Here is a 288,358-nt window from a genome sequence, read left to right on the forward strand (position 1 = left end):
GAAAGACAAATATTTGAGGATGCCTCCAAAGCAGATAAAAGGAGAGAGTTTGTTTTTTTTAATAAAAGCTTATGTTAAGATTTTTAATAAAATGAAATCAGCATAATAGCAAATTCTGTGGGACTCTCTCTGTGAATCATGCCAAGAATTAATCCTTGGAGGTTGGAAAATCCTTGTGGATGTAGAGTTTGGGGAATATATACAAGTCCAAGTTTCCTCCAATTTCAGAACAAAGACACCTTTCCTCCAACTCTCCCAACCTTCAGGTACACACACACACACACACACACACACACACACACACACACTCGATGAACCAAGAAAGGAAGGAAAGAGATCAGTAATGAGAGAGCCCACTAATGGGTTGGCTTAAGTATAAAACAACAGCCCATCACTGTTCTAGAAAATAATCAATCAAGCACTTAATTTTAAACATAAAAGTAAGCTGCCAGGAGACTGCTAATAGATAACCAAATAAATTAACAGTTGTAGGTGGGATTTGAAGCCAGGTCAGATTTCCTTCCCCCGCCAAGCTCTGAGCCCATGCGGATAAAGGGGCTCCCCAGCTGGGCACTTGACATCACACTGTCTCCAAGTGGGAAATCTCCTTTTAGCCAATGTCCCCTCCCAGCAGGCTGGTCACTTCAGGGAACTGCCCTTTGTGCGTCTCCCACGTTTTATAACACGGTTACTCTACAGTGTTGATGGGCGACTTGGTCTTGGCCCAGGGCCTCAGTGGGTTAGCGTGGACATGAAAACCTTCGGAAGCGTAGAAACAGGCAGGAACACGCTCCCTGCTGACCTTTCTTAAAGGGACAATTGTGTAAGTGCTGAGGTTACCTGAGTTGGAGGCCCAACCCAGCTCTGATGGACGGTGCTGCCCTCTGAGAGCTGGCTCAGAGCCACGCGGGGACAGGTGGGCGTGCAGGACATGCGCAGCTCCACTCAGGTAACTGCAGAACCATAAAGTGAAAAAAAAGTGAAGTCGCTCAGTCGTGTCCGACTCTTTGAGACCCCATGGACTGTAGTCTATCAGGCTCCTCCATCCATGGGATTTTCCAGGCAAGAGTGCTGGAGTGGGGTGCCATTTCCTTCTCCAGGGGATCTTCCCGACCCAGGAATCGAAGCTGGGTCTCCTGCATTGCAGGCAGATGCTTTACCATCTGAGCCACCAGGTAAGTGAAATGCACACGTAATCCCCCAAGTTGTTTCAACCCGAAACTCAGTTTTCTTCCAACATTCAAACTCTTTGCAAAGTTAGTGATGAAGAAGGACTAATAACTTTATTGTCTGTCTCTTCTCCCTCTACCCATGACCTTCTCAGGGCACGTGACCAAAAAGTAGAAGCGAGAAGGAACATGAAAGGCAGGACGAGAGAACTGATCCCCGATTCCTAAAAAAGGTTCTGCGAGGGCTCTGAACTTCAAGGATAACGTTCGTTCTGACATCACATCTCCATGAAAAAACAACACAGTGAAATTCTACCTCCTAGAATAAAGTCACACTGAGTACAAGACAGCCAGCCGTCATCTGCTAACCAAACAAGTAACCCAAGTCAATAATAGCGACCATACACTGAGTCTTTAACACATACACCAAGCACTGCCCCTTACTAAATACATTATGCATGTGATCTCCTTTAATCCTCTTCTAAAAATTTGCAAAAATATCCTTTGATCCAGAAAACCCACTTCTAGGGATTTTTCCTATGGAAATAATTGAGGATATGCCCAAAGATTTTTTTTTGTCTATAAGGCTATTTATCAAATATAAGCAAAAAGTGAAAATAATAATTTCCAATAATAAACAGGTGGTAAGCAAATTACAATACAAATTCATACAGCATAATATTGTATAGCCACTTAAAACTATACTGTAAAAGGATAGGTAATGACAGATAAAATTTGTCCATGAGATAGTGTTCAATGAGTAATGAGCATAGAAGAGTAGAAACACGAGTATTTTTTAGAAGTTTAAAGTACATAACATAAATATGCATAAAATACATGGGATGAGATTCATTAAGTGCCATAGGAATATGAGCGATTCTTTCCCTTTTATTTCTCCTTCTAATTTCTTAAAGTTTTATGATAGGAAATATCGTTTAAAAATGATGACTCAAGGGAATTAATTCCTTGGCAGTCCAGTGGTTAGGAACTTTCACTGCCAAGGGCCTGGGTTCAATCCCTGGTCAGGGAACTAAGATTCCATAAGCCATGCAGCATGACCAAAAAATAACAATGTTAAATAAAATTTTAAAAATGACTCAAGTACCATGTCCAGTCCCTTGGAGGGAGGGCATGGCAACCCACTCCACTATTCTTGCCTGGAGAATCCCCATGGACACAGGGGCCTAGTGGGCTACAGTCCATGGGGTCACAAAAAGTTCAGACAGGACTGAGCAACTAAGCACTATGTCCAGTTGTTCATAGATGTTCGTTAACTTAGCCCAGTTCACATGCAAAGCCCTTCTGGTCTACAGCATGGTTTTGCACACATTGTCTCAGCGGACCTTCAGAGCAGTCTTTCTGGGTGGACAGGGCAGTTGTTTTCAAATTCTGCAGATTTCCAAACATATAAAGAAATTAAAGAGAAAAATACAAACAGCCCAGAGCCTCCCTTTGCCCCTCAGCGGGCAGCAGCCAGGCCTCACTGGAGGAGGGTTGCCCAGGCTGTGGTCTACCGGCCTGGTGCTCCAAACCCTCCTGTCCATGAGGGTGCCGCAGCTCCAGCTGCTGCCTCCTTGGCTTTCAGAGTAACCTGTCTCATTCCTGTTTTGACTTTTCCCCGCATGGGTGCTTGAGTTTTCCAGAATTCTGCTCTGCTCTGGACATGAAGGGAGTATGTGGTAGGGGACCATTCCAGGATACATGGTCAGCAAAGTCTCCCAAAAGGAATGGAGTCAGCAGTGTGATGGAGCTGGCCTATGCTCACCGAAGCCAATTACTAGCATCTCTTCCCAACTCTGCCATCAGTGACATCACAAAGGTAGCTCAGGAATTGGCCGAGGTGGACATATTTACACCATGGAAACCCGCAAACCCTGAACATTGCAGGACCTATTCCCTCCCAGAAAGCCAGTTGTTAAGTGTCCAGCACAGGGCTGAGTGGTCTTAGAACTAGAAATACATATAATGGAAATGAAGTTCGACTATCCGGACTCTTGCTGTAAACACGATTATGCCTGCAGAGACTAATGCAGGATATGAAGGTTGTTTTGAAATGATGTCACAATTCAGAAAACTTGCATATTTACAAACCTGCCAATTTGCCTCCTCTCCACCCTCCTTGTGGCCACTTAATTTGAAAAGGATCCAAGCAAGAGGAAACAGTCAAAGAAAGGCCATCTAAGGCATTTTTTAAAATCCCCAAACTTGATGGACCCAAGTGATGTTTGAAACAAGAAGAGCCACTTAGGTGCTCGGTCCAGGACAACTCCACCGCCTTGACCCGAGGTCCCCCTCCTCCAAATGTCCTTGGGCGGGGGGAGGGTGGCGAAGGGGCTCGCTGGTCCCTGCTCTGGCTCCCAGTCCTGGGGCCACCTCCAGGGGTGCTTCCTGAACCAGCCTGGCTCTTTTCTGCACTTGTGGAGGACTCAGCGGGGAGTGAAACCTGATCAGGAAATAATTTGGTCCAGATGGTGCTGATGCAGACAGAGATAACGGGCAGAAGCATTCAGCAGGGCACATTGCTAGTCTGGGGGAATCCATTTACATTTCTTTGAGGATTGTCTGTACAGGGATGCCCCTACCCTCGAAGGGTACCTTGGGTTACCTAGCTGCCCGCACGTATCTGCGCATGCGCCAGAAGGGACCGTCCGCTCTCCGGATAAAGGTGGGACGAGACCGACCTTTTCTGCCCGGCAGCACTGTGACAGCTCAGCTGGGTACTTGGCCTTCGGGGGATGTGGAGCGGATCAGGCATAAAGCCCTGAAGACATCCTCAGCTCCCAGGGATCAAGGGATTGCAGCAAAGGATAACGGGGGTGCTGAAAGCATCGCAGATGCGCGGAAGGGTGAAGGGGCTGCCCGGAGCGGCGGTCTCCATTTCAGTCAAGTTCGGAGGCATAGAAGAGGCTGGAATCCACCATTTGACCCAGGCTTGTTTTTGTTTTTTTTTCTCCTCGTGTCACAGACTTGACATAAAAAAAAAAAGACACAAAGGAAGGACATTCCTCATCTGCAGAGCCCAACCCTCAGAAGAGATGGCTTTGCTTCAGGAAAAATAGGAGACGTGAAACCAGAGACACCAGAATGTGATGGGAGGGCTGCGATAGGATGGGAATACTCAGGGCGGCCATCAGGCGGCCTGGACCGGGCGCTAGTCTCATCCGCTCCGCGGTCACGGGCCCCACGAGGTCTGGCTCATCAGGGGAGCGGACCACAGAAAGGCACTCGGAGCCACGGGCGACCTTGGGAAGCGCGGCACGTGTTCCCTGAACAGACACTGCTCGCTCACTGCAGCCTGTGATCCTCCGGGCGAGTGACCTGGAAAGTTGAAGGAAGCCCTGCTTCCCAGGCCTCTGATGCTGGAAATCAGGCCTCCATCCGCCCCTCCAGCCGCAGCTGATTGAGAGAGAGAAAGCTTCACTCTTCAGGGCCTCTCTTAGTACCAACAGGTCCGTGAGAATTTGTTGGACATAATTGGGATTTTACTAAAAACATTAAAATCTCCAGTCACCGCGGGGTAGCTCCCACTGTAAAGAGACAGTGATCTATATAACGAATCTGGGAACAATGCAACCTTGAGACCCGCATAGACCATCTCCTTCATCCTGAAAAGTTCCCTTTCAGGCAATAGTGTTTTGGTAAATGGTCACCAACCAGGTATCTGGAAAAAATGATCTATGTATATGTGTGGATATTTATTATATTAATAACTTTCACCAGTATAAAAGCCATAGGATGCACAATTTACAGCCAATAACAAAATACATAATACTCTTTCCTATAAATCCCATGTAGTCAATAAATTCTCAAAGAATGCTTTTGTTGATTTTTATCAAGCTCTTGCATATGTGCTTCCCTGGTGGGACAGTGGTAAAGAATCTACCTTCCAAAGCAGGAGACACAGGTTCCATCTCTTGGTTGGGAAGATCCCCTGCAGAAGGGAACGGCAACCCACTCCAGTATTCTTGCCTGGGAAATCCGACAGACAGAGGAGCCTGGTGGGCTACAGTCCATGGGGTCCCAAAGAGTCGGATGTAACCGAGCAACTAAACAGCAACAACCATGTTTATCTGTAGCCAACTTATACAGTTCTGACATGAATGCTGACGATTTTATTTACATTAATGAGTAATACAAATGTGACATAATTTCACTTGGAGACATCAGATACTACTTTTCACATAATAGGATATTTCCTCAAAGTTTTGTGCTATTCACAATGACTGTAACGGCTACAGACGTGACACCTTTCAAAACACACGAACATTTTTTCCATCACTCTAAGTCTAGGTGAGCAACAAAACAAGCAAGCCCTGCAGTTGTTGTATGTGCTGATTTCCAGTGTAAACAGCCCTCTTGTAGTCAATTTCAAGCTATCCACAGGGTGTCAGCTGGAAAGAATGGTAAGTAGCTCATCATTAGACAGTAGCTTCACCACAGAGGTGTCAGAAACGCAAATAACCTCTAGAGAAACGATGATAAAATATAGTAAGGTCATTGGGAAATGATTATTGAGTGTTATTTTTTAAAATATAATTTACTGTAAGATATTAACATGCTTTTAAATAAATCTGTAGTACTTTTGGCTGTGCCGGGTCTTCGCGGCCGTGCTGGCTTTTCTCTAGTTGTGGAGAGCGGGGGCTGCTCCCTAGTTGTGGTGAGCAGGCTTCTCCTTCCGGAGGCTTCTCTTGCTGGGGAGGACAGGCGCTAGGCGAGGACTCAGGAGTTGGGGTTCTGGGCTCCAGGGCAGAGGCTCAGTACTTGTGCTGCATGGGCTTAGTTGCTCCTCAGCCCATGGGATCTTCCCGGGTCAGGGATCCAATCTGTCTCTCTTGCATTGGCAGCCGGATTCTTCACCATTGAGCCACCAGGGAAGCCCAAGATATAACATTTTTAATGACTGCTCTGTAACAACCTGAAATTTTAACCAACTGGCTGACAAACCCCTGCGTGTATCCCTGTGCAGTCAATCCCATCCCGTGAGTAATATATATATATATACACGTGCTGTGCGGTGCTAAATCACTTCAGTCGTGTATGACTCTTTTGTGACCCCAGGGACTGTAGCCTGCCAGGCTCCTCCGTCCATGGGATTCTCCAGGCAAGGATACTAGATGGGTTGCCATGCCTTCTCCCAGAGAAGGCAATGGCACCCCACTCCAGTACTCCTACCTGGAGAATCCCATGGACGGAGGAGCCTGGTAGGCTGCAGTCCATGGGGTCGCTAAGAGTCGGACCTGACTAAGCGACTTCACTTTCACTTTTCACTTTCATGCATTGGAGAAGGAAATGGCAACCCACTCCAGTGTTCTTGCCTGGAGAATCCCAGGGGCGGGAGAGCCTGGTGGGCTGACGTCTATGGGGTCACACAGAGTCGGACACGACTGAAGCGACCTGGCAGCAGCAGCAGCGTGCCTTCTCCAGGCATCTTCCCAACCCAGGGCGTGAACCCACATCTTCTCTCCTGCATTGGCAGGCAGGTTCTTTACCATTAGCGCCACCTGGAAAGCCTATATATCTATAATTTTTTTAACAAGGAAAAAGGTAAAAATATAGAATACCGCCTGTATTCTCAGGGTAAAGTGATTATTTCTTAAAATACCAGGAAGATAAAGCTTCAGCCCATTGGGGAGAGTGGAAGAAGCAACTCCAGCCTAGATACTTTCCTTTCGAGAACAGGCTACTGAGGGGGTGCCCGGAACATCAGAACGACAGCTGTCAAACCACCCGAAATGGGAGCTGGCCACTCCTGCCAGAGAGCTTATCACCAAGGTTCAAGCCAGGCTTTTTTCCAAAAATGTTTTTAATTCCAACATCCCTCCTAATGGCTTACTGTAGACTAATTTAGCCAGGAGTTATGCTAAAAATGGAAGCTAATGATTTCAGCAAAAAGTAACTAAGCCGGTACCAACAGAGTATATTGTAAGAAACATTATCACGGGTGCCTTTGTTTTCCACTTTCCTGTAGAAAGGCTTAGTAAGATTTCCACAGCAAATGCAAACCTGCTTCCTCCCCTCCTGAGGGCCTAGACTGTGAATGTGGTCTCTGGAGGCAGCGACTCCCCAGAGCCCTCCTGAGGCTCGTCTCACGCTGGGAGCCGCGGTTCTGCTGAAGAGTGCCCACTGCTGTTGCTTGCCATGATTGCCTTTCGGCGAACATTGACAGCATCAGCTTCCTCCTCTTGGAGTGCCCGCCAGTGCCCACCACTCAGCTCAGTGCCTTGCAGCTTGCCACACTTTACACTTTCCTGAAGACATTGTAAAAAGAAGCATGCTTTCAAGGCAAAGATCTGATATTGGTCATAACACTCCACTGTCCAACCAGGACAAATCTAGCAAAAAAAACAAAATCAAGTTTTCAGGCACCACTGTTTGAATGAACCAGGAATGTGAGAAAGTGCGCACACACTTCGGTATCATTGTTGCTCAGTCATTAAGTGGTGTCCGCCGCGGAGACCCCATGGGCTGCCGCACGCCAGGCTTCCCTGTCCGTCCCTGTCTCTCAGAGTTTGCTCAAACTCATGTCCATTGTGACACAATTAAATATTTCAGCTGGCAATGATTGAAGCAGAATTCAGGTTTCTTGAGCCATTCCATGTTCAGATTTAATTCATTTGATGTATGTATCCTGAAACCTTATGATACCAACTTTTACTAATAAAAAAAGAGATTTGATTGTCGCAGAAAGCCGCATGAACTGGGAGAAGTTACTCATGGGGCTTCTTACAATGGAATCTCAATTGTTAGGCGATTAGAACAAAATTCCCAAGAATGATATTTACAAAGTCCAGGGCACAACCTTGATGAAAGGATTTTAATTGTATAGTTTTTAGAAATAATGAAAGAAATGGTTAGCTTTTGTCTTCCTCTGAGGATTCCCATATTAAGTCAGAAACTGCAGGATCCTAACTTAGGATGCTTTAGTTTTAGGGTCAACTCAGAATTTTCTTTTTCCAGCTCGTAACATCTTAGTGAATTTCCCATTTCCACCCGATGTGGGGAAGCATGTTCATGGGCCATCTTCAGGATCCTGACAGCAGGGCTTTCGCGGGCCGATTTAAGACCTTAGAGATGCAATACCGAGGATGCAGGCGAGGGCTCTAGGCTTACACACCGGCACTCGCCTACAGGCACACAGGTGTGAGTTCCTGCTTACAGCCGCCAGCTTTAAGCTCTGCCCTCTGGCTAACAGAGAAGTGGGCTCCTTGCCCATCCCGCCTCCTCCCGCCCCTCCCACAGGCCCCAGCCCCGGAGCGGAGGGAAGAACACAGCAGAGTCCTAGGATCACAGCCCCACGAGGTACATTCTGGGGCGGGGGCATGTCCCACTGCTGTGCCTGCGCAGTGGCGGGGACCCACCCTCACGGTGCAAGCTGTATTCTGGATAAACACAGTGGCGTGAGATTGAGCAAATGACCTCTCTTCTTGCATACCTTAGGGTTCCTTGAATTAAATACCCAATTTATGAGAACAGATTAGCCAAGGGAAAAAAAAATGCAGTGACTTTACTAGGAGACTCATCCCATCAACTCAGTGTATCTTCCCCCAAAAGAAATGAAGAAGAAAATGAAATATCTATTATTATGTAAATGTCCTAAAGTAAATTTAGTATTGTTAATATAATGTACCTTCGGACAGGCCAGTCTGGACAATTTGGAACAGAAAATCCACTGACTCTTCATATAGCTACATAATCATCATTGTCTAAATAATTTCAGCCATAAAGAAAAATGTGACAGAACCCTGGAGAAATGTCACATTCTGCTTAGGGGTTACTTGAGCAGGGATGTGTACTCTGAGGTACTACCAGGGAAAGTCATGGATTTTTACCAGTCAGCATTGACTAGCCATGGATGTACATTTAAAGGGCTTTTAATAATGAGTTCCATTTCTCCTGATACAAAACAAATTTTCTTTGGGTGCAACAATTTCCTTTAACCTTAAAAAGGTCAGTTGTTCCAGAATGCATATTCTATAGAAGAGTTCCTTCCTCTTGTGCTAAATAGACAGGGTTCTGAGCCTTATAATAACCCTGGCAAGCTAAACTGCCTCATCATCACAGCTTCTGCAAGTTTGCTGTATAAGGTGATTCATCACTTAAAGCCAGGTCTGGGCACAAGTGCAGCTTAAAGAAAGTGCCAGCTGTACACTGCTAATTACCAGGCAAACATTTGTATTTCAAAGTTGACAGACAGGATAATAATTCCCACAGACCATTAGTTCTAAAAAGAGCGACTGTTGATTCCATCCCACCAAATGCTCCACCTTCAGGCATGGGCCCCTACCCATCTTTAGTTAGTAACAGTTGAAGGCAACACTTCTTAGATCAACAAATGCCTAGGCAGTGATCCTCATAATTAAATCCCCCTGTGCCTCTCACTGGGCTTCCCTGGTGGCCCAGATGGTAAAGACTCTGCCTGCAATGCAGGAGACCCAGGTTCAATCCCTGGGTCAGGAAGATCCCCCAGAGAAGGGAGTGGCAACCCACTCTAGGATCCTTTCCTGGAGAATTCCATGGGCAGAGGAGCCTGGCGGGCTATATAATACAGCCCTTGGTGTGGCAGAGTCAGACACAACTGAGCCACTAACACTTTCACTTTGCCTCTCACTACAAAGGCCAGTCTGGCGCAACTTAGAGTCAAGGATGCTTTTCCTGACAGCCGAGGCACTGTTGATTTAAAGTTTCCTTAGCAATAAGGGTCTTCAGACACCGTAGCCAGAGCTGTTGGTTGGACTTTCCCCGCAGCATCTCTAAAATAACATACATTCAGCGAGCAGTGCAGGTGAGCAGGCCCTCGGCGAATTTCCTGGAGGAGGCAGAAGGGTTGCAGGCAGGACCAGCCTTCCAGCGCCAACCCACAGAGCTCATTTCACTGAGGGACAGTCCTTCAAAGTCCACCTTGAACCCAGTTCCCCCAAAGTGGGCAGAAACAGAAGGGGACAGCTCTAAACAACTGTCTATGCCATGTACCCTCTTCTGGAAACAAATCTACTAATAGGAAAGCCAATTTGGGGAAAAAAAAATGTAGATGCTACTCAAATTTCAGAGCTGTTATCAGTGGGGGAAAATTATTAATGAAAGTGAATGGCATGTTTCTTGCATTACAAATTAAATTCCTCCTAATAATTTTTATTAGTAACAAATTTGGATTGCTTTTAAAACAATATATTTTTATTTGGTGTGCTGGGGTCTTAGTGTGGCACATGGGATTTTTAGTTGTGGCACGTGGGGTCTGGTTCCTGATCGGGGATCAAACCCCGACCCCCTGTGTTGGGAGCACAGAGTCTTAGTCACTGGACTCCCAAAAGTCCCTGATTTACTTTTGATTTAACAGAGACAATGAGTCATACTGGTTAAAGTCTTAATAATATCATATTTATTAATATAGTAAACCCTGAATATAGAAGATCTATGGCTCCATGAATACTTTCACTGGCTTAAAAAAAAATCAAATAAATGCTTTTTTGAAGAACAAAGTTGTACCATGGCATCTTAAATAATCACTGAAAATGACTTAACATGAAATATAATATAATTATATATTATAATTGTCACATTAGAGTGGTTCTTTTCCTTTTCTCCAAATTTCCTATAGCATGGTTACATAATTTTTATAATAAAAATTGTAAATTAAGAAAGAATTTGAAGTTACAAAACATAGTCGGCTTTTCAAAAATCTTCAAACAAATAAGGCAGGAAAGGGGACATTCAACCACGATGAAGAAGATGCTGGGTGGAGAGGTCGGGGAGGAGCTGTGGGCGGGCAGCCCTTCATTTCCAGCTGCACTGCCCCTGGAGACAGCAATCAGGGGCCCCCTCTCCTGCGCCACCAGGATCCCCACCAAGGTGGGGAGGACAAATGCGCAACTGCTACACGTTTACGAGCCCTGCGTGCCTGGGGAACCTCAAGGCACTTTTGGAACCTAGGCTTGATTAGGTCTGATGGTGAGGAACGTGAGGATCACACACGAAGACCGAAAGGACCGATCAACAGTGACCTCCCAGGAGCAGTCACTGTGGGCACTACACCATCAGACCGGCATTCCGTAACCCACGGGCTGAGGGAAAGAGCAGGCGCCTTTCTTTTCTAAAATTGTATCTCCTTTACTCAACTATGTTCACTTCAAAAAACAAGTGCGGGACTTTAAACAGACCTCACGCACACTGCCTGGAGAAGGAAGTGGCAGCCCACTCCAGCATCTCTGCCTGGAGAATCCCATGGATGGAGGAGCCTGGGGGCTACAGTCCGTGGGTCGCAAAGAGTCGGACAGACTAAGCGACTAAACCACCACCCCCACCATGCACACTGACAGCCCACAAAACAAACTCTTCACACCCTTGCACGGTTGTTTTTTGGGGGGGGTGGGGGTGTTGCTAGAAAACCAAAATCGGTACTGAGAATGTGTATGCATTTCAGAAGATACATTTTTAAAACTCATTTTTAAAAATGGTCTAGTGGACATTCCAAACTAGTAACCCAGGGAGGAGGGACCATAAATGCTTACTGTGTTGGTCTATAAAAATAGAAAGCCCTCAAGAAGGACTTCAGAGCCCCTTCCTGGAGAAAGCACACAGTTTGTGGCCAGAGGCTACGCCGGCACGGATGTAACCTCCTCCCTAACAGCCGGATGCGCCCTCCTCCTCCTCGGAGGTGTCGGGAGGCGGCACGCGCACCTCCCAGCGGCGTGCCGCCGGGGTCACAGCTGCTGGCTGGTGAAGAAGGATTTGGTCTCCCTGCAGGTGGGGTTCACGCACAGCGGACAGCTCAGAGTCAGCTGTGTGGAGCAGCGCTCCTTGGACTGGAGGTGTGAGTGGACCAGGTCGGCCAGGGCCTGCAGGACAGACGGGAAGGACAGACGGTCAGAAGCGCAGACACCGCTGCTCCCCACGCCGCCTCCGCGCCCCCATCTGCCCAGGGGAGCACTAGGGCGTGGGGCTTCTCTTCACCTGAATTATTTATTTGCACCCTTCGAACCCAATTCTATAACGTCTTCCTTTCCTAAGAATTCTCAGCTTAGAGAATAGGCGAAAATTCAGGTTTTAGAAAACGAAATCCCCACACCCCACCTGCCGAACCTTGTCTCTGGAAGGCAGATTTTAAATTAGACGTCGTGATGGGTGGGTAGAAATAAGAAAACAGGGACTCTCTGAAGGAGGAGAGAGCCGGAGTGTAAGGGATTCGATTTTATTTTTCTAATTAATTGGAACTCAAAATGTTCTAATATGTGAGAAAACCAATATTCTGTAAGAGTTTCTCAGAGGACCACTCTCCGACATGCTCTACTAAAATGGTTGTAACATTAGAGATACCTTCGAGAACAGTGGGTTTCCATTAAGAGACTCCGCTCTTCTGATGTTTTCAAGTCCACACTGAATCAAATGAGAAAAGGGAGGAAAACACATACACATTTTATTTTCCCTTTTTTTTTTTTTTAAAGAAACTGCTACAAAAAAATAAATACATATACAGATACACACACAACTCAAAGTCTTGGTACCCAAGTATTCACAGACCACCCAGAAATGAAAAACAGTCCTGATACCAGGCACAGACATTGATTTTTACCTATTATCAAATTGCTCATCAATTTCTATTTCCATCCCCCAGCCCATGACCTTCCAATGGGTGCTTTGTTTCCAAACCATTTTTGAGGTTCTATAGGATAGAATACTCAAATAATTTAAATCTGCTTACCATTCTTTTTTAGTCCACCTTTCTAATGCCTACTTATAGACTCTACCTAAGCAGAATGTTGCTTTAGAGACTTAAATTTTTATGCATGCTTTGATTCCAAGTGCCAAAAGAGGTAAATTAATTTAATGTGTATTGAAACTAGATTGGATCTAATATACAGAGTTGGGATTTTAAATATATTCTTACCTAGAAAAATCTAAGTTAAAAAACTAAGGATTATATTTCACAACCATCCTTACTCAAAAATATCCTGTTAATTCCAGCTAATTATTCTGCAAATAATTGAGAAATATCTAACTATTATTTACTCAGGTAGCTAGGATCTTCTCTTTCCCTTTCTGAAATGCTGATGGCTTTTCGGTTGCTGTATCTTTTAAGTTAGAAGACTGGAAACAGGAAAATGGTGAGATTCAGCAAACACACAGTTCTCAACAGATCGAACATATTCTAAAACTTCATATAGAGGTAAGCTGGTTATTCTGCTGTTGGTCACTGTTCTCAAACACTGTTTTTGTTTTGGCCACACCACACAGCAAGCAGGTTCTTAGTTCCCTGACCAGGGATGCAACCCTCACCCCATGCAGTGGAAGCATGCAATTTTAATCACTGGACCACAAGGGAAGCCCCTGGAAAGCATCACTAAATGAAGTCCATAGACAACCCTACAATCTCATTTTAGCCAGTTACAACTTGCACATAAATTTCTTATCAAAACTGCTGACAAGCGCCTTAGGCGCCCTCTACCTTTAGGACCAGCAGGCACACACAAAAAACGGGGCGGGGGCGGCGGGGGTTGCTGCTGAAGCTCCCCCCAACCCACTCTCCACCCTGCCCGGCACCTGCCACCTGGTCCCAGAGAGGGAGACCACCCAGCACATGTGGGATGACCAGCGCCGGGAGCTGGGATGCAGGATGAGCGGGGACGTCTCTTTGGGTCCCCAGGGTTCCACGGTTCCCGCAGAAACAACGCTAGCAAAGGGGGCGCAGGTTCAGGCCGGCCCTCAGAAGCCCTGAGATGGGTCAACAGTGGTTTTCCTCCACGTGGATGACAATCACATCCATCTTCCATTACAAGACACTCAGGATGGTTGGTATTTGTTATTTCAATAATCAGATTGATCACAGCATAGTAGCAAACAGCTAATTAAGTGAGTGCATAAAAGAGGTCAGGGAAATTACAACACATAACTGCTCCAGAGTTCATCCCATGGTCTTTCTTAAATGAGGAGGATTCTAGGGCCTCGAAACCCAGCAGAAGCAGCATCACAGCCTGAGCAAAGGGCAGTATTAGGTGAAGAAAGGAATTATACAGACAACAATAAAATTCTTTTCTTCCAAACTGGTGAGAAGCACACTTATTTTTTTTCTCAAGGAAATGTGGTTTTCACTACTTTCAATGGGTACAGTAACTCAAACTAAACACAATGATGTTGCCTGCAGTGATGCCCGGTCACCCGTTTTGCAAAGGCACGAAAGTGCTTTCCCCCTGCAAACGTGGAGATGAAGTCGATTTGCTCAGATCAGAACTCGGATGAAGTATTATCCGGAACGATGAGGCCACAGTACATGCGAACACATACCAAGCGATATTTCTGAATGATACAATTAGATCACTGCAGAGAGAGTTACCTTTTAAAACAAATCACATTTCAAAAAAATCAAATCAAAATGGGATAAATAACCACACTTACCTCACTGGCTAGAACTTGAGAGTACTCGATGTCCAGCTCATAGAGCGTTTCGATGTGATCGCTGGTAAACGCTATTGGCACTAAAAGGATGTTCTTCCTTCCCCTCTTACAAAGCCCTTTGATGGCCTCGTCTGTCTGAGGACCCAGCCAGGGCATCGGGCCAACCTATGAGAAAGCAGGAGGAGTGCACACAGGGACCGTGTCTCACCACAGCCCACTGCCCCGGACACACTCACATGCACACACATGCACACATGCACACACACAGCCTCCCTGTAAGAGTGAGGGCCACGCTCTACACCTCGCTAATGGGTTTTGGTATTTCTTTATTAGGCTTGAATCCGTCTGCTGCTGCTAAGTCTAGAAGCTGGCAAAATATAAAGAAGAATTTCTGTGATTTCAACTGAAAATAATCTCTTGTTTGAATGGAATCAATGGAATTCTGCTCATCACTTGTTTTCTTCTCCATCATATTTGCTTGCAGAATTCCTCCTGCTCATATGAGCAGTCAGGTTATTGCAGAACATTCTGTCTGCGTGAAAAGGCCAAATCTGATCGTTTTATAACCAAGTCCTAAAATAGACATCCTCCAAAGAGCTGACCCCCTGCAAACGTGAGGAAGTCACCTACCTTGGATTGCCAAACCAGTCGGTAGGGGTTGGAGTAACCCAGCTTGTCCATGACTCTCTGGACAGTGGCGCCTACCTCTTGAGGATAGGGGTCCCCTCTGTTGACCACCTGCAGCAGAGACACAAGAGTTCAGTTGCCAACACCGTGCAGGGTTCTGAGAGCCTGGGGCTGGGCGGGGAGGCGGCCTGAGCCCTGGGCTGGAGGCTGCCCCTCGTCCTCCGCACTAATGCCCACGCCAGCTGAGCTCAGGGCCCAACTTACTTGGATGGATTTCATCGGCCAAAGGCACACAGGGTACCAAATCAGCTCTCGGGTTCCTAGGAATGCATCAGATTCTACATCCACGCCACCCAGAGGAGACTGACAACACACACCATGGGAGGATGGGTTTCTCCAGCCCCCCGGCTGGAACAGGGATGACACAGAGACGCTGGCACAGGGTGGGCCTTCACTTTTGGTACTTACCTGAAGGGCTGATTTTATTTTAATTTTTGACTGTGCTCTGCAGCTTGCAGGGTCTCAGTTCCCCGAACAGGGACTGAACCTGGGCCATGGCAGTGAAAACCCGGGATCTTAACCACTGGACTGCCCAGGGAACTCCCTGATTTTAGAAATGGAACTGAAAGAGTACTGTACGGACAGTGTATAGAACTACTGAGTTCACGGGGACCAGGTGAACAAAAGGGTGAACACTAGAGGAGTAAGAGAAAGAAGCAGCACGTGGTTCGGATTCCAGGCTCCTTGAGAACACGGTCTGTGCCTTCGAGCTCCTTCCAGTTCCTTCTCCCCACTCCTCCCACGGCCATGCTTTGAGCGCAGTCAGTGTCTGCAAGCGCTCCTCACCTTTGAAAGTGAACACCTTTGAAAGTGTGCAACAGACATTTTCTTTTTACTGCTTTAATATTTAGCTGTATCGTTTCTCTTTAGTTGCTAAGTCGTGTCCAGTTCTTTTGAGACTCCATGGAACATAGCCCACCAGGCTCCCCTGTCCATGGGATTCTCCAGGCAAGAATACTTGAGTGGATTGCCATTTCCTCCTCCAGGGGAATCTTCCAGACCCAGGGATCGAACCCGCGTCTCCTGCATTAGCAGGTAGATTCTTTACTATTCAGCTACCTGGGAAGCCCATTTAGTTGTGTACCAACTTTCTAAACCCCCATCCTGCTTTATTTCTTCCCACAACACTTATTACCTTCTATTGTTTCATACTACTTTCTTATCTGTTATGCTTATTATCTGTCTCCTCCCCCTCATTCCCTGAATGGGAAGATTTTTTTGTTCTGTTTTGTTCATTCCCCTGTTTTGTGGTAGGGGATAGAACAATGCCTGGAATAGCGTAGGTGTTCAATAAACACTGTTGAGATGAAATGATGAGCTATTCTTTGACAATCTCCAAGTAGCTCACTTAAGATATTTTTAATCACAAAGAGACAATAGTGACTTTATAATGGGCAAATCCAGAAGACACCACCTTAGGCTGATGACCACGGATCACTTCAGGAGTAGTGAGATTAACTGGCAGCATGTACTCCCAGCATGATGCACTCAGAAGCACAGGCCACTGGCGGGGGGAGGAGGGGTTATTCTTCCTGATAATAAACAACCTCAGTCTACGCATGAGAAAACACCCAACACATCCAAATGGAGGAGCATGCTGCGGAATAACTGTGTGTGTTTGTGTGTGCACTAGTTGCTCACTCATGTCCAACTCTTTTCGACCCCATGGACTGTAGCCCGCCAGGCTCCTCTGCCCATGGGATTCTCCAGGCAAGAATACCGGAGTGGGTTGCCATGTCCTTCTCCAGGGGGTCTTCCCAACTCAGGGATCGAACCCAGGTCTCCTACATTGCAGGCAGATGCTTCACCATCTGGGCTACCAGCGTTGCTACAAAATCATGCTTCAAAAATATCAAGTTCAGGAAAGACAAATGACAGGAGGAGGAACTGTCCCAGATTGGAGGAGCCTAAGGAGCTGGGACAAGTAACTGCCCTGGGAGATCCTGGGAGAGGAAAGCAACCCCTGAGGAGGAGCTGGTGAAAAGTGAGTGAAGTCCTCAGGTAACAGCTCTGCACCTCCACTCAGTTCTCAGTTTCCATTGCTAGACTTCCGGTTATGTGAGATGTCAACGTTAGGAGACGCTAAGGGAACTCTGTACTATTCTGTAACTTTTCTGTAAGTCCAAAATGACTTCAACATACATTATATATATATATATATATATATATATATATATACACATTATTAAGGGGGAAAGGGGCTTCCCAGGTGGTGCCAGTGGTAAAGAACCCACCTGTCAGTGCAGGAGACATAATAGACAGGAGTTCGATCCCTGGGTTGGGAAGATCCCCTGGAGAAGGAAATTGCAATCCACTCCAGTGCTCTTACCTGGAGAACCCCATGGACGGAGGAGCCTGGTGGGCTACAGTCCGTGGGGTCGCAGGGTTGAACACACCCGAAGCGCTTAGCACGTAAGGGGGAGAAGTCATTAGGAGCAAATGCAGGCGAACAGCAGAGCTTGAGCTCCACAATCCCTCTGCCTTCCCGACCCCATCCTGACCCTCCTGACTTCATGGTGTGCCTCAGTTCTACCCAAGACCCTGGGCAGAAAAACAAAACAAAACAAAACAAAAACCTGGAAGCCGCGTGTTCAGTCCCTGAGGGGGAGAAAGGGAAGTGAGGGGAGAGAAAAGCAGAGAGAAAACAGCACCTGGAACTGTTCACACATGAACACGTGTTTCCCTCTCTCCCGCTTCCCTCTGGCCCTTCAGCCGCTGCCTCATTACACACGGGCGGGTATAAAAAAAGGATGAGGGCCGAGCAGGAGTACGGACGTGTGAAGAAGCTGCGCGCGGTACCAGAAAGGAGGGCAGGCAGGCTTCCCGAAGAGCAGCTTGCTTCTCTCTAGAGCTGCCTACTGCCGGATCGTGCCCCCCGGGCGAGAGGGAGACATAGGCTGCGAAGGGCTCGCCCCTGGCGACCGCCAGGTGGCGCCACAGGCCAGCCAGAAGGGGGGCCCCAGAGAGGACCCTGGGTTAACTCATTAACTCTGCAGCTAAAACCTTAATGATGCCTACAGCAGTAATTCTCCGCCTCTCCAGCTTTGAGAGCGATGTTTTCAGGACACAGTGCTAGCTGCGAGCTGATGAAATGGGCTGCTCACCCCAGGCATTTCTGTACATCATACATATACCAGCTCCATCATTCTTGTCTCCAAAAATGGGATAGTCATGGCTGCTGCTGCTGCTGCTAAGTTGCTTCAGTCGTGTCCGACACTGTGCGACCCCATAGATGGCAGCCCACCAGGATGGCACAGAGGTGCTATTTTAACAAACACCCGGTGTCATATGAGAAACCAAGGAGCAACCAGATCATAACTGGATACACTTTACATTCACTGGCCAAAATGTGCTCCTGAGCCTTGGCAAATGAAAAACTAATCACTTCCTGGAATTCAAACAACTTCTGTCAAGTCTTGAGGACAAAAAGAATGGGGTTGAGAGCGCTCAGTCTGAATATGGAAGCCCTACCATCCAAGTTCCTTGAACAGGGCAGGCGAAAACAGCCTTCTTTAATTGTCCCATTTAATAAAATTCTCACATAGGAATGGATCTTCAACTTATCATTTTAAAGGAACTTAGGAACATAATATCTACTCACAATATCATAGTCTGAATTAATTGTTATTAGGTTTCAAGAGCTTCCCTGGTGGCTCAGCTGGTAAAGAATCCACCTGCGATGTGGGAGACCTGGGTTCAACCCCTGGGTTGGGAAGATCCCCTGGAGAAGGGAAAGGTTACCCACTCCAGTCTTCTGGGCTGGAGAATTCCATGGACTACATGCCCATGAGGTTGCAAAGAGTTAGACATGACTGAGCGACTTTCATTTTCAGGTCTCAAGAAATGAGTCTAGCTAAATTAGCACCAAGCTCAGTTTGAGATTTTAGAGTCCCTCCTTGCACTGGGCTTAGGCTGAATGGAAACTGGACCCACGTTAAACCTTTTGATCCCTCTACCACTGGGTCATCAACGAAATGTTCTTACTTACAGACATTGGCAGTGAGTGAGCAGAAAAAAGAATGACCACCTCGCGTCTCTTCTCAGGAGGAAAGTGATCCAGCTCTTTCAGAATATGGTCAGCAAAGCACTGCAGGAACACCAAGAAAAGGGGGGATACGGAGGGGGCGGGAAGAAAGACATGGAAGGAGAAGAAAATAGTCTGTGTGAGTGACACCACAAATCTCAGCGAAGCCCTCAAACACAGCAACTGTCTCTGTTAAGGGAAAAAAACCCTGCAAACTGTACAGTGTCTCTAGCTTTGGTTCATCATCAGAATGGCTCATAACGGTTCCAGGGGCCTGGGGAATTTGATGGGAAACTTCTAAAGCTTGCTAATGGCTCACTGAAAATGAACGCTCTGGACCTGCTTCCCCGTGGGAGGCACAGGGCACATTTCCAGATGGAAAGGAAACGCAGATGGGAAGGAGGAGTTGTTTTAAGACCTCTCACTTGCTCCGTTAGCAGGAAAACCGCTTACAGGGTCCTTCTGAATCTCCCTTAGTTTGGCTTTCAGGCATATCACATTAAAATACATTAGACAGAAGTAACCGAGGGATAAGAAAATATGGTTCCTTTTTTACGACCTTGGCCTCCCTGAGTCAGTCTTCATAACGACCTTCCTAACAGCAGACGAGACGGTTGCACCACTCTCGTTCAATTCACAGAGGAGAGACGTGGCTGACTGGGGGGCCCGTCGGGTCCCATCTGCAGAACCTGGGCCAGAAGGCAGCTCCCGCTCCTCCACATCTCTGTCCACCAGACCAGCCAAGCCCCTTCCGTGGCCGGCACGTCCAGAGTCACATCAGTAGGTGCTGAAATACCAGACCTGAGGAGGCTTCCTTTCATCTCTCTCTTTAATCATGCTGTCATTCAACTTATAAAGCAAAGGGCTACAAAGGACATGAACGGGTGAACTGACAACACTGGAGTATGAACGCAGGTTGGACAGATTTCAGTGTCAATATGAAGTTTGCTGAAGTTGAATACTGTATCATTGCAATGGAAAAGAATACACTGTTTAGGTGTAAAGAGTGGTTTTATACGTCTGTGTGTGTGTATGTATATACATCTTATTCTCAAAAGGTTCAGGAAAAAATTATGTATACATAGACACGCATATGCACACACATAAAGGGTATGCAAATGATAAAGTGGGATAAATTTTAACACAGGAATCTAAATAAAGAGATGGGGGTTCCTTATATACTATTCTGGGAACTTTTATGTATGCTTGAAATTATTTCCAAATAAAAATGTTTTTAAACATAATATTAAAAAAATTATAAAGGACAGTTTACCAAAACCATGTAAATTTGCACTTGTTGGCATTTTTGATACATCAGTGTTTAATACGACAGGATGAGCAATTACTCCATAACAAATGTTGGAATATTATTAGTTTTCTCAGAACCCTCAGGTTTTGATAAATTAATGCTCAAAGGCACAAAATGGTGCCTAGAGAGTTCGCTCCCTTTTCAAAATTTATAATTTACCTACAGAGTCAATGGGATAGGATTAAACACCAACATAAACAATATTTTCTGGTGGTCTTTTCAGTGTTAGTAGACTAAGGATGCTCAGAAAAGATTATATTTGTACAAGCCCAGATAAGGAGGCCCAGAGCAAAGTTTAAAGACAGCCTGCAACATACATTTACTCTAAATATTCCAGCAGTTAGATAACAGAAGCAAAAGGACTATTTTCAGTAATTACTACTTATCATAAGTAGAAATGTAGATTAACCACAAGATTTTTAGTTCCAGCTTTTGTTGTTTAGTTTGGGTTTTTTTTTTTTTTTCCATTTCCACTAGATATCAAATCTCCTTCTTGTGTAATCCACATAATACTAATAAACTCTAAATTTTTGTTTCCTCCAGATTTTAGTAGGATTTCTCTTTTTATCATCTTGCATGCAAGTAGAGACACAATTTGTTACGGCTTATAGCAGACTCTAAGCCGTTGTCAGCACTGAGGAGCCGTGGGCAAGCAGAAGTGCCCTGAAATTATCTAAAACCCATCTGCGGTATTTTCCAGGCGCAGCCCCTCTGCAGAATGAAAGCGGCAGGCGGCTCTCAGAGGTTTCAATCACACCATCAAGGAGGGTGGATAAATGCCTCTAAAATTCCCTTTCATTTTATGAAGGAAGACTTCCTCAGTTAAGAGACCTTTCCATCTTTCTGCTTCCCCCCTTTTCAAAGGACTGAATTTTAATGCAAATCTAATTACTGCCTCGATCAGGGCAGGCAGATGCTGCACAGATCCCCGCTTCTCTGCTGCCACATGGCAGTGCTGACCTGAGACACCCCTCGTTTCCAACCCCGGGCCTCCGAGCGGAACAGGCAGGCCAGGTTGGGGCTGCAGGCGGTCTGGACGGGAACCGCCTCCCTGGAAAGAGCGAACTCGGTGGGGACACCGCACCTGGACCAAAACGACACCCACCCCTGAGAGAAGGCGCCTTCTTCCCACTTCTCGCTTAAAACTGAATTTCGGCCTCTGCGTTAACCCTTGACAGCACCTACGTGCCTAAGGAAGACGCGGACCGCTCGGGGCGAGCCGGCCAGCGTTTCTCGAGGTCCACCACCACCTAGTGGTGACAGATGTAAGTGCCGCCGGGCTGCAGAAAAAGCGCTGAAGCAGGCACTTTGCCGAGAACGTCCGAGGAGTGAAACACAAACTAGACGAGCTCCCCTCACTTAGTGTTTCTTCTACCGAAACTAACTCAAAGGTAGAAAACTTCCACCAGCGGAACCAAGCAGTGTGTGTATGATGGAGGACAGTGCCCAGTAGCGGTCCTGTAGTCGAAGGGTGAGAAGGTGTATAACAGCAGCATTTCAGAGCTTTGCAATTGTGCTTTTAACTGAGTCTCTTAAAACCAAGCATCTGTTACTAAAAATATTACATATATAAACTGCATAGGAGAAATATGAAACTTCTAATATAGACACTTTCTCAACTGAAGCGTTAAATTTATTCTATGTCTCAGAGCACGTAGATATAGTCCCTTTAAAACCTTTAGGTCTTGATACTTTAATGGATTTAGAAAATAGAGAATCTATTAGTCGGTTATTCAATCTATGAATGGAGATTAGATTAAACACCCTGCTTAATTCTTTTCCCTTGCATATTCTTTAACGTTCTTTTGGTCACTGTGAAATACAAAATTCAAAACATAATTCTGCTATAGTTTGTAACTAATACTATTAATCTGAAGAAAAGGAAGAGTTAAACCTTTAACCTTTACATTTCTTTTCTCCTGGCATAATAAATCAAGACTCAAATACCTTTTTTTTTTAATTCCTCAGAACACAATTTAAGGACGAGAACAGTAGGCTTGGAAGGACACCCACAGACCAGGCAGGGACGAGAGCCTGGCCCACGGCGGAAGCGGGGCGACAGCAGCCGGCGGTGGTCGCTCACCTGGATGAGGAGGGGGTGCGTGGGCCACCTGTCGATCGTGCTCCACTTCATGGTGGGCTTCCTGCCCACTTCATTGTAGTATCTGTAAATGGCATTTAAGCTGCTGCCTGAAATACACAGGGGCTACTTAGTGCATGTGGGTTATGGTGAAAGTAAAAAAACAGACTAGTAAAGGCAGTAATTATAAGCTCAAAGCAGGTAATTTCTGCACTGAGTCAGTCTAATTACAATCATTTCAATACTCTAAAATGCATATAGATCTAACTACCCTGCAAATGCAGATCACTAAAAAGCAATCAATTTCAACGACCTTTCTAAGATTAGTGAGGCCACTTCTCTAGAGAAGCACAGTGGTGGTGGATTTATGAAATATAAGCAGTCGTTATTTGCAAGGACCAAGTCTTACAACAGAAAGCATGTTACATTTTTTCCCCCGTTATGAAGGGAATCAACCCCATTTACAGGGTGGGAAAGAAAGGAAAAAGAAACGAGGTGTGACCCCAGCACGCTACCACAATCGTCGTTTCATTCTAACTGGTGCTTTCCAGTGATTTTTCCCTATAGCTGTGATGTTTCACAAATTAATTTCAGTACACGGGCACTTTTGTATCCTGAATACTTAGGGCATTTTTACTTAGCATCATGAGACGAATATTTTCCACATTATAATAAAAGCTTTATAATCATCCTTTTTAATGGCCCATTGACAAGAATAACAGCTTATTAAGGCTTCTAAGCTCATTCTCTATTTTTATCTGCTTTATTAAATTATCCTCACTCCCTAGAATAAGTTAAATGGGTACCAAATCCTTGTAGGTAATCTATCAAAACTCGTATTTCTAAGCAAGAGATGGTTAACATGAAAATTCAAAGACTAAAGAAAGGAAAGCAGATGGTGCCAACCCAGGGCAATTTTTTTCCTGGCCTAGAGGATTTGGCACTGGGGCCAACCCCTAATCCTATGAAACCAGCCCTAACATGGGGCCTCCTCGTCAATCTTCACGTGGGGCAAATGCTCCAAAACACGGCCGTGCTTCCTGACACCACTAGTTTCTCTCCTAGAACTATTCATCAGTCAAGTCTCCAGATAAAAAACGCTTGCCAGCACAAAGCCATACTGACATCGCATGTACTCTCAGGCTAAGACTCGATTTTCAAAAAAAAAAAAATACATCGAGTTCCGTTTTTCTGACCAGAATACAATGAGTCAGATAAATCCAAACGGAGTCCATCCCAGATTCAAAACCCGTCTCTCCAGAAATCACGAAGCAGTCACCGCCATCTGCATGTCGCGAGCCGCATTTCACAGGGGGATGTTCATTGTCCGATGGGTCGGGTTGGCCAGAAAGTTCATTTGGATTTTTCTGTAACACCGTGCCTGAAGGAACTTTGTGGTCAAGCCAATACAAAAGGACTTCTGGAAGCCACAGGAGGTCTTCTGGATTGCTCAGAAACATTCAATGAACTGCCTAAAGTAGTAATTAAGGGGAGAGCATAACTAAAAAAAAAAATCACCTGATTAAAAAAAGTGATTGATACATCGAATATACTGGCGCTGCCACAACATGTGTCTAAATAAAGCAACAGACAAACGGCACTCTAGTGGCCTCCAAGAATGAACACGGCTTCACATCTCTGCAGTGAAGCTGTGCCTTCCCTTATGTCCTGGGGAAAACCTGCACAGACCTTGACGTTTTAAACACACAGGCAGAGCCAGCTGTGAGATGCAACGCTGGTCAATCCTTTGTCACATAAATAACCATCTTCTTGCTTAATTTTGAGAGCAGACATTTACATGGTAAGATATATTTTTTAAAGCCAGGCAAAAAGTATAGCTTAGAAAGGTCATAAGACACATATCCAAAAGAAATCACAATTCAAACTCTTGAGGGTGTCTGAGAACTTGGGCACTTTCACAGGGGCTCTGAATAAATATTTAAGGCACACAGCAGGCTTCCGAGATTTCTTTCAGTAGCCTTTTGTTTTCTCCTTCCTGTTATAGAAATAATATGCACTAATGTCCAAAAGCAATTTAGAAGTAAAAACGTGCTGACCCCAGAGCCTTGAAAAAGAATGCAAACAGACGTTAATTGTGAGTGACATTAGACGATTTACCTATACCTAAATGATACAGAGATTGGCAAAACATTATCGTCCAGCTCCAATTAAATATCTAGGAAACACCACCTAGTAATACTTCCCCAAATCTAGAACACTGAGAGAAGTTGGCAAAGGAAACCCTAAACTGGGCTTTGTTTGACCAGGAACCAACCCGTAACCAAAATACATATCCATATTTCCAATGTTATACGGACACCTCTGCTTGCAAAATGGAAACATCTATCACCTTTGCTGCATTAATAAGAATACTGGCGTAGCCATAAAAATAAAGCTTTATTACACAAACACAGAAAGTGGCTTAAGGTGCATTACGGATCCATTCTACATGCATTAAAGCACCGGACAGTGGAAGCCGCTGCCTTTCACCCACCATTTGTAATTCTCAGTCCACTGGCTAATAACTCAAGGGACAGATGAACCATGAGATTTCAAATAGACAGACCTGAACTCTGGCGTTTAACACAGACAGGCTGGATTTGCCATTCAAATCGAAAGAGATCCATCCTCTCCTCCTGCCCTCCGGCCTCCCGTTCTTCTCACCGGGGCCGGAGCCGCCCTCCGCCGGCAGCGGGCAGCTTACCTGTGGTGGAGCAGCTGTACTGGGGGTACTGCGTGAAAGCAACCGCCCTCTCCAGGCCATCCCTCTCCATCTCTTCAATTGCTTCCTCTGTTAACGGGTGGACGTACCGGAATCCAATATAGTATTTGTGCGGGGCTGTTAGGAAGCATGTGTGGGAAGGAGAAAGTATTCATCTTGATATAGATTCCGAACATAATGCAGTGCCCAGAACAAAGGACAGTTAACCTGATTTCCTGAGGCTGATAATGTGAGCAAGGTTAGAATATTCCTTGGATCTTCTCCAGCCTTTCACGGGTAGGTGCATTTTTCACCACTCTTTTCTGTGATCAACTCCCCCCCGCCCCCCACCCCCCGCCATCACACACATACTTTCATGGAGCGCATGGTTTTTAAAACTCAAGCTTCTGTGCCTTATTCTCTGCTCTCGGCCAAGACAAGAGAGACTCGAGAGCAAGGAGTCAAGAACTAGCATTTATTCTTAAATATAACCTCCTCTATGGACCATGCACCATGGCAGACGCTGCGCTTTCTTCTTCTCTAAACCCCGTTTTTCAGATAAGGAAACAGACTCTTAAAGGTTAATGAGCCACCAAAAGGCACACCTAGCAGATGGTCTAGATGAGATTCACTGTGGTCTCTTCACCCCAGAACCTACGCTCCGTCCACGCCCACCCCTTCACCCCAGCCTTCTCATCGCCCGAGTCCCCTTGTCCTGTTCCCTCAGACCCCAGGCCACCTAGTCTACATGAAAGCTCTGGGATACTCGATAAAAGTTCATTGATAACAAATGATTGAAATGATTCTTCTCACTTACATGAAAAACAAGACCAACCCCAACAACAATGCTTAAGTTGGAGGCACTAAGTGGGATTTAAAATCATTCTTCTGGGACTGCTGTGGCAATCCAGTGATTAAGACTCTGCTTCCAATGTAGGGAGTGTGGGTTCAATCCCCGGTCACGGAACTAAGACCTCACATGCTGAGTGCAGTGGACAAAACTTAATAATAAAATCATTCTTCTGGCTCCTAAATGTCCCAAGTCAGGGGCTGTCTTTGTGCTCCCATCACTTCACCAATTCTGCCTCCTTTATTATTTTAAAAGCTCCTCAAGCAATTTTTTTAGGCTTTTATAAAATCATAAAACTGGAAGCTTTCTAAAGTTATCCAGGGCTTCCCAGGTGGCTCAGTGGTAAAGAATCCACCCACCAACCGGAAGGCTCCAGTTCTATTCCTGAATCGGGAAGATCCCCTGAAGAAGGAAACCACAACTCCCTCCAGTATTCTTGCCTGGGAAATCTCATGGACAGAGGAGCCTGGTGGGCTGCAGTCCATGGGCCAGACATAAGAGTCAGACACGACTGAGCACCCACGCATCGTGTTTAGTTGTCTTCTCACAGGGTTATACCCAGTTTATGCTCAGGGATGAAATTGAAAATACACGACATAAACATTAAGTCTAGTAAAACCAAGGTCATCTCACTGTCCAGGCCTCAGCCAGGGCTGCAGCTAAGAATATGATGCTAAATTGCTGCAAGAAACATTTAAGTTAAAGAGAAGAAAAAGATAATACATTAATTGTGTGTGTGTCTCAATATATAATGTGTATTTTATATACATGTATATGTGTGTATTATATGTGTGTGTATATATTATATATGCATATATGTGTATTATATGTGTGTTATATACGTATATGCGCGTATTACGTATATGTATGAAAGTGAAAGTGAAGTTGCTCAGTCATGTCTGACTCTTTGCGACCCCATGGACTGTAGCCTACCAGACTCCTCCGTCCATGGGATTCTCCAGGGAAGAATACTGGAGTGGGTTGCCATTTCCTTCTCCAGGGGATCTTCCCGATTCAGGGATTGAACCTGGGTCTCCCGCATTGCAGGCAGACGCTTTAACCTCTGAGCCACCAGGAACCTACGTATATGTATAAATGTGTATTATGTATGTGCATATGTGTATTATATATTATATGTGTGTGGTGGATATAGATATATAAAGCATCCCTTAGTAAATTGACCAGGGGACTGAATCAGTGGACTGTGCTGTCAAGAACAGAGGCAGAGTGTCGACAGAGGGGAGAGCCCGTCTGTGCGTGGGAAGGATGGTCTGATTCAGTGATCTACAGTGGCGACTACAAAAAGAGGAAGGAGGGGGCACAGATGAAACCTTTCTCAGCTGCCTGTCCCTTCGAGGCCTCCGATTTTCTGGTCTCTTGCATAAAGCATGGTGGCCTGCCATTAAAACCCTCCAGAGGACAAAACCCGGTAAGCAAACTGCTGGACGGATTGTTCAAAGATTACATGGTTCGCGTCCACGATCACGGTATCATCAGGCCCGTTTTTCAGGAGCTCTTGGTGCTCTGAGCTGGGGCTGAAGTGGAATTTGCTTTCTGATCTATTTTGAGACAATACAACAATCAGACTGACAGAGCAAGATCCCCCAAACGCTGTGGGTCAACCAGCTTCTGGCGTTTTTCTTTCCGCTGCCGGGAGTTGAAAGCCGCAGCCTAAAGGCCCGGGGCCTGGGAGTTTCTCAGATGTTACAGACTCAGAGAGGTGGAGGCCTCCCTCACAGATAAAGGCAGGGCGGCGACCATATCTGGAGGTGAGACAGAGAAAAATACTCTGGAAAGAACAGATAATGCTTTCCAAACGGTCCAGTTCAAGACAGCCCGCAAAAACATGTTTCAGAAAAAGCGACAAGGCACTGGGCCTCTCCTGAGGAGCCAGCAAGCCTTCACAGGGCTCCCAGCTACCGCGGGGAGATGAAGGCGGCTCCAGGGTGTCAACCAGCAGAGCCCCGTCTGGTGGGCACCACATCCAGCCAGAGCGAGCCCGCAACACGCGACTTGCTGACCCTGCCTCATCCAGCCTCAGAGCAGATGCCCAGTGAACACTCTTTGGTGAGAACTACAGAGAAGTAAAAAAAAAAAAAGGAACAAACAGAAAAACCATTTTTTTAAATGGTAAAACTTCGTTAACCTCCTCTCCATTCATTTAGCGATGGGCGATAATTCAACTATCATGGGCAACAGTTCAAACGTCTGATTCGTACGTGACTCTGAGAGAAGGGCGTGAAGCTATTATGATGCTTTTCAACTTGTAGCTGATCATGGTCTGATTCGTACGTGACTCTTTGAGAGAAGGGTGTGAAGTTATTATGATGCTTTTCAACTTGTAGCCGATCATGGTGAATAAGAAAAGATCAAATCTTCTGAATTTCTATTGTGTAACCATGCTAATGCCTCCAGGATTATCTGATTTTAATGTTCACAGTGATCCTAGGAGTGGGAGTGTGTTGTCATCCCCATTTTCCAGATGGGGCTCAGCGAGTGGAGTCATCTGCCTGATCTCACACAACCAGGAATGGGGAAGCCAGCTGCACCTGAAATGACCCCATTTCGCATCCAATAAAGAATAAAAGTCTTCCACTGAGTAGACTTACTCAAGAGCTTCACTGACAGCAGGCACAGTGCATGTAACTAGATATCGTTTGTAAAATATGTTTTGCTATATTCCTTTTTTTAAAAAAGGATCATGTATGATCAATCATTTTTGGCTGTGCTGGGTCTTTGCTGCGGCACATGGGCTTTCTCTGCCTGCGGTGAGCAGAGGCTGCTCTCCAGCTGCCCTGAGCAAGCTTCTCATTGCGGTGGCTTCTCTTGATGCGGAGCACAGGCTCTAGGTGCACAGGCTTCAGAAGCTGTGGGCCCTGGGCTTAGGCTGCTCCGAGGCAGGTGGAACCTTCCTGGACCAGGAATAGAACCCGTGTCCCCTGCACTGGCAGGCGGATCTCTAACCATTAGACCACCAGGGAAGCCCTAAAAATGTATCTTAGATTTAGACTTGTCATGAACTGTAATGACTACATCTCTCATCTGTGTTCCTTCTGTCTTCCTTAAATGAGCGCAGTGCAGTCTAACTCTGTGAAACTGATTCTAAGTTATATTACCTCATGGAGTGCACTGTATTTAGTCAATACTCAATTTTGTGCAGAGCCTGTGCAAGTCTCAAACTGTCTATCCTGGCTACCAAGTAACAACTGTTTGCCCCCCAAATGGGAATATGAAACATTCTTATCTGGTTGTAATCATCACATTTTTTGTTTGCTTATTTGCCTAAAGAGAACTTTTCCAAATATACATAAACAAATAGACACAGTTCTGAAATAAACTTTATAATTTTACAGGATAAAAACTATAAGACGGGAGGAGGAATGAGAAAGAGATGCCGAGACAGGAAGCAGGAAGCAGGAAGGAAAAGCAGCCAGGAAGGAACCTGTGCTAGTCCCGAGGCGGCTGGGGGCCCACTGCAGGCTTCAGGTCTACCCAGCGAAGTGTGACCAGCAGGATGAAAAACTTCCAGGTAACCTGGGGGAGCCCCTGAGGGAGCCACGGACCCACGCCTGGTAATCACCTTATTAGTCTTTCATGCAAAGTTCCCCCAAAGAAGCTGCCAATCCTTGAGGCTGTTTGCAACATCCTCGTCAGCCGCCGTACTGGTTTTGTAGAGAATCGCTCCAGTAAGCCTTCAACAGATTTTCCTCTGGGCCCCTGAAGCAGACTGGCCTGTAGCAGCAAGGCCTCACGAGACTAGAAGCTTCTGGTGAGTAGAAGCCATGTGTTTCGACTTTGAGTAGCAGCATGAACCAGGGAAGGGCACTGGCTGGGCCACTGATGAATGCCTGTGTGGGTGGTCATGGGCCTCCTTAAACACCCCCACTGCCGCCAGAGCAGGCCTGCTTGGTGGACGAGATGGTCATCTACCACGCAGAAAAAAGGCAGAATTGAACTCGTCTACATCAGAGAGTCCCATGTATAGGCCGCAGAGACTGGTGACATGCCCTAGGGTCAACACCAGGTGTCTGACAGGGAGCAGACTATTGCTGTTCAGTCGCTACGTCGTGTCTGACTCCTTGTGAACCCATGGACGGCAGCACGCCAGGCTCCTCTGTCCTCTACCGTCTCCCAGAGTTTGCTCAAATTCATGTCCATTGCGTCGGTGATGCTATCTAACCATCTCATCCTCTGCCGCCTTCTCTGTTTGCCTTCAATCTTTCCCCGCATCAGGGTCTGGGACACTGATGATCAGGGAATGGGATGCTGGGGTAAATTCAGGTCATTCTATGGGGCTCTTTCCAGGCCGCCCTGGGAGGTGGAGGCCACGGCTGGCCTGCCTGGCCTGGACAAGCCAGCAGCCTCACCACAGAGAGGGGACAAGGAAGGATGCATGGGTATTCCTTTTCCAAGGCTGACAACTCCACTAGGGCCTTTATGGTGACGGGCGCTGGGCCAAGATGTCAACAGGAAAATGGTGTCTTCTCAGCACCTTTGTCCACTGAGGGCAGCACGGCAGCTGCAGATCTGGTTCACGCTGAACCTTTTATTGTGATAAACTGTTAATGACTAGAGAGAGTGTTCTCTATCAGGTGTGAGGCGAGGTCAGTCACGTTTCCCTCACCGGACAATTTAAAAGACACACTGTGTCACATGTGGCTGAACTGTGTCAGCAGCGCCCTGCAGCCACAAGCGAAGGGAGCGAGCGAAGCGGATAGTCAGAGGCACAACTGAACAATTTTCCAAGTAAGAAGCCCTGCCAAGGGCCAGAGCCCATTGTCCCACGTGTGATCCAAACCCGTGGGTTCCAAGAGCAACTCGAGTCAATACTCGATGAGATGCTTTCGGTTCTGCCTAGCGGGCCTCTCTCCTCGACGGTCCCCACTATGTCTCACTCCTGTCCTCATCCTGAACCCTAAATTGCCAGCAATGAACTCATTTCATGTGTCCTAAGATGCACATTTTTTAACACCTTGCATTGGTCTACAGCAGACGCTGTCTTAAAATTAACTGGCAGAGGTCTTATGTCTTCGTGAATCCCATGGACAGAGGAGCCTGGCAGGCTACAGTCCATAGGGTCAAAAAGAGTTAGACATGACTGAAGCGACTTAGCACACATGCACATTATGCAAAAACAATAGTGCGTCCTGCGATCAATTAAATACAGCACCTCGAGTTCCTTCGAGCAGTTAATGTTTCATTGTGTACATTATAATTTGTGTTAGAGGTTCTCAGAGAACAGCCACCAGATGGACACAATCCTCTTTAGTGCCATGCCCGACGAGGCGCTTAAATGACTCACAAGGGTGCTGCCAAGAGCTGGAAGCGGTTGATGAAAGTTGCGTAGAGACCACGGCTGCAGTGACAGCTGCTGACTCTGCTCTAAAGGCTGATCTAATTAGCCATCCACACAGAACTAAGTCACTAAGTCACTCAGTTGTGTATGACTCTTTGTGACCCTATGGGACTGTAGCCCACCAGGCTCCTCTGTCCATGGGATTCTCCAGGCAAGAATTTTGGAGTGGGTTGCCATGCCCTCCTCCAGGGAATCTTCCCAACACGGGATCGAACCCACATCTCTTACATCTCCTGCATTGGCAGGCAGGTTCTTTACCACTAGCACCATCTGGGAAGCAGCAGCCTCAACTGATTTCCCAAAGATTTCTTTCTTCTCAGGACGATGATCTGTGCCTCTTTTTTTTTCACGGTTGGTAGCCTCTTCCTTATAATCCAGTTCAGCACACACCTCCAACTTCCTTTTGAGGCTAATGTTCCAAAAGCTTAGTTTTCCATTTGTAACATAAGGAAGTAGTAGAAAAGGCTATACAGCTGAGGACAGAGGATAATTATAACACCAGAGAATTGAGGTCAGTGGCCGGGCCATCATGTAGGAACCCCCGCAAATCAAGAGCTGCTGGTACTCAGAACAGCATTTGGCATCCAATAACGTTGTGAATTTCATAACTACCCCTTGAAAGAACAAGGCTAGTGGGACATGAGTTGAGAAATGCCCTACCTGTGTGTGGGGACAGCTCATCCAGCAGCTTCACCATGCCTTCCCCCTGCTTGGAGGTCCACATCTTGATGGGCGATCCGCCTCCGATCCTGCGGTACTGCTCCTGAATTTTGGGGGTTCGGCGTTTGGCGATGAATGGTCCCAGCTTACTAAATCATTGAACATCAAAATCATTTTATTCCAGCTTAAGCAACCTCAGAAACATTTTCTACTCGATTTAAAACAAAACAAAAAAAAGGCAAAATTTAAGAAGAGCCTAATAAATCAAGCCTTTAGAAACAGAAGCTCAAGGTCATGGACACCAGCCAGCTCTTTTGACCCAGACTAGATAGAGAACCCGCTGGTCCCCGAGGAGCAGCCTCCTCTGCCCCACAAGCGGCTCTGGTGGCAGGAGCCCACCACCCGTGCAGAGCCTGCGGCTGTGTGCCAGCCCCTAACTTAACCACTCTTGATCCTGCACCTACAAGAGCTGGGACAAACCAGACATCTGGCAGTGCACAGCCCTCTTAATCCAAGAAAACGCACATTAATCCCAAAATGCACTTGCTCACGTGAGCAAAGACGTATGGGCAAGCATGTTCACTGAACACTGAACACAATCCAAGTGTCCACCAGTGAGGCACTGGTTAAATAAATGAAGGTATGCCCACACCGTGCAGTTCTACACAGCCATGGAAACAGAATGAGCCAGATCTATACCATGTGTTACGGAATAATCTCCAAGAAACATTATTAAGTTTCAAACAAAAAGTAGCAAAGTGACAAATAAATAACATACGTGAACCCATTCACATTTGTGTAAAGGGGGGACTGGGTGTGTGTATATACTTGGATGTCCATGGACTACTTCTGGACCTAAGAGCACTTACCTCTGGGGTGGGTTAGTGGAAGGCTAGAGTCCAAGGGGAAAGAGACACCCACGTTTTACTGTAAATACTTTTTAATTTTTGGCATTTTTATCATATGCATGCATAATTTTTTTATTAAAAAACTCTATTTTAAAGAAAAAGGAAAGGGCTGCCCTGGTGGTTTAGTGGTAAATTCCATTGCCAATGCAGGAGACACGGGTTTAATCCCCAGGCCAGGAAAATCCCACATGCCACAGAGCAACTAAGCCCGTGCACCACAACTTCTGAGCCTGTGCCCTAGAGCCCGGGAGCTGCAACTCCTGAAGCCCAGGGACCCTGGAGCCCATGCTCTACAACCAGAGAAGCCAGTGCAGTGAGAAGCCTGCACGCTGCAACTGGAAACGCTCGCTGCAACTACAGAAAAGCCTGTGCAGCAACAGAGACCCAGCACAGCCAAAAATAAATAAAATGATTTTTCAAAGATAAAGGAGAGAAGGAAGAAGGGAAGAAAGAAAGAAGGGAAGAAGGACAGCAAGACTCCACCTTTACATCGCAAACGAATCATACTCATTGCTTCCCTGAGTGTCAGCCAGTCGTCAAGCACCAGGCACAAATGTATCTCCAAAGATCTTTAAAGGTCCTTCTGCAGTGTGTCCAGACCACCGCGATTTCCAGAGCTCTGGGGAGGAAAGGGCTCAGGGGGAATCCTTACTGACTGGCTTTCTCTCTCCCCTGCAATTCTTCTGGTATCATAGCTTTCTCATAGCCAACAGAAAAATGCTGCTGCTGCTCCAGCCCTAACCAATATGCACTAAAACCATTTTTTTTTTCTTCTGGAAACTACAGAAATGAGACCCAGGGAGGGCAAAATGTACCACACAGGTAATGGATAAAGGACAGGCGTCCGCACGGATCTTACTCTTGGACGGGGAGCGTCATGAGGTCTTGGTCCAGGAAGAGCCTCTGAAGGAAGTCCTGGACTTCTTCGACGGTTTCTGGGCCCCCCATGTTCAGCATCAATATTCCAGTCCTCGGCTTCCTGCATAAAACAAAAGGTAAGAGTGGGTTTGAAGTACTTCTCATTTTCCTCTGAGGTAGACTCTTGGTTCAGCCAGCAGACTCTCACCTCGGCTGTCAATGCAAAGACCAAAACGGTGGATGGCAGGTCTCGTCACAGCCGTCGCAGTGAATGCAAGGGGCCAGGTCAGCTCAGTCCCAGGCCCAGCTCAGACGCTGACCCTCACCTCCTAGCTCCAACCCGGCCCCTAGACGTCCCTGGGCGCCCAATGTTTCTCTATTAAATTGCCAGCTCTGAACAAAGACCCCATTCTTTGGGGACTGAGGGTCAAAGTATAAACCTAAAATTGTCCTGAGGAGGAAACTCCTGTTCACAAGACTGCCTCATGACTACACAGGTTACCTGATCTCTCCAGGCTTAAGTCTCCTCGTCTGTAAGACAGGTTACTTGGAGGATTAAGCGGATAACATGCTCGGTCATTTAGCATGAGCCAGCACGTACGGTAGGTTCCATCCTACACAGCAGAGCCGTGCTGCTGCTGCTGCTGCTAAGTCCTTCAGTCGTGTCTGACTCTAGTGACCCCATGGACTGCAGCCCACCAGGCTTCCCGTCCATGGGATTTTCTAGGCAAAAGTACTGGGGTGGGGTGTCATTGCCTTCTCCGGCAGAGCCGTGGGCATCCCTATAATTTTAAACCTCCACAGTGAACTACTAGCCCAGTTCTCTCTCTAAATAAATACATCCTTATTTATTCCCTTCTCTTTGGTTAATTATTATATTATTACTGACCTAAGTTATTCCCTGCTACTCTGCTTCCTTCTCCAGAGCCTGCCTGGAGGCTAACTAACCTGCGTTTGGTTTTCTTTTCTTGATACTTGAAAATTCCAGATTCATTATATTGTGAAACTGCAATATTCCCTTAATCTTTCTACTTAGGCCACTGGTGTTCTCCTGGGATTCTGTCTTTCACCCTCAAAAAGCTGGACTCCTTTTCAGGGTCTCCTGCTGTGATGAACTACATTTCTCACTTTCCCCGCACCTCTCCACCCTTCGCCTAAAACCCAACTACTTGAGCAACTCCTATGAAACACCGGTCTAAATTACTCAAGTTGGTTCCAAGCTAAAGAATCAACCATTACTGAATGAGCAAAGAGAAACAAAAAAGAAAGTCAAGCAGCTTCTGGGACCTTTTTTAAAAAAACGACTGTGCAAAAATCCAATATGTGCACAAGGTTAGGCGACCATTACAGCTTTCTAATTCCTAAACATTTTCGTCACCCTCAAAAAACTCTCATACCCGTGACAACTATTCCCCATCCCCCCTGGCCCTCACCCCTGGCAACCTCTAATCTGCTTATGATTTGCCTATTCATTGAAACAGAATCATTTCTGGCCTATTGCCCTAAATAATATTATATGTGGTTTTCTGTGTCTGGTTTTTCACTTAGCATAAAATTTGCAAGGTTCATTCATGTTGTAGCACGAATCAGTACTTCTTTCCTTTTTGTTGCCAAATAATATTCCATCATTTGGATATCCTCTCCACTCACTCTTGATAAAATGAGAAATAAGCAGCCTCACATTTATTTAAAACGCCATTATTACAAATGCTGAGGGGTCTATTTTCTCAGTCTCCTACGCCAAAACCACCTCCAGTTAAAGCAGTGACTGGAGCAATCCTGCTGGGATGGCTCTCTTTTGGAAGATTGCTCGTATAGGGTTCTAAAGCTAATGATATGATGACAGTTTAATTGCAATTTTTTAAAAAGTGTCAGTCATGTTTGGCAATCATCTTAGGCAATAGAGTGGGTCAAATTTATACAAGTGGAAACTGTTTTCTTGATCGAACACACTTTAGATGGATGAAGTAGATATCTGAATTCTCGGCCTAAATTTTCAAAATAAGAACCAATCCCTGGGGAAAGGGAAGAGCTGCATTACAACAAAGTCAAGGATTTTCTCATTTAGACCCCACTGTATAGATTAACCAAGGTCACTTTTCCCACCGTTGTCTTAGGCCGGGGTTTCTTGACCTCAGCCCTGCTAATGCTGGTAGCTGGGTAATCCTTTGTTATGGGGCTGACTTGTGTATTGTAGGAGGTTAGTAGCTACATTGGCCTCCAGTTACTAGACGGTAATAGCACACGCCGCACCCCAGCTGTGACAACCAAAAACGTCTCCAGTTATTGCCAAATATGTCCCAGGGGACAAAAATATCCACTCCCCACCCTCTGTTCAGAACCAGTATGTTAGAGAAAGGGGTTTAGTCTCCTTTTACCAAACCAAACAACGACTTTGAAGTTACTGTTCCATAACTTTTCCACACCCTCTGACCAGAAGTCGTATCAATGAATTAACTAACCTGCGTTTGGTTTTCTTTTCTTGATACTTGAAAATTCCAGATTCATTATATTGTGAAACTGCAATATTCCCTTAATCTTTCTACTTAGGCCACTGGTGTTCTCCTGGGATTCTGTCTTTCACCCTCAAAAAGCTGTGACTCACAATAAATTAAGTGCATTTTTCCGTGGATTGCTGCCAGTTAACAGATTACTGGTTAAGAGACTTACCTAAGCCACAGAGGGTATCAATGTGCAAACGGGATTTAGAACTGTTTTTCATCTATAACACCTGAGCTCAGAACAAGAGTGGTTTTAAATGGGATGTTACTCTGTCCTGCAAACCCATGTTTTTGCAAACCATGTTGATCTTATACATGAAAGAGACACACGATGTGAAAATACCTAAATACACGTGCACTTAATTCAGAACTGTGCTGTGCATGATGAATGGAGCATTAGGAAGCCCTAGTCTGACGCCCTTTATTCCCAGACGTGAAGAGCAAAGCTTTAGTCAAGGGTCAACATCTCCTCTCCCCTCCAGACACAGCACATCTGAGACCAAGGTCTGATTGGCCAAGTTCCCTTTGTTTGAATGGTAAAAGTGTTCACGGCAAACATATTCAAAGTTTCTCATTTGAAAAGTTTGCCACATTCTGCCATTTATATTCTTGACTTCTCAAAATAGAAGGTTTTTTCCTTTGAACTGTTAATTGGACAAAACCAAAATTGAAGCTCATCAATTAATAAAGGAACAAAATAATCCTACTTTGCTGTATATAATCGGCATCAAGATTAAAAAAAAAAAATACAAATCCCAGCTCTTCATTAAATCCCCTAGATGTAATTGGCCAGAGGATCTCTGCCGCCTCTAGAACAGGGGTTGGCAAACTCCAGTCCATCGGCCAAATTTGACCCCATGCTCCCTGACTGCTTTTGTAAATAAAGTTTTATTGGAATAGAGTTCCATTCATTTGTTTACATATCAGCAGTGGCTGCTCTCACATTGCAATGGGAAAGGTGAATAGCAGTAAACAAGACCAAATGGCCCAGAAAGCCTAAAAAATCACTCAGGGCTTTGCAGACAAATTTGTACTGTAGTATCGTCTAGTGCAGTCTGAGCACTAAGCAACACAAGGCCTTCATCATATCTGGCATCAGAATGACTCAGAAAGACACCAATTCATTGTCATTGTTCAGTTGCTAAGTGATGTCTGACTCTTTGGGACACCATGGACTACAGCACTCCAGGCTTCCCTGTCCTTCACTAGCTCTTGGAGTTTGCTCAAATTCATGTTCATTGAGTCAGTGATGCCATCCAACCATCTCATCCTTTGCCACCCCTTCCTCCTGCCTTCAATCTTTCCCAGCATCAGGGTCTTTTCCAGTGAGTCATCTCTTCACATCAAGTGGCCAAAGTATTGTAGCTTCAGCTCCAGCATCAATCCTTCCAATGAATATTCAGGGTTGATTTCCTTTAGGATCAACTGGTTTGATCTCCTTGCAGTCCAAGGGACTCTCAAGAGTCTTCTCCAACACAATTAGAAAGCATCAATTCTTTGGCACTCAGCCTTCTTTATGGTCCAACTCTCACATCCATACAGGACTGCTTGAAAGACCATAGCTTTGACTATATGGACCTCTGTCGGCAAAGTGATGTCTCTGCTTCTTAATATTAGGTCTAGGTTGCTCACAGCTTTCCTTCTAAGGAGCAAGTGTCTCTTAATGTCATGGCAGCACTCACTTCATTATTTCTCTTTTTTTTAAATGGTGACTTAAAAAAATGTATTTATTTTTGGCTGTACTAGGTCTTCGTTGCTGAGCAGTCTTTCTCTAGTTGCTCAGAGTGGGGGCTACTCTTCAGTTGGGGCGCACAGGCTTCTCACCGTGGTGACTTCTCTTGTTGCAGAGCGCAGGCTCTAGGCACTCGGGTTTCATTAGCTGCAGTGCATGGGCTCAGCGGCTGCGGCACGTGGGCTTGGCTGCTCCTCAGCGTGTGAGATCTTCCCAGACCAGGGACTGAACCCATGTCCCCTGCACTGTCAGGTGGATTCCTAACTACTGGAGCACCAGGGGGGTTCTATCATCTCTTGTATTCAAATACCAGAGATAACCAATGTGCTCTATAACATGGATGAATACATCATGATTTAATAAATACTCTTCAGTGAGTGAAAGTCGCTCAGTCCTGTCTGACTCTTTGCAACCCCATGGATTGTAGCCTGCCAGGCTCCACTGTCCACGGAATTCTCCAGGCCACAATACTGGAGTGGTTAGCCATTCCCTTTTCCAGGGGATCTTCCCCACCCAGGGATCAAATCCAGGTCTCCCACGTTGAAGGCAGATTCTTTACCAGCTGAGCCACCAGAGAAGCCCAAGAATACTGGAGTGGGTAGCCTATCCCTTCTCCAGCAGATTGTCCCAACCCAGGAATCAAACCAGGGTGTCCTGCGTTGCAGGCAGTTTCTTTACCAGCTGAGCTACCAGGAAATACTCTTAGGCTATTAAAATAATGTAAACTTTTTATAGTTACGTGACAGTCATATTATTAAACAAAAACAGGAAGTTATAAAAATAATTTATGCAACATTATCACATTTTGATAAATATATACTGAGTAAATATTAATAGGTATACAAGTAAATATTAATAGATACAAGTATAGAGACAAGATACTGGGTGGTGAGATTATCAGATTTTTTTCTCCTGTCTGTACTTTCTAAAATGAACTGATTTCTTTTCTATAAATATGACATAAAGTTACTTACTAGAATTTGGGAGTTTTTTTATTTTTTTTAATTCAATTTTAATCATTTAACCTTAAGGCTATTTATGTTGTTGACTTTGGCCACTAGGATAACGTAGTAAAAAAATAATTTTTCTCCCAGGGTTCCACATCCAATCAGTTCTTCAGGTTACACCAAACCCTAAATATTTAAAGCACTCTGTACTATGGCTGGGATGAGAAAAGAGGGGCAGGGCGGGGGAGGAATGGCTTCCTGCTGGGCCTGCCCCAGGACACAGACAGCATCTGTGCTTCCGGTCTTCCTCCCCATGGGTGCTCTTTTAGGACGCCCAAGAGTCAAAGGGAGTTGACTTGGGCCCCACCCTGGTGCCCGATCCCCAACAAATCTCAGTTCCCTGCAGATGCTCAATCATCATGCCCAGGGTCACACGCGACAAAAAGTAACAAACACAAAATAAAACTGTTTTATTTTCAAAGCTGTGGAACTCCGGCAGAACAACTGGTCTACCAGAAAGGTCAGGGAGTTAATGGCTCACAGCTACTTTCTTTCTCTCTTGCCCAGTGTTCAAGTGCACTACTTCCATCTGTGTGCTTGTCTAAAAAGTGCCCGTTATAGTCTTCTAATGCCTCTGTACCAGAGGGAGACTTGAAAACAGCTGTGGCTTCTGATATTGAAAAGGATACTCGGCAGCAACGCCAGGCCTGCTGACGTCCAAGCTGCAAACAGCAGAGGCGAGGGAGGGGACGTGCTTTGTTCTTTGATAAACTGTAAATCCTATCATGTTGTTTATAATTATGTTCAATGGGTTTGACAGTTTACTACAGAAATTTGTGGGAGATTAGTTATTCTTTTCCCTGCACAGGACATGTATTTCATAAGTATAATTATGTTAGGTTCATAAACACATTTCCAGCATACACATAATCTCTGTTACATGACGTGTTCCAGAACTAAGTTCCCGCCTGATTTGCAGACTGCACACAACTCTGTGTCCTTTAACAAAAGCCCTGTGGGATTTTTATTTGTCAAGCAGATCTCAATGAAGCTGGGCAAAAAAGTTAAATTTTTAAAAAATGGAAAAAATCTATCAAAATTCAAAACAACTTGTAAAGCCTAAATTGGAGGTGAAATCTATAGTTTAACAGCTTTTGAAAGGAAGCCAAGAAAATAACATACCACTTCTTACATACTGGGTTTTCCCAACACCTCTCCTCCTAGGTAGCTGGTATCCACTGGTGTTTACGTCAGAAAAAAGGAAATCCTGATTAGTATGTAAAGTCAGACTCATACCTGTTCCCCGGCTGAGCCTGAGGCTTGGGGCTTCTGGCACGCTGGGCGGTTTCCGTGGCGGCCGCCGCTGTGGCCGCACCCGACTGGCACCTCCGTGGCTGACAGGCCCTTGAGCCGCCGTACAGCACTGTGACAAAATTAAAGTGGCAGCATGAAATCTAGCTGGAAAGTAATTTCTTTTGAAGAGACCCTCAGAGCATAATTCCTGGATTTAACATTTAAAGGGATGCTACAGCAGAGGCGATTTCCCCAGCATTTCTCTGCAGGTGGGTGCAGGCTCTTAAGCCCCGTCTGAGGGGATGGGGTTGTGTCCCCTGGGATGGCGTATCACAGCTGCCTGCACGCAACCTTCTTGGAAGCCTCCTCTCCCTGCTTTGGCTGCCGGTTTTCATATGATCCCTCAAGAGAATCACTGCATGTTATGATGGCAACATGCTACTCATGAAGGTAAGGAGCCGGTAGAAAAGGTTCAGACCACTGATTAGAGTGGCACGCATGTGTGCTAAGTTGCTTCAGTCGTGTCCAGTTCTTTGCGACCCCGTGGACTGTAGCCCGCCAGGCTCCTCTGTCCATGGGAATCTCCAGGCAAGAATACCTGAGTGGGTTGTTGTGCCCTCCTCTGGGGGATATTCCCGACCCAGGGGTTGAACTCACGTCTCTTATGTCTCCTGCACTAGCAGGCGGGTTCTTTGCCACTGGTGCCACCTGGGAAGCTGGGCCAGTTTTCCACACTGGCATAAATCTCATATCTACCTATGAGCCTTCTCCAGTATGGCACTGGGACTGAGAACCCCAGGATCGAGCCTGGACTCTGACAAGCTGGGAGAATCCTTGTTTTCAAGGGCCGATGCTGGCCCTCCTCCTTCTCCACTCCACTCCATGGGGTATGCCATCTGTACTGCCAAGGATTCGTGAACTTCCAGAGCCACCCCCTGCCCCGCACAATTTCTGACCAGGCTCGCCAGTGCCCAGGACCCCATATTCCCTGAGTCCAAAGCCTCACTTTCAGGGTCTGCAGGCCTCTGCGGTGTCCATCCTCCTGAGGGTGGACTGTACCATCAGTATTAGTCATTCTTGACCTGAAGGGTAGCCAGTGGGTGGCTGCTCATGCGGTCAAGAGTGGAACTTGAACATGAACACTGGAGTAGGCACAAGACTCTTCATCATGCCAGCAGGCCAGGCATGGAGAGAGAAGCAGGGAGGTCTGCCCACCAGAGGCAACTTGCTCAAGGCCCTGGCATTTACACAGCAACTGTGAAGGGTTCAAGAGTTCACCCTTCCAGCCATTATCAAGGTCTATTTGTCAGCATAGCAGAACAGAACATAAAACAGTCTGCTAGCTGGCTATCTACGGGTCTTGTCCCAGGCACCTTAAGACTTAGTTGTGGGCCTGTAGAGTGGAGGAGGGCACGGGCCATACCCCGTTACAGCCTAGAGAGCATTCATCGTTAAACAACACGGAGTGAAGTGAAACGGAAGCCACGCAGTAGGTACTGAAGCTGGCAATGCGGGACAGTGGTTACTACCGTGCCCCACGGCATACACACGACTTCCCCACCCCGTTCTCAAACCAGCAGGTCTCACACCAACGTGAAAGCAATCTCCTTCTACCCTCCTCCCACTTACGAGTCAAAGGCGTTCTGGTGAGGGACTCGGGCTGTGGACCAGCAGCTGGGTCTCTGGACAGTTCTGCCACTGACTAGTAACAGAACTGGGACTGGCTTGTAATCTTTCTGACCCTTACTTTCCCACCAAAAAATGATGACACCCTGCTATTAACAGCCTCCTGGTAAACATTACAGCAGGTAAGACCAGTGGAGTAATTTGCACAACGCCTGAAGGTGGCGCTAGCAGTAAAGAATCCAATGCAGGCGCCTTAAAGACACCTGGGTTCGATCCCTGGGTCGGGAAGTTAGTTCCCCAGGAGAAGGGAATGTCACCCCACTCCAGGATTCTTGCCTGAAAAACCCCACGGGCAGAGGAGCCTGGTGGGCTACAGTCCAGGGGGTCACAAAAAGTCAGACACGACTGAGCACGCATACATACATATAATTAGCGCCCGTATCATTTTCTTCTGTGCCTAGAGCATCCGGGCTACACCTGCTTCAATTTTTTTTTTAATTTTAATCACCTGGCATGTCTATAAAACATAGGAGAACGGTATTTCCCGGCCAGTTAGATTTCCAGCTATCCAGATTGTGCACATGCTCAGCAGAGCTAATAACATGAGCTTGAGCCAAACAATCCTTAACTCAAAGCAGAAGCGCAAAGACTGAAATGCAGAAGTGCAAGCCCACTCAAATGAAGTCTCGAACCAACTCCCATCTCCTTGTTTTAGACAAGCCCAATTCTGAACTGCATGATGAGACCTAAGCAGGCTCTCAATCAAGCCACCATGTCCCCAGTTCCTTATACGAATGAGGTTATATCAGATTCTATGGGGTATCAGAATGGAAATTTGGCATTACACAATTTGACTTTTGGTACTATAATAAGCTTTCCTCCTGCAAACTTTAAAAGGGGATGGGGTGGGGGTGGGGGCAAAAAGGGGTGAGAGTCTCCAACCAGTATATTAGTATTTCTTAGAACAATTTGGGAGCTGGGAGCTTTTTGAGCTGCTACACTATGGTCATGCCCTTAACTTACAAAATTCTCTTCTCTGAGGTGAAACACATTCTCAAAGAAGGGTGATGCTGCTAAAAAGAATGGATCCTTTCCGCTCAGGATATAGGGTTAACACACCCACTTCAAGGACTTCCCTGGTGGTCCAGTGGTAAAGAATTCCCCTGGCAACCCAGGGGACACAGGTCCATCCTGGTTCGGGAAGATCCCACACGCCTCGGGGCAACTAGCCTGTGCACCGCAGCTCGAGAGTAGCCCCACTCACCACAACTAGAGAAAGCCTACACAGTGAACACGCAGCATAGCCAAATACCAACCATCAATAATTTAAGAACAAATGAATAAAACACTCCTCTCCCCAATGATCTGAAGACTTTAGAAAAGCAGTGTGTCTCCTACTTAATGATTAGTATTAATCTATCTAAAGGAGTTTAATTATTCAAAGAACAAAATGAGACTTCTGAAAATACTCAGCTAACTGCTTGAGAGAAACTCAAAGGCACAGGTGGCATCATCTGGAGTAGACAGTGCGTTCCAAGCTAGAGAGATCCAAGTAGAAATTCCAGACAGAACCAAACGAAGATATGTGCCAGTACTTGGGCAACTCACTGAGCTACTCCAAGCCTCACTTTTCCTCACCTGTAAAACAGTGATGAGGCCAAACTTTCAGCACTCTTGCAACGATTAGGAAAACTTTTAGAAATCTATATCCAGCCCCAAGAACAGTGCCTGGCACAATGCTGGTAATTAATCAAGAAGTAAGAACACTCAATAGTAAGGACTGGCCTGCCCATAAACTAAGACCAGGTAATTCTAACCCTACTCTTGGCGTGGACAACTGGTCTACCTTTGGAAGGCTTACAGACAATAAAAGCTATAAAACCAAGGGACACACAGAAAAGAAGATGGTGTAAGAAAACAAAATGTCATCAATTCCTGGACACACCAAATACATGACTTAAGACGTTCAGGAGTATTAATTGGTCCCCCGAAACCAAATTATTTAATATTTTGGCTGCCTGGGGCTGGTATACGGGAGAGTAGAAGCAAGGTGCACAAGGACCTAATTCTGCTCTTTCCTACCACATAGGAGATGAGGATTATTTTAAAAGGTCCTTAGAAATACGTGTATCATTTTAAAAATCAACAGAAATAAGGTTCTATGTTAAAACTATTAATAAGCACTTGGGGAGAGGAGGCTTTAAGAATTGTTATCTATCTGATATGGAGCCACAATGTTCTAATGTATTAAACATTGATATGTATATACATTTTTATTATTCTAGATTTGCTTTTTTTCTAATTACAAAAGATATATATGCCTAACATAGAAAATTGGAAAGGAAAAGGCACAGAGAAACAATAGTTATTCTATCAACTTTCTAAAATATACGTATACTATATACACATATACCAGGGAGCTTCTAATTAATTCTGTAATATGCTAAAAACACAGAATATAACATTTTGCTTTTCTACTTTGAGAATTCATTTTGAGAAATACTATTCAATTTTTCCTATCCCAGATGTTAATCCTTTCATATAAAACAAGATAAAGTAGTATGAAAGTGAAAGTGAAAATGTTACTCAGTAGTCTCAGACTCTTTTGAGACCCCATGGACTATATAGCCCACCAGCCTCCTCTGTCCATGGGACTCTCCAGGCAAGAATACTGGAGTGGCTTGGCATTCCCTTCTCCAGGGCATCTTCCGGACCTAGGGATTGAACCCAGGTATCCTGTATTGCAGCAGATTCTTTACCATCTGAGCCACCAGGGGAAATCAGTCTGTAATTCAATTGAACTTCAAATCTATTTCTGCTGTGGCTTCTGAATCCTTCCAGTTAGTTACTTATAACCTGGACAACAAAGCATTTAAAGATACTCAAATTGTTCTATGACCTCAACTCTAGAGCCTTGTCAGACTTTCTTTGCCACTGGAAAAGGTCAGTGAAAGAAAAGACTAATTTGACACTTCTTTCAGCCCTGTTACTGGCACTGGGCTCCCTTTTCTTAAAAGGTAATGTCTTTCATCTCCCACTGCCCTTGCTGACCTGACTGTCATTGGACACTGCGTCCTAACAAAGGCACCTGTACTAACATATGGAGCTCAGAATGGACCCTCTCCACTCCTTCTCAGTAGGTGCCAGGTGGACAAGTTAGGGAACTTCTTTTTAAAAAATTTAATAAATCAGGTCTGGGTCTAATCAACATTCAAATGCACTAATCAAGCATCTTAGCAAGAGGCAGCCTTTTATGCAACAGTAACATTTTGAGGGTATCTATGTATCTACTGTGGGCCAGGCCCTTGGCTGCAGCCTTTACCTGTAACCAGCTAATCTTCATGGCAAGCCTATGAGGTATTACCTTCTCTGGGTCTGGCAAATTTCACGCTGGGGTGAATGCCTCGCTCCGGGATGGGGGAAGGGGGGAGGCGGGAGGTTGGGCGGGGTGGGGGGCGGGTAGAAATCGCAGGAATGCTGCAGAGCTAGCTAGTGTCCCAGCCAGGTGTGTCTGAACCAGGGTCCAATCGGCCCATGTTTTGGACGCATCCTATGTTCACCTGTGTATCAGAAACCCGTGGCGTTCTCAGTGGGTCTTATTTATTCTCCAAATATCTCTAGGAAATACTAGCCCAGGCTGCCCTGGATTGTTTATTATCCAAATATCTAGTTTGGGCTAGAAAACTATTCCCCAAATATCTAATCCTGGGCTAGTATTTTCTAGCCCTGGAGTGGGTCCTGCTGCCAAGGACGAGTGAGCACCGGAGGTGCTGCCAGCGGCCAGGGCAGGGCAGCAATGGGCAAAGTGTGATCTCCGCCACCAGGGAGGGAAGCCCAGGGAGGAGACCTCTGCTGATGCTCCTGACAACGATGCCAACGTTACTGTCTCTGCGGCGGGCCCTTAACGCGCTCTGCCTCCCGTGATCACAACCATCCTGCGGCTCTCATTAGTCGTATTTTACAGATGAGATCCAAGACAGAAATTTCAGCCCCTGCTCACGGCCACCCACCTGACCCACGGGGCTCCGGAACCCCTCCCCGCGGCCGCTCAGGGTCCCTGGGTGACCCACGTAGCCCTCCTCTCGCTCCTCCCAGGGGAGGCCCCCTTTCCGGATCCCTTCTCCGCCCCTCTGCGCCCCCCGCCGCCGGTCCGGGACGTTCCCCAGGCTCCGGGGCTCCGGTGTCCGCTGCCCGCTGTCCCCGCCTCGGCGGCGGCCGCCACGCCCCACTTACGCCGATCGCGGAGCAGGACGCCCGCAGATCGCAAGGCCGCAGCCATGTTTGCGCCGACTGAAAGCCCGGCCCGGGACCGGGGTTCCTCCGGCGGCAGCACAACCAAGAACCCGCCCCGCCAACCGCCTAGCCGCGGAGCCCAGCACCAACCAGCCACGCAGCCCCACCGGTGCGGCAACGCCCGGCTACCGGCTGGACGCCCTCTCATTGGCTGTCGGGTGGGGAGGGGGGCGGGGTCAGGCGGAGACACGCCCCTCTGTCCGGCGGTTCCCAAAGCAAAGGCCACTGCCTGCTGAATTCCAAGTGATGCGTTCTGAGCTTTAGTGGTGTTCGACCTTTTCTGACCCCATGGACCGTAGCCTACCAGGCTCCTCTGTCCATGGGATTCTCCAAGCAAGAATACTGGAGTGGGTTGCTATGTCCTCCTCCAGGGGCTCTTCCTGACCCAGGGATCGAACCCATTTCTCTTACCTCCCCTGCATTGCAGGCGGGTTTTTTGGTAGTTTTTTTTTTTTTTTTTTAAACCCACTGGTGCCACCTGGAAAGCCCCAAGAAAGGGCCCAGGACTGTGCTATTGGCATCTTCCACCCCAACCACCAAAATGCTGTTCCGGTCGCCCTGAAAGAATCGGCCTGGTTGCAAGCACCCATCTAACCAAGGCAGGAGCTGCAGGAAAGAACTTTCTTGACATTTCCATTACTATTGGTTACATAGGACAATGCCTCAGTGCTCCAGTTTTGTTGCCTAGTTGCAGCACAACTAGGCAGACCCTGTTTTATTTTGCTTTGAGAGAAGAAATTATTTTATGTCAGACACTCATGACAGAATTATTAAGTTCCTCTGAGTATCTCTTTGCAGCAGAGTTTGACAGCTGGGAACCAGAAAGCAAACCTTATGCTGCTAACATAGGAGCATTAGGAAAAGTGAAGGCCAGTCTGGCAAACGCATTTTTTTGGAGGGCTGGGATGGTGAGGTTCGTCAGTATCATGTCTGCTGACCTTTGCAAGGTGACTGCCAGGCCCCAAACCTGCCCACGAAACAGGTGCCCCCCTCATTTCTAGCCCTTCCTACATTGCCACACCTCTGCCCACCCTTCCAGTTCTTACCTTCAGTACATCTCCAAGTACAAGATCAACCTTTGGAACAGAAAGGTGTCACATACTATTCTTTCATTCACTGAACAAGTATTGAGCACCTACTGTGTGCAATGGGGAAACAGCAGTGAAGAGAACAGACAAGGGTCTTACATGGGGATATAGGGGAGAGACAGAAAACAATCACAATATGCAGTATTTGGGGTAATGATGAGGGTTAGAAAGAATGAAGGGAGATGGGGGAGGGGAGCCTAGTGCGATTGAAACAGATGGGTCAGAGAAGTCCTCACTGACACTTAGGCAGAGACCTGAAGAAGTAAGGGGGCAAGCCATGTGGAACATTGCAGGAAGATGGAGTCTAGATCGAGTGGAAAACCAGTTTTCTGTAGCTAAAATGTATGCTTTTGATTGAATTAGGTTATTCTTAAAGATAGTCCTTTTTATGGTTTCAAGCTCAGTGTAAAATGTCAAATTAAGTGGATTGCCTTTCATACTATGTATATAATCTTTGAATCAAGAAGGAGATGTTCACTGAGAAGTGGACACTGCTTTCCTATATGCTTGGCTAACTTTCCATTCTTAGGACAAAAATTACATGAGTTTAGTTTGGCCTTTTGGAGAAGGAAATGATAACTCACTGCAGTATTCTTGCCTGGAGAATTCCATGGACAGAGGAGTCTGGAGGGCTACAGTCCATGGGATAGCAGAGTCGGACATGACTGAATGACTAACACGCTTTAGTTTGCCCTTTAAAGAGGTGATCTTGGACTTCCTTGGTGGGCCAGTGGCTGAGACTCCACTTTCCCAATACAGAGAGCCTGGGTTCGATCCCTGGTCAAGGACTTAGATCCCACATGCTTCAACTAAAGATCCCGCATGCTCCAATGAAGACTGATTGCATTCCACAACTAAGACCCAGCACAGCCAAGTATTAATAAATAAGTAAATATTTTTAAAGAATTTTTTTTCTTAAATTTATTCTTTTTTTTTAAATTTTATTAAGGTGGTTTTTGTAGATAATATACTCTTCTACCTAAAGTGAAGTGAAGTGAATTCGCTCAGTCGTGTCTGACTCTTTGTGACCCCATAGACTGTAGCCTACCAGGCTCCTCTGTCCATGGGATTTTCCAGGCAATAGTACTGGAGTGGATTGCCATTTGCTTCTCCAGGGGATCTTCCCAACCCAGGGCTCAAACCCAGGTCTCCCACATTGTAGACAGATGCTTTACCGTCTAAGCCACCAGAGAAGTCAACCTAAAGACTTCTACCTAAAGTCTAAACCTATTGCTTTTAAATCAACTACACAAAAATCTCTACATTTTGAAATGCTGTGCCAGAGAAAGTGTGAACAAGGCCAGAGAGCTAGAAAAGTTCAAGGGTTTTTAACAGTTCAGCTACTTCTGGGAGGCTCTGGATAAGTCACTTCTCCATCCCTGGTACTGGGCCCCACCTGCTCAGTGAAGATAAGGAGGGTCTTCTGGCCCCTCCCAGGGAAATGCCAATGATTAGTGACAAGGCATAAAGGTGCCAAATCTCACATAATCAACACTGGGGCGAGTTCAATTTGTATCTTGCCAGAAATAAGAAAGGAGCTAGCAAAACATGCTTTATTAAGTGTATCAACATAATAACATTTTTTAAAAAATGAATGCACCATTTCATACATTTTCCTCACATCTTATATTTTTATTTTTACTGACTTTTAAAAAAACTCATTCAAAATTATGTTCATGTATAAACCCCCCCGATATACATATTAAGACTCATAGGTTACAAATGGAAACAGAACTTTATTATTTTTCCCCAAAGACAACTTCATGACATTTGTTATTTCTAATCTATAGCTTATTTCTTATAAACATCAAATATAACAGCTTTTCAGTGAGCAAATTTTTATGTTCTTTTGAAATGAAAGCAGATAAAATATGCTTTGTATGTGTCCTTTTCAAAACTGATTGGAAAATACAACCCTTACATCAGAAACTGTGAATTCTAAATATGGGTTTACTAAGAAATCCAGAAAATCTTTAAAAGGCTAAATGAACTTAAAAAACTATATGAGATTTTTATATATTATGTATATATTTCTATGTATATATACATGTATGTATGTATATATAAATGCATTTTTCTGGTTTAAATATCTGTAGCAAAATAATAACCACTTTCCTTAACAAACAGAAGGCACAGTCTCTGGGCAACTCAGATAAGCAGCACCCCCATCACATGGAGAGAGGGCTTGTCTGAGCTCAGGTGACTTAATTAGTGAAGAAAGTATTCTCTTGTCACAGCCAACACTCAAGAGTTCAGCCTGTGGTCCTAAATAAAATGAATTTGTTGGTTTCAGCTCAATGCTTCAACGCAGAAGGGGGCGGGAGGAGATCCCCTAATTCATTATTTGCCATGACTGGCACCTCCAGGCTGCACAGACTAAATTTAGACTACTCAATTCTGTCTCCTTAATCAGAAAAACAACAGGGCGAGGGAGGGATGGTCTTAAATGTAGGGAGAAAGAGTGGCTTCGTGAGGCAGACAAATGGTGAGCTCTAATAATTACTCAGGGAAAGCTGATCAATGGTCCCCACGACTGTTTTCCAGCAAAGAGGCCGCCAAAGTCTAGGCCAATGGAATATGCATTGACTGCCCCCTTAACCACACAGAGCCTCAGAATCAAGCCCACTCGTGATGATGGGTTTCTTAGCTCATCTGCACATTTTGATGGAGCGTCTACGATGAGCCAAGCATTGTATCAGACACTGTGAAGGATAGAAAGTAAACTGCACCCTCAGCGTTGACATGTACACCGCCATGGGTGGGGTGGACAGCCGGTGGGGGCTGCTGTGTGGTCAGTGCGCTCAGCTCAGGGCTCTGTGATGACCTGGAGGTCTGTAACTGGGGCCAGGGTGGGAGGGAGGCTCAAGCGAGAGGATGCATATACACGTGTGTGTGAGCGCTAAGTCGCTTCAGTCGTGTCCGACTCTCTGCGACCCCATGGACTATAGCCACCAGGCTCCTCTGTTCATGGGAGTCTCCAGGCAAGAAGACTGGAGTGGCTTGCCATGGCCTCCTCCAGGGGATCTTCCCGACCCAGGGATCGAGCCCAGGTCTTTTATGTCTCCTGCGCTGGCAGATGGGTGCTTTATCACTAGCGCCACCTGGGAAACCCAGATATGTATATTACATATAGCTGATGGTAACACACCATTGTAAAGCCGTTATACTCCAATTTAAAACATAAATTAAAAAAGTAAACTGTACTCCCAAGTAGCTCATTCATTTATGAAAGAAATATGTATAGAGGGCCCACTACCTATGTCAGGCACACGGTGGGCATAGCAATGAACTGGGCTGTCTCTACTTACACGCAACTTACATTCTAGAAGGCAAGGCAGACAATAAACAAAAGATACGTGCCACAATGTCAGCTATGACTAGGAACCGTGAGGAAAAATAAAGGGGGCGAAGGAATGGAGGGAGGGGGCTGCTGTGGGACATGGCTTCTCTAAAGGTGGTGGTTGAGCGGGGGGCCGGTGAGGAGTGAGGGACGCTGTCTGTGGAAGGGCTTTGTGAGCAGAGAGTCAGAAAGTGCTGGGATACATTGAGGCTTTTGTTCATTCCATGGGGCTGCTGGAACAGAATACCACAGAGTAGGGGGCTCAAGACCACAGAAATGTACTGCATTCTAGTCTGGGGCTAGAAGTTCAAGTCCAGGTCAACAGGGCCATGCTTCCTCTGCAGTCTGTTCTCCTGAACCCTTTCCTGTCTCTTCCTAGCTTCTGGCAGCCCTTGACGCTCCTGGCCTTGCAGCTGCCTTGCTCTGATCTCTGCCTCTGTCTTCACAAGGTCTTTTCTCAGTGCATCTCTTTCCCATAACCATCTTCCCTCTAGAAGGACACCGCTCGTACAACCCAGTCCAGTATTCTTGTTGGAAAATCCCATGCACAGAGGAACCTGGTGGGCTACAGTCCACAGGGTTGCAAAACCCATGCACAGAGGAACCTGGTGGGCTACAGTCCACAGGGTTGCAAAAAGTCAGGACTGAGCGACTAAACCACCACCACCACCATATTGGATAAAGAGCCCACCCGACTGACCTCATCTGAATTTGGCTACACTTGCAAAGAACCTCTTGTTAAGTAAGGTCACATTTCCAAGTACCAGACAGGAGGATTTTAATATACAGGGGAAGGGGGTAATTTTTGGGAGGCAGGGGACACAGTTCACCCCATAAGAAGGACTTGAGGGACAGTAAAGGAAACTGCATGTCTTGAGCAGAGTTTGTGGGGTGGAGGGCAAGGAATTTTGGCTGATTAGACTGATGTTGAAACTGAAACTCTAATACTTTGGCCACCTGATGCGAAGAGCTGACTCATTTGAAAAGACCCTGATGCTGGGAAAGATAGAAGAAGGTGGGAGGAGAAGGGGACAACACAGGATGAGATGGCTGGATGGCATCACCGACTCAATGGACATGGGTGGGTGGGCTACGGGAGTTGGTGATGGACAGGGAGGCCTGGCATGCTGTGGTTCATGGGGTCACAAAGAGTCGGACAAGACTGAGTGACTGAACTGAACTGAGGAGATGAAAGACTTCATCTTTTGAACAGATCTCCCTCTAACAGAGTAATCCATGCTTTGAGTTCAAAACATTCACTTTGCCTGCAGTGTAGAGAGAAACGTAGGGCTCTTATGCCAGTTGTAAGGCATGTATCGGATGACTAAGTTCATTTCCTCCGTGGGGTTCTAGTTTTTGTTTATTTATTTATTTGAGATCATATTGGGCAAGAGTGTTTTTCTCTGAGATCACTGCCCCCGGGGCGCTGGGAGGGTCCCTCCACCCCTTCTGGCCTGCCTCTGCCAGGATCCCAGGGTCCCACCAGTCTTAGATGCGGTTTGCGTTTATTTCTCGGCTTGGCAGTCCTGCTCCTTGCAGATACATTCAAACCAAGGCAGCTGACTTTTCCCAGCAAGCTCTCATTCCCTGTCAGAGCCCTGTGCAGAAGGCAGTTTTCCTAGTCTTTCGGTGCTCTTTGGGGCCAGTTTTCTAGATTTCACAGAAAAGCCAGCCTTCCAAGGGCCCCCTTCACGCAGGGATGGGTCTAGCCCTTCCTCCATCGTCCTGTCTAGGTGTGGCCTGGGCATTCCAGAAGACGCGTATATGATGTGTTCACTTTGTGAAAATTCATAGTGTTGCACACTTATATGTGTGCTCTTTTTTTGTATATTTTAGTGAAGTGAAAGTCGCTCAGTCATGTCCGAGTCTTTTGCGACCTCATGGACTATACAGTCCAAGGAATTCTCCAGGCCAGAATACTGGAGGGGGTAGCCTTTCCCTTCTCCAGGAGATCTTTCCAACCCAGGGATTGAACCCAGGTCTCCCGCATTGCAGATGGATTCTTTACCAGCTGAGCCACAAGGGAAGCCCAAGAATACTGGAGTGGGTAGTCTATCCCTTCTCCAGCGGATCTTCCTAACCCAGGAGTCGAACCAGGTCTCCTGCATTGTAGGCAGATTCTTTACCTGCTGAGCTACCAGGGAAGCCCTTTTTTGGTATATTTTAGTACAACTTTAAAAAAGACCCCAAGTGCCTTTATCTGGGTTCAATTCTCCCTCTAACTCTCGTACCTAACCCAACAGCTCTGGCTTGGAGACCCTCTCTATTCCTTCTTCCCCAGTTCTGATGCCTAGAGGTATTCCTTTCACTCAGCTAAGAGGAGAATGTGTGTGGAATTAATATCTTTATCCAGTAAAGTTACCTGTTTATAGTGGGGGAGGAAGAAGCGAGTAGAAGTTTCCCTGATTAAAGTAAATAATGAGGGTTTCCCTGGTTTCCCTCCTCCCTAGGAGGTTCCAGGTTGGCAGCAGCAGGTACCCCTGGACATGGGGATGAAAGAGACAGATGCTAGACTGAGACAGATTCAGGGAACTAGACGCTTCACCCTCCACCCCTTTCCCTCCACAGGAGATGGGAAGAGTCTGCGGTCCAACCAGCGCAAGAGGAGGTTTCCAAGGATGTTGACATCAAGGACTCACACCCAACAGCTTAGGCAGCTCACCCTACAGGAGGGCTCACATCTTTCCCAACACACTTTAAAAGCATTTTACCTCCTATTTGGAATTCTCAGTAGAAAAACAAGTATCATTTGACATCTGAGAAAAGTCTCCAGGACAACAACATGTTTGGCAGCAGGGACTGGTTTTGAGGAAAACAATTTTTCCATGGACCTGGGGTGGGGGTTGGGGGGTGGTTTGGGGATGATTCAAGAGCAGCGATGGGTGGCAGCTGTAAATCCAGATGAAGCGTCACTCACTCCCCTGCCACTCACCTCTGCTGTGTAGCCCGGCTCCTATCAGGCCACGGACCGGTACAAGTCCGCGGCCCAGGGGTTGGGGACCCCTGCTTTAAGAGGAGAGACAGAGATCCAAACACACAGAAGAAAACCTGGAGGAAACGGGCATGATACAGGAAGAAGAAAACTTGGATAAAAGACCATAAAGATGAACTTGCTGAGACCAGGGTAAAAAAAAATTTTTTTTTTTTTTTAATATTTTACTATGCTAACGGAGACAAAAAACTCAATAGATGGTTTGAGGAAAAGTTGAAGAAAACGTTCAGAAAATAGCAAGCAAAAAGAAAAAAACATACAAGGTAAAAGGATTTAAAAGGAGGTCTGCTACGTGAATAATAGCAGTTATGGAAAAAAACAAGAGGGAACACTTTCTAAAAAACAATGGAAACTTTTTCACAAAGGAAAGCCATGACTTTCTGAATTTAAAAAGCCTATCAACTTCCCAACAGAATGGGAGAACAGTCCCAAGAAATATCATCATATTTCAGAACATGGGGACAAACTTCTAGAACAGACAGGTCTTATGTAGAAGACCAAGGATGAGAATGGGAATTCTACACAGCAACACTGGGAACTAGAATGGTAACACTGAAAGCCAGGGCTGCAAAATCCTGAGGGAAAAATGCTTTCTAATCCACGATTTTATACGGAGACTATTCCAGACTCATGGAGTCTCTGGCTCCTGCACTGGCAGGTGGATTCTTCACTACTAGCACCACCTGGGAAGCCTGTAGCATGCATGCATGGTTTCAGTGTGAAGATAAGCTAAAAACACTTTTTAGATAGACAAGTTCTCAGTGAACTGACCTTTCATGCACCCTTTCTCAGGAAATTACTGGAGGATGTGCTCCATCAAAATGAGGAAGTAAACCAAGAAACAGGGAAACGTGGGAAACAGGATGTCCAATAGAGAAGAAAGATGACGGGGTTCTCTGGGTGGCAGTCAAAGAAGACCCCGGGATGACAAATATGTTTCAAGATTCCAGTGCGGCTGGTTCGGACTACAGCAGACAAGCTCTAAGGGAAGCTTCTGATGGGCACCTGATGTGCCTTGAGTACCTCTGGGGACTGAATTCATGATGAAAAATAAGATGACCGTTCGTTACATGTTAGTCGCTCAGTCGTGTCCGACTATGACCCCATGGACTGTATAGCCTGCCAGCCTCCTCCATCCATGGGATTTTTCAGGCAAGAATGCTGGAGTGGGTTGCCATTTCTTTCTCCGGGGGACCTTCCCAACCCAGGGATCGAATCCGGGTCTCGCACATTGCAGGCAGACTCTTACCATCTGAGCCACCAGGAAAGCCTGACTGTTCATTACAAGGGGAAAAGTTGGCCAGGAAAGCATTAGTAATATACAACATGGTCAACCAAAGTAGTGATTTCGCTAAGCTGGAAGGACGGAGAGATGAGAAGGGGGCACATGAACGTGGGGCAGGGAAAGGAAGAAGCAAAATCTTCATGGAGGAGCAAGAGACAATGTCTAAAACCAAAAAATGTAGACCTGTTTTTTTAGTAACATGGAGGTAAATGCCTGAAGAAGCTAAAACTTTTGAACATCTCCATTTCTGTGAGCCAGAGTACTAGAATGGATTAAATACAAACTCAATTTTGATGCCAGAAACCAGAATCTCTGAGCTGCAGAGTATACCAATGTTTTTTCAGAGCTAATACTCTTCACCTAATCATTAGTAACAATCCAGGAGGTGGAAGGAAACTTTTCAGCATAAGAAACTGAATCATTTAATTGACCGGCAATTACCAAATACTACTGGAGAATGAAATGGTAACCCACTCAGCATTCTGGCCTGGAGAAGCCCAGGACAGGAGAGCCTGGCGGGCTACAGTCCACGGGGTCGCAAAGAATTGCACAAGATGGAGCACTCGGAGCAGAGCATACCAAATACTATGAATCACAGCACTTGTACCTGGTAACATCTTTTTCCCTTAGGAGGACTGAATGAAATAATATGACGCTAAGTTTAAAATCATTCAAGCTTTGGAGTTTAAACTTCATTCTGTCACTTTTAACCATGCATCTTCAGGAATGATTTTTAACCTTTCTCAGCCATTATCTCAGGAATAATAAGTGCTATTATTAGAGGGCTATAAATTTATATAAATCATCACAGGCTATTGTGGGGGTTAAGGCACGTGACAGTACATGGCTGACACGAAGCAGTACTCCATTATTTTGCGACTTTCCCAGTATGACTTGAAAGCTAACGAGTACACAGGTATAGTGTTTTTTGTGGCTACTGGTCAATATCGAACAGTCTCAGCTTTACCCCAGTGTTCCCATTTCAACCCTGAGGCTGGGAACACTCTCAAAAGAGATGAATGTGAAATAATGAGGACCTACAGTGATGAGAGGCTTAAAGTTGGCTTCAGAAGTGGGAGGTAGCTACTTGGTGACAGTCAACCTAACTCTGCCACAGCCTCACCTGCGCAGGCTTTTAAAAAATATGCTGGGACTTTCTTGGTAGTCCAGTGGCTAAGACTCCATGCTCCTAAGGCAGGGGGCCCGGGTTCAATTCCCGGTTGGGGAACTACATCCTATATGCCAGAGCTAAGACTCAGCACAGCCAAATACATAAATAAAAATAAACATTAAAAAAAAAAAGTCCTGGGTCCATCCTGAAATTCAGATTCTACTGGTCTGGGATGAGGCCAGAGCACCAGTATGGTCACGGTCCCAAGTGACCTCCGTATGTATGACGGTTGCTTCTGATAGTCATATTACTCAACACTAAACGAGAAATTCTGGGGACTTCCCCGGTGGTCCAGTGGCTAAGACTCCCCACTCCCAATGCAGGGGGCCCAGGCTCGCCCCCGGCTAGGAACTAGATCCCATGTGCCACAGCTGAGAGTTCGTGTGCCACTAACACCTGCCACAGCCACGTCAACGAACAGCAGACTTTTAGAAAATGCTAGAGGCCGCCGGATGGGAGCAGTCGGGTGGCCAGAAACGGCTGCAGGACATTGACCAAAACGGAGAGCTTAGTATGGGGTTGGCCAAAAAGCTTGTTCAGGTTTTTCTGCACCATCTCATGGAAAAACCTGAACAAGCTTTTTGGCCAACCCAATACTGAAGTCATTTGAATTGCTGTGAAGACTAACCTCCCACCCGTCTCCAAAACTTGCAACAGGTCAGCTACACAAGTACCCATGGTGCAGGGGGTTGCTGGTGTGAGAATCACACGACAGGGAGAGGTTATGGGCCATGAGACAAGTCCTACCAGAGCAGGGACTCAGAACCCGGGTGTCTGTGAGGTGGACGCTTGGCGGGGACGTGCTGGGGTGTGGCGCTTGGGTCACAGTGACAACCAGAGCGAAGGGAACGTGAGCCCACGTGCCTAAGGTTTGCTGCTTGGACTCCTGGTTTGATGTCACCTTGACCCCCTATCCCCACCTAGTCCCACTGCTTTCTGTCAGTATTTAAGATGCTTGACCAATGTATACAATTAAAATGTATGAGTCTAATCTCCTCACCTAAATTCTGATCAAGTGAATTGCCTAGTTGAATCCAATTAAAGCTCATTCACATTCTAACCAGTATTTCTTATTTAAAGATAGAGGCCAAATATACTACAAACGCACCCATTTACATCTGTCATTTCACTTAACTGCAAAATAAGATACACTCTAATGTGTCCAGAAACACAAAAAGGATTATAAAAGCAATGAAACTAGCACCCACATCTAATTTTAAAAACACCTTCCTTTTCCTTACCATGTATTTAGTAACACCTACTAAATTCAGTAGTATCTAACTTCACACATACAAATCATGAAAAGTATTTTAAAAATACAAAAGGCACGAATTAATGTGAAAGAGACATTCAGCTTTAAAAAATTAAGTCGGCAAAGAGTTTTTACATGTGTCCATTTATTGATTGCTAGGAACAGAGTTTACTGAGAATACACTGACATGCATTCGAGGGGAGAAATTAACCAAACCCGAAAGGAAGCCATTCAGTAAGCCTGAGAGTTAATAAGGTAGGAGAAATTAGATCTAAAGACACAGTATGTGGGGTGACACCAACCACCACGGAGGGCTGTCCTTAAGATGCCAGCTGCAAATGCTTTGGGAACTTCTCTGTTCTGAATTACTGTGGAACTACCAGGAGAGAGAGATCACCCTGCCTCTTTAAACTAATCCGAGAAAGAAAGCTGTTCACTGATGTGCCAAAAAACTTGCTGTCATTTTCAACTGTTTAAGGTAATTCCATTTTTACAAATTCCTCCACACCAATTTGTATGCTTTAGAGTTATAAGCAGCTATGAGATTTAGGAAAGATTCACAACGGATGCAAAAGATTGTAGTCATATCATTCCTGTATCTACTGATTTAGGCTCTGTTCTAATACTAGCAGATTTTTACAGCATATTGTCAATTTTTCCCCAAGGTGTTGAACTCATTGATACGATAAAGTGGTAGAAATTAAAAGAATTCCATTTATACTTAAAAGGACAGAGAGATTAAATTACTGGAATGTCTCAGATCATAATTTAAAATTATTTAATGATATATGTGGTATATACAACATAAAGATTGTAACCTAAAGGTGGATAAAGCGCTGAGACATACTCCTAACTGCAAAGCTACATGCCACAGTTTCTCCCAAACTTTGTAATGGGTATTTTTTCCTTAAAATGATAACATCAATGTTACTTGATATTCAAAATGTTTTGAACTGCTTTCTGTGGTAGCAGGAATAAAAAAGAGAAAACAGAAACGGATATACCCCAGTGGAATTAAAAAAAAAAAAAGCGGGGGGAAGATTTTGGCTTCTTTTTTTTTTTAAGAGGCAGTCTGTTCCTTCCATGAACCGTGTTCTCTCCTTAAAGCTCTGGGGGTTGGGGGGACCGATCATGGCTTGCAGCGCTGGACAAACCGAGGGTACAAACACACATCTCGGATGTGGTATCTGTCCAGAATCCAGGTTAAGAATCGTTCCAAGCCCAGGCCATAGCCGCCATGTGGACACGTGCCATATTTTCTCTGTTAGAGAAAGAGACAGAGGAGTAAAGGCTTAGTTTACAATTTTGTCTAAAATAGTGAAAATTTTCTGCTGTAAAATGAGTCAGCTTATTGTGGTAAAGGGATCAACCCTTGGACTTCCCCGGGGATCCAGTGGTTAAGAATCTGCCTGCCAATGCTGGGGACACAGGTTCGATCCCTGGTCCGGGAAGATCCCACGTGCTCAGGAGCAGCTAAGCCCGGGCACCGCAACTACTGCGGCCCGCACACCCTAGAGCCCGCGTTCCACCACAGTGAGAAGCCTGTGCCCCGCAACCATGACCAGCGCAGCCAAAAACAAACAAGGGATTCGACCCTTAAGCTACACTCCTTCATGGACCACATGGGAAAAAATACTTGGATATGAAAAATAAACCAGGGATTTAACACCCTAGAAAGAAAAGATTTCACACTTCAAATTAAGCTAATGTCTGTTTATCAGAAGAAAAGGAACAACTAGATATTAGTAGGATCTGATGACACATTTTTAAAAACTCAGTAGCAACGAGCAAGGCCAGCAGTTAACAGGTTTTCAAATTAAGTTAACATATTAGTGGCCAAAAACAAAACCCGCAATGCTCACATGCCACATTATTAAAACCACGAGACTGAATACAGCTCCTTCACATGCTAAGGTACCACCCTGAATTCTTCTCTTTTGACGATTTCAATTTAAACAGAACTATTATGTTGAAAAAACGTTAAAGGGTTTATTTAATAAAAGTTTTTACCTGATCCGTGTACCAGTAATAGGGAGTGGGATCAATCCCTTCTCTTTTGTAACCTGCCAGGATCTCTTCATTATCCCAGATACGCATGGAGCCACCCACGATCTCACCAACATTGGGCATTAACACGTCGACCTTTCAGAATGAGTAAATAAAACACAGTTACGACCAGGCTCTCAGTCATGGCACTGCTCTAGAGTTTGAATGGAAATCACTAAAAGCGTCTGATGATCGTGCCAAACGCAAATATGACTCAAATGCCGTAATCCAACAAGGCAGGTTAAACACCATCAGAGCGCAGAAAACACTTCCTGAAATGCTGGAGATTTATAATAAAATATCTGCTATGAGCTGTGTCTTATTCCAACGCCCCCGCCCCCCAACATTCAGAAGCAAAATCACTATGTGAATCCTAGACTGACAGATTCGGTGAGCCGGGGGTCCTCGGGACAGCGCTGCATGTAGAAGGACTTGATCTCCACGGGAAAGCGACACAGCAAGATGGGCTCATTGATGGTGTCCGTCATCAGTCTCTCTGGAGCTTCCGGGATGTCCTGAGGTTAGACAGGGGCTTCATGAACATCTAGACCTCGAAAGGCGCCCTGGCAGAAGCAGCTCTCTGATCCAGCGGCAGTCCGTCATCTTACTCACCCAACAGAGCCCAGAACACACGTCCACCCATAACCCATGACCACGCGGGTGTAAGGGACCATCTCTGTAAGCAGATCTGCCTCTTCCTGTATTACATCTGTGCCACGTCGCACGAGGAATACACACACACACACACACACACACAGGGATGATATACTGCTCCATTATCCCTTTCCAATGGCCAGTTTTATCTGGGTCTGAAGCAAACGCAGTCCACCCAGTCCCATAAGGTGTAAGATAATCAGCAAATGCTTCACAACGTCATTGATCTATACACACACACTATGTTATTAATAACACCAATCTTTAAACTCCCGTTATCTCCGCTCCTTTCCTGTTACAATAAATCTGCATGCCTTCAACAGTCCTAAGACACAGCTGTAAGACAAATAATCAGTGTCGAATTTATAAGTGTAACCACACCTGCAGTAGTTAGCCAAGAGAGGTTAGATGATGATGAATCAAGTTAATCTGTTTTCTGCTCACGCATCCTTCAGTAAACCACACATAAATTCAAGTGCAAACTGAAAAAACTCATCCTGGTAAAAACTGATTGGAAAGAATGGGGCAAGACTGACTGATTTAAGGCTAAGCACTGAGGGCGCTCCCCCGTCGGCGGGCACAGTGGTTTGCAAGCTCTGGCCCTGGAGCCCTGCGCCCTCTACAGTCCAGAGAGGAAATGAGCGGTGAGCGGGAGAGCTCTTCACATGCGAACTGCAGGAAAAGGGTCTCACTTGCTTGTCCCAGGGGCTGGAGACCTCTGCTCTATCCTAGCCCCCTCCTGTGCGTGGGATGCCGCTGACGCGGAGAGGAAATGCTGACAGGCTCGGAGGACTGCCTGCTGGGCCCTGAGCTCAATAAGTCCTCTGACTTTACAAGCGGACGTTACCTCCAAGGCAGAGACAGGGAATCAGACAGCGGGGTCGCTGGCCTCTGTTACTCAGCAGCGAGGACAGAGGTGGGACTGAAGCCCACCTGGGGGGCTCGCGTTCTTTCCACTCAATCCCACCAGCTTGCTGTACTAGGTGGTGACAGCGCTCAGGTTTTCAGCACAGAATCTGGTTTTACACAACGTCAACCGAACTCATGAAACAAAGTAATTTATATAAGCTTAGTACACTGTCCTAATTCCTTTCTAAAAATGAAACAAAAATCACACATTTCCTTTGTAAAACAGATTTGCAAATACTACGTAAGGAGCGGTTAAATGCACAAGGAGGCGGGTTTGGAATTGTGTTGATAACCTGTTCGCACACACAGTGCTGGGAGGGTGCTCCCGGGCAAGACAGACATGCTCCCTGTATCTGGGGTGCTGGGCCACCTTCACCATCAAAGCCTTCTCTCCTGGTTTTACACTTTAACCAGTGGCTATTTTCTTCTTTGAACCTCCTTCATACGAAGGAGTTTTAACTCACTGTTATGGAGGAAGGAAGTATTCTTGCCTGGGCAATCCCATGGACAGAGGAGCCTGGCGGGAAGAGTCCATGGGGAAGCAGAGAGTCAGACATGACTGAGTGACTAACACTTTCACTTTTTATCCTTTTTGAAAGAGTCAGTTACTTTCTCCAGAAAACCAAGACAAGCATACACACATGCCAACACTTTGCACGTGACTTCAAAGTTCACAACGTTCTGAAGGGTCCTGCCAGTCTAGAGAATTACAACCAGAGCTAGTCAGAACAAGGGCTTACGGGAGAGGAATGAGACAAAGGATGGGTGCGAAGGCTACAAACTGGATAATATGTACTGATGACCCCAGAAAAGGCACTGCCCCAAGGACCACGCGATACCTACTGAGCCATGGATGCTCAAATAAGCCCAGGAAGGAGGGTCTGTGGTTATCATTTATTTAACAAGCAGACGCCTCCTACATTGCTGGTGACCGGAAGCAGCAATCCACTGAAGCATGAGGCTCCCTTTGACACAGTGACCACAGAGGAATTTGTACCTCTCCAAATTCATAGAAAGTTCCGTCTTCTTTCTTTATGTTGTGTTCTTTCAGCCACACAATCGCATCTGAATAGTTCATCCGTTTGAAAGGCCGTTTAGGGGGCTTAAAATTCTACAGTAGAAAGGAAAAACATGGTGTATATAAAGAAACCATTCACACGAACATTTCAAGAGATATTTACCGTTATCATCAGATATTACTTCATGAACGCCAGGACTTGTTCATTGATGCTGGCAGCAGAGGAGCAGAAGCATAAAGGGAGGTTCATGTTTATATTTTGAGGATAATGTGTGTACATTTCTTGGTACTACAGGAACGCACTATTTAGTAATTAATTCAAGGGAAACATACCTCCTTGCTAATACTTTTAATAGTTTGGATCAGATAATAAGTCCTCTTAGAAGCGTTACACTTTGTGTACTGTTGATTTAGGTCTCATTTTTAATTGAACATTAAGGGAATTTTAATCCTAACTCTGCCAATATCTTTATCTAGAGGCTTGTTGCCCTTTTTGTCTTCTCTGAAATTTTTGTCGCCAAGAAAGGCTGAATTACATTCTTTTTCCTTCCAGATTGAGCTGGTGCAGTGCATTCTTATTTATCAAAATACTCATAGCTTTGGGACTTTGAAAAGATAAATATTCATGATGTGTGAAACAGTATGATACATAACTGTTATGATCTTAATTATATAAAAATAGATGCTTAGTTGTGAACACACACACCTAAGAACTAGAAGGGCTTATCAAACAGTAAACTGCTTGTGATTACGAATGACTTTGTTTTCTGCATCTGGAGTGTTTTTGGTTTCCTGTTATGCCATGTTAACTTTTAAGAAATAAAAGCTATTTTTAAACCTTAAAAAAAATTCTTTCAGACTTAAAAGCAACTTGGGGAATTCTCTGGCAGTCCAGTGGTTAGGACTCTGTATTTCCACTGCCAAGCATCCAGCTGGAACTAAGATCCCACAAGCCATGCAGTGCGGTCAAACATCCCCTCCCCAAAACTGGACATCCCTAAAAATGGAAAACACATACCAACTTTCTATGTAAGTTAAAATACTACGAAATTATTGGCAATGACCAGTATCCAATTTTAGTCTTTAAAATATCAGTCTGGAAATGGGTGAAGGGGATCAAAAAATACAAACTTCCAGGTAACAAAAGAGGTTAAGTCCCAACAGGATGTGATGGATGACATGGTGACTATAATCAGTAATACTATATTATAAATCCCAAAGTTGATAGGAAAGGATCTTGAAAGGTTGCATCACAAGAAAAAAGCTGTAACTAGGTGTGGCGTGGGGTCATCTTCTATTTTTTAAAATCTTATTTATTTTTGGCTGCGCTGGGTCTGCGTTGTGGTGTGCAGGCTTCTCACTGTGGGGCTTCTCTGGGAGGCACAGGCCTAGCGCTGGGTCTGCGTTGTGGTGTGCAGCTTCTCACTGTGGGGCTTCTCTGGGGGGCACAGGCCTAGCGCTGGGTCTGCGTTGCGGTGTGCAGCTTCTCACTGTGGGGCTTCTCTGGGGGGCACAGGCCTAGCGCTGGGTCTGCGTTGTGGTGTGCAGCTTCTCACTGTGGGGCTTCGCTTGGGGGCACAGGCCCAGCGCACGTGGCCTCCAGTAGTTGTGGTGTGCAGGCCCAGTGGCCCTGAGGCACATGCAACCCTCCCAGGCTGGGGATCGAATCCGCGTTCCCTGCGCTGGCAGATGGGCCCTCAACCACTGGACCACCAGGGAAGCCCCGTTTTCTAATATATACGTATATATATACCAAGGCATTAGGGTGTACACCTGAAAGTAATATGTTACATATCAATTATAATTCAAAAAACCAGTCATTTATTTCAAAGCTTACCGAGCTATTAAATCTGTAAAAATGGAGAATGTGGACCCCAAGCTATTAAATCTGTAAAAATCGAGAACATGGACCTTGCTGCCTTCTAAAACAGAACCCTCATTTCATGTCTCCAAACAACAGCAGGCCTACCGGGTTGAGGTCGCGCACTATGTTTCCTGCGGGTGATTTCAGGACTCTATCGACCACATCACACACCAAGTCCTCCAGGCGGTTCAGGAGCTCCTCGAAGGTCAGGAAAGGACACTCGGCTTCCACGTGAGTGTATCTGAGGAACACGACACTAGCTCAGAGCCACCCTTCTTTCCACTAAGTTTCTCTAGAGCAAGGATCTTAACGCTGGGAAACTGTCCAGAAAAGTAAAACTCCCACCATGCTAGTCAACTCCCAATTCTGCAAATCAGTTTTAGCTCACCCGACTTCCTTTCCCCCTTCTTAGTGATTTCTTGTTTATTCCCCAACACATAAAGGATCAAGAGAGAGCAAATTAACAGACCTTCGTGAGCTACGAGGTAGAACTTCTTGGACAGTTTCCATTAATTCATTCAAGTACCCTTTATAAAACCTCTTAATACTTCAGAGGTTTTTACACAGACTGTCATTTACCTCCATGAAGATTGCTTCTCTGAACGTGTTTTCTCAGAAAACAAAATTTAAAACGAAAGCAAAAAGACAACCGCATACTCAGCCAGGTGCCTTCGTGTTCTGGACTGTTCTGCCCTGTATGACTGTGCGATGCAAAAGACGTCCCCCAGAGCTGGAATGCAGGTCTCCAGGTAGAGCTGAGAGGACTGCGTCAGATACGCCTCTTCCCCAAAATAGTCGAGCTTGAAGAGCGTGGCGCCGCCTTCCACCTGTGTTTGCACCAACGTTGGAGGAGTGATCTGCGCCAACAAGCAGGAAAGGGGTAGACAGGCCTCCTGTGAGCACCAGGCTCAAGGGCACACACGCGAAGGGCGTCGTCTGCAGGGACGACCGCGCGCACTTACTTCGTGGTACCCCCTGTCGAAGAAGTGGTCTCTGAAGCACCTGGTGATCACGGAGCGCGCCTTCAGGATTTTGGACATGTTCTCCCCGCGGATCATCATGTGTCTGTTGTTGAGCTGGACGTCCACGTCGGACTCCTCATTGATCAAGTTGTCAGCACCTCCGGCGGGGGCCAACCCGATCAGCTCCCAGAAGTCGCAGCTCAGCTCGTGGCCCCCCGGAGCCTAGTTTTAAACAGGGCGGGGAGGAAGAGAGGGAGGGAGAAGGAGACAGAAAGTGTACAGGACGAGGGGGCCTCACTCGTGGCAACATTTTCAGTAAGCTTATATTTCTAAGAAGCTATCTTTACCAGCCTACCCTTCTAAACACAAAGACCCAGTAATTGAATTTCATATTGACAGATTTAATATTTCTTTCAGAGTAATGCACTCACACACACACACTGTTTAAAAAACAGAAAAGCACAAGCTAGAAAATAAACTATAATCCCATGACCTGGAGTAACCACTAACTACTGTCAACATTTTAGATCTTTCCAACCTCTGCCCAATAATTCAAAAGTAACGTAACACCCACATCGAAAACTTCCTTAAACACCAAGGTTTTACTAAAAGACGTTTCTCTCTGGAACGTATAGATAGTAGAAATTCCAACCCTCCCTAATACCCCCATCAAAAGCCTTGTATGTAGAAGCCACACAATGTGGAATATATAGCCATCTCGGTGCCCAACACTGGCAGCAAGAAACACCAAGACAGCCGCTCCACTGTGCAATCGCATTACTTACCAGGCAAGTCCAGTCACCCCGAACCAGATATTCACTAGTACAGGTTCCTTACAGGGACTCTGGGAGTCTTTTTTACCAGTGTTTCTAGTCTCTTGGGAGGACCCCATGGGCTCCCTCTGCTGCTTAATATGTCATCTTTGTTTTCTATCCCAGGAACCAATCCCACCACAATTGTTACTTGAACAATAATTACCAACAAGTAGCTCTTAACTCGGAGAAGGCGATGGCACCCCACTCCAATACCCTTGCCTGGAAAATCCCATGGACCGAGGAGCCTGGTGGGCTGCAGTCCATGGGGTCGCTAAGAGTCAGATACGACTGAGCGACTTCACTTTCACTTTTCACTTTCATGCATTGGAGAAGGCAATGGCAACCCACTCCAGTGTTCTTGCCTGGAGAATCCCAGGGACGGGGGAGCCTGGTAGGCTGCCGTCTATGGGGTCACACAGAGTCGGACACGACTGAAGCGACTTAGCAGTAGCAGCAGCTCTTAACTGGTACTAGGTGACGTGTGTGTTGGCTGGGGAACAAACAATTCTGACTGTCCGAGTTATATTTAAGTTTTTTTTTTTAAGAGCCTTTCAAATTCTATTTTAAGAGTTTCAAATTTAGATTACTGTTCTTTCCTGAAACACTTCCAGTAGATGAAATTTTTATTTTCACCTAGCTGAGAAATTATTCACATATAAACAGCAAGTTATTCTCGCCCTTGAAGATTATTCAGTAATTCTTTAGGCTGAAAATCACTGAGATTGTTACATCATACAAGCTGTACAGCACACATATTTCACTGGAAAAGAAGAAGGCACTCTAAAGTTAGCAAGGGCATCACATCTTTATATCTATAATGCTAAATTCCAAAAAAAAACCCAGACACTGGAAAGCAACAAGCATACCACTCTTCTCTCAGAAACTCCACACACTCACCTGCTTGCCCTTTGGGGTAAGATTCAGCATTCCATACACTGCGACACTGCTCTCAGTGGACAAGACAACGCCATTGTAACACTGACACTACGAAAAGATCAAGTTCAAATTTAGCTGCTCACATTTATAGTAAAATATTCTACCACACAGAAAGCAAAGGGGGTTATTTATAAACAAGATATCTAGTCCAAAACTAGTAAAATAAAAGACGGCCATTCAACCAAACATTCATCTGTACGTAGATACACACACACGTGCACGCACCCCACGTGCACGTGCATACACGTATGTGCACACATCCTATGTGTACGTGCATACATATGTGTGCACACATTAGTCCACATCTCTCTTAAAAAGTGAAGAACTTTATAAGGGAGGGATAGGCCATCAACACCCGAATCCACTAATCATAAGGACGACTGGAATGATGTGATTCATGGTGTGATGTGATTGAAAGAAGACAGCTATGTCCATGAAGTAGTTCTATCAAGAAGACTTGAATATGATCAGACCTAACCTCCAGCTTGTAAGAAACAAAAAGGATAGAGGAACATTTACACCTTAGGATGCAATCGACCAATCCAGAATGTGACAAGTCCTACAGGACAAATGACCCAGTTCTTTCCAATAATTGCATGGGGGAATGCAGTGGAGAAAAGAAAATGAAAGGGGAGAACTGCTATAGATTGAGAGAGATTTCAGAGACATTATCAACTAAAGGCAACATGTAGCTCTTGTTCCAATCCTCATTCAAACTAACCAACTGTAAAAAGACATTATGTATCAATTGGGAGAATGTGACTGGATATTTTTTTTTTTGGAGGGTGTGATAATGGTAGTCTGGTTATATTAAAAATATTTCTTCCTGGGGAAGCATATGCAAGTATGTTTACATGAAATATGATGTATGGGAAATAAAAGGGGGTGGAGAATAAACCAGAATTGGCAATATGTTAATTATCAAAGATTTAATGTGTATCCCTCCCAAATCCCTATGTTGAAACCCTTTCCTGCCACATGATGCTGTTAGGAGGTGGGGCCTTTGAGAGGTAGTTAGGATTACATCAGGGCATGAGGGTGGAACCTTCATGAATGGGATGAATGCTTTCCCTTCTCTGCAAGCTGAGGATGTGGATACAACAGGAAGTGGGCAGTCTGCAACCGGGAAGAGGGCCCTCACCAGAACCTGACCACGCCAGCATCCTGATCTGGACTTCCAACCACTAGAACCGTGAGAAATAAACTTCTGTTGTTACCACGCCCCCCAGTTTATGGCACTCAGTCACAGCAGCTTAACTAAGACATTACTGAGGCTGAGAGAGAAGCCTGGGAGGTTTCCTCCTGCTGTTCCATTTTTGAGATGTTTGAAATTTCCCACAACAACAGTTCCAGATGCCCAAATTCCCTAAACTAACAATAAAGGAACCTATTGAAAAAAATCAAACATTCAGCCATCGTAAATATGAAAAAATGTTTACCAGATCATCTGACAGGACACACTGGAGAAAACCCGTACCGTCCCGCAACACCAGAAACATTAAATTCTTTCCTAAAAACGACAAAGAGGACATTTAGCCGGAATGTTCTTGAGGCACCTGAAAGCACTTTCTCATAATTTAATCGTTTATGAAGGAACTGCCAAGTTTAAATGCGGAAAATTCAAACCTCCTACGGGGCCTCGTTCCTTTGAAGTAGTGTCACTACTCAGTATCTGGAAAAGTATTTCACCTTCTTCACTGTATTTTCAAACCCTATGTGAGCCTCCTGACCCACAGCATCAGGGGAAAGCAAGGCCGTAGACATGGCAGTCGAGGGGCTGAGTCTCCTTCACCCCCGAGTCCCCTGCAACAGCCAGCACAGAGTGTCCCCTGGAGGGGGCACACACGGCCACACGGAATCACTCATGGCTTTTTATGCCCCGTTTCTTTTTTTATGAAGGATTTGATAACCACTTAAAATAAAAGACATGCAAAAGCATAATAATAATGAAAAGAGAAAGCAAAACATCAGGACCAAGTATAAATATGCTAATCATAAACCAGCACGGACCCCAGTGAAGCTTCGGATCTGGCTCTGCACTTTCTGTAGGCAACCCCTGCTTTCCATTACATAATGCAGTGCAGCTCAGCAAACACTTCCTGGATACCTCCTGATCACTGATCCAGGATCAGTGGATACAACTGATTGTATCCAGTACAGTTAAGCAACATTTAAATTTTTAAACTTTCAATAGTTGTACTAAAAGAATGACCTTAGGATATAAATCACTGTTTCCTTTAAAGAGCTGGCATTCCCAAACAAAAATACCCTTAAGTAAATGCTTTTTCTTATGTTCTTCATTTAAGACTAGGGATATGGAAAAAAAATTTTATACTACATGCCATTTTATTTCTTGATTTGTCTAAATATTTATATTGAAAAGAATGAATCTTTTCTTAAACTAGTTTATGTGCCTTTTTTAAAAATATAAATTTATTTAATTGGAAGCTAATTACTTGACAATATTGTACTAGGAATATTGAAAATTAAAGAGAGAGAGAAAAGTACAACTCTGCCAGTTACCTTGCCTACGCAGCCTGTGGACCCAGCCAAACACCTTTATCCTTTGGCCTCTATATCCTTTTAGTTCCCGAATCTTCACCTGTCAAGTTAAAGTAAATAACGTTTGACCCAGCATGTCATTCATCACATACCAACTTTGTCACGAATATCGGATGGGTGGCAGTAAAGTGTTAAAAAGCCACACGTGACGTAAAACTGCAGATAGCCACTCCACCGCAGGTCAGAGCCAGAAAATCTCACCACACCAGAGGGGTTAAAAACAAAAATCCAAGTCTTCTTCCTCTTAGTGCAGAACTGGCTGTGCGAAACACCCAGAACTTCAGATATTGCTACATAAAGTCAATGAGTCAATAAAATTCATGGCAGCAACAACCCTAGTCCATGCAGAGCCCCTTCCCTGACCTCCCGGACCCTCCTGCCACCCTGGGAGGTGGATGCTTCCAAGGCTGGCTTTTCATCCGGGGGATGGAGGGGAACGGCGAGGGGAGGAAGGGTCTGGCGGGTGTGGCCAAGCACACAGCTCCCTCACTAAGGAAGCAGGAAAAACACAACAATTCAGCAGCAATAACAACTATTCTCTTCTAGAAAGAACAAAAATATAATCCAATTAAAAAAAAATCACGAAAAACTTTTTCTCTTAAGAGGTCATGAGAATCATGGATTTCAACCTCTTCCTTTTATGGTGAGGAAACTGCCCCCAGGAAGGGTAAAATCACTTGACTGAGACCCACAGCCCACCAGGCCCAGATGCCAGGGCTGCCAGCTTTCAGTGGGGACAGAATGTGTTCAACACAGAGATCACTCAATTTTATTAAAAAGTGAGCCCCACAAGGACCAGACTCACAACTCTCCAGCACTACTGCTCTCTCTTCCTTCTGAAAGAAAAGACAAAGAGTGCAAAGACCAGAGCAGGCAGCACGCTCCTCAGACACAGAAAGGAACAGTGTGACCCGGGGGCCCACCATATGTGAACAACACGCATCACACTTACACATTTCGGCTCTGGAAGACTTGGGTCATTTTTAATGGTAATCTTCTTTGCTTCTTCTAGGTTCTTCTCTCTTCGCAAATTGTCTTCTGCCTAGTTTTAGTAAGTGGGCAATCTGTTAACATGGCATCTGGTGTCCCAAACTGAAAAACGGTCACAGAGCACCACTGCTCACCTCTTTCTTCTCCCGGGACTCACTCTTCATCTGCTCCCTGTGCCACAGCTTCCTAATGTTCTTCATCTGGGACTTAGAAATAACATCCCACCTCTGGAGAGATAAATAGACATTTAGTGTTTTCCAGACCTCTGTATTCTAATGAAAATTTCTTCACAAAATCAAATCCTATAAAGTTCTGGGTTTACCTTACCTCATTTTCTTTTTGTGAATCTACGTAAATGGTAGGAAAGGGTTCTTTTCCAACTGTCATCAAAGCCTTGGGGAAGGGAGAAAAAGGACATTCCTTTAACATCATGCAATGTTTAAAATTAAGGTAACACCTGACTCACGAGGTAACTTCCATCACCTAGAACATCACCAAGAGCCCAGAAGAAAACACGAAGACCCCACCAGCCAAAAGTCAATGCTGATAGAAGGCACGGCTGAACATACTAAGACTGTAGTAGACCATCCTCTCCTGAGCAATCCTAGCGATGTCATGTTACACAGTAATGTAGTTCCCCACACTCGTGAACAAGAAGCAACAGATCTGAAGAGGCCACAGGGACCAGCAGGAAGTATGCTGACAACTGAAGGGACAGCCGACAGCAGAGGCCAACTGCAGAGCAGCTCCAGATGGTTAATCCTCACGAAGGATCCAGGCAAGTCATTTCAGAAACTCTCAACAACATAATGGTCAGGGACGCAGAAGGCTAAGTTTCATTTAACTGGAAAAATTCCTATGTGTAGAATATGTACCCCTTTTCAACCTTTCCAGATATACTGGAACATATCTGATATCACTGTATCATTTAATATCTTATAGTTTATATTCTTTTCTAAAAAATTTGATGGTTGGAAGCATGTAAAAAATAAGTATTTTATTAATTGCTTCAAGTATTCCTTCAAATCTGCTCCTAAATTATCATCAATCAAGAAACGTAATGAGTTGTTGTCTCTAGTATAACATCTGAAGCTTATGAAATCTGACCTTTTCTAAAGATGTAGCTTCCAAACCTGAAAAATACTTTTCTTCTTGATTGAACAGCAGTCTCAACTCAATTACTGCTAAAGAGGAGGAGGGAACCTGGATCTTTTGGAAACATCCAACAGAGTTCAGCTTCTTCTTTTAACAATCAGACTTTGTAAAGATGTTTGTAAATCACTAAGAGTTGATTTACTACCTGATAATCTGTACTGATTCTTTCTTTGCTATCACACATTGAAAGGACCCAAGAGTAATTCTCCAAATCAGACCGGCACACTTTTTGCTAACAGCATGCATTCATCTAAACACTACTGTCAGTTCTGGGGAATCACCCCAACAATCTGAAATGAGAGTCTTTCTGCTAAGGTTTAAAACCAGTAAGATTCGTGTTTGACACACCAAAACATAATCAGAGTATGAGCTAAAAGAGGAGCCGATGGTCCTGGGACAGGAACACTTGATAATGACCTAAACAAATGCTGTAACACAGCTCACAAGGGGGACTGGCCAGCCACGGATACACAGGAAAGTCAGGGCAGTGCTCGCCCTGGTGCCGGGCACTATCCAGCTTCCTTCTGTAGCAGCTGTGGCCATTCCAGTCAACAGACAAGGCCACAGATACCTCCAGAGGGATGGCTTCCTGGCCCTACATGGTAACCTAATACAATCAGATACCTACGTCCTAAGTCCAAGCTTCTGAAGAACTCATCTGCACTGTATTTGGCCTTTCATGTAAGTTGGCTTAGAGAACATGCTAAACTTACTGATGGATTCTATTATCCTGAGAAACAATAATTTACTGTTAAATTAGCATCCCAGCTTTAGGCTCCAGACTCATGCAATCCTGAGAGCCTGTTCTGAGGAATGGGTCCCCTTCCTAGTACTGATATAAATCAGGTTCCTGAACCTCAAGGTTCAAGGTCACACCTGGATTCAAGTGGTAAATTCACCAAGAGAACTCTGAGGAGTCCGTCTGGAAGAAATGTTTGGAATAAACTCAGTATGACTATGGGAAGATAACTTTTATTTCTACAAGAATTAAAAGACTGATCATTTGACTCATTGGAAAGACAAATTCCAAGATGCAATGCTGATGGTAATGAAGAAAAGAAGACACCTATTAAAAATATTCAAGGGGAATTCCCTGATAATCCAGAGGTTAGGGACTTGGTGTTTTCACTGCCAAAGGCCTGGCTTCAATCCCTGGCCGGAGAACTAAAAATCCCACAAGCCTCAAGGCGTATGCCCCCCCACCCCTCTGAAAAAGGAAGTTCAAATAACTTTAGGCATACAGCATCTAATACCCTTAAAGCTACATACCTGTATACACCCCTTACTTGCCCTTTTCGGCAAGTTCTCTTCAAATCTAGTGCTTGAGATAAGACTCCTGACAAGTCATATAACAACTGGCAGGAGTCATTAGTAAATACAAAGTCGTTTTCCTAATGAGGAAGAGGCACTACCTTAAGGCCTGTCTTAAAAGGTTTCTCCTTGGTTCCATCACCAGTAACATCATTTCCCTCTCGGTCGGAGACATACAGTTCTGCTGTTTTACAAAAAAAGAATAAGTTACTCATTTGGTCAATAATTACCAGTCACCTCATACTGCAGCTACTTTATCCATTCTTTATCTTTGTAAACAGAACACGTATCTGATCAGTGAAAATTATCAAATTGCAGGGACTTCCCTGGAGAAGGCAATGGCACCCCAGTCCAGTACTCTTGCCTGGAAAATCCCATGGACCGAGGAGCCTGGTAGGCTGCAGTCCATGGGGTCGCGAAGAGTCGGACACGACTGAGCGACTTCACTTTCACTTTCGTGCACTGGAGAAGGAAATGGCAACCCACTCCAGTGTTCTTGCCTGGAGAATCCCAGGGACCGGGGAGCCTGTTGGGCTGCCATCTATGGGGTCGCACAGAGTCGGACGCGACTGCCGCACTTAGCAGCAGCAGGGACTTCCCTGCCGGTCCAGTGGTAACGACTGTACGCTGCCAATGCGCGAGGTGCGGGTTCCGTCCCGGGATCCCTGAGATCCCACAGCCATGCTCGCAGCCAAAAGATACTTAGATTTTCTTTAATTAAAAAAATGTATCAAAGTCCAAAAGAAATTTTATCAGTTTATTTCCCCACTCCCCTCTCCAAGGACATCCATTCGGTAAGAAGAGACTGATCAAATTTAGCTTTTCAAAATGAACTCTGATCGTTTTCCTTTGTGATACTGCTTCTACTTGAATCCCAACAACAGAGCAAGGGCTTTGTAGTTGGCCAGACTGTCCGACTGGGACGTTGCACTTTAACAGCCAGGGACCCTGGAGAGTTCACTTAACCTTTCTGGGCTTGTTTCTGAGCCTGTAAAATGAGGGAAACGATACCCATATCTTAAAGTACTGAGGATGAAATATATAAATCGGATATCCTGGTGCCAGAGCACAGAAAATCAAAATAAACATCAGTTTCCTCTGGCCTTTAAAGAAAACCAAAAGTTCCGAAGGTAAACGAATTGCACAAGGGCCTCACAACTGTGAGCGGGCAGAGACATCACTTCGGATCTCCTACACGCTTCTCCTTTGCCTACTGCACCAGATGGCCTCCCCAGGCCCTCCCCACATAAACGAGGGTGAGCGAGACAGGCATTCTCGAGTCGTCTCCTGAGGGTCACTCGGAAGACGCACACCCTCGGGGGCGGCCCTGAGGTCTGGCCGGGCCTCTCAGCGGAATCACGGGCTTTCCTTCAGCGGGGCCGCGCGGGGAGCCTGCGGCGCCCGGGAGAAGCCCGGCCCGGCCCGCCCGCCTCCACCCGCGCCCAGCGCTGAGAGCTGTACTCGGCAGGAACGCGGGGGCGGCCCGCGGCAGGGGCGCCACTCACACCGCACCCCCGACGCCGGCCTCACTCACCGAGCACCATCCCTGCGGCCGCCCTGACCACCTCCAAGGACATCGCCGCCAACACGCAGCCACCTAGCCTCCCCGCGGAGCGCGCCGGCAGCCTCCTCAACACGAAGATTGCATCATCGAACGTCGCGCAGAAGCCGTCGCCGTAAGTCACCCCAGCGTCGCGGCTCCATTGGTTACGGGTGGTTACGGAGCTAGGGCGCGCGGCGCCGCAGCCGCCATCTTCGGTTCAGGCAGAGGCAACTTCCGGTTCCGGCGCCGCCTCCGGGCTACCCCCTCCCTTCCGGCTGCGCTGGAGACTCGAGGCGCAGACGTCTCGCCAGGGGCCTCCTTGGCCCGAGACACCCCGGGCAGCGCTGTAGTCCCAGTACCTCCGGCCTCCATCTCCCCAACTTCCCTGCTGAGTCTCCTAGTTCCGCCCCACCCCTACCCCTGTTGTGGGCGCGGTCAGGCCCTCCTGGAAACCAGACCCAGGGGTTCATCCCAGATCCTCAGATCCTGGAGTGGAATTTATGTCGTCATCAAATTAATGACGATCCACGTCGTCATCAGCCGCGAGCTGGGGCGGAGGTAGGGGTGAGGGGCAGAGCTAGGGGTAGTCCTGTCTCCCATTCATTGCCTACCTTGAACATGAAGACGCTTTAACTTTCTAGCTTCATTGAGTTTAGGAATGTAATTCTGTGTCACTTGGATTATAGTGTGTATTTTTTTAAATTATCTTAAATTGGAGGATAATTGCTTTACAACGTTGTGTTGGTTTCTGCCCTACATCAGTCTGAATCAGCCGTGAGTATACATATCCCCTCCCTCCACAGGGTGTATTTTTATTTTAACTTACAAACTTCAGTATTAGGAAGGTCGTAACAATACCGTGTGAAGAACTGGGGCTTCAGATCTGGAATTGTGGTTATGCCTGTCGCTGTGTGACTAGAGCTGAATGCGCTAACCTAAACTTCAATCTCCCTGTTTGTGAAGGATGAATAAGTTCAGGGCCCAGCAGTCACAGGTAGTAAATAAAGGGTGGCTAGGGTCATCATTCTCAACTTACTGGTATACCAGAGTTTGTCTCTGAGGCAAAGGGAAACATACTTTGGTTATGGAAATAAATCCATAGGTAAGCTCAGAGTCTATCAAAAATATAAACCAGATACTTTCATTTAAGAATATTTCACCCAGTTTCATGAACTTTCCCCTTTCCCTCTTTGTTGAATGCTTGCTTTGCCCATGCCTTAGTTACTTACAGCTGAAAGGCAAAGGTATTATCTCAGGTAGCTTCTGAGGCTGAAGCACTGGGGAGTGGATTGGGGCGGGGGTGGGGGGTGGTTTTCAGACCCAGGGTCTCTTCTGAATCAAGCTGTGGGGCAGGGGCTGCAGTCACCTGGTGGCTTGAGTAGGTGAGGATCTGGCTCTTGGCAAGAGGCTGTGGTTTCATCTCAGGTGGGCTCCTCAATGACAGGACAGCTGACTTTCCCCAGAAGTAAGAGGAGGGAGGGAGAGAGGCAGCAAGACTGTATTGGGTACCTATATTCTATATTGTAGAATAAATTACCCCCAAACTGCAAACGGCAGTTGTTTTCTCACACTGCCTGTGGACCAGGTCTCTAAAAAGGCTGCCATCGAGGTGTCATCTGGAGCTCGTTTAAGATTGTTTTTTAGCAGTTTGTGATGAAAGTTGTGAGATAACACAAAAACACAGAACACTTCACAGATTTGTGTGCCGTCTTCGTATGGGGGCCATGCTAATCTCTGTTACCATTCCAGTTTTAGGAGATGTGCTGCTGAAGTGAGCAGAGTCTGAGATTCTTAAGTCTCACCTGGGTGATGCTCTTCCCAAAGGCTCCTGTGGGTGTCAGGAGGACTCACTTCCTCAGGCTGTTGGACTCAAGGCCTCAGTTCTTCGCTGGCTCTTGGCCCGAGGTCTCCCTCAGCTCCTTGCCACGAGGGCTTTTCCGGTGGGCAGTGTCCTTCACCAGAGCAAGTGAACAAGAAGGCAAGAGAGTGTGCAGGCAAGACGGAAGCCATGGTCCTTGGTTTCCCATCCCTTTTGCCGTATCCTGTTCCTTAGATTCGAGTCACTTGGTCCAGCCTACACTCCAGGAAAGGAGTTGTACACCAGGGCATGAATCGCAGGAGGTGGCAGGGATCCCAGGGCCATCTCAGGAAGCTACATGCCACACCAACTAAAACCCAGACTGTAGTGCCTTTTCATAACCCAACCAACGAATGACATTTATCATTTCTGCTGTATTTTAACTGGTCACACAGACCAGCCCTACTACAATATGGGAGAAGACTACACAGGGGGTGAATTCCAGGGGGTGGAGGTAAGTGGGGGCCATCTTAGAGGCTGCCATCACAGCCCAACCAGTGAATTTCTCCTCTTCATCCTGCACGGAGACCCCAGAGGCTGGCTCATGTAGACACGTCAATGGGCTCTCTGTCTTTTGGGCGGATGTAGCCAGTAGGGAGCACTGGCAGGGATGGGGTGAGCTTGGGTTCTTCCTGCTCCAGCTCCCTCATGGCAGGCTGGCTGCACCTTCCCCTGAAGGCCACAGGCTGTCATCTGAGTTGTCTTTCATGCATTGAGTATCATCTGATCCATAAAATTGGATGCACACAGAGGTACCCCACTGGAAAGAGGAAAGAAAGCGCGTCTACAGGGCTGGGCCTGGAGGTCCCCAGAGCACCTGCTTTGATGACACTGTTGCCTCTTCCCAGGCCACACCCACACACTCAGGGCATTGCCCCACACCCAGTCTCTGACACCTGCATAATCGGCTGGCACAAGCCAGTATTACAGCCTTGCTCGGGTGCGGCTTTCAAAAGACAGTGGTGGGATGTCCCTGGCCGTCCAATGGTTAAGACTCTGTGCTTCCAACGCATGGGGCACAAATTTGATCCCTGGTCAGGGACATGCCACATGCTGTGCAGTGCAGCCAATAAATAGATAAACTAAAAATAAAAAATATAGTTTTAAAAAAGACAGTTTCAAAGGGGAATCGTCTCAGATGCTAGAACTCTCAGTGGATGACTGGCTTACCACGTAGGTGCATAGAGGTAGCACGAGGGACTGATGGACACTGGCTAAAGGGCTGACCAGTTAATCAGGGGCTTAGAAGGAACAAGATTAGAGGTTAGGTATGGTGGTCTGGTGGGGAGTTATGTGGATGAATTTTTCTGAATGGGCACATAATGTGAAGATATCTTGCCCCATGTAAACACCCCTTAGAAGGCATTCGGTGGAGTGGAGGTCTTTGTAAACTGTGGATGTTGGCTTTCCCTCCCCCACCCTCCAAGTCCCCCAGTGCTTGTTCAAAGAAACCATACACTGTGGCTACAGTAACAGGCTGGAGGCTATGAATGAGTTCAACTACATGGGCTTTCATCAAGGCTGAACTGGCTGGCTGATTACCACTACAGAGGACGCAGCTGACAACGATGGAAACTAACTTTGAAGACTTCAGTTCAGTCACTCGGTTGTGTATGACTCTGCGACCCCATGGACTGCAGCATGCCAGGCTTCCCTGTCCATCACCAACTCCTGGAGCTTACTCAAATTCATGTCCAAGTCAGTGATGCCATCCAACCATCTCATCCTCTGTTGGCCCCTTCTCCTCCCATCTTCAATCTTTCCCAGCATCAGGGTCTTTTCAAATGAGTCACTTCTTCACATCAGGTGGCCAAAGTATTGGAGCTTCAGCTTTAGCATCAGTCCTTCCAATGAATATTCAGGACTGGTTTTCTTTGGGATTGACTTGTTTGATCTTGCGGTCCAAGGGACTCTCAAGAGTCTTCTCCAACACCACAGTTCAAAAGCATCATTTGAGGACTTGATGGGACACTAATCTTTGAGGCGACCCTGCGTCCCACTGGTGGCTGGTGAATTGCATTTAACCCCCGGGGTGAGTGAAGTCGCTCAATCATGTCCGACTCTTTGTGACCGCCGTCCATGGATTTTCTAGGCAAGAAAACTGGAGTGGGTTGCCATTTCCATCTCCAGAGGATCTTCCGCACCCAGGGATCAAACCCAGGTCTCCCGCGTTGCAGGCAGACACTTTACCATCTGAGCCACCAGGGAAGCCCTTTAACCCCCGAAGGAGGCAGCAACATGCCCGTCAACTATAGAGTGAGTCACCGTTCAGACAGGATGTACCCTCCCTGCCTACAGGGCCAGCATCTGTGGACTTAGGATATGCCCTGTCCATCTCCACAGTACATAGCATCTTCTCTAACCAGGGAGAACACTCCATGACGAGTGACAAGGGGCTCATACGTTCTGGGGGCACTTAGCACAGGGCCTTACACTCCGTAAGCGCTTGATAACTAGCTGTTGGACGGACTGATTTAGTCCAGCCTATCTCTCCGGAAACAGAACTTCCCTTTACAGATCGCGGAAAAGAGTCACTATCAAGAACAAACCGAAGTTTGTCGGTGCTCACGAGGGAATGAAGGAATTCAATGAATGGCCTTGCTCTTCTCTCTTCCTCCGACTCTGGCCAGCTGGGGGTGTCCTCTTCTGGTGGTCCTGGCTGTTCTGGCCCCGCGACCGCTCAGGGTTCTTCTGATCCCTGGGTGGAAATTCCCTTTGCTCCACCAGGAGCCGAAGGGGAGTCAGCGTTCTAACACTATAAGGGCCCCCGCGGGCCACCGTAGCGGGCCTCCGGCTTGCGCTCCAGGTTCCTGACGCCGGAGCCGCCATGCTGTCTCCGGGCACATCCGCGGTCCCACCCCTGGGCGCGCTTTCCCGGTGTGCGCGCGCACCTCCCAAGTGCGGCGGGAAGGCGGGGCGTCACATTGTCCTCGGGGCGACGCTCTCAGCGCGCAGTCTCCTAACCGAATCACAGGGCTCAACAGAGCTGCCTCATGCGCTCGGTTATTTGCTCCTCGAAACAGTTTTGGAGAGAGAAGAGGCGAAAATCCCTGTGAGCGTCTCTCGGGCACGTTTCCCCGTCCCTAGGCCGGGAACGGGGTGGAGGGGTGGGACGGGGAGGGGAGGTTAATTGTTTGCTAATTAACAAATCGGTCAAGCAGTCAAAAAAAAAAAAAAAGCTTAATATTTAAAACTGGTTTGAAATTGCAGACATAAAAGTAGGGTTATGATTACGGTGAAGCTATTGATTTAAGGACCTGAAAACATAACTTTCCTCTTCCTTGTAAAGTTAAATTTAAGCACTTCACTTCGTTATTTCTGTGATTCCCAGAACGCCTTCATGGTTGTCAGCTGCTACCTTTATCTTATCATGTCTCCCTAAAAGTGAATGACATTATTTGGAAATCCTGCTGTCCTTTAAGGAGGGTGGATAACGGGGCTCTAAAACCGATACCCCAGGAAGCGGGGCTCCTACTTTGTGCCTCGGTGACCCTGGTTGCATTCCTTAACTTCCCCGAGCCTCAGGGTTTTCGTCTGTAAAATGCTAATAACCCCCTGGAAAGGTTCCCTTTGTGAGGTTAATATGAGGTCAGGTTACACAGAAAGTGTGTGCTCGGCATCTAGAGAGCCTTCTGAATTAGAACGTAAGTGGTATTGATAGTCATTGTTCTTTTGTTTCACGATCCTGCAAAATCAAACCTTCAAGCCTTCAAACTGCTGAGGGCTGCTGGTGGGCCCTCCCCATCCCGTCCCACCCTCCTTCACCCCCAGTGAATTCTGGCCAGTGTTCCAAGTATCTCAGACTTTGCTGATCCTTTCCAATGCCCAACTCGCAGGAAATGCCCTCTTTGCAGCTTCAGGCCATTAAATAGGAGCTTTCTGAGTCTCAAAACTCCACAACTTTTCAGCTTCAACACCTTTCCTTACCTTATAGTTCAATGTAAGAAGTACAACAGTTGACTCTTGAACTACATGAGTTTGAACCAGTATGAGTCGTCCTCCCTTAAAAATGCTGGCTTCCCTGGTGGCTCATTGGCAAAGAACCCGCCTACCAATGCAGGAGACGCGGGTTCCATCCCTGTGTCGGGAAGATCCCCTGGAGAAGGAAATGGCAACCCGCTCAAGTATTCTTGCCTGGGAAATCCCATGGACAGGGGAGCCTGATGGGCTGCAGTTCATGGGATTGCAAAAGAGTCAGACATGACTTGTGGACTAACCAATAATAGCAATAGCATACTACAGTACTACACTCTGGGGGTGGTTGAATTTGCAGATGGTTGATTATAAAGCTATATTTGGATTTTCTGCCAAGTGGGGATTAGTGCCGTGACCCCTCAACCCCTGTTTCTTTGAGTTGTCCTGGGTATAACATGGGATTTGGGGTAGCCTTGAAGAAAGGTGAAGACAGAATCAGATGGAAGAAGAGCCAGAGAAGCTTTCAAGGCAGTGAATTGTGTCTCTGAAAGCAGTGAGGTGGACCTCCTCCAGGTAATTTGGAAAAGCAGTCATGGTACCAGTTTAGCAGGAGCTGAGGCTCCTGGGGGTCTCTGGGAGTCCCAGAGGCCCAGCTGGTAATTTCTTGGTTGATGAGGATTGTTGTTGCTGTTGCAGCAGATCCAAGTGAAGGTATTTTCACCCCAAGTCAGAAAATCTTAAGAAATATCCCAGTCTCGGACAAACCCAGTGAATGGAAAAGAGCTCTTCCAGGTCCGTGTTTACCTCAGCCGCTTCAGTCGCGTCCAACTCTTTGCGCCCCCACGGACTGTAGCCCGTCAGGCTCCTCTGTCCATGGGATTTTCCTGTCCGGAATGCTGGAGGGAGTTGCCATGCCCTCCTCCAGGGGATCTTCCCGATCCAGGGATTGAACCCCAGTCTCCTGTGTTGCAGGCTGATTCTTGACCTGCTGAACCTTGGAGGAAGCCCCCAATATTTACTCAAGATGTTTACAATGATGAAATCCTGATGCAAGTATTCAAAAAACTTGAACCATAGCTCTATTTTTAGAAATAGTCCTTAGTGTTACCTCTATTAAACTCTTCAAGAAGCCTCCTATAGGATTTCCATAGACTAGAAGCCTCCTGTAGGATTTCCATAGACTTAGAAGCCTCCTGTAGGATTTCCATAGACTACAAGCCTCCTGTAGGATTTCCATAGACTAGAAGCCTCCTATAGGATTTCCATAGACTAGCTTACTCATTAAGCAGCGTGGCTCCACACTCGTTTTGTAATGAACCTGCAAGATGAGTCCTATTTGGCAAATTGACCTTCTAGCCTAAAGGTTGATTCTTATCACTTGGAAGAATTGATTCCTGATGCCAAAAGCTAGTGGAGCCCTCCCTCCTTGGCTTCACAGTCCAGATCTAGTATCTTTAATCCCTGGTGGGAAGAAACAGAAGCATTCCAGGGCATGTGACAGCACCTTGAGAATGAAGAACATTGATCATTGCTCCAAGTGGAGATCATAGGTTATTCTGGAGTGAGTGACATAGATCCTGAATTTGGCAAGAGCACCCTGGCCTTTTCACCAGCATACTTGGTTGGGAAGTGTAGATTTCTCTTCTCTGTTAGAATTTCCCTTCCTCTTCAGTTCAGTTCAGTCTCTCAGTCGTGTCCAACTCTTTGCGACCCAATGAATCGCAGCACGCCAGGCCTCCCTGTCCATCACCAACTCCCAGAGTTCACTCAGACTCATGTCCATCGAGTCAGTGATGTCATCCAGCCATCTCATCCTCTGTCGTCCCCTTCTCCTCCTGCCCCGGATCCCTCCCAGCATCAGGGTCTTTTCCACTGAGTCAGCTCTTCCATGAGGTGGCCAAAGTACTGGAGTTTCAGCTTTAGCATCATTCCTTCCAAAGAAATCCCAGGGCTGATCTCCTTCAGAATGGACTGGTTGATCTCCTTGCAGTCCAAGGGACTCTCAAGAGTCTCCTCCAACACCACAGTTCAAAAGCATCAATTCTCAGCCTTCTTCACAGTCCAACTCTCACATCCATACATGACCACAGGAAAAACCATAGCCTTGACTAGACAGACTTTTTTTTGGCAAATAACGTCTCTGCTTTTGAATATGCTATCTAGGTTGGTCATAACTTTCCTTCCAAGGAGTAAGCATCTTTTAATTTCATGGCTGCAGTCCCCTTCCTCTTATATTTATTGTAAACACTTTCATTATAATTTGATTCAATTTTTGAGGCTGGGGAATTCCCTGGCAGTCCAGTGATTAGAACTCCTTGCTTCCATTTCAAGGGACGTAAGTTTAATCTCTGGTTGGAGAGTTAAGATCCTGCAAGCCATATGGCTCCCAAAAAAGTTTTGAGACCATTTGTTTTCTTTCTCTTCTTTCTCTTTTTTATGCCCCACTATTCAGCTTGTAGAAAGTTAGTTCCCCAACCAGGGATTGAACCCAGGCCCTTCAGCAGGGAGAGCAAAGAGTCCTAACCACTGGACTGCCAGGGAATTCCCAAAGCCAAATTTCTGATAATTTAAGAACTTTGAGAGTTATTTCTTCCTATGCATCCTACAAATGAGCTTATCTTAGCTGATAATTGACTGGATGGTAAATCTGTACTGGTCTTTGAATACGGAACATCCTCTCAACTTTTATTGATGCTACCATTTATTTAACATGACCTTGGGGGCTTCCTTGGTGGCTCAGATGGTAAAGCGTCTGCCTGCAATGCAGGAGACCTGGGTTCCATCCCTGGGTTGGGAAGATCCCCTAGAGAAGGAAAGGGCAACCCACTCCAGTACTCTTGCCTGGAAAATTCTATGGATGGAGGAGCCTGGTGGGCTACAGTCCATGGGGTCGCAGAGAGTCGGACACAACTGAGTGATTTTACTTTCACTTTCCTTTTTCTTAAGATGTTAGACTCTTCAGAGGTCAAAGAACAACGTGTGTGTAAATGGCCTGATAGAACATGGCTCTCAGTCAGTAACCATGAACGGGAAACCACCGTGGCTTGGGATTCCCAGGCACCCAAGGGGGCACAGTAAACCTCGGAGGGCTGCTGGTCTAGGGAGGAATATGTGGGCTAGGGAAATCTTCTGAGAGGATTTGTGACTTAAGTAGGAAGAAATACCAACTCAAACTATCCTTTTTTGGTTTAAATATAATTTCTTCTGTTGTGGTTGTTATTTAACTTTTGGAGTTGTCGTTCACTCACTCAGTCATGTCTGATTCTTTGCCACCGCACGGACTGCAGCACACTAGGCTTCCCTGCCCTTCACCATCTCCTGGAGCTTGCTCAAACTCTGTTCATAGAGTTGATGATGCCACCCAACCATCTCTTTCTCTGTCACCCCCATCTCCTCCTGCCCTCAGTCTTTCCCAGCATCAGGGTCTTTTCCAATGAGTCGCCTCTTCAAGTCAGGTGACCAAAGTATTGGAACTTTAGCATCAGTCCTTCCAATGAATATTCAGGGTTGATTTCCTTTAGGATGGACTGGCTTGATCTCTTTGCTGTTCAAGAGACTCTCAAGAGTCTTCTTCAGCTTCACAATTTGAAAGCATTAATTCTTTGGTGCTGAGCCTTCTTTATAGTCCAACTCTCACATCCATACACGACTACTGGAAAAGCCATAGCTCTGACTAGACAGACCTTTGTCGGCAAAGTCCTGTGGTCACTGCTGAGGTTTACAAATTTGCTGGGGCTTCCCAGGTGGCTCAGATGGTAAAGAATCCACCTGCAGTGCAGGAAACCTGGTTTTGATCCCTCTGTTGGGAAGATCCCTGTAGAAGGAAATGCAGCCCACTCCAGTATTCTGGCTTGGAGAACCCCGTGGTCAGAGAAGCCTGGTGGGCTACGGTCCATGGGGATCACAAGGAGTCAGACACAACTAAGAACTAAGACTTTGACTGTGAGTGCACACTTTAACAGCATCATCTTTTAGGGTTTTAAATAGCTCAGGTGGAATGCCACCCCCCCCCCACCCCACCTACCTCCACAGCCCCACACACACTGGCTTTGTTCGTTGTGATGCTGCCTGAGGCCCACCTCACACTGCGGGATGTCTGGCCCTAGGTGGGTGAGCACACTGAGCTGCGTCACTGAGACTTGTTTAGTGTACCTCTTCTGTGTATTCTTCCCGCCACTTAGTCTCCTGCTTCTATTAGGTCCTTGCCATTTATGTCCTTTACCGTGCCCACCTTTGCATGAATATAGCTTTATAATAATTCTTGAAATCAAGTGGTACTAGCTTCTCTGACTTTATTTTTCTTTCTCGTTCTGGCTATCATAGGTCCTTGGCATTTCCACTTGAATTTTAGAATCAGTTTATCAGTTCTTACCGTAAAAAAACCTATGCAATTTTGATTGGGAGTGTGTGAATCTGTAGATCAGTTTCACTGCCTCCTCCTCTGTTGTTTTGTATATGAAAGGTAGCCGCCACACACAGTTCTGTACCCGCGCTTCTCACAAAACAGTGAATCATGCAGATCTTTTTCCCTGGTAGTCTCTGCTGTGGTTTCATGGCGTTCTGCCGTCAGCACGTACTTTGCTTCGTTTAACCAGTCTCCTGTGATGGATTCCTAGTTCACTGCCAGTGTTTTCTACAAACAGTGCTGCAGTACAATCATTGTACATGTCATTTCCCCTGTGGGAAACATTTAGCTGCAGGATAAATTTGAGAAATGTGATTGCTAGGTCACAATGTATATACATTTGAAATTTTAATAGATAAGTTGCTAAGAGTTTTATCAATTTATATTCCTACCAATAATAAAATAGGGGGTTTGTTTGCCATAGTATCAGTATTGCATTGCCGACCTTTTTCTTTTTTGCCAAGTTGATAGGTGAACGTGGTCTACTAAAATCATTTTGATCTGGATTTCTCTTATTACAGATAAGATTAAACATCTTTTGTGTGTGTGTGTAAGAGCCATTTGTATTTCTTTTGCTGTGATTTATTTGTGTGCTTTGCCCGTATTTTCTTTTTTTCCTGTTGGATTGTTGGAGTCTTTCAGATCCAAGGAAGTCTTTGTTTATTAGGATAATTAGCTTTTTGACGTGAGTTGCAAATATATTTTTATCTACTTTACCATTTATCCTCTTCTTGTACTTTTTTAAAATAAGGAAGGCTTTTACATTTTTACATTTGAACTTACTAGTCTGAGTCTTCTTTGGAGGCTTTGGACTTTTAGTTTTTTTTTTTTTTTGGATGTGCGCGGGGCTTGTGGGATCTTAGTTCCCCGACCTGGGATTGAAACTGGGTTCTCAGTGAATGTGCAGAGTCCTACCCACTGGGCCACCAGGGAATTCCCTAGTCTTAATTAGAAAGCCTTTCTCTACTCAGTCTGTATTTGAATTTTCTCATGTTTTTCTTCTAGTGGTTTTATGAGTATTTTTACATTTAAATCTTTTATTTACTTGAAATTTATTCTACTGTAGTGTAAGGCATTCAATTTGTTTTCCTGTTGTGCCAGTGAAGTGAAGGTGAAGTCGCTCAGTCGAGTCCGATTCTTCGCGACCCCATGGACTGCAGCCTCACAGGCTCCTCCGTCCAGGGGATTTTCCAGGCCTGTCTGTCTCCCGTTGACCTTTGAGCTCACCTTTACGTGTAGTAAATTTCCACGTATGTTTGAAGCTATTTCTGGACCTTCTAAACTGTTCCATAGAATGTATAATCATGCAGCAGAATCACATTGTTTAAATTACTTTTAAAATTATATGATTTAATATATGGTAGGGGTAGTCTCTCCACATTGCTTTCTCTTTTAGTTTCCTGGCTTTTATTGTAATAATTTTCATGTGAACTTGAGTCTGTCTATTAAAGAAAATAACTGGCATTTTTATAGAGATCATATGCCTTTTATATACTAGGAAAACTACTCTTTATGGTGTTATAACTGATCTAAGAACACAGCATGGCTTTCAGTTGCTTAACTATTCTTGTGAATTCACTACTGTTCTAAAGCTTTGTTCATATAGGTCTTAATTGTCAACTTTATTCCTCAGTATTTTATCCTTTTTTTTTTTTTTGAAGTTGTAAACATAGTTGTGGAGGAGGAAATGGGGACCCACCCTAGTATTGCCTCGGAAATCCCATGGACGGAGAAGCTTGGTAGGCTATAGTCATGGGGTTGCAAAGAGTTGGACATGACTGACTAAACAACAGTAACAGCAAACATTCGACCTTGAACAACATAGATTTGAACTGCATGGGCCCACTTTTTAGATAAGGGTTTTTTTTCCGTTAATATTGCAGTCAGTACTGCATGGTCCATGGTTGGTTAAATCCATGGATATGGAACTACACATATGGAGACCCAACTGTCAAGTTTTATTCGGATTTTCAGCTGTGCAGGGGCCAGCCTCTCTAACCCCTGCCTTGTTCAAAGGTCAGCAGTACTATCTTTTCCCCATTATATCTTCTGTTTGTTGTTGCTGATAAATGAAAGTTATACTTACGTTTGTTTTGTTCCCACTATCGTGTTGAATTCTTACTGTCATAGTTTCTTTAGTTGACCTTCCTGTGTTTTCCAAAAATAAAACCATTATCACCTTCAACAATCGTAGATTTATTTCCTTTCCCACAGTTATTATGCATCTAATTAATTTTTTAAATCTAATTGTATTGAGACCATTTTCCCTCCTTTAAACTTCTTCCTTTTTGTGTATTTGCTGTGATTTTTTGCATTGTGTTATTTAGAATTGCTTTCAGCCACAAGTAGCAGAAACCCTAACACAGCTTAAACAAGGAAGGATGTATTGTTCTCATACGGAAGTAGTCTGGAGGTCGGTTAGCAGTCAGTCAGCAGTTCAGCCTTGTCAGTAATCTAATCTTCCTTCTGCCATCTGTCAACCCAAGTTGACGCATAACGTTAACCATCACAGTGGGTGTGGGGTTTTCTTCTGTTGTAATGAAAATGTTTTGGAACTTGATCTGTGTGGTGGTTACACAGCACTGTGAACTCCTGTACTAAATGCCTGAGCTGCACACTTTAAAATGCTTACTTTTAAGTTACATGGATTTCACATCAACTGAAAAAATACTAGAAAAATGGATTTTCTTTTTATACAAAACAAAAACAATGGTAAAACTACCGTAGATTTCAGGGTTATACGTGCTCATTTGGGGATCAGCTTAAATGTCTTCTCTGCATATAAATATGAAGAAGTAATGATGCCTCTGATGGACGCTGCCGATGGGCTAGCTCACTGCTCATTCCCAGTGTGCTGGTTAATTTTATGTTGGTTAGGGTAGGCTGCTGTGGCCACTGTCTTAACATCATACCAAGAAATTAACTCAAAGTGGACCAAATTATTTGCATATAAGACCTGAAACCATAAAACTCCTAGAAGAACACGTAAGTGCTAAGTTCTTTGATGTCAGTCTTGGTGATAATTTTTTTTTTTTTGGATTTGACACCAAAAACAAAGGCAATAAAAGCAAAAGCAAACAAGTGGGACTGCGTCAAATTAAAAAGCTCCTGAACAGCAGAAGACATCACTGAATGGGAGGAAATACTTGCCAGTCATTTTCTATATGGCGTTAATATACAAAATGTATAAACAATTCAACAGGAAAAAAAACCCAAAAACAATTAAAAAATAGACATTTTTCCAAAAGAGACACACATAGCCAACAGGTACATGAAAAGATACTCTCCACATCACTCATTATCAGGAAAATGTAAATCACAGCCATAATGAGATACCACCTCACACTTGTTGGAATGGCCATTGTCAAAAAGACAACAAATAACAGATGTTGGCAAGGATGTGGAGAAGGTGAACGCTGGCAGGCTGCAGTGCGTGGCGTCATAAAGAGCCAGGCATGGCCGAGCAGCAGCAGCACACTCTTGAATACCACGGGGGTTGGGCACCGACACCCCCAGTACCGCCCCGGCCCCGACACACACACCCACACCGTCAAAAATCTGTATAACTTTACAGCTGGCCCTCTGCATCTACAGATTCAGCTGTCAAGACCGTATGGTACTGCTGCTGCTGCTGCTGCTGCTAAGTCGCTTCAGTCGTGTCCAACTCTGTGCAGCCCCATAGACAGCAGCCCACCAGGCTCCCCTGTCCCTGGGATTCTCCAGGCAAGAACACTGAAGTGGATTGCCATTTCCTTCTCCAATGCATGAAAGTGAAAAGTGAAAATGAAGTCGCTCAGTCGTGTCCAACCCTCAGCGACCCCATGGACTGCAGCCTTCCAAGCTCTTCTGTCCATAGGATTTGCCAGGCAAGAGTACTGGAGTGGGGTGCCATTGCCTTCTCTGTATCGTACTATAGTGTATTTATTGGAAAAAAAGTCACATATAAGTGATTCATTCAGTGCAAACCTTTGCTGTTCAAGAGTCAACTGTATTGATACTGTATCCTGCAGCTTTACTATTTTTTGTTTATTAGTTTTTACAGTTTTTTGGGTGGAGCCTTTGAAGTTTTCTGTATGTATATCACATCATTGGCATCGACTCATTGGTTGTTCCGTAGTAGTTTATTTGAAGTTCACATATTTGTGATTTTTTCCCAGTTTTCTTCTTGTGATTGATTTCTAGTTGCATACCACCATGGACAGAAAGATGCTTGGTATGATTTGTCATCTTAAATTAAGAAGACTTGTTTTGTGGCTGAACAAATGATCTACCCTTTAGAAAGTTTCGTGTGCACTTAAGAAAAACATCTGTTACTTTTGGATGAAATGGTGTGTATCTGTTAGATCCCTTTCCTTTAACGTATTGTTTAAAACAAATGTCTCCTTATTGGTGTCCTGTCTGGGTGATCTATCCATGAAACTGCGGTATTGAAGTCACCTACTAAGAGACAGTGAGATAGGGTAGCGGGACTCTCATAGTACGACTTCACGGACTGTTGCCTCTTGCTGTGCCCTGGAGGTGCGAGCCGGTGAAAAGCTTTCTCTGTTGGTTACAGTCCTGTGGGACCTACTGAGCATAAGCCCCACTTGGCACCATAGCCAGATGATTAATCAAGGGTGTCCCTTATGTCCCCTAAGCTGTAGTCACAAAAACCAGGGTACCTGATGGAAAGCACGATACCAGATACATGTGAAAGCTCCCTGCTGGGACACACTGGTGCTCTAGACTGCAGCATAGGGAGGGCATAAAGATGGTGCCAACTGCAGGGAGAAAAGGAGACCTAGATTAAAAAAAATAAAAAGGATGGTGTCCTGCCAGCAGGAGTGAGGCAAAGGGAGCCAACAAAGATGGTGTCCGCCAGCCTCTGCGTGGGAGGGTGCCCAGCAGGCCCCACACGGGCGCTAAACCAGACGCCTGCCCCTCGCGCCGACGCTTGAACGTAAGCGGTAAGCCTCTTACATAAAGTCCGGGTGCATCTCGGTCGGCTCCTTCTCTGCTCGGCCCTGGTGCAGGTGAGTCTGAAGGTATGAGCTCTTTAATAGCGATTTCTCTTTGCTGTGACCTGTGGGTCTTAGATGTGAGTCCCGTTGGCTCTCAAAGCTGGATGTGTCCGGGCCTTGTCTCAGGCGCAGGTCTTAAATGTTGGGATGCCCGATGTGAGTTACACCCTGTGTTCCTCGTGGAGCAGCTCTGAGTTTAGGGTACCAGGGGCGGGCTTCTTCAGTAAAATTATGTCTCAGCTTTTCCCACCTCTTGTGTTTTTCCTTGAGTCCCTTAGCACGTTGTTGTTTTCGGTTTGTTTTCAGAGGAAGTTGTTCCGTACGTAACTACAGATTTGGTGTGTTTGCAGACGGAAGTGAATTCAGGGTCTTCCTATGTCACTATCTTAAACTGGCCTCGTTTTATGGCAAAGTAGTATTCCATTATATGGATATACCCCATTTGTTTACCTGTTGGTGGATATTTAGGTTGTTCTTGCTGTTGTTTAGTCACTAAGTCGTGTCCAACGCTTTTGCAACCCCACAGACTAGCCCACCAGGTTCCCCTGTCCGTGGGATTTCCCAGACAAGAATCCGGGAGTGGGTTGCCATTTCCTCCTCCAGGGGATCTTTCCAACCCAAGGATGGAACCAGTGCCTCCTGCGTTGGCAGGCGGATTCTTTACCACTGAGCCATCAGGGGAGCCCCAGATTGTTTCTACCTTTAAAAAAAGATAAAGATATTACTCACTTTTGGTTGCGCTGGGTCTTCGCTGCCGTGTGCTGGCTTTCTCCAGTCGGGGTGATCGAGCTTCTCATTGTGGTGGCTCGTCTTGTTGCAGAGCAGGGACTCTAGGGCGTGTGGGCTCAGCCGTGACACACGGGCTTTGCTGCCCCATGGCATGTGGAATCATCCCGGACCAGGGTTTGAACCTGTGTCCTCTGCATTAGCAGGCAGATTCTTAACCACTGAACCACCAGAGAAGTCCCTGTTTCTACCTTTTTGGCTATTGTAAATAGCGCTTCTGCAGACATTCAGGTGTAAGTATTTGAGTACCTGCTTTCAGTGTTTGCGGATATATGTGTATACACACTGCACACAGCTAGGAGAACTGCTGGGTCATATGGTAATTCTGTTTAACTTGTGAGGAACTGCCAAACTGTTCCAGAGTGGGTTCAGTGTCTTACATTTCCATCTGCAAAAAATGGGGGGGGGTTACAATTTCTCCATATTTTTGTCAACACATGTTATTTTGTTTTAATAGTCATTCTAGTGGATGTGAAGTGGAATCTCATTATGGTTTCGATTTGTTCTTCTCTATTGACTAATGATATTTGAGGATGTTTTCATATGCTTATAAGACATTTATAATCTTTGGAAAAATGACTATTCAGGTCAAGAAAATTATTTTTACAGTGTTTATTTTTAAGGGCCCAGCCCAATCTCTACTTCTTCCTGGAAGTGCTTGGTTTTCCTCTCAGTGTCTTGTCAGGCCTTTTTGTATTTATAAAGGCACCACAAGTTTTATTGCAGCTCTAACTTACTAGCAGATTCTGACAAGACTTTTAGAAGCTGTCTTAAAATTTTCCTAAGCTTCGTTCACATCATATGAGGCAGCAACTGTTAAAACATTTAGATGCCATCAGGGTACATTTTGCTATCACGTCAGAGTCTCTTAAGAACCATTTTCTCTCCACCAGTTGTCTTTACTCAACAGTTTCTGGTCCTGAGCGTCAGCAGGAACCTTTAGATGGTGCTCTCTTGTTAGAAACACTTGTTCCTCACCAGTTTAAGTACAGTAGCATATCCTAAGGAAAAGTGGCCTTTTTTTTTTAAAGGGGCCATCCCCCAGGTCTGCTGAGGTTTTCTCATACCATTCCTATTACAGAGGCTAATAATTTGTCTTGTCTCCTCCCCCCGCCCCACTTCAGTGGGTTGCCCTGATGCGGACATGAAATTCTGCTCCAGAAGCAGGCTACCTGGTGTAGAAGAGCAGAGAGCGGGGTCCTGATTTCCTACCTTACAAAACACCCCCAAAACTAGAACTCGCTCATCACCTGCTACTACTACTGACCCCCCGCCAAAGTCTTCCACTGCTGTCCTTCAGAGAGCCTCCCGCTCTGCAAGGGGCATGGGCCGTTGCCCTAATGGGGCCCCAGCCTGCCTTCCTGCCCAGGAGCTGACCACCTGTTCCGCAGCCGTGTGTCAGACTTGGCCCTCCCGGTCCCTACGTGCTCTCCTGCCCTTCAACATCCTGACAGTATCCCTTTGCTTATTTTTCTGCCAGTCCTTCACCCTGTATTTCTGAACTGTCTCCCCACTTCCCAGCCCCTGCTTTTGGTCAGGGGTTACTGTTGCTTTTATTCTACCTCCAGAGAGCTGAGGTCACTTGGATGAATTGTCCCCCTTCTCATATCCTAAGATGCACTCTCCCTGGATACAGTTGTTCTTACCAACGGTTAATCCATACTCTGACTCTGTAGTCGGAGCCTCTTGTCTCAGCCACTTCGCCCCTACACTTAGTATCCCGTCTGCAGCTTACTTCTCACCACAAAGGACCCCTGTGTTCCTTTGGAAACCAGGTAGGCCTAGATTCTCTATCATCTGCCCCACTCTAAAATAAAGAACTTAAACAATACTTTAACAGATTGTACTTCCCAAAATTTTACCAAAGAGTTTATTTTTTAAACAAAAATATACATTAATCTCAGATTTACAGAATATAGAAATAATTTATCCAAAACAATTTGCATTTTAAAATTAATATTGCACCCAACCATGTAAGTCTTTGACACATTTGCATTGTCGACCTTTCCCACAATTTGCAAAACAGGAGAGAAATTGGAAACTGACAGAATTACACAAGCTAACTTTTCTTTACAAAAAAAAAAATAACCTTACAATTTTTTGTTTATTTACAAGATAAAAGTTGTAAACTTCCAGAAATTTACTTCCATAAAGAGCTAAACATTCTTTGCTTATACCTGGACAATGAACTATTTACACACTGTGATTTCCTCACAAAGAACTCGAATGAATATTGTGAACATTCACAACCTAATGGTAAGGAACAGAATTATTGAAGACACTTGTGTATCTTCACTGGAATGCGAAAATGAAAGTGTGAAACACAGAGGATGAGAAAAGCCCTTGGATAAATCACTCTTACCTCTTGGAGGCCAGTTTCCATAATTGCCAAAGTCATCTTCAATTTTAGAAGGATACACTATTAGGAATATGGCTACCAAAAGCCATTTCTCTTAAGTAGAAAAGAATGAGGTCTCTGTTTTATGTCCCTTATAAAACACTTTACACATAGGCAGGCACAAAAGTTTGCTTTTCAAAAGAAAGCTTTGCAGAATATTCTGCCATTTATCACTGATACCCTCAGTTTTTAAAAGCGCTTTAAAAAAAAAAAACATAAATAAATGCATGTTTTTTTAAATCGATAATAGACAATAAACTCACTTGTTCTACAGGAAGTGGCTGAAACAATATACAATAGTAAGAGTAAACGAAGGTAATGTCCTTTTTTAACCTGGTAGTAAACCGAAACAGACTCAGACCTTGTGTTTATGAAATGTGAATCATTTTTGTTGATTGAGCTGAATTAGATCCACATGAGAACATGAAATCATGCAGTCCCGTTATCAACTCTGAAAAAGACCACTTAGCTTTTAGGAGACGAACATTCAGGAGTCTTCTGTCACTGCTATTATAAGGTCTTTGTTATGTAAGGTAGACTCCAGGAAGAAAAAGGAGCCTCTGGGAAATTCCTGACAAAGCTCCCAGACAGGAAGAGCTTACTAATTTTATAAAACGATACCATTTGAACTGAAATTGAAGACGTTTTCAAATTCTCTTGTCCTAGATTGAGACGGAGTTTAAAATGTTCACTTTGAATCATAATGAAATATCAGCATCTGAATAATCTGACTTTTCGAAAGGTCTCCTTAGGTTGAACGATTGCCACAGCAAAACCAAGTCGTTTGCTGAAAAGGTTCTTGTCTTCAGCATCCCCGTGGCAAGTTCAGTTTTTTACAAAAAGTTCCCAGTCTCTCATTAAAAAAAGACATAGGCGTTTCCTCCGTGTGACTGTTGTTCTACAGGTCACCCGGGAGCCGGCGCCTCAGCTCTCCGCGGTGCGCCTGTACGCCGCCGACGCGTCGGCGATGACCCCGTCCAGGGGCGAGCGCTTCTTGCGGATGCTGCGGCCGGAGGAGATGAGGTCGGCGTAGCCGCGCTGGTGCGAGAAGGCGTAGGCCGAGCGCCGCGTGGACACGTCCCGGCGGAACACGTGCTGGCGCCGCTGCCACTGCTCCTCGGCTTTTAGCTGCTTCCGGTGCTTCTGAATCTGCAGAAGCGGGAGAGGCGGGACCAGATGAGGGAGAGCCGGGAGGCCGAATGGAAACACGGGTCTGTTCCCGCAGGGGGAGCCCCTCGGACTGACCGGGACCCTGGACCAGGCTTCCCCACACCCGCCTCCCTGAGGGGTGGGCATCTCCAGCTTGGCTTTAGAGAGGAGGAAGCGGAGGCAGAGGTTCCATGAGGCTTGCAATCTGTCAGAGCTAGAAACAGGGCAGCCAGGACTCCCACTCAGCTGGTGCTCTTTCCAGTTCATAGAGCGGACTGGCACAGTTTTTGAAAAGACCTTTAGTGTCTCTGGGTGTTTAATGCACACTCTGGTCAGTGGGGGAGGGAGATGCAGAGGACATGAAGGTTCCTTGCCTGCCTGGCAGCTTCTCTCCCCTCCTTTCTGATGGAGATGGAGCTTATCCAGGTGCCCTCCTCTTCCTCACAGCTAAGCTCCTCCTAGGATGTGGACTCCACCCGCAGGGTGGGACCGATTGATTTCCCTTTGTTCTCGACTAGTCCAGGAATGGGCATGTGCCCTAATTCTGGCTCAGGAGACATGAAGGGAGTGTGCTGAGCCCTCCCCAAAGTCACCAGGCTCCTAAGGAAAGCTCCAGGAGAATCAGTCTCTGATCTTCCCCTGGGTACTGACAAGGATGCCGTGCCAGGAACTGCTGTAGCCATCTTTCAGAAAGATGAAGCAAACAGTGGAGACAGCAGAGGGGGGAGAGAGAAAGAAACCCAGCCGGCTGCTCATCGCCTGAGCCTGAAGCCTGTTCTGTGAGTGGAGGTGGTACGTTATCACTGAGTCCTTTTGAGCCCTATCTTCCTGATACTTGCAGCTCAAAGGATCCTGCTATAAGAGGTGACATTTGTCTTTAAATGGGAAAAAAATCCCAACCTGTATGCAGGGCAAAATACTAATAGTATAATTGCTAAATCGAGAGGGTAGATGTACATACTGTCCTTCCTACAAGCAAACAAAAATACCAACCCCAAAGGACTTATTTGCAAGGTGGAGTTAAAGAGAAGTAGTCCTAAAAACAGACCAAGCTTCCTAAGAGCTGAGACTTTTCAGGAAAGCTGCTTTGGAGAAACGCTCTGATTTCTGGGGGAGGCACTCCGAGTTAGGGGAAGTCTGTTTTTTTCTATACCTTATCGCTTTCCGATGGCCAGATGGTCATTGACAAGAAGCGAATGGCAACAACGGGCAGCAGGCACACAGCAACAGTCAGGATGATGGTCAACCAAATGTACGGCTGCCTCAGAGCATTTGAAGCTGTGCCTGGAAAAAGCAGAGGATGACTCACAATGGTCCTTTCATCCCAGGGCGGGGAGGCCATGGCTAATATTCCACAGTCCACAAATGGGTTCTCTCCGGTAAACTTTACAACCAGGTCGCCCTCCCCAGGACATCCCGTCAGCACTCAAGGAATGAGCATTTTAACCAGACTAAGCAAAGCAGAATTAGGAACATAAACTCTTTGGAACAAGGCAAATCTATATAAGTGACTAAATAAGGGGAAAGGTACATTTGTTGGCACTGAATTAATTAGAAATGCAAAAGTAGGCAATTTATACCTTTGGATTTTTTTTTTTTCAGGAACCTAAAAAAGCACTTTCCTATATATACCTATGGCTGATTCATGTTGATGTATGGCAGAAACCAACACAATATTGTAAAGCAATTATCCTTCGATTAAAAACAAATTTATTTTAAAAGCACTTTCCAATTTATACCTTTGGTTTGAAACCACATGTTAACAGCGGGCACTACTGTTTGTGGGTAAGCCTTATGCAGGTGTTTTATACAGATCATGCCATTTACTCATTTCTGAGAGGTGAGTATTGCTGTCTTTACTACATGAAGAAACCAAGCAGTGGAGAAGTATTAATAAAAAATTGGTCCAAGGTAACAGAACTAGCTATGCAACTCCTGAATTAAAATCCATATCCATCCAGCTAGAGCTTGGCTTTTTCTACTGAATTCGGCTTCTAGTTTTTTATGTCAGAGGAAGTAACAATTCAATTCTGTTAATACAACCAGGTAATCATATATACTACTTAATTTTACAACTGAGCCAAATTTGTCACAATATTTTCTGTACTTAATACTGTGAGTTTATAAAAATAATAGTGTTTATTTTTTAAATGTGGTTTTAACACTGATAAATGTGTATGGGTTTAAGAAACACTCCCTATGGGAATAGCCTAAGTAACTAGGTACTAAAAGTTTAGAACACAGTCACAGTAAGGAAGAACACAGACCCAAAAATGAGCTCAGTTCCAATAAGAAAAGGGTTATTACCACGTACGTGCTCAGTTGTGTCCAACTCTTTGTGACCTCATGTACTGTAGCCTGCCAGGCTGCTCTGTCCCTGGAATATTCCAGGCAAAAATACTAGAGTGAATTGCCATGCCCTCCTCCAGGGGAACTTGCGGACCCAAGGATCGAACCCACATTTCCTGCATCTCCTGCATTGCAGGTGGATTCTTACCACAGCTACTGCGTTTTATAACCAAACAACTGGTCATTTTAAAAAAATTCTTTTACAGGCAAACAAGTTTATGGGCATTTTTTTTTTCCATTTTGAATCCAAGCTACACTATCCATAGTAAGTTCATAAATTCTAATTTATGCTATTTATAAATTTTATGATATTAGTTCATTCTAACATTTGTCATACTTTATACAGCTGTAAACTATTGTTTTTCATAAGTTTACTTAGTGCTCTGTGCACATATTTCTGATGATACAATCCACTTTTAAGTTCTAGAATTCCATCAGAATTTCTTTTGCTAATTTAATATTCTTAGGTCTTTGGGTTATTTCCAATTTTTAAAAATAGTGTTGCAGTGATACAATCTTTGTACAGATTACCTTTCCAAAATTTGGTGTGTTTCATCTTAGGGTATATTCCTCATGTGGAAATACTAAATCAAAATGTACCCCCAAATTTATTATGTATTTCTAGGTAGTGTTTAGAAAAATTAAACCATCATACTATCAGCATGTACTATATTGGGAAACATGTATCCCTAGTTTCACAGTAACCTTCCAATATTAGATTTTATGGAAGAAATAAAAAGCACAGTTATAGCTTAAAGTTATTTTAATTTGCTTTCCTCCCATCATGTTACCCTGCTTCCAACCCACTAACCACCGTTCAGTCTCTACTCAGGACATTAATTTTTATTCGCAGTAATTCACACTTCATGTTTTTACTTAACCTGAAATTATGTCAGAATCTAAATTAATGACATTTTTCTATTTATTTATTTTTGGAATTTAGAAAATACCAACCTGTGAATTGAAATGCAGATGGAAAGAGAACATGTATCCCAGCACTATGAAAGTCAAACATGATGCCAAAATAAAGTGCAATGCTTCCAAAAATTGAAAAAGCATTCACAAAAGTCCAATAAGAAGTATCCAAGCCAATCTGTTGGGAAACCAGAGAAAAACAGAGCATTCATTTTGGGGAGTTAGCAAGAAATAAAGGATCTAAGGATTCTGAAAATAGAATTCAGCAATTTAGGCGTGATTTGGCTTCTGAACAATCAGAAGCTGCTCTTGGTTCAGGCAAGAAATAGGAAATACGTTTGTTATAAGGGATGAAAATAGCATTCATTCATACTTGCAGAGCGGCAGAGGCTCGGTTGGAGGGAGAGTGGGAGCCAGGCAGATGTGTCTGCTGGTCTACACACAGAGGTGGATGCAGTACCAGTAGGTCCTGGACACGGTCAGCTAAAGCCACATACCTGGAAGTTGACTGTTATTACGAGAGCAGAGGCAATCGTGACGGCGAAAGACTGGTAGTCCGAGGGCGCCTCTCCATCCTGCCCCATGGTCTGCATATAGGCTCCATAAGGTATGAAGAAGAGGACCAGCGAGGTTAAAGCCCCATGCAGCAAGCTGACGAAGAATTTCCTGTAGTTGAATAGCAAGTCTCTCTGTCCCACTATGTATAAGCTGGGGAAGCGGAGGCTCAGTTTGTCGCTCACATCCTTAAGGGGAAAACACGGAGTTGAGTGTACTGCCTGTCAGGATCGAAGAACTCAGATACATTCGTTACAACTTCTATCTCACAAAGAATTGCGACTTGTTAAGTTTTAGGAAGGCAGAAACTAAAGATAAATCCTGAATAATTTCATTGTGCAGACATCAGCTTCATTGCTGTGTTAGGTCGCTTCAGTTGTGTCCCACTCTTTGCAACGCCATGGACTGTAGGCTGCCAGGCTCCTCTGTCTGTGGCGTTCTCCAGGCAAGAATACTGGGGTGGGTAGCCATTCCCTTCTCCAGGGCATCTGCCTGACCCAGGGATTGAATCCAGGTCTCCCACATTGCAGGCAGATTCTTTACTGTCTGAGCCACCAGGGAAGTAGCCCACCGCTATTTGATATTTAATTTTGAGAGACTAGGTAAACTACTGGTTTCTACTTACAGAAAGCAAATTAGTAATGTTAAAAAAAAAAAGCATAGGAAGCCTATTTTTACCTCCTGAGAGATTATTGTTTCTCATTCTTTGAGAAAGCATTTTCACATTCATGATGAGCTAATTCCAGATTATTCTTTTTATTCTTTAAAGCAGCTTCTATAAAAATTGTAACGATAGAATGTAGATTTAATTGAACCAAGAAGTTTGGGGAGGTATTAAAATAATTTACTTTAAAAATATATAAGTCATTATCATAGAGACATTCTATATTGTTAGGTATCTAACAAGAAAACCTCAGCATCCAAAATGAGGATAACAAATTTGTTAATGGATTCAACCCAGGCACAGAAATCTTTTCTTACTATAAAACTAGAAGCACCTGACAGCAGAAATATAATAGGGCTCACTCAGAAAGAAGTGAAAACCAAGAGAAGACATTGAGATGTGTGCTTTGATACAGGTGCTCAGTCTGTGCAGAGCATCCCCGTCTGCACCGGGATCCTACCTGGTTGAGCAGCCCCATGAGGAGCACGGGCAGGCTGGAGTAGAGCACGTTGTAGAGGGTGATGAACCAGTCTTCGTACGCGGTCTGTGAGGGGATGACAGGGTCTGTGTGTCACTGACCAAGAAACATTGCCAGGCTAGTCCGTGCACATGCACCTGCCGTCTCAAAGCAGGGACATCCCCAGGGAGAGCCCCGCCCCCCTCCACCAGCTACACCCACAGTAGGCATGAGATTGTTTGGATGGAGTGGGCAGAATCAAAGGGCTTCTCATAGTCATCTCCCTCCTCAAATAAGTGGGGAAAAGAATCTGGTCTATTTGAAAAATGCTGGAAAACAAATCCATGTTCATCCTCTTTTACTAATGAATTAGGTTACATCCAACTGGTTCAAAAGTACATATGTACCATTCAAATTTGCTTTTATCTTGCTGGTTCAGCATTTCCAGTTAAACATTATCTAAAACATTTTGAATATAAGAAAGAGGCTTCTGAAAGGGATAAGCAAGACTGTGTACACACCAGCCCTCGGGGGGCTGGGGGAGGATCAGGATGGGTAGAGGAAACAGGCTGACTCAGCACCAGCATTGATGCATAGTCCTGCACAGAAGCAGGAAGAAGGTTCCAGTCTTGCTCAAGACCTCCTGGCCCAGTTTCTACATCGGCCCTCCTCTTATGCCAGTTGTCTGTGGCATAGCATCAAAGAGGTTTGGACAACCACAGGCACTGGCTTAGGCTCATATTTTACTGATGGTATTTTTCTGCCATATCACCAATTTAACATGTTAGATATGTTCCCACTCCTATTTCAGCAAAAGGTAAAAATTTAAAAACTAGCAGCAATGGAGACATAATGGGTCTATGATCACCTGAAATTTATATAATCCCTTTAGTCACAATATAATTTTATACTTGAATCTGAAGAGTTTGTTCAAAGCTGAACAATTTGTTATCACTATTCTTAAAGGTAAGATGACTTGGAAAAAAAAAAAAAAAACTAAGGTGAACGCAAAGACACACAAAAGTCAACAGGCCAGGAACAAATCCTGCCTTTTTTAAAGGCAAAGTAAGTTCAAAGCACCAGACACATTTTAGAAAATTCATAAACTTAATTGATCTATGTCTCAATTGTTAAGAGACACAGCATCAAAACTGTGAACATGGGAGGAAAAAATATAAATTTTTTTTCAAAAGTAGTTTTATCCATGTAAGAGAAGAGTGTTACTCATTTAATGATGATGGTGGTATATTACCTGTGCAGAGTACCCATTGAAGAAGGAGTACCAGAAATGAACCAAAGTAAATGCAAAGTTTTTATAGAAGAAGTATCGCAGGAACTTGCACATCCTTATGTAAGACCACCGGCCATGCACCAACAGCAGTCTCTGCAGGTATCTGAACTGTGCAAAGGAATAGTCACTGGACATGACCGCTTGCATGCCTTCTTGTCCACTTATTCCAACACCGATGTGGGCAGCTATGGGGTGAGGAAGCAGATACTGTGAGTCATAAGCTTATTTTAAAACAAAACATTGAGATGATAAAACTGTTTCTATGGCAATACAAAAAAAAAAAAAAACAATCTGACATTTATGAAACAATAAATGTGAAAGCTATTGCTCACAATCCTCTACACCCAACTTCTGAACTCAAAGTCACAGGTACAGGTTGCTACACAGAGCACATGGTTGGGCCTCCATAAATATTTGTGTAAGGATCTCAATGGGTGAGGAATTCCATTTGGATTATCTGCCCAGCTCATAAGCCATCCTTCCCAACCACAGGGCAAGCCCCAGGCACCCATGTACACACCATGTCTCCCTGCCTCCTTGGCCACAGCTGCGTCAGCCTTGGGCAGATATGTAATCTGTAGTAGTTACTATGAATTGGCTCTCATTCTTCATTCTAAAATTTTACTTTAATTAGAGGGGTGGGAAAGCAAATAAAACCCCTACATTGCTCAGACTCCCTTGCAGCTAGGTCCTCTGTGAATTAGGTTCCACTTGTTTGGCCCGACTTGTGACCTAGAAGCAGAAGTAGATGGGAGCCCAGCATCCCGTCCCTGTTTGCAATTCCTGCAACAGACTCCATATATCCATTCTCCAGCTTCCTGGATGCTGATAAACAACTGCAAGGGCTTCTCAACTGGATAGCTCTTCAGAGGAGCCTCAACTCCTCAAAACTCCTCTGGCAAGTGACTCAGACTTGGAGACACCACCTGGAACCAACCTTCCTCAGTCCATCCAGAATTTCTTTGAGCACCTAGTCCCCTGTATTAATCACTTCCTACTTTGAGTACCTATAGGGATTTGTTTCCCTCAGTCTCTCTTGGTGTTTTGGAATTAGGATTTGGGTGTGTTTGTCTGGAATGCTAGCATGTAAATTCTTGAGTTGTGGGATGGATATACTTCTTTCTGAGGCACTGAGAAAGTAATCTAGAAAAAGGATGCTGCTGATGGAAAAGATTGAGGGCAGGAGGAGAAGGGGATGACAGAGGATGAGATGGTTGGATGGCATCATCAACTTGATGGACATGGGTTTGGATGGACTCCAGGAGTTGGGGATGGACAGGGAGGCCTGGTGTGCTGCGGTTTGTGGGGTCGCAAAGAGTTGGACACGACTGAGCAACTGAACTGAACTGAGAGAAAGGATGAGAGAGACAGACCTGGGTTCTTGGTACTGCTTCTTGGTTCTAGTATTATCCAGAGGCCTGGGTCCTTGAGCAGCACATATTTGTAGCTTTCAAATTAGGTTTGTTTTTCTCATATGCTAACTAATTGTTCTCCAAGACTTGCAATCAAAAGTGTTTTAACTTAGATACTATTAAACTTTCAAAAGCTTATTCATGGCCCACTGAGACCTTAGGACGGACAGTCGTTTTAAGGGGAGGAAGGTTTCCAGAATGGATAAAAATAATAGTCCCAGTTTTATCCATCTTTCCAATAGTCATTAAATTATATGTTCCACTTAGAGAATTATGAGTTTGATCTAGGTCTTAAAAGTCATGGAAGACAAATAGTGAGATCATTTTGAGAACATGTGTTGGAGAACACAGTCTACTGTTGCTAAGACCCTGAGAAGTGTCTGCCAGTTCAGCAGCGTTTCCAGCTAAAAGAAGCTCCAAAACCCCTGCCCCAGTTGCAGAATACAAGGTCTGACAAGTTCGAGACAACACAGTGACTTGTCCAAAACCTCCATTTTTTAATAACACTCTGCAATTCTAAAAAAAAAAAGAATAAACTGCATCTCAATCAATATTTATGACCTCTTTCTAAACACATAAATAGTTCTTAATGACCAGTCATGGTTGCCAGACTGCTCTTTCCTACCAAACCATGGCCTTCTTTCCTGAACAAGTAACAGGGAAATGTTGTGATTCTTTCAGAGCCAAGGACGAGGCGCCCCTGTGCTAGGCTGTGACATCCTGGCCAGCCTCTGTGGTGCAGACCAAGGACAGTGTGTGAAGTGAACATTGCCACAGTTCACAGGGTGGCTCAAGGCAACTAGGCAGATGGACTTTATAAGGCCACACTGCTTGTGTTTTCCTGAAAACTAAATATAGACATCTAGATTTTCCTAAAGTTTCAGATGTGGTTTTAAATGCCTTCCAAGTAAATTGCTTCATAATTCCCTAACAAACTGATAGTTTCTTCCTGCCTCTTTAATGCCTCTTGTTCATTCTCAGGGTTTCAGCCAAGTAAAACACCACCTACCAGCCGTCTTCAGGCACAAAGAGGGGAGAGGGCAGCCCCTGAGGGTCCCTGGGCCCTTGCTAGGGGCACACTGGTAGAGTGCAATTCCCTCCACTTCTACGGGACTACACCACTAACCCTGAAACATTAGGAAATGGTCAGATTTTTTTAGATACTTAAATTCCACTGTACTTCTTTATAAACAATGATTTCTTTCTGTACCTTGTTCCTGATGTAGGTAAAACAGATAAGAGTCTTCACAAAGTTCAAAGAGGTACTTAACAATACTTGGATTAAGCTATGGACTTCCAAGGAGACCTGAGATTTTCTGACTCATCCCCAAAGGATGCCTCCTACACTATATACAAAAGCATCTACTATATAACACAGATTAATAAAATGCTTAAAACCACTTAAGAAAAAACAGTCTCTAGGAGATTCATCTATGCCAATTTCTGTGATCCCTTTTGCTATCAACTAGTGAACCCAGAGGGACAAAAGAGTTTTCAAGTCTCTCACATAATCAGATGGTAGGTCTGTAAGGGGATCCCCTTTCCCCAGTATCTATAAGTCTTCGTTATAACTGAAGAACTGAAGTAAGTAACTGTTTGAGTTACTTACTTTTTTGGCAGAGGCATTTATGTTAAGGTACATAATGGAAAACAAACTAGAACTAGCTGCAGAGGAAAGAAACATCTGATTCAGAGCAAGGAATGCCATTCGCACAGCAGGATGAGCATGAGCAAAACAGTGCAGAGAAATTAAACTGGTAGAGACCACAGACATACACGTGGTAAAGAAGCAAGAAGACGTACATCGTAGAGCCGACTTCTGTTGAGGAAGGTAAAGTTGGAATATTCTTAGTATATATCAAGGAGGAGGAGGAAGAGACTCTAAGGAAAGAAAGAGACGCATGAGTTACAAAATAGGCTGAATTCAAAGTCCAGTTATATACATAATGCGTTTAAGCTACCCAGCACTGCAGGACATGTGCATACATGCCATGGATTATTCATCTAAATAATATCACAAACCTAGAGGTGACATCAGAGACAATTTTCTTATTCTCAAATGAGAAAGCTGATGCCTGAGCATGAACCCAGGGTGACACAGCGTGTTGGTATTAGGATGAAGGCAAGTATTCAGATCTCATTCAGGCATTTTCACTATAAGATACCCCTTACAAGTTCTATAGGGAAACAAAAGGACCAGGATTCAGACATATTGCTGTGGATTTGGTTCCGAATGCTTTAATACCAGCAAAACTGTTTCCACAAGATAGGAGTCAATCCTTTCATTTGAGTGAACTCCGGGAGTCGGTGATGGACAGGGAGGCCTGGCGTGCTACAATTCATGGGGTCGCAAAGAGTCGGACACGACTGAGCGACTGAACTGAACCGAGGGTCCTCCAAAAGGTAAAAAGACCTTGGGAGGTCAGGAGAATGCTGTGGCCACATTGGAACTTTGCTTCAATGCCAGGTGTGTTACTCTGAGCTCACACGAGGTCACCCAATGGTGAAGTTCAACAATTTACCAAGAGCAAGAAGAAAGCCCCAGAAAACAATGCTTAGGTGTGGGAGAGTAATATTCCCCAAACAAATAACAGAATTCAACAATTTATGCCAACCTCAGCAGAGATTTTTGCAAAACTTATTCTATAGTAGGGTTTTCAATAAACCCTAAAGAAATACAGGAGGGGAAGCAGCAAGAGAAAATGAAAAACCAAATCCAAACATATGCAATAGAAGGAAACAAGGATAAGGTCGCCCACATGAAACTCATCTACTACTGGGCTAGCTAAAAAGTTTGTGTGGGTTTTTCCATTAGACGCTGTGGGAAAATCTGATCAAGCTTTTCGGCCCGTTTGGCCAAGCTGGCCCGTGGGCGAGACTCACTTTTGATCATGTTGACGTCGTTGGCGCCGTCCCCGATGGCCAGCGTGATGGCCTTCTTGTAGCGCTTCACCAGGTCCACCACCATGGCCTTCTGCTTGGGGGTGACGCGGCAGCAGATGACCGCGCTGCACTCGCAGGCCAGGTCCACAAAGTTCTGCTGCTGCTGCTCCTTCCTCACCTCCAGCTTCCTCATGCTCTGCGTCCGCAGTCGCTGCTCTTCTTCTGTCCTGGGGAACTTCAGCTTCGGAATCTTACTTCTCTTGGACTTTTTCTCAAGAAGGATTTCATTCTGTGAAATTAAGGAGGGGAAAAGATCACAGTCTGTTTGGGATTTTATATCAAGAGTGCCATTCCCAAGATTTTAATCATCTGAGGGATATTTCTGGGCCTACGTTACTGATGATACTGTTCTGATTATAAAATATTTACTATAAAATTACAGAAAATTTTAAAATGTACAGTGGAGAAAATTAAAATTTTCTGTTAGTTGACAAACTAGTAGTAACCACTGCTACCAGTTTATATCATATAATAATAATATTACATATAATATATGATCATATGTAGCATATACATATCATAATATTATATATATCATATATTATTGTATGTATCACTTATTTTATGTATTATATAATATTAACTCTCAGGCTTAGGAAATTGCCCTTTCATTTACAGGCTAACAGATTTTAACATTGGTAATTAATATGAAACCGTCTAAAATTTGTTCAGGATGACCTGCTTTAGTTTGAGCCAAAGGGAGAGATGCTAATGATACATACCAACCAAGAACCAGTGATTATTAAGGCACGGTTTCCACCAGATGGGAAAAAAGGTTCATACACTTGGGGTACGAATTTTGCATAGACTCCCCCTCTGTTCCTCTGGTTTTCCATCCTTGTATGAAGAAGAGCACTGGGGAAAAATTTAAGTGTGTATAAGACCATGAACACACCCTTGATTGGGAGATAATTTTGACATATAATCTTTTAAAAATAACAATAAAAACACATTAGCATAAAAGTTATCATCTTTAACTATACGAGTATACAGTTCAGTAGTAGTATGTATATTCACATTGCTAATCTCCAGAACTTTTTCATCTTTCAATACTCATTAAATAACAACTCCCTGTTTCCCCTTCCCCCAGCCCCTGGTAACCACCACTTGACTTTCCATTTCTATGAATATGACCACCCCAGGTAACTCACATAATGGAATCATACAGTACATGCCTTTTTGTAATTGGTTTATTTCAGTTAATTAGTGGCTCATTTCACTGTTCTCAAGGTTCATTCATGTTGTAGCACTTGTCAAAACGGTCTTCCTTTTTAAAGCTGAATAACACCCTTTCCGTCGGAGCCACTAGGAAAGCCCACCATTCCACCGTGTGGATATACCACGTTTCGTTTGTCCATTCATCCGTCAGTGAGCCCTTAGGTGCTCCCACCTCTTGGCTATTGTGATCAATGCCACTGTGAACGTGGGTTTGCAGATCTCTCTTCATGTCCCTGCTCTTCATTCGCTGGGATATGTATATAGAAGTGGGACTGCTGGATCATGATAATTCTATTTTAAAATGCTTTGAGGAATCATCATACTGTTTTCCACAGTGACTGCACCATTTTATATTCACCAGCAGTGCACAAAGTTTCCAATTTCCCATATACTTGTACAAACACTTTTTTCTGTGTTTTTAAAATAGTAGTCATCCTAAATCAATGTTAAGTGAAACTGTGGTTTTAATTTGCATTTCTTTAGTGATTAGTGATGTTGAGCATTATTTCATATGCTTATCGGCCATTTATATGTCTCTTTGGAGAAATAGCTATTCAAGCCTTTTGCCCATTTTTTTAAATCAAGTGACATATAATGTTACTAAGTCTTGATTCCTCTACCACAGAGGCACCATGTTCTGGGTACTTTATTAATTTGCCAAAGGTGGCTAAAAGAAGATACAGTTGAAAATGTGTTCACAAGCAACAGAAGGAAGGCAACCCTGATCAGAATTATAATATGGGATGAACCCTAGTGTGCTATCAACAGTGATCACTGTTGGGCAGGAAAAATACCTTATTTCCACATAAAGTTACGTCTGCCTTTGAGTTATTCTCGTGCTTTCTATCAACAAGTTATTGAGAAGACCACATACAGCTCATATGAAAGTGAGGCATGGAATCCTGGAGTAAAAGGGACTGTAAGTACCCAATCTCTTCATGTTAACAAACAGGGAAATTAAGTCTGAGAGATATTGTGATTTGCCTGCAACAAGTTGATGGGAAGAATGCAACGAGGACTCAGGTCTCCTAACTCTCAGCCAGGATTTTCCGTCTTACATGCATAGAGCCTTTAGTCTTCACCTTCAAGAACGGGTTTCTCAGCCTTGGCACTCCTGATTCTTTGTTATATGTGGCTGTTACAGATACTGTAGGATGCTTCGCAGCACCCCTGGCCACTACCCCACTAGAAGCCAGGAGCACCCCTCCTTCCCCCTGCGACAACCAAAGATGTCTTCAGACATCACCAGATGTTCCCAAGGGCAGAGTCCCTACCTCCCCCACCCAACTTGAGAACCACTGCACTAGGAGATCTGGTAGCTATTGTTCTTTTTCCACATTAACTTCTCATTTTCAAGTTGAAAATAAGGAGTGATCAAGACAAATCACTAAAGGCTGGAAGAGAAAAAATATGAAATCTAATTCATAATTAGTGATATCTCAAGCCCACTTCCTTTTTCAGCAGGCAAGCGCTGAGGGCTTGCAAGAAATACAGAAAAACAGCCCCTGAAAAGGCAAAGAAGGCCTCAAGTTTCGCTACAACAGAAGGTTGAAGTGTGGTGTCTTGGAGCTGCCTATTGTCTCCTGTTTCACTTAAACTTGAGGAAACTGTCGCAAGGGACACGTTCTAGCTCCATCTCTCTGAATCTGTGTCTACTGTCCAGTCTTGTTTTTATAAAAATGAGACGTTACATATTCTCACTGCAGGCCCTTACTCACCTGATATCTTCCCCATAGCAGATAGTGGTATCTTCAGTAAGAAGTTCACAGGCAAATCCTATATTTTCAGCAGTTTCTACAATAGAAAAAAATGAAGCCAAATGTCACTCCTACTGATGAATTTAATAATGGGCTTCATCTAGTACCAACTTTTTCAATTAATAAAACAACCAGATTCAATCAAATACACTTTTTGATTTTTTTTTTTTTTATAGCAATGTCTAGACATCACTAAAGGAAACAAATCCTTTTCTCTGTAATAAGTCTAATAAGCCAACGTCTGGTCAAGATGTTTTTAATAATGAAATGTAATATCAAATGTGTAAGCTGGTTATTTAATAAAATCAATGTTCATTGAAATACTGAACACATCTAGTTCATGTGGTTTAATCTGGGTCGGAAAGATCCCCTGGAGAAAGGAATGGCAACCCGCTCCAGTATTCTCGCCTGGAGAATTCCATGGAGAGGAGTCTGGTGGGCTACAGTCCAGGGGGTCGCAGAGTCGGACAGGACTGAGTGACTCACACACACACACAAGGTGGGAAGGGTAGCCATTTCCACAACCCTCACATGTGGCTCCTACTGGACATTTTCCCCCCTTTTCCACCCCCACCCCCACTTGTTTGAGGTCGGGACTTAATTCCTTAGCTTATCAGAATGTGTAATCCACCAACAATGTCAGGATAAGACAAATGATCTAGTTTCCCATGGAAGGCTTCTGGAGTGAAAAAATCGACAGAAACGATAACACAACAATCAACTCCTTGTTGAGCTCTGAATTTAAAAATTAGAATCTTCCCGTGGGGATAACATTACAATTTTCAAGCAATAAAAGAGGGAAGAAAACCAAAGCTCTGTTGAGCATGTTACGCTCTTCTGCTCTCTGCCCAACAGACGGTACAGGGCTGGGAGGACAGAAGGGCCCGGAGAGCTGGCCCTTGGAGGACGGGAGCCCGTGTCGGGCAGAGATAGAAGACCGAAGACAGCCAGCAGGACACGAGCAGGAGCTCAGTTACGAGGAGGAGACTCTGCCAACGAGGGAGTTTCAGGAAGGAGGCAGCCGGGGCGGGCTGGAGCAACACAGAAGGATTTCTTACGGAAAGCATCTCTGCCCAAGGGAAACAGATGGTGCTTGTGCAGGATGCGAAGTCTGAGAAGGTCCCCTTGAGCAGGGGAGACAGGAGCTATGGATATTTGTGAATTAACAGATAGGCTTCCCTGCAAACTGACTCACCCTTTTTGTCTCCAGTGAGCACCCAGATCTTAATGTCAGCTTTTGAAAGTTTTGAAATGGTTTCTGGGACTCCATCTTGCAGCTTGTCTTCAATAGCTGTTGCTCCTAATAGCTGGAATGTACATTCACAGAAAGGAATTAGCACATAAGCCAAAAATGTTCTGTATTTGCAGTCGGCCAACCTGTAAAAAGCAGATGGGCTAAATACACCCCAGCTGCTGTGCTACAGGGGCCAGCGGCTGGCATTAACTGGGAAGGCTGCCGTGTTCCACATTCACCAAAAACCAAGCAGCCAAAGTCTTTTTTCTTACAGTAATTCACCAAGACAAAAATGTAAGTACCAATCAAGGACATTAAAAATATATAATATTGTTGTGTGTATACTACTTTACATGGATACAAACCAATTTCTTTTGCTAAAGGTCAGTGCTTACTATCTGTTGAACATTTCCTTTTCATCAAAACTCTACAAGCAATAAGTAGTAAACTTTGGAAAGTCTCTACAAATGGCTTATTTTTCTTATTTCAAGATTTTGCACAACATAAATCATCTCAGTAATTCTCATAGTGTAATAAGTATATGCTGGCTTATTATTGTATAAAATGAATTTTAATAAGTGATATAAAAATAATAGAATCCGAATCTCATAGTGTTTTGTCTTTTGTTTTCTCATAATGGCAACTGCTATTTTGCTTGCTGAAAAAAATTCAAATGACTGAGTTCCACTGTACCGGTTTCAAATACTGCAGTTTGAATTATATTTCAAGAGTGAGATTAAAAATGAATAAAACTTAATAAGATCTCCAATTCTGTTCAGAATATCAAGGGGAAAGTTACAAAGGTTAAAACTCACAATTAAATCTTTTTCAATCTCCTCATATACTTTATCCAGAGCTTCATCCCGGTTGGTTGAGGCTATACTGGCAGCCATAAACTTTTTATTCCATTCTTCAAACTCTTTTTCTTCAATTTCCTTATAGCAAAGGCACAGTGTTCTAAGAGTCTCATTGGCAAAGATCTGTTTAATTTAAAAGACAATCCAACCACCCAAAGAACAGTTATTTTTATGTAAGTTTGAAATCTCATTTTGCAGTAATATAATAAGATCATTTAAAAAGAGACTGTGAAATGATTCTGTACACATACATTCCATAGAGGAGAGTAAACAAATATTAATACTTTGTTTTCCTAAGAATTCTCAAAATCTTAGGACTGTTTATTTATAGTTCTCTAATTAAAGGGAATAGTATAACTCTCTGGTAAATCAAGTCATGAGAATGAACAAAAACCCCTTGACAACTAAGAAAATAAGAGATCAAGGATGCTGCCTTGTGGTAAAAGGTTTTGTGAACCAGACCTGACAACTTTACAATTTGTTCCCACAAACAGTTACAGGTTCAAAGACTACGAACTCTCACCCAAGCCTTAGTCCCTCAAACCAATTCTCAAAGACACGTGCCATGGTTAAAGCTGAGATAAAACATTTTCATTAAAAAGAGTATGTAAAGTTTAATCATGGCGAACAGATTTAAGCCATTTTAAAATAGCTAAAATGTGAACCAGTAAAAATGTTTCATTATTTCACAGTCACATCTTGTCGGTCAAAATAGCAGAACAGGTTCGCCCAAGTAAGGGTTTGCTTTCAAAGACTGGCAAGTTCTGCATGTATTTGATTAGACCACCCTCATGCAAATTCTCATGAGGAACTACCCACTGTAACTGCTTCAGCAACACACATATAACCTTAAAATGTAACCCCATCTAGGAAACAACATATTCAGCAGACTTTTTCTGAAGGATCTTTGGCCCCCAAACTCAGACCCTTCAAGTGGAGGGGGAAAAGACCCCTTTATTGAGCACTGACTAAGTGCTGGGGACTGTGCAAGTTGCTCCATGTGTGAACTATCCCCATGCGGGGATAGTTCAGTTCAGTTCAGTCACTCAGTCGTGTCCGACTCTTTGCAACCCCACAAACCGCAGCAATCCAGGCCTCCCTGTCCATCACCAACTCCTGGAGTCCACCCAAACCCATGTCCATTGAGTCGGTGATACCATCCAGCCATCTCATCCTCTGTCGTCCCCTTCTCTTCCTGACCTCAATCTTTCTCAGCATCAGGGTCTTTTCAAATGACTCAGCTCTCTGCATGAGGTGGCCAAAGTATTGGAGTTTCAGCTTCAACATCAGTCCTTCCAATGAACACCCAGGACTGATCTCCTTTAGGATGGACTGGTTGGATCTCCTTGCAGTCCGAGGGACTCTCAAGAGTCTTCTCCAACACCACAGTTCAAAAGCATCAATTCTTTGGCGCTCAGCTTTCTTTATAGTCCAACTCTCACATCCATACATGACCACTGGAAAAACCATAGCCTTGACTACACAGACCTTTGTTGACAAAGTAATGTCTCTGCTTTTTAATATGCTGTATAGGTTGGTCATAACTTTCCTTCCAAGGAGTAAGTGTCTTTTAATTTCATGGCTGCAATCACCATCTGCAGTGATTTTGGAGCCCAGAAAAATAAAGTCAGCCACTGTTTCCACTGTTTCCCCATCTATTTGCCATGAAGTGATGGGACCGGGGATAGTTCATACTGGCAATTAATGATTCACCCTCCAGGCTTCATTGCCATCATTATATAAAAACAAAACAATATGAGGGTGGGCATACAATTCTCAGATTTCCAGAAGCATTCTGAAAAACGGCAGTATCCCTGAACCAAGCACGTGTGCGTGCTTAGTTCCTCACCCGTGTCCGACTCTCTTGCGCCCACACCATCCCCTAAAATAGCGAGTTTGAAGTAACAAAGACCAAACTGATTCTCTAACAAAGACATTGATTATCCAGTGGACTGCTTTCTCATGTCCCATCCTATAGGAATGTTCTCTCGACTTCACTGTACACAGGACACTGGAATTCTTGGAGGCCACAGAGATACTGAGACGAGAGCACAGGATGGTTATGTAACTTGCTTAAGGTCCCCGGAAGAAAGACCAGCCTTTCTCCTGGGTCAGTCCTGCAGGTCCTGCCAACCTAGATGCACTGAGCTCGTTTCCTAGGAAGTCAGCCTCTGTGGCAGAATCAGAACCAGCCTGCCATATTCCTACTTGGGTGCTCTTTCCACTCAACTACGCCAAGACAGCAGAAGGGTCAACAGGTAGCACAAAGCTTTCACTCCAGCTTCAGAGATAGTACCAGAAAGGAAGTTTGCAATCCGCGGCATAAAGAGTGAAGTGAGACTTACATCCAGGGCGTCCTGCGTTTCTTGTTTCATAGGGCTCGTTTGATGTAACCGTTCGTAAATCACAGTGTCGGCCCCCTTACAGTAAAGCCTGATATTGCCTTCTGGGGTTCTTACTAGTAAAAAGTAAGAGAGAGAAGGAAAAGCCAATAACCAAGTTAATGTTTGATTTCTTAAGAAAACTATACAGTTAATCTTCTGAACGGTTACAGTGCTAATCATTCCTAATTAGTTTAAAATAAGCAATGGACCTAGAAAAATGTTGCTCTCAACAATTGGTAAGCCTACATAGAATGTAATAGTGAAATAAATATGAAAAGATTCCTTTAGCCAGCTCAGTTTTCATACGCTTGCTTATTCTTTGAGCAAATACTTATTGGCTCCCTACTGTGTGTTGGGTTTTTCCATGTAGACATCTTGGTCCATGCCAGCCAGTAGAAACCCTTCTTATCTATAAATCCACAACACTCACTGCCTTTAATTCTCAGACCATTAACATGACTCCTCATGACCATTTTCTCGGCTTTTTTGATCTCTGAAGTACTTTAATTGCATTACGTGTCTCACCACTAACTAGATTTTAAGTTCTTTTAAGGTATTCGCCAGGCATGATCATCAGCCCAGATCAGTGTTAGGCCCACAGGAAGCACTCAGTAAAAATGAGACTAATCATTTAATTCAGTAATAGTATCAGTAAGATGAGACTAAATCAGGAAGCAGCTAAACTTTTATATTGGTTAAAAAGTGAATCTCTATTCCTGCCCTGCAAACAGAACAGGCTTGTGGGCGTGGTGGAGGAGAGGAGAGGAGAGGAGGGGAGGGGAGGGGAGGGGCGGGGCGGGGAGGGTGGGAGGAAGCGGGGGCAGCAGGTGTGCAACGAGCAGTTTGGGGGAACCTGCTGCACAGCACAGGAAGCTCAGCTGTGCGCAGCCCTCATTGGGCGGGAGGGCAGGATGGGAGGCAGGCCCAGAGGAGGGATATACATACACTTACGGCTGAGTCACACTGTTGTACAGCAGAAACTAGCACAACATTGTAAACCGCTTATACTCCAATTAAAAAATAAAAATTAAAAAGTCAGTCTCATGGTGGAAAATCTTACAGACGTCACTTAACCAAGTGATCCAAGCTGATGTGACCTGCAATCATGTACCTTCTGATATGCTGTGCTGGGAAGGACCCGGCACCGATCTAGGTACCCTTCCTGCCAACAGGGCACCATCTACATCTAGTCATGAGGGAACATCAGACAGACCCAAACTGAGGGACTCTCCGCAAGGTGACAGCCCTGTGCTTTTCAAAAATGTCAGTGTGCAGAAGATCAAAATCAGGTTGTGGAACTCTCACAGAATAAAGGAGACCAGTGTAATGATCACTGAATGCAGTGTGGCATCTTGGGTAGAGTCCTGAATCAGAAAGAAAATCCCTGGTGAAACTTGAAAGCACTCTGTAGATTAGATAATAACACTGCACTGTTGAGTTTTCTGATTCTGATCACCATACTGGACATAACAGTAAGTGAAGTTTCTTGATCTTAAGAAAAACCTACTTAAGTATTTGGGGGAAAGGGACATTAGACCTCAATGCCCTTAATCGACTCTCAAATGGTTCAGAAAACAAGAACCTATAAATAACAATGACAAAGAACTTTTGACCCATGCTGACAACTGGACATGGAAGAAGCTACAGGATTCTTTAAAGCGTTCTTGCAAGTTTTCTGTGAGTTTGTAATGATTTCACACTATGAACTGAAAACATTGCACTATCAGGAAGTGATCATTGCTTCTTCCTGGGTTCCTGTTACGTTGCGCCTGAGCTGGAGGGAGAATCTTCATTCATAAGCACAGCCTCGCTGTTCTCCTGAACCTGACATCCCGCAAGGCCCCAGCAGAAATGCATGGGGCAACTCACGATAGAAAAGCTCGTGCTGTGGGTCTACCAGCCATGGAGCTGCTACCCAGATTTCACAGCTGACAGCCCACATCGTTGAAGACGTGATGCAAGGTTCAGATCTACTGCGTTTGTCCCTTTGAGTGATGGACATCGTGTAGAATGAAGTGAGGAAACACTAGTTTCAACAAGTCTGCGGAAGTCCTCCAGGAACCAAGGGGCTCGTTCATTGCCTGTTTTATCCTGGTGTTGCTAAGTAAAATGTGCAAGAGGCAGCATCTCAGTGAATGACTGACAGACATACTCTGAGGGAGACCTACCAATTATAGACATCCGCTTCCGGTCACTGTTGAAGTCTAAAAGGGCAAGAACATGGTAGGTCCTCTCTGTGCCCAGCTCACTGATGGTGATCGTGTTCTGGGTCCTGCCGAGGAAGACAAAGCCGAAGTTCCTGGCGGCGCTTACGAGAGCGCCCTCGTCAGGAGAGGCTGCCTGGTAGTTGAGTTGACCTAACAGAAGAGGCAAGAGAGAAAACCAGAAAAGCTGAGTTGGCCAGCGAGTGTTCACCAGTGCGGTTCATGTGGGGGTGAGGATGTCCAGTGATCCCTTGAGACCAATGGGGGATTGGTTCCAGGAGTGTCCGCAGATAACAAACGCCATGGATGCTCTGGTCCCTTCTAGAAAGCGGCAGACTACAGTAGATACAGTTGGCACCCTGCATCATGGACACAGAGGGCCAACTCTGTTGCAAAGCCCAAAACATCCCCAAGAAAACACATCGCTGATTCTTAAGGAGTGTGCCAACGTTCACAGTTTTTAAGCTTTTATTTCTGATTATAAACAGTAATATAAACTAGAAGTGAAAAAAAAAATCTGGCCAAGAATAGGGGAAAAAAGAAAATCTCATAACCCCACCATCCAGAGGAAGAATGGCACTGTTGATAGCTTTTTACAATTTCTTTCTGTCCTTCTGGAAATGCCTGTTTCTCTAATAGTTTCTGGCATGCTAAATATACATTTACATCCTGGTGATTTTAACACTGTATTTTGAGCATGTTATCACAGCTTTAAAAATTCTTTCTATGCATTATTTTAAAGAAATGTAACCTGTGAATGTAATGTGTGACCGCCTTTCTATAATATTTTTACTCCCCAAAATAACACTGTAATAAGGATTCTATACGTGTATAAGGGTTTTCGTGTTTTCCAAGGAGAGCTTCCTAGTAATGAAAACACTGAGGTAAACAACACTGAGAATTTTTAAGCCTGCTGTCACACGCATTACTCACTTGTTCTCTAAAAGGATTGTACCAGGTTATCTTCTCTCTAGAACCTTCTTTACCTTAGCTATAGTCTCCTAATTTAAAAAAATCTCAAAATGTATCAATCTGTTCAATATCTTGATTTTGAAAGTTAAATAATGGGAAACCACATTTATTTCACAACTTGCAAACCTGCTTCACAACAGAAGCGAACCTCTCAGTGCTGCGTGAAGAAGCCAGACAGCACAAGTACATAACCACCTAACTCCATCTACATGAACCCGCCGCAGATAAAGCTAACCCGAACTATTCAAAGTCAGGACAGTAGTCACCTCTGGAGGGGCAATGACAGAGAGGGAACAGGGAAGGGCGTCTAAGGGAGGTATGATGTTGTGTTTGTAAAAATCTGGGTGTTCATGACATGGGAGTATTGGGCTGGTGAAAATTCACCGAGCTATATGCTTATCTTTGTACGTCAGTAAAAAAAAAAAAAAAATTTATTTTAAAAAAGCTCTCCCTATCCAAGAGTTTGTGTTTTTCAACTCTTCATTCTTCCACCTCCAAGTAGAATGAAAAGTATGTCTATGGTCAGATGAATTTTCACAGGAAAAGGCATTTCATTTCCCACCACGGTTTGACCAGGCTGCAGCCCGCAGACGGGCATCTCTTTACACCGTCTGTCCACAGGGGAGGGCAGATGCTCCAGGGTGAAGGGCTGTGTGCTTAATCGCTCAGTCGTGTCTGACTCTTGGCGACCCCCTGCACTGTAGCCCAACAGGCTCCTCTGTCCATGGGGATCCTCCAGGCATTCTCCACTGGAGTGGGCTGCCATTTCCTTCTCCAGAGGATCTTCCCAACCCAGGGATCGAACCCAGGTCTCCTTCATTGCAGGCGGATTCTTTACCGTCTGAGCCATCGGGGAAGCAGGCTATCAGTAGAGCTAAATGCCCCATCCTCACATTCTCCTCCCTTGACAGACATACTCAGATGGTTCACTCTAAGCCAATATTCATCACTCCCAAATACTAATTAAAGATGAGGCTGGTATCTGTTTGTTCACCCAGAAAGACACACACCAGAAGTTACAAATGCACTTGCTAAATCCAGTCATTCTACAAACACACACACATGCCAGACGGTAAAATATTTAACCAGAGCTAAACAAGCAGCAGTGAGATCAGTCCCCTCCCATCGGCAGGTTTCTCTGGCGGGGATATATTACATCATACTGAAGGCAAACTTACTCCAAAAAAAAAAGGAACAGAATGATAAAAGGTGGTAAAGTTCCCATGAGTAAAGACAACCCTATCTGGAGCAAACACTGAAGTTTTTATCATTAAAAGAAAACCCTTCCATTTTCTTCTAGTCATGGAATCACAGGATCGCCAACTAACAGAGATGGGAGGAACTTCAGAGATCCGGTCCAAACTCCAACTTGATGTTTGCAGGAGGAAAGCCAGACTAAAAATTAACCCCAGAAACCTTTCCTGTAAGAAAATTCTGTATTTACCCCACACCAAGGCACAACCAAAGAGACTTTCTTTTCTTGTACAAGCTAATTTGTGGATCACAGAACTGATTCAAATAAAAAAGATGCTCAAACAACAAATCTCACCTCTTATTATCCTGATTCCATAGCTTTCTCTGGCTGATAATTCTAGTCACCAGTCTTAAAACAAGTTACCCCTCAGACTGAATATCCTCCTTGTTTGTAACTTGCTCGTCCTTCCTAAAGACTCCCACTAATCCAGGTCCTAAGTTTCCTTACTGATTTGATGTGTCCTAGCTCCAAACTTCTAAAACTTATCTCTCTGATCACAATCTCACGGTGCATCTGCACTTCAGGCCTTCAGGTGGAGACAATATCTCCAAGCCTTTCAAACTCTGGAGAGGGCACCCCACTCTAGTACTCTTGCCTGGAAAATCCCATGGATGGAGGAGCCTGGCAGGCTACAGTCGATGGGGTTGCAAAGAGTCAGACACGACTGAGCGACTTCACTTTCTTTCTTCTTTCTTTTCAAACTCTGTTCTCAGCCTCTGCAAGGGCAGGAGTCGATGATGTGTACACACACTTTCTCCCAGTTATTCAAGCAAACTCTAATCACAGTACTGCTGGGAAGGGATTTTACAGATATAATTAAGGTCCAAATCTGTTGACTGTAAGATAAGGAGATTATCTGAGTGCTCCTTAACTAATTGGGTTAGTCTCAAGTTCAGTCAGTTCAGTTCCTTTCAGTGCTCAGTCGTGTCTGACTCTTTGTGACCCCATGGACTGTAGCACACTAGGCTTCCCTGTCCATCACCAACTCCTGCAGCACACTAGGCTTCCCTGTCCATCACCAACTCCTGGAGCTTGCTCAAACTCATGTCCATCGAGTCAGTGATGCCATCCAGCCATCTCATCCTCTGTCGTCCCCTTCTCCTCCCCCCTTCAATCTTTCCCAGCATCAGGGTCTTTTCCAGTGAGTCAGCTCTTCGCATCAGGTGGCCAAAGTATTGGAGTTCCAGCTTCAGCATCAATCCTTCCAATGAACACCCAGGACTGATCTCCTTTAGGATGGACTGGTTACATCTCCTTGCAGTCCAAGGGACTCAAGAGTCTTCTCCAACACCACAGTTCAAAAACATCAATTCTTCTGTGCTCAGCTTTCTTTATAGTCCAACTCTCACATCCATACATGATTAATGGAAAAATCGTAGCTTTGACTAGAGGGACCTTTGTTGGCAAAGTAATGGCTCTGGTTTTTAATATGCTGTCTAGGTTGGTCATAGGTTTTCTTCCAAGGAGCAAGTGTCTTTTAATTTCAAAGTGAAGTGAAAGTTGCTCAGTCATGTCTGACTCTTTGAGACCCCATGGACTATAGTCCACAGAGACCCCATTCTCCAGGCCAGAATACTAGAATGGGTAGCCTTTCCCTTCTCCAGGGCATCTTCCCAACCCAGGGATCGAACCTAGGTCTCCCACATTGCAAGTGGATTCTTTAGCAGCTGAGCCACCACGGAAGCCCTAGTTCTCCAAAGGGACTGGCTTCTTCCCAGGGAGAGAGATTGAAGCATGAAAGGGGTGGATGGGAGGGAGATTCGCGGTTGCTAGTTTTGAAGACAAGGGGAACCATGATGCAAGGAAAGAGAGAGAGGCCTGTGGGAGCAGAGAGGAGCCCCAGCTGACAGCCAACGAGGAAATGGAGACCTCAGTCCTGCGACCCCAGAGCAATGGATTCTGCTCTCAGCTTGGAAGAGGATGCTGATCTCCGGACAACAGAGTGGCCGGACCTGGATTTTAGGGAGGTCCTTGGCAGAGAACCCCATCATGCCCTGCGCAGACATCTCATCTAAAGAGCTGTGGGTGAAGGAATGGATGATCCAAGCCACTGCGTTGTGGGCATCTAGTGTAGAGCCATAGAAAACCAACACAGCTGCTCCACATTCAGCCACTACTTGCCCTCCTACACATACTCAACACGTGGGCCACATCCACTGTCTGCTGAGCGTGCCTGAAAGAATTCAGTCCCTTTGTTGCTCACATTATGCATAATGACCGAAGAGCCAATCTCCACTCCTGTAAAAGCGGGAAAATGAGAGGGAAAGAGCAAAGGCGCACCAGCACGGCAGAGCGAGAGGACTCGGCTAAAATGAGTTTTAACCTGTCGTCCAAGCTCAAGGAGGTATCAGGTGCTTTCTGGGGCTGAATTTCTCAGCTGTAACATTGGGAGTTGTTATCCCCAAGGTCCCTTCCCACAGACCCTTTCAAGGTGCTTTTATTGGTCAAAGACAAAAATCAGTCTCTCCTTTACTTCCTGTGCTTAGAAATCCAACTGCCCTCCACTTTCAGCGTCCAGAGCAATTTGCCTGTGATGTGCTGCATGGGGCAAGATGCCTCAGGGGTACAATTCTGCCTCGGTGGACAGTGGGACAAAGAGCTGCACACTCTCAGGCTGGAAAGGCCTTTGAACTCCAGCCCTCCTCCCGTGACATGAGGAAACCACTGCCCAGCAGAAAACGCTGGTCTGCATTGTGTGTTATGGCAAGAACCCAGACAGGGACGGCCCACCTCCAGCACAGAGCCCAGGACTCTTCCCATGAAATCCCAGCGGAGAAAGAAGGAAATGGAGACCGCAGATGTATACACACTTGCTTAAGTTGGCAGGTTAACTTTCAAAATAATACCATCATACATGCCAAAAAAAAAAAAAAAAAGTAGAATAAACTTACCAATGAGCCAAAAACTAAGAGAACCCAGTTGCTTAAAAATATCATACTTGATTTTTATCATATGAGTAAAATGTGCTTAGCTAGTCAAACAGATTTTGACCTCTGCTTCAGTTATTTGTGACCTGATCTTACCCTTTTCTATCTCCCTGCTTTGGCCTGTTAATAGCCCCTTCCATGTATCTACCCAACCTGAATTCTGCTGTTATCTCAGCTTTATTGCACAATTAGATTCATCCTTGGAGAATGAGTGTCTTTGAAACTTGCTGCAAGATACACATAGCATCTATAGATTTAGTTTTTTATGTCTCCTCTGAAGAGTTCATCCTCTACATATGAAACCTCAGAATCAGAAAACAAGAAGGGACATCCGTTCCTATGCTGGGTTGATTGAAGTGGGGAATAAGTAAGTGATAGTCACTCAGTTGGATTTGACTCTTTGTGACCCCACAGACTGTAGCCTACAGGCTCCTCTGTCTGTGGAATTCTCCAGGGAAGAATCCTAGAGTGGGTTGCTATTCTCTCACCAGGAGATTTTCCTGACTCAAGGGTCGAATCCTGATCTCCTGCCTTGCAGGCAGCCTTTTCACCACCTGAGCCACCAGGGCAGCTCAAAGTGGAGAATGCACATGACAAAGGGGCACTTTTGGCTCTTTCCAGAATGCACGTATGTATTTATGTGAGGCATCACCGTGTGACTAGGCGATAAGATGCCTAGCTGGCACTGAAGCCGGACCATCTTGCTGTGACAGCGCTGGCACAAGCTGCACTTAAGAGTTTTGCAGACATGGCATCAACATAAATGTCCGCCGACAGATGAATGGATAAAGAAGATGTGGTGTGTGTGTGCACACACACTGGAATACTGCTCGGCCACAAAAAAGAACGAAACAATGCCATTTGCAGCAGCACGGGTGAACCCGGAGGTTATCATACCAAGTGACGTAAGTCGGAAAGAGAAAGACAAATACCCTGTGGTGTCACTCACGTGCGGGATCTAAAGTACAACACGGACTTATCCAGGAAGCAGGGGCAGACTCAGAGAGAGAACGGACTTGCGGGTGCCGAGGGAGAGGGAGTGTGGCGGAGGATGGATTTGGAGTTTGGGGTCAGCAGGTACAAACTATTTTATAGGATGGATATACAACAAGGTCTGATTGCATAGCACCGGGAACTATATTCAATATGCTATGATAAACCATAATGGAAAACACTATGAAACATAAAAATGTATATACCTGTGTAACTGAATCACTTTGCTATACAGCAGAAATTAACACAACAGTATAAACCAACTATAATTTTCTTTAAAAATTAACAACAACAAAAAAAAGAATTCTGCTTTTCAGAATTCACTTAATTTTCATAAGTCACTTAATTTGGAGGTATCTGGGTTCTGTGGAGGACTTGACGACGGTTGGACTGCTATCCATTCTGTCCTTTTCTCCAGGTGCAGGGAGGAAGGAGGTGGGGATCGGGTCTAGTTGTTTTGTCTGCTGGCCTTCTGGGTAAACAGACCAATGACATTTGCTAGGAAGAAGAAGCCTTACATCCGAAAAGCCTTCTGCAGGATATCTATGGCAAAGACCTACCTATGGGAAATAGAACCCAGGATCTAGAAGGCAAGTCTCCCTGGAGGATGCCAAGTAAGCCGTGTACTTCTCTGGGGTATAAGATGAAGATGTGAAACCTAACTGAAACGCCTCTAGTTCATGCAACTCTTCATATGCATTCAGGTCCCAAGCACGAGTTCACGGTCAACTAAAAACAAACAAAACAAAAACTGGTCTCCGGTGTCCGAGATGCGACAGCCACACTCACCGTTGAGCCTGTCCGCCATGACCGTGTGGCACATGGCCAGCAGGAAGAAGAACTGCTGCACCTCCGGCTGCTTCCCCGACTGGATCTGCTCAATGAGGTAATGGTCGTAAAATTCAAGCTTCCCATCGGCAAACGCATTCCAGCTAAAATCCACTGGCTGAAAGAAACGGAGAAGGAAAAATGGTCGTTTAAAACAGACGACTCGGGCTTCACAGATGATACGAACTTTTCTCGGAAGCTGTGTCTTCATCCAAACATCACCTTAGGATTTTAATATGTTCTGAAGTGTCAAGAGGCTCATATCTGTTTTAACATAGCCTGGTGTGAGTCGAATTGTGTCCCCACCAAAAAAGATGGGTTGCAGTCCTAACCCCTAGTATCTGGTAATAGGACCTTCTTTGGAAATAAGGTCTTGGTAGATGTAATCAAGAGGAAGTTTATACTGAGCACAAGGAACTATACTCAATACTCTGTAATAACCTAAATGGGAAAAGATTTTGAAAAAGAATAGATACAGGTATATATTAAATAACTGAATGACTTTGCTGTACACCTGAAACTAACACATTATTAATCAACTATGCCCTAATATAAAAAACAAAAAAACAAAGATGAGGTTAAACGGATTAGAGAGACCCTAATGAGTATGGTGGTTCAGTGGTAATGAGTCCACCTGCAATGCAGGAAATGCAGGAAATGTGGGTTTGACCTCTGGGTCAGGAAGATCTCCTGGAGGAGGGCATGGCAACCCACTACAGTCTTCTTGTTTGGAGAATCCAATGGATAGAGGAGACTGGTGAGCTACAGTCCATAGGGTTGCAAACAGTCAGACATGACTGAGCGACTGAGCACACACACAGCACACATGCACACAATCCAGTGACTGGTATCTTTATAAAAGGAAGGAGATCTGGACACAGACACACAGGGAGAAGGAGGCCATGTGATGACAGAGGCAGATCTGAGTAATGTGTCTGCCAGCCAAGCGCCCAGGACTGCAGGCAACCAACCACCAGAGCCCAGGAAGAGGCAACGACGGATTCTGCCCCAGAGATTCCAGAGGGAGCGTGCGCCTGCTGACTCCTCCATTCAAACTTCTGGCCTCCAGAGCTGTGCGGGAATACGTTCCTATTGCTGTAAGACACCTATTCTATGGGAGCTTGTTACAGCCCAGGAAAGTCATACACACCCCAACGGCTTCGTCTGTGAAAGGACTCACCTCTATTTTGCTATGATTATTCTGAGAAGCATCTCGATGGTCTCCTGGGAATAAACAGGACAAAACAAATTGAATCAATGGGTCTCATAGCCCGTCTGGGAGCCCGTCAGCAGAGCCCCTTCCTCAAGCCCTCAGCATCTCACCTTCCTCACTGACATTCTGTGAATCTGCAGCTCACAGCAAAACGTTTCCTCCAAGAGGAAATTTATGATGTTTTCATAGCTTTTAAAATAATTATATGTTTTTAAATATTTAAATGTTAGGGGCATCCACTTTGAATGCAGCACTAGCCTTGTTATTTTTATAAGTATATAGCACATTTCAGAATATTAGAATGGAAATCAATTTTTAAAATATAATTGTGATGAAAAACAAAGCTTACCATCTCAACTACTTCGTTGTTTGTTTTCTGGCCGTGGCTCGAGGCTTGTGGGATCTTAGTTCCCTGATAAGGGATCAAATCCAGGCCCCCAGCAGTGGAAGTAAGGAGTCCTAATCACTGGACCACCAGGGAATTTCATCTCAACTATTTTTAAATGGACAGTTCAGTGGCACTAAGTACAATCACTCTGCTGTGCAGCCTTCACCACCATCCATCTCGATGGCTCCTTCATCCGTGAAAGCGGAAATGCCGTTTTCATTAAACACTAATTCCTCATTCCCTTCTTCCCCTAAACCCTGGCAATCACCATTCTACTCTCTAGCTCTCTGAATTTGACTTCTCCAAGTACCTCAAAGAAATGGAATCATGCAGTATGTTTCCTTTTGTGTCTGGCTTATCTCACGTAGCATAATATCCTCGAAGTTCATCCATGTCGTAATGTGTCACAGTCTCCTTCCTTTTCAAGACTGTATAATATTCCGCTGTGTGTACACATCACATTTTCCTTACCCATTCGTCCACTGATGGACACTTTAACTTACTACTGCACCTTCCCTATTACGAATAATGCTACTACGGACATGGATGTACAAACACCTGTTCGAGTCCCTGCTTTTGGTTCTTCTGGGTGTGTAACCAGGAGCAAACTTGCTGGATCATGTGGCAAGCTAACTTTTTGAGGAATGTATACCTAATTCTGACTCCTCACCTTCCCACATGTGTGGTCTCAACGCACCAGTGATGCTGCTTGAGAAACTTCACCAGAATAACCACCAGAGCTTTGCACTGGGGGGGACCACTCCAGGGAGGCAGCCGCTGGTCGCACACATCCAGAGATGGAGTAACAGCTTCTGCTCACCGTAAATTTGCCCATTGATGCAGCACTTCTTAAAGGTCATGACGTTCTGCGTGAGGGTCCCCGTCTTGTCGGAGAAGATGTAATGGATCTGCCCGAGCTGCTCATTCAGCGTGGTGGTTCTCGCCTTTGCAGGCGTGTCCTTCTCAGGATAGTACATCTGCAGATCCCAGTTGATGAAGTAACTTTGGCCAAGACGAATCACCTCCACACTAGCAAGATAAAAGATACTTTCGATCGAGCCCTCAGATACGAGTGGCAGGCAGTGGATTTTGTCCTCGCTTTGCGATAGGAGCAAGCTACTTATCTACAGGGAGACCAGCCCTGCAGTGACCCCTGTGCCCAGCCTCTGGGTTCTCCTGACCAAACACATCTTTCTCCAGCTTCAAGGTCAAAGTGTCCTCTCGAGATGATTTCCTACAAACTCCTGAGCACATCCAGCCATGGAAGCCTCTGTTCAGAACACACAGTCCATGCGGGTGACATGGTAGCTAACACTGCAGGGGGTACCCCCCATGGGACAATTTTTACTCTCTTCTCTCAGTCCCATCACACCCAGGGATGATGGAAAGGTGTGTTCAACTCTGCCCTCAATCGGAGGCAAAAGGAGCGAGAGTTCATTAGGTTATACACCCTGTGTGCTCTCAAGTAGCACACAGGACTTTTGGCAGATAACCCACAAGTTGTAACTGCACACTGTTAAAAAGTAAATTCTTTTTTTAAACATTTTTTAATTGAAGTACAGTTAATTTACAGTGCTGTGTTAGTTTCTGGTATATAGCAAAGTGATTCAGCAATATACATTTTTTGAGGAACATGTACATATATATATATTCTTTTTCAGATTCTTTTCCATTAGAGGTTATTACAAGATATGGAATATAGTTTCCTGTGCTAAACAGTAGGTCCTTGTCATTTACCCATTTTGTGAGTGAAAGTGTTAGTCACTCAGTTGTGTCCGACTCTTTGGGACCCCGTGGACTGAAGCCCACCAGGCTCATTTAATTCTCTAGGCAAGAATACTGGAGTGGGTTGCCATGTCTGTCTCCAGGGGATATTCCCAACCCAGGGATCAAACCTCGGTCTCCTGAATTACAGGCAGATTCTTTACCATTTGAGCCACCAGAGAAGCTTATTTTGTATATAGTCCTAAATTCTTATAAGATTATAGAATGTCCAAAATGCAATACTCTAAAAGGATCATTCCTACTTGAAAACTATAACTGACTAAATTTATCTCAGTTTTAAGGAAGGTGCTTACACATCTAGCCACTGTTCAGTGGGCAAAGGATGTCTGTAAAGAATGGAACTAAACAGATGGAAAAATAACTCCCTTCTTCTCTGCTCCCTTATATGCTTCGTGAGTGCCTAGAATTACCAGACATCATCCTAGGTACAGGGGATACGTCAATAAACAAAAGAGACAAAAATCCCTGCCCTTAAGTAAACATATACTATATTAGATGGTGAGAATCGTCTGTAGAAAATCAAAGCACCATAAAGACAGACAGAGACCGACAGGCAGAAGAAGTGATGTTTAAGACAGAGAGGGTCAGGAATAGCCAGGGGTATAAGGTGAACTTTGAGCAGAGATCTCAAGGAAATCAAAGAGCAACCATGTAGATATGGAGGGGAAAGGATATTCCAGGAGAGGTCAGAGCAAGTGCAAAGGCCCCGGGGCAGGTGCTGATACTGCTGAGACGTTCAAAGAGGCTCAAGGTGAGGGATCCTGGGGAGTGGTGGAGGTGCAGGAGGTCACGAATGGGTATGCAGGGCAGTGCAGTAGGTCCCATGGGCCTGTGGGCGCAGTGTGACTACAGGGGGTCTATTCTGAATGAGACAGTAAGCTACTCTGGGGCTAAAAGCAGAACAGAGATACTATCTGAAATGACCAGACTGACGGATGCTTCAAAAGGACCTTCGCTTCCAAGAGAAACAAACCAACAAAAAAATCATATTAATCACATGACATGACTTTTTAAAACCTAAAACTCCATATACAGTTTATGTATAATATACATGTGTGAAAGTGTCAGTCACTCAGTCATGTCCAGCTTTTTGTGGCCCCATGGACTGTAGCCTGCCAGGCTCCTCTGATCATGGAATTCTCCAGGCAACAATACTGGGGGCTTCCCATGTGGCTCAGATGGTAAAGAATATGCCTGCAATGCGGGAGACCCAGGTTCGATCCCTGGGTTGGGAAGATCCCCTGGAGAAAGGAATGGCAACTCACTCCAGCATTCTTGTCTAGAGAATTCCATGGACAGAGTAGCTGGTGGGATACAGTCCATGGGGTCACAGAGTCAGACAGGACTGAGCAACTAACACTTTTACATTTAAGAACACTGGAGTAGGTTGCCTTTCCCTTCTCCAGGGGATCTTCTCGACCCAGGGATCGAAATCAGGTCTCCTGCACTGCAGGCAGATTCTTCACCATCTGAGCCACCACAGAAGCCCTAATACATATGTACAAATACAGAGAAAATAGTCTGTATAATAGTTCCCCTAACAAAGGTAAAAGTCATCATAGTTTTTTTTTAAAGTAACTGCAAACACACAGGTCCCCAGGGCTTTACTTCACATGAAAAGAGTGACAGTAACTACAGCTAATAAAATTAAAACTAAAACAAATGCACGTGTAATAAAATTAAAATAAAGCAAACGCTTCTAATTACAGGTGTGCATGTAGTCTTATGTGCCTCTGGGCTATTACTTATTGGAACCAAGAGCAGACTCTGGCTGCTGGGTATATTTCAAGGCACAATTTGTCTCCCAGTCATTTAAAGTTCAACTGACCAGAGACAGTGAAACTTGATATTAAAAAAGGAAAAAAGGAAAAAGTAGCAGAAAACAAGGTGATGACCATCTATCAGACATATGACCCTCTTCTATTACTCTTTTATCACAGTTGGGGTTGAGATGAGAAAGAAAACATTTTGAGAGGCGAAATGTGGGAGGCAGCATTCAGGAAGCCCAGGGAGTTTTACAAGCTGGAGATATACCAGGTAGTAATATAGAAGATACAGAAAAGAGGTTAGGATGCCTCCGGAAATGGAGAACAACTAAGTTATTCCATGACATTCTAAATCTTCATCCAGCTCTTTCTGATGCTTGAGCTTGAGCTTTGGAACCCAGTCAGAAGAATCCTGCCAAGAAAGTGACTGCAGAAGTGGAGTTTGACCTCTGAACTCCAGTAGCTTTATCTGTCAAGAGGTCAAGATACAAGATGCTGTGCCTAGCACAGGGCAGACATGCAGTGTTAATTTCCTTTGCCCAGATCACCCTCAATTCTGAAGTGAAAGCTCTTTTCTTATTTGTTCCTTATGACCTTTAAAACAAGTATCGCTAAAATTGAAGGTGCTGAATTGGCAAGGTGTACCAAGTTCTTCCTTAAAGCAGAAGGCCAAAGAGAAGACAGCCTTACCTGACATAGAGAGAGATGGGCACCAGGGTGTTGAGAACAATGATGTAGCCCCAGAAATTCAGGAATCCACGGTAGGAGGGCGTAGAGTCTTCTCCATCATAGAGGTACCAGGAAAAATTGCCAACTTGAGCTTCCCAGTAAGCATGGCCGATGGCAAGACCCGCAGAAAGCAAGATGAGAACAACAAAGATCTGAAAGACACACAATGGTTAGGTTTAACTCTAAGGACACATTCCCGATCCCATGCATTGTATAGATTCTAATTTACCTTAATACTTTACATGTGTATGATAATTTAGTATGCTGTAAAAGCAACACAAAAGATGCTGATGCTGGCAAGATTGAAAGCAAGAGGAGAAGGGGACGGCAGAGGATGAAATGGTTAGATAGTATCACTGACTCAATGGATACAAATATGAGCAAACTCTGGGAGACAGGGGAGGACAGAGTCCATGGGGTTGCAAAGAGTTGGACACAACTTAGCAACGGAACAGCAACAACAAACACACTTAAAATAGAGACACTGCCATAACAGCTCCTTGAGGAAGACTCTGCTTCCACTGCAGGGGGCGCAGGTTCGACCCCTGCTCAGGGAACTAAGCTCCCATATGCCCCATGTGGCAAGGCCAAAAGGTAAATAAACAAACAGAAAGAATGCTTTCAAAGCCTATTTATTTCTGTGGTTGATTAATTTATCCTACCTACCATGTGCAGGGTAAGGTTTTATTCCTAAAATTATCTTTCAGAAGAGAAGGTGGTGTTTTATATTCAAATCCTTAAACATTCTCATAATATGGGACATTATCTCAACAACTTTTCCTTTGAGCAATAACATAATGTTTGGGGAAGATAACCTTACTTTAGCATGAACAATTTCAAAGAAGGCAAAATTGGGATTCTTATAGAAAATGTTCGATGGAAATGATTAAAAAAAAAAAGAAGAAGGCAAGGAAATTTTATGCAAATTTGGGTAATTATTCCTGAAGGTTTAATGATTACTTAACATTTAAGATCCTTTAAGAAGCAATACAGTAAGTATTCTATTGTGAAAACTGAGTGTATACCTAAAGAATGAATTAAAGTCAACAGCCCTAGGGCTATTGGGGTATTTAAGGTAACTGCGAACACTGGGTATCTGTGAGGAGGAAGAAAATTTCCAAGGCAAATTTAAATCTCTGGACACAGATTCTAAAAGTGCTGTATTTCAAAAGAACTGGGCACAGAGGAGAGATGACAAACTCCTTGTGAGGGCTCCAGCCACAAGCAAGACAGTGACATGGAGGATGCACCAGAAAAGTTCAAATGAAGATTTCATGAAATGTGAGAGCAGGGAAAAAAGAATTTTTTCTTAAATTAACACATTACTATTATATGCTTTTGACCATATAAAGTATTGGAAGTATTATGAGTCCCTAAAATGTTTTGTGTTCAAATTAAACTGGATCAGGTAAGATGCTGGAGTAGAGGGACAGGGACGTTACCTTTCTCGTGAACACATCAAAACTAAATACTTGAAAAAAAAAACCCTTACTGGCAAGTTGGAGGACTGTCTAATGTTTAGGGCCCCTCTATGTGCAGAAGAGTGGACACAGCAGGTTTAAGACTTCCAGCCTTGGAAGCCTGTTTACACAGCGGGCTGTTGGCTGGCAACAGGAAACAGATTTTGGAAGGGCTTCCTGGTTCCTTATTTCTTATTCTCTGATAAGAATGACTCATTGTGCCCAGCTGTTTGTATAAAACAATATGGTTTATACTGACTACCCAGATTCCTTTAAGGAGTCTGGGATTTTGGTACACGCCAGGCAGACAGTGCCTACATGGCCAGACCCCAATAAAACCCAGGTAATGAGTCTCTAATGAACTTTCCTAGAGAGCCAACATTTCACATGGGCTGACACAGATTGTCACTGGGAGGATTCAGTGGGTCTGTTGTGAGTGACCCCACTGGGAGAGGACTCTTGGAAGCTCATCCCTGGTTTTCTCTGCCCTTTGCCCCATGAACCTCCTTCCTTTGCTATCTTGCTTTGTAATAAGCGATACTTATCATAATAAGTCCTAACTATGAGAACAATTATAGACTGAATTCAAGTCTTCCTCATGAATCATCAATACTGGGAGTGGTCTTGGAGATAGATCTTTGACTCATCTTACACCTAAACTTGCCTTATATTTGGACTTACACAGTATATTTTGGGGGATAAAGGTTTGCTTTTAAGAGAACTATCCCTGTGGGAAATTAACAGCAGTAAAATCAATCCTACATTGACTTCAAGGGCTTATCTAAGACTCCCTAGTTTCCCAGCTGATGACTCTATAGGGTGATCAACTCAGGTATCAACTCAGGGCACCCTACCACTGGGGTTCACATTCCCAGAGAGTCTCCTATTAGAAATGCGGCATTTCTGAGAAGAGGTGCGGGACTCTCCTCCCCCACCTTGTGAATTTTTCTACTTGGCCCCCAGAGGTAAAATTTCTTTGCATTAGAAAAACGTACAAGAAACTAGAGCAAAAGATAGCACTCTACCAAAACAGCAAATAAATACCGTATAAACCATGTAGTTCATCAGGTAATCGATTTTAGTTCTTTTAAATCTGGTTTTCCCACTGTTCTTCATTATTTTAGAGTCAGCACCTAGAAAGAAAAAATTCAATCTGATCAACAATTGGGAAAATCAGTTCACTAGCCTGTCAATAAAATAACTCTCTTGGGTTTCAACAGAGAAAGGACAATCAATTTCCTCATTTACATCTTTAATGAGCCTACAGATCAATTTCCCAAGAGACTTCAAAAGTACCTGCAAAAATGACCAGTCCATGGCAGAAATCGGTGTTCCTGATGACGCAACCACGTAATAAAATTTTATCAGCATCCAAAGGAAAACTTGTGTTTTTCCAAAATAGTGTTCCTGTAAACTTATCTAGTCGGTTATTCGGTTCCTCACATTCAATAAAACCTTTTAAAAGAGATATGATTCACATAAGTACTCACTTATGAAAGATTTTCTGGTTTTAATTAAAATGCAGACTGAATCAAGCAATGAAAATTTAATACAAAGTAAGACATGTTAGGGCTTTCCTAGGGGCTTAGTGGTAAAGAACCCCCCCGCCAATGAAGGAGACGCAGGCTTGACCCTGGGTCGGGAAAATCCCCTGGAGAAGGAAATGGCAACCCACGCCCGTATTGTTGCCTGGAGAATCGCATGGACAGGGGAGCCTGGTAGGCTACAGTCCACAGAGTTGCAAAGGGTCGGACACAGCTTAGTGACTAAACAACAACAAAAAGACATATTTGCACAAACCATCAAATGTTGCCAATGAATTTTCTTCTTGGAGATATTGGTGTGTGATTTCAAGTGCCATTTTGAACTTTAAGTTGGTTTCTCTAAAGGGAAAGCAAAAAAGAATTGCATGAACAAATTTCAGAGTTGGAAAAGGAATATAAAGAACACTGTACGAAGTAACATTAGGTATACCAGGAAGTGAAAGCTACATAATCAGCCTTCTCTGTTTTCAAACTCTCTGTTCTCCTTGGAACTTCAGCTTTGGATGAAGTTATCCTCTGAACTAGAAAAAAACTCCTGACCCAGGAAACATTGGCCCCCTTTTACTGTCAGTTACCATGAGGCAACCTGGGTAGGCCCGAGGCACCCAGAAGCTTCCTGTCTCTCCCCTTACTAACTTAAGCCTTACCACCCGCCAAGACTACCAAACTGCTACTTAAAACTTTCTTTCTAACATTTAATCACACTAAGATAATTCTAGGATACGTATTTGTTACAGAAAGGGTCAAGACTCTATCAACTTAATATTGCCCAGAGTGAATAACTGGATCCTTTGAAAGATGAATTCTATCTAAGGAAGGAGGTGGTCACCTTACCCCCAGTACTGAGCACATTCCCCGCCCCCCACCACACACACAGTGGAAGGCAAAAGACAGGCAAGAGGACCCCCAGGGCCAGGCTGGGCGCGTGCACTCTGGGGAGCAAGCCAAGCCTCCTGCAGCGAGTCACTTATTTCAAGCCCCACGAAGACCGACTGGGGATTCCCATCTACTAAGAAGTGGACCAGCAGTTCTCAACTCTCCACTCTGTGTGCTCCGACAGGGCACGCTAGGAGTTTCTATCTTTGCAAAACTTCAGGATCTCTCACTTGTGGGAATAAGAGCTGTTTTACAGTTTAGGTTGAACGATCAACCGACTGACTTATAGACCTTGTTTTTACTTGGATGATCTCAGTCTCCATAGAAGCTTATGCTCATTGTGGGTGTGAGAAAGGGGTTGATGCCAAGAGAGGAACACAGGCAGCAGCCCTGGGGGGTGAGCAGAGGGGAGCAGTGCCCCAACTCTGCCACCCGGTGTGTGATCTTGGGCGGGCTACCTCTCCTCCAGGGCCTCAGTTTCCTCACGGGTTACGTCAAGGCGATAACACACATCTCATAGGGTTGCTGCAAAGATTAAATGAGCAACTTCCCTGATGGTCCTGTGGCTGGGACTCCACGTCTTACATGCAGGGGGCCTGGGTTTGGTCCCTGGTTGGGGAACTGGATCTTACATGCTGCAGCTAGGACCCAGTGCAGCCCAATAATAAGAAAGAATACTGATTTTTTTAATTAAAAAAAAAAAAAAAGATTAAATGACCTACCATGTAAAATTAATGCAACCCAGCCGGTATTCCATAAATGTACTGAAAACTGGTCAAAATGGTCCAAAAAATCCTTTCAAGTGGTAGCATAGTAACAAAAACCAGCAAAGGGAGAAAACTGTCTACTGGCAGACTTTAAAAATCTATTTTTTTCCCCCCCGAAATAGTTACTAGCAGCCGTTTGTCAGTCTGACACTGCTCAGCAGCTGGTAAAGGGCTCAGGCACACATTCTGTAATCAGAGCTTTACTTTCCCTGAAAGATAGGCGCGCAAATACAGAATAAGGTAAAGAGAAGCTGGTCTACTAGGGAGTCGGACCACTGCCGTCTTCTTGCTCGTCCTACCAGTTCTGACTAGGGAAAAAGGCAAAGACAATGAGAGGCTGGTCTCCTATAAGGAGAGGTTGCTGGGCATCCAGCGGGTAGAGGTAAGGTCAGACCTCAGGGCTTCCTGTCCAAGTGCACAAGTTTCATGTAACAACGGTCAGCCTTCCAAAGGTGAGCTTCCCAACCTGCCCGCCTAAGACCCACTCACCCATCCAGTTCGGCCGTTTCCACGTAGCAGAGGCTGTTAGGTTCGGAGCTCGACAGCAGCAGGATGTCAGCCTGTTTGAAACAAAACACACCAGTAACACAGAGACCCCCACGCCCGAGGCTGAATAGAATGCCAGGTCAGATGGAAGGATAAGGAATGGGACAGCAGTGCTTGAGCCCACTTACTGGGATGAAGTCATTTTTTTTCAGGCGAATGACATCTCCGACTTGAATGTCTTTCCACTTGGCAACTTTGAACCTGAATGTAGAAAAGAATGATAGTTCAGTGGCACTCTTCAAGTTACTGGCAGGGGATTTGGATTATGCTGCCTGGGAGCCAAAAATTCCGGGAAAACATGTACATCCCAGGGGAAGGTCAGCCAGCTGATGATTAAGGGGTCATGAGAATCATCTTCTCCTCTGGAGGAAGAAACAAAGGCGGTGCTAACTTTGATGCGTTCCTTTCCATCCTGCGTTGTATGATCGGGGGTCAGTGGGGGCACCTTAAATGTGCAGGAAGGAGACACGTGCCACCCCTCTGTTTTTGCTCATGTCCTGTGTTCCCAGCCCCTCGGCTTCCTTCCACTCAGTTATCCATCGCCTGCTGATCCCAGGAGAGGGAAGCATTATGGACCCCACATGGCCATCTGGAATGCTCATGATACTTTGGTTTTTATACACATTTGGCTGCATTGGGTCTTAGTTGCAGCACTCGGGATCTTTGATCTTCGTTGCAGCATGCGGGATATTTAGCTGTGGCATGCAGACTCTCAGTTGTAGCATCTGGGATCTGTTTCCCCAACCAGGGATCAAACCTGGGTCCCCTGCATTAGGAGCCCAGAGTCTCAGCCATGGGACCACCAGGGAAGCCCCCAGCTCTAGTTCTTAACTTGTCTCCTCTCTAGTGTTTAAACTTATCTTTTTAATGAGTGTATCACTTTTCTAACAAACCTCATAAGAATATTGATAAAATAAAAAGATTGCTTCCTTTGGTATTAAATTCTCCTGGAAACACCCATTTGACTGTCTAACATACGAACATTTTAAAAAATTTAAAATATAGTATGGCAGACCTCAGAGATACTGCAGATGATGAGATTTCAACATAACTAATTCTAATAAAACTCAGCTCATAACAAGAAAGATGAAAACAAAATGCTCTGAAAGCCCAGCAAAGGGAGAGACCACTGTAGCTGGGGATTCCTGAAGGGTTTCAGGACATTTGGGCAAATCGCTGGGGGAGAGCGGAGATGGGGTCGCACACTCCAGGCTGAAGGAAACCCAGGAGGATTGAGGACTCAGACCTCCAGCAGGCAACTGCCTGGACTCCAACCTGGGGACAGCCTCGTCTCGGTAAGTGGAGAAGGCCTTTATAAGGAAGAGGTTCACGCGCTGTTAGACTTCCAAGTTCAACTAGTTATCTCTAAGGTTGCTTCTAGATGTATTTGTATATTACATCCTTGGATGAAAAGTCACACGTTCAGAAAGGCACGGTACCTGCCATCCTTAATGACTTCACACGTCCTATTGTTGACTTCCTTGTCCATTTTATGGCGCGCCTTGAGAGGAGGGATGGGGAAAGGTTATTTTAATCATCTCAAAATGGCCAGTATAAATGCCACTAGAAAATAACGCTTGCAGCGGTGAGGAGGCGGTTGCATGAGCAATCCTTACCACATCATCCACAAGGTCTTTGATGGCCGTGACGCCCAGCACCACAAGCAAGGGCACCAGCGTGGTGTACCATGCCAGGGTCGAGATTTGAGGGATTGCCTGAAAGAGATTGAAAAATGGCAGACATGTGTGCCCAGGAAGACATGGCAGAGCTACAGGCAACTGCTAATGTTAAGTCTAATCGCCACCATCATCCAGCTGGCATCCTGTATAGCAGGCATGGAAAAGTGCCAAAGCACCCAGCTAACCCTTCTCCTGCCTCTCTCTCTAGCTTCTGGCTTCCTGGAACAGAGCCTAGAGACAGAGACACGTTACAGAAAAACCCACACGAACTTTTCGGCCAACCCAATACTAATCTCGCAGACTACAAGAATTACATGAAGGAACAGTGCAAGGAAAGGGCTAAGGCTGTTACCAGTACCCGCACCTGGATCGCTGTGCCTTCAGGAAAGATAATCAAGGTGTGGGGAGATGGGGGAAGGAAGTTCATGTCCCACGTTACTGTGACTATAAGGCAGAACGCCCCTTTTCCTTCTGGAAGGAAGGAAGGGAAAGTGGCCCACTCGTCATGCAGCAGCACTGTAAACTTGGCAGTGTTTCTCTCTACACGAGCCTGTCTCTAAGGCCCCGCTCGATAAGACCACGCCTTATGATCAAGTCAGCAGGTCTCAGATTCCTCTAAACCTGTTGAGGGTCTAGCTCTCCCTCCTGAGTCTTCCCTCCACCCATGCGCCTGCCATCTCCACTCAGACACACAGGTTACAGTTTCCCAAAACTATACTGGGCGAATCCCAGCAGGTGAGACTATTCTCCAAATCAAACGCTTGACATAAAGAGTCTGATGAAACCAAGTGGAGATGCCATCCTTTGTAACCAGCACTTCAAGTGCTAAAGGTGGAAACTCTGAGTGGCAACTAGAGGGTATATAGTTTCTTTGATCGTAAAACAGTTCCTAGACAGATAAAAGTAATGCTCTCTAGATTAAGTGGACTTCTTGCCCCAAGTAGGAGGAAAAAAAGACCTTTCCAGTGTAAAACCAGATCAGAAAAATAATTATGAGAATTGTGAGCAAAATCCTAATAAAAATCAATAACCTTTTGGCAACTAAATAAAAAATAAAAGCCAAGCATAAAAAATAGATTTAATTTTAAGGTACAACTGTTTCACAAAGTGAACATTTGAACCTGACTCACTTTAGGAAAACCAGTTTTAACAATGACATCAATATGTTTTAACTGACATCAGTATGAAACTGAACTTTTTAAAATACAGAATTAAAATAACATCCGCATTTGCTCAGGTTCATAACACTGTTCATGAACTGATTCTGGGTATTAGTCACACTGTCTTACATCCAGAACCCAGATGACCGTATAGAAAACTTTCAAGATTATTTGTATTTTATGTACAATTCAAACACTAACAATCTGAATGTTACTGAGTCATTGTAACTCAAAACAGATTTAAGATATCAAAGGGTATTATTACCTGTAAGATGAGAAGGACCAGGAAATAGAAATTGGCTGCTCTCTTAAACTGCTCAAACAAATTCATTGGTAGAAAGGTCAACGCATTGTACTTGTATGTTTTAATTGCGTTATTCTGTTGGAAAAAATGAGAAAATCATTCTAAACGGTCCCACATTTACCACAATACACGATGTATGAAGTGAAAGTGAAAGGCGCCCAGTCGTGTCTGACTCTTTGTGACCCCATGGACTATACAGTCCATGGAATTCTCCAGGCCAGAATACTGGAGTGGGTTGCCACACTCTCCCCCAGGGGATCTTAGCAACCCAGGGATCGAACCCAGGTCTCCCGCATTGCAGGCGGATTCTTTACCAGTTGAGCCACCAGGGAAGTCCAAGAATACTGGAGTGGGTAGCTTATCCCTTCTCCAGGGGATCTTTCCGACCCAGGAATCTAACCGGGGTCTCCTGCACTGCAGGCGGATTCTTTACCAGCTGAGCTACCACCGAAGCCCAGACAAAAATCAGCCCTGTGGCCTACAGGCACACAAGGCTATAATTTGTTTGAAAGATACTGAGATTTTCTTTAAGTTTTTACTTCTAACTGGGCCTCAAAATGACGCCTTGGAGGCTTATGTCAGAGTCACAAGACACAGAGATTTCACCTCAAAGGTCTCTGTGGCAACTCTCACTGTGACCAAACAGATCCTGCTGTTGGGTTCCTTGATCCTTAGAGCCTCTTAGAAAACAGGGCAAAGATGAGGAGAAAATGAGACGTGTCAACATGGGTGGGAAAGGAACATTCTTGTAAGAGCAATGGAGGGTGTGTAAGAGTAAAAGACACAGGTGTTGGTTGAATTGTGTGCCCCCCAAAGGTACAGTCAAATTCTGACCCTGTGACCTGCGATGGTCAGCTTACTGGCTTGGCCAATAAGTTCGTTTGGGTTTCCCCATCAGATGGGACAGAAAAATCTGAACAAACTTCTTGGCCAACCAAATATTAGAAATATGGTCTTTGCCAAGGTGATCAAGTTACAGTGAGGTCATGCTGGATTAAGGTGGATTAAGGCCTAATCCAGTGATTAGGCCTGCTGGCCTTTGTAGAGGAAAATTGGGCACAGAGAAACATACAGGGAGACAGAGACTGGAGTGGTGTGTGGCTAAGGATCACCAAGGTCTGTTAGCCAGAAACCAAGGAGAAATCTGCAGCAGTCTCTCCCGCGGATCCCCCAGAAGGAATCAGCCCACTGACACCTTGATTTTAGACTTTGGGCCTTTTCAAATTGTAAGAGAATAAATTTCTGTTGTCTTACACCACCCAGTGGGTGGTATTCTGTGGAGTAGTCCCAGGAATCTAACAGACAACATTTCAGCCCAGACTTAGCTCATGTTCTTTATATTTCAATGATAATAAGCATTTTGGGGGCGAAAATATCTTCAAAGTCTCTGAATCCATCACAGGCCAAGGATGGAGAGATAAATTACCAAGATTCCTTTCGAATTCTTATTGCTGTCAAAAAGCGAGGCATCTGTGATATTACTGTATGCTCTTTTATAAAATTTTTTTAAAAGAGCTCTGTATATTCAGAGGGAAAATTTCAATCAACTTTGTTTTGTTTCACACTGTCCCATACACCCTTAGGGAGGTCATCTTAACGCAATGAGAAAAAAGGACATTCTAGGAAATCTAAAATAAGACACCAATGGGCCTATGTGTGACCCGGAAGCAGACTCACAGACATAGAGAGCAGACTTGGGACCACCAGGGAGAACGGACTGGGAGTGTGCAGCTAGCAGATGGAAACTGTTACATACAGGATGGATAAACAACAAAGTCTTATTCAATGTCCTGGGATAAACCAGAATGGAAAAGAATTTTTTAAAGAAATATATATATATATGTATAAACTGAATCACTTTGCTGTACAGCAGACATTGATACAACATTGTAAATCAACTATACTTCAATTTAAAAAATGACATTCTAGAGAACTAACAATGACTGTCAATGGCCCCAGGCCAGGGGTTACCTGGAAGGCAGGTGTCACACAAAGCGAGTAAGCATCATGGCTATTGGGGGAAAAAAACTGGCTTTTAATAAAGCTAACTAATTAAAATCAACTTACCGCATATTTGCTCTCCTTAATGCAAAAGAATACTGTGTTCATAAACTGAGGTTGTTCGTGGAAGCGTCGATCATTGGCTTTGACTTGCCATGTACAGTCTTTAAAAAAGAAAGAGAAAATTAGCCTGTTGCTATGGGTTAAATTATGTCTTTCCTAGATTCACACATTAAAGCTCTGACCCCATCCCGTACCTCAGAGTATGACCTTATTTGGGAACAAGATTCACTCAGATGCAAGTTAAAGTGGGGTCATTAGAGAGGACCCTAATCCAATATGACTGTCATCCTTAGAATAGAAGGAAACCAGGACTCAGAGATGCCCATGGAGGGAAGACAATCAAGCCAAGGAGAGAGGCCTGGAACAGACCCTTACCTCACAGCCCTCAGAAGGAATCAACACACCACAACACACCGATCTCAGACTTCTAGCCTCCAGGACTGTGACATAACACACTTCTGCATTCAAGTCACCCAGTTCGTGGTAATTTGTTAGGGCAGCCTCAGCAAACCAATGACCATGTTATAAACTGACCACTGTTCATAGAACATTTGATTCTAAAAGAAAAATCCTCATTTAAACATGGCCTGAACAACAACCCCAGAGCCCCACAAGGTCACAGCTAAATTAAGTTAAATTATTTCTTCAAACTCATTTACTTGGTTTATAAATTGTGTGTGTGTGCTGTCGCTTCAGTTGTGTCCGATGCTTTGCGACCCCATGGACTGTAGCCCACCAAGCTCCTCTGTCCATGGGATTCTCCAGGCAAAAAGACGGGAGTAGGTTGCCATGCCCTCCTCATTCTATTTTATGGTAATCTGCAAATTGTTAACAGTTTCATTTGGCTCTCAGATGACTCGTGACATATCCCTGGTCACCAGTGTTCTAGAACACCTCTGAGAACTGCTGTTTGAAAATTCAGGAAGGTTGAAAAGAAAAATACTGAAGATTCCTTAAAAACGGAGAAATCACCAATGACAAGGGATAAAAACCAAAGCCAGAAATGCGCAAGAGGAAAGAATAAGCCACCCTGTTCACGCGCTGGATTCTTCACCCCGCTTGTGGCTTCTTAAATTTGCTTCATAATTAAGTCCTCCAGCCAACGGTTCCTGTCTCCACACAGGCCCCTCACCTCCAGCCCGGTTTGATTGGGATGCTTCAGATTGAAGGCGGTATCTGACCTCAAGTAGAGCAGTGGAGGTCCATCAGAAATGCCCTTGGTCTCTTCATTTCACACTGTGAATAATACCTTGGAAAGCTTGGAGAAAGTAACTGGTGTCTTTGTCTGCTGCACCCTGAGCTTAACTACAGCAGCATCTATAGTTAATTTCAGAAATCGGATTGCAGTCAAGTAATCAAAATAACTATTTCTAACAGGGTTCCTCATTTGGCCCAATTCAGACAAATTTGGCCTAATTTCAGTTGGCAAAGTAACCGATTCCTTTTCCTGATACTTTCCTGAGTTTCATGCTAATTGCTTGAGGAGTAGTTCAATGAGAGACCACAAAGAAAGTGAAAACGGTTTCTGTGGTCAAACGCATTTGTGAAACACAGTATCCAACAGCCTCCTCTTGGACATTCAATGGACCCACTGGTGTATTAAAGTCTCTGGGAAGTCCTATAGTAAAGAACTTATTTAATTTTATTTAATCCAATCTTTTCAAAATTAATGTGACCAGGGCACATTTTTTAAAAATATCACAGAACACCTATTAATATCGTTTGAGAAGTGTTGTGTTAAGCACATGCCTTTAAGAAAGGAGGCAAAATAGCACTTGGAAATATTTACATTTTGGATCAAACATTTACTAAGTACTCAGTTAAAACAGAGAACCTTACTGGACACTTGGACCCCAAGGCTAATTTATAGAAAAAGTAGAAATCTTGTACCATTTTCTAGAATGGAAATATTGACCAAGAAAAGAGAAGTAATATACTAACCAACAAAAAAATTTCACCTTCACCTGATGACCCTTTGGTTAAAAGCAAGAAGGAAATTAATTCACAAGGGTTGTACCTAATAAAACCATCAATGCAATTACCATCAGCCACCAGCTCAAAATCATCTGGAAAACATGTATTTAATACATGTAAGTATGGCTACATGATGTTGGGTGTTCTCATGGTCACCAAGTCCTTTGATCATCACCATCTGGCAGAGAAAGTCAGTTTTACCCGACCCCTCATTCTGAACTCTTGATTATGGACAACTCTGCAACCAAAAAGCTGTTTTGGTTGGTGCAGACTACAGCAAACCAGCAGAGTTAAATGATCAAAAGTTTAGCATCAGAAAACAAACAAAAAGCAACCCAAGAGGGAAATGGGTAAAGGACAAATAGATCATGCATACAAAGAGAAATTGAATGGCTCTTAAAAATATGAAGATACCCAAGTTCATCAAAAAACAAGGACAATTCTTCAGTGAGGTACCCATTTTTATCCCACAAAGGCAAAATAAACAGGCCCTCTTAGGTGGTCTCTGCAGAGAACAAGTTGGCTACATCTATCAAACTTCAACACAGACATGCTCACTGAGAGTGTGTACACTCTTGGATAAAGAAATAACATATCTCAGGGCTATTCAATGCAGCCCTGTTAATCAGGGAGATTAGAAACAGCCTAAATACCACTATGAGCAGCTGGTTAAATATCCACACAATGAAAGTCCGTGTGGTCCACAAACAAGAATGAGGCAGCTTTACATGTACATCATGACAGGGGAGATCGTCAAATTACCCTGACCGTGCAGGCATGAGTGCACAGAATGAGAGCACAGTAGGGATCCAGGCGTGCACACACACTTGCACACGTGTGACTACGTGTATATGTATCTATGGGTATGTAAGGTCTCCTGTTTGTAAGTATTCTTTGCAAAAAGTGGTGTCTGTGTATCTCCAGAAGGACACAGGAGAAATGGGCAAGAGCAGAGACAGAAGAGGCAGGTGGGAGTTCATCTTCACTCTGCACCCTTTTATCAATACTATGTGCAATAGTGCAGCCCTTTATCAATACTATTATCTTTGGGGGGAAAATCATTTGTAATTCCCTTTACTGGATGACAATAAATATGTTTATAATAGGTTAATTAAATAATAAATAGATTTAAATCAATATACGTAAGTTGCTTGATTTTCTTATGGTCAGGATGCCATTATGTTTAATTTTTTGAAAATATTACTCAAGGGAATTCCCTGGCAGTTCAGTGGTTAGGGCTCCAAGTTTTTGCTGTCAAGGGCCCAGGTTCAATCCCTGGTTGGGAAAATTAGATCCCGTAAGCCATGTGGTGCTGCCAAAAAAAAAAAAAAGTCAATAAAAAAAATATTATCCCGAAAGGCAATGGGATGGTGAATGGGAATAAATCGAGAGAGGAGAAGACAGGAAAAGATGGAAACCTGTGTAGTCATGGGGAAGAAACACACCTACATTCAACAATGAGTAAATCTTAAAAGTATCTTTGAATAAGTCCACATACACCCACAAATACATGTTGCATTCCATTCCAAATCAAACACGTGACAAGGCTGCAAGCTGCACACAGCCGTCTCGGTCGGAGAGGAAGATAGGGCCCTGTTACACGGGCCTGAGCTGCCAGGGGAAGCAGGTGGAATCAGATCCCAGGGCAGGGCAGTCTTCTGCAGGGATGGAGCTGGGACTGAGAGGAGGAAACAGCAGCAGAGCAGCAGCCGCGGGAGGAGCCGGCTGTTTTCAGCCTAAATTGCTGACCCTCAGCAAAGTGTCCAAACTCTTCAGCACGGGCACCGCCCCACCCATCATCAAGCTCCAAAAGGGCTCGAGGCTTCCTGGACTCTCAGCCCCTGGGAGCCCTGCTTCCCGCTGCCTCACCCTGGCACACCCTGCCCCTGAGACCTCGGGGGTCAACTTGCTGCTCGCCTTTACTCAGGACTCAGCACAGGTGTCCTCACCTCCAGGAAGCCTTCCTTGACCAGGGGAGGCCTTGCCTGGTTCCCTCATACCTCTGCTGAAGCTGCTCCTGCTGTCAGTCACACATGCCCCCCAAGCCTGCTGCCCCGACACCAGCTCAGAACAAACAAGACAGCTTGGACCTTGGGTCCTTGGAGCACTTGCAGATTAGCTGGAAGAAGGGCACTGTACAAGCAGTGTAAAATAAAAACCAGTGGTTTCCAAGTCACACTGTGATGCATGCTGAAAAGGAGGGGCGTGAGGTTACAACGGTCCTCTCCCCATAAGGTCCTCGCTCCCCCAGGCTGAATTCCAGCTCCTCCACGTGCCACAGGTGTGCCACCCTACCTCCTTCCACGGCGGGCATCTGGACGTGGCCCCCCACTGGGCAGCCTCCTTCCTCTCCCCGCCCCTAGTTAACTCCTCCTCATCTTTCTCTTGGCAGCTCGGGCATGCCTTTCCACTAGGAAGCGCTCCCTGACTCCCGTCCAAGGCAGGATGTTTGCTCTGACGTGGGAAGAGGGTGGGTGAAAAAAGCCCACTGGACTGGGCACTGGGGTTCCTGGTGTTCTTGCCAAAAGCGTCATCCTTGGGGAGCTGGGGCGGGCCCCAGAGGGGAAGGACCGGGGGAACAGAAGGCTGTGATGGTAGAGAAATGGGTTTCCAGAAGTTCAGTCAGGAGAACAGGAGACAGGATAGCTGCCCGAGGCAGAAAGCAGGATCAAGGTGAGAGTTTGCTGCAGGAAAGGAACGCGGTTATGTGCGTTTGTAAGCCAGCCAGTGCGAGAAGCGGGGAGGGTTAACTCACCAAGCAACGTGGCTGAGGAGGCAGGAGATGGCTTTCTCGTCCCATCCCCAGGCTCAGAAAAGTAAGCCAGTGTGCTAAGGCAGGGCACGTGTTCATTCCCAAGGACTTCCGTCTTTACGCTGGTTCCTGACTGGCACAGAACTACCCAAGGAGTTGACCTGGAGCTACCAGGAGGGTGGAGGGGTAAGCTACATTCACAAACCAACCCACAAACCACCTGGAGTCAAGGAATTTCAGGAACCTGTGACTGAATAAAATTAAACTGGTTTCTTTAGAGTCAAAGCTTTCCGGGATTCTTATATGCTAATGGATAACCTTAAACTTCAAGAGGACAAAGAATTCTGCGTTTCCAGTCTCAGGGACCAAAGAATCTCTGTGTCCAGAAATATCTGGACATACTTGGGACATACCATTCTTGTGTGCTCACAAGAGAATGTCCATCCCATCGCATGGAAACATGCCCCTTAGTTTTGTCAACAGCCGCACAGAGGAAACCAAGGTAGGAAAATCTGCGGGTTTTTCTTCCCTCAAGGCACATTCTGACAACAGGCTTACATCTGTTCTTGATTCTAGCAGCACACAAAAAATGTCCTTCCGCTGAAAAGTACTTGCAATGGGTCTCTCAAAACCCTTGCTTACTAAAGTGGGGCTAAGCATCTTTTTAAAAAAGAGAACCAACTTTCTGCACTAAACTATGGTTAAGAAAAATGAATGTGGTTCTGGCACTCTTAGACACTGCTCTGCTGGAAGAGGCCCGGGTCCCTGGTATCACTCAGCTGGAGGGTACTTCACAGAGTGACTCACGCTCTGAGTTCTAAAGAAGTGAGTTCGTTGGAGAAAACTGTCCTTCATGTAAAATGTCAAGATAGACAGATGACAGTTAAAAAGGAAGTCAGAATGACTGGGAAAATGCCCACGTAGGGATATGGGGGGGGGGAAATTAAGAGGGGGAAAGAAGGACGCAGAGGAAGAAGGGAGAGAAGTGGGGGTGCAGGAGAGGATGAAGACTGGTTTCTGGGGTGCAGGGTAGAAGCAGGAATGAAAGGAAAGGGGTCAAGCGCACGCTGAGTGTCCTCTGTGTCTGGGAAGGGCACACAGAGGGGTCAGAATAATAATACTTGGGGGGATTCCACTGGCCAGCCAGTGGTTGGGACTTGGCATCACTGGGGCCTGGGTCCCATCCCTGGTGGAGAACTAGTGGTCTCTCGGTCACATAATAATAATAACGATATTTTTAAAGTCATTTGAAAGCGGTTTTGAGAATCACCAAATTCCCCTATCCTTGGAAAAGACTCTGAAGAGCCAAGATCAAGTCTGAGCTCCCTGCAATGCCTGTGTTCTGAGGGTAGCAATCTACGAGAAATATGACCTGGGAGCCGCATGATCAGCAAAGAACCCTGGGCAGTAGAATGTGAAGGCAGAGCTGGAAAAAAACAGAGGTGAGCGTTTCCACCCACTACGTGCCCCTCTGACAATTCCACAGGCACCCAACCCTGTCCGTTTCCTTGTCCTGGACCACACATCTGATAACACGGCAGCAAGCCCAAAGCAAAGTTCACCCGTACACGCACCAAGCCCATTCTCAGCCAGCTCATCAGATACCTACATAGGGCCGAATCCATGATGGCTACATAAAACTTGAAAAGTACAGCGGAAGAAGGAACGAGGAAGAAATACATTATTTACTATTTGGGCAACCAACTAGAACTCCCCTTGCTAACTCGTCCGGGGACTCCAGCCTTATCCCCATTCAAACACTATCCAGTCCGGACCTGTTATGACAGAGGCCACATTCCTCATCAGACTGACAGTGATTCCATTTCAACGAAGCCCAATTATAGTGATTTCAATGCCTTTTCAGGAGGCGCTGATACTCAATAGCTTAAAATTACAGCCAGACATCCACAGGAAGACCTGATCCTGCTCAGGGTTTGATACAGAAAGCTGAGGAGGGGAAAACGATGTCGTTGAGCAGACGCCCTCCCTAGGTCTCGGAGCCTGTGATGGGAGGCGGCCCTCGTGGGCACACGCACACATCACCTCCCCATCAGGACCTCCCCACACAGAAGAGCAGAAGACAGGCACCATCTGAGCAGAGCAGGAGGAATCATTACATCAGGGGGATTTCGTGCTTTATCTGTTTTTCTACAGGTGAAATCTCTTTGGAAAACAAACAAACAAACAAATCAGCTTAACAGGCCGCAGAATCCTGGAGGGAGAGCCTGGGGGCAGGGAAACACAAGGGAAGCTGGCTTCTGGTAGGCCTGGAAGGCGGGTCGGCAATGACGGGGAAACCAGACAAAACCAGAGGTTATTCTAACTGAGGCTGGAACGAGGTGCAGCGGGAGAGGCAGAAAGAGAACAACCTCCTCGTGATTTCTGGGAGTGGGAAACCAGTTATGTCGCTGGAATTGAAGGGACTGGGGAGGAAAAACATTTTCAGCTTGAACTGTGGAGCAAATCTGGGCTGAAAAGACCAAAGGATCGGCTTCCTCCTGGAGTGGAAGAGCTAGAAGAAAAGACCGCATGTGTTTGTAGGAAATGAAATAGAAAAGTCATGGGAGAAAAAAAGCACAACCATAAAAATCAACTACGTTCTATAACCCCAAATGACAGGTTGTCTATGGCCATTTTCAAGAAACATCAGTGGTGCTGAGTAAGTGGGACAGAGACCGTATGAGTCACAAAGCCTGAAATAGCTACTACCTGTCCCTTGGCGGAAAATGTCTGCCAGTCCGTGGTCCAGAGCCGGCCTTGAAGCAGCCCTGATTCGGGGCAGGGAGCACTCTTTGCTGCATCACAGCCCCTCGTGACAGAGACCTACACATTCTCCCCCCGTTACTAAAAAGTCAAAACCATTTTATATTCACAAAGGACTGAACAAACGTTACGGTGACTCCAAGGTTCCTGGGTGTGGTGACAAGCAAATTCTTCCCCACTCAGCTCCTTTCTAAAAATAGAGACAGGCAGCAAGAACCTCCTGTTTTCTCTGCAGAACTTGACAGCTATGGTCCACCAGCCCCACCACTCTGAGGACACTGTGTACCTTCCCAGCCCATCAAGTTTCATCCGAAGCCAAGAGAAAGAAGACGCCTCCCGGAGCACCCGTCCTTTGCACCTGTTGCTACTGCCCACGTGAGGACAGACAGGTGCCTGGTCTCCTGACTCCAGCACGTTACCTTTTTTGAACGGCTCCCGGGTTTCCTCCGCTTCTTTGTTAACCCGATTCTGCTGTGGTTCCACCGCAGGTTCGTGGTAGTCAAGCTCATCTTCTGTTTCATCATCACTGTAGGGGACCACTTCATCATTAGGCTGAGAATCCTCGTCAAACGTCGTTTCTGAGTCTCTTTCTGTACTCATTCTGCTGGCAAACTGGAACTACCTGGTTTAAAAGAAAGGGAAACCAGAGTGAGATAGGACCCGTGCCTAGTTTTTGGTTGAATTCTTCCTGCATTCGCTTATGACGCTTTTGACAGAACGTTATTTACCCACGTGGACATATGACTGATGAAGGACCCCCAAAGTTCAACTTATCATGCAAATAAGAACAAAACCATTCATTATTGATTAAATGCTTGGGTGAGAATTTACAACAATAATGTAGCTGCCAACTTTTTTTAAGGGTATACAAGCTTTAAGGTTTTATTTCAAATTGTGTGTCTCTACCCAGCAAAATTAATCGGTTCACAACCAACATTAAAATAAAATGAACCAGATTTAAAAATATCAGAGTACAGCAGGCATAGAAAGAGTACTGTTTGGTTAAACACTTTTACAAAGCTGACACATACATATGTTTATTTGCATTGTGGGTCTTAATGGAATTGAATTTCTCTTGGGAAGTGTGCCCTGCTTTCAAAGTTTGAAAACCACTGTCCTACAATATCTGGTTGCAATTAACATTAATATTCTGAGCTTTTACTGTGTGATGTATTTTAAATACCAGCTTAGTCCTCAAATTTTCCTAATGGCTTCTTGAAAACACATTCTAGCCTATTTTCCTGTGACCACCCACTCCTTATATTTAGAATTTGTGTTTGTGTATACACCACTGCATAAAGTGACACCACACAAGTGCTAAGTGCAACCTCAGTTCTATTTACATTAGGAATATATTTACACTAATACTTCCTGGCATTATTTACTGATACATAAGCATCATACCTCCATGTACTCGGTATCATTAATAGTGGCAGCTCACATTTATTTAGTGTTAACTGCATGAGGGCCTCTGAATGAAATGCTTTATCAACACTGGCTCCTTGAAACTTTCCACATCAGCATAGTGAAGGTATTATTGCTATTTGTAGTCTACAGAGGGGGAAACCAAACCTTTACAACACTGGACAACTTGTAAAATATTTACTGAAATCTGGAGGTAAGAACAATTGCTCTCCAAGGATTCATCTTTTATATTCCACTTTCATGTTTTAGTTTTTAGATATTTTAATCAGGGTTAGTTGCCTTGAGTGGAACTATTTAGCTGGCTGCACACTTTACCAAATCTAGCATCTTAAACATCTAAATTTTTATAATGAGTGTACATCTAAGAAATGTTCGAATATTTAAGTGAGGATTTTGTCCAACATTATTTAAAATAAAACCCAGAAGCAACATGGATATCCAATGAGTATTGCTATTGTTTAGCTGCTAAGTTGTGTCTGACTCTTTTGCGATCCCACGGACTATAGCCCATCTGGCTCCTCCAGGCAAGAATACTGGAGTGGGTTACCACTCCCTTCTCCAGGGGATCTTCCTGACACAGGGGGCTGAACCCACAACTCCTTCATTTGCAGGCAGGTTCTTTACCACTGAGTCACCAGGGAAGCCAAGTAAAATACTGGACTACTGCAAAACACAAGTAGACTTAAGGGCAGGCAGACTCAGGGTTAAAACCTTTAACTGCCAAGTAAAACATTTTCCCTCTTTCCTAATTTTCTATGGGTTAGTAAATGGCAGTTTCTTGGGATTTTACACTTGCTTAATTGGCCTTACTTGCAGTTTTATGGTTTAGCTAGTATTTAAATTTAATACACTCCTTAGGGCTTCCCTAGTGGCTGAGACGGTAAAGAATCCGCCTACGATGCAGGAGACCTGGGTTCAATCCCTGGGTCGGGAATCTCTCTTGAGAAGGGAATAGTATTCTTGCCTGGAGAATTCCATGGACAGAGGAGCCTAGTGGGCTACAGGCCATGGGGTCACAAAGAGTTGTGTCCAACTGAACACCTAACACACACACACACTTTTAAAAATTCTCAAACTCTTAAGGGCAGACTTTCATCAGAAATCTTTCAGAACAAAAATAATAAAAGTGGTGACCATGTACTGGACACCTATTTTATATCAAGCAGGACAACCCCGTGAGGTAGATATTATCTACCCATCTTTCGGATAAGGAGGCTGGGGCTCAGCTGGTAAGTGACAGAATCAGGATCTCATCTCTCCATCGCAAGGGCACACATGGCGTGCAAAGGCCTGAAAGCGCCACGGAGAAAGTTTCCTTATTGTATTAATAGAAAGCGTGTGAAAGTGTGTGAGTCATTCAGTCATGTCAGACTCTTTGTGACTCACAGACTGTAGCCCACCAGGCTCCTCTGTCCATGGAATTCTCCAGGCAAGAATACTGGAGTGGGTAGCTATTCCCTTCTCCAGAGGATCTTCCTGACCCGGGGATCGAACCCAGGTCTCCTGCATTGCAGGCGGATTCTTTACCATCTGAGCTGCCAGGGAAGCCCATGTTATTAATAGTAAACACACACAACATGCATTTGCCATTCTAAGCATGTGTAAGTATCCAGGTTAGTGGCATAAATGCCTTCTATAGAAACACTTCGTAAGTGATCATTTTGTCATCATTACTGCCGAGTGCCTGTGTGTTTATTTCCCGTGTTAAGATTGGATCCAGTCCTCTGAGTTTGAAGGAGACAAACAAAAAGGAATAGACTTCATAACCACAAGCCACGTGACCCAAAGAAAATAGCCACTGCACAACCCGCCCACTCACCACCCAAACACCCACTCCAGGCCAGATCTGTGTGGCTGCCTTGGAAGGCTGGGCGGGGAGTTCTGAGCTGAGCAGGAAGCTGTCTGCTGTGCGTGTGTGTGTGTGTGTGTGATATGCAGACGTGTGTGTGTCAGTGTGTGTGATATGCAGACACTCTGTCGTCTTAGACTACCAAAGAAAAATTTGTTAGAAATCATTCCCTTGAAGCTCTTGGGGACATGGAGCAGCTTTCCAGGTCTAGTCATAATCCTGTCAGGCAGGCACTACATAAAATACAGATTTGGAAACTTCATGTCTCTCCCTACCACTCCAGCCCGTCACAGACACCTGTGAATTTATTCAACCTTCACTGAGCATCTACTAGGCACACGCTGCGACCTTAGGCACTAGGAACTGAACTGCCACCCAGGTTACTGAGGGATGAAAGTGAAAGTGTCAGGCACTCAGTCATGTCCAACCTTTGCGACCCTATGGACTGTAGCCCACCAGGCTCTTGTCCACAGGATTCTCCAGGCAAGAACACTGGAGTGGGTTGCCATGCCCTCCTCCAGGGGATCTTCCCGACCCAGGGTTCGAAAACCCACGTCTCTTATGTCTCCTACCGAGGGATACAGATATGTAAATTATGTGTGGGTCCTGAGACATTTCTCCCCAAACACACACGTCCAACCCACTCCCTCCTCTTCATCCCCGCAGCCACCACCATAATGCAGGACACCACAATCTTGCTCCTTAAATGCCGCAGGTGCAATCTAACAGGACTTCCCACCATCAGCTAGCATGTCCCTCAGAGTCATGCCTTTCTCCTGCTTAGACCCTTCTTGTGGATTATGGACTGAACTGCCTCCGCCAAACTGAAAGATTAGCCCTAACTCTTAGTGTAACTGCACTTGAAGACAGGGCCTTTAGAGGTGCTGCTGCTTAGGCGCTTCAGTCGTGTCCCACTCTTTGCGACCCCATGGACTGCAGCCCGCCAGGCTCCTCTGTCCATGGGATTCTCCAGACAAGAATACTGGAGTGGGTTGCCATGCCCTCCTCCAGGGGATCTTCCTGCCCAGGGATCAAACCCATGTCTTCTTTAACTTTTGCAATGCAGGTGGATTCTTAACCCACTGAGCTACCTGGGAAGCCCTTTAAAGAAGTGACAGAGGTTAAACAACATTATATGTGTGGGGCCCCAATCAGACAGTTCTCCTGTCCATATAAGAAGAGGAAAAACCACCTAAGAGCTCTGTCTTTCTGTGTATGCACAGAAGAAAGGCCCCGTGGGGACACTGCAAAATGGCGGTCAAGGAGAGCATCCTCTCCAAAAACCACACAGGAGGCCCTTCTGTCTCTGCCGTTGAGAGCTTACAGTCTAGACAAGAGTCAGCATGTGACAGCCTGAGGGCCAGATTTGGCCAATCGTCTGTTTTTGTAAATAAAGTTTTATTAGAACACATCCTTGCTCATTCCTTCATGTACTGCTTATGGCCAATTTTACACAATAACAGAGTTGAATAGTTGTGATGGACAATGAATGGTAAAAATATTCACTATCTGGCCCTTTACACACAAAAAGTCTGCTGACCCCCAAACTAAAACAAAAGATAATAAGAGAACAACAAAACAAGCGGTCAACAACTAACGCCCACAGCCAGACACAATTATAACCGACCTGGACACATCATGGGTGCTTTCTGAAGGTGTGAAACAAACCACCGGGGCCACTGGTGGGAAAACATCCCTAAACCATACATTCGCCCTACTGATTGTTAACGGTACTCTTTCAGCTGCAGCACAGTTGTGTGACTGGAGAGGACGCACAATTCCAGATACTGAGGGAACAACGCACCGTCATCTCTGGCTTCATGTGAGGAAGCTGTGGTTATGTGTCTTCTCATACCCAGTCCAATTCGGCATTTCATCATTAATCCATGTGCTTACAATCATGGCAGCAGATGGAAAGGCGAGTAAATGTTGGAGCAAGGCAGCAAAAATTTTATCAGGACTTTTGAAAACTTGTCAACGTAATACAGCATTCAAGGATTTTTCTGGTCACATGATCTTAGGAAAACAGAATCTTTAGTTCCTGCTCAGGCTGAGAAGCAGCATAATTTCATTGAAAAGAACACAGGTCTGGATTCAAATCCTGGCTCTGCCATTCACCAGTTTACCACTTGGATGGGTTGTTTAACATTTTGGAAGGGAAGAGGAGAAGATGCTTCATTCTCCGTCCTGCCTTCTGCAGTATTCAATCCTCTTGGTCATAAACCCCAGAAGATAGGAGGAGTAAATGGCAGGATTTCCAAACTCGAACCCCTAACATCTATCATCTGTCATCTTTGAATACTTGGCTATGAAATACTTGTCAAGTGACTGAATGCCTGAAATTCTCTGTTCCTTTTGTAGTGGACGGGGTGCTAAAGGAGAGAGAAAAAGGAGACTCAGGCGCAAAGAAATACCTTTCTGCCCTTGCAATAGAACTCTGAGGTCAGAAGTAACGAAAGTACAAACTTTCGCTGCGATCATAAGGTTCCTAGATTCAAATGAAGGGAAAGGAGGAACAAGGAGCGTCCTGACACGGCCAGGGTCTGACCTGTACACAGACACACTCAGAGGCTGGGGAGGCCAAGAGTCCCTGATCAATATGTCTTTGTGGTACAAACGGATTTGTGTCCGCAGTGGCCCAGCCTAAACCAGGAAGGGAGACTCACGGCAGTCATGATTGTTCTTCTTCATCTTTTTATGGCTCTGTAAAGTCCTCAGCAAGAAAGGGTATTTCTGACATGGATTTCTTATTTCATTTGCCTATTCATTATTATTATTCTTACAGATAAAGCAGATTATTATTAGATACAGATATTTTTTATTACAGAAAAATATTACAAAATATTTAACATGAGATATTATCATGATATGCAGATTCCCTGGTGGTTCAGCAGTAAAGAATCCACCTACAATGTAGGAGCTGAGGGTTCGATCCTTGGGTCAGGAAGATCCCCTGAAGAAGGGGACCTACTCCAGTATTCTTGGAAAATCTCACGAACAGAGGAGCCTGTCAGGCCACAGTCCATGAGGATGCAAAGATCAGACACGACTTAGTGAGTAAACAACAGAGAGACCCTAAAGCAGAGGACACAGTTAAGCAGTGCTCATATTCCTGATCCACAAAAATCGTGAGATGAGTTTCAGCTGCTGTTTTGGAGTCATTTGTTATGTAGTAATAGAAAACTAATACACATACCATTAATCACAAATAACGAGAACTCTATGGTAAGATACCTAATATGGCTGCTATTGTTTCCATTTATTCCAAGAGGAGCCCCATTAAAGAGGCAGCAGCAATCTTTATCACCCGAGTCAGTCCAGACACAGGCCACATACCCTATCTGGAATCTACTCAATTCTCTTGAGAGCAAAATCTGACAAGCTTGATGACCGTTGTAAGCAGACAAGAATAATCTCACGAACCAAGAGTAATAAAAACCTATCTAAGATCTAGATTAAATTCAAACTTTACACTGTTCTAGTAACAACACAATCATCGTTCCTAGGATAAACAAGGTTATATTTTTTTATGTTCTTCTAAACTGAAGCCTCAAAAACCTAGACGTCTGGGACAACTAACATGAAATTGTGCTCAGTCGCATCCGACTCTGTGGACCATGCCATAGCCCGCCAGGCTCCTCTGCCTATGGAATTTTCCAGGCAAGAATACTGGAGAGGGTTGCCATTTCCTACTCCAGGGCATCTTCCCAACTCAGGGACTGAACCGCATCTGTTGTGTCTCCTGCACTGGCAGGCGGGGTCTTTACCGCTAGCGCCACCTGAAAAGCGCCAGCATCAAACTAAGGGCCCATTAATACCACCGTTGTGGGGACAGCTCAGTCAGGCCTTTACTCATGATACAAAAGGCTTCTCCGGGTCCACAGCTTCGTCCTCTGTTCCTCAGAAAGACCACCCCAGGGCCCTTTGTCACAAGAGAAGACTGACTCCCACTTCATATCACACAACTGGGATGACTACGTTAAAAAAGGCGCAGAGGAATCTGGAAATTTTGCCTCTCAGAGAGGGCAGTTTTGTCAGTTTCCTGATAAAACTTAAAAGGATTTCTTGGTGACACTGCCACCCCAGCTCTGTCGCGGGCTCCCTAACATAGCCTAGTAACAGCGGCCACTTCCTGTTACTATGAGGCTGCCCCTTGCCTTCACTCGCAAGTATCTGCGTGCACGTCGTCGCGCACAGTCAACATGGAATTATTCTGAGATGGGTGGTTGGGCGCTACCATTGTCCTTTTACCAAAGAGAAAACTAAGGTGCTTAAGGAATCTTCCCGAGGTTATTTAGCTCCGACTGGATTCACCCCCTCAGCACATCCCCAGCTCTGTGCTAGGTGTGATGCAGAACACGCATCGAGGCTTCAGGCTGGAATCGAAGATCCATCCAGGAAGCATCGAGCTTCCCCGGAGGGCACGGCAACCCACCACAGTATTCTTGCCTGGAGAATCCCATGGACCGAGGAGCCTGGCAGCCTATAGTCCGTGGGGTCACAAAGAATCAGACATGACTGAGCACTCGTGCACAGCAGGAAGCATCAGAGCCCACTTCCCAACTGCAGGTGGTAACTGCTCTCCTTGTCTACAAACCATCTGAGCGCCTCCTAAGTCACAGGAAACACGTAAGCAAAGGATACGGAGAACTTGACCAAACAAAGCCAACTTTGACGCCTACAGACAGGTTTTTCCTACACCAAAGAGTTGCAAAAATTTAAAAGCTTCTCCCTTTATATCATGCTCAAGTATACTGAAATCAGTAATCATTTCCAAGCTGTCTTGAGCTGGGCAGGGTGCGTGGGAGTCACAGAGCGGATCAGGTACTCAGGGTGGAAGAGAGATTTTCAGAAACGAGGAACAGCTGGAGTGAAGACCCAGTCACAGGGAAGTATAAGATACCCACCCGGCTGAAAGATTTAGGGCACCGGGCTCGTGAGCGGCTGGCTGGAGTCCACTCCCCCAGCCTAAGAGGGCCTGACATGGACTTCATTCCAGCGACTGGAAGGGAGCACTGAGCGTATCTACAAGCAGAGACAGCGATCTGCCCAGCGCCTCAAGAAGATGAATCTGATAGCAGAGGGGTGTGGGTGGCCAGAAAGGTGACAGCCGGGCAGGGAGACCATCCCGAGGTCACACCGGACACTGAGCATCTCCCAGGCACAGTTCTGTCACCTGCAAACCCAAGCAGTGCGGTCCGATGACCTCTGCAGACACGTTTAGCAGTAACACTCGGTGAGCGGATGTAGCTGCAGCAAGAAGGAACACAGGCCTAACTTAGGGTGGTGGCAACTAGAAAAATGTGTTTCAAATTAAGATTGGGTGGGGCTGCCATTCTTTTGTCTGGAAAACTAAGAAAAAAGTAAAATAAAGACTAATATTCTCATAGGAAAACAATGCCAGAATTCCCCGTATGTTTACTTTGGAGATTCAGCTTCAATCCACAACGTGTTTTTATAACACATACTGAAAGTTACCAGGAGAAAAGCATGGTTATTTTTACATTCAAGCTTCATCCTTGCTTATTAGAGACAATGGTCCCATTTTACTTCATTACTGTTGCTTCTATGATTAGGTTTTTCAATTATGTTCGTGTTTGAATGATATAAAATCATTGGGGCTTTACAACTGACAGTTGCCTGGAAGCCAAACCTCCAAGGTAAAACAAAAAGTTAATCTGTTGAGTTGAATTCATTTTAATATTTGAAGAATCACTAGCCTATTGATGGATGGATGCAATTCACAAAAAGATTACACTACAAAAGGATATAAGAATCCACATCATTTTGCAAAACTGAACATAAATCTTAAAAAATTTGGAAAGAGATTTGTATTCCCCATTCAGATTCAAGAGGAACTGCTTGTTTGAATAAAAGGGTAGGAAAAGGGCAGATATGATAAGTAAATGGGAATAAGCACACAGGAAAAGATTACTCTTGCAAGTAATTACAGGGCATACTGATGAAACAGTAAGACACCATTTTATGCCTATTAAGTTAACGATATTCAATGACTATATCTAATGCTGGGCAGTTGTAAAGCTCTCTCTCTCACACACCTACATACACACACACACACACACACACACGCACAACCACTGCTGCTCGCAATGAAATCGATACATGCCAATGGAAAACAGGAGGAAAAGGGGATGACAGAGGATGAGATGGCTGGATGGCATCACCGACTCAATGGACACGAGTTTGAGTGAACTCCGGGAGTCGGCAATAGACAGGGAGGCCTGGCATGCTGCAGTCCATGGGGTCGCAAAGAGTCGGACACGACTGAGCAACTAACACTTTTACTTTCCTGTACCAATACACTAAAGATACTTGTAATATGTGACCCAGTAAGCTCATTCATAGAAATTTCCAACAAAAACAATTCAACAAGTAAAATAAGTATTCACAGAAAAATTTTAGATTGTTGTTGTCAGCTATATAAAGCTGGAATGGAAACCACCTGAATGTCCACCAGTATAATAGTTTTATAAGTTATGATTTTAGAGTAGCAAAAAAATGACAGCCCTAGAAACACAGGAAATGCCTTAAATACGATATTAAATTAGAGGAAAGACTGAAATCAGAATTGTGTCCTATTACAGTATCTCTATAAATAATACATACATGTATATTTTGGAAAAGAATTTTTGCTGGAGAAAGAAACCCAATGTGTGTGTTTATTTTTCTGGAATAATCAACAATCAAGGACTTCCCTGGTGGCTCAGTGGTTAAGAATCTGCCTCCCAGTGCAGGATACACAGGTTCCATCCCTGTTCCGGGAAGATCCCACATGCTGTGGGACAACTAAGCGTGTGCCACAACTACTGAGCCTGCGTCTAGAGCCCAGGAGCCGCGCCTACTGAAGCCCACGCGCCCTGGAGCCCCCGCTCCACGAGAGAGGCCGCCGCAGTGAGAAGCCCACGCGCCCGCGGACAGAGTGGCCCCCGCTTGCCGCAACTAGAGAAAAACCCGAGCAGTGGTGAAGACCCAGCACAGCCAAGTAAGTGATAACTCAACAACTGATGGTCCCTCCACCCCTCACCCCGCCCCCGCTTACAGCTGAAGACCATTCAGCAGTCACTTAGGTGCTGGGCTCAATTCCTGAAAGCCTCACGATGTAACTAAAAAGCAGGTGTTATCCTCATTTTGCAGGCTTTCTAGAGGTTAGGTAACTGCTCCAGGGTCATAAATGAGATTTCAATCAGATGTTTTTGCCCTCAAATCTCTTACGATCTGTCTCAGAGCTGGTCAAAGGCAGAGAAAAGACGTGTCAGAGCGCCCAGCCATACCTTTTTTCCTTACCATCAATCCTGCTTCTTTGCAAATGATTGCAAAGCCAAAAGTGCCAGCTTTCATCCAGAGGCGGTCTGAGACCAAAAAAGGGATGCTTGGCGTGTCAGGGCAGGAGAGATGAGACCTACCTTTTTATCTTTCATATCATAATCGTCATCACCTTCCCAGTGCATTAGTCAACGTAAAATCCCAATTCCCTCCGAAGGATCGTGTGGCTGCATGTGCTAGTCACTCAGTCCTGTCTGACTCTTTGCGACCCCGTGGACTGAAGGATTATGGGATGCCATGACATCTAGTCTGGGTCCTTCTTTTCCTTAGAGCCCTGGCTGACCTGTACTCTGTGTGGCTGGAGACCCCAAACCACCAGCCTTCACTAAACTTCCAGGCTGCCTGCAATAAACACAATAGACCTCAAGAGCCCTGGGCAGAGGTCCAGTGACAAGATGATTTAAAACGTTAGTTGTTCCTCATCCCACTATAATCTGCATCTGAAAAGTCTGTTGTTGTTCAGTCGTGTCCGACTTTGTGAGACCCCATGGATTGCAGCACACTAGGCTTCCCTGGCCTTCACTGTCTCCCACAGTTTGCCCAAACTCACGTCCATTGAGTCAGTGATGCCATCTAACCATCTCATCCTCTGTGGTCCCCTTCTCCTCCTGCCTTCAATCTTTCCCAGTATCAGGGTCTTTTCCAATGAGTCGGCTCTTCCCATTAGGTGGCCAAAGTAGTGGAGCTTCAGCATCAGTCCTTCCAATGAACACGCAGGACTGATCTCCTTTAGGATGGACTGGTTGGATCTCCTTGCAGTCCAAGGGACTCTCAAGAGCCTTCTCCAACACCACAGTTCAAAAGCATCAATTCTTCAGTCCTCAGCCTTCTTTATGTTCCAACTCTCACATCCATACATGACTACTGGAACCATAGCTTTGATTATACAGACTTTTGCTGGCAAAGTGATGTCTCTGCTTTTTATTTATTTTTTTGTCTCTGCTTTTTAATACACGGTTTAGGTTTGTCATAGCTTTTCTTCCAAGGAGCTTCAACTGAAAATACAAACCCCCTCCTGGTACTTTTTTCTAATATAAAGATGTCATAAATTTTCCAAATATTCATATGTAAAGATGTTTCAAGGTTTAAGTAGACAGTATGTATGACTGACACATCAAGGATGATCAGTGCACATATTTGGTATCTTTTCTAGACACTGTCAAGGTTTTATGAATGTCTACACTCTGTCACAGAGTCTTACTTCTTGGTCCATTTGAATGTTAACATCTTCACAAATTCTGGGTCCCAGAGGTCTAAGGGATGAAGGCCACACCTGATATTTAATCAATGTCTCCTCTACTATATTTAAAGTCAGCTTAGAAGACTCAGCTTAGATTACAAACTCTACCCAGACAGCTGAATTCACACCCAAAGCTTGGGACCAGGATTGTCCTGCAAATATGTGGTTAATATTTCATATGTCCCCTGGACACTCATTTGGTCTGAACAATCTCCAGAGTTTCCTACAGGCAGCCAGCTATACTATCTGTTCTGGCTTTCAGATTTTTGGACAGGTCAACTAACAGAAGTATCTAAGTTTCTACATATTCAATAGGTTTAAGGATTTATGAGAATATTTATAATATTGTTGTTCAGTCACTAAGTCATGTCCGACTCTTTATGACCCCATTAACTGCAGCATGGACAGGCTTCCCTGTCTTTTACCGTCTCCCAAAATTTCCTCAAACTCGTGTCCACTGAGTCAGTGATGCCATCCAATCATCTCATCCTCTGTTGCCCCCTTCTCCTCCTGCCCTCAGTCTTTCCCAGCATCAGGGTCTTATAATATAGAGCTTCTGTTTTTCTGAGATGAGGGTGGTGAGTGTTTAAAAAGAGCTCACGACACATTCTATAAGGGCTTCCCCAGTGGCTCAGTGGGTAAAAAAAAAAAAAAAAAAATCCACCTGCAATGCAGGAAATGCGGGTCTGATGCCTGAGTTAGGAAGATCCCTTGGAGGAGGAAATGGCAACCCACTCCAGTAATCTTGCCTGGAAAATCCCACGGACAGAGAAGCCTGGTGGGCTTCAGTCCACGGGGTCACAAAAGAGTCAGACACGACTGAGTGACCAAAAACAAAACAAACATATCCTATGTATCAGGCAATGAGCTGAATGCCTGGCAAGTACTATTTTATTTCATTTGCTCAGGGTCCAATTGTTAGCCCCATTTTACAGATGAGAAAACTGACAGATGTTAAGTTCCCTGCCCAAGGGCATACAGGCAGTACGTGGGATCAGAATCCTTGTTGAAAGCCTATGCTCTTAGTCACAACACTCAATGCCTTAATTGTACCTAATAACATTACCATGGGGTTAAGCTGGAGAAGAGATAATTAATCCAATTTATAGCTGAGGAGACACATAACTAAGAGACACACAGTTAACTTTGTGCTGGAGCTAGGATGGGAGCGTGTCCAGTCTGGATGCCCTTGACATCCTCCAATATCTCCACTCAGGGTTCGACTTCTGTGGACACTGAGCAACGGGAGGAGCATAAAACTGAGGTCATTATGAGCAAGCAGGGTCCTCCCTTGCCAGGGAATTCCTCAGTGTCACCTAGAACCCAGGTCTCTGCCTTTACATGAACTGCCTTTTGCTCCCCCGTTCAGCTGGAGGGAAGCCGGTCTTGGAGCTGCCTGGTTCCCGCCCTCTCTCCTGCCCAGCCGCTCACACTGGTTTCCCCAGGGTGCCCACTGGCAGCGTCCTTAGCAGAGCCCTTGGGGCAGCAGGAGCCAGCAGTTCGGCCGCCTTCTCTTTTAAATCTATGGTGCACAATAGAATTTTTATTTGAAGAACTGTGGCTTTCAAAAAAAAAAGATATAATGACCACTGCCCTGACCCATTCTCCCAGAAACTAAGAATGAGAGATGTGTGTGATATCGTGACTTAAATAATAAGAAGTAGCTCTTTGGTCCTTGTCCTATTCCTGGTATGCTGCTGCTAAGTTGCTTCAGTCATGTCCGACTCTGTGCGACCCCATAGACGGCAGCCCACCAGGCTCTGCCATCCCTGGGATTCTCCACGAAAGAACACTGGAGTGGGTTGCCATTTCCTTCTCCAATGCATGAAAGTGAAAAGTGAAAGTGAAGTGGCTCAGTCGTGTCTGACTCGTAGCGACCCCATGGACTGCAGCCCACCAGGCTCCTCTGTCCATGGGATTTTCCATAGATCTCCTAAAAACTTGGAATTTCCTAAGTGGTGAGAGTTATAAAAGTACCTTTTGCTATTTAATGGGGTGACTTTCAGAAAGCATCCACGGATTGGGGAAGGGGCTATTGATCGAATCAACTGCCAATCAGTTCAGTTCAGTCACTCAGTCGTGTTCGACTCTTCGCAACCCCATGAATCACAGCACGCCACGCCTCCCTGTCCAGCAGCGATTTAACCAATCACGCCGTAAGATGCAGTCCTGTAAAGTCCTAAAGGAGATGGTCTGGAGAGCTTCTGGGTTGGGGAACAGGTGGACACATGGGGAGGATGGCTTGCCCTATGCGTCTCTTCCATCTGGCTATTCCTGAGCTACAGCCTTTTGTTATAAACCAGTAATCTAGAATAAGTAAATCATTCCAGTCCTGTGAGCTGTGTTAGCAAGGTAGTTGAAGCCCACAAGGAGGTCGTTGGAACCCCCCATCTACAGCTGGAAGGTCAGAAGCACAGGTGGCAACCTGCACTTGCCTCTGGCGTCTGAACTGGAGAGAGAGCCACCTTGTAGGGCTGAGCTCGTAACCCACGGGATCTGAGGCTCTCTCCAGGCAGATAGTGTCAGAATTATGCCAAACTTAGGACAGCCACCTGGGGTCAGAAAATTGCTTGGTGGTGTGAGAAAGCACACACACACTAGAATTGGGTGTAGAATCATTTAATATGACTCATCCAAGTTCCCACAGCTAGTCAGGGGCAGGCTGCAACCGCAGAGACCTACAAAGGGGATGGGTTGGTTGGCCCAGCTTTCAGGTAATAAGGAGTGTATTCCCTGCAGAAGATTCGAAAACAGTAGCAAAGCCAACTAAAAAGTCATAATTTTTATTACTTTATTATTGCCATGAATGGATGTCAGTGATAAAATACTCCTCAAAGATCTTTCTATTGTAGTTCCTGCTCAATTTTAATAATATAGAAGTAAACTTTTAAAAAATACTTTTTCTACAATAAATGTGGGATTCTGGGGGCTTCCCTGGTGGTTTGGTGGTAAAGAAGCCGTTCCCTTCTCCAGCGGATCTTCCTGACCCAGGAATTGAACCTGGGTCTCCTGAATTGCAGGAGGATTCTTTGCCAGCTGAGCTACCAGGGAAGCCCCCAATAATATAGAAGTAAACTTAAAAAAAATAGTTTTTCTTCAGTAAATGTGGGATTCTGGGGGCTTCCCTCATGGCTCCGTGGTAAAGAATCTGCATGCCAGTGCAGGGGACATGGGTTCCATCCCTGATCTGGGAAGACTCTTCATGCCGCAGAGCACCTATGTCCACGTGCCACAACTGGTATTTAATGTAAATAAGGGCAGCCTGCGCAAACAGAAATGACTAACGCAGGCCTTGCACAAACAGCTATTCTGATTTGCATTATAAGAGAAAACACCAACCCATAGAGACGTCCAACATTTCTTAAAACAGCCTCAAACTGCTCCAAGGTTTTAAAAAGTACCAATTAAATAAGGTCTCCACTCCATCTCCTAAAAAACATGGCCCCAGGAAAAATGCCAATTCATTCTGGAGCTTTCTTTCCCCTCTCGATCAATACTTGCTTCTCTTTAAAGTTCCTGTGTGCCTTCCGGGAGCGTGAGCACTCAGTGGCCAGGCTGGTGCTGGATTGAGCAATACCTGCCCCTCCCTTTCTGCCTTTTCACGCTCTGGCCACCTGACGCGGAGAACCGACTTACTGGAAAAGACCCTGATGCTGGGAAAGATTGAAGGCGGGAGGAGAAGGGGCAACGACAGAGGACGAGATGGTTGGCATCACCGACTCAATGGACGTGAGTCTGAGTAAACTCCGGGAGTTGGTGATGGACAGGGAGGCCTGGTGTGCTGCGGTTCAACGGGTCATAAAGAGTCGGCACTACTGAGAGACTGAACTGACTGACCCCACTCCAGCCTCACCCCCAACAGAAAGGCATTGTAATAGAGAGATAACATTTCCTTTTTAAAACGCTGAAGTGAAATAAAAAGTAAATACATTTGAGTAGTTTTTGCTCTTTCCCATGCCCCCTGCTCTGAGGGCCCAGAGTTCAACCCCCACCTCCTGCAAGGACTTGCCCTAACGAACAGAAAATTGACTTCCTCAGCCCTATTGTTATCGACATACTATTCACAACTTTTATCATAACGGCTACAAATGCTATAAAGTTTTGTAATAGTTAATGTGTGACTTCCCCTGCTTTAGGTGCAGGCCTGCTCTGGAATCCTGAGTTGAGGCCGGAGGATCGTTCCTCTATTTAGGAAACAAGGCTCATGGTCAGTGTCGCCTCTGGGTCTAGGGAGCAAGCAGGCTCTGACTGAGATGTCCAGGGATGTCCCCATCACCTCCCACCCCCACCTCCACTCTCTAGAGTAGATCCTCAACTGTCCATCATCAACCAATGCCGGGGACAAACACCCAACAAGTGGCAAACCTCACTGTCCTGAACTCAACATTTCAACCCAATAATCCTCCTGACTGCCCAGAGCTCTTTAAAAGAAAAGTTAAAAACAGTGTAAGAATGAAGAGAAGAGCACCAATCAATCCGTAAATGAGAGGCTTAAATAATCCATCACCCTCCATAGCCAAGTCAGGAATGAATATGTGCATGTGGCACACACTCCAAGAAAAACCTACACAAAAGCCTTTCAATACTACATGGATTTGAACTTTAGGTATCTGGAACAATTTAAGATCTCTTCAAAGCATGTTTTAAAGCACTCTAAAAGCCTGTGCTCTGGATTTACAATCAGCCAGTCCTTAATATTTGAGTTGTGACACGCATGCTCTGTCATCCTACAGTCAACAAAAAGCCAAGCTACGCTCAAGACCCAAAGTTGGTTGTTGGCCACAAAACAGGCCACCCCCAAACAATCCTCAGCTGGACCTGCCTAGCAGGTCAGCCCATGGGCTCCGGGCTGGCTACAGTCAGACTCAGAGGCCACGCCCTCTCCTCCTCTGCTTTTTCCAACCTCAGATATCTGGCGATGGTGACTTTGTGTGTTAGATTTCCAAAGTCTACACACCACACACAGAAAACAATGTTGCCCGGCCCTGATGCGGCTAATTCTGCGTATGTCTGCACATACCAATGAGGATCTACCTTTATGAATGCTTGCCACAGTTTAAACACTTAGGCTATCAGTAAGAGGAATCATTTCTAGAGATTAAAATTTTGGTATTGAGACCAAATACAAAAATACATTCTGAAATCTGCACCAGTGACTCTCAAGAAACAGCTGTCCTAGGTCCAGTGGGGGAATCTGGGCCACCGTTCAGGTTGTCTTCAAAAGCTGTGGACCGATGGTTTCTGTCGCGCTTCGTTCCGGAAATGATCAGTTTCATATCAGACCAGAAATGAGAAAGGCTGTGTGGCTGTCTGCTCTGGCCTCACCCATCGGGCCCACCCACCCTCAACGCCACGGCGGCCTCCTCCTCCCAGCATCCACACAGGCAACAGAGCCCTTCCATCCCTTTTGCAGATCCTCAAATCCCGAGGCAGGGGCTTTTTCATTTAGGAAGAACTTGCTGTCTGCCCAACCCTTCCCTTGTATTCCACCCTGTACTGTGGTTGCTTTTGTCTCACATGGAGAAGCAAATTCCAAAGGCTCAGGACCAAGCCCTCTTTCTCTTATTTCCCAAGTGAGGCAGGATCAAGGGATGGTTGAGGGCTTCTGTCTGAAGACCAAGAGACAGACACGGCTAACATCCCGGCTCCACCTCTTATGCTCCTGAGACCTTGGGGAAAATGGCCTAAGTCTCCTCATTTGTACAGTAAAGGCAAGGCCTACCTTACAGGTCCCTGTGAAGCTCAATCTTGATCTCATGTAAAACCCTTAGCGGAGTACACAGTAGCTCAGACTCAAGTAACCATTTGTAACAAACTAAGCAAGACATTCCAGCTATGACAGAATGAGTAATATTTTTCTCCTCAATAAAACTTGTTTATTAAAAACTACTATAAGCCTAGAATACTTGTGAACTGAAGTTTTCAAGTGAAAAGCAATCCAAGAAAATAAAGATAATAATAACCATATTTTACTTGAGAGTGTGCAGCAAGTTTTCACGTACCACTAATGCCCTTGAGCTATACAACGTCACTGAAAAGTAAATTATTTTTGTTTTATTCTCTGTGATACTTGCCATGATCCAGAACAGGGTCTGACATACAGTGGACCTTTGAATAGAAGAACTACCAAATGAATGAACTTTACACATAAAGAATCAAGCTAAGAGTTCACAGTTACATCCATGCTCTCAGAGCTTGTAGCAAGCAGGGGACCAGAACCAGATCTTATCTGAATCCAAATCCTGTATCCTTTCCCTCATCACCTCGTCTGGGCACTGGGGTAAGGCTTCAGAAAACTATGATCCTTTAAGGCACTAAGTACTTTCTAGAGGGTAATAACTCCAAGACCCCCTAAAAGTGGACCGCATTGAAACAAACAAAACTATCACTCTGGCACCATCTAGGGAAGAGTTACAGCTAGTAATCTAACTACTTACCTTTAATGCAGATGTTTGCTTTTCTCAAAGTCTGAGTGGCAAACAACCATGATAGGAAAAAGTGAAACAAACAAATTTCAAAACAGGTTTGATGGAAAGATACATTGACTAAGTTTATTCTGAAATAACATCGGGAAGGGAGGAAACAGAGGAATAGATGAAAGACCACCGACCATGGCCATGAAGAAAGAGGGTTGATTATATGACTCTATTTTTCTACATGTTTACAATCTTCCTCAATTAAAAGTAAAGAAACAAAACAAAACAAAAAGCCTTAAAATTAATGTATTACCATTAAGTCACCATCATACGCAGTGCACTGTGTCCTAATTCATAACATAGGCTCTGAAGGGACCACATGCTTAGTGCAGTCATGAGAACTCAGATAGATATTAAATAACTCATGAAAGAAACCTTTTTATGGTCAAAAGGAGAGTATTTTTAAGCCAAGATGAATATTTCACATTTCCTAAAGTGAAAAGTGAATTTCACTGAATATTGCATAAAGTGAAATGTCACGGAGAACTCTTTCTAGGTTGGGGCTGCCCTATTTGTATGGGACCTGCAGAGGCACGTGTGCTCTTTGGATCACTAAGAACATTTAGCATTTACTTTGCTTTAGTGCATTATAACTTAAAAAAATTTTTTATTAGAGAATGGTTGATTTACAATGTTGTGTTAGTTTCTGCTCTATAGCAAAGTGTGTCAGTTATACATGTACATATATCCACTCTTTTTTGGATTTTTTTTTCCACATAGGTCATTACAGAGTAATGAAGAGAGCTCTCTGTGCAATACAATAGATCCTTATTAGTTATCTATTTTATATTTAGTAGTGTGTATTTATCGATCACAGTCTCCCAATTTACCCTTTCCCTCCTGCACAACTTTTTTTTTTAATTTTATTTTTAAACTTTACAATATTGTATTGGTTTTGCCAAATATCGAAATGAATCTGCCACAGGTATACATGTGTTCCCCATCCTGAACCCTCCTCCCTCCTCCCTCCCCAACAACTGTTTTTTAAGAATTACTTTTAGCTCAAATACTGTGTGCTCAGTTGCTCAGTCATGTCCGACTCCCTGAGACCCTGTGGACTGTAGCCCACCAGGCTCCTCTGTCCATGGAATTTTCCAGGCAAGAGTACTGGAGCGGGTTGCTGTTTCCTTCTCCAGGGGATCTTCCCCACCCAAGGATGGAACCCACATCTCTTGGGTCTCCTGCACTGGCAGGCAGACTCTTGACCACTGTCCCCCCCTTTGTTAGTTTTTTTTCTCCCCCATAACTGAGTAGAATATCAGTACCACCCCCCACTTCCAGGATGCACAAAGAGGCTGAGAAAGGTGACAGGCGGCACTGAAGGTCCACAGTTGGTTGCCGCAGGGCTGACACTGGAACCAAGTCCCATTTCTTTAGTTGCCAAGGTCATGTCCCGGTGCCATGACCCAGCGTCCCCACCACATGCATGGCAAAGGGCGTGGGCTCTGGAGACACACCTCCTGCAGCCGCCAGACCTCAGAAGAGTTCATCAAGTAGTACTGCTGTTCCTCTGTTTTCTCATCTGTCAAATGGGCTAGATAATAGTGTCTGCCTCTGGGGGTTGCCATGAGGCTGAAATGAGCGAATATTTAGAAATTCCTGGAATAGGAATTCCAGGAACAGACCCACAGGGAGGGAGCAATAAACATTAGCTGTCCTAATTTTTATGCAAGAGGAGTAAACACTAGAAGAAACGTGCGATGAAAGCAACAGTTCAGGAACAGCTGAGCAGTTACTACAGCCCAGGCTGAGGCTCAAATTCACCTTCATTTGTTGAATCATTAATGGGGAGGGGAATGCCTAGCTCGTAACCTGCCGTGCTCGGGCCGCAGGAAAATGTCACCCTAGTAGTGAGGGAGACATTAAATATTTCACTCTCCCAGCCGCTCACAACAAAGCAGCCTAGGGCATATCCATTACCTGCTTTTTCAACTCTCCCAAGGAAAGGAAAAAGATGTCACAGAAACCAGACTCTGGAACTCAAAATAATCTCGGCAATACTTCCTCCGGCCTGGATCTCTGCATAATGGATAAAAGTGGGATTTCTCAGAATGAGAAAGTGTTATTTTCAGAAAGAGAAGCTGTCTTGACATCTGACACCTCTGCCACCATATACGGTGTGTATCTTGCCAGCCAGAGACAGGCTATACCCATCAGCCCAAAATAGTCTCAGGTTGTTTATCAACAATGTGTAAGCGTACATTGGAGATTCCCCAAGCTGAGTGTATTCTTATATTCACTTATTACACTCGCGCCGGAACTGCTTGATTAGACTGCTCCCATGATAGCACCCTACTTCAGTAGTAAAACTCACGCATTATATAATCATACCTTCTTTAAAGGGAAAGATTAGAACACAGGCTGACTCCTCTCATTTTTATTTTTCCTACCAAGATAAAAATCCTTGGCAAAATTTCCTACGGTTTTGGCAATTTCACGTCAACTGCTTCATCAAGTTAATCCTTGATTATTTGCATGTTTAATGATTGATTTCTTCACTATCTATGGATCCCAGGCTGGGCTCCCTCCCTGGTCAGCCGCATGGACTCCCCTGTTTACACAGGCAAGCTCCCAGAGGGACTGTCTAACTTTTAACTGTTTGAAGAGTGGGCAGAAGTGGTCAACATCATAAATACCCTAATCATTTTCAGGCCTTAAAAGCAGAGAATTTTTCTATATTCTCTTACATCCTCTACAGAGTCACAGCACACTTATCCAGTTATTTCCTTAGGATAAATTCTAAGACTGGAATAGTTGTCCAGAAAATCTCTAAAGATGGAGTTCTGTTGCCACCGCTTGTATCAGGAACTAGTAGTAACATGTCAGCATTTACATTTTCATATACTTTTTCCATTTCTTGACCTTTTGGCTAAGATCAAGTGTGGTATGGGCGCTTTCCAGGTGGCACAATGGTAAAGAACCCGCCTGCCAATGCAGGAGACGCAGGAGATGCAGGCTCAATCCCTGGGTCAGGAAGAGTCCCTGGAGAAGGAAAATGGCAACCCACTCCAGTATTCTTGCCTGAAAAATCCCATGGAGAGAGGAACCTGGTGGGCTATAGTCCATAGGGCTGCAAAGAGTCAGACTCTACTGAGTGACTGAGCACAAACACACATGCCTGTTTTTTTTTTCTTTTTTAATCAAATTTAAACAAACATTTTCAAGGAGCAACTGGAATAAACTCTATTGATTTTATTTCTTTCAATTTAGCAATTTATTATATAATAGGTACTCAATGTATAACTTTTAATTGATCTAAGAAATACATTTAAAGAATTTAAAGGCTTTTTCTCTGACGCTATCCTAGTTAACTTTCTCTTTCAAGTACTCAAGTATCAAAAACAAAAAATAACAAGTGTTGGTATGAGGGAGAGATGGATTGAAAGTTTGGGATTAGCGGATGCAAACTATTATATATAGAATGGATAAACAAGATCCCACCATATAGCACAGGGAACTATATTCAATATCCTGTGAGAAGTCATAATGGAAAAGAATATGAAAAATAATATACATATATATTGAATATATTAGAACGTATATTCAATATACATTGAATATATTAGAACGTATATTCAATATACATTGAATATATTAGAATGCATATATAGGATGTACTTTTTTTATAAAAAGTACTCAGTTCTTCATCTCCTCTGGCAAAAGGAGAAGAAATTTAAATTGGTTTCAGGTAAAAATCTCCTTACAGGATAAGCAGCCCAAAGCATAACCAAAGTACCGTGTTTGGAGGTGTTTCTTGAACATCTACTCCTCCAAGCCATGTAGCGTGCTAAGGGACACAGTATGGAATAGGAAGTCATGAACCTTCATGAAGTGTATGGTTTAGCTCAGTGGTTCGGTAACTTGAAGTGGCATCGGGCTCCCCTGGAGGGCTTACTAGGCCCAGTGTTTGGAGTTTTTGATTTAGGAGATCTAGGCTGGGAGCTGAGAACATGCACTTCTAGCCAATGCCTGGGTGATGCTCATATGGTTGGTCCAGGGACCTCACTTTGCAAAGCTTTAGTGTAAATGGGGGCTTCCCAGGAGGTGGTAGTGGTAAAGAACCCACATACCAATGCAGGAAACGTAAGAGACTTGTGTTCAATCCCTGGGTCAGGAGGATTCGCTGGAGGAAGGCATGGCAACCCACTCCAGTATTGTTGCCTGGAGAATCCCCATGGACAGAGGAGTCTGGTGGGCTACAGTCCATGGGGTCGCAAAGCATCGGACACGACTGAAGGGACTTAGCACGCACACACAGTATAAAGGGAGAGACATACAGGAAAATCAGTGACTTCAATCAAGGGTGCTAGGTGGTATGACGGGGATCCACTTAGCATGCATACCAGGAGGGACACCTACCTGTCCGAGGAGGGCTCCAGAAAGTTGTCCAGAAAATCTCTAAAGATGGAGTTCTGTTGCCACCGCTTGTATCAGGAACTAGTAGTAACATGTCAGCATTTACATTTTCATATACTTTTTCCATTTCTTGACCTTTTGGCTAAGATCAAGTGTGGTATGGGCGCTTTCCAGGTGGCACAATGGTAAAGAACCCGCCTGCCAATGCAGGAGACGCAGGAGATGCAGGCTCAATCCCTGGGTCAGGAAGAGTCCCTGGAGAAGGAAAATGGCAACCCACTCCAGTATTCTTGCCTGAAAAATCCCATGGAGAGAGGAACCTGGTGGGCTATAGTCCATAGGGCTGCAAAGAGTCAGACTCTACTGAGTGACTGAGCACAAACACACATGCCTGTTTTTTTTTTCTTTTTTAATCAAATTTAAACAAACATTTTCAAGGAGCAACTGGAATAAACTCTATTGATTTTATTTCTTTCAATTTAGCAATTTATTATATAATAGGTACTCAATGTATAACTTTTAATTGATCTAAGAAATACATTTAAAGAATTTAAAGGCTTTTTCTCTGACGCTATCCTAGTTAACTTTCTCTTTCAAGTACTCAAGTATCAAAAACAAAAAATAACAAGTGTTGGTATGAGGGAGAGATGGATTGAAAGTTTGGGATTAGCGGATGCAAACTATTATATATAGAATGGATAAACAAGATCCCACCATATAGCACAGGGAACTATATTCAATATCCTGTGAGAAGTCATAATGGAAAAGAATATGAAAAATAATATACATATATATTGAATATATTAGAACGTATATTCAATATACATTGAATATATTAGAACGTATATTCAATATACATTGAATATATTAGAATGCATATATAGGATGTACTTTTTTTATAAAAAGTACTCAGTTCTTCATCTCCTCTGGCAAAAGGAGAAGAAATTTAAATTGGTTTCAGGTAAAAATCTCCTTACAGGATAAGCAGCCCAAAGCATAACCAAAGTACCGTGTTTGGAGGTGTTTCTTGAACATCTACTCCTCCAAGCCATGTAGCGTGCTAAGGGACACAGTATGGAATAGGAAGTCATGAACCTTCATGAAGTGTATGGTTTAGCTCAGTGGTTCGGTAACTTGAAGTGGCATCGGGCTCCCCTGGAGGGCTTACTAGGCCCAGTGTTTGGAGTTTTTGATTTAGGAGATCTAGGCTGGGAGCTGAGAACATGCACTTCTAGCCAATGCCTGGGTGATGCTCATATGGTTGGTCCAGGGACCTCACTTTGCAAAGCTTTAGTGTAAATGGGGGCTTCCCAGGAGGTGGTAGTGGTAAAGAACCCACATACCAATGCAGGAAACGTAAGAGACTTGTGTTCAATCCCTGGGTCAGGAGGATTCGCTGGAGGAAGGCATGGCAACCCACTCCAGTATTGTTGCCTGGAGAATCCCCATGGACAGAGGAGTCTGGTGGGCTACAGTCCATGGGGTCGCAAAGCATCGGACACGACTGAAGGGACTTAGCACGCACACACAGTATAAAGGGAGAGACATACAGGAAAATCAGTGACTTCAATCAAGGGTGCTAGGTGGTATGACGGGGATCCACTTAGCATGCATACCAGGAGGGACACCTACCTGTCCGAGGAGGGCTCCAGAAAGTTGTCCAGAAAATCTCTAAAGATGGAGTTCTGTTGCCACCGCTTGTATCAGGAACTAGTAGTAACATGTCAGCATTTACATTTTCATATACTTTTTCCATTTCTTGACCTTTTGGCTAAGATCAAGTGTGGTATGGGCGCTTTCCAGGTGGCACAATGGTAAAGAACCCGCCTGCCAATGCAGGAGACGCAGGAGATGCAGGCTCAATCCCTGGGTCAGGAAGAGTCCCTGGAGAAGGAAAATGGCAACCCACTCCAGTATTCTTGCCTGAAAAATCCCATGGAGAGAGGAACCTGGTGGGCTATAGTCCATAGGGCTGCAAAGAGTCAGACTCTACTGAGTGACTGAGCACAAACACACATGCCTGTTTTTTTTTTCTTTTTTAATCAAATTTAAACAAACATTTTCAAGGAGCAACTGGAATAAACTCTATTGATTTTATTTCTTTCAATTTAGCAATTTATTATATAATAGGTACTCAATGTATAACTTTTAATTGATCTAAGAAATACATTTAAAGAATTTAAAGGCTTTTTCTCTGACGCTATCCTAGTTAACTTTCTCTTTCAAGTACTCAAGTATCAAAAACAAAAAATAACAAGTGTTGGTATGAGGGAGAGATGGATTGAAAGTTTGGGATTAGCGGATGCAAACTATTATATATAGAATGGATAAACAAGATCCCACCATATAGCACAGGGAACTATATTCAATATCCTGTGAGAAGTCATAATGGAAAAGAATATGAAAAATAATATACATATATATTGAATATATTAGAACGTATATTCAATATACATTGAATATATTAGAACGTATATTCAATATACATTGAATATATTAGAATGCATATATAGGATGTACTTTTTTTTATAAAAAGTACTCAGTTCTTCATCTCCTCTGGCAAAAGGAGAAGAAATTTAAATTGGTTTCAGGTAAAAATCTCCTTACAGGATAAGCAGCCCAAAGCATAACCAAAGTACCGTGTTTGGAGGTGTTTCTTGAACATCTACTCCTCCAAGCCATGTAGCGTGCTAAGGGACACAGTATGGAATAGGAAGTCATGAACCTTCATGAAGTGTATGGTTTAGCTCAGTGGTTCGGTAACTTGAAGTGGCATCGGGCTCCCCTGGAGGGCTTACTAGGCCCAGTGTTTGGAGTTTTTGATTTAGGAGATCTAGGCTGGGAGCTGAGAACATGCACTTCTAGCCAATGCCTGGGTGATGCTCATATGGTTGGTCCAGGGACCTCACTTTGCAAAGCTTTAGTGTAAATGGGGGCTTCCCAGGAGGTGGTAGTGGTAAAGAACCCACATACCAATGCAGGAAACGTAAGAGACTTGTGTTCAATCCCTGGGTCAGGAGGATTCGCTGGAGGAAGGCATGGCAACCCACTCCAGTATTGTTGCCTGGAGAATCCCCATGGACAGAGGAGTCTGGTGGGCTACAGTCCATGGGGTCGCAAAGCATCGGACACGACTGAAGGGACTTAGCACGCACACACAGTATAAAGGGAGAGACATACAGGAAAATCAGTGACTTCAATCAAGGGTGCTAGGTGGTATGACGGGGATCCACTTAGCATGCATACCAGGAGGGACACCTACCTGTCCGAGGAGGGCTCCAGAAAGCTTTTCCCAGAGGAGATGCTATGGGAACTGACATCCAATCTGAAACCCACAGGACAGGGGGGAGTGAATCAGGTGAAGGGGAGGGAAAGCGCATTCCAGGCAGAGGGCACAGTGTCTGCAAAGCTCTAGCGGTAAGGATGCACACAGCCCGATGGTGGAACGGAAGTCTATCCATGTGATGAGAAATCACCAGATGACGGGGAAAGTGATGGGCAAGAAAGTGAGAGGTGAGCAGATAATAAAAGTCATTAGGAGCCTAGAGCTTATCCTCAGAGCAGTGCGCAGCCTTAGGAGGGCTTTCAGTATTAAAGCTCAGAGGACTAAGGGTAGAAAAGCACTTCCCAAGGAGGCTTACTTCCAGCAGAGACACTGCCCGAGGGGTTGCCTCTGATTTTTGGTTCATCCCACCCCTAAGGGAACTCGAGTTCCTCAGAAAGCCGGCTGCTGCCTGAGTTACAGGCCGTTTCTGATAGGAACTGTCCAAGCCCAGGGCAAGATCCCACATGGACATGTGAGGGTATTTCCACGCTCAAACCGAATTAAAAGCCGAATTAAAAGCCAGTTCCTCAGTCAGTTGCACGAGCCACATTTCAATGCCCAGTAGCTATGTGTGTCTAGTGACTAGATAAAGGACATTTTCATCACCACAGGAAGCTCGATGAGACACACTAGTCTGGGAGATTAGGCAGGACGGGATCCAGAGCTTGCCAGAAACTTGGATTTATTGTAGGAAACCAGTACACAACTGGTTTGAGCCTTCATTCATGAAAACACACACACATACAGCTCTAAATTGATTTTTTTTTTAAATCACAGAGTAAAAACTTAGACAATCGGCAGTTCTTAGTAATATATATTCAAGCTATAAATACCCATATCACTTCCATAAGAAGAGACAAGGAAACTTTTTTCCTGAGTCACTAAGAAGAATCCTAGAATCACACGTATTCCCCAAATCCGTTTTGAAATCCTCAGAGTCATTGGCCAAGGGAATTGAAGGGCTGATAACATGCCCTAGATTAAAATTCTAAAAGGCTGTTTTTACTGCTTATGTGTCAAAAAAGTCAAGCTTTTACAGCTTTTTCTCTATTGTGTATTTTACCTAATTCAATTCACCCGATTCTTAATATTACATTGCTAATCCTTACTCTAAGTTCTAAAAATAAAAGGCAAGAGGCATTGCCTGCCAAGTTGGTAAAAAATCCCAAGCCAAGGACAGAATTGGAAGTTGATGCATGGAGAGAATGAGTTAGGTTGTAAAATGAAACACACGCCCAACAGAAAGTTTTAACCCTTGCATTAATCATAACAGCCATCATTGTTTGCCACTTAAAAAGCCCAAGAAGCCAGAAGTCGGTGATAATTTCTGCAAACAAAAATGCAAAGATGTTGTTATTTTCTCCGCTGGGAAACTGACCAGGATGTAACTGACCAGCCTGAGTAGAGAGGCAATGACCAGGAGCCCACCCTGCAAACCTGCTGGAGAATCTGGTGGGTGAATTCTCAGTGAAGAACTGGGTCCTCCCAGGTCACCGAGCGTTCTGGTCCTGATGCCAAGGGAGGGGGGCTTTGGAAAGCATACCAGGCAGCCCATATGTGGCCTCTTTGCTCCCCATTCTCTAGACCCAGACATGTCACAAACAAACAGGAGCTGGTATCAATTAATTCATTGCTCAAAAGCACCAACCAGCCCAGGAGACGGCAGCCAAACCCACATCCCCAGCCCTGCTTTCTCCAGCCTATGTGCAATTCCAGGCTTCCCTGGTGGCTGAGCAGTAAAGAATCTGCCTGCCAGTGTAGCAGACGTGGCTTCGAAAGATCCCCTGGAGAAGGAAATGGCAACCCACTCCAGTATTCTTATCTGGGAAATCCCATGGACAGAGGAGCCTGGCGGGCTACAGTCCATAGGGTTGCAAAAGAGTCGGACATGACTGAGCAACTCAACAACATCCAACTCCGTCCTCCTCAGCGCTCCGTCTCTGTCAGGATCTGTCCTGCGGGGATACGGAGACTGAGATCTAATCAGTTTCCTCCTTCACACTCTGTGACTAGAATCCTCCCTCACGTTAAGACCAGTTATCTAGGGCAGAGGTCCCCAACCTTGTGGGCACCGGGGTCCAGTTTCATGGAAGATGGTCTTTCCATGGACTGGACGAGCAGAGGGGGATGGTTTCGGGATAATTCGAGCACGTCACATTCACTGTGCACTCTACCCGTCTTGTTATTGCATCAGCTCCACCGCAGACCATCAGTCGTGAGATCCAGGAGGCTGGGGACCCCAGCTCTAAAGCCTTTCCAGAGCTGCCCAGGAGACTTCCTACAACAAGCCACCATGAGTGGAAGGCCACTTATTTACCAATTCCTGGCTGAGTTAAAACCAGAAACAACCAGCAAGAAATGGCGTAAGGCTCCTTGGAGGTGCGGGGTAAAGCAAGAGGCAGTCATTACATGGACTGTCTCAAGTGGGAAAAGGCAGACAGGATCTTGGAAGAGACAGTCAAGATGGGAGTCAAAGAAGGAAACTGACTCACAGCCTGATGCCTACAGCGTTCCAGATGCGCAGCAAGTGGCAAGTTCTCTCCCAGAATAGATTATTTGTAATTCTGATTTAGTAATGTATTAATGATAACACTGCTGCTGCTGCTAAGTCGCTTTTTATTGAACTAACTCTTGGGGCCAGGTACTGGTCCAAACAGTCACATGTATAAATGCATACAGAGCTCACAAAGGCCCAGTGAGGTTGGTCCTATCATTCCCATTTTACAGATGGAGACACTGAGGTCAAGAACTCAGCCAGGATCTCACAACCCTTATGTGGTAGAACCTAGATGCGCATGGAGTCAGTCTGGTTCCAGAATGCTGGAAATCAGCATTGCTGTCTTTGTTCTCAGGCAGAAGCACCTTAGCCCAGTGATCCTCCCCAGTACACTACCCACCCATACTGCCTACGGGAATTACATTCTAAGATTGTCGTCTGGAAATAAGACAGGATGGCATTCCGCAATGACTCAGTGGTAAAGACGATGCCTGCAATGCAGGAGACACCAGAGATGCAGGTTCAATCCCTAAGGACAGAAAGATCCCCTGGAGAAGGAAATGTCAACCCACTCCAGTATCCTTGCCTGGAGAATCCCATGGACAGAGGAGCCTGCTGGGCTCCTCTATCGTCACAAGAGTTGGACATGACTCAGCAACTAAACCACCACCAGCAGGGGAAGCCAGGTGTGAGGGGCAGTCTGCCTCCCGTAGCACACTTCAAGTGCATGGCAATATACCTACTGGGGGAACCACTGACTGAAACCACCCGCCCTGGCCAGGCAGCATAGTAACCACTCGCACGAGTTATCTTAAAACAGGAGGTCCCGGTAAGGAGACTTCAGTCCACATGTCCTGCCAACCTCCCAGAATCCTCGCCGGAATCCATCTTGGCTGAGTGATGCACACACCATCAGGACGGCCCCTGAGTCACAGTGATTGGCCAGAGGCAACCCGGAAACTAACCCCATCACCACAAAACCCAGGCCAGTGAGCAGCGTGGCAGAGAGCTTGCCTAGGTTCCCCTGTACTGCTGCTCTCCGCCCGCGCACCCCTTCCCAATACAGCCTCTTGCTTTGTCAGCGTGTGTGTCTCCTCGGACAATTCATTTCTGAGTTCAGCAAGAGCCCACTCTCAGGCCCTGGAAGGGGTTCCCCTCCCTGCAACATACCTACAGGTGACAACATCTGGACATGTTAGAGAAAAGGGACAGGCAGATGTGGGTTATTCAGTGTCTCCCCTCCACTAAGAATATGAATTTTCATTTTTATCAGCAGGAAATGTGGATTCAGTGCTGATACAACTGATGGGAGTATTAAGATGGTAAATCTTTTTTCACAACTACCTCATGGAATCAAAATAGAACTATTTCTACTGGAGTCAATTCCCTCCTTTAAAGGATAAGTCAGTCATCCTTCACACACTCAGAAGGTGGTTTCGCCGAGCATGACACAGTTCACCCTCGGCAGTGGACTTTGATCATCTCATATTGTGAGATCATTCCTTCTGTGGCATATTCTGACTCTCCAATTTGCCTCTTTACAGTTCCCAAGAGATCTGAGATAACCAGTTTTCCATTACTTAAACTTCCAAGAATCAAGCTGAGGAGTCCTTTTTAGGCATGCGCAATTTAAAAGTCCATTGTACAGTTTCCTTTTTAATAAGTGGTGAGCTGTCAGGGCCTCATGAGTCACTCGGGCCACACGCAGAGCTGTGTGCCCTGGAGTACTGGCCTCAAGACTAAATCTTACTGCAATCTTCGATGATGGAAACCAATGAGCTGATCAGAACATACCCAGTTTCTGAAGATCTGAGTGTCATCAAATAAGATAAATTAGTTTTCTGGTAATGTTAAGAGGCACACTGAGTATTTCGCTTGGAACAACCAGAAAAACCACATTCGAAAGGGAACACAGCCTGAGGCCCAGAAATTCATGATAAATAGCTGTGAGGGGAGACCTCTGGCTTTGAGATAAATAAGCCAGATCCTAGAGCCCCAAGATCAGAAAGAACCTTCCTGGGCTCTCTGATATCACACTTAAAATTTTGTTCTTTATGTCAGTGCTTTACGAAAACCATAAAGATTAATCATAAGCAACATGCCTCCTGAAATACAAAATTGCACCATTTCCTCTGTGTGTGTGTGTGTGAGTGTGTGCTCAGTGGTGCTCTTTGCAACCCCATGGACTTTAGCCTGCCGAGTTCCTGTGTCCATGGGATGATCGTTTCCTCTATTAGCCCCCAAATTAATGCAATAAACAAGTTATTAGTTATATATAAAGTATATAAAGATAGAGCTATATTATGACGTGAAGTACATATAGCGTGTAAAGCATATCTAAGTACGAAGAGTATACAGAGATATAAAATACAGGCCTTGCCCTCACAAGCTTACAGCCCATGCAGTAAGAGGGGCAAAAACACACTTTACCAGAAGGTAATCCACTGTGACAGATGCTAGGAGGGGAATCCATGGGAGAGAGCGGTCAATTACAGTTCCACCTGGAGAGCAGGGGCTTCTGGGGAGGACAGAGAGGAGAGAAGAGGACTGAGTTGGGCCTTGAAGGTCAAGTTGGTCTGTGATTGGGCTAGGAGAAGCCAGACGTTTCAGGAGAGGAAACCGCAGGCAAGAAGGTTCTGCAGCCCAGAGGACTCAGGATTAGTTTAGTTACAGAAGTGAGGGCAGGTGTACGAAGAAGACAGTTGGAAGGGGCTGGAGAGGGCGACCCAGGTAAGGCTGTGAAGGCCTTGCTGATCAGAGCGGTTTGGATATTTGCTGAGTGGATGCAAGGTCACCTGGGGAATGAGGCACCCAGTCACCTGTATGAAACAGGCAGCCCTTGCCTCTCCCATCCTAAGTCTTTATTGCCCTCATGCCAATTTATTGTTTTCTTTGCATTTATCACTGACAGCTGACATTCCACTTTGTCTCTCTACACGAGAAAGGAAGCTCCGTGTGGCCAGGGACTGTATCTCCTGTTCTCCCCGTGGCATCCAGAACTTCTAGCTAGTGGCTCCTACATAGCATTTGGTGAGACGGAATGAAAGAAGGGAAGGGAAAAAGAAATAAAGAGAGGGAAAAAGAAAAGAGAAGGAAGAAAGGGAGAAAAAAGAGGTGGAGGTGGATGGAGAGAAGGAGGGATTCTCACTCCATATCTATCATCAGGGTCCAGGTGAGAGGCCTAGAACAAACCTTAACTGGTCCTTCTACCTAGAAAAACAGCTTCTGTCAGGGAGCAGTGAGATAATTAAGCATTCATTGAAAATGAGTATCTAGTAACAATGTCAAGACAAAAATAGACAACACATTGGATCCCAGTCAAAGGAATCATGCATCACCAAATAGGCCACATTCTTCTATGGTGCTCTGAACAATTAATGCAAAAAATTGGCCAATCTTATGAGTCAGCATAATATACCAGGTGAGCATATCTGATGATTCAATTCCATTTAAAGTCAATGCTACACATTAGGGGAACACATCTGTGTTCAACTGAACTCCTGCTCAACTGTTCTTTTGCCTCCATTGCAACTTGACAGGCTGTCTAGAATTTTAAAGGGAAAGACTGGGATGATGCTGCTACCTCCAATTCATAATTCTTCTAAGGCATCGGTTAGTCTTCCAATACCAAGTTAATTAGATTTCTGCCATTCTTGAAAGTTACGGTGTAATCACCTTCCCCTTGCAGAACAGAAATGGAGATGTGATCGGGTTAAGGTGTGTGGTCAATGGCTCAGGGCCAGCCAGGAAGGCGCTATCTCCTGTCCTGGCAGCCTGGAGCACCACCAACACAGTTACCAAGGCTCCTCTTCCTCCACCAGCCACCACGACCATCAGGACCATGACAACCACCACGGGGCTGACAGCAAGAAGGAGGCATAACACAGCAGGAGCAACCCCACCACTTTCTTCTTCATTAACTGTTCTCAAGACTCATTACATGTATATTATCATATGTGAAACAGATCGCCAGTCCAGGTTTGATGCATGAGACAGGGTGCTCAGGGCTGGTGCACTGGGATGACCCTGAGGGATGGGATGGGAAGGGAGGTGGGAGGGGGATTCAGGATGGGGAACACATGTACACCTGTGGCTGATTCATGTCAATGTATGGCAAAAACCACCACAGTATTGTAAAGTAATTAGCCTCCAATTAAAAAAAAAAAAAAGACTCACTACACATCTAACCCAGGGTCATCTTAGTTGCCTAAAGGTGACCAGAAGCAAATCACACACACATATACACAATCTAACTTTTCATAACATAAAGGGCTCTTGGGAAGAAAATGACTGGAAGATAAGGGGAGAAAAGGCTGGAACAACTGATTTTTTTCTGATACATATTTTCTGTTTTTGTTTGTATTTTTTTATTTTCTGATATGGAGAGTTATTTTCACTGCTCCTCTTCCCACAGATCAACAAGATGCCTCCCTGTGGAAGTCTCTCAAAAGCAGCTTACCTGGCTGTGTTAAATATTTACTATGCTAACCACAGGGCTTCCCCAGTAGCTCAGCAGCAAAAGAAAGAATCCACCTGCAATGCAGGAGACACAAGAGGTGTGGGTTCGATCCCTGGGTCGGGAACATGCCCTGGAGGAGGAAATGGTAACCCACTCCAGTATTCTTGCCTGGAAAATCCCTTGGACAGAGGAGCCTGGCAAGCTACCGTCTGGGGGGGTCACAAAGAGTCAGGTATGACCCAGCACCTAAGCACACATGCTACCCACAGGCAAGAAGACAAACCAGAGGGCTTCTCTAGGTCCCCCTATCACTCTCTCCCATCATTATGCAATACGTTATCTTCCTTTCTCTCAAAGGTCCTCAACTATTTCCTCAAGTTAACTTCTTATCTATTAAAAGCAGAAACCATTGGCAGAAATTATGTAAGTTTTCAATCTGCTGTGTATCAACCGTACTCCCATCTCAAGAAGTTGAAAGTCAAATCTCACTGCCATTTGTGTTGGGGGAAAAAAGAAATATGGGTGTTCACATCTGTAAATGCAAAGACCAAGACCGGCTCTAGAAGGTATGCCAATCAACTCATAACACCTGTCACCTTGGAGGCGGGGAACAGGGGACTGGGGTGGAAGGGAGCAGGATAATTATTTTTACACTTCACATTCTCTCATACCTTTTGAAGGTTAATTGGAAAGCAAACAAATTCGTGGGACAAAAACTGAAGGCTGGAAACCATTCTCATTGGAGCCCTTCATCAGAAAAACGACAAAGATGACGACTTGGCATCTTGGTTTACCTGCAGTTTGGCAACTGAAGAGCTTACTAGATAAATGGTGAACTAACTCCCTGCAGGCAGGGGACGCTTAAATTGCACCTGAAATCTTTGTCCTTGTACTAATTATCAATTGCTACATTCAGTTCGGTTGCCACAACAGTCCCCTAAATGAAGCGGTGAAAAGCACAAGTGTTAGCTCAGTGTCTGTAGCCCAGCAACTCCGTAACGGCTCACGGCCTCTCACAGGCTACTGTCCAGGTGTCAGCCAGGATGCGGTCCTCTGGGCCCACCCGGGAGGGCTCTGAGCTCACTCAAATGGCTGTTGGTAGGATTTGGTTCCTCACGGCTACTGAACGGAGGCTACCCGAAGTTCTCTGTATCTCTTCCGAGGGCCGCTCACAACCCGGCAGCTGGCTTTGCTCAGGGCAAATCCAAGGGGGGTCTTTTTGCACCCTGACCTTGGACATGACATCCCACCCCTTTTACCACATTCTATGCATTAGAAGCACATCACCAGGTCCAGCCCACACACGAGGAGAGAGGATGCCCAGAAATGTAAGCCACAAATTACACTTAATGAGAATCCTGAGATGTGTTAGCCAGGTCCCAAATTTAGTCAAAACTTGGTCAAGACAGCTCTCATGGAATAAGTGTGAGGTCTCGAACTGAAATGAGACCAGACCAGGGAGACACAACTTCACTCAGACCAGCTTTGGGAGATGAGAGACACAGACGCACTAGAGGATGGAGCTGGGGGTTATCCCAGAAGAGGCAAAAATAAAACTTACAATTAATTTTTCACATCAAAGTTGATATCAACTATGGTCCAATGTTCAATTTTTGTTCACAGCACCAGACATGATGTTTATATCTTACTCTTTTGGGGATGATTAACTACCAATTCTTAACTTACCTTGTGCAATGAAAGAGAAAGAAAATTCTTAGAAATAATGCCAAACATTATCTTTCTGGGAAGCCCATTGTAAATCACTGTGGAATTTAAAGGCTAGAGTTCAAATGCTGAAAAAAATCAAGTGATCCTGAAATCCACATTTCTGATCGCCATGTTTGATTACAATGAATCTCAAAATCACAAGTTTATCAGTCTATGTAAAACAGGTTAAAACAGAAAGCAAACAAGATTTTTTTCTTTTACTCACTTGAGTAAATCCTTGAAAGGGTTACTAAATATTCAACTTGTCAGTTTCTTTCAAAAGTCCTTTTAAAATGAAAATGTCTAAATTTGCCTTAACTGGAAACAAAGCTGAGGGTTTTACAATATTCACTCTGGAAATGGCTCCCTCTGGCCCAGCTCCCAGGTCATCATGCGCAGCTGCCACGAACATCCTGTTGTATGTTGACATATATTAACAGCTTCGGGAATATAACAATTAGGAGAGTCAGATCTTATCATCCTGCAGAAATACGGTAGGCTGGCTTCCAATTCAGGGCAGCGCTGGGTGAAGCAAGAAAACTTCTCAGAAGCTGTGTATGGGTGGGAGCAGGCGTCACCGTTATATTGGCCATTTACCTCTACATTGGTGTGAGAAATTATTTCATTTAAGCTTTCAGAAATGCTTGCCCAGGCTTCACATTTTGTAACCCTCCACATCTGTTCACTGGTTTTAGCCAAAGGGGTTGCTTGACAGAAGTGATATTGCACACAAAATGTGAACAACTTATTTTTCCGGTGAACACTTTTATCCTAAGAGAAAGACGTGGTTTCACGTTTCCTTTTCCAGCACACCCGCCCCTCCTCCTTCGCCCTAACCGATTAGGAGATGATGATCTCTTAGTGGCCAAGACTCCAGTTTCTGCAGGCGCGTTCCTGATTACATCATGATTCGGACAAACAACTTCCTTGTCTCAGGATTACGAGCACGATTTATGTGGCCTGGCCAACGCTGGCTGTGCAAACAGGCTGCTCTGGGGCCAACCAGGTGGCTAAAATTCATAAGACAGACTTACAGACTAGTCACATAACCACTGCTGGCAGATGTGAGCAATCTCCCAAACAGCAAGAGGCAGGCCTTGATTTCAATCGATTTTGAAATCACGTGGGGAACTTCAGAAAAAGAAATGGACAAGGACCCAGGACAGTCAACTTTCTCAGCCTCCAGAGAAAGTGGATTGTGTTGACGAACAAGAATTAGGACTGCGTTCCTGGCCTAGACTGAAATGTTAAAAGAATTTCCGTTCTTGCCAATAGATGAGGTACCTTGATCATATTCTTTACTCTTCATCCTTCAGACTTTCATACGCATCTGGAGAGCTTTGTTGAGTTTTTACACCACTATCAAGCAGTTAAGATCTTAAAATAGAAACACCTGTTTTAGAGTCACAAGGATTGTTATAGAAAATGTCCAAACTCTTCATTTTACAAGAAGAATCTGGAGCTCAGAAAGGTTAGGGGAAGGGACAGTGCCGGACCCATATTGAGTCTCCCTCAACTCCAGTGTCTCCATCAGTAAAGTGGTGATTAATGGATGAACTAAATTTCCAATAGTTACTGTATGTCTACTAGGCTATGGACAACATGGGATGAATAAGATATGATGACCATCTCCCCAAGAGGAGAGAAACCATCACAGAGATTATCATAGTTCAATATGCAAAGTGCAGGAGAAGGTGGCATGCCCCAGAGGGTGGACTGCAGTCTTGGAAGAAGTCATACCTGACGCAGCCTGGTACCTGACGCAGCCTGGTACCTGACCCAGCCCAGTACGTACCTGGGAGGGGCTCCAGACCAGAACACTGAACCTGAACCTGAAAACAATAAAGCATTGTGCTCCCTCAAAGAAAGGGTGAAGAAGGCAAAGGGGCTGTGCCCTCCCTTTAGAATTATTGGGAATCTAGTGTCCAGCACGTGAAGGGGCTTGGTAATCAGCAAATCACTACACAGATGTTAGCTCTGAGGTTAAGGGATTTAATCAAGGCCATTCATAGCTGATGCTTTACAGAATCCAGTCTGACGTCCTTGAGTTACGCCCCTCATTTATTTCAATCACTTCCCTCTGTCTTTATATCTAGACATTTCTGTAAGCCTGAGTAAATTTTGATAAGCTAAAAAGACATCCTGTAAACAGCAGACTCTTACAGCATCTACCTTCTGAACAGTTCTTTGCCTTGACTTCGCATTAGAATGACCCCAGGGGAACCTACGTTGGGTGATCAGAATCTCCAGCATCAATATATTCGATGCTCCTCAAGTGATTCTAGTTTGTAGCCAAGTTTGACGGTCTCATGCATTGCAAAACCAAGAATGGACTGTACCCTCCCTCCCACAGACAGTCCACAGTCACCTCTGGTTTATGCGTCTTAACGAAGGTTATAGAGAACATGAAATCCATTTCAGTCTGGACTACAACGTGGTAAGGAAAGCAGTTTACCCCCTGAAGGATAACTGGCTTAGATTAATACTAGTCTGTCTTTTCTGAAGATACATGGGTTGATAGGGGAGGAGGGGGGAATTGCCCAGAAGCATGACAAGTGGCAGAGAACAGACTGTCTGGGCTAAAAATGCCCTACAGAGCAGTCATAAAATAGATAATGGTCAGATTAGAGTGGGGAGTGGGGAAAAAATGCTCCTGGAGGAATGCAATCATGGAGAAAACAATATCAAAGTGAATTCCTATCTAACAGAATTACTACTGTATTTATTGGGGTCCTTTGAAAAGGATGACAGTCATAAAACAGGACGGAGGCATCTGTCTCAAAACAATTTTATGTTTCCATTTCTTTTATTGTATAGGCAGGCCCATGTAAAATAAGAACTTTAAAAATATCAGATACACCTGGTAGATGCTGCTGAAAATGAATCTTAAAATACTTCTTGACACAATTCACAGGAAAGGCTAAAAGAAAATTAAGTATTGGAGAAAATACAAAAGTCATCTTTTCTACTGTTTATCAAAGGGCTCTGATGCCAGAGCTGTTGTTCTCTCATCAATATGTCTGATCAAGGGCTCATGAGAATTATGGAACTTTGCCACCAATCAAACCCAGAAGCCACTTATGAACAGGAACCTCCTGGAGATTCACATGCACATCTATGTTTGAGAAGCCATTGGTATACATTGTAGAAGCAGTCACTTTCTGGAAGGTCCTTCTCAGGCATGGGTGGGCGCAATCAGGCAGCAGATTGTCTTTAAAATCCATTTAATTCCCAGCATCACCCCCACCCCAATCAGAATTTCACTATTAATATTTCCCAAGTCATTCTTCTGAGGAACACCAATCATTCTTCAAGAGGCCCTCCAAAGTAACCTCTTCTTGGGAACCTTCCTGAACCCTTCTAAACTGAGTTACTGTTTGATAACTCCCTTCTCTGTGCCCCCACAGCCTTGAGTTTCAGGCCCCCTCCCCTCACCCCTGCAGACTGGTCTCCATTCATTCCCCACTCAGGCAACACCTGCTCCCACTAACTTTCCACCGAGAGTCATCAAACCACAAGCTTCGGCCATTCTGCCCGCCACTGAGCTGTAGCGAGCGGGACAGAAGATTCCAGGCTCACAGGGCAGCACACCAATCACTGCACACGCAAACAAGGGGTCTCCCTCTCAAGAGAAAGAGCAGAGGGCGTCCCTCAGGAGAGCCTATTTCCTTCGGGTGGTCAGAGGACACTCTGAAGAAACGACACTCAGCCAAAAAGCAAGAGATAAGTGAAACGGAGCAGGACGCCACGGCCGTTGCCCAGCCCCCACGTTTTCAGCTCGCCTTCTGTCTGTGGAAAAATGCTAGCCCAAGAACAAGCTTCATCAGAGACGTGAAAAAATGCATAAACAAAGGAAAACGGTCAAAGCAGGCCAAATAATGATAATGTACCCATTAAACACAGTCAGGGACCTTTAGTTCCTCCTCAAGGGTTACAGATAATATTCCGAGCCATATCCTGTGAGCTGTCTTGTAGATAACTGAAATGCCAAGTGGAGAAGTTAACTATGATGACTAGACTGTAGCCGTACATAAACTGCCATCATTCCGAGAATTGGCCTCCAAAAAATGGAAACAAACCGATGCTGGAACTTCAGGTTAACTGTACCTAGAGCAATCAAGATGATGCTGGTCAGACCATCGATGACCAATCTCAAGACGACGGTCAGAACTGACTGTGCTGTTTCTGCATGTAGACTCCTCTCTCTGTCTATAAAAGCTCTTGCCCACTGATTTTCAGGCGGAGGGGAGATGGGGTAGAGTAGGCCTTTGGATGGACAACCACCCTCCCTTGCTGGCTGTGTGTGTGTTAGTTGCTCAGTCATGTCCAATTCTTTGCGACCCCATGGACTGTAGCCCACCAGGCTCCTCTGTCCATGGAATTCTCCAGGCAAGAATACTAGAGTGGGTTGCCATTTCCCTCTCCAAGGGATCTTCCTGATCCAAGGATCGAATATGGGTCTCTTGTACAGCAGGCAGATTCTTTACCCTCTGAGCCACCAGGGAAGATCCCCCACCACCCTAGTTGCCAGCATTCAAAATAAAGCAAACTTTCCTTTCCACCAACCTGGCCTCGTTAATGGCTCTGAGTGGCAGGCAGCCAGACCTCGCTTTCAGTAACATAAGGAGGAGTCATTCGCAGGGAGAGCTTCCCGGTGAGAAAGCAACAAATGCGCAGGTGTGGAGACAGGAAGGGCTTCGTCGTGCTCCAGGAACTGAAAGAGGACAAGAACGGACCTGGTGGGGGGCCGGGCCTGGTGAGCCCTTTAAGAAGGGAAATGTTCTTGAAACTGCAATGCTGAGCTGCAGACAGGTTTTGCAGCTGGGTGTGGACATGCTTCAGGATGAATGGCTGCTCTGGGTCGGAAGGGGCAGAGTGGAGACGAGACACCAGTCAGGAGACCCCTGAGGCGGTCCAGGAAAAGGATGGTGGGGGCTGGAACTAAGGGGACGGCAATGGAGAGAAGCAGGCAGATTCAAGACCTTCTGGGAGTAGAAGCAGCAGATCTGGAGATGGACTGAAGTGGGGGTCAAGATGGTGGAGTGTGGGAGAGAAAGCGTCACAGGTCGAGTCCACAGGTAGAGAAGCGTCGTCTAAACTGATTGGGGTTCAGGGCTGGATGTGCTGGGGTTGCGGGCGGGGGACAGGGCGCTCTGAAGATGCTCAAGTGGAGAGAACAGGCTGGCAGAGAGAAAAGGTGGCTGTAATGGAAGGTCAGCCGAAATCGGCACATTGAACTAATAGTACGTAGTTAGTTATTGGAGAAGGGAACGGCAACCCATTCCAGGATTTTTGCCTGGTGAATTCCATGGACAGAGGAGCCTGGTGGGCTACACGGGGTCACCAAGATTCAGACACGACTGAGTGACTAACACTAACTAACAAAGCCACAGAAACAGAGGCGATTACCCCACGGAGGGGAAAACAAGGCTGGGACTGAGTCCAGAGGAACCCCAGGGTTTTATGCCATTCCTGTCCATCGTTCAGAGCAGGATTTCTCAGCCTTAGTATTACTGATGTTTTGGGTGGGAGAGACCTTCGTGGTGGGGGCTGTCAGAGGTTTAGCAACACTCCCAGCCTCAATTACTAAACGTCAGTGGCAACCCCTAAGTTGTGACAACCAAAAATGTCCCCCTGTGACCCAAATCACCTGTGGTTGATTAGGTTGGGGAAATTTCTGCAAAATGTTTTAAGAAACCTGGTGCTCATTTCTGTTTCAACAAGTTCACAGCCAACTCACGATAAGGGCTCTACAAACGACATCAACTTTCTCACGTTCTGACTTTGTGGACAAGCACATAAAATTGAATACAACTGGGCCAAGTATTAAACTTCACTTTGCTCCACCTACTAGGAAACAAATGTAGTTACACTATACTAAGTAAAGATACTTTCAAGATCCTGGAAACTCATTATCATCTTTTGACAATAACATAAACCCAAACCAGAATAGTGAGTGAATGTAGGCATTAGTTGTCTTCCCTTGGATGCAAACATCTTCTAGCTCAGAGCTGCAGAAAGATCTAGGCGTTCCCAAGTACCATTAGTAAAAAGATCTCTAACCCAAACCAAGATGTCACAAGAGTCCATTTTTCCCAAACAGGAGTTAACTAAAATTAACCCCTAGTATTATGTGGCATTTGCAAAGGATGGCAATGAGAAACAAAAGCTGGTACCAAAATCTTAAAATATCTATTTTTGTTTGTGACTGTTGTGCTAAGTAATAAGGCCTAAGAACTTGGCTCGTCTCATCTGGCATCTTTCTAAAAGAAGGAAAGCCGTGCAGTTGGTTCTCTCAGTCCACAGGGGGTTCTTTCCACCCCAGCTGTTGTCGAGGTTCAGTCCCTAAGTCATGTCAGACTCTTTGTGACCCCACAGACTGCAGCGTGCCAGGCTTCCCTGTCCTCCACTACCTCCTGGATCACTGCAAAAACAACCAACTTAATACACTGAAGAAGTAACTGTGGAAGGCATCAGAACCATCTGGAAGTTTTGTTCAGCCACAGAACGCTGGGTCCCAGTTCCTGAGTTTCTGACTCAGTAAATCTGGAGGGGGCCCTCACTTGTGCTGATGCTGCTGCCTCCGGGACCATACTCTGAAAACCAGTATCCAGACATCAAGCCGCGTTGGTGTGTGAAATAAATAGCTGGCCTCTCTCTGAGATGGCGTGATCCAAGCTCCGACCGGAATATACAGAGAGGGACCGGAGCAAAGGAGAGGCCGCTCACTTTGACCGGGGAGCGTGAAGAAGCAGGAAGTCATCCAGGAGGAGGGGACACCTGGTCAGCAGGGGGAGGCAGGGTGGGAAAAAATGTCACAGGTGAAGGACACGGTATGGCAAAGACCCCGAGACACAGGGAGGGCGCTCCGTCCCTACAGAATTGTAGGTAAAAGGGGAGTGCCGTTTGTTATCAGGCGGTTAGGAGAAGCAACTACACAATTAACATCAGGAATGAAAACGTTCCCTTTCTATGCGAAGTGTTTTAATGATCAAATATTTCACTATCATCCTTTTTCCTTTTGCAACGAATGCTTTCCTCCTTAAATAACAGGCCATGCTTTTAAAAAGTGGATCACAACACCAGGATTATTAAATACGAATAACCCTGCCATTTTAACATCACTAAGGACATGGGCAAATACAGCATGCCCCGAGTTAGTGTAAAGATGGCGCCTGCAACGGACCTGAAACAAAGACAGAAACATCTCAGGAACACCTTTTAAGCAGCGGTTGGGCAGAGGCAGAGGGAAGGATCTAGTAAATTTAATATAGGAATGTTAGAGCTGGGAATTCTGTGGGATACTTTTACTCATATTATTTATTTATCTATTTACTTTTGGCTGTGCTGGGTCTCTGTTGCTGCACACGGGCTCTCTCTAGTTGCGGTGAGCAAGGGTTACTCTCTAGCTGCGGTGTGTGGGCTGGTCATGGGAGGGGCTCCTCACGGGGCAGAGCAGGGCTCTAGGGCACACGGGCTTCAATAGCTGTGACGCATGTGCTTAGCTGCCCGGAGGCGTGTGGGATCGTCTGGGAGCAGGGATCGAACCCATGACCCCTGCGTTGGCAGGCAGATTCTTAACCACTGGACCCCCAGTGAAGCCCCGGATATCTTCTAATCTAAGATCCTCATTTCAGAAATGTGTCTAAAGTTCAATAAAACTAGGAACTCCCAAAAAATGTTAAACTTTTTTAAAAATCAAGATTTGCTTGAATGCAAAGGAAAGATACTATCAAGTGGGGTTAAAATAAAGCCAGATAGGGAACATTGACTTTGAAAATGCTCAGGCAGAAAAATGTTTTCCAACAACTCAGAGCTTGTCAGACAAATTCTAAAGTATACAAGGACTGCCCAACAGGATGTTAGAATATTTAAAAGATCTGAAGTATTCAAGGATACAAGTTTGAAGACAATAAATTAAGACATTAACATTAAATTCTAGGAGTGCTCTGGACTGGAAATCCTTGCACAACACCTACGACAACATGGCAAACTAAATTTTACTAGCAAATAAAATGTACTGTAGTTCTTGCAGTGGTCGCCAGCCTTTACATTCCCTGAGTTCTGTGCCAAGTGCAATAAAAGACACATTATGCTTACTTATTTCCTTATGACACACGCTAAGGAGCCCATATATAAGAAGATGTAACTTCATCTGATGAGAAGTGGGCATGAAGTCCCAGCTAGAATTGAGACTGGGCGGCATGTCATCTTCTTATTCCAGCTCAGTCTTTGCCCTGAGCTTCTTCTCCCAAACTGGTTTTTAGTGACTTGTTGATTTCACAACTTTACTGATTTTCAACTTTTAAAAAGGCGTCTCTTCATTTAAAAATGGTCTAGCCTCAGTGGTGAAGTATACAAATGTTGGTATTATTTAATTTTTCTGAAGATTTAAAATGTCTCAAAATAGAAGGAAAAAGCATTTAAGATAAAAAGACCTTATCTGGAATTTTATAAACTTTCTGAAGGAACATGTAGTATTCACTATGTAGACAAAAAAAAACAAAAAAAAAAAGCTGATAAAAGCTAATATGTAATGAACAAAACAGAACCCACCAGGCATCTCTGCCACCAGAAAAACATGTTTCTTAAAAAGAGATGAAAAGCATATTTCTTTTCTTTGTGTGAAGACCATACTGTCTTATACTTTAGTTAGATGTGGTTTTGTCTGATTCCCCTATTAAATATTAAATATCTGAAGGGCAAGGACTATTGCTAACACAGTCATGGCTCCCTAAAGTCAGTATGGAAAATGAAATTAATGACCATCCAAGCTGGTCATCAAGGATAGGGTGTTCTCTTCATCCAGTCACCACACATTTGTTGAGCTCCTTCCATGTAGAAGGAACTGTGGTTAGCACAGACTGCACACAGAAAATTCCAAGACAAACAAAGGGCAAACTCCCTTCAAAATAGAGTATGATCCATCCAGATCTCGGTATTAGCGGTATCCACTGGGACTGCTACACTTTAAGGACCAGGATTTCAAATATCTGAATGAGTATCATTATTAAGACAATGCTTCATCCTGGAAGAAACTGAGCTTGCCCTTTCAGAATATTGGACCCTAATTCTTCCCCAGTACTACCCACAATATCATAATTCCTGGAAATCTGGCTGCCAAATTCCATGGCTGCCAATGAAGCATATGTTTCATCGTGTTCTTAACCTACCATGCTTGACATTGTTTCCACCAAGTAAATTTTCAAAACTGGAATCTTATGACAGATGAGATCATGCAGAGTCATGGAATCACATCAAGATGATATCCTTGTCCGACTCTTTGTGACTCTATGGACCACAGCCTGTCAGACTCCTCTGTCCTTGGGATTCTGAAGGCAAGAATAATGGCGTGGGTTGCCATGCCCTCCTCCAGGGGATCTTGCCAACCCAGGAATTGAACCCACATCTCTTAAGTCTCCTGCATTGGCAGGGGTTTCTTCACCACTAGTGCCACTGGGAAGCCCATAAAACATCAGAGCCATGATTTGAATCACAAAGAAATGGGATCTTAACAAAACAATGGGCTGATCACTGAACCAAAAGTTGAAAAGAGTGTCTTAGCCCAGTTTTGGCCAGCCACCCAAACCTTACTTTCCCTTGAGTTTCTCTTCTGTGCTATGGAAGCAATACCTGTCCTAGTAACTCCCAACTGAGAAGGTTTTAAAACTATGAAGTGATCTAAAACTGCAAAACACTGTTATTTCCAGACAAGGTCAAAGAACTAACTGGTCAGGGACTCAGTCAGATCTGCCAGTTCCTGAACTCAGAGCTTGTCCCCAATACCAGGCTGCTGCTAATCACAAATAAGGAATATTCACTAAAATTCAGGAATAACACAACACAGACATTTCAAGAGACTAAGGGGAAAAAAAATCAATTCTCTTCTCATGCCCAACTCCAGATTTTTTTAAAATGCACAGAAGATCCAGGAGTTGTCAAAGGGAGCTTGAATATATACATAGTCTTTAAATTCCAAACATCTTTGTGTTCCTAAATTTTTATTCTGAGTAGTGTTGCCAAATAAAACACACAGGATGCACAGTCAAATTTGAATTTTAGATAAATCATCTTTTAGTCTCAGTATGTCTCAAATATTGCATGGGAAGGACATACTTATGTTAAAAGTGTATTTGTTGTCTAGTTAAGATTCAAAGTTAATTGTGTGCCTTGTGTGTTTTTATTTGCTTCTGTATTTCAAAATTGTTTGTACTGCTTTTACAACCATTAACTGCAAGGTCCTGAAGGGAACCCTCACCTTGGGTGTCTTGAAATCCTCAATCAGCTCAATTTCTGCTTTTGTCAATTACTCGTTCTGAGACTTCAAGCCACCTACAGTTCCTTCACTTGGAAAAAAAGAGGCCAGTAAATACAGTCAGGGCTTCCCAGGTGGCTCAGTGGTAGAAAATCTGTCTGCCAACGCAGGAGATGCAGGTTTGATCCTGGGTTGGGAACCTCCCCTGGAGAAGGAAATGGCAACCCACTTAAGTATTCTTGCACTGGGAAATCCCATGGACAGAGGAGCCTGGTGGGCTACAGTCCATGGGGTCACAAGAGTAGGACACGACTTAGCAACTGAACAACAAGTAGAGACAGCACAGGACCGAGTGGGTAAATGCTACTTGTGCAAGCATAGAACTCTGTCAACACAGGCAACACCACTTTGTCATACACCCTGTGTGCTGGGCTGTGCTTAGTCCCTCAGCTGTGTCCAACTTTTTGTGATCCCATGGACTGTAGCCCACCAGGCTCCTCTGTCCATGGGGATTCTCTAGGCAAGAATACTGGAGTGGGTTGCTGTTCCCTCCTGCAGGGGTTCTTCCCAACCCGGGGATTGAACCCAGGTCTCTGCACTACAAGCTGATTCTTTACTGTCTGAGCCACCAGGGAAGCCCAAGAATAGTGGAGTGGGTAGCCTATCCCTTCTCCAGGGGATCTTCCTGACCCAGGAATCGAACCGGGGTCTCCTGCAGGTGGATTCTTTACCAGCTAAGCTACCAGGGAAGCCCCACACACCTCATACGCATATTTAAAATCACAATTTGGTTTTTAGACAAGGCCACATAAGCCAATTTAAATACCCTACTGTTGAAATTAACACAATATTGTACATCAACTAAACTGCAATAAATTTCTATAATTAAAAAAAAAAAAATACCGCACTGTCCATGAGAAATTCCCAAACTTTAGTGCTGCTACTGCTGCTAAGTCACTTCAGTCGTGTCCGACTCTGTGTGACCCCATAGACGGCAGCTACCAGGCTCCCCCATCCCTGGGATTCTCCAGGCAAGAACACTGGAGCAGGTTGCCATTTCCTTCTCCAATGCAGGAAAGTGAAAAGTGAAAGTGAAGTCACTCAGTTGTGTCTGACTCTTCGAGACCCAGTGGACTGCAGCCTACCAGGCTCCTCCATCCATGGGATTTTCCAGGCAAGAGTAATGGAGTGGGGTGCCATTGCCTTCTCCGAAACTTTAGTGAGTTCCCAATAAATATACCAGCTGCCCCTTTCCCATGTCTAATACAAACATTTGACCTGTGTATGGTGGTCCTGCCAACTAGATAACACTGTACCAGAGTTCCTCTGTCATTCTCGTCCATAAGGCAACACTAGAGCACTTCCACAAGTGCTTTCTTTGCTCAAATTTAAATGCTTTATTGCTTAAAAAAATAGTTGAATGTACTATTCCACAAAAAAACAATAAAAATTAAAAGGATGGCCCTAAGGTTGGAAAGCATTGGTTTCCTAAGGTTTCCAGCACCCCTGCCCATCCATGCTTGTGCTCGGCCATATCTGACTCTTTGCAACCCTTGGGGCTGCAGCCCACCAGGCTCCCCTGTCCGTGGGATTTTTCCAGGCAAGAATATTGGAGTGGGTTGCCATTTCCTCCTCCAGGGGATCTTCCAGGAATCAACATCCCAGCCCAGGAATCAAACCCACATCTCCTATGTCTCCTGCACTGCAGGTGGATTCTTTACCACTGAACCATCATGGAAGTGCTCAGTTTCGTAAGGTTTCCAATGTCCCTATGGAATTCTTTAAACCAATCTCCACGCAACCGGTTCCCATGGTTGCATATCTCCAGGCAAAATTCCTGAATTTATCAGAGCTTGACCTCTGGCCACTCCTGGGTGGAAGTGAACACAACCAACGCTAAATTCGTAATCTTCCGTCCTGCTCCTCTGTCTCTGACATCCTCGCCTCCCATCCCTTATGTCAGAAACCTGAGAATCAACTGCTCCCTCCCATTCACGAGATCCTGGAATCTGATCCATCGCCCAGGTGGAGACTCCACAACCAAACCGCAGCTTCCGCCCCCTGCTCCACATCTCCACCGTCATCCTGGCCCAAGCCCCACCTCTCATCTCTCTCTCTCAGACCCTGGCAGCAGCCTCCTCACTGGTCTCCTTGCTTCTGCTCTTGGCTCCCTACCCCGCCCATTCTCCACATCATAGTCTGAGTTTTCAACTGAAACTCAAAATCAAATCATGTCACTGCACAGCTTACAAATACATCGATGTCTTCCAACCAGCTTGGTCCGTGCCCACCTCACCCCACGCTTCTCGGTCCCAGCCATCCCAGCCCCAGCTATCCTGGCCTTCTCACAGGTCCCAGGACACAGCAGGAAGCTCTCCCCATAGGGTCTTCGCACATGCTCTTGCCCTGAGCTGGACCAGGAAAAGCCTTACCTGATGCCTTCTCATCGTTCAGGTCTCAAGAATAATCTCCTTCAAGACATCTTCCTGGGCTAAATCGTTTGTTGTGATAAAATATATACAACCTAAAATTGACCATTTTAGCCATTTCCAAGAGCATGCTTCAGTGATGTGCAGTACATGCCCACTGTACAACCATCACCGCCACCCACCTTGGGAACTTTCTCATCCTCCCCAACCGAAACTCTGTCCTCTTAAACAGTAATTCCCATGCCCCCTCCCTCCACCTCTGGTAACCCCTGTTCTCCTTTCTGCCTCTATGGATTTGACTATTCTGTGTACCTCACAGAAGTGGAATCATACAGTAGTTCTCCTTTTGTGTCTGACTTATTTCATTCAGCATAATTCTTCAAGGTTCATTCATGTTGTGGCGTGTGTCAGAATTTCCTCCTGTTTCAAGACTGAACAGTATTCCATCATATGGATGATCACTGTGTATTTATCCATCCATCCTTCCATGACCATTTGGGTTCCTCCAGGGCCATCTTAAAGTCAGCCCTCATTATTCTTAGTCATGTCTTATTTTCCTGTAAGTGCTTATCACAGACCCTAATATGTGCATCTCATATCTCTTTGGTTCAATACTGACTCCTACCAACCCTCCTCCAGCAACCCTGTGAGCACCGCAGGGGAAGGTCCCTGTTTTGTTCACCCAGGCATCAGCCACCAGCACCTGCCATGTGGTCTGGAATGTAGTCAGCGTTTAATAAGTAAATGTTGACTTTTTAAAATGAAAGAAAAATGATAAGGCCGCTCAAAAGCCACCAGTTTGTAGAGTCAGCCACAAATTCCATGTACTTTGTAGTTAGCTATGAAAGAACAAATTAATGCACACACACACACATACACACACATACACCTTCACAGAGAAATATTTAGCTCTCTGGGCACAAACAATTCCTTTTTGAACAATGTTAATCGATCTATTTGTGACTAACACACATTTCCATTCCCTGTGACCCTTTCAAGAATGCGTCACATGCAAAAGTAACTTGTGTACTCAGCAATTAAGGATTTAAACACGGCTAAATGCTACAATGTGGATGATTACGCTAAACAAAACACCACAGAAACATCATGCTAAGTGAAATAAGGCAGCTCACAAAAGAACATATGTTGTGTGCTTCCATTTAGAGAAAAGGTCCAGATTGGCAAATACACAGGTTCAGAAAGCAGAGGTTGCCAGGAGCTAACGGGAGCAGGACTATGAGTGACAGCTAAAGGGGACCAGACTCCTTTTTTGAGGTTATAAAAAGCTTCCAGAATAGACTGCGATGGGACTTCCCTGGTGGTCTAGTGGCTAACATTCTGTGCTCCCAACGCAGGGGGCCCAGGTTTGATCCCTGGTCAAGGAACTAGAGCCCAACACCACAACGAAGAGTCTGCAAGCTTCGATGAAGATCAAAGATCCTGAATGCCACACCTAAGACCAGTGGGGCCAAAAAAGTATTCAGATATTAAAAAAAAAGACCGTAGTGATGGTGGTGCAACTCTGTAAATAGACTAAAACCATAGAACTGTACACTGTGAAAGGGTGGATTGTACAGTGCAGGAATTATATCTCAATAAAACTGTTTGAAAAAAGATAACCCACGTGTGTGGAGATAGGGGTGGCCAGCCTGTGTTTGTGGGCGAGAAGAAGCTTCCCCACTAGACAATTTGTGGTAAGGTTGGGAGCGGTGGGAGCAGGGATCAGGGCCTTACCAGCAATTTCACCTGTTCCCTCTTGCAGGAGAGGTCTCCATACCCTACGTCCCCCATGGAATACAGACCATCTTCCTTCCCAGGTGGAGCTAGGGGTAAAAACTCTGCTCAATCCCTGGATCAGGAAGATCCCCTGGAGGAGGGCATGGCAACCCACTCCAGTATTCTTGCCTGGAAAATCCCGTGGACAGAGGAGCCTGGTGGGCTACAGTCCACAGGGTCACAGAGTCAGACATAACTGAGCACCTAACACGGTCACTTTCCTTCCAGTACAAGCAAAAGCCTCTGCTTCATGGAAATCATCTTTTCCAGCACCTCCCCTCTCCCCAGCAAAGAAAGGCATGCTCTGACGATAAAGTTCTCTGCTGAAGTTCTGTGAATGAAAATCTTACACAAATGTGTCTTCTGAAGAGCCTTTTTATAACCTATTATGAGTGAGCTGAACACAGCCCGTTGAATTTACCGCATTTTGAAAATTCAGATTTCCATCTGCAACCCAGAGTCTGCCAAGAAAGTTATCTTTGGCTCCTCTTTCTCTTACATCCCAAGTTCAGTCCATCTGGAAATCCTGTTGGCTCTACCTTGAAAAAATATCCACAGCCTTCTTTCTCTCAGACTTCTCACCTTGGTCCCAGACTCCAATATAGTTCACCTGGTTCCGCTTTCTAACTACCCTCCCAGTCTAAGACCCTTCCCCTGACATGGTCTCCACACAGCAACCGGAGGGACTAAAACAGAAGTCAGAGGCTAGATCACGACCCTCAGGGGGCAACGTCCTCCACTGACACCCTCATCCAGCTTGCACAAAGTCAGAGCCAAAGTCCTCACACTCATAGGAAGCCCTGCACCAGGGGCGCCATACCCCCTTGCTCTGTCTTCCCGGCCCTGCCCCTCCGCACTCCAGGTTTGAGGAACAGCCAATGACCTGTTTGCCTTCACCACACCAGCCAAGCACCAAGTCATCTGTGCCCGGGACACTCTCCCCACCCCTGCTCTGCCAAGATCTTCCTAATTCACTCTCTCCCTGCTGAGTCTTCACCCAGATGCCACCCTGTCCACTGTCCAACTGCATCCTGCTCCCTTGCCTTCCCCCCTACCCCCCGCCCAGATTCTTTTTCCCTTCTCAGCTTCCTCTTTTTCCTCCCCTGTAGCACTGATCTTCACACACACCATGTAATTTACCTGTGCGCTGTGCTTAGTCGCTCAGTAGTGTCCGACTCTTTGCAACCCCTTGGACTATAGCCCGCCAGGCTCTTCTGTCCATGGGATTCTTCAGGCAAGAATATTGGAATGGGTTGCCATTTCCTCCTCCAGGGGATCTTCCCAACCCAGGGATGGAACCCAGGTCTCCTGCATTGCAGGCAGATTCTTTACCATCTGAGCCACCAGGGAAGCCTGTAATTTACCTATTCACTATCTTTATTATCCACTGTCCTCATCTCGATAGAATGTGAGCTCCTTAAGGGCAGGCTCTTCACCTCCTTGATTAATTGACCGACGCTGAGTGCCTGGCACGAAGAATGTGATTTGTAAGTAGCTGTTGGCCAGCCGTCTTAGACTTTGTAAGGCTAAGGAGTGTCCATGCTGCAGAATGACTGAGGAGACAGGAAATTCCCTAAGAGAAGCCATTCAAGAAGCTTGCTCAGTCATGTCTGCCTCTGGCAAGCCCATGGACTGTAGCCCGCCAGGCTCCTCTGTCCATGGGATTTCTCAGGCAAGAATACTGGAGTGGGTTGTCATTTCCTTTCCCAAGGGATCTTTCCAACCCAGGGATCCAAACCCTTGTCTCCTGCATTGGCAGGCGGGTTCTTTACCACTGAGCCACCTGCTAGAACTCAAGAAATGAGACCAGTAGTGACTAAGAGCACAGGGCCTGAGCAAACTTTCTTCAGCTTTTTTTTTTTCAAGTGTTGCTCTGAATGATCTCAAGGATCCAGGTCACACTGGATGCTACTTATGTGACCTTTGAGAATTTTCACCATATTTCTCTATGCAAGAGGGGAAGGCTAAGACTGATTTTAAAAAAATATTCTAAATCTCAACCGAGTTGAACTAGATAAAGTAGCAAAGCTCCGACAGATTAATATCCTTTCTGTGGTTGGGACTGGCACAGGATAGGAAGATGGAATGATATCCAGGGATAGTGACATTGGAGTCAGTGGGAAATGTGTGTATGTTTTACTTAAAAAAAAAAAAAGTCTTGCTTTTAAAATATGCAAATCCTTATCTAGGCTAATTTTCAAGACACCCTATGAGCAAAAGGTCACGTAAGAGTCTATTGTTCCAATTAAGATGTTTTTAGCCTAATAGATATCTAATCATGATCAAAAGGGTTCTGGTTTTGATCCTGCTCCATGAATAAGCACATTAGTACACAGACGCAACATCTGACAATTCTGCCACCCTGTGACTGATCTCTTGCCTTGAAACCTATTTTGAAAACCATGGGTTCTACCCTAAGGTAAAAAACAATCTGATTTTTAAGTATCCCATTTTCAAACATTACATATAAGTTTTTCTCTCATTCTCACGCTCCCTCTATCCACCAAAAAAAAAAAAAATTTTTTTTTTCTTTAATTCAAGTCAATTCTGGAGGAAAGTTACGGATTTTCACCTCTACTAGGAAATAGCCTCCCTGGAGGGCAGCTGTGGCCTGCAGAAATCTTCAGATGGTGGAGCCAGGCCTTCTGAGCTTTTAAGCCCACCCTGGTATAGAGCACGGTGTCACCCACACCGCAGGTCAGCGGGTGATGAATGACCTGTTTTTGGTACCAGAAGAACACTGGGAGGAGAGGAGGTGTGCCAGCCGTGTGAGAGCAGCCTCAGGTGCAAAGGAGAAACGTGGCTGCTGCCACGTGTCTTCCATGCCACCAGCCTCCGCGCAGTGTCCCACATCCTCATCTCCAAGATGCTTTGGAGGAAAATGTGATTCTAAATTCTCCATGTCCCTGGTCATCTTAGCCAGGTTCTATGTTCTATGAATGACAAATCTCACAAAACTGAATCACATCGCAGCAGCTCCCAGGAAGAAACAGATGTTCACATGCCCATGTTCACAACAGCCAAAGGCCCTTCATCAGACAACTGGATAAACCAAATGTGGTATACACACACCGGGGAATATCATTCAGCCTTGAAAAGGAAGCGAAAGGCAATTCTGACTCATGCTGCAACGTGGACGAACCTTTAGGACATTGTGCTGAGTGGAATCAGCGTCATAAAAGGACTCGTGCTGTGTGATGTAGCTGAGGGACCTTAGAACAGCCAACTTCATGGAGACCACGCAGGCCAGAGGTTATTAGGGGATACAGTGAGGGCGAAACAGGGAGTGACTGTTTAATAGGTACAGAGTTTCCAAATGGGATGGTAGAAAACTTCTGGATATGGACAGTGGTGAGAGCCACAAGATATTGTGAATATGCTTAATGCCACTGAATTCACACTTTAAAATGGCTGAAATGACAAATTTTATAAATATTTTACAGTGATTGAAACAAAACTCCCATGAAATGAACTACTGCTCTAGGATGACATCATGAGGAACCTCCTCTCCTCCCAGTGTTGTTCTGGTACCAAAAACAGAGGGTAGATTTTCACTTCATTCTCACCGTCTCAGCAGCTGATGACCCCACACACACTTAATTTCACTGTTTTATCAAGAGTTCTGAAGGCTTATAGAGCATCTGCTAGTGCCTGGCTTAGGGGCCCACACGTATGATTTCCACCATGGTGGCTGGGCTGATCTGTTCCAGGGTGAAATACACACACCCCGACCCACCCCCCCACATGAGTGTGTGTTTCAACCACCCACGTTCAACGGTTATCTGTTTCCTTAGAGAGAATATTAAATGTTTCTTCTGGATCCACAGATCATATACCAATCTCAGAGAGTGGTCTCAGTAGTTCACTGCGTCACAAGAAGATAGGGTAAAGGTTTGTACATGAATCACAGCACACCATGGGCTTCCCTGGTGGCTCAGATGGGAAAGAGTCTGCCTGCAATGCAGGAGACCAGGGTTCGATCCCTGGGTCAGGAAGATCCCCTGGGGGAGGGCATGGCAACCCACTCCCGTATACTGGCCTGGAGAATTCCACGGACAGAGGAGCCTGGTGGGCTACAGTCCATGGGGTCACAAAGAGTTGGACACAACTGAGCGACTGACAGTTTCATATCACACCATAAAATAAGTAACGCACCCACCACAGGAGCCTCCCCAAACGGCAGGAATGGGCGGTCAGGGGCTGTGAGCCAATCATGCTCAGCACCCGAGTCGTTCCGATGAGGATATTCCAACTGGGCCCCATCTGAGTAAAGGTTAGAAAACTGGTTTCCAATGCTTCCTTGCTCTAAATCAAACAAACTTCAACTCTGGTGAACAAAAGCTACTCAGCAGAGAGACAAAGCCATAAATGACAGTCCTGTAAATAAGGGCCATAGCTGCTAGCCAAAGGTCAGGCTACACATACTCGATGAGAAGCACCAGGCTTCTCAGTCACACTAGGGAAGGTGGCCCTGGAGCAAGGGTGACCTCTGACACCCGGGGCCTCCAAACCCAGGAGTCCTCTCCCCAGACTGACAGCCAGCTTCCTACTGCTGATCCGCCAGAGCCTCCAGGCCCAGCTCTCCCTTATAAAGTATAAGACTTGAAGACTGATAATGAACACAGAGCTTCAGAGCTGGGAGAGGCCCAGGCCACTCTCCATGGTCTAAGGCAACCACCTCCCCATGTACAGAGGGGCAAAGTCCAGAGCAGGAAGAGAGAAAACATCCACTCTACTGTCTTACTGCTGCTGCTGCTGCTGTTAATTCACTTCAGTTGTGTCCGACTCTGTGCGACCCTAGAGACGGCAGCCCACCAGGCTCCGCTGTCCCTGGGATTCTCCAAGCAAGAACACTGGAGTGGGTTGCCTTTTCTTTCTCCAATGCATGAAAGTGAAAGTGAAGTCGCTCAGTCGTGTCTGACTCTTAGCGACCCCATGGACTGCAGCCTACCAGGCTCCTCCATCCATGGGGTTTTCCAGGCAAGAGTACTGGAGTGGGTTGCCATTGCCTTACCAAAGAGGAAAAGACAAAAACAGAAGTCAGGCCCTCCAGGAACTTCGCAGGCTTCCACATCGCCAGTCCAGTGCTGGGAGAGTATGCTCAAGCCATTTTTTAAATGAATGGATGGGATGGACGGGTAGGTGGTGGATAGATAGGTAAATGGGATTGTACCAGTGGTCTCTGTCATTAGTGATGCTCACCAGGGGCCACAACTCAGAAACCAACAGAAAGCACTGATCCTTTAAAAAGAACCCAAGTTTGGAACAGAGAAGAGTTTTCGTTTTTTGTTTAAGCAAGAATACAGGGCTTTCTCCATAATTCAGCACTTAGGACTTGACCTTCCAATGCAGGGGGTGCAGGTTCGATCCCCAGATAGGAAACTAAAGTCTCACATGTCATGGGGTGTGACCAAAAAATTTAAATAAAGAATAAGAGTACAGAGGTGAGGGAGATGAAAGCAGTCAGGAAGTGGGGGCGAAGGAGAGGAGCTGTGTCCCAAGGGCCGCCCCTCAACTCTGCAGGAGGAGGGCGCACCCAGGTGGGGGCGGCCATCCCTCGAGGCTGTGACTGGGAACGCAGACCCCTAGGTCACCGTGCCCCCTGGTCCTTAGACACCTGGACTCTGGAACCCAAGCCCTGGGTCTAGAAGTTCAGAACCGCACCCCGGCTCTAGAGGACTTTTTCTTGCCACTGCCTGGTGCAAATACACACCTATGTTTGCCTAGTGAATACTAACATATGGAGTGATGCCCATTTCCTGATCTGTCTAGGAGAAAGGCAAAGGTGGCCTGAGCCATGAGTATTTACTGATCTGACTGGTATCAACAGCACACCAGGCTTCCCTGGTGGCTCAGACAGTAAAGAATTCACCTGCAATGCGGGAGACCTGGGGTTGGTCCCTGAGTTGGGAATATCCCTGGAAGAGGGCATGGCAACCCACTCCAGTATTCTTGGCTGGAGAATCCCATGGATAGAGGAGCCTGGTGGGGCTACAGGCCGTGGGGTCGCAAAGAGTCGGACATGACTGAGTGACTAGGCAGCCATCAACAGCACAACGGTAGTAACACTGACTACGCTTGACTGAGGTCTATGCTAAGCCCTTTAAATCCCCTCAGTTGGCACTCATCACGTGACACCCTGAGGTAGTACTATCCGCTTCCATCTTACAGATGAGCACACTGAAGCTAGAGCAATCAAGGTAACAACTGGCCGTGGGTTATACAACTCGGGAGCCGTGAGGCCAGGACCCCAAGCCAGACCACAGCACCCCAGCACACGCGCACCAGCCCCTAACTGCTGCCTCTGGGCTCAATGTCCACGGGACCATCTAACATAGTTCCCACTGTGCGTGGTTTTGGTGACAATTTAAAGTGCAATTATCCATGGGGTTGCAAAAGAGTCAGATACGACTAAACAAATTTTTAACAATTAGGAAAAGTATTAACGTGTTCCTTAACGATCAGATGAGAAAAAAAAATCCTTCGTTTTCTAATAAAGATGAGATACAAGACTGTTTTATATATATATATACTATTAATTATGTGTGTGTGTGTGTGTGCTTTCTAGACTCTTCTTCCATAATGCCAGCTCTTCAGCAATATGGGACCTCTGAAGGTCTCATACTGGATATGATTTTTAGCTGGGCACAAGAATGGGGATTTGGGAGGACCTATCTTCTTTTCATGTTATAAAAACTCTTCTGGTAGCAAATTAATTTTCACTGTTGCTGTTCAGTCACTAAGTGGTGTCCGACTCTTTTGTGACCCCGTGGACTGTAGCCTGCCAGGCTCCTCTGTCCACAGGATTTCCCGGGCAAGAACTGATGTTCAGTCGCTCAGCTGTGTTCGAGTCTTTGCGACCCCATGGGCTGCAGCACGCCAGGCTGGAGTGGGAAATCTTCTCCAGGGGATTTTCCTGACCCAGGGATCGAACCTTGGCAGGTAGATTCTTTACTGCTGAGCCACCAGGGGCTTAAAACTCCTCTGGTAGCAAATTAATTTTTACTTATCTTAGTAGGTAACAAAACAACACCTACAGGCATGAATACAATTAATCTAATTGAACAATGCCAACAAACAGGCCTGAAAACTCACAAGACACCTAAAGATACCACCTATACACACACAAAAAAACTTTCCAGGAGACTAACCTAGAGGGAGGTCTAGAAGTAAACTCTAAAATTAACTGCCTGAGAAACTTTAAAGGCACCTCTTTAGAGACACAAAACATGAACAGACCCCATAACACTTGTTCTGGTATTTAAAAAGCAAGTTCCTCTGCATTCATAAGCGAACAGGCTTTTTTTTTTTTTTAACACAATGATTGAAACTAAAGAGCAAAGGTAACTAGGAGATTACAATCTCAGGTGAGCTGTAAGAATCACCTGGAGTCCATGAGTCTACTGAACACCAACACTGGATTCAAGCTTCAGTAAGGCAATAAAATACAAAAAACACACTAAATACCTGGGCATCATACTATTTTTTTTAAAAATCCATTTAATAAAGAAAACTAAGAAAAGAACAAACACCTACTATGTATAAGCAAGGTTTACTTGTTTTCTTATTTAATCTTCCGCAACCCAGGGAGGTTGAAAAACATTTTTTTCAGAAAATTCAGGAATTCATCTAAAGTGACACAATTTCAAAAATAAAGATAAGAATAAACTGTAAAGATTAAATACAATTTAAAGTAAAAGAATTGAAATCTGTGGGAATCTAAATCCATATGTTTTCCACAACTCCTTGCTCCAGGAAAAAGGGGAAGAGGAGGGAGGTAAGAAGGGAGAAAAGGAAGGAGGCAATGAGGGAGAAGCCAGGGATGGGAAGAAACATTCCACAGCTGGATGTGGCCGGAGCTGTTAGTGCCAAGACCGGAGAGACACCCGGCAAAACAACCAGTCCTGAACTTGCGTTATGCCTGCAGACTACTTACACCTGCAACTTTTTACCAAACTGTCTTAAAGCCTCAATTATTACAAAAATAAAAAGACCCCTCCGAGCTCTATCCCTAACGACTATCACTAACAAGAGCATTATTGCTTAGTGGCTCATGTCCTGTCTGACTCTCTTGTGACCCCATGGACTGCAGCCCATCACGCTCCTCTATCCGTGGGATTTCCCAGGCAAGAATACTGGAATGGGTTGCCATTTCCCTTTCCAGGGGATCTTCCCACCCACCAGGAATCAAATCTCCCTCATTGTAGGGGGATTCTTCACCACTGAACCACAGTAAGTGCACACTGATATGCATTTTCCTTAAAAAAAAAACCAAAAAACAGAAGGAAAACTCGAAAGTGGCCAAGGCTGCTTTCACACATGGTGTTCCTGTTCACTAGTACTAAGCTGTCTGAGTCTTGTTTGGCGCCCTATAACAGACCAAAGAATCCCTAAAAATTATCCAAGTGATCACTAGAAAATGGCAAGTGAACAAAGGTTAAGATTTCTTTCCTAAAATTAGAACAAGGAAGCCTCCACTAACTAATGAATATTATCAAGAGGATTTAGAGGAGTAATTGCAGGCAGGCAGACGTCTCCCCCAGAAGTAATAAGCATCAGCTAATAACCATTCATCAACTTTTGCACAGTACATGCATTTATAACAGGTTTTAATAAAGCCTTCAACAATAGGCCCGGAATTAATGAACGGTATTTTAAGGTCTAACATAAAAGTACTCCACAGACATGAAAATTAGAACTTCTCCTTCCTACTTTGCGCTGTTTTCTCTCTTTATCTGCCTCGTGTTTACCATCACTGGAGACTCGATCACACACCCTTTTAAGCTCGTTTCTAAACGCGGTTAACCCTCCTCTAACCTGCGGCGCGCCGGGTGGTCTTTCAGTGCGTCGCCTGCGTTGTCTCATTTCATTCTCGAGGAATGGAAGCAAGAGACTTGCAGGCACTGCGACCAGGAAGACGGGGGAAATCTTTTATTAGGCCCACAGGGCGGGCAGTTTCCGGGAGGGGAAACTGGCGGCGTCCGGAGCTACCCAAGAAGGAGTTGGAGAGCGGCGGGCCGAGGGAGCCGGGTGGGGTTGAGCCGGGCTCGCTCAGCGGAAATGGAGCTCAGGTTCCCCTTCTCCGAACCTGTCAACCCGCCTCCTGCGTTCGGCATCCCCCGGGCACCTCGTGCTCCCCCACAGCTGTCACCGATCAGCGTCCCAAGCCTCCTCACCCCACTCCGGCGGGGCCCAGGCGCGCACACTCCCTCGGAGAAGCTGAGGGGACAATGACAACTCTTCCCCAACGTGGGGAGGGGTGGGCAAGAGGGGCGGGTAAAACTCTCGCCCTTCTCTGCAACAGCCCTTCCCCGCAAGTGGCACTCCGCAGTCAGACAGCGAGGTGACAGCGCCGGGCACCAAGCTGGAGAGGGAAGGAGCTGGGCTGTTGGAGGTGCCATGGGAGCTGGTGGATAAGCCCCTACAGTCCCCGGCAGAAAACAGGATCCCTCCTCCCCATCACTTCCCAAACAGCATTAAGGCTCTCGGAAGCCGTCTGGAGGGCGCCGGTCCCGCAGTAGGCGCGGTGGCGGCGAGCTCACTCCCCATCCTTCCTCGAAGGCGCGGCCGGTATGTTCAGCCCTGGAGGTCTTTGCCGGATGCGTGGGCATCGGCTCCCAACGGGGCCCCCAGCAGAACCCTGTCAACGGGGGCTACCCGAGGGGAAGCCAGCGGCGCCCCTCAAGGAGCCACAAGCCCAGCCAGGTTGGATCTTCGGCGCTTAAGCCGGGACCTGAGCGCAGCAAACGAGCGCAGAACCCGAACGCCTGGCGCACCCGGTGAAGAGCCCAGGGCCGCCCCCGCGGTGCAGCCTATCCCGCCAGCTGTGTCTTCCCATCCCCGAGGCCGCGAAGGCTCCCGGCACCTCCACCCAGATCCCACCCGTGTGGGCTCCGGAGCCCGCGGGCGCAGACAGCTGCTGCCCCCGCCTCCCGGTTCCCCGGGACTCGTCGCCCCGCGGGACGGCAGGGGACCTGTGGGGCACATCGAGGGTCCGGCCGCCGCGCCCCTCCTCACCTGGCGCTCGCTGGGCCCCGGCTGGGGCATCCGCCGGGTGTGCGCCTCCCCGCGCGCTCGGTGCGCACCTGCCCGCCGCCGCCCGCCGGCCCCAGCGCTGGCCGCCGCGCTAGCGCTTCATGGCGCACGGGGCTGGCCGGGGCCCCGGGAAGCGTGTCCAGTTGGCGGCGGCTCCTCTGGCTCTCGCAGCTCTCCAATGGCTCCCCGCCTTCCCCCGCCCCGCGTCCGCGCCCCCTTCCTCTGCGGCCGCCCTTTTCCCTCCGCTCGGCTGGACCGGCCAAACTGGTTTCTCCGCTCCGGGGTGGTGCCTCTGGTCTCCTTTTAGCAGCCTCAGCTGGTTCGGGGGCGGGCCCGGCCGTCGGCCCTCCCTCGGTCCCTCCCTGGGGCGGAGAGGAGCCGGACGCCGAGCCCCGAGACCGGCCGACGCGGCCCGGGTTCAGTCCCCCGCCCTGCGCGCTCCGGCGGCAGGTGGGCACCCTGGCCGCGGTCCGAGCGCGTCCCCCGCCTCGTCGGGGCCGCTCTCGCCTCCCCGGACGCCCCCGCCTCCCTGGGGACGCGCTTGCCACCCCGCCCCGTCCGCCCCGCGTCACTTTCCCGCTGCCCTCGACTAGCCCGGCCGCCGCCTGGGGTCGGTGACCGCGCCAGCCTGGAAACCTGGCGAGGCCGCAGCTCGACCCGGACCTGAGCTCCCTCGGTAAGGAGAGCTGTACTCTCTCGATGCGAAGTCACGTTCCAGGACCGGTGACCGAATGCGCGTCTCGGCTCGCCGCGCGGAGGGTGGGGGAAGAGACGGCGCCAAAAGACTTGACTGGTTTGGAGTCAAAACGAGCCGGAGTGCAGCGTGCAGATGGTTTGGTGTCAACTGGAACTTTTGGACTCTCGTGCATGATTGCTGGCTGGTGTCTGGGCGCTTGAATCACCCCTCCCTTACATCAGAAACTCGGTTCCGCAGGATGTTACTGCTCACCTGCTATGGCAAGTCTCTGGGATAAGCAAGGAGGAAATCCAAAGCTGAATCAAAGAGTCTGCTGAAAGTATAGTAGAGGAGATAGGACTCAGACACCAGTAACTAGTTATCTGCAGATCAGAGAGGCAGAGTTCAGACTCCCAACTGGGAGCTTAAGGAAGATGTCATTGAAGTGGCAGGCTTGAGTGGGGACTCAAAGATCCACACATTCAGGAATCAGGGCTGCGTGGGAAGGGTGTTCCAAAAGTGGGCCACCAACTTGATCTTCAGCAGATGAAAGACTCTACTGATCTTGTTAAACACTAGACTGCCTTTAGTTTCTTTTTCATTAACTACATTTGATCTTTGACTCAGTGGTGCTGGTCAGTCATCTAATCTTTCCTGCTCACAGTTTTCTCATCCCTAGAATTTCAGTGCTGATTTTCTGACTCCAACAATAGAGCAAAGGTCCAGAAGCCAGAAAACACAGTGACTGTTTAGTGACAATGGGGTAGACCAGACTGGCAGTGCGGGGGTAAAACAGCACTAGGCAGGGGGCTGGAGCCTGGAAGCAGGCCAAGATTGAACGCAGGCTAAAGAACTGGGTACATCATACGAAATATTGCGCTGGATGAATCACAAGCTGGAATCAAGATTGCCAGGAAAAATATCAATAACCTCAGTTATGCAGATAATACCACTCTAATGGCAGAAAGCAAAGAGGAACTAAAGAGCTTCTTGATGAAGGTAAAAGAGGACAATGGAAAAAAAAAAACCTGGCTTAAAACTCAACATTCAAAAAACTAAGATCATGGCATCTGGTCCCATCACTTCATGGCAATTAGATGGGGAAACAATGGAAACAGTAACAAACTGTATTTTCTTGGGCTCCAAAATCACTGCGGATGGTGACTGCAGCCATGAAATTAAAAGACGCCTGCTCCTTGGAAGAGAAGCTATGACAATCCTAGACAGCATATTAAAAAGCAGAAACATCACTTTGCTGACAAATGTCCATATAGTCAAAGCTATGGTTTTTCCAGTAGTCATGTACAGATGTGAGAGTTGAACAGTAAAAAAAAGGCTGAGCACCGAAGAATTGATGCCTTTGAACTATGGTGCTGGAAAAGACTCTTGAGAGTTCCTTGGAAACAGCAAGGAGATCAAACCAGTCAGTCCTAAAGGAAATCAACCCTGAATATTGATTGGAAGGACTGATGCTGAAGCTGAAGCTCCAATACTTTGGCCACCTGATGTGAAGAGCTGACTCATTGAAAAAGACCCTGATGCTGGGAAAGATTGAAGGTGGGAGGAGAAGGGGACGGCAGAGGATGAGATGGTTGGCTGGCCTCATCGACTCAATGGACATGAGTTTGAGCAAACTCCGGGAGATGGTGAAGGACAGGGAAGCCTAGTTCGTGGGGTCGCAAAGAGTTGGACACAACTTAGGGGCTGAGTTGGGGGCTTGCTTTTGGCAGCACCTGCAAGTGATTGAAAGTTTATGGCCACAGCAGTGACACGATCAGGGTGTGTTTTATGGGAAGCAACGGGGATAGTTTGGAAAAATAAGACTGAGGATTAGGGTGCGACTTGGTACCTCGTATCATAAAGCGGGCCTGAAGGAGCCGCCAGTGGGGGTGAAAAGGAGGAGGAGCCTCCCGGGACAGGAGGGAGGAGAAATGGCCAGGGTGCAGAGGGGCCAGAACCTGCAGCACAGAAGATGAGCCAAGTTCTCCAGACCGGGTGACGGTATTAGTAAGAACCAGAGAGTTGGAGGAGAGAGAGGCTGCTGAGAAAGGCAAACGCCAGTAAACCTAGGAATCAAGAGATGATTGGATCCCTTCCTCCTGGCAGACATCCCAGCAGGAGCTCAATCTGTCCAGGAAAACAGTGCTTAAGAGATAAACTATACTAAGACACATCGCTCCAGTCCCGTGCCCAGATCTGATAAGCACCATTCCCACAGCTGCATTTAACTTCCCTGTGTCGGGGCTTCCCAGGTGGCTCAGCAGTAAAGAATCCACCCGCAGTGCAGATGATGCAAGTTTGATCCCTGGGTCAGGAAGATCCCCTGGAGAAGGAAATAGCAACCCACACCAGTATTCTCGCCTGGAGAATCCCATGGACAGAGGAGCCTGGTGGGCTTCACTCCCTTGGGTCACAAAGAGTCGGATACAACTGAACACGCATGCACACACACGGCAGGTGACCTGTGGACGGCAAGTGTCCTCACAGTATCTCTGCCCAGTTCCCTGAGGGGTCCATGGGGTCGAAAAAAGAGTTGAGCACAACAGCGTCTAAACGACAAGTAGACCCTGAAGATTTCAAGCTAGGTTGCTTCTCTTACAGGCCCCAGGGAGGGGGTAGGAGGTGGGGATGGGAAAGTGTGGACAATGCAACATGATGGGTGTTGTTTCAAAGATTTATTCACTTAACAAATGTTTACTGACTGCCTACTATGTGCTAGGCAGTTCTAGTGGCTTGGGTACATCAATGAACCAATCAGGCAAATTGTACCATAAAGGGTGACAAATGCTTTGAAAAAATAGAGCAGGAGTGGCTGGGGGGTGGGCCACTGAGGACGCCTTCTAGGGTGCTGTGCAAGTTCTATATCTTGATCAGGTGGTAGTTATTCTATTAATGGTGTGTGTGTGTGTGTATGTATGTGTATACATATATATATATATATAGCGAGAGAGAAGTTTATTGAACTGTGTACTTAAGATTTGTATACTAAAAAATTAAATAATAAAAAAGACCAAAATCAGACACTTAAAACTCCTTGGGAAAAACATTAACAGAACACTCTTTGACATAAATTGTGGCAATATATTATTTGGTCTAAGGCAGGAAACAAAAGCAAAAATAAACAAATGGAACCTAATTAAATGTAAAAGCTTTTGCACAGCAAAGGAAGCCATTGACAAGATGAAGATAGTGTACTGAATGGGAGAAAATGTTTGCATATGATGTGACCAAAAGGGGTTAATATATAAAGAGCTCATATAACTCAATATCAATAAAACAAACAACCTGATTAAAAATGGACGAATACCTGAAGAGACATTTTTCCAAAGAAGACATAAGATGGCCAACAGGCACATGAAAAGATCGTCAACATCACTAGTCATCAGGGAGATGCAAGTTAAAACCACAGTGAAGTGTCACCTCACACTGTCGGAATGGCTATCAACAAAAGACCACACGTAAGAAATGTCGGCAAGGATGTGAAGAAAAGGGAGCCCCTGTATATATCGGTGCAAATATAAATTGGTACAGCTCCTATGGAAAACAGTATGGAGATTCCTGAAAAAAAAAACTAAAAATAGAATTACCATGTTAGTGCTGCTCAGTCATGTCCGACTCTTTACGACCCCATGGACTGTAGTCTTCCAGGCTCCTCTGTCCATGGAATTCTCCAGGCAAGAATACTGGAGTGGGTTGCCATTCCCTTCTCCAGGGGATTTTCCCAAACCAGGGATTGAACCCGGGTCTCCTGCCTTGCAGGTAGAGTCCTTATCATCTGAGTCACCATATGATCCAGCAATTATAGTCCTGGGTATTTACCTGAAAAACAACACTAATTTAAAAAAAATACATGCACCCCAATGTTCAAAGCAGCATAATTTATAATAGCCAAGACATGGAAGCACCCTAAGTGTCCATCAACAGATTACTAGATAAAGGAAAAGCGGTATGTGTATACACACACACACACACACACACACACACACAATGGACTACAACTCAGCAATTGAGAAAGCATGAAATCCTACTATTTGCAACAACATGGATAGACCCAGAGGGTCTTATGCTAAAATGAAATGTCAGACAAAGACAAATACCGTACATTATCACTTACGTGTAGAATCAAAAACAACAAACAAACAAAGGCATGAATACAACAAAACAGAAACAGATTCACAGATATAAAAAACAGACTAGTGGCGAAGGAAGAGGGAAGGGCAAGCTAAGAGAAGGTGATTAAGAGGTACAAACTAATCCATATAAAATAAAATAAACTACAAGGATATATTGCACAGCACAAGGGATGTAGTCAAACATTTTGTAATAACTTAAGTGAAGTTTAATCTATAAAAATTTTGAATCCCTATGTTGTACACCTGAAACTAATATAGTACCGTAAATCAACTGTACTTCAATTAAAAAAAAAAAAAAGAGCATCACCTAGGGGAAAAAAGAACAGGCTTAAGAATTAGAGGTAGGAGAATGAGATGCAATTTTAAATAATGTGGTCAGGGTAGACTTCATGAAAACCTACATTTGGCTTGCCGGGAGGTAAAGGAGTTTCATCCCAATTGAGAGAAATTCTTAGAAAACTCTCATCTCACCTGGAATCCACCAGAAGGGACGTGGTCAAACCTTGTCCTATTGCATTTCCCCCATGTAAGTCTTCTGCATCTTCCTGGTTGCAAGGAATGAGACTCAGCGTGTGTCTGTTGATGTTCCTGATAAAGGCGGTCATTCACCTGTAAGCTCCTTCCCTTGACCTCTCTGAAAGAACTGTGCCAAATTTCAGGGTGCCTTGTCAGGGCAATGATCAAAAGTGTCTCATGAATGCAGCAGAGGTTGATGTTGAAATGTGCCTTCCGTGAGTCCTTTGAGTGATGGCTTCTTTGTCCAGGATGGGGGCCACTGGCTTCAGCCCACACTTGCTCGGCATCCCAAGATGGGACTGAATAGGACGCAGCTCCCAATCAGTAACCAATACCTTTACCTGTGAACTGCTGGGGGAAATTATTAAACAATCATTTCTAAAAGAGGATGACAACACTTTTCATCTTTTGTAGCTCACAATTCCCTCTTGTTTCTTTCACTCCCTTTCTTTTTTCCTTTTCTTGGCAATATTCCTGTGCATTTCCACAATGTAGGTAGGAAGGCTGGGGAGGTTGCCAAAAGAACATACCCAATTTTACTAAAAGTTCATTTCCTAGAATTTTTTCCTATAAGAGCTAAAGGATAAAAGATATGCTTAAAGAGAGGTGATACTGCCTGTATTCAGTTCTTTGCTAAGCTCTGTGGTCATTTAAGCTAAAGCATTTAATGCCAATGGAAAGGTGGCATTACATGCCACACCAGGTGTTATTGTAACCCGTGCTTGGCAGTTAAGATGAATTCCTTGGAAGGAGAATTCTTCACACTCAGTCTAGACTGGCTCCAGAATTTTAAACATGAAAAGAAGGTACCTTTTATGGGGAGCCTGTCTTTGCAATAAGTGAAATTAGAAGCTTCAAATAGTCTGTTTTAAACAACAGCTACAGATGATACATTCTGCTGTTCCTGCACAACTAATTTTCCAGATTCCTTGGGACTTGTATGCTTTCCGCCTCTTTTACTACTAAGTGACTTATTTTTTTTTCTGACCAACATTTTTTATTGGGTTTGCAAAAGCAATGTTAAGCCTCAGTTAACAATGTATCTCAGTTAATTTGTTACTGCTGCTGCTGCTGCTGCTAAGTCGCTTCAGCCACGTCCGACTCTGTGCAACCCCATAGACGGCAGCCCATCAGGCCCTACTGTCCCTGGGATTCTCCAGGCAAGAACATTGGAGTGGGTTGCCATTTCCTTCTCCAAAGCATGAAAGTGAAAAGTGAAAGTGAAGTCACTCTGTCGTGTCTGACTCCTAGCGACCCCATGGACTGTAGTGGACTGTAGCCTACCAGGCTCCTCTGTCCATGTGATTTTCCAGGCAAGAGTACTGGAGTGGGATGCCATTGCCTTCTCTGAATAGTGCTTAACATGCAAGAGATTGTAGGGCAGGTGTTATTCCTGGGTCTACTATAAAAACTCACTGGTCTTTTTTTCCTCATATTTATGAGTTTGTAAACGTATGGGACTAGGCTACATGCTTTCTTCAAGGAAGAGATTTTAGTACTCTCTTATTGCTGTTGTTTAGTATCAGACTCTTTGTAACCACAGGGACCGTAGCCCGCCAGGCTCCTCTGTCTATGAGATTTTTCCCAGCAAGAATAATGGAGTGGGTTGCCTTCTTCCAGGGGTCTTCCCAACCCAGGGATGGAGCCTGCATCTCCTGCACTGGCAGGCAGATTCTTTCCACTGAGCCTCCAGGAAAAAATGGAAATATGTTAACTGTTCCCTCTGACAGATTATTTTGTGATGTTATCAGGTCGTAAATGTTGAAGTTAAAATTCAGAAATAGGGATGTTAGGGACAAATTAAGGGTACAGTATTAACAGATTAAAAAATACTATATGTAAAATAGATAAGCAATAAGGACTTACTGTATAGCACAAGGCATTGTACCCATTATTTTATAATAGCTTATAATGGAATTTAATCTGCAAAAATACTGAATCACCATGCTGCACACCTGAAACTAATCAGATCAGATCAGATCAGATCAGTCGCTCAGTCATGTCTGACTCTTTGCGACCCCATGAATCACAGCACGCCAGGCCTCCCTGTCCATCACCAACTCCCGGAGTTCACTCAGACTCACATCCATCGAGTCAGTGATGCCATCCAGCCATCTCATCCTCTGTCGTCCCCTTCTCCTCCTGCCCACAATCCCTCCCAGCATCAGAGTCTTTTCCAAGGAGTCAACTCTTCGCATGAGATGGCCAAAGTACTGCAGTTTCAGCTTTAGCATCATTCCTTCCAAAGAAATCCCAGGGCTGATCTCCTTCACAATGGACTGGTTGGATCTCCCTGCAGTCCAAGGGACTCTCAAGAGTCTTCTCCAACACCACAGTTCAAAAGCATCAATTCTTTGGCGCTCAGCCTTCTTCACAGTCCAACTCTCACATCCATACATGACCACTGGAAAAACCATAGCCTTGACTAGACTGACCTTTGTTGGCAAAGTAATGTCTCTGCTTTTGAATATGCTATCTAGGTTGGTCATAACTTTCCTTCCAAGGAGTAAGCGTCTTTTAATTTCATGGCTGCAGTCACCATCTGCAGTGATTTTGGAGCCCAGAAAAAGGAAGTCTCACACTGTTTCCCCATCTATTTGCCATGAAGTGATGGGACCGGATGCCATGATCTTCATTTTCTGAATGTTGAGCTTTAAGCCAACTTTTTCACTCTACAGTTTCACCTTCATCAAGAGGCTTTTGAGTTCCTCTTCACTTTCTGCCATAAGGGTGGTGTCATCTGCATATCTGAGGTCATTGATATTTCTCCCGGCAATCTTGATTTCAGCTTGTGTTTCTTCCAGTCCAGTGTTTCTCATGATGTACTCTGCATACAAGTTAAATAAGCAGGGTGACAATATACAGCCTTGACGTACTCCTTTTCCTATTTGGAACCAGTCTGTTGTTCCATGTCCAGTTCTAACTGTTGCTTCCTGACCTGCATACAGATTTCTCAAGAGGCAGATCAGGTGGTCTGGTATTCCCATCTCTTGAAGAATTTTCCACAGTTTATTGTGATCCACACAGTCAAAGGCTTTGGCATAGTCAATAAAGCAGAAATAGATGTTTTTCTGGAACTCTCTTGCATTTTCTATGATCCAGAGGATGTTGGCAATTTGATCTCTGGTTCCTCTGCCTTTTCTAAAACCAGCTTGAACATCAGGAAGTTCACGGTTCACATATTGCTGAAGCCTGGCTTGGAGAATTTTGAGCATGACTTTACTAGCATGTGAGATGAGTGCAACTGTGCAGTAGTTTGAGCATTCTTGTAAATCAACTATGTGTCAATTAAGTAATAAAATAAATGACTTTTTACCTTAAAGAAAAAAAAGTAAAAAAGGAGTAGAGATCAGTGGCCAGCCAGCAGCCCTGCTAAGACCTCATTGGGTCAAGGACCTTTGAATAGTTTCCTCAGCTCAGTATCAGGTCCTGAGTGTTGTGGGACCAGAAACTTGATTTGGTCAATGTACCCAAACAGCAGTCCATATTTAATACATTCTCAAGGGACTGGTCTATAAACCCAGATGCAGATTTACTCCTTTATAATGGTTAGAAAAGCTTGGGCTATGAAGTCAGCAGACCTGGGTTCTGATCCAGGCTCACCACTAACCTATTATCTCTGTGGAAATATAGTAATTATATGATATATCAATATTTAATATGATATATAAATGGTAGAACACTAATTAAACTTAATATAGTTAATGTAGACATTTAATTGATAATTTTTGAAAGTACCTTAGCGTCATTGTTAGTATACATAGCCATGTTTTTATGTAATTGTAAGAAGTTTTACTTTTGCCTGGAAAATCCCATGGATGGAGGAGCCTGATAGGCTGCAGTCAATGGGGTCGCTAGAGTCAGAGATGACTGAGCAACTTCACTTTCACTTTTCACTTTCATGCATTGGAGGAGGAAATGGCAACCCACTCCAGTGTTCTTGCCTGGAGAATCCCAGGGACGGTAGGGCCTAGTGGGCTGCGGTCTATGGGGTTGCACAGAGTCGGACATGACTGAAGCGACTTAGCAGCAGCAGACGTTTGAACGTATTGCCTGATGCTCTCTTTTCATCATTGACCACTGTGACGTGAAAACACAGCTCCCTTTTCACCTTCGTGCCCCATCCTCGGAGACCTAAGCGCCACCCGTTCCACGCTGCTTCTGATTCACTGAATTCTGAATAGCACATGTTCCCTTGCTTGAAATGCCCTCATCTGCTGGGTCTCCAATTCCAAAGCAACTTCTTCTGGGAAAGCTGTGCCCTAGTCTCCCCGAGAGAGTAGTATCCAAAGCACTTTGCACCTAAAGTCTAGAGAAACCTCTTCCCGTTATATTTTATTTGGTCATCTTCCTCATCCCCTGCTGCACTGTGAGCCCTTCAAGACCCCCATACTGATCTTATTCTTTTGGTATCTCTTGATCCAGAATATTCCACGGTATCCCAAGTGTCTATTCCAATGAATGGTCTGCAGAGTTCTATTCTCAAATAGTTGTATAGTATTTTCTTCTGCAGCTTCTCATCTAAGCATTTGCTATCACTGAATATTTATGCCTTTATCAGATCAACTTCCAGAAGTATCTGATCAGTCACAACCCACCAACTATTTTAAGGACTTCTAAACATCTTATTTTTCTCTGGCTCCTATTATTCAGTGGGTTGTGATTTGTCCTTTACTTCATTCTAGAAACAGTGTGCCTCCTGTACAAGAGGAGTTATGAGTAAGTCTTTGATGCTGTTATTGGAACAGTAAGAAGAATGGTATTCAAGTTTTCCATTAAGTCAGAGCAGCCTATGCTTTGTATGAGTACTGCCTTTTTGGCAGCCAACATGAGTGATTATTATTCCTCCAAATTAAAAAAAAAAAGCAGATTAAATGCAAAAAAAACACCTCAAATAGTGAGAAAAAATTTTTCACTTATCACACTGGCAAAGATAAAAAAAAAATAGTCTGGTATTGCACTGCATTGGCAGTTTTATAAGGAAATGGGCTTTCATACACAGTTCGTGGGGTGCAGATTATACAACTTCTTTGGAAGGGACTTCAGAAACACATATCAATATTTTAAACATACCTTGTACCATAAGAACTCATGTCTAGGAATTTATCTTAGAGTTGTATTTGAGCATTTACACAAAAGTAAATGTGCATAGATATTCACTGCAGCAGGATTTTCACTGCAAAAGACAGGAGGTGACCTCAGTGTCCATTAACAGAGGTTACATCCATACAATGTATAATAATCAAGGAGATCTTGTTGGGCTGTTAGGAACATCTCCAAGGTGCAGTCACATGAAAAGGCAAAGTAAAAAAGAGTGTGTCCCTGTAAATCACATCTATGTGCGCTCCTTGGTTTCAAACTGTATTACCAAAGCTAGAGTATTAAAACAATGTAATATTGGCATAAAAACAGACACATAGACCAACAAAACAGAATAGAGAGCCCAGAAATAAACCCACGCATATTTGGCCAATTAACTTACCACAAAGGAGCCAAGAGTATTCAATGAGAGAAAGGACAGTCTCTTCTGTAAATGGTACTGGAAAAATTGGACAGCCACATGCAGGAGAATGAAACTGGAACACTGTCTTACACCATACACAAAAATTAACTCAAAATGGATTAAAGGCTCGAATGTAAGACCTGAAACCATGAAACTTCTAGACAAAAACATAGGCCGTAAACTGCTTAACACAGGCCTTGGTGATGACTTTTTTAATCTGACAACAAAAACAAAAGAAACAAAAGCAAAAATAAGGTGGGACAACGTCAAACTAAAAAGAATCTTCACAGCAAAGGAGAACGTCAACAAAATGAAAATCTAACCTCCTGGATAGGAGAAGATAATTGCAAGTCATATATCTGATAAGGGACTAAATCCAAAATACATAAAGAACTTACACAATTCGGTAGCAAAACTATCTGATTTTTTTTAATTGGCAGAAGATCTGAATAGACATTTTTCTAAAGAAGACACACAGGTGGTCAACAGGTATAGAAAAAGATGTTCAATATTATTCATCAGCAGGAAAATTCCAGTCAAAACCACAATGAGATATCACTTCACATCCGTCAGAATGACTGTGATCAAAAAGACAAGAAATAACAAATCCTGGGTAGAATGCGGAGAACTGGGAAACTTGCGCATTTTTGGTGGGAACGTATATTGGTGCAGCCACTGTGGAAAACACTATGGAGGTTCCTCAAAAATGAAAGCAGAACTACCCTATGATCCAGCTTCCGAGTATTTGTCCAAAGAAAGCAGAAACACGAATTTGAAAAGCTATGTGCACCTCCGCGTTCACTGCAGCATTATTTACAATAGCTGAGATGTGGAAACAGTCTGTGCCCATTGATGGATGAGCGGATAAAGAAATTCTGAGGTATATACTAATATACATAGGAATGTTTATTTCAACCATAAAAAATGAAATCTTGCTCTTTGCAAGACTGCATGGATGGACCATTGTGCTATGTGAAATAAGCTAGACAGAAAAAGACAAATACAAAATTGCTCTCTCTCTTTTTTTTTTGGCCATGCCACACAGCTTGCATAGTCTTAGTCCTCTGACCAGGGATCAGATCCAGGCTTCAGCAGTGAATGGGCTCAGTGCCAGCCACTGGAACACCAGGGAATTCCCCACATGATTTCTCTTATATGTGGAGACAAAAACAGAAAATAAGCTCATTACACACATAATGTGGTGTAAGCTTTGGGTGTACAATTTTATGATTTGATGCACATATATATTGTGAAATGTTTACCACAATAAAGTTAGTGAATCCACCCTTCCCCTCTTCTTTTTAAAAGGTGGGTATACAAAACACTGAAACATATTGGGAGTAATACAGAACGCATCTTTTTCCTACTGTACAGGGGGTTGGCAGGGCGTCTTTGCTGTACGTTCAACATGTGTTTGTTCCATGGTACCTCCCGTTCGTCCTGTAAGCAAGTAGGACCCTATGAGTCCTTGCCAGGACAGAGTCCTCCCCCACACTCTCTGTTTTAGCGTCTCCCTGAAGTATCTGCTGCTGCTGCTGCTAAATTGCTTCAGTCGTGTCCGACTCTGTGCGACCCCATAGACGGCAGCCTACCAGGCTTCTCTGTCCCTGGGATTCTCCAGGCAAGAACACTGGAGTGGGTTGCCATTTCCTTCTCCAATGCATGAAAATGAAAAGTGAAAGTGAAGTCGCTCAGTCGTGTCCGACTCCTAGCGACCCCGTGGACTGTAGCCCACCAGGCTCCTCTGTCCATGGGATTTTCCAGGCAAGAGTACTGGAGTGGGGTGCCATTGCCTGAAGTATCTAGATAACACTATTGGATGTACATTTCCTGAGATGTTATATACAGGCTAAAACCTCCACCAGATGGAAGGCTGTAAACTACTTAATGACCATGAACTGGTGGCCCCCAGGCCTACCGAAGCCTAAGGACTGATAATGTTAAACCCTGTGACTCCACCCTGTTACCCCACCATCAGCCAATCAGAGAATTGTGCATGAGCTGGTCACACACGCTGCAACCCTTTTCGCCGGGTCTTTAAAAATGCTTTCCTGAAATCCAGCATGGAGTTGAGGTGTTTTCAGGACCAGCTGCCCTGGACTCCTTGCTTGGAGCCCTGCGGTGAATGCTGCACTTGCCTTCACCGTAATTGGGTGTCAGTAGATTGGCTTTATTGCACCCCGGCAAGTGGATTTGTCTTGTTTTTCAGTCACTAAGTCATGTCTGACTCTTTTACAACTTCATGGATTATAGTCAGCCAGGCTCCTCTGTCCATGGGATTTTCCAGGCAAGAATTCTCGAGTGGGTTGCCATTTCTTCCTCCAGGGGATCTTCCTGAGCCAGGGATGGAACCTGCATCTCCTGCACTGCAGGCAGATTCTTTACACCTGAGCCACCCAAGAAGTGCGATTAGAATAAGACAAATGCTGGTGGAGAGTGTGTTTTGGGAGTTTTGTCCCTTTCTTTTCTGTTTCTGGGTTTCATGTGTTTGTTTGTTTGTTTTCCTATGTTACCTATTTCCCTTTGGAACAAAATTTGACCAGAACTGTAGAATTTGAATCTGAGATGACAGAAAAATCCCCTCTCCTATGTTTCCAGGGCTGACCCTCACCTGCCAGTACAGAGTTCCATAAATTCCTCAAATGAGTTATGCAGTCCCTGGAGATCAGCTTGTAAGAACGCACTGACACAGCTGGTTGTGCCCTGGATACAAGTCCCTCTTCCTGTGGCTCCTGCCCCTATAAAGGCTTCCCTGGTGGCTCAGACAGTAAGGAATCTGCCTGCATTGCAGGAGACCTGGGTTTGATCCCTGGGTTGGGAAGATCCCCTGGAGAAGGGAATGGCAACCCACTGCCGTATTCTTCCCTGGAGAATCCCATGGACAGAGGCGCCTGGGGGGCTACAGTCCATGGGGTTGCAGAGTCGGACATGACTGAGCGACGAACACCTTCACTTCTCTTTCACTTTCACTGACACCCAGCATCTTCCATCAGCCACTGCTGTCTGCAGGCCCCGGGAGCTTCCAAGCAAAGAAGACCTGTCCCTGGATCTGCGGGAGAGAGGGGAGAAACCTCATCACAGAGGCAATGCCTTTTCCGCCTTTTTCTTGTCGCCCTCTCAGCAGGTTCCAGTAACCTCTCAGTTAGGTCCAGGGTGGACCCTGATATCTTACAGCACTTTTAGAATCCAAGAGCAGTCCGTAGACTAGGGATGGAACGAAGCCAGAAGCTCCACACTGTTCTTGGGACAGCTCTTTCCTCTAGATTACCAAGGATGTGAAGGTGCATAAAGCTCGTTGCTCTAATCTCCCTCTTTTTCATTAGGATGAGGACAGTCCCAAGATGTTCCTCACCTTGTCAGAGAATGCACCGAGAATTCGAGCTGACACGCCTTCACTCACCCACTAGTAGAAATAAACGCCAGTATTTGAAACACCCACCATGGGACGTCCCTGCTGGTCCAGTGGTTAGGAACCTGTCTTGCAATGCAGGGGACGTGGGTTCGGTCCCTGGTCAGGGAACCAAGATCCCGCATGCTGCTGAGCAGCTCAGCCTGAGTGCCACAACTACCTGTGTACTCTGGGGCCCGTGTGCCACAACTAGAGAGTCTGTGTGCCTTAACAAAAGATCTCACGCAGCACGATGAAGATGACCCAACACAGCCAAATAAATACATTAAAAAAAAAAGTGGTTTTTGAAGGGACACTTCATTTGAAAGTAATTTTTAAACCCACAAGTTTTAAAATCTAAACAAGCAAGACCTCTGATTATGGGGCCCCTGATCAAGAGTTACTCAAATTCCATCTTGTGAGTCAAAGGTCGCTGTGCTTCCCTGAGTCCCAGCACGTATGTCCAATACAAACATATGCCCACGACTCACTCAATTTAATTCCTCAAAAATGTTGACAATGAAATGCTGGCGGGTGACTGTTCCTGCTACCGTGGCTGTCCTGAGCAACGCTGAGTGACAGCACAGTGATTGACAAACTTTTTTACACAGGTGTTTTTTGTTGTTGCCATTAACGGTCACACCTTAAAGCAGGAGTGTCGTGTAAAACAGAAGTGGGAGGAACTGACCTGTTTGAATCCATGGTGGGACCCCCAGTGGCAGGTTTACCAAGAAGCTAATGGTAGTGAAACTTCAGGGTCCTTCCAAGGCCTTCTGCCTGATTCTGTATTTTTAATTTTTTTTCTTTAAGGAGCTTTCCCCTCCACCAGTTGTATAAACTTCAGGCTCCATAAAACCTGGTTTTACTCAGAGCCTCACCCCTTCCCCTCTTCCCTTCAGTCCTTCTCCAGCAAATCCTAATCCGCTGTGGAACAAGGTGAACAGCATGTAAGGTGGAACCATCCTCAGACTAGGAATCAGAAGACAAGGGGCTGAGGAGGCCTGTGCCTGCTCCTAGCCTTGTGTGAGCCTCCATCAGGTCATGGGCCCTCTTTTGGACTTGGTTTCTGTCGAGTCCTGCCCCCAAGGCTTCAGGTGTGAGGCCGTGCACCGAGGCCACAGAAGCGGAGCCCAGAACCAAGGTCACCTCCAAAGTTGACTGAGCCCCTTTGTTCAGTTCAGTTCAGTCGCTCTGTCATGTCCGACTCTTTGTGACCCCATGAATTGCAGCACGCCAGGCCTCCAGAGCCCTTTGGTAACCATTGCCAAAAGCCCCTCTGATCATCATCAGCAGGCTTCCTGACCCAAATTAGGCAAAAATGCCCACCCCAGTAGTCACCCTATAGTGCCCTAACCAATCACGTAATGCCAGCCTTCCAGCAGGAATTTTGTCTTGAGGCTATAAAAATTGGCGGCTGCTGCTGCTGCTAAGTCGCTTCACTCGTGTCCGGCTCTGTGCGACCCCATAGACGGCAGCCCACCAGGCTCTTCTGTCCACGGAATTCTCCAGGCAAGAATCCTGGAATGGGTTGCCATTTCCTTTTCCCCCAAATTGGCTGCTAACCCACAAAAAGCATCAGCTCGCCCTGGTCTGTAAGGAGGCCAGCCTGCTGCGCTTGCAGGGCCCACATTATCTCTGCTCTTTGCTCTTAATAAACTTACTCCCTTCTGAACTGTGTCTGGAAATTCTCTTCCAACCCGCGCTCAGACTGCCTCAACGGTTTCCTCATCTGTCAACTGGGTATGTGTGACAAGATGATCCCTGAGGTCCCTTTCAAAACTCAGAATCTTGGGACTTCCCTGGCGGTCCAGTGGTTAAGACTGCATGTCTCCACTGCTGGGGGCGTAGGTTCAAACCCTGGTCAGGGAACTAAGATCCTACAGGTCACACACTGTAGCCAAAAAAAAGCAAACAGCAACAACAACAAAACAGCAAAAGCAACTTAAAAAAAAAACCCTCAAAATCTTTGATCCAAAATTCACGGGGGCTACTTCTTAAACTCCCTCCCAGCAACTCCACTCCCAGGCTTGTTCTTTCTCCGCAAGGTGCTGGGAAACCTCAGGCCCTGTTCTGAGACCCGCCGGCTTAAGAAAGGACCTCAGTGACAGTGACGAGATAGGTCTCTGCCCCACGATTCACTGCAGCCTCTCCCCTTAGATGTCATCGGGGAGAGAGAAATGACCGTTGTAGTCCCATATGGTAGCCCTTTCAATGGTACCTTCATTCTAAATAGAAGTCAGTGTTTTGTCTCAATGGAATAACCCTTCAGCGGGGGAGTTTTAGGGAGCAGCTACAGTCAAGCCTAGGAGAACTTCCAGGAACAAGCATTCCTCAGAGGCCCTCATGTCACCTGGTGCCACTGCCCTTTGTTCCAGAAGCGAGAGACCAGCCTGGACTGAAGGGCTTGTCAACCTGGGCACGAGAGGAGCTTTATCTCACTTGGAAAGCCATTCACACTAACAGTTGTTAGGGTTAAACACTAGGATGGTGGACACTTCAGGTACAATTCCGTCCTCACCCTGGAAAGGGAGACTAAACGGTACAACGAAGATTTTCACCTTTTTAAGAAAGGAGTCAGCAAGCAAAAATAGAATGCAGCCTTGGAGAAACAGAAGCCACCTTAAAACACTCAAACAACACCCCCCCAACTGTCCACAGAGGAATAGAGTAGCCCCAGGGGAGGGTATAACAGAGCCAAGCCAGACAGACAACCAGACAACCGTTTCAAAGGCCCCAGTGTAGTCACTTTGCCCTTTTAAAGAGGTGGTGAGTAAAAGGTGCTTCAATTACTTGCAAATATGTTTTTAGCTATTAATAATGCCAAATGATGACATCAGTTATGCTTCAGTTAAAATAAAATGTGTTCTTGTAAGCAGGGAAAAAACAAAACAAAAATAATGTCAAATGACACTGTGTTGCAGATGGTGGGAGCCTGGAACTCTTGCAGCTTTAAAAAAACGAAAATAGGTTCGTATGTGTTCATTTTCCTACGTAAGGTTTTATGGGGACCCACTCAAGAAGACAGCTTCCCTGGTGGCTCATCGGTAAAGAATTCGACTGCAACGCAGGTGATGTGTGTTCAATCCCTGGGTCAGGAAGCTCCCCTGGAGAAGGAAATGGCAACCCACTCTGGTATTCTTGCCAGGAAAATTTCATAGACAGAGGAGCCTGGCGGGCTACAGTCCATGGGATTGTCAAGAGTCAGACACAACTGAGCCAATGAGCACACACACACACACACACACACACACACACACAAGGAGACATTCATTTAAACCCAAAGTCCCAGAAATCCGGAGGTATAGGATAGAAAAAGAAAGGAAAAAAAAAAAAAAAATGGGAACCAGCTTGGTATCAGCATTGGTGGGTTACTGCTTCTCCCCCACAGGGAGAGAGAGGGAGATAGGTCAAGTGTCACGGCTGTTACCACCTGGAGTTGTTTGGGAAGGGAATTCCCAAAGCATGAGCAATTCAAAAGCGATTGTTGCTTTGGGGAAGCGTGATGTCATCTGCACGTGCTGATTCCTGTTCTCTCCGCTCTGTGAAGGGTTTGGCTCCCCAGCACCTCCCTGAGACCAATCTCTGTTTTGGCCACAGCAGCGGCAAAATCTTTTATTATCTAAGATTTCATGAGCCGTTTTTGGAAAGGAGGGATTTTGTCTCCCTTGTGAACAGATCCAGGGCTGTGTTTGTTTCCTTCACGCAGTAGAGACTCATCGTATGCAGAAGCCTGCAGAACTGGGGAGTACAGCTAGTGACCCAGCCCCCACGCTTGCCCTGAAGGATGGGACGAAGTGGGAACTTAGGTAAGGAAACAAGCAACCCTGGCCCAGGAGTGTTAGTGCCTGTAAGAAAAAAAGGCAGGTAGGAAGGCAGGAGGGGTCCCTGACTCACATTGAGAAACCACAGAAGGCTTCTTAGAGGAGGGGACATCTAAATAGAGACCTGGAGGATGAATAGGAGTTTCTGTCCTCCCTGAGTCACTGACTCTTCAGTGGCAGCTGATGTCATGTGATGGTTCGTCACTCCAGATCCACAGAGTGAAATATATAGTGATGACGTAGCTAAAAAACAAACGCCCTCTCTCTTCCTCCCCTTGAAGTCTGCAGACAGTACTATCTCCTTTGTTCTGAAAGGAGTCAGAAGCCAGGGTCAAGAGTGGGGCCAAGGATCCAAAAATGCCAGTGTGGACACCTGGGAGGTCATGCCCATGGGATTCTTCTGGCCGTGGGTGCAGTGCTTACAACCGTGCACTTCTCACCCCTGTAAATATAAAAATGTGTGTGTGAGTGTGCTTCGCACGTGCGCTCAGTCATGTCTGACTGTTTGTGACCCCAGGGACTGTAGCCCGCCAGTTTCCTCTGTCCATGGGATTTTTCAAGCCAGCATCCTGGAGTGAGTTGCCGTTTCCTTCTCCAGAGGATCTTCCCAACCCAGGGATCGAGCCTGGGTCTCCTGCGTTGCAAGCAAGTTCTTTACCACTGTGCCACCTGGAAAGCCGTAAATACAAAATATATAAACATAAATATAAGTATGTTTGGGGCTTCCCCTGGCGGCTCACTGGTAAAGAATCCACCTGCCAATGAAGGAGACGTGGGTTTGATCCCTGATCCGGGAAGATCCCACGTGCTGCAGAGCAACTAATCCTGCAACTACTGGGCCTGTGCTCTGGAGCCCGGGAACCACAACTCCTGAGCCCTCACGCTGCATCTGTTGAAGCCTGAGCGCCCTGGAGTCCATGCTTTGCAACAAGAGGAGCCACGGCAGTGAGAGACCCACCACATGACAGCTAGAGAGTAGCCCCCACTTGCTGCAATAGAGAAAAACTGGGGCAGCAGCAAAGACCCAGCACAGCCAAAATACATAAATAAATAAAAGTTTAAAATACACATGTATATATGTTTTTCAAACAGATTTGTTGAGATATAATTTAAAAATCATTAAATATAATTTTATATAATTCACTCATTTGAAGTGTACAACTTGGGACTCCCCTGGTGCTCCAGTGGTTAAGAATCCACCTTGCAATGCGGGAACAATGGGTTCCAGCCCTGGTCAGGGAACTGAGGCCCCCACATGGCATGGAGCATCTAAGCCCGTGTGCCCCTACTACTGAGCCCTCGAGACACAGCTAGAGAGTCTGTGTGCCTCAACAGAGATCCCGGGGGCCGGCGCGGGCGCAGGGGGCTGCGGGCAGCGCTCGGCTGGCGCGCGGGGCGGGGACGCGGCCGCCGCCCGCTTTGCGCCGCTCCTCCCCGCGCGAGCGCCGCAGATTTAAAAAAAAAAAACAAAAAACAGAGATCCCACATGCCCCAGCTAAGACCCAACCCAGCCACATAAATAAACAGTAAAACAGTGTGCAGCTTAATGATTTTTAGCACATTCATGGAACTGTTCAATCATCTCCACATTCGGTTCTGGAGCATTTTCATCACCTGGGGCTTCCCTGGCAGTCCAGTGGCTAAGACTCTGTGCTCCTCATGCAGGTCAAGTGAGTGAAAGTCGCTCAGTCCTGTCCGACTCTTTGCGACCCCACAGACTACACTGTCCATGGAATTCTCCAGGCCAGAACACTGGAGTGGGTAGCTGTTCCCTTCTCCAGGGGATCTTCCCAACTCAGAGATCGAATCCAGGTCTCCCGCATTGCAGGCGGATTCTTTACCAGCTGAGCCACCAGGGAAGCTGCCCCAATGCAGGGGCTCCCAGTCAGTCTCTGGTGGGGAAACTAGATCCCACATGCCGAAACCAGCAGTCCAGACGCTGCAGCTGAAGATCCCATGTGCCTGCCGAAGCTAAGACCTGACACAGCCAGATAGACAAATAAATATTAAAAATCAGTAAGCCCCACACCTTTTAGCTGTCACCCCCTAATTTTCCCGTTTCCTTCAGCCCCTGCAGTCACCAATTTACTTTGTCTCTCTGACTTCTGCCTATTCTTAGCATTTCATGTAAGTGGGATCATACACTATGCGGTCTTTGTGACTGGGCATAATGTTTTCAAGGTACATCTGTGTTAGAACGTGAGCTCTGTTCTTTTTCACCGCCAAGTTATACACACATATCACTTTGCGTGTGTTTCAGATGGTCATCTGGGCTAGCCATCAGTCCTGTACATTAAAAAGGCCACTGACTCATTGATTTGTTCTATAAACACGTAGAAAATGTTATGCCTAGGGTTTTACATCCGCCTACCCCCAACTTTCCATTTCATCTCCATGTTGCCGTCCCCATCACCACCATCCCAGTCTACCATCATCTGTCTCCTGGACCAGGGAGGGAGCTTTATAAAAATGAAACGGCAGCCTTCAGCAGTGACCTGCCCACACTCACGACTTCCTTTGGCCTCAGAATAAAGACAAACCCCTGGGTGTGGCCCACAGCCCTCCCCCTGGTGCGGCGCCTCCCCCACGCCGGTCCCAGGGTGTCCCTGGCTTCTGGCTCTTCTAGGGTTCTCTCAAGTCCTCTCACTCGCTGTGGTCCACCCTTCTCCCCATCTGGAAGCCTCTGCCTGGAACACTGTTCCATCTCTTCCTCTGGCCAACGTCGGTTTATTCTTCAGATCCCAGGCCAGTCGTCCCTTCCAAGAGAAGTCCTTCCTGAGAGTCCCGTCCACACCTCTCATGACCCTCATAGCATTCTGTACCTTTCCTTGTTACAGAGCTTGACCCAGAATCAACTGGACATTCGTGACTGTTTGATTAAGATCTGCCGCCCCTCTAGACGGTAAGCTCTTTAAGGGAAGGTGGTTATCTAGTTTTGCCACCACTGGATCCTATTTTTTTTTTTTTAATTTATTGCTTATTTAATACTGCTGCACTGGCTCTTTGCTGCTACATGGGCTTTCTCTAGCTGCGGAGAGCAGTGACTACTCCCTGGTTGGGGTGTGTGGGATTCTCACTGTGGTGACTGCTCTTATTGTGGAGCACAGGCTCTAGGCACGCAAGCTCAGGAGTGTGATCCAGGAGCTTAGCTGCCGTGCGGCATGTGGGATCTTCCTGGACCAGGGATCGAACCCGTGTCCCCTGCATTGGCAGGTGGATTCTTAATCACTGGACCACGAGGGAAGTCCTAGATCCTCCTATTTAACTGTGGCTGGACTACAAATACAGAGAGGATGTGGGGACCGATATTCAGAGTACCTCCTATAATCAGACACTTTTACAAACACTATCTCATGTAATCCTCATAATAATCTGATGTGGCAGGTAGCCATAGCTTCATTTTACCAACGAGATCAGTGAAGCTGAGACAGTATAAATAAATAACTTGCCCAAAGCTGGTAAGTGGTAGGGGAGGATTCTTGAATTCTAAGGCCACTAAGATCTTTCCACTAATACCAGGCTGTTTCTGGAATCAAAACCACAAATTCCTTCCACTCCAGTCATTGGAGAAGCCCTTGTTCACAAATGAGAATTAAACAGAGAAATGAGCAACAGGTCAAAAGTTTATGCTCCAAGGAAGGCATAAAACAAGGATAACAGAGATCACAGTCAGATTTATGTGAGGAACAGGCCTTCAAGCAGAGCTTCCTGGTATTTGAGACTCATGAAAAGAACCTCCCCACTTGGTCAGTTTGGTTCTTATTGGTTTTCTCGAAGTAAAATCTTCACATTTCTAAACGGAGACAGAGTGTTTCCTTTGGAATATCTTTTACATTGTTTTCTTCTTGGGTGTCAACCTTTCCATTTCAGTCCAGCAAAGTAGTCACTGTTCATTTCCTTTGGGTTTTTCTTTTTTTTTAAATCCTTTTTTAGAAAGGCAGTACTTCTACCAGGAAAAAATGGTTACCAGGGCCCTAGAGGTCAGCTGCTTCTGTGCAGTTGTCACTGGGCGTTCCCCCTAAAGCGCCTCTGTCACTTTGAGACAGCCGCAGAGCCTGGGAGCTGATGCTCGGGGGTGACATCAGCCTTCTGGATCTGGTCCAGAAGCCGCTCCTGAACCGGAAGTCTCGTCATCGTGGGTGGATGGTTGCCTTCTTTCTGCCATGCTTCTTCTTTTAGTTTAGTCACTAAGTCGTGTCCGACTCTTTGAGATCCCATGGACTGTAGCCCACCAGCCTCCTCCATCCTTGGGATTTCCCAAGCAGGAATACTGGAATGGTTTGCCATTTCCTTCTCCAGGGCATCTTCCTGGATTAGGGATTGAACTGCATTGGTAGGCAGATTCTTTACCACTGAGCTGCCGTGCATGCCCGCTACCATAGCTAGGTCATTAATAATTCCTTTTCAAACTAGGAATTTCCCGATTAATATTAACTGGGAAAAGAATGGTCAGCCAGGGTCCCCGACCATGGGTGGTTTTCATATTCAAAGGGAAGCCCATATTGGACGATGACCTTTGCCCGACCTAATGGATTCCTTTTTACTGAAGCACTCTGGGTGTGCTCTTCTGTAGTCAGAACCGGTAATCCCATTCATTCCTACAGAAATAGATTTACTAAAAAAAAATGATGTCTGCTGAAGCTGAAACTCCAATACTTCGGCCACCTGATGCGAACTGACTCCTTAGAAAAGACCCTGATGCTGGGAAAGATTGAAGGCAGGAGGAGAAGGGGACGACAGAGGATGAGATGCTTGGATGGCATCACCGACTTGATGGACATGAGTTTGAGTAAACTCCGGGAACTGGTGATGGGCAGGGAGGCCTGGCGAGCTGCGGTACATGGGGTTGCAAAGAGTCGGATACGACTGAGTGACTGAACTGAAATTGATACAGACAATGGAATTTCAGGACCAAAATTCTGACACATTCCACAACATGGATTAGCCTTGAGGACAATGTATCAAGTAAGATAAATCAGTGGCAAGGAGACAAATATCAAAAGATTCAACTTACAGAGATTCCCAGAGTCAAATCCACAGAGACAGAAAGCATCATGGTGGTTGCCAGGGGCTGAGGGGAGGGAAGGAATGAAAAACTAGTGTTTAATGGGTACAGAGTTTCAGCTCGGGAAGATGAAACGACATGAAGATGGATGGTCGTGATAGTTGCAAAACCAATGTGCTTGATGGCACTCAGTGTTTTGCTTCTTGGTTGCTCAGTTGTATCGACTCTTTTGCAAACCTGGGGACTGAAGCCCACCAGGTTGCTCTGTCTTTGGAATTTCCCAGCCAAGAATACTGGAGTGGCTTGCCATTTCCTTCTCCAGGGGATCTTCCCAACCCAGGGATTGAACCCACATCTCCTGCATTGATAGGTGGATTCTTTACCATTCAGCCACCAGGAAAGCCCTGCACTGAACATTAAATATGGTTAAAATGATACATTTTAATTTCTATATATTTTATCACAATGTAATAACAATGTGTCTGAAGAGCTTTCTCTAAAGTCTTACCAGTTTTCCTTATAATTGTTCACTAGATGGACAGAGAGGCCTGGCATGCTGCGATTCATGGGGTCGCGAAGAGTCGGACACGACTGAGTGACTGAACTGAACTGAGTTGCACCTTTATGTAGGTGCCACTTATTATCTTGAACCTTGCTACTCAAAGTGTGGTCCCTGGGCCAGCAGCATCAGCTTTACCGGGGAGCTTGTTAGAATCAGAGAATCTCAGGCTTGCCACAGACCTACTGAATTGGAATTTGCATCTAATAAGACCCCCAGGTGATGGTGTGAAAGTTAATGTTTGAGAAGCCGTGCTCCAGACCAGTGTCATGCAAGCTTGACTACACATTGGAATCACCTGACGAGTTTTAAAAATACTGATTTAATTGTTGGGTGTGGCCATGCGTCAGGAGTCGCAACCACTCACCAGGTAATTCTATCTTGCAGCCAAGGTTGGGATCTACCAATATGGAAATAGGCTGGAGTAACGCCCACACCAATATCCATGACTTCATCGTATTTGCAAAGTCCGCTTCACAGGTTCTAGGGTTAGGAAACGGGGACATCTTTGGGAGACCATGATTCTCTCTACTACAGTGTTACTATGATTACTAGCCAGTCTCTACATTATCATTCCCCATACAACCATCAGCACACATCAACAAAATGTCCCCTCACTTCTGACCTGGAGTTGAAGCAATTGGAAATGACTGAGTTTCGGGTACCAGAGACCCCCAACAATGAGAGTTTCTTCCAAATGCCTCTATCACATGTTGATGTTGATACGTAGCATGTTTCCAAGGCAGGAAACGATGCAAGTTTTGCAAATCTAACTCAAAATGGTCTTTACCAGATTTGCCTTTATCTTATGAAAACTTTCTTTCTGTAGTACGTCAAAACTTCCCTGGTGATCAGTGGTGAAGACTCCATGCTCACATTAGGGGGCTTGGGGTCAGTCCCTGGTGAAGTGGAATCCCACATGTCACATGCCAAGGTCAATTATAAAATAATTAATTAAAAAAAATAGAATGTAGTGCATCAAGATGTTTTAATAATTGTTAGAATGCTATTAATAAAAATGTAAAAATATACCAAACTTGATTTTTCACCTATTTAGAACAAGAATTAATCACACTTCCAGTTAGAAGAGAACTATTTACAGAATATCCTGTCAAGGTTCCTTTTAATTTGTCATTTAGTAACAAATCACTGAGATTATTTTTAGAGAGTGAGAATGTCCAAGCATGAGAAAATTAATACAAAGCTTTCTTCCCTAGTATAACCAAAAATATTAAACTCTAAAAGAGGCTTGACTAAGAATTTAAAGTGATTATGTAATATAAAAGATAAGTGCATGCTTACATTTTCTACAATTTTTTTTAGTATTTTGAGTTACAGTTGACAGTGAAAATGAACGTGTTAGTCACCCAGCGGTGTCTGACTCTGTGTGACCCCATGGACTGTAGCCCACCAGGCTCCTCCATCCGTGGGATTCTCCAGGCAAGAATACTGCAGTGGGTTGCCATTCCCTCCTCCAGGGGATCTTCCCGACCCAGAGATCGAACCCAGGTCTCCTTCATTGCAGGTGTATTCTTTACCATCTGAGCCACCAGGGAAGTCCTACACTTGACAAGCTAACCTTTAAGTATCACATGATATCATGAAGTTGTACTAGCATTTGGTACAACCATAAGTGACTCAGCACGTGAATTCAGCCACACCTGAACTCCTCCTCTAAACCCTGAATAGTGAGACAAATCCTCTGATCATAGTCTTGGATGTTGTAAGAGTGTCAACATTCTGGAGGAAGACCCCCAAAACTTCTGTGCTTAACTCATAACAAACCAGTAAAAACAAAACAAAGCAAAAAAAAACCAGTTCCAGAGTGTTGCCCCACTTTGAGCAGCATCATTTTAAAGAGAGTGGTCAGAGATTGCCTTTTGAAAGAGGTGACATTTGAGCAGAGACTTGAAAGGAGTCAGGGAGAGCCAGCCTAGTACATAATTGGGGGAAGAGCCATCTAGACTGAAGAACAGGAAGTGCAAAGTCCCTGAGGCAGAAACATGCTCTATGTCCTGAGGAAACAGCCAAGAGAGCCACAGTAAAGACGGGATGAGGTGATGGGAGATGGAGGATCCAGGTGGGGGCCAGATGAACAATGGGCTTTGTGGCCAAGGTAAGAACTTTTGACTTGCTTAGAGTGTACAATTTGAACTGAGGAGTATCACGTTTTGACTAAACAACATAATTAATTCACTCCTGATGTAAATTTCACAGGGACTCCCAGGATCCCCCTGCACATGGTAGTCTTACCAGTGGTCAGGAAGGTCTGAGTTGAAAGGAGAAAGGGAATGCCACAAGCCCCCTTTTCGTAAGCTCCCCAGTTTCTCTCCTTTACTTATGGCTTCTCCTTCCCAGCCAGAGGATCGCTTCCTGTCATCACTGAATCTGTCAGCACCTTCTTAGTGCACTCAGGTCTTCCAGCTCTCCTCCAGAGCACAGTCTCAAATTAATCACCAACTTACCACATAGTGAACAAATGTAACCTTTTCTAAATCACTTGGGTCTTCATTTTGAACCCAAATGACTGTCCTGTGCTTTAAACTAACCGTCCCCTTACCCTTTGCCTCTTAGTGTGTGCATAGGACTAAATTCTGGCCAATGGGGCTTGAGCAGAAGTGATGTGTGTAATTTTCAAGTCATGCTTTTGACTGGGCGAGTTAGCAGGACCAGCAGCAGCTAGGTTGGATCATGAGATTAAAAAAACTGCAAGTTGGGGATTTCCCTGGTGGTCCAGTGATTAAGACTCTCCCTTCCGTGCAGGGTGTGTGGGTTCAGTCCAGGGGGTGTAGCAAATACCAAAAAAACACATGTTGAAGACTGCAAAGTAACTAGGTAAGCATTTGAGGCCCTACTAGCTTAGACTTTTCTGTGTCAGAGAAATAAACCTCTTACCTACGAGTGTCTTACCCAGGGCAGTATTATTTTGGATCCTCTCTTTTATGGCAGATGGCCTGGTATCCTAACTGATTTCACCATCAAAAGAAGGTAATAAGGCAAGGGGAGGGAACCATGAATGAAGAAACAAAAATCAGACTTTACTCACTTCATAGTTCAGCTGGAAAGTAATCTCAAATGTTTTGGAAAAATGAAATAAATAACTGTAATTCATCCAAAGAAATAAAAACATTTCTTAAGTGACAAATGCTTTTGCCCTCATTTCCTCTCACGTGAACTGATAGAATAAAATGCAGATCCACATACAGATACCCAGCTCATGTCAGTGACCTCAACCATCAGGGTGGACCATGGCAATCCTATCTGTCTCTATCTGAGGATACACTCGGCCAGTATGTTTCACAGCTGATGGCCACAGGTACTGAGTTCTCATCTCAGAATGAATGGTCTAAGTCTGTGACATTTGACCATGTTCCAAAGCAGGTAAGCCTTGTGGTTACAGTAGACTTTTCCATAAGGGATCCCTCAGTGTTCACATCAGGGCTAAGTTGAAGGTCAGTGTCATGCCCAAGACCTCATCAGGTTGGAGTTTATGTTCCATGTGGCAGGAAAGGGAACAACGGACACTGAGTAATCAGACCTGGCTCTTCACAAGGTGGTTTGATGACCTGTCTTGTATCTCAGAGCACCATCTAGCCTCCCTCTCTTTGCTGCCTGTGGCCAGGGTTGGAGAAAATGCCAGCTATCCATTTCCAACACTGTCTACTCCAGCTCTCTTAAGTGAAGGATTCTTGAAAGTGTCATTCCTTTCTTAGCTGATAGGTAGAAAGAGCTGCAGGCTCAAGTCTGGCTTTTTTTTTTTTTTTAAGTTTTTTTGATGTGGACCGTATTTATAGTCTTTATTAAATGTGTTACAATATTGCTCCTGCTTTATGTTTTGGTTTTTTGGCTGCAAGGCATGTGGGATCTTAGCTCTCCAACTGGGGATCGAACCCACACTCCCTGTGTTGGCAGGCAAAGTCTTAACCGCTGGACCGCTAAGGAATTCCCATGGTGTTGTCGTTTTTAATTCCTTGGACATTTTAGCTATGAAATAGTTAAGACAATTGCAAAGGATGAGAGGCATAACAAATATCCTTGCACTCACTACCCAGTGGAAGGAATAAAACGTTACTAACAAAGGTCCATCTAGTCAGGGCTATGATTTTTCCAGTGGTCATGTATGGATGTGAGAGTTGGACTATAAAGAAAGCTGAGCTCAGGAGAACTGATGCTTTTGAACTGTGGAGTTGGAGAAGACTTTTGAGAGTCCCTTGGACTGCAAGGAGATCCAACCAGTCCATCCTAAAGGAGATCAGTCCTGAATGTTTATTGGAAGGACTGATGCTGAAGCTGAAACTCCAATACTTTGACCACCTGATGCAAAGAGCTGACTCATTGGAAAAGACCCTGAACTGGGAAAGATTGAGGGCAGGAGGAGAAGGGGATGACAGAGGATGAGATGGTTGGATAGCATCACCAACTCAATGCATATGAGTTTGAATAAACTCTGGGAGTTGGTGATGGACAGGGAGGCCTGGCATGCTGCAGTCCATGGGGTCACAAAGAGCTGGACTCGACTGAGTGACTGAACCACTATAGGAGCCTTCTATGTATTCCTTTCTTTCTTTTTGAATTTGGCTTATCCTTAATTTGGAACTAACCATTCCCAGGCATTTCTTTATATTTTAATACATATACATATACTTCTAAACAGTATGTTACTTAATATTGTACATTTGAATCATTTTATAAATAGAGTAATCAGATCAGATCAGATCAGATCAGTCGCTCAGTCGTGTCCGACTCTTTGCGACCCCATGAATCGCAGCACACCAGGCCTCCCTGTCCATCACCAACTCCTGGAGTCCACTGAGACTCACGTCCATCGAGTCAGTGATGCCATCCAGCCATCTCATCCTCTGTCATCCCCTTCTCCTCCTGCACCCAATCCCTCCCAGCATCAGAGTCTTTTCCAATGAGTCAACTCTTCGCATGAGGTGGCCAAAGTACTGGAGTTTCAGCTTTAGCATCATTCCTTCCAAAGAAATCCCAGGGCTGATCTCCTTCACAATGGACTTGTTGGATCTCCTTGCAGTCCAAGGGACTCTCAAGAGTCTTCTCCAACACCACAGTTCAAAAGCATCAATTCTCCTTTGCTCAGCCTTCTTCACAGTCAAACTCTCACATCCATACATGACCATAGGAAAAACCATAGCCTTGACTAGACGAAACTTGTTGCCAAAGTAATGTCTCTGCTTTTGAATATGCTATCTAGGTTGGTCATAACTTTCCTTCCAAGGAGTAAGCGTCTTTTAATTTCATGGCTGCAGTCACCATCTGCAGTGATTTTGAAGCCCAGAAAAAGAAAGTCTGACACTGTTTCCACTGTTTCCCCATCTATTTCCCATGAAGTGATGGGACCTGATGCCATGATCTTTGTTTTCTGAATGTTGAGCTTTAAGCCAACTTTTTCACTCTCCACTTTCATTTTCATCAAGAGGCTCTTTAGTTCCTCTTCACTTTCTGCCATAAGGGTGGTGTCATCTGCATATCTGAGGTTATTGATATTTCTCCCGGCAATCTTGATTCCAGCTTGTGTTTCTTCTAGTCCAGCGTTTCTCATGATGTACTCTGCATACAAGTTAAATAAGCAGGGTGACAATATACAGCCTTGACGAACTCCTTTTCCTATTTGGAACCAGTCTGTTGTTCCATGTCCAGTTCTAACTGTTGCTTTCTGACCTGCATACAAATTTCTCAAGAGGCAGATCAGGTGGTCTGGTATTCCCATCTCTTGAAGATTTTTCCACAGTTTATTGTGATCCACACAGTCAAAGGCTTTGGCATAGTCAATAAAGCAGAAATAGATGCTTTTCTGGAACTCTCTTGCTTTTTTGATGATCCAGAGGATGTTGGCAATTTGATCTCTGGTTCCTCTGCCTTTTCTAAAACCAGCTTGAATATCAGGACGTTCACGGTTCACATATTGCTGAAGCCTGGCTTGGAGAATTTTGAGCATTACTTTACTAGTGTGTGAGATGAGTGCAATTGTGCGGTAGTTTGAGCATTCTTTGGCATTGCCTTTCTTTGGGATTGGAATGAAAGCTGCCCTTTTCCGTCCTGTGGCCACTGCTGAGTTTTCCAGATTTGCTGGCATGTTGAGTGCAGCACTTTCACAGCATCATCCCTGCATTCTACTGCAACTTCCTGTTCAACATTGAGTCATCCATTGGCTTGATAGGTGTAGCTCTGTTTCATTCATTTTCACTGCCTTGAGAAGGAAAAGGCAACCCACTCCAGTATTCTTGCCTGGAAAATCCCATGAACAGAGAAGCTTGACAGGATATAGTCCATGGGGTCACCAAGAGTTGGACATGACTTAGCAACTAAACATATGTAATATATATGACATATATACTACAATTTGTTTATCCATTCTCCTGCAGATATGTATATAAAACATCTTTTAAAAAATAAATGAGTCTCTGAACACTGTGTAAAGTGTGGCACCTAGAACTGTGTTTCCTGGAGCCGCACTATCTCAGATAGTAGCCACGAGCTGTGCGTAGCTACTGAAAACTAGAAACCTGCCAGGTCCAAACTGAGTCACGCCACAGCTGGAATATGTGCCACAGACACCGAAGACGTAGTGTAAGAGAGATGCCTAAGACATAGTGTAAGAAAGATGCCGAAGACATAGTGTAAGAAAGATGCCGAAGACATAGTGTAAGAGAGATGCCGAAGACATAGTGTAAGATGCCTAAGACATAGTGTAAGAAAGATACCGAAGACATAGTGTAAGAGAGATGCCTAAGACATAGTGTAAGATGCCTAAGACATAGTGTAAGAAAGATACCTAAGACGTAGTGTAAGAGAGATGCCTAAGACATAGTGTAAGATGCCTAAGACATAGTGTAAGATGCCTAAGACATAGTGTAAGAAAGATACCGAAGACATAGTGTAAGAGAGATGCCGAAGACATAGTGTAAGATGCCTAAGACATAGTGTAAGAAAGATGCCGAAGACATAGTGTAAGAGAGATGCCGAAGACATAGTGTAAGATGCCTAAGACATAGTGTAAGAAAGATACCTAAGACGTAGTGTAAGAGAGATGCCTAAGACATAGTGTAAGATGCCTAAGACATAGTGTAAGAAAGATACCGAAGACATAGTGTAAGATGCCTAAGACATAGTGTAAGAAAGATACCTAAGACATAGTGTAAGAAAGATGCCTAAGACATAGTGTAAGATGCCTAAGACATAGTGTAAGAAAGATGCCGAAGACATAGTGTAAGATACCTAAGACATAGTGTAAGAAAGATACCTAAGACGTAGTGTAAGAAAGATGCCTAAGACATAGTGTAAGATGCCTAAGACATAGTGTAAGATGCCTAAGACATAGTGTAAGATGCCTAAGACATAGTGTAAGAAAGATACCTAAGACATAGTGTAAGAAAGATGCCTAAGACATAGTGTAAGAAAGATGCCTAAGACATAGTGTAAGATACCTAAGACATAGTGTAAGATGCCTAAGACATAGTGTAAGATGCCTAAGACATAGTGTAAGAGAAGGAAAAGAAAATATCTCCTTATTAATCTCAATAAAATATTATTATCAATTTTTCCTTTTTCTTTTCACTTTTTAAAACTGTACTTACTAGAACATTCACAATTACGTATTTGCCTTGCATGTGGATTTCATGGCATTTCTATCGGTCAGCCACTCTCCAGACTGTAAGCTGTTGGTGGCCTGGGGCCCAGTTTGTCCCATTCATCCTTATAAAGCCAGTGCTCACAACAGCAATGGTACAAAGACGTGCATGGGATACACCTGCTGAATAGATGAATGAACTGATGCATGACCACAGGAGACGATTACTGAAGACGATTAAATGCAGACAATTGCTTCCATAATTCCACTTAGTTCAACCCTTCACCCTCAAGAAGTTTGCAAATGGAATTTTTAGGAATCACACCTGAACCTCATTTTGTCCGTCAACACCTAGGTTGACCACAGGTGGACACAAGCCCCTCCCCACACTCAGGTGGGTGGAGGTTGACTGTTGTTCCTGGGGAGGCCCACCAGCCATGGCAGCCCAGTGCAACTGTGTCTGTGCTCAAGTCTATTACTGTTATATGGTGTCACTGAGCCCAGCTCTGTGTGTGTGTGTGTGTGTGTGTGTAAACCAGAGAGGACCATCCATTCCCTGGAGTCTGACATCCTCATTTTCGTTCTTGACAACATCTCAGTCAAAAATAATAATCTTCCTGTCACCTACCCTCGACTCATATTCTTTACTTGGCTCAGCTGTTGGCAAGATCAGTTCTTTCTGCTGCCCTTGCATAATTCCAGTGTATCGCCCTGATCCAGTGTTTCAGGGGTTCCTGAGCCACGGTGGAATGATTGAAGTTATAAGCACTTGAAAACATGGAGAGTAATGTAGACACCAAGATAACCACGAAAGTGGCCTGTGCCTAAACAGTGTTGTGTTCTTTAGAGAAACCCAGCAGATGAAAAACCAAAAGTTACCAAACAAATGAAGAAATTAAAAAAAAAGTTATATATGACTCTATGCACTATTTAAAGAGTGCATGCTCCTTGGGCATTTTAAACACAATTGCACTACTTTAGAAGTTGCTTCAGGTTTCTTCAGGGACCTTTGACTACGTATGATTGGGGTGGAGGCTCTGTCCCTGTTTGGCCCAGGGTGAGTGGTGTGGGCAGCTTCTTCTACCAGGGTAAGTGATAAAGAAAAAGGTTGACTTGTGGACTTAGATAAAAGAACAAGGAGCATCTTTGTGGGTGTGGGGTAGGAAAGGAAGCAGATAAGCCTTTCTCTCCTCCCTGAACCCACAAGGAAGAAGAGGGAACCACAGTATTGGAGGCCTGGCCCAAATCTAGGGAAAAAAGGTCTCCCTGAGAAAAAAAAACACAAGTTCAAAGGCTGGGACACTTCTCGGGGCGACTGACAGTGTATTACTCCATTTCTTTTACTTCAGTGAACTTAATCATGAAAATAGTGAAGGCATAAAATGTTTCATGTTGACGATCATTTAAAAAATTCAGCCAATTCCCTGGCAGTCCGGTGCTTAGGACTTGGCACTTTTACTGCCTGAGGCCTGGGTTCAGTCCCTGGTTGGGGAACTGAGATCCTGCAAGCCAACAGTGTGCACTGCCCAGCCGCTCACTCTGTCGCACTCCAGGGGCCCCTGGTTCCTCGTTGGTGTAATGAGAGGATCACCCCAGCTGAGGGACAGGCGGTTGCTTGTCTAATGTTGCCAGTCCCCCTTCTGAGCGTGGGCAAATGGCACTCTGTTCTGAGCCCAGAGCTAACCTCTGAATCCTGGTCAAACACTATGATCTAGGAAGCCACCAATAGTCACTGAGATGCCACAAAAATTCCATTTTGCATGAAATAAGCTCAGGATCATCTTTGACAAAACAAAAAGGAAGCCTATTGAATGGGAGAAAATACTTGCAAATTATACGACTGATAAAGCGTTGATATACAAGCAGCGTATACAACTCGGTTTTAATAAAGGCAAACAACTTGACTAAAAAAAATGGGCAGGAGACCTGAATTCGACATTTTTCTAAAGAAGGTGTGCAGATGGCTAAGCGCACACGCAAAGACGGTCAATGTTGCTAATCAGAGAAACGCAAACGAAAACCACAATGAGACATCACCTCACACCTGTCAGAATAGCTGTCACTGAAAAGTCTAGAAATAACGAATGTCGGAGAGGATGTTGGAAAAAGGGGACCCTAGCACTCTGTTGGCAGGAATGTAAGTTGGTGCAGCCACTATGGAATACGAAATGGAGATTCCACAAAAAACTAAAACTAGAACGGCCACAGGATCCAGCAGTCCCACTCTCGGGCGTGCGGCCAAAGACAACAAAAACACTAGTTCAAAAAGATGCACGCCCCGCAATGCTCACAGCAGCCTCGTTGTTGTTTTTTATCCATTACTAATAATAGCCACTATATGTATTCAACATAGGTGTCCATCAGCAAATAAATAGATAAGGAAGATGTGGCACATATAGCCAGTGGAATATTACTTAGCCATGAAAAGAATGAAATTTTGCCATTGGTAACAACATCAATGGACCTTCAGGATATTATGCTTGGAGAAATGTCAGACAGAGAAAGATAAATTCTGTAAGTTATGATACAAGCGGAACTAAAAAACAGAGTCAATAAACAAACAGAACAGAAAGAGACTCATAGATATAAAGAACAATCTGGTGGGCGGAGGGAAGAGAAGAGGGGCAAAGCCGGTACAGGCGATCAGGAGGCTCCCTCCGGATTCCCCCGGCAGTCCCTGCTCCCACAGAAGGGCATCTTAGTTCCCTCTTAGAAACTAAGACTTCTGCACGCCACATGGTCAAATATGTAAGTATATATAAAATCAAACCAAGCAACTGGCTAGTCTGCAGGTTAAAAAAGAGAGACAGAGAGGTATAAACTACTCTGCATAAAATAAGGTAAAAGGATATAGTGTACAGAGCAGGGGATATCGCCAATATTTTATAACAATTTTAAAGGGAGTACACGCTATAAAAATACTGAATCACTGTTGCCTACCTGAAACTGATACTGTAAATCAACTATACTTCAATTTAGAAAAAGAAAGATTAACAGACATTTCATTGCAAAGCATATGCAAATGACAAAGCACGCAAAGAAATGTTCAGCATCTTTAGCCATGATGGAAATGCAAATGAAAGCCATCACGAGATACCCGAACACACCTATCAGAATGAGTAAAACATTTGTGATAACACAAAATGCTGGCAAGGATATGGAATCACTGGGCCTCTTGTACATTGCTAGTGGGAATATAAAATGCTGCAGCCTGTCTAGAAAACAGTTTTTCAGTTTCTTAAAAAATGAAACAAGCATTTACCATATGATTCAGCAACTGCACTCTTTGGCATTTACTCCGAGAAACAAAACCTTACGTTCATGCAAAACCTGTACGCAAATGTTCACAGCAGCTTTATTGACAATAACCTCAAACTGGAAAAAACTCCGATGTTCAATAGATGACTGGTTAAACAACCTGTAGTACATCCGTGTCATGGAACACTCTCCAGCAATAACAGGGAATGAAATCCTGACTCACCGCAACCTGGATGGACCTCAAGCAGAAAGAAGCCAATCACAAAGGTTCCATATTGTACGATTTCAGTTATGTAACATTCCTGAAATAACAAACTTACAGATAGGGAAAACTGACTAGTGATTGCCAGGGCCGAGGGTGGGAGTTGGGGAGATAGGAAAAGGCCACACAAGGTCGCCTGGGGTGATGGAACAGCTCAGTATCTTAATTATGCTGCTGGTTATGTGATGGCACACGTGATAAAACTGCATCGGATGCCTCCCACACACACACACATACACAACATACACGTGTGTGCGTGCTCAGTCGCTTCAGTCGTGCCCCACTATGTGCGACCCCATGGACTGTAGCCCGCCAGGCTCCTCTGTCCATAGGGATTCTCCAGGCAAGAATACTGGAGTAGGTTGCCATCTTCTTCTCCGGGGATCTTCCTGACCCAGGGATCGAACCCGCATCTCTTACATCTCCTGCATTGGCAGGCGGGTTCTATACCACTAACCCAGACACATGAGTGCTCGTAAAATTAGTGAAATCTGAATAAGCTTCTTGGATCCTCTCAGCATCAGTTTCCTGGCTTTGATACTATCCTACAACATTCCTTCTTCTTCTTCTTTTTTTTTTTTTTTTTGCTAAGCTGCTCTGTGAGCCATGGGGAATCTTAGTTTCCCCACCAGGATCAAATCCACGTCACCCACAGTGGAAGCTCAAAGTCTGAACCACTGGACCATCGGGGAAGACCTGATGCTGTACCATAGATTTTACCACAGAGAAGGCTGGGCACCGGGTACAGCTGACTTTCCCTGCATATTTTTTTTTCCTCCTGCAACTTCTTGTGATCCTATCATTATTTCAAAATGAAAAGTCAAAACTGCAGTTGGGTGTAAAACAATTTCTTAAATTTAAAATCGCCTCAGGAAAAGGTCAGTTTTCATTCCAATCCCAAAGAAAGGCAATGCCAAAGAATGCTCAAACTACCGCACAATTGCACTCATCTCACACACTAGTAAAGTAATGCTCAAAATTCTCCAAGCCAGGCTTCAGCAATGTGAACCGTGAACTTCCTGATGTTCAAGCTGGTTGTAGAAAAGGCAGAGGAACCAGAGATCAAATTGCCAACATCCGCTGGATCATCAAAAAAGCAAGAGAGTTCCAGAAAAGCATCTATTTCTGCTTTATTGACTATGCCAAAGCCTTTGACTGTGTGGATCACAATAAACTGTGGAAAATTCTTCAAGAGATGGGAATACCAGACCACCTGATCTGCCTCTTGAGAAATTTGTATGCAGGTCAGAAAGCAACAGTTAGAACTGGACATGGAACAACAGACTGGTTCCAAATAGGAAAAGGAGTTCGTCAAGGCTGTATATTGTCACCCTGCTTATTTAACTTCTATGCAGAGTACATCATGAGAAACGCTGGACTGGAAGAAACACAAGCTGGAATCAAGATTGCTGGGAGAAATATCAATCACCTCAGATATGCAGATGACACCACCCTTATGGCAGAAAGTGAAGAGGAACTCAAAAGCCTCTTGATGAAAGTGAAAGAGGAGAGTGAAAAAGTTGGCTTAAAGCTCAACATTCAGAAAACGAAGATCATGGCATCTGCTCTCATCATTTCATGGGAAATAGATGGGGAAACAGTGGAAACAGTGTGAGACTTCCTTTTTCTGGGCTCCAAAATCACTGCAGATGGTGACTGCAGCCATGAAATTAAAAGACGCTTACTCCTTGGAAGGAAAGTTATGACCAACCTAGATAGCATATTGAAAAGCAGAGACATTACTTTGCCAACAAAGGTTCGTCTAGTCAAGGCTATGGTTTTTCCTGTGGTCATGTATGGATGTGAGAGTTGGACTGTGAAGAAGGCTGAGCAAAGGAGAATTGATGCTTTTGAACTGTGGTGTTGGAGAAGACTCTTGAGAGTCCCTTGGACTGCAAGGAGATCCACCAGTCCATTCTGAAGGAGATCAGCCCTGGGATTTCTTTGGAAGGAATGATGCTAAAGCTGAAACTCCAGTACTTCGGCCACCTCATGCGAAGAATTGACTCATTGGAAAAGACTCTGATGCTGATGCTGGGAGGGATTGTGGGCAGGAGGAGAAGGGGACGACAGAGGATGAGATGGCTGGATGGCATCACTGACTCGATGGACATGAGTCTGGGTGAACTCTGGGAGTTGGTGATGGACAGGGAGGCCTGGCGTGCTGCAATTCATGGGGTCGCAAAGAGTCGGACACGACTGAGCGACTGAACTGAACTGAACTGAACTGAGACACATTTATAGAACTAACATTTTACATACGTACTAATTTGCTTCAGTAAGTATTGTTGTTGTTATTTAGTCACTAAGTGGTGTCCGATTCTTTTGCGGGCCTCATGGACTGCAGTCCACCAGGCTCCTCTGTCCAAGGGATTCTCCAGGCAAGAATACTGGAGTGGATTGCCATTTCCTTCTCCAGGGGGGTCTTCCCAATCCAGGGGTTGAACGCCCGTCTCCTGCACTGGCAGATAGGTTCTGTGTCTCTGAGCCACCTGGGAAGCATTTTCGCTAAGTGTGTCTCCTTGTAAATCCGTCCTGCCTTATCTTTCCCCGTGATCTGTTCTGCCAAATGTAGCCTCAGACAGTTGGTATGATCCTTGTGGACTGTTGTATGATTTTCCAGATTTTTCCTAGGTGGATCTAGATGTGATATGTGTGCAGTCAACTGGATCAGCTGGGTTGAACACTGTGGCTACTTTGGTAAACATCTCATGGGAAATCTTGTCGCAGCATAAATAGATTCTGTGATTCCACACAGGAGGAGTAAGCTTGCTCAGCCTTGTGGGAGTCAGAGGATTATGAGTATGTTTCAAGACTCTCACTTCCTGAATTCAACCTTTATTGTACTCTCCATGTTTGCTAATACATCAGATACCCTTGAGGTGTGTCTTTAAAATAATGTAACTTTTTAAAAGTACATAATCCCATGCTGATCTCCTGTTAGGTGCCAGCTGTATTGCGTGTGTTATTTACAACTGACACTAATCCAGAGAAAACACATGTTTTCTATTTTTCCTTAAGATGTAGACATGAAAAGCTGTTTATCTTAAATCATTCTTGAAGAGCATTCCAGTAATTCTGTTACTGCTCACAGCACTGTTGAAACTCTCCTTTGGGGCTTTATTTTTATTTATATTTTGACTCTGTGGCATATTCTTTTTTTAATCGATCTCAATTGTGGAGATTGTTCATCTTTTTAGTTTAAAATTTAGTTATCTACCTACCTATCCATCCATATTTATCTTTCATCAAAAGCAATTCAGCACAAAGTAAAACATCAAGATGTTATTTTTTCACTTACCAGGTTAGAAAAATTTATCTCTGGTATCAGTACTGATGCTGAGGAAAAGGAAATCTCTGCTTGCTGGGGTGTGTTTTGCTACAATATTTTGGAAATCAGTTTGGCAGTATCTATGTCCAAAGCTTTGAAAATGGCTCACTGCTTTTCATGAGGGATTTCACTTCCGGGCAATTATGCTTCCCAGGTGGGGGTAGTGATAAAAACGGCTGGACAATACAGGACATGCAAGAGACACAGATTTCATCCCTGGGTCAGGAAGATCCCCTGGAGGAGGGCATAGTGACCTACTCCAGGATTCTTGCCTGGAGAATCCCATGGACAGAGGAGTCTGGTGGGCTACAGTTCATAAGGTCGCAAAGAGTCAGACAGGACTGAAGCAACTTAGCACGCGTGCACATGATATATTTTACAGTTTATCCAAAGGGATGTTCATTGCAGTTAATATGGAATAGAGGGAAACAAAACCCAGTCCATTGTCGACAGAACGTGTTCCAACCCCCAGTTACTGGAGTGGTACTCTTCTGGACCGCACTGCATGGCTTGCAGAATTCCAGCTCCCCAACCAGAGATCAAACCTGGGCCCTAGAGGGTGAGAGCATGCGTCGTCTCCGACTGCAGCCTGCCAAGCTCCTCTGTCCAAGGGATTTCCCAAGCAAGAAAATCTAGAGAGTGGTTTGCCATTTTCTCCTCCAGGGGATTTTCCCAACCAGGGAATGAACTGGCATCTCCTGCATTGACAGGAGGAATCTTTACTTCGAGCCACCAGGGAAGCCTGGAGGTGAGGGCAGAGAATCCTAACCTCGAGGCCACCAGGGAACTCCCTGCAGTGTTAAGGTATCTTCTCACCAAGGGAGTCACGGTGGGGTGATCACCGGAAGAAATTGAGCCCTGCGGCCGAGGTGTAGCTAGAGGTGGTTGGGGAAACTGCGCCACCCCTTCCCTGCAGCGAGTGTTATAGAGTTCCAGCGAATATTATTTGCATCTCAAAGTGCAAGGCATTTTAACTGACTTCTATTTTGCATGTGTAAAGGGCCCAGCACACATCCTTCAGTAAGAGTTCAATACATTCAGATTTTGAGCACATGCATCATGAATGCAGACCTTCCAGGACTACTATTTTGATGTAAACAATTATTTAGATATGCATATTATCACATGCTCATTTGCAAATCAATCTCATTCAAAGGCTTTTCTTCAGCGCCTTTGCCACTGTTTGCCTTTCTTTCTCTTCCTCCACCCCCTCGCTACCAGTGATTTCATCCTTCTCATTCATCCTGCCCTTTTCATACAAAACGACTGTGTTCTTCAAAGATGCCAATCCTGGGAGAGACAAAAGCAGAGGAACTATTGCATTCTGAAGGAAACCAAATGCATTTAATGACCCTGCACTGGACTCCACGCTAAAGAAAAAACTAAAACTGCTGTTGAGCACATTTCCAATACGATTGGTGCGATTAGGATGAGATTCGCAAACGACAACTGCATTGTGCCAATGTTAAAATTCTGATTTTGGTAACTGTACTATGATAATGTACATTCTTAGGAAGTAAACACATTTAATCTTTCAGGATTAAAGGCTGTGATGTCTAACAGCTTTGTTTTAAATGTTCAGAAAAATATGTATAACATGTAGCATATATGTTATGTAAAATATAGATAAAACAAACGAGGCAAATGCTTTCCATAGATTAGACTGACTAAAGATACCAGACAGGGTTTTTAAAATGCAGCCTATAGAATACTGATTTATGTAGAACCATACTGTGAAATCCTGCTCAGTTAAACTAGCGTCCTTCAGTTCAGTTCAGTCCCTCAGTCGTGTCCAACTCTTTGCGACCCCATGAATCGCACCACGCCAGGCCTCCCTGTCCATCACCAACTCCCAGAGTTCACTCAGACTCACGTCCATCGAGTCAGTGATGCCATCCAGCCATCTCATCCTCTGTTTCCCCTTCTCCTCCTGCCCCCAATCCCTCCCAGCATCAGAGTCTTTTCCAATGAGTCAACTCTTTGCATGAGGTGGCCAAAGTACTGGAGTTTCAGCTTTAGCATCATTCCTTCCAAAGAACACCCAGGACTGATCTCCTTTAGAATGGACTGGTTGGATCTCCTTGCAGTCCAAGGGACTCTCAAGAGTCTTCTCCAACACCACAGTTCAAAAGCATCAATTCTCCAGCACTCAGCTTTCTTCACAGTCCAACTTTCACATCCATACATGACTACTTGAAAAACCATAGCTAGCCTTGACTAGACGGATCTTTGTTGGCAAAGTAATGTCTCTCCTTTTGAATATGCTATCTAGGTTGTTCATAACTTTCCTTCCAAGGAGAAAGCGTCTTTTAATTTCATGGCTGCAGTCACCATCTGCAGTGATTTTGGAGCCCCCAAAAATAAAGTCAGCCACTGTTTCCACTGTCTCCCCATCTATTTCCCATGAAGTAATGGGACCAGATGCCATAATCTTCATTTTCTGAATGTTGAGCTTTAAGCCAACTTTTTCACTCTCCACTTTCACTCTCATCAGGAGGCTCTTTAGTTCCTCTTCACTTTCTGCCATAAGGGTGGTGTCATCTGCATATCTGAGGTTATTGATATTTCTCCCAGCAATCTTGATTCCAGCTTGTGCTTCTTCCAGCCCAGAGTTTCTCATGATGTACTCTGCATAGAAGTTAAATAAGCAGGGTGACAATATACACCCTTGACTTACTCCTTAGCTGTACTGAAAGAAAGAAGACATCTTCATCACTTCCTTAGCAATTGCCCACAGAGCTCTTCTATGGCTGGCTACTGGCTGCCTTTTCAGACATTCTATATGTCCAGAGAGGTCTCCCAGTAAGATGTCCAGCTGTGTGTGGTAGAAAGCACTGAAGTTCAATACACTTTGGCTAATGATAGTGATTAGCCTTTCTATCCTAAAGGAAATCAGTCCTGAATGTTCGTTGGAAGGACTGATGCTGTAGCTCCAATAGTTTGGCCACCTGATGCAAAGAACTGACTCATTTGAAAAGACCTTGATGGTGGGCAAGATTGAAGGTGGGAGGAGAAGGGGATGACAGAGGATGAGATGGTTGGATGGCATCACCAACTCGATGGACATGAGTTTGAGTAAGCTCAGGGAGTTGGTGATAGACAGGGAAGCCTGGCGTGCTGCAGTCCAGGTGTTGCAAAGAGTCGGACATGACTGAGTGACTGAACTGAACTGAGTGGTAGTGATATTTGCAAATAATAAAGAAGTTTGGGTTGATGAATTCATTGTCAAGATTATATCTGAGGCTTCCCTGGTGGCTCAGTGGCAAAGAATCCTTCTGCCAATGCAGGAGACACAGGTTTGATCCTTGATTCAGGGGGATCCTACATGCCATGGAGGAGTAGCCCCTACTCACCACAACTAGAGAAAAGCCCTCATAGCAGTAAAGACCCAGCACAGCCAAAAATACTTAAAAAAAAAAAAAAGATTATATTTGATAGCAGTGTCTTGCTAGTAGTATTCTGCTTTGCAAATCTAGTTTATAGTTTTGAGGTACAATGTAAGGCTCTTCATCCATCAAAGGAAAGTTAGAAGATGTTATGGTCCTTATGAAGGCAATCATTAATACCTTCTTTTTTCCCAGGAGCTTGTACATTTCAAGGCAATGATACATCCACGTTATCCATGTTTCCATTTTCCCTGCATGCAGATTCACAGTCTCCTTCTCAGCTGAAGGAGAGAACTGCAGTCAGAGTTATAGTTTAAACTGATGGCACATTTCCTGATGCCTAGCCCAGCTCTCTTTACTAGGCTGGGCAATCTCTTCTATTGTTAGAACAGTAGAGCCATATAAACATTAACCACAATGGGTTTTTTTCCTTATTCCCAAAAGGGAAAAAAACTCTGAAAGAAATCATTCCCACTAGATATCATGTTCTTTAGGGGATCCACAGCTTAAAATATGCATGAGGTCATATGCACTTATATTTGCCTGAAGAAATTCTGTGAGAATACACTTGAAACTGATCAAACAAATCAGTGACCTGCAAGGGCTTGGAGATGAAAACTGGAGTCCACAAAAGTTGGTTTCTTTTCTCAAATGGCTTTAATTTTATTTTTAAATTTTTTTTCTGAAAAAGTTTTTGCTGTAAAGTATTTCAAATTCATGAACCGTGTGTATTTATTATTGAGAAGAAAAAAATCCACTGCTATCTGATGAGCTCCAAGAAGCAACTTTGACTTTCAACTGTGTAACTGTAGTTCTCTGCCCCTGACTACTTCTTTTGTTACACCCATCAAGCAGGTGTTGTCGGTAACAGATGGCAAAGAATAAGTTGGCTTTTATGAGGCTAACTGCATGTAAAGTACATCTGCCCTCCCCACTGTTCTTTGGCAATCTTCTGTCCAAAGGTAAACAATACACTGAAAATGAAGTTTGCGGCTTTGTTCAAGAGAAGCAGCATCATATGAACTCTTCTCAATGCCAAATGGAATTTTTTCAACTCTGATTTTTCAAAAATCACATGAAAGAAAATTGCAGTCTTTTTGCTTTAAAAAAATACTTTTGGTATACTCTTTTTCTAATGGTAAAAAGACGATGAAATGCATTGTTGTAGAAACTTAGGAAATTCATAAACATTAAAGAGGAAAGTTCACTAAGTCAGAATTTTACAAGGCTGAAGTTAACCTTTTATAACAGGAACATATTTACAAGGCAGGGAATGAATTTCAATTCTGTTGTGATAAGACAATTTTTTCACATAAGATGTGATACTAACGATTAAACTACCATATGATCTGGAAATTCCACATCTGGGTATTTTCCCAAAGAAAGCGAAAACATTAATATGAGAAGATACAGGCGCCTTCATATTATTGCAGCATTACTTACAATAGTCAAGATAAGGAAGCTACCTAAGTGTCCACCAACAGATGACTAGATAAAGAAAATGTGAACATATCTACAATGGACACTTTTCAGCCGTGAAAAAGAACAAACTAGTGCCCATTTGAAGCGACATGGATGGACCTCAAGGGCATTATGCCAAGCGAAATACGACAGAGAAAAGAGAAACGCCGTATGGGCTCACTTACGTGCGAAATCTTTAGGAAAATGACGACAACAACAACAACAAAGCTCACAGAAGCAGAGAACAGATTGGTGGGTGCCAGAGACAGGGAGCCGGGGAAACAGGCAAGACCTGTGCAGGTCGAAAGGCAGAAACTTTCAGATACTAATGTCATGAGTATAATGGACAGCCTGGTGACCACAGTTACTAACACCGTGCTGCAATTTGAGAGTAGATTCTGAAAATCCTCATCCCAGGAAAACAATTCTAGCTCTGTGTGACGAGTGGCACTAAGACGTATTTTCGTCTGAGCCTCAGTGGCTCAGCAGCAAAGAATCCCCCTGCAATGTAGGAGACGCAGGAGACGTGGGTTTGATCCCTGGGTCAGGAAGATCCCCTGGAAGAGGGCACGGCAACCCACTCCATATTCTTGCCTGGGAAATCCCATGGACAGAGGAGCCTGGCAGGCTACAGTCCATGGGGTCACGAAGTCAGACACTGAAGCGACCTGAGCGCTGCAGTGCATTGTGGTCGTCATTTCACAAAATAACAAATGTCAAATCATGGTTTTACACGTGAAACTAATAATGTTGTTTCTCAACCGTGCCTAAAAAAATCTTGTATATAAAAAACACGAAAGTTATTTTTGCCCCTTGTGGGAGGGGGGCAGTCTCTGTACCTTCTGGGGGGCTGTAATGTGGTCTGGGTTCCTCTTCTCATCAATGAGTGTTTCAGAAACATGACCACCAGCAACAGAAACAGCAGCGACAGTGCTGACAGATGAGAAACAGCTGTGAGCCCTCCCAGGCGGCCTGGGGGTCGACTTCAGCGCCAAGGGTGTGGGGTCAACCCCTGGCCGTGGCCCTAAGATCTCACACATGCCTGTGCTCAGTTGTTCAGTCAGCTCAGACTCTCTGCAACCCCATGGACTGCAGCCCGCCAGGCTCCTCTGTCCATGGGATTCTCCAGACAAGAATACTGGAGTGGGTTGCCATGCCCTCCTCCAGGGGATCTTCCTGACCCAAGGATTAAACCTGCATCTCCCGCATTGGCAGGTGGATTCTTTACTTCTGAACCAAGATCTCACCAACCAAAAAACCAGAGCATAAACAACAGAGGCAATCTTGTAACAAATTCAATAAAGACTTTAAGAATGGTCCACATTTAAAAAAAAAAGAAATAAACAATTATGACCACTTAGAGCTCACTTACCCTGTTCCAGGCACTAAATTTAAAAGAAAAAGTGCTTCTTTTTCTGCCTAAGTCATAAGATTCACTCTCTCAAAGCAAAAACAAAGGCTATCAACTGTCTCTGAGTAATGAGTTACTTTGCTAGAGTTACTATACTAGATGGGCTTCCCTGGTGGCTCAGACTGTAAAGAATCCGCCTGCAGTGTGGGAGACCGGGAGACTGGGGTTCGATCCCTGGGTCGGGAAGAGCCCCTGGAGAAGGGAAAGGCTACCCACTCCAGTATTCTGGCCTGAATAATTCCAGGGACTGTATGGTCCATGGGGTCGCAGAGAGTTAGATGCGACTGAGTGACTAGCACACACACACCATACAAGATACCACCTACTAGAGGGCTTAAACAACAGAGATTTCTCTCTCACCGTTCTGAAGGCTACACGTCTGACAGGAAGGCGTCCACAGGTTTGTCTCCCCCGAGGCCTCTAGCTTTCAGGCTTGCAGGCAGTACCCACTTTGGGCATCCTCACCCGGCCTGTCCGCCCCCGACGCCCACCTGTTTCTATAAGAGCAGCAATTCTGTTGGAGTCCAACTTCACCCCGAATGTCCCGGGACCTCATTTAACCTTAATTACCTCAAAGGCCCCACCTCCAAATGCAGTCGAATCTGGGGGTTAGGGCTTCTACGTGAGAATTTGGGTGGAGACACAATCCAGCCTATAGCAGGTAATACAGTCCTGTACTTTATCTCTACGCCTCGGGCCCCCACCAGATTAAACCTCTGACCCGCACCAGGTCTCTGGAGAGTTTGGAATCGCGCAGAGGTGTTCGCTAACTCTGCTGATTGCTTCTCTGGGAGGGCTGCAGACCCGGGTTGGGGCAGGCCTGGCTGGAGGTTTATATCTCAACAGCAGCAGTGGCAGCATAAGTTCATACGTGGTAAGAACCATTCCATTTTTTATACGTATGGTTTTCTTTGATTTTAACACTAAACCCTGTGAAATATTATTAGTATCTCCAATTTATAGTTATGTAAGGGAAACACAGAGAAGTTGAATAATTTACCCGAAGTCATCCAGCTTGAATGTTAACTTTACAAAAAGAAGCAGAGAAAAATATGAGCGAAAGAGAGAGAGAGACTGGTTGATTGATGGAGAAGATCCACAAACCGGAGAAAGAGAAAGATTCACAAACCAGGAAAGGCAAGAATTCAGGCAAACAGAGAAAGAAAGCAATAGCTGGATAGACACTGGGACTTTCTCCGTGGCTCAGTGGTACAGAACCCGCCTGCAAGGCAGGGTACGCAGGAGACGCAGGTTTGCTCCCTGGGTTGGGAAGATCCCCTGGAGAAAGGAAATGGCAAGCCATTGCAGTATTCTTGCCTGAGAAATCCCAAGGACAGAGGAGCCTGGTGGACTACAGTCTATGGAGTCTCAAAGTATCGGACACGACTCAGCATGCACCAGAACACAACAACCACCAACAAAGGCATAACTCTGTCCCCGTAGGACTTGCGATGTATTAGAGGAGGCAAACATTAATGAATAATTACACCAGGAGTGGGTGGGAGAGGGAGAGACTCCAGTCAACAGCACAGCAGAGGCCCAGGGCTGAGGGACAGAGTCTGCAGGAGGGCTCTCTCTTTTATTTTTTTGTTTTAATGTAAGTATAGTTGATTTACAGTGTTGTACTCGCATCTGGTATACAACAAAGTGATTCAATTACACAAGCACGTGTGAGCGCTCAGTCGTGTCCAGTTCTTCATGACCCGTGGACTGTAGCCCACAGGCTCCTCTGTCCATGGAGTTCTCCAGGCAAGGATACTGGATTCCCCCCTTTAGGAATTCTTCACAACCCGGGGATTGAACCATGTCTCTTATGTCTCCGGCATTGGCAGCCGGGTTCTTCACCCTAGGGCCACCTGGGAAACCCTTGCTGGATCACATGGTAACTCTATTTTTAGTTTTTTAAGGAAACTCAGACTGCTCTCCATAGTGGCTGCACCGATTTACATTCCCAGCAACAGTGTAGGTGGGTTCCCTTTTTGGAAGGCTCTTTTGTTTGTTTGTTCTGAAGACTCTTTGGATGTGGAGAGATGGGGCTGAAGAAGCAGTAGGACCCAGATTACCAAGCACCTGGTAGGTCATATCATGGTGTTGGTTTTATCCTGCCAAACGGCAGATCCCCTGCACGGGGTGGTCAGATCTCCATTTCAGAAAGTCCACTTGGGCTGCATGGGTGCTGGATTGGAGGAGTAGAGGGGCTGAGTCCAGTTGAAAGACTGTTGCCCAAGCCAGTGAGAAGGGGTGGTGGTCGGGACTAGGCTGGTGGATGTGCTGCAGGGATGGGGAGGGACAGGGCAGATGTTCAGGCTCTAGTAGAGAGTGATCGCCCCCATCCCACTCTGGTCTAAGAAGGGATTCTCCCTCCTCCTCCCTCATGCATGTAAGTGAAAGAGGCTCCCACTCTGCCCCAGTCCTGAGAAGCAAGACTTTGTGCCTCCCTCCTGAGCCAGGGACAGACAGACTCCTCTCTCCCTCGTTCTGGCAATGAGAGAAGACTCCTTCCCCCGCAAGAGCATCAAGCCAGAAGAGGCCTCCCCACTCCTGAAACAAATGAGTGCCTGTGGAAAGGAGGGATGGGAGAGCCCCAGGCTGGCAGCTGAGAGACGCAGGTTTGTTTTTTTTTTTTTGTATTGGAGTATAGCCAATTAACAATGTTATGATACTTTTAGGTGGACAGCAAAGGGACTCAGCCACACATACACATGTATCCATTCTCCCCCAAACTCCCCTCCCATCCAGGCTGCCACATGACATTGAGCAGAGTTCCCTGTGCTCTACAGGAGGACCTTGGTGGTCATCCATTTGAATTACAACCGCGTGTACAAGTCCATCCCAAACCTGGGTTTTACTCCTTAGTGCCCGGGTCCTACAGCAGGTCCCAGCTGTATCACTTTGCCTCATTCTCCTCCCTGGTGAAGCCAAAGCGTAAGTTCAAACCCTGTAGCCTGTAAGCCAGATTTCAGAATAGCATTCATCAAAAAGAAAGCCTTTTCAGAAGCTGCTGTTTACACTGGGGGTTGATAAAAGAACATAAAAGGCTCTGATTGGTACTATTTAAATATTTGTTCCAGGACTGATGTTTGCATTTAGGGTGAAATGAATTGATGCACATTATTTATGATTAACTCAGAAGCTCAAGGGGAAGGGGGATAATATACTGAGTTAGAAGGGAGGTAAATCAGCCTGATCACGAGTAAAATAAAGCCCCGGCTATCGACTCTTCCTCCTGCTCGCTAACTCTATCTCCATCTTGCCTGTACATTTTCAAGTGGCTTTAAAAACCTATTCTCCGTGCTTTTAAAGGTTTACAACCTCTAGGGGGAAAATGCATGTGATTGCACTATACAATAAGCAGTAAACACTAATTGTTCCCCTCAATGAAAAGCTAATGGTCTTTTAGATTCATCTACAATAGATTCCACTTAGCAGCTCATATTCTCCTGCTAATGGTCAATTCGCTTTCGGCAATAAGGATCAAAGCAAATGACCTAAAATTTTAAAAACAACAAAGGACACAATAAATGGACTGCAAATTGCTCCTTTCTCCATAAGCAGCACTCTCAGAGGTAAAATTTCAAATTGCTAATGGCCAGCATATTGGACAAGTGGGGATTTTCCTACTGAGAGACCAGGGAAGGTGACAAAACATAATGGCTTTCACAAAGAGCTGGCTGGAAGCTGGGAAAATTAAATCCTTGGATCAGAGGCAAGATGGGAGCTGTGAAAATAGGATCAGAAAATTGTCTAGCTGTCTCTGCATTAGCCTGGGAAGGAGCTTTCTGATTGCTTGTTGCTTAAATGGTATTTTGAGAGCAGAATCAGATACACCAACCACAACCAAAAATCTTGGGTAAATTTAACAAAATCCACTGATCTTCCAGGGAAGATACATTAAAAATCACCCTTTTTGCACTTGGGTCTTATGGGTACTTCTGACTCATGATGTTAGCCAAAACCAATTTAATGACATGAATTGATTAAACCCTCTATCAAAAGGAATTCTTAAAAAGGGAATAACTGGAAAGGGGAAATCAAAGTATCATGGGAACATTATTGGGCTAGAAACAACTATTAGATCCTCTCTGGACAAAGGAGCTGAGACCTAGGTGTGTGTGGGTGCTCAGGCACTCAGTCGGGTCTGACTCTGTGTGAGCCCATGGACTGTAACCCTCCAGGCTCTTCTGTCAGGCGGGATTCTCCAGGCAAGAACACTGGAATGAGTTGCTATTTCTTCCTCCAGGGGATATTCTTGACCCAGGCTTTCTCTGCAATTTTCCTCTTTTTTCCCCCAGAGCCCTCCCTGTTACTGGATTCTTTGGATCCTGTCTTTAAACATTTCCCTTTCACCTACATTCTACCCCAGTTATGTTTCACTTTTCTGTTCTCCTTTACATTCAAAATCTCTCCAAAGACTTGTCATGGTTTCTGGCTTGACTCCCTATGTCCATGCTCCCCTGCATTCACGCCAACCTGCTATTTGATCCCAGTACTCCCTCCAATTCCTCTCGTCAGATCCATGAGGCAATGCTTATCCCACCTGAATAACAAATTGGGAGTGTTTCTACCAGTTGATCACTGCCTTCTTCTTGAAGTTGACAGTCATGATGATTCTCCTCAGCTTCTGCAAGAGCCTCCTTATTTATCTCCCTGCTTATATTTCCCTCAATATTTTATTTTTCTGACAACAGCCATGGTGATCTGGAATTGTAATTTGGGTCATGTTGATTTCCTGTGGGGAAAAAAAAAACCCTTCTGATTCATTTTTTATCACATATAAAATAAAGCCTAGAATGCTCTATCATGGTCTCTAAGTCTCTGCAAGTTCTGGCCCTTGCCAAACTCGAGCTGTGTACTGACCAACTCACCACCTGCCCCTTCTTCCCGTTCCTCTCACCTTGGCTTTGTCCTGATCTTCGCTTCACAGGCGTGTCATTTGCTTGGGAGACATTGCACTTACTGTTCCCTCTGCCTGGAACATTATTTCTGCACTCAGTCCCCTTCCACATACTTGTTTTGGGTTTAATTTTCTCCCCATCAGGACTTCAGTTTTCCCTTCTGTTATGGATTGAATTGTGTCCCCCACCCGTCAAATTCATATGTTGACTCTCTAACCCTCAATGGGACTGTATTTGGAAATAATTTATACTCTCTCCTCTCCCACTGCCCCCAAACCTATGCCCACTTCCAGTCTCTGCTTTGTCATAGAACTTGTCACGTTCAGGCGATGGTCTACCTCTTCCACATAGTCTAAGAATCAAAAAGGGCAGACGCCTTGTCTGTTCATCAGATTCCCATTTCTAACACAAATTCTGCACCATAGGAGGTTTTCATGAATATTAGTTGAGTGAATGAATGTGTATAGGAGGGTAAGAGGATAGAGTTCCCTCAACGTTTTAACCAGTATCTGACTTTCAAAAAAATTGCATAATATTTTTTTCAGTAGTTATATTCTACTTCCTTTAAGATGCCCAGTAGAGCTGACACATAGGAAACAATTCTGAGAAAAATGCTGATGAGCCAGTAGAGGCTTGATTGTCATCATGAGGCTCCTTAATCAGGAAAAGGAAACTGTAGCCATTGCTATTCCTATCACTATGCTATAGAAAGGAATACAGATGCTTTATGTACAAGGCCAACCGGGAGTGATAAGCCTCTGGGCTGTGTCTAAAATATTTCAGGTTATTTCCTTAGGACAGGACCCCACAAGTGGAATTATTGTGTCAATGTGTACAGACGTTTCTAAGGCATTTGGCCTAACTATTCAGTTGAAGGAGTAGAAGGACTAAATTTCAGTATTTATCAGAGGACTATTAGTGACTTATTTGAAAAGGTGTAGAAGGATTCCAAACAATCATTGGCAAAGGCTAAACCAGAATGAAAGAGAAATATTTTTTTCAATGGAGGATCATTTTCAGATGCTCTCAAGCTCCCCATCATTGGAAATATTTAAGCCTTCTTTGACTGCTCCTGATTGCATGAGAAATGACTCTGACCCTAGGTAGAAGTTGATCCACAGCAGTGTTTCCCAAACCAACTTGTCCACCAGAACCATCTAAAGGGCTTTTAAAATTTAGACTCTAGGGGACTCCCCTGATGGCCCAGTGGTTAAGACTCCAGCCTTCAAATGCAGGAGGCAAGGGTTTGATCCCTGGTTCAGGACTAAGATGCTACATGCCACACAGTAAGGCCAAAATAAGGAAAGACAAATTGTAAAAAGTTCAGATCTGGACTCTGACTACATAGATCCTGCATGTAACTCTTGCAAACCATGGAGCTATATGCCTTTCCAACCACGATTCTAACATTGCTTGCTCCCAACTGTCATTCCATGACATGAGGGTCTATCAGATATAGGTGACGGTGTTAGAGAATAAAGTTCATGACTTTTGCTCTCATCCAAGAAGAGCTGACTCATTGGAAAAGACCCTGATGCTGGGAAAGATTGAAGTCAGGCAGAGAAGGGGACGACAGAGGATGAGATGGTTGGATGGCATCACCGACTCAATGGACATGAGCTTGGGCAAACTCCAGGAGATAGTGAAAGACAGGGAAGCCTGGTGTGCTGGCGTCCATGGGGTCACAAAGAGTCAGGCACGACAGCAAAGAGTAAACAGCATGAGAAATGCTGCATGCCCTGAAGGAACTCAGGAAAATTATATGCTGCCTCTGTTGTAGAGTCTGTCATTGTGTAAACATCTCACCTCTCCTAAACCCTTATTCTCTTGACTAAATAAACTGGGATCTTGCAGCAGTGAGCACGTTTGAGTGCCTATTTATGTGTGTGTGCTGGTGGCTTCTTTCCCCCACCCCCACCCCTGTCTACGAGACGCCCACCATCGCTAAGTGCCTCACCATGTATGGCCCCAGACTGCTCAGCACTCACTATCCAAGCCCCATCTCCCTTTCCCTGGTTTCAGTCTCCAGTTAAGGACGTCAGAGTAGGGCTGTTCTCTCAAGGAGCTTCAAAGACCTAAGAGAAGGAGCCCCAGGTGAGGAGCGAGCAAGCTCTGATCATCAGCCTCCTCAAGCATGTAAGAGGACATTTGGCCCAAAGGCTCTCTAAGAAAACTTCTAGAGCCTAACTGCATGGGTCAGTTTTTCACTTTAGCTTTTAATGATGGTGTCTGGTAGTATCATGCTGCTATCAAAAACAAAACTCTTGTACCCTAAGGCCCACGAGCCACAACTGCTGAGCCCGAGAGCTGTTAACTACTGAAGCCTAGAGTCTGTACTCCGCACCTAGAGAGGAGACCCCACTCCCCATAGTTAGAGAGAGCCTGTGTGCAGCAACAAAGACCCAGCTCAGCCAAAAGTAAATAAATAAAATGTTAAAAAGTGAGGGTAAAACTAAATTACTCAACTTGTTCTGAAAGTGGTCTTAATGATAACTGTTTAAACAAGTTAAAGTGATGGTTAAAATGGCCCACACTGAGCCAGGAGTCCTTTCCCAGATGTGCCGTGTTTGAGGGCAGAGGAGGAGCTGTGTGCATCTCTGGTGCTCATTAACTATGACTGGAGCCCACTATCGACAGTGTGGTTTGAGAAAAATAGTTTTCTGAGACATGAATGTCTTTTATAATTTTCTCTCATGTTTTTTGGACTTGAATTTTGCTTTTACTGGGGTTCCTTTTCCAGGATTTCTTTTGATATTAACATTCCTGTTAATACTCTTAAAAAACTGCCAATTTTGTATTGACTGTAGGATGAATGCAGATGCTCTTAAAACACAGAATTAAGACTTTTGTGTTTGAGAGCCAAGGATTTATACTGGTTCATTTAGAAAGGGTTTAGATCTTTTCTGTTCTCTTCAGGTGTTTTGAAATGGACTTGTAATCAAGCAGGAATTGGTACGTTTTTGTGTTCTCGGCATTAAGGAGAGCAAATGGCTCAGGAAATACTTGTTGAATGAGTGAATGGATATATGGAATGGGCCTGTGAATAGACATGAAGGAATCTATGGGAATGCATGGCAAACGTTTATGGAATGTATTTATTCAGCGTCTGACAGACCTTTATGAGTTTTGTGGCAAAAATACTCATTTTTCCGTAATCCCACTTTTCACTTGTAAAATGGAGATGATGGAACACAACACAGACGGCTGTTCAATAAGACCATACGGTGCCTGGGACTCTGCTGGCAGTCCAGTGGTTACGACTTTGCTTTCCAAGGTAGAGGGTGAGGGTTCGATCCCTGGTTGGGGAGCTGAGGCATTTCACACGCCTCATGGCCCCCAGATCAGAACATAAACAACAGAAGAAGCAAAGAAGCACTGTAACAAATCCAATAAAGAGCTTTAAAATGGTGCACAAACTACACAGGCCTGATATAGAGTGTGACATGTGAGCTCTGATTCTAAAGCCTAAAAAAGTGCTCTCTCCTTCCCATTCAAAATCTAAAATTATTTTTATGAAAGAGGGGGGATTATCAACTTCTAAATACATCAGAGTTGCTGACATTTTGCTAGGAATTCTTTTTAATTCTGTAATTAATGCAAACTCACAGTAAATCAGAACTCTCCCTTACTAGCCTCTGTGCGTGCTCAGTCACTTCAGTCATGTCTGACTCTTTGCAGCCCCATGGACTGTAGCCCGCCAGGCTCCTCTGTTCATGGGATTCTCCAGGCAAGAATACTGGAGTGGGTTACCATGCCCTCCTCCAGGGGATCTTCCCAACCCAGGGATCAAACCTGTATCTCCTGGGCAACAGGAGGATTCTCTACCACTGAGCCACTAGGGAAGCCTCTTAGCCTTGTATATGCTAAAAACTCGATCGTCTTGACTCATGGATGAATGAGCTGGTACACAATGGTGCCTAGTTTTCTATGTTGAGTCAGAACTTGGGGGTCAAGAGGAGAAGCCTCTATTTTTTCCATAGCTTTCCAGGGGATTTAGAGGATGTCTGGAAACTCCTGATCCAGCTTCTTATGTCACAGGTGGAGACCAGGAAGGAGTTGTCTGCAGACGATCAAGGTGCTTTCCTGTTGATTCTGGTCTTCTACCCTCACTAGATCACTCATGCAATTTCTCATTTCAGTGCCCATTTTTACCCTGTCTATTGTACATTCTTGTGATTTGGGGCCCAGGGCCGTTGAGAGTCTGGACCAAGGACAGGCTTGGGTGGTATTCTGCAGGGCTGGACTCTGGGCTATGCAAATCCAGCGACTGGCTCCAGGCCAGTAGGCAAATTCTATGAAAACGAGCTCACATCTACACCCTGGCAGAGGAAGCTGGGCAAGACCCCTCCCTCTGCCTATTCAAACAGGTGACTTTAGCACTCTGGCGCCATGGATTAGGCACAGGTGAAAGCTGCTGTTGACACAGAGGCAGCCCAGGGTAGAGGTTGAGAGCCTGGGCTCCGGGGCCAGGTGGCGCGGCCCACGTTCCAGCCCACACTTACTGTCTCTGCCATAAACCGGGGATAATAATATTACCTGCCTCTTAGGGTTATTATGAGGATTAAGTGGGCTAATATTTATAATGGGCCCAGAACGGGGGCTGGCATTTCGTAAGTCCTAGGTGAATGCTGGTCAGTGCTCTGTTAAATGTTTCTCAAAGCACTTTCCATCTGTCTGGATCAGAGGTCCCTGGTGCCTCTTCAAGGGATGGGGGATTCGACCACGCCAAAATGCTTGCTGCAGGGAATTCTCTGGTGTCCAGTAGTTAGGACTATGAGCTTTCACTGCCAAAGGTCCGCACTCAATCCCTGGTTGGGGAACTGAGATCCTGCAAGCGGCATGATGCAGCCTATATATGTGTGTGTGTGCTTTGAAATGTAACTTCCTTCATTGGGTTACTGGACTGTCTACTGCTCTCCCATCTACTGAGACCTCCTGACCAAACGGTTAGTCTTCTTCCAGTGAGACAAGCTGGAATCCAATTTTCTTTGAAGATACCTAGGCTGTTGTATTGGAGAAGGCAATAGCAATCCACTCCAATACTCTTGCCTGGAAAATCCCATGGAGAGATGAGCCTGTAGGCTGCAGTCCATGGGGTCACTAGAAGTCAGACATGACTGAGCGACTTCACTTTCACTTTTCACTTTCATGCATTGGAGAAGGAAATGGCAACCCTCTCCAGTGTTCTTGCCTGGAGAATCCCAGGGACGGCGGAGCCTGGTGGGCTGCCATCTATGGGGTTGCACAGAGTCAGACACGACTGAAGTGACTTAGCAGCAGCAGCAGGCTGTTGTATTGAACTTTCCAGGAGGCACTAAAGAATACATTTGCCAATGCAGGAGATGCAAGAGACGTGGGTTTGATCCCTAGGATGGAAAGATCCCCTGGAGAAGGAAACGGCCACCCACTCCAGTGTTTTTGCCTGGGAAATTCCATGGACACAGGAGCCTGATGGGCTACAGTCCATGGGGTTGCAAAGGGTTGGATGGGACTGAGCACATGTGCAGGCTGTTACATTAGATCGCACTCATTCTTTTCTGCAGCGAGTATGTAGCAAACCCTGCTAGACTTGTGAGAACTTGACTCCTTCACACCCTGCTTTACCAGAGAGCCCTGGGGTCCCAGGATGACAAGAGGTGGCGATGAAGCCCACATAGTTTGTGAGTCAGTGTCCCTGAGTGAAGCCTTCGTATCCATGGAAGAAAGCATCTGATCCAAGCTCCACCCCTGGGGCTAGAAAATTAATGTCTAATGAGACCAACGCATCATCGGTTATTACACCTGATCTTCCCCGAAGTGCTATAATGAGGACAGCTGTCCCAGGGAAATAGAAATCCTAAATGTCACTGGCTTTTTATCAAGTTATTACTTTAAAAAATAGTAACCACTATTCTGGATTTTGTGCTAATCATTCTCTAGCTTTTCTTATAGCTTGACTTTATATGCTACCCCCTAAAATAGATTTAGTTTTCTGCATGTTTTCAAACTTTCCGTAAGTGGAAGCATACAGTATGTGCTCTTTCGTGCCTGGCTTCTTTAGCTTGACATCGTTTTCAGATTCGTTAGCGTGGTTTCATGCAGTGAGGTGTTTATTCCATTCCATGCCTGTATCACTATTTATTAATATCTACTCTGCTGTCAACAGAAATTTTGATTGTTTCTGTTTTTGTTTGTCTGATTGCTATTGCAAATCATGGTGCATTCTAGGGAATTCTCTGGTGGCCCAGTGGTTAGGATGCTTTTACTACTGGGGCCTGGGTTCAATCCCTAGTCGGGGAACTAGAATCCTGCAAGCCTTGCAGAATGGCAAAAATAAATAAATAAATAAAGCCCCAACAAATCATAATGTGTTCCTACAGATCTTACCTGCTGCCTTCATGTAAATGGAATCACTTTCGTTTCTATGAAGACTATAGAATCTTTCCAATGACTGCACTTATATTTCTTCATTTGAATTTCAGAATACCTCTGTGATGATTCTTCTACTGAAAGCTGGAAAGAATTTGCTCCTACCCTAAAATGAGGGAGGGCTTCCCTGGTGGCTCAGACAGTAAAGAATCTGCCTGCAATGCAGGAGACCTGGGTTCAATTCCTGGGTTGCAAAGATCCCCTGGAGAAGGGAATGGCTTCCCACTCCAGTATTCTTGCCTGGAGAATCCCATGGACAGAGGAGCCTGACAGGCTACAGTCCATGGGGTCGCAGAGTTGGACGTGACTTAGCGACTTTCACTTTTAAAATACGGGAAAACTGGGTACAATACAGCGTCACACCTTTCCCTGGGCATTTCACACAGTAGATGCTGCGAGGCAGCTAAGCTGTTGGAACTCCAAGGAGGGACAGGACCCACCAGGAGTGGGATACGTGGACTGCTATACCTGTGGCCCAGCACAGGAGGAGGAGACACCAGCCAGCACATAAGCAGGTAAGAAGAAATCAGCTCAAAAAAAGAAAAAAAATCAGCTAAAATTGTAACCGCTGGCTAGAGGCTGAGTCTCGGCAGGCAGGACAGTACAGCGGCCAGAGGAAACCCAGACACAAGGAAGACCGGCCCTCACTCCCATTCCTCTCCTGGGGCTCCCACGGGGTGCTCACAGGACCACTGGGGGCCGGGCGGGAGACCAGAGGGGCGCGCCCTCGCTGGGGTCTGACCACCATTGTCACAGACACAAACCTCCACTTGCCCGCCTGGACTCTTCTAGCTGACGGAGCGTTGAGTTTTAGCCTCTGGGGAATGAGCAACAAACCGCCACCTCCGCAGACAGCAAGGAAGGGGATAGCAAAGGGAATTGGAGGAGGCCCGACAGGCATTCCTCGGTGCCGGGTGAGATCCTAAAGGTGGTCATGATTTTGATGTAAACTGAGTCAGCTGGGTTTGTGCAGTTAAATAAAGAAGCATTCGGCTGTTTCGGTGTAGGCGCAGTCGGGGAGCGGTAGCAGCAGACCAGGGTTTGGTTTTTCCTAGGTGCCTCAGCTAAGGTGCCTTTTGATTGCAAGTAACAGAAACCCTCTCTGGAACTAGCTTACACAATAAGAAAATGAATTATTTAACTTAAAGCAGAGTTCAGAGGTGGGTCAGGCTCCAAGGTTGGTTGATTCCATGGCACACGGATTTCATCAAGGACACAGGTTCTTTTTTTCCTTCAGGTTTCTAATCTACTTTGTTGCCCACAGATGGGCTTCTTATAGTTATGTCTTGCTCGTGACACATCCAAGGGTGGCAATTAGGCCTGCTTGCTTCCTCATTCACGTAGAGCAGGGGAGAAAGAAAAGCTTGTTTGTTTATTTTTGGCCATGCTGGATCTTCGTTGCTGCGGGGGCTTTGCTCTAGCTGTGGCGAGCGGGGGCTACTCCGGAGTTGCAGTGAGCAGGCTTCTCGTTGCAGTGGCTTCTCTTGTTGTGGCGCACAGGCTGTAGAGCACAGTCTCAATAGTTGCGGCACATGGGCTGAGTTGCTCCTTCATTGTGGGATCTCCCTGGACCAGGGATCGAACCCGCATCTCCTGCATTGGCAGGCAGATTTCTTTACCACTGAGCCACTAGGGAAGCCCCAAGAAAACCTTCTTTACCCAGGGAACACAGGGCTTTTCCTCCAGACGCGAGCAATGACCGTTGGGAATGCCACGGGCTTGCTGGCTTCAGTCAGGCCTCCTTAAGGAGGACCATGGGGTCACTAGGATGGATTTAGAACAGTGGTTCTCGAGGTGGGATTTGGGGACCAGCAGCATTAGCATCTCCCGATCATTTGTCTAAAAGGTAAATTCCTGGATCTCTGGGGAGACCTATTAAATCGGAAATTCTGGGTATGGGGTCCAGCAAGCTTTAGAAGCCCTTCAGGTTGATAATGACTCACAGTAAAGTTTGAGAACCCCTGGCTTAGGAGAGCGTGGCCAACAGCACGGATGACATGAGGATTCTGTTAGGAAGGAGAGTGTGGGTAACAGGCCAGGTGAGCATCTCAGTGAGAGGCAGTCGGCAGAGCTAAGGGTGCTTACCAGGGAACGGTTCCAGGGATGGGCCCTGCAGCCTAAACAGGGAAGGGAAATGAAGATTCAAAGGAATGATGGTTGGTGGAAAGTGGGGCTAGTGGACCAGGAGCTCAGCGAGGCTGCAGAATTAGAGTGAGCCGGCGGTGACGGCCACGGGAATGGACTCCCAGACCTCCAGCTGCAGAAGTGTAAGTGACCAAGGGCGCTCTGTTTACACCAAGATCACGCTGACCACGGGCTGCTTCCAGCCAGCAGGCGGGGGTGGCAAAGGTAGTAAGGCCTGCAGGCTCAGGGGCACACGTTCTTGATGTGGCTGACTTTAGCTGCTGATCATGACTTTAGCTCATGATTTTGATGAATCTTCCTTAGACGGCAGGACAATCCAAGCGTCTCCCCAGCCTTCTCGCCCATCCTCCTGCATTCAGCATCACCCAACTCTCTCCTTATCGTTTCTCACCATGGCACTGCCCCTGTTAAAATCCTTGCGCGGGTAATTCCATCTTGGCAGCTGCTTCTCAGAGGACCTAGACTAACACAGAAGGTGACGGTTCTTGAGTAGAGTGTGAAACTGAGATTATGGGTCAGGCACTGTGCTATGTGTGGAGCCTGAGAAATAAATAACATGGTCCCTGCCCTGCAGGAGAACCAATAAAAGAGAAAAATAACCTCTGATTGCAGGATGGCACAGGAAGGGCTATAATAGGGACTGCCCAGCAGCCCTGGATGTTATTTGGGCATTCACAGGGGGTAAGGAAGATGGTGACACTTTGGGGAGGCGGATATCCCACCTGCTGAAGACAGGCCCATTAGGAAATTCCCTGGGAGTCCACTGATTAGGACTCGGCACTTCCATTGCAGAGGGCACGAGTTCAATCCCTGGCGGGGGAACTCAGACCCTGCAAGAAACAGTGCTGTCAAGAAAAACACATTAGTTTAGTGCCAGGCTTGGTGTTCAGTTGTTAGTCTCTTGGGCGTCCCCACAAACACCTGGCTAGGGATATCTCAGTTACTCCTTTGAATGAGCACAGCCTCCTCGGATGTCACTCCCCAGGGCATCATAAGGCAATTCCCGTTCCTGTGGCTTCACGGAACTGGGGAAGAGAAGCAAGTGTTTCCTAACTAGGTGGTATTGGCAATGACAGCCCCTGCTTTCCATCTGCGTTTCTCTGATAGCTCCCTCGTGGGTGCCACGTGCACTGCCCCTGTGCATCCCACTAGGTGGTCGTGGGGTCACGAGACAACCGCGTGAGCCACCCTGAAATCGGGGAGCTTCTCTGTCCTGCATGTGCTCTTACAGCTGGACCCACTTTGGCCACACACCGAAGGAAAGGACAGAGCTCCACTCTAAGCAGGCTTCAACCTCCACGCTGAAAGGCCATCATCCCCTTTGGATTTTTAAAAAATTTATTTATTTTTAATTGAAGGATAATTGCTTTACAATATTGTGATGGTTTCTGCCATACATCAACATGAATCAGCTGTAGGCACACCTATGTCTCCTCCCTCTTGAGCCTCCCTTCCCCTCCCCACCCCTCTAGGTTGTCACAGAGCACCAGCTTTGGGATCCCTGCATCATAGCAAATTCCCACTGGCTATCTATTTCACGTGTGGTAATGTATATGTTTCAATGCTACTCTCTCAATTAGTCCCACCCTCTCTTTCCCCCTTTGGATTCTTAACCCAGAACTGGATTTCAGAGAGACTGAATCTCCTGGAGTTGTGTGTGCATTTGTGTTATGTGTGTGTGTGTGTGTTATTATGCATTTGAGGAGCATAGAAAGGGTTTGGGTCCACAGCTTTCATTATTTCGCAGAAGTTCATGACCTTAGAAATATTAACAGTAAGCCACTTCTTTTTGAGAGAAAACTATTCAAACAAGACCTTAGAAGCTAAGGATGTGAAAACTCTGCCCTTAAAGGAGATTCGTTGTAGTATTGATAGTTCTCCAGCTTTAGTTTAAAAGAAAAGTCGCTTTAGCTTTGTGGTCGTACAGAGATATGCTGGAACTTTGCGGGAAAATAATGAAAGGGGGATGGTTTATGCAATAAATAGGAATTAATTTTGCTCCTTAAAAATCCTATGTCATAAGAGGACTTTTACCTCTGGAACACTGCCCTGGGAAATTGAGAATGAAAAATTTAAAAAGCATCATAGTTTTTCTTTCCTTTCTTTCTTTGTGGACACTTAAATAGTCTTAGGTGTTTTCATAATAATACGTGAAAGTTTTCATCAGAACGTTATAGGTACAACAGACAGCTGTTGGAAATCGCAGGACAAGCCTAATTGTGTGGCAAAAAAGTTCGAATACAGGAGGAAAGTCTGCAATGCCTGTTTTTCTGGTCTGTTCTTGCCAGTAAACACCAGAGGGCGCAACACACCACAGGGACGCTGCGGTTCTCTGCACTTCATGGAATCCGCTGTTGGCAGCAGCGGCTCAACTGTGCATCAGTTCAGTTCAGTTCAGTTCAGTTCAGTCGCTCAGTCATGTCCGACTCTTTGCGACCCCATGAATCGCACCACGCCAGGCCTCCCTGTCCATCACCAACTCCTGGAGTTCACTCAGACTCACGTCCATCGAGTCGGTGATGCCATCCAGCCATCTCATCCTCTGTCGTCCCCTTCTCCTCCTGCCCCCAATCCCTCCCAGCATCAGAGTCTTTTCCAATGAGTCAACTCTTCGCATGAGGTGGCCAAAGTACTGGAGTTTCAGCGTCAGCATCAGTCCTTCCAATGAACACCCAGGGTTGATCTTTAGAATGGATTGGTTGAATCTCCTTGCAGTCCAAGGGACTCTCAAGAGTCTTCTCCAACACCAACCACAGTTCAAAAGCATCAATTCTCCTTTGCTCAGCTTTCTTCACAGTCTAACTCTCACATCCATACATGACCACTGGAAAAACCATAGCCTTGACTAGATGGACCTTTGTTGGCAAAGTAATGGCTCTGCTTTTGAATATGCTATCTAGGTTGGTCATAACTTTCCTTCTAAGGAGTGTCTTTTAATTTCATGGCTGCAATCACCATCTGCAGTGATTTTGGAGCCCCCCAAAATAAAGTCTGACACTGTTTCCACTGTTTCCCCATCTATTTCCCATGAAGCAATGGGACCAGATGACATGATCTTCGTTTTCTGAATGTTGAGCTTTAAGCCAACTTTTTCACTCTCCACTTTCACTTTCATCAAGAAGCTTTTCAGTTCCTCTTCACTTTCTGCCATAAGGGTGGTGTCATCTGCATATCTGAGGTCATTGATATTTCTCCTGGCAAACTGGATTCCAGCTTGTGCTTCTTCCAGCTCAGCGTTTCTCATAATGTACTCTCCATATAAGTTAAATACGCAGGGCGACAATATATAGCCTTGATGTAGTCCTTTTCTTATTTGGAACCAGTCTGTTGTTCCATGTTCAGTTCTAACTGTTGCTTCCTGACCTGCATACAGGTTTCTCAAGAGGCAGGTCAGGTGGTCTGGTATTCCCATCTCTTGAAGAATTTTCCACAGTTTATTGTGATCCATACAGTCAAAGGCTTTGGCACAGTCAATAAAGCAGAAATAGAGGTTTTCCTCTGCTTTATTAACTATGCCAAAGCCTTTGACTGTGTGGATCACAACTGCATACGTTGAGTTATATACAAGAGATCAGCAAAAACACGGAGAAGGAGTACCTCCTCCCGTTTGTATACTTGTCGGGAGGGGCCTAGCAGACGGCTCCTGGTGTCTGTTCCCGTTGGGAGGCAGTCACGGACCCCAGAGAGAGCGTCTCAGGTCTGAGCAGGTCCTGATGTTGAAGTCCTCCACCAACTGTTCTTTTTCAGAATGAAAAGCCAACCTCACTTCCTGTCCTTGACAAGTGACTAAGCTGGTAAATTAATAGACATAGGTTAGTGAACACGCTGACATTTTTACGATGAGAAGAAAATGATGTAGATGGGAAATTGACATCAGGTTCATTTATTTATTTTTATTCACAGTTATCTATCACTCAGTCTGTGCTACAACGGTTACATTCCAAGTGTACGGGCTCAGGCTTTGATAACAGGAGGGAGGTCTTTAGAGGCAGCCTTCAGGCCGTTTTGTTGTTGTTTTGTTAATTGCAGCAAACGATAAACAACATAAAATTTGCCAATTTAACCTTCTTTTTTGGCCACACCGCCCAGCTTACAGGATCTCAGTTCCCCAACCAGGGACTGAACGTGGGCCGAGGCAATAAAAGCCGAGAATTCTAACCACTAGGCACCCAGAGACTTCCTCCATTTTAACCATTTTTAATGTGTGTGCTCAGATGCTCAGCCTTGTCCAACTCTTTGTGACCCCATGGACTGTTGACCCCCAGGACCCTCCTCTGTCCACAGGAGTTTTCAGCCAGTATTGGCGTGCGTTGCCATTTCCTCCTCCAGCAGATCTTCCCCACGCAGGGACTGAACCCTCATCTCACATCTCTTTGGCAGGCGGATTCCTACCGGCACTTACGGAGCTGTAAGCACGTTTCTGTTGCTGTGCAACTGTCCCCACCATCCACCTCTAGAACTTCTGCATTTTCCCAAATTGAAATTCCATGTCTGCATTCTCCCTTTCCCCTCAGGCTTTGGTAACCTCTAATGTCTGTTTGAATTTGCCTACTCTAGTTTCCCCGTAGAAGTGGAATCATTTCCACTCTTATGTCTGGCTTATGTCACTTAGCGTAACGTCCTCAAGACTTATCCTTGTCAGAATTCCATTCCTTTTTAAGGTGAATAATAATTCCACTACATGCATGTACAGCGTTTTGCTCGGCCATTCACCCACTGATGGACACGGGTTGTTCCCATACAGCAATTGTGAATAATGCTTCTGTGAACACGGGTGTACAAATGCCTGTTTGAGTGCTTGCTTTAAATTTCTTTGAGGAATGAAGTTGCTGGATCATATAGTAATTCTGTGTTTAAATTTTTGAGGACCATAGTGTTCTCTGCAGAAGGTGCATCATTTTACACTTCCCCCAACAGTGCATAAGGACACCGGTTTCCTCCACATCCTTGCCAACACTTGCTTTCTGTTTTTTGATGAGAGCCATCCTAATGGGTGTGAAGTGGTCTCTCACTGTGGTCTTGACAGGCTCCGATTTAGACTAATTTTGTTCACAGTTTTATCCGTGATTTAGATGTGCAGAAAATCAAGTACACCATAAAGAACTGGAGATCCACAGCTTAGTTAAAAAAAAAAAAAGTAGTGGTCTTTCTAAATATGACATGATGATGAATGAAGCGGCAAATGCTGATTGTACCGTCAGACCATGTTAACAGGGAGCAGGCACCTAGCAGTCTTGGCAGCACACCGGAACCGCCTGGAAGATATAAAAACACTGGTGTCAGATTCTCGAGAAAGTCAGTGAAAATGGTCTGGGATGCAGCCTAAGCATCAGGATGTTTAAAGTCTCAAGCGATCCCAATGTACCGCCCAACGTGAGACCCTGAGCTGTTGCTTCTCTGTTGGGTTCAGGCCCAGTGAGGCTTCCCTGATAGATCAGCTGGTAAAGAATCCACCTGCAATCCAGGGGACCCCGGTTCGATTCCTGGGTTGGGAAGGTCCCCTGGAGAAGGGATAGGCTACCCACTCCAGTATTCTTGGGCTTCCCTTGTGGCTCCACTGGTAAAGAATCTGCCTGCAATGTGGGAGACCTGGGTTCGATCCCTTGGTTGGGAAGATCCCCTGGAGAAGGGAAAGGCTACCCACTCCAGTTCTGGTCTGGAGAATTAGTCCATGGGGCCCCAAAGAGTTGGACACAACTGAGCGAGTTTCACTTTCTGGCCCAATGACACCTATGACTTCACGCCATGTGTCCAGTTTAAGGGAAGTAAAGACAAGCTGGTTACTGTTCACAGAGGAGTCAGAATTGTGGAAGAACAATAACTTATTTTTATTAAGAGAAATAATTGAGAAAGCAAAAATGTGAAGACTTTGGATAAACACTGTGGTGTCTGTACCTGGAGATCAGGGTGTAAGACCGTCTCTTGGAAGAGCCTTCTATTTATGGTGGGTCCCAAGAAGAGGTGCTTGAAACAGGGAACAGCAGGTATTAGCTATTATTATCCTCTTTTATGATAAGGGCTTCCCTGGTGGCTCAGACAGTAAAGAATTTGCCTGCAATGTGGGAGACCTGGGTTCGATTCCTGGGTCAGGAAGATCTCCTGGAGAAGGAGATGGAGCCCACTCCAGTGTTCTTGACTGTATAATTCTATGGACAGAGGAGCCTGGTGGCTACAGTCCACGGAGTTGCAAAGAGTCGGACAGGCCTGAGTGACTAGCACTTTCACTTTCATGGTTTCATCGTCGTTTATAAAATATGTCTTAAAAACAGCACTATCCAAAGAGTGAAGCAGAGAGTCCTCTTCCAAGGGACATGCCATGGGGTCCCATCCACAGACCACTAGCAGGGATGTTACAGGGGAGATCTGGAGGAAGTTGCGTGATGGCAAGGGTCCAAAACCCAGCCCCCACACTGAGGATCTATTGGTGCTTTCTGGTTCCACTCATTGGGCTAAGACACTGCCTTCCCTTATTATACTATGCCCAAAGGGAGGAAATAGTACTTGCCCAGTTTATATTTGAAGAAGTGGAGGCTCCAAGGCTGGGCCAGTGTTGCATATGACCCACAAGCACCCTGATGGATGATCTTCCAACATGAGCTTCTCAACTGGAACATCCAGTGTGTAAATAGCCAGGAATACAAGGCTGAGTTTAGCTATTATGAGGCCATATTGAAAATAAATGCTCGGCACCGACCTGTGCAGGCGGGAGATGGTATTTGAAACTGTCCTTAGCATCGCAAATGTCAGAGCTTCCAGGAAGGCAGGCAGTGATGTAATCTACCCCCTCCCTCCTCAATTTACAGAAAAGGAAACTGAGGCCCATGGAGGTTCCCGGGTGTGTCCTGCTTATATGTTTATATTTGGATGCTCTGACACCAAGAAGAACAGCTTTCTCCCTCCCTCTGCCCTCATCAAACGGTCCTTCCCTGACTCGAAACACTGGGAGCTCAGCACCTTTCACAGAACCACTTTCAGAGCTGATTCAGAGGGCACACAAGTGAATCAGTCTCTTCACTTTATTGATAATTTTGACTTTGATTCAAAACTGCATGACTGAGTCTCTGCTTGATACTCCAGACTCAGCTCTGAATGACTCACACTTAATTTGCAAGAATTAAATCAGTGCACAAAGAATGCATATTTCCACCTTCGCGGGGTTTCTCAAGAAAGATCTTTTGTTCCCCAATTGCTTTAAAATTTCCAAAGAAGGGTTGCCAAAGATCTGCTGAGCAATGTCAGCATCAATGAAGTAGGGCACACCTGCCTGGGGAAACTCCACAGGAGGGTCCAGCAGTCCCTGATGGGCACCTTCTGGGCCACAAACCAGCCATGCTAGCCACCACCCAAGAGGGAAGCTGCCCTCTGAGAAGAGGCTGCCAAGCTGGGGTGACATTCCTCAGCACCCCACCTCCATCCACTCACCCCAGACCCCAGATCATCACCAACATGAGTGGAGGGGATGGGTACCTCTGGGAAAAGGTGATTATGGAAAAGGTGCAGCTTCTCTGCTCTGGCTCACTTCCCATCAGGCAGCTGAGTGTAAATGATTCCCATGTCCCAGGGGAGGGTGGAGTCACAAGAGGGAAAGAACCTGGGGCAGAACCAGTTTTACAGTTACCTGAATGAGAAATAAACTTTTATCTGTTAAGCCATTAAAATGTGGAGATTTTTTTCTTTTCTTCTTTTTTGGTTATTGCAACTAGCAAACCCTTATACAGCTGCTCAAATTGGATTGCAGCAAAATGTAAATATATAAACACAGAATTTCTCCCAGTACCTGGCACATGAGAGGCTGTCAAGAAATATGCATTGGGCAAAGGCAGAAATGAATCTAAAATATAAAATTTCATATGTACCTTGTCAAAAGGAGGTTAGGAAGTGCTCATAAATAGCTCAGGATGTCAAAGGTGTTTTAATTCCCTGGTAACTCAGCTGGTAAAGAATCTGCCTGCGATTCAGGAGACCCCAGTTCAATTCCTGTGTCGGGAAGATCGCCTCAAGAAGGGATAGACTACCTACTCCAGTATTCATGGACTTCCCTGGTGGCTCAGATGATAAAGAATTTGCCTGCAATGCGGGAGACCTGGGTTCGATCCCTAGGTTGGGAAGATCTTTTGGAGAAGGGCATGGAAACCCACTCCAGTATTCTTGCCTGGAGAATCCCCATGGACAGAGGAGCCTGGTGGGCTACAGTCCATGCGGTTCCGAAGAGTCAGACACAACTGAGCGACGAAGCACACGGCAGCCAGAGGTGTTTTAATCCACCTTGTTGAGCCCGGGTTCTCCAGCTCCACATGGAAGTACAAGCAGGAAATGAACTGAAGTTGACACAGGAAAAGGGAGCCGTACCGTGGAGTGGATTTCTGAGTCTAATGAGATCAGCTTCATGCCTGGAGAGCACCAAAAACAGACTAGGGAGCCCTTCCTATTAGGTTGACTGGAGGCTCCTTGGCTGGCTCTCAGGTATACTGCAGAGCCTTGTGAAGACACGGAGTCATAGCCTGGAACTTGCTGCTTCCTGGAACCTCAGATCTGGAGGTGGCTGAGAACCTAGGCAGGTCTTCACAGATGAGGAAGCCACAGCCCAGGGAAGTGGGTAACTCACCCAGGAACCCTCCATCATCAGCAAACCCACAGCTCAAGGCAGGAAAGAGTGGATTCAGAGTGGGAATAAGAGAACCAGTTACCTGGATCTGGACTTCCCAGATGGCTAGGTGGTAAAGAATCTGCCTGCCAATACAGGAGACACAGCTTTGATCAAGAAGATCCCCTGGGTTAAGAAGATCCCCCGGGGAAGGAAATGGCGACCCACTCCAGTATTCTTGCCTGGGAAATCCCATGAACAGAGATGCCTGGTGGGCTATAGTCCTTGGGGTCATAAGGATTTGGACACCACTTAGCAACTAAACAACAACAACCTGGATTTGAATCCTTGCAAATTACTTAAGGTTCTTATGCATCTGTTTCCTCATCTTTAAAATGGGAATAATTAGAACAGTACCCACGATGGGGCTGTTGCGAAGATGAAATGAGTTTATCTACTGAAGTAGATTTAAGTACACTGATGCAGAGCCCTTTCCTGTGTCGGCATTCTTTGGCCTTCAGAATGAAGACATTCAACACCACGGAAAATGGGGAATCGGAAAGAAGCAGAGGATGCCAGGAAGTTCTTAGACCAGATGCTCAGAATGCACAGCCCGAGAAACCAAAACCTCATTGTAGAATCAAGTGTATGAATTGATGCTTGGTACACATGGACTCATTCAAGAGGAATGGCGCATTCAGGCCTTATTCATGTCTCAGGAACGCTCTAACGAGCGTGTAAGTACACGAGTGTTCCCTGGTGCATGAAAGAAAAGAAAATATAGCAAATGTAGAGTTAATCCTACAGGAGACAGAAGCAGCCAGGAAGTGACCATGGTCAAACACTGCTTTTCTCTGGTTTGAATGGTAAGATTCAGGAGACATTGACTGTTATGGGTTGTATGTTGCAAAGGAATTTATCGGGCTCTAGAAATCAGAGAATGCCAGGTTTTTATAGAATTGCCTTGAATCAGTTAGTGTTTCATTGAACAAAGCACACACAGCCTCTCATCAAGTTTTCCTGGCCCAACCTTCATGCCAGGGAGGAATTCCTTAATATATCCGCAGCAGATGGTTGCCGACTTCTGCTTGGACGCTCCGTGACAGGGGCCTCAGGGAGCCACAGGCCGCCCACTGGTTACCAGGCAGCTTTAACTGCTACAGAATTCTCCCCTGAGCAAAGCCAACAATCTGCTTCCCAGAATGCTGGTCCATTGTTTCTGCATTCATCTTCTGCTGAAACATAATACACGTCTTTGCTCTCTCCCTCTTGATGGTGATGGAGTGGAATTAGACCTTTCCGGGGAAGAATGCTGGCTTTGACATTAACTTAGCTGTTGGATCTCAGATCAGTTGATTAAGCTCTCATTGTCTTGATTTATCTATCTTTAAAAGAGGGGCCTTGAATTTTCAGAAGGTTCATGTGAAAGGTAAAGGAAATAAGCATGATGTCCATAAAATATGGAAGACAGAGCCTGGACCCAAGTATTTATCCAAGAGATGGCAATTAGAATGATTGTTATTTAGGTTCAGCTCTTGGGACCCCAAAGTCTTCTCTAAGTTGAATAATCTCCATTTTCTCCAGCAGCTCCCACCTGACGTGGTGGTCAGCTCCCACCCCATTCTGTTTGCCTCTCTTTCAAGGCTTACCATCAGGATTCATGTCTCCTTCCCACATTGGTCTTCATCCTGGAGAGACCTGCAATGCAGAGAGACTCAAGGAAGAAGAGCTGCAGTGGGCTCCTGGAGTAGGAGTCATAGGGTTATTTGTAACCTGGGGGGCAGCTGGGCCATTCTTGGTGGGGGGAGGTCTTTGGGGTGGAAGGACCCTGGAGAAAGTCAGGGTCAAGGCCTGGAGCTCAGAGGTGGCTACTCCAGGCCTGTAGTGTATGGAGGGAGAGAAAGCTAAAGTGGGAGATTCAAGCTTTTCTCCCAGAGCTTTCAAGCTTTCTCCAAGGAAAAGGAAGCCAGCTGGGATTCCATGGAGATATTCTGATTCAGTTCAGTTCAGTTCAGTCGCTTAGTCGTGTCCGACTCTTTGCGACCCCATGAATCGCAGCACACCAGGCCTCCCTGTCCATCACCAACTCCCGGAGTTCACCCAGACTCACGTCCATCGAGTCAGTGATGCCATCCAGCCATCTCATCCTCTGTCATCCCCTTCTCCTCCTGCCCACAATCCCTCCCAGCATCAGAGTCTTTTCCAATGAGTCAACTCTTCGCATGAGGTGGCCAAAGTACTGGAGTTTCAGCTTTAGCATCAGTCCTTCCAAAGAAATCCCAGGTCTGATCTCCTTCAGAATGGACTGGTTTGGATCTCCTTGCAATCCAAGGGACTCTCAAGAATCTTCTCCAACACCACAGTTCAAAAGCATCAATTCTTCAGCGCTCAGCCTTCTTCACAGTCCAACTCTCACATCCATACATGACCACAGGAAAAACCATAGCCTTGACTAGATGGACCTGTGTTGGCAAAGTAATGTCTCTGCTTTTGAATATGCTATCTAGGTTGGTCATAACTTTCCTTCCAAGGAGTAAGCGTCTTTTAATTTCATGGCTACAGTCACCATCCGCAGTGATTTTGGAGCCCAAAAAAACAGTCTGACACTGTTTCCACTGTTTCCCCATCTATTTCCCATGAAGTGACGGGACCGGATGCCATGATCTTCGTTTTCTGAATGTTGAGCTTTAAGCCAACTTTTTCACTCTCCACTTTCACCTTCATCAAGAGGCTTTTGAGTTCCTCTTCACTTTCTGCAATAAGGGTGGTGTCATCTGCATATCTGATTATTGATATTTCTCCCGGCAATCTTGATTCCCGCTTGTGTTTCTTCCAGCCCAGCGTTTCTCACGATGGACTTTGCATAGAAGTTAAATAAGCAGGGTGACAATATACAGCCTTGACGTACTCCTTTTCCTATTTGGAACCAGTCTGTTGTTCCATGTCCAGTTCTAACTGTTGCTTCCTGACCCGCATACAGGTTTCTCAAGAGGCAGGTCAGGTGGTCTGGTATTCCCATTTCTTGAAGAATTTTCCACAGTTTATTGTGATTCACACAGTCAAAGGCTTTGGCATAGTCAATAAAGCAGAAATAGATGCTTTTCTGGAACTCTCTTGCTTTTTCCATGATCCAGCGGATGTTGGCAATTTGATCTCTGGTTCCTCTGCCTTTTCTACAACCAGCTTGAACATCAGGAAGTTCACGGTTCACATATTGCTGAAGCCTGGCTTGGAGAATTTTGAGCATTACTTTACTAGCGTGTGAGATGAGTGCAATTGTGCGGTAGTTTGAGCATCCTTTGGCTTTGCCTTTCTTTGGGATTGGAATGAAAACTGACCTTTTCCAGTCCTGTGGCCACTGCTGAGTTTTCCAAATTTGCTGGCATATTGAGTGCAGCACTTTCACAGCATCATCTTTCAGGATTTGGAATAGCTCATCTGGAATTCCATCACCTCCACTAGCTTTGTTCATAGTGATGCTTTCTAAGGCTCACTTGACTTCACATTCCAGGATGTCTGGCTCTAGGTCAGTGATCACACCATTGTGATGATCTGGGTCGTGAAGATCTTTTTTGTACAGTTCTTCTGTGTATTCTTGCCATCTCTTCTTAATATCTTCTGCTTCTGCTAGGTCCATACCATTTCTGACCTTTATCGAGCTCATCTTTGCATGAAATGTTCCTTTGGTATCTCTGATTTTCTTGAAGAGATCCCTAGTCTTCCCCATTCTGTTGTTTTCCTCTATTTCTTTGCATTGATGGCTGAAAGAAGGCTTTCTTATCTCTTCTTGCTATTCTTTGGAACTCTGCATTCAGATGCTTATATCTTTCCTTTTCTCCTTTGCTTTTTGCTTCTCTTCTTTGCACAGCTATTTGTAAGGCCTCCCCAGACAGCCATTTTGCTTTTTTGCATTTCTTTTCTATGGGAATGGTCTTGATCCCTGTCTCCTGTACAATGTCACAAACCTCATTCCATAGTTCATCAGGCACTCTATCTATCAGATCTAGGCCCTTAAATCTATTTCTCACTTCCACTGTATAATCATAAGGGATTTGATTTAGGTCATACTTGAATGGTCTAGTGCTTTTCCCTACTTTCTTCAATTTCAGTCTGAATTTGGCAATAAGGAGTTCATGGTCTGAGCCACAGTCAGCTCCTGGTCTTGTTTTTGTTGACTCTATAGTGCTTCTCCATCTTTGGCTGTAAAGCATATAATCAATCTGATTTCGGTGTTGACCATCTGGTGATGTCCATGTGTAGAGTCTTCTCTTGTGTTGTTGGAAGAGGGTGTTTGTTATGACCAGTGCATTTTCTTGGCAAAACTCTATCAGTCTTTGCCCTGCTTCATTCCGTATTCCAAGGCCAAATTTGCCTGTTACCCCAGGTGTTTCTTGACTTCCTACTTTTGCATTCCAGTCCCTTATAATGAAAAGGACATCTTTTTTGGGTGTTAGTTCTAAAAGGTCTTGTAGGTCTTCATAGAAGAGGAACTAAAAAGCCTCTTGATGAAAGTGAAAGAGGAGAGTGAAAATGTTGGCTTAAAGCTCAACATTCAGAAAACGAAGATCATGGCATCTGGTCCCATCACTTCATGGGAAATAGATGGGGAAACAGTGGAAACAGTGTCAGACTTTCTTTTTCTGGGCTCCAAAATCACTGCAGATGTTGACTGCAGCCATGAAATTAAAAGACGCTTACTCCTTGGAAGGAAAGTTATGACCAACCTAGATAGCATATTCAAAAGCAGAGACATTACTTTGCCAACACAGGTCCATCTAGTCAAGGCTATGGTTTTTCCTGTGGTCACGTATGGATGTGAGAGTTGGACTGTGAAGAAGGCTGAGCACCGAAGAATTGATGCTTTTGGACTGTGGTGTTGGAGAAGACTCTTGAGAGTCCCTTGGATTGCAAGGAGATCCAAACCAGTCCATTCTGAAGGAGATCAGACCTGGGATTTCTTTGGAAGGACTGATGCTAAAGCTGAAACTCCAGTACTTTGGCCACCTCATGCGAAGAGTTGACTCATTGGAAAAGACTCTGATGCTGGGAGGGATTGTGGGCAGGAGGAGAAGGGGATGACAGAGGATGAGATGGCTGGGTGGCATCACTGACTCGATGGACGTGAGTCTGAGTGAACTCCGGGAGTTGGTGATGGACAGGGAGGCCTGGCGTGCTGCGATTCATGGGGTCGCAAAGAGTCGGACACAACTGAGCGACTGAACTGAAAGTCACACAAAGACAAATATCATGATATCACTTATCTGTGGAATCTGAACAATACTACAAATAAGTGTATATACAGAACAGACACAGAAAGCAAACTGATGGTTACCAAAAGGCAAGGAGGAGGGATAAACGGGGAGGATGGGATTAACAGATACGAACTAGTATACCTAAGATAGACAGGCCACAAGGATTACTACATAGCACAAGGCAGTATACTCGGTGTCTTATAACAGCCTGTAATGGAATATAATCTGGAAAAAAATGGATCTAACTGAACCACTATGCCGTACCCCTGAAACTAACACAACATCGTAAATCAACCATATATTTTTAAAAAGACCAAAAATGAGGCGCAAGAAGGGTCCTCTTGCTATGTTCTATTTATCACCCTCAGTTTGGGCACCACAGGGTCATGAAAATGGCTTAAATTTGTGCCCCTCTTTTGCACCCACACATGCTGAGGATGCTACTCAGTGACTAAGCCTGTGGCCAACTGACACTTTTAAATTTTTTTCAAAGGAACCACTTTTAAGCAAGTTTTCCTTGTCCTGAACACGAATTACTGATTTTGAAGGTCAAAGGGGGAAATTTTTAAGAAACTAGCATAGTGCCTAGCCAGTTGTCAGCACTAAATAAATGATTCCATTTTTTAGTAATATTAGTAGAAGACAATATTGTTAATTAATATTGTTACTAAATATTACCAATAATATCGTATTAGCCTTGTTAGGTTTAATTTTCCAGATTTCAGCAATTTAGCCTGTTGAGGTTGAGCTGTCTGTCACATCTGCTACACACACACAGAGCTTTCCAGCCTCAAGCTGGACGCGTGTAGCATGTGGGATTTTCCCTGACCAACAACTGAATCCATGTCCCCTGCATTGAAAGGGGACGTCCTAGACACATTTTTAACCAGTGTTCTTTCTGAGTCTATCCCAGAAGTTAACATAGTGACAGAATCTGATAGACCCTGGTATACGGAGTGTTCGCTCACTCGAAGGAATTTTGCCACTAACTTTCCTCTTCTATTCCAGAAATATATTTCTCTTCAACATCCAAAATTTTAAAGAACATTTTCCCACCGGCATTAGCATTACCCTGTCTATTATATAAGTTTAAACTGCAAATATCTGTGGAGGAACCACATATGAATCCCTTAAAACCCAGTGAACAGGAGTATCCTAGGCTGTGCAGAAAAGGCAGGAGCGGGGGCTAAGAGGAGACAAACCAGTCAAGAAAGGGACAGCTAGGCAGACCACAGACTTCGTTCACATCCCACATTTGTCCTGGAAAGACGTTTCCACAAATCTTACACACAGGGTCAAACGGCGCCCCCTGCAAAGGATATTGTCGTGTCCTGATCAAGTTGTAGTTGCGACCTTATTCGGGAAAAAAGTTCTTCACAGATGTAAATAGGCCAAGGGTCCTGAGAGGAGCTCCTCCCGGATTATCCAGGTGGGCCCTAAATCCAATGACACGCATCCTTATAGGAGACGAGCAGAGAGAGATTTGAGACATGGGAGGAGGAGGTCCTGTGAAGACAGAGCAAAGGTTGGAGTGACACAGCCGAGCAACGTCAGGGCCACCAGCAGCTGGAAGAGGCCAGGAAGGACGCTCCTCTGGAACTTTCAGAGGACACCCTGAGCTCGGACTTCCGGCCTCCAGAACTGTGAGAGAGCACGTTTCTGTCTGCTTTGCTTCCAGTCACCAAGCTTGTGATAACTGCTACAGCAGCTACAGGTAAGGAACACAGAGGGTATTTTCCTTCCCTGAGGAGTCCCTCTCAGAGTCTGGAGGACCACCTCACTTCCTGGAGAAGGAGTGAACCACGTCTAAGCTCTCAACACCTCAAAACCACGAGGAAGTAGCACGTGAGGCTTAATGTTAATTGGAAAAACTCAAACAGGTGATTAAGGAATTACTCTGTCAGAAGTCAGATGATAACATCTCGGTGAGCAAGCGGCATCCTGAGTTCAGAACCACCACGGAGGCCTGACAGGCTCTGAGGAGTCGCTGACAGGTCTGGCCTGAGGGGAGAGAATGCTGCCTGGGTGACTGGCGGGGTCATCAGCTCCTGGCACGCGGGAAGGAGGCCGCGCTGCGGGCATCTGCATGTGATTGGGAGTCATCCTAGGGCAGGGACTTCCCTGTCTGCCAGAGTTCACTTCCATTCCTGAAACGGGGAAAAACAGAAAGTTGCAGCTCAGTTACTGCTGAAGGTTATGTTCATGCCTGTGACGCCTATGAGTTTTTTAAAAAGTAAACTCCCCCAAGTAGAGGTCCATTTTTAATAGGGCCATAAATTGTTGGTCATTCAGTCATGTGTAACTCTTTGCCACCCCATGGACTGTAGCTCATTAGGCTCCCCTGTGCATGGGATTTCCCAGGCAGGAAGACTTCTCCAGGGGATCTTCCCAACCCAGGGATCGAACCCGAGTCTCCTGCATTGGCAGGAATCTCCTGCATGGGCAGGCGCATTCTTTACCACTGAGCCACCAGGGAAGCCAGGGCCGTAAATACGCACAGACAACTCAAAGAAGCTGTCATTCTGAGTCTCTGGGTGATTGTTCCTTTGTTAGTTAGGATAGTCTGGGTTGTGCTGTGGTGGCTGACAACCTCCAAATCTCAGTAGCGTAAAACAATAAAGGTTGTAATGGGTTGTGTCCCTCCCCTCCCCCACCGAAATTTATATGTTGAAGTCCCAGGTCTCAATCTCTCAGAATGCAACCATGTTCAGAGAGAGGGTCTTCAAGAGGTAATTAATTTAAAGTAAGGTCATTCGAATGGGTTCTAATCCAGTAGGATGGGGCTTTTTATAAGAGAACATTTGGACACACAAACACACAGAGAGAAGAGGATACGCAGGTAAAAAGGGAAGATGATCATCTAGAAGCCAAGGCGGGAGACTCGGGACAGCTTCCTCCCTCACGGCCTCAGAAGGAACCACCGCGCCGGCGCTGTGTGCTGGCGCTTCTAAGCTGCAGCACCGTGAGCAAGCACCTGTGCTTGACGCCAGCCAACCTGCTGCTTTGTTATGTCAGCCCTAGCAATCTCACCCAAAGGTTCATAGCCTACCTACGCTAAGCACCCAGGGGTAAGAAGGCTGTGCTAAGGATGGTCACTTAGGAACCCTGGCTCATAGGGCAGCCACCATCTTGAATGTCACCAATTGCTGGGTTGGAAAGAAAGAGTTCAGGAGGGTCTGGCACTGATCACTAAATGTACCTGCTCAAAAAGGCACACATCACTTCTGCTCAGGACTCCTTGACTGGAAGAGTCACATGGCCCCATGCAACCAACAAAGGGAGTTGAGAAGTACAGTCCTGGGTGTGCTGGGGACGTGGCATTACAGTTCTAGTCCAAATGCAGAAGTGTGCCTCACGTAAGGGTCCTACTGAGGACACTCAGTATTTTGGGTTCCAAAATCACTACAGATGGTGACTGCTGCCATGAAATTAAAAGACACTTGCTCTTTGGAAGAAAAGTTATGACCAACCTAGATAGCATATTAAAAAGCAGGGATGCTACTTTGCCAACAAAGGTCCGGCTAGTCAAAGCTATGGTTTTTCCTGTCGTCATGTATGGATGTGAGAGCTGCACTGTAAAGAAAGCTAAGCACTGAAGAATTGATGCTTTTGAACTGTGGTGTTGGAGAAGACTCTTGAGAGTCCCTTGGACAGCAAGGAGATCAAACCAGTGCATCCTAAAGGAAATCAGTCCTGGGTGTTCATTGGAAGGACTGATTCTGAAGCTGAAACTCCAATACTTTGGCCACCTGATTCGAAGAACTGACTCATTTGAAGAGACCCTGATGCTGGGAAAGATTGAAGGTGGGAGGAGAAGGGGACGACAGAGGATAAGATGGCTGGATGGCATCACCGACTCAGTGGACATGAGTTTGCATAAGCTCCGGGAGTTGATGATGGACAGTGAAGCCTGGCATGCTATGTGTGGTCCATGGGGTCGCAAAGAGTCGGACACGACTGAGCAACTGAACTGACTGAACTGAGGACCCTCAGAGTGAGTAATGAACACATTCAGTTTATGAATTCCTCACAAAAGAAAGAAAGAAAGAATGCTTTGCTTTACTCTCCTTTCAATGTCCCTAAAATACTCAAGAGCCTGCATCTCCCTTAACTAAGTTCTAAACTATTTCTCTAGCTGATGTCCACATCCCCTGAGTTTTATGAGAAATTATATGTTCTCATTTTGATGACAGTCTATAAAGATAATATGAATACAATGTATTTCATCTAGATAGAGCATCATCTAACTCTTTGTATAAAGGGCCAGACAGTAAACATTTGAGGCTTTGGGGGCCATGTGGCTTCTACTGCCCAACTCAGCACCGGAGTGCAAAAGCAGACACAGACACACCGATGACACAAGTGCAGTAGCAGTGCTGTGCTCACAATCAAACTTTAGTTACAAAATCGGGCAGCAGGCGGGCTTCGGCCCACGAGTCACGGTGTGTTGACCCCTGGTTTACATGATTTTAGTGCAGCGTGTGCAATTGCACTTTTCATCTATGCTAGGTCGGTGGAGGTCAAATGACTTAAGGCTTTGATGGAGAAACGAATGTTTCTCAGTAGTTGCCGGAGAGAAAATTGGTGGCGGAATGGAGTCATAACAGGGCACCCAGGATCGTCCTCCTCCCTGACTCTAAAGGACCTGCACCGAGGTGGTTGGCACCACGTTCAGCGGCAGTATGGTGGGCTGGGGGCTTAGACGGTAGGCTCTGGAGCCAGACTTGTCTCTGTCACGCTGTGCCTGACCGTGGCCAAACTACCTGGCTTCTGTGTTTCCGGGTCCCCGGATGGCCTCTCTGTCTCTCTCCCTGCCTCTCTCCTTCTGTTCCCACCTCGCCGACTCCCATCCTTTCTCTCTTTCCCGCGCTTCTTGTTCTTCACAGCCTCCCTTTTCTCCTCCTTTCCGCTCCTGCCTCCGGAGGTAGGCTCCCTTCCGGGCACCTGACTGTTGGCCCCTCCCCCTGGCTCCACGTTGGAGAGGAACCTTCCGGAACCTTCCCAGCACTCTGCTGTGGGATGGGCGCGCTTCTGGCCACGTCAGCTGCGGCTGCAAGACCGAGACTGTAGCCCAGCTCCGTCGGGTGTTTGTCCCCTTCCACTGGAGTTCCATCATCTGTGGACCGCGTGGCATGGCACGGCCACCGCCACTGGCCGCTGTCTGTCTAGCGTTCATTCAAAGAGAAACCAGCGACCCGCCAGAGTTGACGTCCGCACACAGACCTGGTCCGTGCTTCCTGCGGCTTCCTGCTTCGTGGTGGATTCCTGGATTCCCCACCACTGCCTCCTCAGTGATGAATGTCATTGTGCCTTCTGTTGATCCCCGTCAAGTAATCGAAGCGCCTAGAAGCCCCCGATCTTAATACAGTGGGCAGCCTGTGCCCACTGCAGGCTGCACGGCACCTTGGATTGGCGATGCTCGGGGCTGGGAGCAGAGTTGCGTTAGGTGCTGATGCTCAGTAGGCCTTGTGCTTCGCGTTTTGTGGAGGGTCAGAGCGACAGCCGTGGGTGGGGCAGGCCCCTGGGGGAAGGGCCACGGGCTGCCCCCGCGTCTGGTGGACCCGGGGTCTGAGGGCTGCGCCTCTACGTCCTAGGTGAATTTTTTCCACGTACCCTGCTCTTTGCCTTTGGTGCTCCTGCCAGGGTTGGGCTCCATTAAGGGCAGAGTTGTGTGTCTGACGCCCATTTCAGTGCCCTGCGCTCCGTGGTGGTGGTGGTTTAGTTGCTAAGTCGTGTCCGACCCTTGTGACCCCATGGACTGTAGCCTGCCAGGCTCCTCTGTCCATGGGGTTCTCCAGGCAAGAATACTGGCGTGGGTTGCCGTTTATTTCATAATTAGAGCTTCTAAGTACAATTTTCTCATATTTCTTTGTAAGGTCTAGGTATGCTTTTTTTTTTTTTTTGGACAGTGGATAATCGATTGTTAAAACATCATTTCCCAAATGATGAAAACCTAATCTTAATTATATGTTGTTGTTTAGTGGCTAAGTTGCATCTGACTCTTTGGGACCCCATGGACTATAGCAGCCAGGCTCCTCTGTCCGTGGGATTCTCCAAGCAAGGATACTGGAGTGGGTTGCCATTTCCTTCTCCAGGGCCCCTCACTCCATAGGGGCCACTTTCTCCTTGTCACGCTTTGAGCCCGACATCTGGCATAGTTGAATGGGACGTGGTATTCAAATGAATGGATAAGTGAATGGGTGCTGGGTGCCTAGGGTCTGCAGGGCCGGGGGCGGGGGGAACATAGCAGAGGAATCTACACTAGACTCTGGGGCAGGAAAGACAGCCCTGAAGGATGGCTTGGAGGCAGGAATCTCAGACTCTGTGGTGAAGAGTCAGGTAGAAGGCAGGGCACAAAGCTCCAGGCAGAGAACTCCCAAGGGCAGAGGAGCCAGGTAGCAAATTAACAACAGAGCCAGACCTGGAATTCGACTCCTTGCCTCCTGGGATAGTCAGGAGCCCCAGGGTTGGTTCTGTTCTGGAAGGATTGTAGTAGGTTGCTGTCTTTTCAGCCTCAAAGTGATTAAAACCATTACCAGGGAATTCCCTGGTGGTCCAGTGGTTAAGACTGTGCTTCCATTTCAGGGGGCGTGGATATGGTCCCTGGTGGGGGAAGGGGGACTAGAATCCCACATGCCCTATGGCTTGGCCAACAAAAAAGATCATTACCCAAACACTCAAACCTAATCAGAGGACTCTTAATATTTAATATTCGCTTGATTCTCAAGAGGAAACTGTAATTGCCTACTAGTCACATTGCAGCTGGGATCAAGTTACGAGGGACACCACATGCTGTGTGTGTGTGTGTGTGTGTGAAAGAGCTGATAATTTAGGAAAGCAAAATAGAAGCATTGAGAAGATAAATAACTAAAAAGATTAGTAAAGGAGGAAAGTTGAGTCACTTATTTGAACCCATCAACTCAGAATGGACTAAACACCACAAATGGATAGAGATGATGTTTTTAAACCCCCAAGAAAACCCTTTATCCACCATCTGTGTTGGCTCAAAAGAAGAGTTCTGTGCTGATCCAAACACAATGCGAGGCTGCCTGAATTAGAATCCCAGAGCTCTTAGCGTGGTAAATGTCAGGACAGAATAAAAAGGATTCATCATCTACCCAAAGTGAAAAAAAAAAGTGCTTTGCATGGCTAAGGCCCTTCTTTCCAGAATGGAAGCACCACGGCATCAACAAATGTTTAATGGGGACTTGCCGCATGCTGGGTCCTCACAGACGAGTTTCCAAAAATAGCAGCCCATTTGTGTGGCTGTCCTGGAAGACATCGGATAGTGGCACCTCCAGTTCATTTGTCCACTGGAAGCGCCATAGAGATGGAGGGTCTCCACTGAGACTTCGCCTCCTGTCTCCTCAGTGTCCAGCTTTCTTCTGCAACAGCATCCAAGGCAGGGCGTGAACTCTCATGCTCTTCTGCTTGTGGGTTCCCTTCTCCTCTCTTTTCTCACCTCCATTCAGGGGGCGTGTTTAGGAGACAGGGTTACAGACTGACCACCTCAACTGGCCTAGAAAATTGTCCTTCCTCCAGCCAGAAGCTCCCTGAGGCCACCTAGGCGTCCAGGAATCCCTGGCCATTGTAAAGTGACATTCCTGGCTTAGAGCAGTATTTGATGAGTGGGCTTCCCTTTCTCCCTCTGTGGACTCATACCATTCCCTCCCAAACGAGGTTCTGGAGCCCACTGACCTATTTCCATCCACACACCCACCCATAACAAGGCTCTGAAGTGTTTTCCTCCAGATTTCTATCTCAGGCAGACACCTGGAGTTTGCTGGGCAGTGAGGGCTGTTGGCAGCTGGAAGTAACCCTGCACAACTGGGAAGGAACCCTAAATGATGTCATGACCAGCGCCCACATGGTGGATACATCCCAGTTACTGAGGAGCTGCTTGTTACAACCAGGCTACCATCACCTCATCAGGTTTAGCCAAATTATGGTTCTGGAAGATATCGGGTCCTAACCCCAGAAACCTGTCAGTATCACATAGTTTGGAAAAAGGGTCTTTGCAACCATGATTATACTAAGGATCTTGAGATAGGGATATTATCCTGCATTATCTGTGCCCTAAAGGCAATCACTTTTATCCTTAAGGAGGGAGAGAGAGGGAGATTTGACACGCCCACCAAGGAGAAGGCAATATGAAGATGGAAACCAGAGATGGAATGAAAAGGCAAAGTAAAATTGCATTTGAAATGAAAATGTCAGTGAGGTAGATGAAGGTGTGTGCTTTTGTGTTTTTTCCAATGAACTCACATATTTGGGGATGCATGAGACATGTTTGGCAACAATTGTATTCTCATTCTTTGTTTTCATAGATTCAAGTGCTGGCAAACCTTGGCTTACATTGAAAGTAGGTAGAAACAGAGGAATTCTCTTAGAGCAGCACTCAGTTCTTTGAGCTCTGTCTAAGGCATGTGCCAAAAATCATATTTTTCACCTATCAGAGGACTGCTCAATTAAGAACTCCTTCGGTTTTGCTCAAGACAAAGAATTGGAAACTATTTGACATGCAGGAGGGTTTGTTATCCAATATTAGAGTTGCTCATTTTTCATACTCTCTAGGAAGTGCACCAAAAAGTGCACCAAAAGTCACTTACCCAGTGACTCTCAATTATAGCAGTTACTATGACTTGGTTTAGTTTGCTTTTTATTCATTTGAGATACAATTGACTTATAGCACTGTATAAAACATAAAGCATGATGATTTGACTCACATAATCATGAAGTCAAAGATTTCGTACTTTTTCTTGTGGCTGAGCAATGTTCCACTGTGTATATACACATCTTTATCCATTCATCTGTTGATGGAGCTTAGGAGGCTTTTGTATGCTGGTTATTTTAAATAATGCTGCTACCAGTTACTCTTATTTTGGAAGCTTATTTTCATTCCTGATATACTCAGGAAGGGTTTGGAAAACTGAAATATCATTAATCTCGATTCTTGCTTATCAATGTGATTAAAAATATGGAATTTTTAAACTGCACACTTAAACACGCAGAGTTTTCTTCAAGATTTTGGAGCTGTGAATTTAGCTCATTCAGTATACAGAAAATGTCTACCGTGGAATCTAAATGTGCTCAGCATCAAGTCTACCAGCCAAATCAGACTTACTTTATGTTAGAAAAAGGCCAACTTTATTTTTTAATTCAGATGACCCTGTTAACGTGTGCCATCCATGGTATTTCTAACTCTTCAGTGTAGGAGGGATGCAGACCTAAGGCACAGAGCCCGTCATGAATGTGGAGCCTGAGTGAACAAGGCTCAGAGGGTGAACAAGGTCATCACAGGGCTCCATCCAGGAGGAGAGCCTTTGACCGTCAAGTTAGGGATGAGTCATGGTGGAAGAAGTGAGCTGTGCCTGTCTGGGTTCTCTAAGAAACAGATGTCAAGATGGGCTTAAAACGCTAAGACTTTATTATAGGAAACAAGGATGGGAGAAAATAGAGGCTGGCAGAGTGCAGGGAGACTTCTTGGGCTGCAACGCGAGTCTGAGACCGCATGGACGGGGAGGGTGAAAGTGTCCAAGGCTCCCGGGGGTACTGAGGAAGGACCATGCAAGTCGTCCTCGTAGGCCATCAGAGCAAGGCCATCGGAGGCTTCTGGGGCCAGCACTGGCCACCAGGGGAGCCCTGAAACTCAGGACTGATGTGGTACCCTGGCCACGTCGGTGGTTGGCTGAGCACAGCGGTGGGAGCATGGCGATGGACTTGAGAGCAGTAAGTGAGGCCTCAGTCAGATGAGCTCCCCGTCCTTGGAGGTCTGGGAGGGACATTCACATGACCACCCTCTGAAATACTTAAATGGAAATTGTCAACACTTCTGCTGTCCCCATCTTCATAGATGTGAAACAAGAACATGATGACCGGAGCGAAAACACTCCATTTCTAATGCCGTGGTTTGAGCCTTAACAGAAATGTATTTGAGAATGGACCAGGGACTTCTCTGGTGGTCCAGTGATTAGTTCTCTGCGTTTCCACTGCAAGGGGGCAAGGGTTTGCTCCCTGGTCAGAGAACTAAGATCCCTCAAGCTGGCACCATGTGGCAAAAAACAAACAGAAAGGATGAACTGGTTTGCAGCGATGGGTTTCAGGATGCACCACCCCAAAATATGACACCTTGGCATATTGAATATTTTAAACAGAAGGAATTTGAGGAAGAACAGGTGCAGACAGTACTCTGATTTTCCTCGTCTCCTCTGAAGTAGGTCTTAAGGCCCTCTGTGTGAGGCACCTTGGTTATTATGCCTGAAGAAGCATCTTTCTCTTTAAGACAGAGGGTTGCTGAGAAGAGTCTGACAGGTCTTGCTAAGTTTCCTACAGTTTCTGCCCCTTATCTCATTCTCCAACCCAGCCTGTCCTTCCACAACTGTCCGCTCTTCATCAAATCTACCATAAAGACACTCAGGTTTAACCATTTCTTTGGGCCCTCTTTCCCTTAGGAAGGTTCCCATCTCATATAAAGCATATATTAAATTTCTTATGCTTTTTTCCTGTTAATCTGTTAAATATCAGACCCACCAGAGACCCTTTTCTCCCCACCCCCCACAAGAGTGTCTTGATTAAATGAACCAAATGCTGATATTTCAAATGATCCTTTTGTCTTGGCATCTGGGACATTTTTAACACCCTCTGGGGCCATGATCCCAGTAAGATGCTGGATGCAGGTGAGGTGTCACTTTATTTCACAGAATAGGAGCGTGGCGACTGTAAACGGGCAGAAGGGAGGGACAGGCATGGGGACAGCTGCTGCTGACACTGCCTTGACATTGACCTCCCAGAGGCGCTGTGTCAGTCTGGGTCCTTTGAGAAGCAGACCCCAGAATGAAATGAACCAGGCAAGAGATTTACTGGTGACACATCTATGAAAGAGCAAGAGGGAAGGACCCAGGAGTAGGTGAGGATCTGGTCTGACCTGTGTGAGAGGAGAGAGGGAAGGGAGGGCTCCTGGGCCGAGGGGGTGCAGCCAGGCATGCAGGGAGCCCCATGCCAGGCACTGAATGGCCAGGCGCTCCCAGCCGGTGCGGTCGCTGGCTGGGGGGGTAGGAGGGAGGGGGCCAGTATGAGGGCGCGGGGTATCAGAAGATGCCCGTGCAGGGAGCTCAGAGCAAGGCACACGTGTAGCTGCCAGTGTCTCCTCCCAGGTACGTGTCTTTGGTCCCACCACTTCCATCTCCCCCTCCTCACGCTGCGTGGGTCACTTAGACGCTCTTCTTCTTAGGGGCCCTCTCCCAGGCCATCCCCCTCTCCCATTGCCCCGTCCCCCACTTGTGCCTGGGAATCTTCGGGCCCCACCCAGGTGTCCGGGAGGCATAGACGCTGTGTGGAGGGAGAGAGGGTTGCCTTGAGGCTGAGAGTTCAGAAGGAGTCCTGCCTCAAAGTGGCAGTTCACTTTTCTCTTCCTGATTTTCCTTTGTCAGCCCTGGGTACACGGAAATGAACAGCTCCTCTGGCACCACAAGGGTTAACCTCTGCCCCTTGCCCTCCCCAGGCCTGTAAGAGCTATGTCTTTCCTACAGATAGAACTTTGGGACCACGCGTTTTCTAATAGGCGGCAGCATCACCAACCTGAGTTGCATTACAAACTCTGTTGCGGCCATTTAACTTTGGGAAATACCACGCCCACTGCCGGGGATTCTTCTCCTGTGTGTAGCAGGTAGAGAAAGAGGACTGTCTAGACCCTCACAGCTCCCGAAAATCTTTACCTCCCGTTCAGAAGGCTGGACTTGCTCCCCTAAAACATTGTGCCTTCTCACACTTTCCCAGTCCTAAGCCAAAATATTTAATACAAAAGAAATTCTATACCAATATTAAATATTATACTGTTCATTCCTTCTAAGAGACTCAGAATAAGTTTTGTCAATCTGTGTATCTGGTTTTAAACTAGAGTTCAACTTGTGCAAAAGAGAAGCAAAGGTCCGACACCAGTTTACAATAAGCATTCTACCTGTGATAATGCTATAAAAACATGCACTAACAATCCTCAGCTAATGAGCACAAATCCCTTTGAGTATAAAATTAAGTTTATGACACATATTGCTGAAAACTTAAAATGAGCTCAGCGTGGTTAACTGACTTACCCACGGCCACGCAGCAAGGAATAGTAAACACTAGAACTACAAGTCTTTGGGCTTCTAGATCAGATCCCCAAGCTGAAGAGGAACCTCGAGTTTCAAGTCTAGAAGCAGTGTTTGGAACAGGCCGTGTCCTCCATAGCTCAAGATGAAATTCTGTTCCAGGAAGAGGCTCAGATTTCTTCGATATCAAGATCTGATTGCAAGTCTGTGACCACTGAAATTTTTTTTTTCTGCAATAACAACAGACTCGGGTCCAAGGGTTTAATCTTTCTAAACATATATTCGATACATTATGCAAAAGAGAGATATCCACAGAGTATACTTAAAGGCTCCAATATTCCAAGTAGCCAAAAACATAGGTTAAAGTAAAGCTTTGAAAACCCCTCCTGGAGGTGGAAATGGCTGTCAGGTGCTGGAGGAGAGGAAGGTGATGGTTTTGCCCAGGGCTTGGCACATCAGACCTCTGGAGAGGTCACTTGGTTTTCAGAGTTGTCTTTGGGGCTCTTATGTCAGTCTGAATACTGCAGTCACCTGGGAAGTTTCTCAAAGTTCTAGTGTCCAAGGCAACCCCACGATCAGCACATCAGAATCTTCTGGAGATGGAAGCCCAGCTGTGAGAGTTTTCAATCTCTCCAATGAATCCAATGTGCCGCCAAGGTTAAATACCACTGCATCAGTGGCCAAGCTTGAGTGCCATTGAACCAATGCTGAGCACATAGTGAAGTGAAGTGAAAGTGAAGTTGCT

General features: G+C 45.3%; 3 protein-coding genes and 1 non-coding gene across 10 annotated transcripts; all 4 read right to left on the reverse strand.

Annotated features, from left to right (window-relative positions):
- Positions 1 to 10,522: 10,522 nt before the first annotated feature.
- Positions 10,523 to 46,505, reverse strand: FECH (ferrochelatase). The gene is made up of 11 exons (XM_086372464.1): positions 46,321 to 46,505; positions 40,465 to 40,591; positions 33,990 to 34,109; positions 32,223 to 32,371; positions 25,360 to 25,494; positions 22,659 to 22,765; positions 19,231 to 19,329; positions 15,186 to 15,293; positions 14,556 to 14,720; positions 12,480 to 12,539; positions 10,523 to 12,001 (listed from the first exon to the last, which is right to left on the reverse strand). The coding sequence occupies exons 1-11, from the start codon at positions 46,364 to 46,366 to the stop codon at positions 11,867 to 11,869; spliced, it is 1,251 nt and encodes a 416-aa protein (XP_086228590.1). The 5' UTR covers positions 46,367 to 46,505; the 3' UTR covers positions 10,523 to 11,866.
- Positions 46,506 to 57,633: 11,128 nt separating this feature from the next.
- NARS1 (asparaginyl-tRNA synthetase 1) lies at positions 57,634 to 74,382 on the reverse strand. Of its 2 annotated transcripts, none has more exons than XM_086373600.1 (15): positions 74,265 to 74,382; positions 72,832 to 72,911; positions 70,592 to 70,657; positions 70,399 to 70,491; positions 70,227 to 70,316; positions 69,236 to 69,314; positions 68,152 to 68,222; positions 66,674 to 66,760; positions 64,962 to 65,183; positions 64,657 to 64,856; positions 64,105 to 64,240; positions 62,115 to 62,228; positions 59,938 to 60,069; positions 59,519 to 59,650; positions 57,634 to 58,769 (listed from the first exon to the last, which is right to left on the reverse strand). In XM_086373600.1, exons 1-15 carry the CDS (start codon positions 74,305 to 74,307, stop codon positions 58,638 to 58,640), a joined length of 1,677 nt encoding a protein of 558 aa, XP_086229726.1. In that variant the 5' UTR covers positions 74,308 to 74,382; the 3' UTR covers positions 57,634 to 58,637. The 2 variants fall into 2 exon arrangements, with proteins under 2 accessions (XP_086229726.1, XP_086229725.1); XM_086373599.1 differs by having other exon boundaries at positions 72,832 to 72,914.
- Positions 74,383 to 75,947: 1,565 nt separating this feature from the next.
- On the reverse strand, positions 75,948 to 76,052 carry LOC147346342 (U6 spliceosomal RNA). Its single transcript, XR_015154211.1, has one exon. It is a non-coding gene; the product is annotated as a U6 spliceosomal RNA (small nuclear RNA).
- A 16,026-nt stretch (positions 76,053 to 92,078) lies between these two features.
- ATP8B1 (ATPase phospholipid transporting 8B1) lies at positions 92,079 to 204,256 on the reverse strand. Of its 6 annotated transcripts, none has more exons than XM_086373593.1 (28): positions 203,925 to 204,256; positions 145,189 to 145,391; positions 137,284 to 137,381; positions 135,178 to 135,291; positions 133,690 to 133,788; positions 133,513 to 133,574; positions 132,202 to 132,274; positions 132,017 to 132,087; positions 130,141 to 130,223; positions 129,637 to 129,795; positions 129,385 to 129,473; positions 126,842 to 127,032; positions 123,421 to 123,629; positions 122,180 to 122,223; positions 120,961 to 121,117; positions 113,989 to 114,177; positions 111,782 to 111,894; positions 109,395 to 109,559; positions 108,541 to 108,652; positions 107,307 to 107,382; positions 105,093 to 105,225; positions 104,311 to 104,599; positions 99,977 to 100,200; positions 98,728 to 98,811; positions 97,546 to 97,791; positions 97,088 to 97,226; positions 94,938 to 95,068; positions 92,079 to 93,784 (listed from the first exon to the last, which is right to left on the reverse strand). In XM_086373593.1, the coding sequence occupies exons 2-28, from the start codon at positions 145,367 to 145,369 to the stop codon at positions 93,560 to 93,562; spliced, it is 3,756 nt and encodes a 1,251-aa protein (XP_086229719.1). In that variant the 5' UTR covers positions 145,370 to 145,391; positions 203,925 to 204,256; the 3' UTR covers positions 92,079 to 93,559. The 6 variants fall into 6 exon arrangements, with proteins under 6 accessions (XP_086229719.1, XP_086229720.1, XP_086229721.1 ...); XM_086373594.1 differs by lacking the exon at positions 203,925 to 204,256 and adding an exon at positions 202,725 to 202,807; XM_086373595.1 differs by lacking the exon at positions 203,925 to 204,256 and adding an exon at positions 179,674 to 179,694.
- Between the last annotated feature and the right edge of the window lie 84,102 nt (positions 204,257 to 288,358).

The sequence above is a fragment of the Bos grunniens genome, chromosome 24 (genome assembly GCF_055505025.1).
Source record: "Bos grunniens cultivar Pamir isolate PY7600 chromosome 24, Bosgru_T2T1.0, whole genome shotgun sequence".
Taxonomy (NCBI): Eukaryota; Metazoa; Chordata; class Mammalia; order Artiodactyla; family Bovidae; genus Bos; species Bos grunniens.

What these genes read in the sequence shown, in the direction of transcription:
- FECH (XM_086372464.1), bottom strand. Translation starts at nt 46,366, where the DNA reads ATGGCTGCGGCCTTGCGATCTGCGGGCGTCCTGCTCCGCGATCGGC. An exon ending in CGTCCTGCTCCGCGATCGGC is followed by an intron (nt 40,592 to 46,320) that starts GTAAGTGGGGCG and finishes ATTTTGTCACAG; the next exon opens with TGCTGTACGGCGGCTCAAGG. An exon ending in TGAGCTGTCCCCACACACAG is followed by an intron (nt 25,495 to 32,222) that starts GTAGGGCATTTC and finishes GCTTCCTAACAG; the next exon opens with CCCCGCACAAATACTATATT.
- NARS1 (XM_086373599.1), bottom strand. Translation starts at nt 74,307, where the DNA reads ATGTCCTTGGAGGTGGTCAGGGCGGCCGCAGGGATGGTGCTCG. An exon ending in CTTTTAAGACAGGCCTTAAG is followed by an intron (nt 70,658 to 72,831) that starts GTAGTGCCTCTT and finishes CCCTTCCCCAAG; the next exon opens with GCTTTGATGACAGTTGGAAA. An exon ending in ATTACTGGTACACGGATCAG is followed by an intron (nt 58,770 to 59,518) that starts GTAAAAACTTTT and finishes TTTCTCTAACAG; the next exon opens with AGAAAATATGGCACGTGTCC.
- ATP8B1 (XM_086373593.1), bottom strand. Translation starts at nt 145,369, where the DNA reads ATGAGTACAGAAAGAGACTCAGAAACGACGTTTGACGAGGATTCTCAG. An exon ending in AAAAAAATGACTTCATCCCA is followed by an intron (nt 132,088 to 132,201) that starts GTAAGTGGGCTC and finishes TGTTTCAAACAG; the next exon opens with GCTGACATCCTGCTGCTGTC. An exon ending in TGAACTACATGGTTTATACG is followed by an intron (nt 127,033 to 129,384) that starts GTATTTATTTGC and finishes TGTGTCTTTCAG; the next exon opens with ATCTTTGTTGTTCTCATCTT.